Source organism: Stegodyphus dumicola, chromosome 10, assembly GCF_044657685.1.
Source record: "Stegodyphus dumicola isolate Sdum_Otavi_A_Nest chromosome 10, ASM4465768v1".
Lineage (NCBI taxonomy): Eukaryota > Metazoa > Arthropoda > Arachnida > Araneae > Eresidae > Stegodyphus > Stegodyphus dumicola.
In genome coordinates this window covers 24,483,603-24,747,510 of record NC_140777.1, presented here as the reverse complement: position 1 = coordinate 24,747,510, position 263,908 = coordinate 24,483,603, and the positions used below count along the sequence as shown (strand labels likewise).

General features: G+C 33.2%; 2 protein-coding genes and 1 pseudogene across 2 annotated transcripts; 2 read left to right on the top strand and 1 right to left on the bottom strand.

Annotated features, from left to right (window-relative positions):
- The first annotated feature begins 4,329 nt into the window (after positions 1-4,329).
- On the top strand, positions 4,330-5,894 carry LOC146994925 (uncharacterized; annotated as a pseudogene).
- Positions 5,895-27,139: 21,245 nt separating this feature from the next.
- Positions 27,140-263,593, top strand: LOC146994923 (uncharacterized). Its single transcript, XM_085825095.1, has 3 exons — positions 27,140-27,305; positions 39,694-39,882; positions 263,017-263,593. Exon 3 carries the CDS (start codon positions 263,102-263,104, stop codon positions 263,591-263,593), a length of 492 nt encoding a protein of 163 aa, XP_085681221.1. The 5' UTR covers positions 27,140-27,305; positions 39,694-39,882; positions 263,017-263,101.
- On the bottom strand, positions 181,006-187,313 carry LOC146994924 (uncharacterized). Its single transcript, XM_085825096.1, has 3 exons — positions 187,281-187,313; positions 186,440-187,199; positions 181,006-181,499 (listed from the first exon to the last, which is right to left on the bottom strand). The coding sequence occupies exons 1-2, from the start codon at positions 187,311-187,313 to the stop codon at positions 186,594-186,596; spliced, it is 639 nt and encodes a 212-aa protein (XP_085681222.1). The 3' UTR covers positions 181,006-181,499; positions 186,440-186,593.
- Positions 263,594-263,908: the final 315 nt, after the last annotated feature.

Here is a 263,908-nt window from a genome sequence, read left to right as displayed (position 1 = left end):
ATTTCTGATAAAATATTTTTAGTTGTAAGAGATACACAAAAAATAAAGATGGACATAATTATCTCAATAAAAAGTAAATTTGTTTTTTTATATAAATATAATACAAATGCATGTTAAAATTTCATTCAAAAATTGTATTTATGCATCTTCATAATACAATAATTTCGCTAATTATTTCAAACAATAAAATCTGTTAAATTCACAAATTTTTATAAAACAACCGATTTCCTCAAACAGTCATGTTTCAACTAAGTGCAGTCATGTTTTTATATTTTACAGAATTAGTACATACTGCACATAAAAATAAGAAAATGCACAAATTAAAGCATACAATTTTATTATTTCCACTCCTCATAATAAAATGACATTTTTTTTTTTCAACAAACATTGATATTATTAAATTGATTAAAATTTCCCCAGAAAAGATTTACACATTTCTATATATTGTGCCACGCAAATTTTCTTCCTCTAATAACCTAATAACTGACTTTTCATAAACTACTTTGCATCTATTTAATAATTTTTTAAAAACAAAAATATTTACTTAGAAATTATATGCATAAAGGAAAAGATTTTTACTAAAAAATTATTGTATAGATTTTCAATAGCCTTAACACAATAAACTTTTTCTTTAAAAAATTTTCTATGATGAATTGTATTTAAATATAGTGTCAAGAATTATAACAGTGTGCTTTGACAACTGTTTTAATGCACACACAAATTTAAAATGCCTAAAATGTTGAAATTATATAATTACAGTTTAAGCTTTACACAAAAGACATGCCAACATTTAAAATTTAAATTAATTAAGGATAAAAGGAGTAATTTATAAGCGACTGAATAGTATAAGAGGCTTTCGAATTAAAGTATTAGCTCAATACTCTGAGGTCAGCAAAACCATAGAGAAGGTAGTTTAATAATGTCATGAATAATATGAAATTTTTGTTCCATTTCATGTTTAAAAAAGTGAAATAAAATATTTGAAATAAAAATATATCATCAACCTTCATAAAATTTGTAATAAATTCTCAGATGAATACTTTACTGGAGTAAAACTCAGACAGTCTTGCATATTACAGTCAAAAGTCGTTAATCCGGACTCGTCGGGACTTCAGCGATTCCGGATTATCGATTTTTCCGGATTATAGATCATCAGTTTAAATCTGGTAAAATGGCATGCAGAAATTATAAAATTAAAAATATGAAACCGTAATTTACGAAATAAAGAACAATTATGATCTAAAGGGTATCAAAATTTACAAAAAAAAAAAAGCTTAATATTTATTTGTTTACTTTATTAAATATTTCTTTCAGTGTAAGTTGTTTAAGTTGCTTCGTTTTTTATGTGATAATACATTCTCTTTAATTCCATAAACAGACATAATTTCTTGTTCAGTTACAAAGTTCCGCTGTTCAAGTCCTATAATTGCTGTGTCGAGAATACCGACTAATTTGTCAATCGAAATTTTTTCGTTTTCAATAACCTCTGTCACTTTCTTCGCTATTGGAAGCGAATTATAATGACGAGGCATTTGATTTAAATCATATCAAAGCCGGAGTACATCGAGAGGAAATACCACATTTAGTAAGCAATTATGAGCCAAATAAAATAAAAACATCTGCCCTTAAGATAAGGATAGTGTTGACAGATCAACTTCCAATTCATTGCGCTCCGCGGCGTTAAAGATAAACAAAGTTTAGGTAAACAAACGTTAAAGTTTAGATAAAAGAAGGATATGCCTTTATCCAAAGGATATGCCACGTTCCCCCCCCCACACACACACACGCAGAGCAGCGTGAAATTGATAAACAGATTTCTGAATGGTTAGATAAACAAATCCTTTATCCATTTTTTGCAGCAATTCCACTTTTTGTTTAATGGACTCCGAAAGATACTTTCCCTTTGTATATCCTTTACATATTAGTAAATATATATCAGAAATTATGTTTGACATAATCGAAAGTTCAAGCTTACTTTTATAAAATTGCTCCAATTCGAAGATTAAGGAACAACGCAATCTGCAACATTAACTAAAATAGATAATTAGATAATTTTAGCTTAGCTTATCCCGTCCGTTATACATTAAACGCGCATTTGTAAACGTATTTTGGGCACGCGCACACGCAAATTCGCAGCCGTAAAGGTCTTACGCGCATGCGTCAACACGACGCATGCGCAGAAAGTTTGTAGCTTTGAGGTCCGGATTATAGATCATTCCGGATTACGGGTGTCCGAATTAACGACTTTTGACTGTACTATATTATATTAGCTTTTATAATATTAAAAAATTATATAAGAATGCAATTCATGCATAATAAATTACTTAACCCTTTGCGGCATGGTGGGTCAATATATGCCCCACCTAATTAATATTTATTTTCTCAGTTAGCAATTTCCGTTAGAAATTTTCTAATCTTTTAAAAATAATCTATTTTAGTTATTATTTTTCTCAGTAGATGTTACTACTATACCAGGGCTTAAGTTTATAAGCAAAAAATATTCAAAATAGGATCACAAGAGTGATATCCCTGTATCTCGCATTTTTCAATATTTTAAAAATTTTGGTATACAGTTTATGATATGTATGATACTTTTTAATATTCAAAAGTACTTTATTTTCAAAAATCTTAATTGTATTCAATATTTTATAACATTAATTTTGCAGTTGAAATAAGTGGGTTAAAATTTGTCCCACCACACACTTGAATTTCCGCTCAATAGATGGCAGCACTCACGATTATTTTTTTTCTTTTTTGCATCTACTTTTTTCGTGATTGCGCGCGCTTTTACATCCGTTGTATGCTCTGATGTGCTAAAATGTCTAGGAAAAAATTAACAACTCAGGAAGCTTTGGATCTTTTTGCTGAATTGCCATCTGATTGCGACTCAAATGCTTCAGATGTCAGTTTCTGATTCAGATGAAATTGAAATCCAGGAGAGAATAACTGAGGTTGAAGTTATTGCTGAAGAAGAAAGGGAAGTAGTCATAATTTGTTTCGCTTTTTAAAGACACAGATGCATCTATGCATGTGGCACTGTAAATATGAATCGGAAGTATCTACCCACAAATTTATGTCAAGAGGATATATAGACTTTTCAGTTAGCGATGATTCAATTTATTGCATAAAATGGAAGGATAAAAGATCCGTTTCCATCCTGTCTTGCCTGGAAAAGGCAACTGAAATGAAAGAAATTAATAGAAAGGAACGAGATGGAAAGACAAAAAAAAAAAAAAAAAAAAAAAAAAAAAAAAAAAAGTACTGTGCCCAAACAGCATTATTTCATACAATAAGAATATGGGATATGTCGACTGATTGATCAACTGAAAGGACTATATGAAATAGACCGCAAAAGCAAGAAATGGTGGCACATGATTTTTTTTTTTTTTTTTTTTTTTTTACTTTTTAGATGCGAGTATAGTAAACACATTTATTCAAGTTTGTTCGCGAACCTGATCATGATGTAAAAACAATGAAAGGTTTTCTTCTCTCAGTTACAGAAGGTCTAATGGCACTTGCAGGCAAGAAAGAGCTGAAAAGAAAACTGAAATCCCCAGTTCAAATAAAACTAAAAACCCGTTCGTACAACCAGAAAAGACACTAAAAAATGTAAGTAAAACGCCAAAGAGAACGGGCAGGAGAAGATGTGCATATTGCAGCATATCGAAAGAATAACGACGAACATTTTGCATGTGTGAAACATGTGAAGTGCCTCTATGCTTACAAAAGAATGAAATAACATGTTTTTCAAAGTTTCATGAAAGTGACTTTTTTTTCAATTTTAGTCATATATAAATGTTTTTGAATCAAGTGCCAATTTTAATATTTTATTTAGTATCATATGTACGAGTATCAAATTTTAATCTTAAAATAATATTCAAGAAAATATTTTCTTTTGTTCCTAAAATTTAAAAATATTAAATATATACTACATGCAAAATGTGCATATGCAAAATTTTACAAGTCATGCATATATGCAATAAGTACAAAATGCATTTTAGTGTGTTTATTATGAATATTTTAGAATGCACGCTTTATTTTGTTTATTCATTCCACATATAATTTTATTTCCCTGCTATACACCAATATGCTATAAGACATGTGCTAGTTGCATGGTGGGACAAATGGTATCCCACCTTCCACCGTAAAAAATAAAAGCGCAGAATTTTTTTCAAGCCTTAAAGGCACTTAAGTAAGTCCATCTGACTTATTCTAAGGCATTTTTTTAAAGATTAAAATATATTTTAAATATGCGTATCGCAAAGGGTTAAACCAGACTTAAAAAATTTGACAGAAAGGTATTTTTTTATAAATTTTGTCAGTGTTTTAAAAGAAAGGCAAAGATTTCCTACACAGAATTAAAAGCGTTCTGTTGCAAAGAAATCAGAACTTAGTATTAGTTCTGGTGAATTGGGGGGGGGGAGTTTAAACATAATTTTGTCTGTATTTTGAATGACAATAATTTTGTCTCGGTCTTTTAGATGGTTTAGTGAAGCATGTGAATCTGAAATTTATGAAAAACTGGTTACACAATTATAATATTTTATTACAAAAAATAATAGTAGGACTGGAAGGGAATTAACTTTTTTCCTTTCCTAGGTATGTAGTGTGAATATGATCTGATTTGCATAATATATTTAGCCACTGAGTGAATAAATTCCTACTAGTGCCAGACCTGGTCAAAAGACATGTTGCCATTCATACATTACTGCATTCATTGCACTGTTTTTTAAATGATTTGTTTATTTTCTTTACAACAACTATGTAATTCTGCAAAACTCAGGAATCATGCAAACATGTGCCACAGAAAGTGGCCTAAAATGCTTGGTATAAGGATGAAGTAACTTCTTTTAGATATGTTGTGGTTTATCTTATTTGGAAAAGTCTAAAAAAATATCATACCAATTTAACCCCAGAACAGCCGAGAGATGGCAGCACATGATTACAGACCACAAAATTCTATCCCAAGATTCTCAAGGAGAGAGTCAGTCGTCGAACGCGCGCGATGGTGCACGTGTGTAGTTTGGAGGTGAAGATGAAATAAAAATTGTTAAGTTTGAAATGTTGAATCTAATTTGATCTTCCTAAATAATTATCATAGATTCTTAACAATGGTGACCCGGCCTTGCAGCAACCAAGCGTTATTGTTTTAAACTAATATTTGCACGGAAAAAAAAAAAAAATTCTCTTTTTTTTTTACATATTACTTGGGACTTAGCCACGTGACTGGAAATGACTGAAGGAACAGCAATAATCGGAGCAGTAAAGATACCTGTGTACAACTTCGCCGATCCTTCACTATGGTTCACTATGTGCGAAGCAACATTTGAATTGGGAACACCGAAAGCGATATCGGAGTCTCGCACGAAGTATAATTACATTGTTTCGCACCTGCCCGCCGAAGCCGCATCAATTGTGAGAGATGTAATCAAAGCCCCCAACTCCACGGATCCTTACAATCACATTAAAACTGAGCTAATCAAGCGGTGCGGAGAATCGACGCATCAAGAAATGAAAAAACTCCTCGGCGGCGAACAGTTGGGAGATCGCCGGCCAAGTGAACTCTTACGCATAATGCGACGACGCGCTGAGTCATACAGCATTTCCGATGAACTAATGCTAACTGTTTTTACAGCATATCCCGAGTTTCGTACAGGTCGATACTCGCAGCGAACACGCCTTTAACCTTGGATAAAGCTGCGGAAGTTGCGGATCGTGTCATCGATGTATCACCATCTCCTGTAGCGGTAAGTGCCACAAATATTTGTTCTGCTAATATTTCAGATTCCATTGAAGAACGTTTACTCGCAGAGATAAAAAAATTGCACGTAAGAATCGATAATATCTCGCGTGATCGTCGCCGCACTCGTAGTCAGAATAAATATCGCGGCTAAAGAGAACGCAGCCCCTCTCAAAATAAAAACAAGTTTGATACCTGTTGGTACCACCTTAAATTTGGTGAGAGAGCTATAAAGTGTACCCCGCCCTGTAAATTTTCAAAAAACGGCCCAGGCGAGGCATAGCGGCGACTACAGCCTTGCCCTCCAATTCTCGTCGCCTTTTTGTTAGAGATGCGCGCACAAATGTCAACTTCCTCATCGACACGGGTTCTGACGTATCTATAATTCCAGCAACAGCATTGCAAAGGCGAAATCGCATCCAAATGACCCTTTCAGCAGCAAACACTACACCAATTTCCGTCTACACTAGCCAAAATCTCTCCTTAGACTTAGGTTTAAGACGCATATTCAGATGGACCTTTCTTGTCGGCAGTGTTTCAACCCCTATTATTGGTGCAGATTTTTTGTATAATTTCAACTTGATGCCTAACCTCCACACAAAAAGATTAATCGACGGTAACACTAATCTTGGCTCTAAATGCAGTTTACGAGTTAGTGCAATACATTCAATAAAGACAGTATCTGGCGACAGTATATACCATAAATTATTATTAAAATTTCCAGAAATCACAAAACCACCCCGTGCTGACCAAGAAATTAAGCACACAGTAGTGCATCACATCCAAACCACAGGACCTCCCGTCACTGCTAAAGCACGACGTCTTGCCCCAGACCGCCTACGAATCGCCAAAGAAGAATTCCAAAATATGATAGAATTAGGCCACATTCGTCCTTCAAAAAGTAACTACGCATCACCTTTGCATATGGTCCCTAAAAAGGACAGCACGGAATGGCGTCCTGTAGGAGATTACAGAGCCCTCAATGCACAAACAATAAAAGATAATTATAACATTCCTAATATCTTAGATTTTACTTCTGAACTACATGGCTGCAAAATTTTCTCGTACCTTGATTTAATTAAAGCCTATCATCAAATCCCTATACATCCTGATGATATCCACAAAAGTGCTATAATCACCCCCTTCGGCTTATTTGAAAGCTGTCGCATGCAATTTGGCCTATGTAACGCTGCAGCCACATTCCAAAGATTCATCGATGAAGTTACTCGAGATTTAAAATTTGTTTATGCATTCGTAGACGATATATTAGTAGCATCTAAATCTGAGGAAGAGCATATCTCGCATCTAAGAATACTTTCTGAAAGATTGCAAAATTATGGCCTTAGCCTTAAACCTTCTAAGTGTGTTTTTGGTGTTTCCTCAATAAATTTCTTAGGTGTCAAAGTATCTGAAGAAGGAACAGAACCCCTGAAAGATAGAGTAGACTGTATTTTGAATTTTCCTAAACCTACTACCATAATTCAATTAAGACGCTTCTTAGGTCTATTCAATTTCTATAGACGTTTCGTTCCTAGAGCAGCACACATATTAGCACCCTTAAATAAATTTTCAGAAGGTATCAAAAATAATAAAAAGAGCAGAAAACCTAAACAAAACGATCCCAAAGAAACACTTCAATGGTCTGAGGCTAGCGAACAGGCATTTACAGATGCCAAAAATTCACTAGCTACCGCAACTCTTCTTCGTCACCCAATTCCAGGAGCCAAACTTAGTGTTTGGGTTGATGCCAGTGACCTGGCAGTTGATGGTTCCTTGATGCAACTCAACACAACCAACTGGGAACCGATTGCATTCTTCTCTGTTAAGCTCACCAACAGTCAACAAAAATTCTCCACCTATGATCGAGAACTATTGGCCATTTACACTGCGGTGAAGAGATTCCGGCACATGCTCGAAGGTCGGAACTTTATCATTTTCACTGATCAAAAGCCTCTTATCTACGCCTTTAAGCAAAATTCAGAGAAGTGCAGTCCGCGCCAATGGCGTCGATTTGATTTCATTTCTCAGTTTAGCACTGACATTCGTCATACCAGTGGTGTTAATAATAGCGTTGCAGATGCATTATCCAGAATTGAGATAAACAACATCTCAAATTCCTCATTTCTTGATTTTGAAGCCTTTAGTCACGCTCAGAAAGCTGATGATTTACAAAATCTGCAAAACAGCAATCATTCACTAGAAATAAAGTCCATGCCCAGCCCAGTGTCAGCAACAGAACTCATCTGTGATGTATCAACCGGAATTCCAAGACCTATTGTGCCAGCATCTTTTCGTAAAATAGTGTTTGACCATTTTCAGAACCTCTCGCATCCAGGAACAACAGGATCTTGCAAATTAATTTCTGCTCGCTATGTTTGGCCCAATATGAAAAAGAATATTAAAGACTGGGTAAAAAGTTGTGATGCATGCCAGCGATCCAAAGTTCACAAACACACAAAAACACCTCTGGGTACATTTGCTACACCAGATGCACGATTTTCTCATCTGCATGTGGATTTAATCGGACCCTTGCCTCCTTCAGAGGGCAAAATGTACTGCCTCACCATCATCGACAGGTTCACCAGATGGCCTGAAGTGATACCCATCGCTGATATGACAGCAGCAACAACATGCAGAGCCTTGTTCGAAGGATGGATATCCCGCTTTGGATGCCCATCTACCATCACCACAGATCAGGGTCGCCAGTTTGAGTCACCTCTGTTCAGTGAGCTCACACAAATTATGGGAACAAGAAGAATTCGTACTACAGCCTTTCATCCCCAAGCAAATGGCTTAGTAGAACGTTTTCACAGAGTCTTGAAAAATTCTTTAAAAGCCCATGAAAACCCAAGATGGACTGAATCATTACCAACAGTTCTCCTTGGCATTCGAGCTGCTGTTAAAACAGACATACAAGCATCAAGTGCTGATCTTGTGTATGGAACTTCACTAAGACTTCCAGCAGATTTATTTTCCCAAAGTGCCCAAAATACAACTCCATCTTATGAGTATGTGCAGAAACTCCAGGCACAAATGCAGCAGTTAAAGCCATTTCCCAACCAAAATCACCAAACAAGAATCTTTGTGCACCCAGAATTGCAAAAGTGTACACATGTTTTCCTTCGTGTGGACAAAATAACACCACCGCTCACTCAACCATATACAGGTCCCCACAAAGTCATAAGTCGAAGCGACAAAGTTATAAAAATATCCATAAATGTCAGGCAAAGCAATGTTTCCCTAGACAGAGTGAAACCTGCATTCATATATAATGATGAAATACAACAAATTCCTCACGAGCATGAACCTAAAGTCCCAGGAAATACTACTGGAAACTCTGTCAACAATTCCAAAACCACAAAATCTGGATGAATTGTGAAATTTAGCAAGAGACTCATCACAGAAATTGGTTAACTTGATCATAATTACTCTTGAGTTACTCGATTTTCAATGTTCATCATATCACAATTATTCTCTACAAATTTCAGAACTGAAAAACCTTTATTTTCATTTATTCATGTCAATTAGATTTAACCTGTATTACTTTATTTTGTTTTCTACTTTTATTTAATTTCATGTATGTAAGTGATTTCAGCAACTGACACAACCCAGCATCCCAATTCCCTTTTGTTTATGCTATGTATGTGTAAATACTGTCGTTCTTTCACTTCGCTTGTTCACTGGGGGGATACTCTTGTTGTGGTTTATCTTATTTGAAAAAGTCTAAAAAAATATCATACCAATTTAACCCCAGAACAGCTGAGAGATGGCAGCATATAATTACAGACCACAAAATTCTATCCCAAGATTCTCAAGGAGAGAGTCAGTCGTCGAACGCGCGCGATGGTGCACGTGTGTAGTTTGGAGGTGAAGATGAAATAAAAATTGTTAGGTTTGAAATGTTGAATCTAATTTGATCTTCCTAAATAATTATCATAGATTCTTAACAGATATTTCACTTGTCACACAGAAAAAGAAAACTCAAAATAATTTTCAATTTTTTTCTTAAAATTATCCATTTGCCTTATAAAATAAATATTTAATTAAACTAAATTTTAAAATTTACATTTCCATGTGCATATTATGAAGATTATTATTATTTTATATATACATACTGTATATATAAAATATGTAGACCCAGATTTAGACTAAGCCTCATATACATTTACTTCTCCCCCCCCCATTTCTTCTTTCTTGGTCTTGGTTCAATCCACAGTAAAACTGGCATAAATTTTTTTTTATGCCAGTTTTACTGCATCCTTTACTTTAAAAGTACATCCTTTCCTCGAGTTTCTAACGACGTTTTGTTCCTAATGACCATTTCCTTGTTGCCCTAAAAATATGCTTATTTTGCTAAATGGTTTATCCAGTTCTAACTGTTTGCATGTATCATATAATAACAGAGCTGTGACAGACACATATACTAGTGTTAAAATATTTTGTTCTTGATGTGAAATGCCATTCATGTTACAATACTGAGGATAATAATAAAATTTACATGTCTTTTTTTTATTATATGCTTGCCTACCTACTGAATTTAATTTTATATTATCATTTTTATTTTTCAAAATTGTATTTTAGAACGCCCCTCTCATTCTTTAACTTCATTTTTCTTTACTTTGAAATTCTTCATTTGAGACATATACAATTTCCTCCAATTTTAGTACAAAATCGAGGGGAAAAAAAAAGTACCTGGAAAATCTCAGTAACGATGGTGAGGTCCAAATTAAGTTAGAAATTAAGCAATTCATTTCACAGCTGCATTTTCAGCAGTGAAATTTCTTTTAAGGGTCAAAAATGTTACAACTATTAGGTGTTTTGTTAGAAAAATTCTGTGCTTTAATAAATAAATGCATTATTTTCTTGACGAAAAGGAATTTCTAATAATGCTTTGTATCCATATTGTTAATTACTGGACATGCATTTGTTTTTTTTTATTTAATTCAGTTGGGGAAATATTCAACCACATTTTTCTGTATATCTTGCATAGAGATTGCTCATATTTAGGGTTTTCATAGATGCTAACTCTACTGGTTTTCAATCACGTTACAAAAATCTCCAGTTTTTGAGATTTCATTGTTGACAGCTGTGGATTTTCTTCAGATGAAAAATAGACATTTTTATGACTTTATTGTTTATCAATTATTTTTGTATGCTTTTGTAATTTTTTTATTATTAAAATATTTTCCCTTTTACAAAGTTCTAAACTTTTTCTTTTTTCAGATTCACCTCACCGATGATATCGGAACAACATTATTGATGTTTGTTGTATTCAGATCTGCTTTCGACGAAATAAATTCAGGTAGTGAAAAATATTCATATGCAGATTTATTTACGCTCTTCATAGAACGGGGATGTGACGTTAATGCCACTAGGTTGGGTAGTACTGTTCTTCACTTGGCAGTTATCGAAAAACAAGAAATTTTAGTGCGAAAATTGCTCATTTCTGGAGCTGAAATCGACAGGCGTGATGAGTATGGTTTTACCCCATTGTTCTATGCATGTAGAAGAGGTAGCCAGAGATTTGTGGATTTACTTATAATTGCTGGTGCTAAATTATGCACACAGAATTGGAGAAATAATTTGATAATCTCTGGAAATGAAGAAAGCATTAAGATGCTTATATATATAAATGATAAATCCAAGCAGTGTCATACGCTGGAAAACTTGTGTTACATTAGTATCAGGAAAAGACTTCAGAATGTAGAAAGAGATGCCTTTCAACTGGGTTTACCTCCATTATTAATAAGACGCTTACAACTCAAAGACTGTTCTAATTATGTAGGATGATTATTCTAATTATGTATGATGTACTGAGTTGTAAAGTTTAATAAAGGGTAAAATATTGCTAAGTATGCATTTTCCTTTTTTGAGGGGGCTGAAATAACACTTCTTTTATTATTTTACATTCTTACAATATTTGCTGTCATAATTTATAAAAGTTGCGCTATATCTATAGTATAAACAAGCAAGAAGAAAGGTGTGCATATATCATATGTTAACAACAAAACAATGCACAAATGGAAAAGTTTGTAACCCAATAAAAGCACTTTTGTTATAAATAACACCAAGCAAGAAATAACATTTGCATGGAAGGAAAGCTTTTTTAGAATTATATTTAAATTATCTGCGACAATAAAAGCATGATCAAGTTTTCTTGCCAATTAACAGAACCAGTCCAGTCCTCCTGTATACAGATTTGGGAGATATTTTAAAATTTTATTGCCTTTTAGTCCACTTTCACATTACTTTGATTACCATTAAAAATTAACATGAGTCCGGCCTCTGAAAATTTACATCTTATTCAAAAATTACAAATCTTTGGATAAGATTACAATCACAGATACAAATCTTGTTCAAAGAGTTGAAGTTATATATTTAATTATTTATATGACTTATCGTTATTATCGTTGCTAGAATATTTTATTTTGATAATTATATTTTACTTTTATTGGAGCTGGAATAATGATTGCAGTTTGTGTTTTCCAGCAGTTAATTAATTAAACTAAAAAAGTATTGCTTCTTATCATCTTTCGTTTTTTAATATAACCGTTACATGAAATTAATTCAGTTTCAGAATCCTTACTTCTTCAGAAATATTTGCAAGAAATTTCTGAAACAAAGTATACAAATGATTTCAAATGCTAAAAACTGAAAAATTCGAATAACTAGATAAATAATTATAAAATAATACAGCAAACAATTTTTAATGCCTAATCTTTTATACCTAATTCATTTTTAAAGCATCAACAGTCCAAGTCTTCTCAATTTTACTCACAAGATAAATATGTATTACTATTATTTTGGCGTGTGTTTTGGGGTTTGGCTGTATTATGAAACGCTAATACCACACAACGTAAATTGTTGGTACATCACATGATATTCTTCCGAGATGTGAAGAACACAAGTCCGGCCCACTCAGTCTCTTTCGTGCAAGGTCCAAAGAAGCCACTATTGAGATTGATGGAAGAAATTTTTTTTTTGTTAAAGTATATTTTGCCAAACAGATCTCTTCTAAATATCTGATATCACGTAATAGAAAATAAGGTAGAAAAGAAATCTCATAGTTTTCTGAATAGAAGCTCAACGTTAAGATAGGATAATCATTCTTTTTATAAATAACAGAGGTCGCTTTCAACACAAGTGCCTCAACAAATCACTTTGCTGTTAGTTTTCTATCGCTGATATCTGTCACCGTTTTTCCTTTATACAGAACAACATGTCTCAGGTATTATAATTATGATACTAAAAAGATTTTTTAGAAAGTTTAAGCATTCATCCAATAACCATGTAAATCACAGCTCAAAATAGCTCTTTAAGCTAAATCATTTAATAACAGGTAGCACATTGAAATTCGGACTGTCTCGTTTAACTAACCAAAACCCTCAAGTAACTCGAAACTCTCCTTCCCTCCGAAAAAGCCAACAGTAGAAACATTTCTAAGAAAACGACTCATGTTCCATATACAGAAATTTTGCCTGGGACCTAATAATAATTTAGAGTTGCTCTCTGAGTGTCATGTTTGTTTATACTCTTTTAAATTTTGTTCCACATAAATGTTTCCTCAGAATTGTTACAACATTAAGCATTTCCCCCCCCTAACTCTTATTCAGGTTCACTTGGCTCTAGAACTCAACAGCAGAAACTCAGTATAATCACGTATGTGTCAAAGTACTAATTACATCTCACTTGATATGAGCTGGTAAAGCGCGTGGAATGAAACGATATTTAAGATAGTAGGTGCTTGGAAATTTATATCGTTGGTCCTTTGGTATTTAATTAGGAAAATTCTCAAAGATCCATTGTGGAAGTATTTCAGATTACTGAGAATTACCTGCTATGTGCAGTATCCTTATATCTGCATCAAGGTATAAAACAGGCCCTTTAATTTCTCTTTCAAAGTTTCCATGTAAACGTGGATTGCAGATAAAATTCAACTAGTTTCAAAAGAATAAAACTTGCAAATTTATTTTGAGATTAGCGGAAGTACAAGTTGGATTGAGAGCAATGCATCTAACAGCACAGATCTGTAATACCGCTATAATCCTTCTCTAAAAACGATAAAAAAAAGTACAATTCACATTCATACATTTTTCAGTCTGATGCGATATGGAACCCACATAAAAATTTTCGATAGAAAAATAAGCTAATTCTGTTTCATTATATCAGCAACAATGGCACGCAGTTTTGAATGATTTTTGTTTTTCTTATCAAATAGTCCTAAAAGCTTAATTTCCATTCAATATTTCACCTATAATTAATTTTAGTTGATTAAATGTGGCAAAATCTTGACCTTTATTCATCAGAAATTAATAACATGAACAAACAAACATACATTCTTCTTTATATGTATAGATTTTGTAAAACTTACAAATTTTTATTAAAAAACTCCATGATTTGAAAGCGAGCGGTAGCAACACTTCGAAATAAAGCATTTTTATCTCCAAAGCTCGAGACTGTTGCCACTCGGAAAAATGTGTGCGAAAATCAGCGCTTTCAGAGTTTCTAATTAGTATGTCAGCTGATTAAATTCGAAAGAAGATGGGACCAGTCGAAATGGCTTACCACGGATTTTTGGAATCGGGAATAATGTATTTAATGTTTGGCAATTCTATTTTTATTTCATTGTCAAACTTAGAAATTTTTTATTAATAATCTCTAGGATTTGATTGCTAGAGGGTTGCCACTCGGAAATATTAGGGCGAAAATTATCATTTTCCCAAGTTTTTAATTAATATCTCTGATTTTAGCTACTTCATTTTGGAAAAAAGTGGTGGTCGACCTTTGCAAGACCCAGAAAACAATTGTAGAAAGTTTGGTGAGAAACGCACAAATTTTCTTCTTTATATATATAGATGGTGTGAAAACAGAGTTGTTGTGTTATCCAGCTACATTGACCTATGAGCAGCCGTGCAATAATGATGCTGAACACTGGTACTTCGACCTGAGCTCGATTCTAGACAGACGGGCTGATTGCATCGGCGTTTTCATGATTTGTCTACTGTTTAAGGAATATACTAGCTAGTTTCCCTTAAAACTCCTTCCAAGAAGACATTTCCCCTTAGGCAGACAACCCATGCATGCTTTGTCGTAATCAAATAATATACATATTATGTTACACAAATCATTTTGCCAGTGGGTATATTTTTGTCTTAAAGATATAAATTGAACGAATAGAAAACCTCATTACTTGCAACCGTAATGTATAATCAATACATTGTAAATAAAGGTTTCTCTTCGACAGACTTTCTTCAACTACATATAATTAAGTAAATATTTATTTGCTTGTATAATACACTGCTGACAAAAAATTGACAAGAAATGCAATTTTGAACGTTAAATAAGTACTTGAATTTCATTGCCATTGCAGAAAGGAATACTGAAGTATCATACAATATTATCAACGCAACTGGATATTCTTCACAACTACACATCAACAGCATTCAGGGCAGAGATACTTTCTTGATTTGAAAAGATGTGTCAAATAATGTTGCATCTTGAAATTTTCCAAAACAGATAAATACGTCATCTTGAAAGACCCAAATAGAATAAAAGTATTATTTTAAAGCTGAGAAATGTAAACTTAAAGTACATGGGCATTTGGCGTTAAAAACTATAAACGGCGAATCACTTTTCAAATTGTTCCCACCCAATATTATCGCCCTATATTATATTTAAAGAAATTAAATAGTGAAGAATCTGCATAAATGTATGTATATTCCTCGCACTGTAAAATAGCGTAACCTAAAGCCATTGAAATTTGCAATAACGTAATCTTCCATAGAATATGGGCATGTGGAAGCCCTAGTTTGAATTTGAAATTTGTTTTATTATCAATTTCTTGTTCAGAAACACTTCAACGTGTTATTGACCAAAACACTAAACGATTTGAAGCAAGTAGTGGCAACACTGTGCGAAAGAAAAACATTTTTATCTCCAGGGCACGAGACTCTGTATCGGAATTTCTAAAGATATACTCATTTAAAAATTATTTTGTGATATTGCTGTTGAACTGAGTTTCATGGTTTGAATACAAAGAACATGATATTTAAAAAATAAGGAAAACGTTAAAAAAGTAATTTAACGCAATTAAATTTTTAATTAATTTAAAATCTGAAACCTTTGAATTTTTTTTCTTACTGCTTTTAACCTTTTTTCCACTTTTCACTTCACCATATTTCTTCATTCGCCTCATATACTGGTGATTATTTTATTGTCGGCACACATATGCAGTTTCCAGTGACATAATAATTGTTACTAACGCTGAATACTGTAATTTTTTTATTTCATTTTACGTAATATTGACTTTCATAGACTAATATGGTCTTTCGTTGTGTTTTGCATTGGAACGCATATATATTATACGAATCACAGCCAACTTATAAGGAGATTTTGAAGTATAGAAGATATTCCTCGTTGAAATCGTCTCTGTTAAAGACAAGTCTGAAAATGCGAATGTCGTCCGTTTTCAGACATACAAAGATAAATTTTGAAACATTTTAGAAAATTATCGAACAGTTTTGAATCGAGCATGAATAGTTATTCCTATAAGTTATTGTACAAAACTAAGCGGAGAGATTCCAGATGAACGTTGAAATAACCAAAGAAATAGTAGAGCAGGTATTAGTGCAATCGCGATGCGCATGTGAAGGGTCACAGAAATATGGCTCCACACTTAACCATTGCGGTCGCAGTTCAAAGCTGGCTTTCAGCATAATAAACCTCATACAAATGGCAACCACTTCAATCGAAATGAACATTAATTCATTATTTTCTCAAACTTCGAAAGTAACTCAAATTTTATGGGGTCTAATCATTGCCGCTGAATTTATTATAATGTTTTATGTATAAAATGTCAAACAAGTCAGCAAATTAACTCGATGTTGTTGCCATTACTTTAATGTAGGGTTCTTCAACCCGTAGCCCGCTGAAGGTGTTTTAGTGGCCCCACATTTGAATTTGAAGAAACATTGAAGAATTTTTGATTTCAAGAAAACTTGCCTTGTCAGCTTTTTCTCGTAAAAAAAAATCCCTCCTATTCTTGATATTTAAAACATTTTATTGACATGCCTCATATTATTTGAGGTAAAATTTTCTGAAAATGACGAATTTTAGGCAGTTTGCCTTATTTGCAACGGCAGTGTATCTGTGATGAAGGAATACAACATTAAGAGATATGATACTAAGCACAGTGAGACACATTCTGCACTGGAAGGTCATTTTCGAAGTGATAAGGTGAGTGAATTAAAATCAAAACTAAATTTTCAGCAGTCTTTCTTCACCACAGCGAATAAAGAATATGAAAATAGTGTTCGTGTTAGTTACGTAATAGCAGAAAAATTGCTAAGGGTGGAAAACCATTTTCTTATGGAGAATTTCAAAAGAATGTCTTCAGAGTGCAGTTGATGTACTTTGGCTTTCGAGTCATATCGAATATTAGCTTGTCTGGTGTGACAGTAGCCAAGCGCATATAGGATCTCGCAAGAGATATATTCAGAAAATTAAAATGTAAATGCAAAAAATTTGAGTCTTATTCTGTAGCGATAGATGAATCGACAGATGCAACAATTTAGATATTGCACAAGTAACCATTTTTATTCGTTGCGTTGATAGAGACTTCACAATAGTAGAGGAATAAGCCAGAGTTGTTGCACTTAAAAGTACAATACGAGGAATGGATTTATATTCCAGTCTGACACAAACTTTGGATAAATGTAATGTTGACTTCGGTAATATATCTGCTATAACCACGGATGGTGCTACATCTATGACTGGAGACAAAATGAAATTAAGAACATTACTCATATCTCATATGAAGGCTAGTGGAAATAATACTATGATGATTTTCCACTGCATCATTCTTCAAGAAAATTTGTGCAAGAAGTTATTCTCAAACTTTGAACAATGTGATGAGTGTTGTTGTAAAAGTGGTTAATTTCATTCGGTCTAGAGGACTTAATCACAGGTAATTTGAACAGTTCTTGATTGATTTGGAAGCTGAATATGGTGATGTTGTGTATTATGTGGAAGTACCTTGGTTGAGGCCACTCTTGTTTGATCTTGTCCACTCTTGAAGAAAGATGCTTCAGCGTCTGTTTTGTTTGAAGAGCGAAATTCAACAATTCATGGAATCTAAAGGAAACTCTATTCACGAGTTCAGTGATGAGATATGGTTGAGAGACTTTGCATTTCTTGCAGACATTGCAGGTCATCTCAATGATATGAACTACCGCTTACAGGGAAAAGATCTACCTATATTAATTTAGAAGTCAAACAACGAAAATCAGCGTTATATTTTCAAATATCGCAGGACTAGTTTCGATGGTTTTACCGAACCATCATATTCAGCTGCAAAAGAGCAAATGAACGAGATAAGATATAATGAAAACATAAGACAAGAAAAGCCAGGACAAGAAACAAGCTACTGGCGCCATCTGTTGAAGAAACCAGAACTAAAACATAATTTCTTTAAAGGCTGAAGGCATGTGGATTGGAATCAGGGTCATTAACTAGAACAGAAAGATTTTTTTAATGTGAAATGCCTCTAGAAAATCCAGTTCACCAATGGAAGATGCTTTTTGAATAATTTTGGCAGCAGAAACATTTAAATTGTGATTTTCATACCAACAATGTTGGGCAACAGAAGACTTCTGTGTTTCCTTCTTCCTAACATATGCCTCATGTTCTTTAACGCGAAATTTTAAGGCTCTCTTAGTTTGGGCGATGTAATTTAAACCAAACTGGCAAGGAATCCTATAAATACCCCAGGAATTCATATCCGGAATGGGATCCTTGAGTAAAGAACTCGGAATTTTATTGATCGGAGAATAAATGACCCGAAAGTCAATTTTCTGCAAAATACGTGCAACCTTATAGCCAATTGATGGAAAGAAGGGAATGGCAACGGAATTTTTATAATCTCCTAAAACAAGAATGGGCTTTTTTGTGTGTTGAGATGAGAAGTTTTTAACTGCTTCATTAATAATGTTAGGTGAAAAGCCCCTGTCAATAGCTATCGCTTTTAAATAATTTAGTTAGTTCTTCATCAAAGGATAGTTTGGAGGAGCAAACTTGAAGAGCCCGGAAAACATAGGAATAAAATGAAGCTAACTTTTGTTTAGTCGGATGACATGATTTGAAGTGAGGTGGAAGGCTTCAGTAAACCGTAGTACTGAAGATGGATGTGTTTTGCGTGACTAGAGTGTCGAGAAACGGAAGAGATTTTCAAGTCTCAAGTTCAAAAGTGAATTGAATAGCAGGATCAATGGAATTCATTGTTGAAAGAACTTTATTTAAATCATCTTTATTACCTTCAAACAGGGTAAAAGTATCGTCTACTATATTTGTTCGACGTCTTATTGCGTCTTAATTAAAAGATCTACTTGTTCATAATCTTTGTTATATTGTAAAAAGCTTTTAATACAAAATTAATCTTCTGGGAAAGTCAATAGTTAAATAAGAATCCCACTCACTTTTCTAAAATTGGTGGAGTGTGCAAAGAACTCTACAGCGTGGAATACAAATAATTATGTACAATGCATTTCAAATTTCAATTCAAAAGCAGATTTTGTGATTTTCGTAAAAATGAAATTAGATTGTTCTCCTTACCATTTTCAGTAGACGTTGCAAGTGTTTCACCTGAACTTCAATTAGAATTTATAGATTTAGAGTGTGACTGCAGTAAAACACAAGTTTCTTGAAAATCCTACACTAATTAATTTTTATTCGAAGTACGTGACCGAAGACAAGTATCCAGGGAATTCGTAAACATACACACTTCTTGTCTTCTTTCTTTGGCAGTACCTACATATGTGAACAGCTCTGTAGTAAAATTAAAATCCTAAAATCGAAAACAAGAACACGGCTGACAAACAGACATTTGGAGGAAACTCAGCAAGACAGATTAAACCGGATATTGAAGCTCTAATCAAGCAAAAACAACGTCAAATTTTACTTTAAAACTAAAGTATCTACCATATCCCGCCAGTAATGTAATTTGTTTTCTTTTTTTATTGTAAATGCATTTTGTAACATCGTTCCGTACAATCATCTTTACGCTTTTTTTTTCATAGTTAAAAAAAAGTTCCAAAACGTTTTAATTCAATTTCCATTTGATGTTTTGGTTCCAAAAAGTCATATATATATATATATATATGCAAATCTGTAACACTATATCTTTGGCTAGAATGAGTTATAGTCTTACAAAACAAAGCTCCCTTTTTTATAAATTTTCAGACTACACTATTTTTTTGTCAGACACGTGGCCCGCGGATCTTTATGAATTTATCCATGTGGCTCTCAGGCGTGAAACGTTGAAAACCCCTACTTTAATGGAAACATGAAATAATACAAAATTTTAATTTCTTAAATAAATGTTTGATTTTTCTTATCAGATATCGTAAGTGACAGGCAGTGGCGGCTTGCCATATGGATCAGGCAAATGACTGATTTGCAAGTTCATCATTAGATGTGGGAATTAAAGCAAATATGTGGAAATATATTAGTAATTAATTTATCTAGCTTAATGAGCTGCATGAGGTCTTCAGGTGGAGAGGTAAAGTGTGATATTCTTTGGGGAGGAAATCCCATCAGTCATGAAGTTCGTAATTTCTTGATCCAGAGGGTTGTTAGCTGGAAAAACGTTTGGCTTGAACTGATTTTTGAGAGAGTTGGCAAAAAGCTCTGCTTTTTCTTAATCAGTGCAAGCAGTATTCTTGTTTCTGGCAAATATTTTAAAATTTAATGGGGACAGCTAAAGGTTTTTCTTTGAAAGGAAATATAAGCAGTATTGATATTTGAAATCACTTTCAAACTTCTATAAAGTTAAATGTTTGATATAAACACTCTATTCACTTCTCAACCCGTAGTAAACATGTTTCAGTCAAAGAAAAATAATCTGCAAAATTATTTTAATTGTAGATATTGGAAAAAGTAATTCTTCCATAAAACAAAAAATATTTTAGATTCCCATTTTTAATGACTTTACATGGAAAAGAACATTACCATCTTATAAAAGCATGTCATATATCAGTATAATATAAAAATTCACTTTCCTAGAAGGACATAAAATCTGCAAAAATTTCCAATGCTGTTATTTTATTTATTTTAGATATCATAGACCAAGAAGAAATTGCAGCATCTCAGATGCTCATTTAAATCGTCAAATCGTTTTTCCTAGAGAACTACAGTAGTCCCTGAATACAGTTGCAATACATTTTGCAACTGTATTAAAAAAAAATGGCACTCAAAAGTCAAATTTAGCATCATGTAAAACAAAAAAGTCTGTTTTTAGCATGCAAAAATTCCACAAAAATTCATAAATTCAATTCAACTCAATAGAAAAAGACTTTCATAAAGGATTTAAGAAAAATGTCTTATTTATGCAGTTAGGAAGCATCTTGTGTCAAATCATAGTCCTTTCTCAGCACAAGGGACAAAATTAATTTAATAACAAAGGAATTCTGGAATGCTTGTTGCTAGTTTATGAAAGATTCCCTATTAACGCAATTTGAAATTAACCAGGCCTTTTCTAAAAAGAGTTTGTTATTGAGAAAAGATGGAAAAATTACTATTCCAAACGTTTAGCTTATAAAAGAAAGCTGTTCATGAAAAGTACAAAAAGAAAAAGTTAAAATAAAGTATTAATTTTACCCAGGTCGCTCCTTGGAGGCACATTTTGTGTCTCAGTCCCAACTCGAGGGGACATCGGTGGTGTCTCCTCTGGATCCTCACATCACCTCCTACGCCACCAGGTTTTGAAACGACAGGGAGTCTAACATCCCGCCTGGCCTAAATTACACAGTATTATATTATAATTCGTTTAAACAGAAGAATTTGTAAAGAATACTGTTCAGCAATTGTAAAAACTACAATATGAATTATAATAACATTAATACATACTCTTTTCTTACAGAAATACTCAATGGATCAAGAAAATAGTTAGCATCATAGAAATTAGAGATGAATTTATTAGCCCAAATGGGCCAATAGTCTTGAAATGCAATTTTTATGTTATTTTACTTTAACACATTTACTAGCCTATGGCCATTCGAAAAAATACAAGATAATTATGTTTTAAAGTTATTTGGTCTCCTACTGATGAATAAACTAAGACATTAAGAAACAGATTAATAATATTAATAACAAAGCAATAGATTAATTTTTTTAACTTTTGAATATAATTCAGTTAAATAAAAATTCACAATATAGCTAATTTAAAACATTTAATTCATGCAGAATTATTTATAATATATATTTTCTCCCTTTTTAGGTATAACCATTGTTCCCATGTTAGTCTAAACGCATATTCATCTAGCTGCTAGCACAGACTCTTCATCTAGTAATGCTACCGAATGCCAAAGATTCGTGTTACAATCTCGAAGCATAGGTCACTTCCATAACGTTCAATGAATGGTTTCTAAACATATTTGTCCCAGATGTCAAAAATTATTTAAGTAAAAAGGGATTGCCTTTTAAGACTCTTTTTTTAATTGAAAATGCGACTATTCATCTTCAAGATTTACAACACAAAAAATAGAAATTGTCTTTTTACCCAAAAAATACAACTTCCTTATTACAGCCATTGAATCAAGTAATAATTCCGACTTTTATGACATTGTATATCAAACAAACCTTTGGGTATATTTGAGAAAAAATGGAGAATGATGAATCTCTTACACTTATGGATGGCTTGGAAGAAATTTACAATCTTAGATTGTGTTGGACTGTCATATACTCAGATTAAACAATCAATGCTCAACACATGCTAGAAAGCAATATGGCTGGATGCTGCTAAAGATGAGAATGATAGATTTCCATTAGAGTATGAATATTCTCAGATCACTAAATTGGCCCAAACTATAGGAGGAGAAGGTTTTTGAGGATTTAGCTCAAGCACATATTGAAGAAAAAATGGTTGACGAAGAACTAAATGAGGATGAGTTAACATGATTCCCGAAACAAATAAACATGACGAAGACCAATTCGTACCAGCTGCATTCACAGCTAGAGTCATCAGCGTAGGACTTGAATTGGGAAGAAAATTAGGTATCATTTTTTGCAATATGACGCAAATGTTGAACGAGCTCTTCGATTCCAATAGCAGCTTAGTAAGAGTTTAAATCAATATGAGGATGTTTACAAAGATTTAGGGGAAAAAATGATAGTATTTGTTTATAAAGCATAATTTTAAGTTTTAATATTTTGGCAACATTGATAGTAAATTGTAAAATGAATAAGTTAAAAATGTATCTGGAAGACGGAGAGTTTCATTATAACTTTCAGAACATTAATGTTGTTTAGGCTTAACAAAATCGCCAATTTCTCTAAGAGAAAAATTAGACTTGTATTATAATTAGTGAATATAAATCAGAAAATACGGCATATAATATGATAAATTTGAGTCATACAGAAAAATTAAGTGATGATAATTATTTTATTTGGGCCAACAGAATTGAAAGTGAATTAAAAAGTTTAAAAATATGGAGAAGTATGATAGAAGCTGATGAACCACCAAAACCATATAAAAAGGATGATGTTAATTTCGAAAATGAAATAAAAACTTGGGAAATATGGGATGATAATAACGCGATAGCAAGAAATATAATGAATCAAACTATGACAGCTCCACAAGCGTTAAAACATGCGAATGAAAAGAACGCAAAGAAGTTATGGGAAAAAATCAAAAATGAAATGGCGGCAAGAACAGACATTTCATTCATTTGGTGTATTTAATTATGGCAAAGCACACTAGGGCTATCTGCCTAAGAGGAGGGATGCCTTCGTGGAGAACTTTCTAAGGGAAACTGGCTCGTATACATGTTACACATGGGGAAAACCACGAAAACGCCCATGCAGCCAGCCCGTTCGCGGGATTCGAACCTCGGACCGAACTACCAGTGTTCAGCGACTTTACTGCTCGGCTGCTGGTGGGCCCACAGCAAGAACAGAAGATATTCAAATCAAATGTAGAATAGAATTAGTTCAACTGAAAATGACTCAAAATGAATCAGTAGATGATTATATGAATAGAGCTGTAATTCTAAAGTAAAAGTATTCAAGTTGGAGATGAAATAAGAGATAAAGAATTAATTTACTTCATACTAGAAGGACTTAGAAAGGAATTTGATGTTAAAATTATTAAAAGCAATAAAGAGAAAGATCTAGCTTCAATTAGACAAGCTTTAAAAGAAACAGAAGGAAAAAATAAACAAAGAGGAAAAGAAATAGAAGTAAGTTCTAAGGCAAAAGAAAACTGGATAAAATCGAAATATGAAAGAAGATGCTTTAATTGTGGAAAATTAGGACAATTAATAAAAGAATGTCGAAATAATAATAATATTATAAAATGCTTTTGCTGTGGAAAATTCGGCCACAAATCAACTGAATGTAAAATGAAAACTAAACAAAAACACCGACAGCAGAGAAATGTAACAAATAAAACTTATAGAATGTCAAGGAAAGAGAATATGAATCAGCTACATGCTTATTTGAAGTACCTAAGAAAATAGAAAGCACATATCTTAATCAAGATAGAAATGATGGAAAGAATAAAATAAATGAACAACAGAATAGAAAAATTAAATGGATTATTGATTCAGGAGCCACATCTCACATGGCAACTAATAAAGAAATATTTACTCATTTTAAAGATGAAGAACGACAAATAATGACGGCTGAAAAAGGGGCCATGATCAAATAGAGTTGTATTGGTAACATTAAAATGCAAACTGATAGAAATAAGAACTGATAGAAAATGTTCTGCAAGTACCGAATTTAAGGGAAAATCTGCTGTCAGTATCAAAAATTGTAGATCATGATTTAAAAGTAATTTTTATCAAGAATAAAGCAGAAGTGATCATAAACAGGGAAACATTCTATATATAGCTAACAGAAATGGAAATAAATTTGAAGTTGAAGGAAATATTGTTGAAGAAGCTAAAATTAGTTATGTTAATGATGTACTATGGCATCAGAGACTAGGTCATATAAATTATCAAAGGCTGATAGAAATGAAAAAACACTCATCGGTCATTGGGTTAGAAAATGTAAAAATTTCTGAAAACAATTGTCAACCTTATACATTAGGTAAAATAACACAAACATCTTATAAAAGTGTGAAATTTAAGCAATCTGAAGATATTTTAGAATTATGGCACATAGATTTAGTTGGACCAATTAAGAAATCAATAGATGGAAGCTGTTATTTTTTAACAGTGGTAGATGATTACAGTAATTTCATATTTGTGATAACAATTGAGAAGAAGAGTGAAACTTGAGAAGCTCTAATCAAACTTATCATTCAAGTAGAAAGACATACAGGAAACAAACTAAAAAGAATTCGTAGTGATAATGGTAGTGAGTTTTTAGCTAAAAATATTAATTTTTTTTTAAAAAATATAAATTTTTTTTTTTTTTTTGAAAAAATGGGAATTAAACATGAACTTACAACGCCTTATACTCTGGAAAGTAACGAAAAAGCTGAAGGTTTTAATCGTACTATAATTGAATCTGCTAGAACTATGTTAATTGATGCAGAATTACCGATAAAATTTTGGTCTGAAAGCGTTAAGGTAGCTGTACATGTGAATAACAGGAGTCACAAAAATGATAAAAGGTTTACACCACATGAACTATATAAAGAACGCAAGCCTAACATTACTTATCTTACAAGATTTGGATGTGAAGCATATGTTCATATAAGACGAGAGAAACATAGAAAGATGGATCTAAAAGCTAAAAAAGGAATTATGATAGGCTATAGCATGAAGAGAAAAGCATACAAAATTTATAGCCCTGAACTAAATAAAATTCAAGAAGTGAGGGATGTAAAATTTGATGAACAGAAACATAGATCACCTTTACTAAAAGAAAATTATTTAAAATTCGATAAAAATAAAATATTAGAAGAACTTATTATTTTTTATAAGGAACAAACTAATGGAAATGTAAATAATTCAGAAATAACTGACAGATACTATAGAGAAGATAATACAACAGATGAAGAAGCTGAGAAAATTTTGCCATCCAACAGTGATGATGAACACGATGATAACAATTCATTGGAAAAGCCAACCGAGTATCCACAAATAAATGAAGAACCTGGAAATGATAGTCATGGAAATTCTGTACAGAAAAGACCAGCACGAACTATGAAGCCCCCAGAAAAATTAAAAGATTCGTGAGAAAAAGTCGGGAGAAATATATTGTAAATCGGATTGGCGGGAGAGCGGTCGAAAATCGGGAGTCTCCCGCCTAAATCGGGAGAGTTGGCAACTCTACATTTCACAAGTGATTTCAATATACACATTCCAAAATTTTCCAAAAAGTTAATGTGCATTGGATGTACACGTATTATAGTGTGTATTTTATAAACTATTTGTTATTCTTACTTATTCATTGCATTAAACAACAGTCTGTTTCTTATTCTATCTTACTGACACACACAGTTATACTTTATATTAGATAATTTTTATTTTTTGCCATTTACTGTTATGTTTAATGTTTATCAAAAGAAGCTTTAATGATATGCATGGACTGGTTAACAGACAAAAGCCCACAAAAAAAAAAAGGCCCACTATGATAATTGACCATGCGACAAATACCCACAGCGATGAAAGCGCACATTGATAAAAGTCCACACAGATATAAGCACACGCCGATAAAAGGGGCTTATTTTTTTATTACTAAATCGTGTATTTATAATTTTAATTATAATAAATGGAGTACTCAAATCTGAATTTCAATGTTTCAAATATATGTCTAGTTTGTATTTTATCATTTCTTTATTTGTTTAATTTATTACATTGAAAGCAAACTTTATACTCTCTGATTAAGTGATTAGCTATAACGTTTGGATGATAAATCTGAAATTGCATTTTATTATTTATTTACTTATTTAACTTTGGTATGAGTATGTGAAAATGAAAAATATCATTGCGGAGTTTCTCACATGCCATTTTTAAGGTAATATGACTGAGATTAAATATAATTATGTTTCATTATTAAAACCATTAACTTTTTAATTAAAAACACTTGAATTTTATTTTTAGTCCAAAGGGATTTGAATCCCGAAGGACTATTAGTTTCGTTTTGGCATTTTGCGTCGGACTCATAAACGTCGGTTCACTTTTCAAACTGTTGCCACAAAATGTTAGAGTCCTGCATTATATTTGAAGAAATTAAATAATGAAAAATCTGCATAAATGTATGTATATTTCTCGTATTGTGATAAAACAATGGTACATAGAGTCATCGAATTTTGAATAACGTAATCCTCCAACGAATATGAGCATGTGGAAGACCAAATTTGAAATTTGAAATTTGTTTTATGATCGATTTCCTATTTTTTAAAACTTTGACGAATTTTTGATTAACAAACTCAAGGATTTCAAAGCGAGCAATGGCAACGTTGTGCAGAAAAAACATTTTTATCTCCAGCGCGTGAGTCTCTGTATCGGAAATTCTAAAGATATGCTCGTTTTAAAACTACGAGTATTTTGCGATATTGCTGTTGCACTGGATCTTATGGTTTAAGTGCGAGGAACATGATATTTGATAAAGAAAGGTAACACACAAAATGTTAAAAAAACTTGGCTAAGAGATACTTTATTCTTTACTTTAGACTGAGCTTATTATCAAAGTTTAAACATATTTCTCACTGAAAGCTTTTTTGAATGTAACAATTATAATTTGGTGATTTTCTAGAAATAGTTTCTTTTCGACTTCAGAATAAATTAAAATTGTCAGCTGACACCCTGTCAAAAAAATGAATTCCAAATGTAACCTCTTAATCTTTAAACTACAGCAATTCGGAATAGTGTTTTTAATTTTTATTTTATTTATTTATTTATTTTGGGTGGGGATGGAACAACTCTCAGAAGTCGGCATATCTACAAATTTAAGTAAAATCATCTCAAACTGTAGTAATAAATATGTAACATTTCATTAGAGATTGGGAAGATTATAAAGAACTATGCATATAATAACATCTAATAAAATTTTGTAACTACATAAATATATATTTATAGAGTCATCAAAGTTCATCGCTTTTAGATTCTAAGTATACATATTATATAAATTCATCATTCATTAATAGTATTATATATAGTAATAGAAAAATAGTATTAATGTTTCAAATTGTAATTTTTTAATAATTTCTCTTGCATTTGCTGTATATTTGCTCAAGATTTATGGATATCAGTTACATAACATGAAAAATACACAGAAACCAGCTAATCTTATATTACAGCTGATTGTGAAGGAACAATTACAGTGCTCTTAATTACAGTTATAGTGCTTTTAAATCTCCCTACGGTAAATAGCTGTTTTCTAGACATTAGATTAAATTAATTCCATTATCCATTAGAAAATAATTACAGTGAATTATATCTATTGAAGACATTTCTAAGAGGTCACCTTTTGAAAGAAACCTGTATTTTTTGTGAACATAAACAAACATTGCCAGTGAATATCACATTTCTAAGATCACCATATCTACAACCAAAATCCTTTAAAACCATGAACGGTTGCGTTATAGAGGGCTCGCTATATTTTTAATAAAACATGTACATCTTCGTTATACACTTGCTACATTTTGATTTTCTGTCAAAGCACAGGAACAGGCGTTCTATTTTTATTTAGAAGTATGTGAAATTGAAAAAAAAAGACACTATATGACAAAAATGGAATTACATTCAAACACACACCTCTTGAACATGTCTGAAATTCATTATTCTGCTCAGAATAAATTTATCTAAAGAAAATGTTTAATAAATATTAGAACACAAAGGCTAACTTAGGTCAAAGTAGTAAGGGTCAGTTCGTTTGAATAATATCTTTTCTTAATCATAATGTGACTTTTCGAACATCGAATGAAATGGGAAAGACAGAATAAGTGCGAATGGCAGCAGACGAACGACACTATTTCAAACTCGGCATGAAAAGAGAACGGACGAAATGACACTAAGCCAAGGGAAGGCATGCCTTTGTGGAGGACATTTTAAAGGAAACTCGCTCGTACACATGTTACGCAAGGGGAAAACCACGAAAGTGCCCATGCTGTCAGCCTTTCCATCGGAATTTAAACCCCGGACCGAGCTACCAGTGTTCAGCGTTTTTTAGCATGGAGGTAGGAAAGGGAGGAGGGGCCATTCCGCGGTGAAGCACTGCTTTGAAGCTTGGGTCACCAGACGGGGTGTTCTTTGTTTACATTCAGAAGCTCGCTTGACAAGATTCTGATAGTATTTCGACACACGACAGTTCCATAGAAATCAAAAAAGGGACACTTTCGCATGAAAGAAACATTCATAGTGTGATGGATAATAGCAATTTGTATAGTTTACTGACATTTACGCAAAAATCGCATCTTGGTTATTTTTCGATAACTAACAACAGCGATTTTGATCATGAATTTGTTTTATAAAATTCTAAGCTGTTGCACTACAAAAATATAGATTATAAGAAAATTGCTAAAAGAGTTCTGCCAAAATTTATTTTCTAGAAGATTTGAAAAGTTTGAAACTTGATGGCTAAATGTAAATATAAAATTATGTATGTTAAAATATTTGTAATTAGGCACATAGGTCAGATTAAGTTTTTATTAAATAGAGTAACGCATGCAAGGGCTATCTGCCTAAAGAGATAGATGCCATCGTGGAGGAATTTTGAAGAAAAACTGACCTTTGAGTGGGTATTAAAAATAATACTTATAATTTTCATTCAAATTATATTCATATATATTTTTTATGTAAAACTTTCGGGTGTATGCTAAATTAGTGTAAATTACTTTACACGAAAAATATAGTGAATGCACAGAAATTAAAGATTTGCACATGCCGGAAATGATAAATAGGAAATATGTATGGGTATTTATGCACGTGCTTGCAAAAAGCATATATCTGCCTTTGACAAAATACTTAAATATTCATTAAATTATTTATAAATGTATTTGAAATGAAGAATTTATTCACTTATAAACAACTGTGAAAGTACTGTGAAGAAATCTAATGATTAAATGTATCTAATTTATAATGATTATAAATGTTATCTAAATATATAATAACTTTAATATTGAATTGTAAACATAAATTGAAATCCTGTTGACAAATACGTTATAAAATTATTTAAGCAAGAATTGTTCGTATTGGAAAGCAATCTGCTAAAAGGTATTGTAAAGCAAATGCTATGAGATGTGCACTTAAGAACGTAATAAAGAGTTTTGGAATATGTATTGTTGAAATGAAGGGTAAAAAAAAAAAAAAAAAAAAAAAAAAATCTGATAAGTATAATTAAAAGAATTATTCCCTTTTCGCTAATTCCTAATAATTCTCTAATTTAAAATGAACCGAATAGAGCATTAATTATAAATTGACTTACATTTTTCGATTTAAAAGAAGCCAAAAAACCATGTCATATTTAAGAAAGAATTTTAGGAAGAAGCTTTATAAATAGAAAAGAAATAATGCATAATTTTAATATTAATAATACAATAAACTTTGATCTTAATTTTTGTACCTTAACCGAATAAAATCGAATTACCTTAATTTTTTTTCCTAATGTAATTAACGAAAACTTGTGAAAATATTTCATTCAAATTAAACCGTCCTGTGAAAAGTATAGCATTTAATTCAGTTCAGAATGAAATGCTGTTTAAAAATATGTTGTTTTCACATACTTAGGACTCTGAAGTGTTGTAGAAAAAGAAAATATATACATTTATATGTATATTTGCGACGTAATTACAAAATATTTACACCAGAACGCGTCAAATCCCATAGAACTCAATGGTAAATGACCCAATTTTTTGGTCACCACGTAGGGATCGCCGGTGCTTCAGAGCAGGGTACGGAGAAACTTGTTTAGGGTGACTTCCATCTTACTTCCTACCTCCATGTTTTTTACCGCTTAGCCGCTGTTGAGCCTTGTGCCTACATGAAAAGCTTGAGAATTGGATGACTGACGCTTGCTTAATGTACAGCTTTTACTCCATTATTTATTAATTTTTATTTGTCTAACTAATTATTTATTTTTTCTGATATTTGAACTTTTTCAAAGGAACAATGTCTAGAAAGTTTTGCGAATCCAAAATAAATGATTAAGTCTTAGATGAGATACGTTCTACCAATCAAAAAATTTTTTTTCACGTTTAGAATGTAACATATGTAAGTTGTTATGCATACTGCTTATCTCAACTATTCTTATCTCAAAAAATGCTCAATTTTTTTTTCTCTTTTGAAATCAATAGAAATTTTTTTTATGAAACTAACCCCAGTAAAACATAGAATTTTATGTTTGAATGTTAGCTTCAAGAATGGAGCTAACAAACAAGTTATAATCCTTCACAGGAGCATGCAAACTGTCAATGACCTTCTGTAAGATTGCTGGTGACTTCTCACTAGTCAAAAGAGTCCGCCAAGCGGTAAAGTCGTGGAACACTGGAAGTTCAGTCAGAGTTTCCAATCCCGCAGACGGGCTGACTGCATGGGCCTTTTCGTAGTTTTCCCCATGTGTAATTTGTACATGAGCCAGTATCTCTTAGAAAGACTTCCACGAAGGCATCCCTCTACTCAGGCAGATAGCTCTCGAGGCTTTGCTGTGCTCACATACACTAAACCAAACCAAACTCACTAATCAACTTGATGTTCAGTAACAATAGAATAAGGTTAAAGGTTGAAACCTTTTATTCAAGAGTACACCTTGTGCTTAACATATAGACTACTGCTTGTGATGTTATGTTACGTAGAAGTAAAGGAGCCACCTAATATTTACCTGAAGTAAGTACACATTAGCTCTAAACACAAACTAGAAAAACAACAACATTCCGGCGTCTTCGAGTCACAATGAAATTGTGACTCCAGCCAACACCGCAAGTTCTGCACCGTCGGGCGTTAAATTAAAATGCATTACATTACATGATATATATAGCGATACATAGTTGTACATGTATATGTTTTATGGCATTATTTATTGTAATGGTACAGGCATCATCTTTCAGGACATTGCATATTGCAGTAGATAAAGGCATGATGTAGATGATGTTCTTTTAGGGCGTGTTTGCAAACATGATCTGTTTACATGAGTGTTTGCTATCAAAATTAAGTTAGCTATAAAATTGTTTACAAAGCTTACTTCATTCTGCATATTTATGCTTACTGCTTACATTTAAATATTGTTGTACAGATGTGCTGATACTTTAGCTACTCAGTATTGACGAATGAGTTGCTAAAGTTTCAGCACAACCATACAACAATACTTAATTGTTGTGTTGATATTTTAACAACTCAATCGACAAAATATTGAGTTGCTAAAGCATCAGCACAACCAATAAACCTAAATTTTCAAGGTAATAAATAGAGGATTTCAAGATTAGCCTAACAGGCCTTTTCAGAAAATTAACTTACTGGTGCACTTAATGCAACGGCTAAACCCTGACAGCAAAAGTTGACATAGCCAATTCTCGCAATTCCTTTCAATCGCAAAAGCTTCGCCATAAATACTCTTCACTCATTTGCATTCTAAACATGTTTACTTACTAACTTATTTACATCCGGGTGAGGAAGCGGAAAGTAGAATTGACAGTACAGGCTGAAATAATACATAACAGGATAGTATTTTCTCCCTCCTTCCAGCATGCCTTCGCGGTGTAATGGTTAGCACACTCGGCGCGTATTCGAGAGGTTCAAGTTAAGAGTCCAGGCAAGCACATTGCTAAATTTTCATATCTCCTGCATGATGCCTGAACTAAAAAAAAGGTGGTGGATGATGATTCTTCTCCACCAAGATTTGACGACTGGGTCCCCTAATACCCAGTGGCCTTTAAAAGGGGGAGTAAATAAGGTATTTTCTCCCTCCTTCTAGAATGCCTTCATGGTGTAACGGTTAGTACAATTGGCTCGTATTCGAAAGATCCAGGCTCGAGTCTCGAAGAGGGCATTGCTTATTTTTCCTTTTCTCCGCATATATATATATATATATATATATATATAATAATTTATTTCCTAAACAGTATTGATTAATTGATTATATTATCTCCTAAGTTTAATTAAAGTAGAATTATTTTAAAAGCGTGCATCCATACTGGTAAGTTATATTTTGAAAGATGTTTTGAAGTAATTTGAAAGCAAAATGTTAATAATGTTTTAACGGGGACTGGAGTTAAATCATCATGAAGAATAAAATTTCAATTGTAAAAGGAAAAATTAAAACATGTAATCATTGTCATTGATCGGAAATTAGTTGACTTTTCAAGGGGAACAAACCAACTCCCGTTCAATGAACAATAATTGATAAAAATACGTAAATACGAAAGTGTTTCGTCTTTACTCGAGTTATAAGTTAAAGGCAAACCGGCAATTCTAGTCAGGCCAAATATTTCCGCGAATAGAAGGAATTATGAACCAATGCTGATATTCAAAGAACTTATTCTTATGAAGCATTTTAGTCAATTCAATTTGGAGTAAAAATCAATTACTGTAGAGAAATCCTATTTAACTCGAGTAATCGTCCCCGACACTTTCATGTTTATGCATTTGAGTACCATATTATTTGTAGAAATTAAACATTGGAAATTGTCATTATGAAATCGAATTCAAAGTAAAGTTGAAATAAACATAGAAGATTATAAAAAAAGATAAATAATGCAAAATTTGTAAAAACAAATCAAAGACAATATAAAAATAATATAAAAAATAATATAGAAAATAATATATAATAAGAACAGTGAATGTACAGGAAGATATAAAGGCCAGAAAAGGTATTAAGTAACTTACATTCTTTCTAGTGGGGGAGTTGGCAAAGTGTTCTCTTCGTGTCTGACTCAGAAGTGTAGGGTGTCCGAAAATTCTTAACGGCAGTAGGGGCTTTGAATAATATCAGTCGGTAAAACTTGAAGCAATTTATGGTAGTGGGTGGGACTTGGAATTCTTGAGGGATGTATTTTGTGGAGTTCTTATCTGAGAGACACCATCTGTTAAGATTTTTTTGAAAATACTAGTGAATGGAAATTAATTAATTTCTGGCTAATTGTCATGTCGCAATGATTAAGAATTTAAGAAAGGAAAAAAGCATTTTCACTGTCCAAGAGCTAATAGACAGTTACTTAATACCTTTTCTGGCCTTTATATCTTCATGTACATTCACTGATCTTATTTATATTATTTTCTATATTATTTTTATATTGTCTTTGATTTGTTTTTACAAATTTTGCATTATTTATCTTTTTTTATAATCTTCTATGTTTATTTCAACTTTACTTTGAATTCGATTTCATAATGACAATTTCCAATGTTTAATTTCTACAAATAATATAGTACTCAAATGCATAAACATCAAAGTGTCGGGGACGATTACTCGAGTTAAATAGGATTTCTCTACAGTAATTGATTTTTACTCCAAATTGAATTGACTAAAATGCTTCATAAGAATAAGTTCTTTGAATATCAGCATTGGTTCATAATTCCTTCTATTCGCGGAAATATTTGGCCTGACTAGAATTGCCGGTTTGGCTTTAACTTATAACTCGAGTAAAGACGAAACGGTTACAGCCGAAAACATCGCGGCAAAAACATCGCGGACGAAAACATCGCGGAGAAAACAACGCAAGGCGAAAACATCGCAGTTCTAAAACATCGTGGTACAAAACATCGTCGTCGAAAATAAAGCGGTTCAAAAACTTCGCAGTTTAAAAATATCGCCGTCGAAAATATCGTGGTAAAAAATAAAGTATCTATTAATCATCGCATGACGATAACATCGCAGACATGCTTTTTTCAGGCTTTAATAACTGTAAATGGATATTCCCATAATGATTTGTGAGCGCAAGTGATGTAAGGAAGGATAATTTTTACTTTCACATTTTTTTATTAACTAATAAATTTTTGCTGAAAAAATAAGAAGGAAACTTAAGCATAGAAAATTAAATGCAACTTAATAGATTATACTTTTTATGAAAAATTACCTGTAAAATCTTTATTAAAAATAATTTATTATGGTCTTTGTTAGTTAACTATGTTGATTTAAAATTCTATTAAGTGCTATAAGTTGCATTAATTTTCTATGCTTAAGTTTCCTTTTTATTTTCTCAGCAAAAATGTATTAATAAAAAATATGAAAGTAAAAATTATCCTTCTTACCCTCTTGCGCTCACGAATCATTATGGGAATATCCATTTACAGTTATTAAAGCATGTCTGAAAAAAGCATGTCTGCGATGTTATCGTCATGCGATGATTTGTAGATACTTTATTTTTTATCACGATATTTTCGACGACTATGTTTTTAAATTGCGAAGTTTTTGAACCGCTTTATTTTCGACGACGATATTTTGTACCACGATGTTTTAGAACTGCGATGTTTTTCTCTTTGCGATGTGTTCTCCCACGATGTTTTGTAGCACGACGTTTTCGCCTTGCGTTGTTTTCTCCGCGACGTTTTCCTCCGCGATGTTTTTGCCGCGATGTTGTCGGCGGACACCAGACGAAACACTTTCGTATTTACGTATTTTTATCAATTATTGTTCACTGAACGGGAGTTGGTTTGATTCCCTTGAAAAGTCAACTAATTTTCGATCAATGACAATGATTACATGTTTTAATTTTCCTTTTACAATTGAAATTTTATTCTTCGTGATGATTTAACTCCAGTCCCCGTTAAAACATTATTAACATTTTGCTTTCAAATTACTTCAAAACATCTTTCAAAATATAACTTACCAGTATTAACCAGTAACTTACCAGTTATAACTTACCAGTTTTTAGAATTAAAATAAGCAGTGTGGCCAGTATTCCCTTTCACCTCCCTTTGTCACACTGATACAAAGGCACTTCCATTTCTTGCGTAAATATAAAAACAAAGATACACATACATGTATATGTATGTGTATCTTTGTATACCTATATACAGTATAGATTCACACTTTTAAAATAATTCTACTTTAATTAAACTCGGGAGATAATATAATCAATTAATCAATACTGTTTAGGAAATAAATTATTATTAACTAACTTTGCAGCAATTGCGCAAGTAATAATAACTTGTATTCGCACTAAATGGATTTAAGATCATACAACATTATATATATATATATATAAAACCTAATGACTCTACAGTAAGAACTAAAGATTCGTATAAAATTCTATATAGAGTATAAAATTCTAAATTTAAATCAAGTTGGCTCAGTCTAGACCAGTGATTCTCACCAGCTTTTTCCCCATATACCCTTTCCACCATTGCTAAATGATCATTCAACCTCTCCTTCCCAAAACTTGAAAAGTAGATATGTGTTTGTTTAAATACGGATTATTTTTTAAGTAAATTAAACAAGTATCAAACATGTTGGTAAATACCAAAATTTGAATAAATGTTCTTTTTTGTATTCATAAACTAAATCTAAATACTTAATACGTAAAGAAAAGGTGGACTAAATTACTCTCTGAAACTTTGAAATTCCCCTTAGGGCTATTCCTCCTGATTGAGGACCCATAGTCTAGCCAGAATTCGTTTTTAATAGTGACTAAATATACAGATAATTTAATTTGTCCCACTTTTCTTATACTAACTTTTGTCACAGAAACTTCGGATTACGTGCATGTTTTTTGAAAATAAAAGACACAAATTTAAAAAAAAATATATGTTTAAAATTTGATGTTGAATTCAAAAACAGTTATTTGGTAGCCAGACCTAATAAACCTAAGAGATCAAATTTGAAGTACACCTTACTTGTTCTTACTAACTTCTGCTTAATGAATTAGAATTATTCTTAGAAAAGAACCTGAAAAACTGGTGAAACATTTCATGCTAGAAAACAAGATATTAGAAACTTTGAACTCATTCAATAGAAGAAAAAAGTTATTCAAAACGTATCTCCATAACAAAACATTTTTTTTCTACTTGATCGTCAACACATGAGGCTTTTAAGAAATACCTCCTACAAGATATGTGGCCACTATTTCTGTGCTGTCAGAATATGAAATTCGTATAAGGAAATCAATGCACTTCGAGGAGAAGAAAATGACCTTAATTTGATAGTTTTTCTACCTAATAAATTTTTACATGTTATGAGTTTCTTTTTCTTAATCTAGGCGAAATAATATTCAACACATAATAACAGCATAAAACCCACAAAAGAAGTGTTCCAGTGAATTTTCAGTTTCTAAATGCTGTTTAAATTTGCTTCAATCAAAGTTTTTGTATATAAATAATTACGGTAAATTGAAATGAACTGTTTTTTAAGCGTTTACAGTTAATCGAGTAATATAATATTTTTATTGAAATAAAAATTATTTTTAATGTGCAAGATTACTTTTCTTACAACGCTGGGCTCATGGTTCTTAAATCCTCTTGTTGCTAAGTTCAGAAACCTGTGTTATTAAAATTATTCGAATAGTTTAACTTTTATTACGGTTTCATATTTTTCATTTTAACTTTCACATGGTTGCGTTTTCAACCATATGAAAGTTAAAATGAAAAATATTACTTGTACGTAAATTTTAATATATGTAATAATTTAATGTTTTTAGAAATAGTTCAGTAGTTTTACTTTTAAACAATGGCTTTGATATAACAAGCATGTTTAATTAGTTCATCAAAAAGTTGTTAGAGACACTATCAAATCAGGAACTAGCATATTTTTCCACTCTGCAGTTTTACTGCAAAAACAGTGAATTATCCCTTTAAAAATGGTTAAAAAATATTTAATTCCTTTCATTTTCCAATTATTGAAATTTTTAAAATAATTGAAATTCTAACTAAATCCTTAGACAAAAGGTTATTCAAGAACTATACTAAAGAAATGTAAGAAAGGGGTTAACTTCAGTTACAAGCGGAATTTCAGATAATGTTATTTTCTAGTAGGTAACTAACAAAAAACATTTAAAATCCTCTTTAATTGTTCTCCTGCCACACCCTCCCTTCTGAGGCCTTCTTTGGCGCCCCAGGTTCCATAGGGAATAAAGCAATTAAGCAAGGCTCTCCTCTCTTTAACTGCTTTTTCACACAGCTGGGGGCAAAAGAAAAGGAAGGCAATGGTTTCCTGCCTGAATAGCCAGCGGCCAGTTAGAAAACTAAATGACAAAAGCCCACAAGACGAATGCCCACTTAAAACCAGCACACATTTTCAGGAAATCCAAAATAACTATGACTTCCTGAAAAATTTTACGAGTAATTATTATGATTAAAAAAATTAAATTTCAAGTGGGAATGAAATTAATTTATGTAAAATCCAAGTTGTCAAAATTTAACTGGATTATTTGAAACCATGCTTTTTATTCACCATTAAAACGGTGTTTGCGCTTAATCATAATAGAATACTGTACTTTTATTTTTTTTTCGTTAAAATGAAAGTTCGGCTTTAATTCTCCATATTAAATTCATATAATGCAAAATTTTCTGTAGTGTTAAATTATTCATAAATTATTCTCTGTATATGATGAAAATTTACATACATATTATACTCCTTATAATTTTGTAGAATTAAAATAAGCTGTGTGGCCAGTATTCCCTTTCACCTCCCTTTGTCACACTTATACAAAGGCACTTCCATTTCTTGCGTAAATATAAAAACAAAGATACATACATGTATATGTTTTTAATTATATTATTTTGATTGACTCTCTGTACTATATATATATATATACGAATTTAATTCAGCCGGAGACGAAAATGAAATGTGTTCCGCTACTTAAATTTATTGTTCAATTATTTCTTATTCATTTATTTTTTATTTTATCTCTATTCATGACGTATATATCGGTGTGGGTTTTTGTTAGTGTGGACTTTTATCAGCGTGCCCTTCTATCTATGTGGGCTTTTATCTGTGTGGGCTTTCATCAATGTGCGCTTTCATCGGTGTGGGTATTAGTCGCGTGGGCAATTATCCCAGTGGGGTCATTTTTGTGGGCTTTTGTCATGTGCACTTTCGTCCTTTTGTCTGGTCACCGCATGGACTTTATGTATTTCCTTCACAATGCATTTTGCTGTGAAATGACAAACATTGTACAGTTAATAATTAAAAATAAAAGTATGTTTTGACTAACAAAACTAAAGAAAGGAATATTTATACATGATTAATAAAAATTAATTATTCATGTAATATTATATCTAGAGTAAGGTACCATCCTTATACTCATTATTGGAATTGTCGTATATTGATACTTTGATACCCCCCTTACTTTGTTTAAAAATTTGAAATTAGATTCCATTTACTCAAAAACCAGTATTATATTTATTTGTTCCATCTGCTTAGTTACACTTAAGTGCTTAAAGTTCTAGTCATTGTACAAGGCATATATAATAAATATGTTTTTCTCCTATCTAAAATATCTATTTGTAAAATATCTTTTGAAGTAAATCTTTTAATTATAATAATGATTAATCTTTTATGTGGTAAGATTATGTAAATTATGTATGGATATTAGATTTAAGTGACTGAAATTTAAAAATTTCAATGGGAAAGTGGTGTTTACTTGGAATATTCCCATGATTCTCGAGTTACCTGGAGTCTTGTTAGACAACAATGCTGCATAAATGTACTAGACCGTTTGGCAGATGAAGCTACTATGTATTTTTCTGCATTACATGGAAAATAGAGGTGTGTTCTTATACCTGTTACCCATCATCTGGCTTGTAAGTATGAATAAAATATTAAGATACTTATTTATTGATCTATTATTTATTGAAAAATATTTTTATGATATAAATCCAGATGTATTGCATAGTTACAAGAACTATCTATTAGTTTTCATGTTAGTTCTAAGCTTTATTGTAAATTTTATTTTTTTACTTTGAAAAAGAATAATTGTGATGAAATATTATATTCTGGACGATTATATATCTCTAAACCACAGAATTTCTAGCAGCAATTTGCCATCAGTGTCAACATTAAAAAATCATTATACTGAATAATTCACCTTATAGCTGTAAACTGCTAATATTTTGATACAATTGGACATATTATTTTAGGATATGTCTCTTAATCTTCTCTTAACTCGTTCCATACTCAAATCATCCCCTTAGAAGCTAAGATTGAGAATACTCGTCTCCTCAAGCAACAATTGGATGCTGTACGAGTCGCATCGGACATGGACCAGCATACACCTCTTACGGCAAAAGCAAACTGTGATACATTGAAAGTACTGGAGCCCCTTAAGGGTAAGTGTGTTTTTAAATATCTCAGTATGCTAAAAAAACCCTTAGATAGCCTTGCTAATGCTTTTAATGATAATTTTAAGTTAAATATAAAAAGAAAACAACATGAAATCTCGGATAATTCAAACGCTAATTCTAACCACGAGGATGGTAAGCCCATAAGGCATACATACGTATAGTATATTTTTCAGTTGCAATACCTTATTACCACTGAGAATTTTTTGCGATTCCCAGGACGCCATAATACAGTCAAAAAGTCATTAATTCAGACACCCATAATCCGGAATGATCTATAATCCGGACCTCAAAGCTACAAACTTTCTGCGCATGCGTCGCGTTTACGTGTGCTCGTAAGACCTTTACGGCTGTGACTTTGCCTGTGCACATGCGCATAATACGTTTACGCATGCGCGTTTAACGTATAACGGACGGTATAAGCTGAGCTAAAATTATCTAATTCAGTTAATGTTGCAGATTGCGTTGTTCCTTAATCTTCGAATTGGATCAGGATTATTATTTTTTGCAGACTGTTAGAGCAATTTTATAAAAGTAAGCTTGAACTTTCGATTATGTCAAACAGAATTTCCGATATATATTTACTAATATGTACAGGATCTACAAAGCAAAAGTATGTTTCGAAGTCCATTAAACAAAAAGTGGAATTGCTGCAAAAAATGGAAAAAGGCATATCCTTTGTTTCTTAACCATTCCGAAATCTGTTTATCAATTTCATGCTGCTCTGTGGGGGGGACATCGCAGCGCGCAATGAACTGGAAGTTGATTTGTCAGCACTATCCTTATCTTCAGGACAAATGTTTTTATTTTATTCGGCTTATAATTCCTTACTAAATGTAGTATTTCATCTCGATGTATTCCGTCTTTGATATGATTTAAATCAAATTCCTTGTCATTATAAATATCACAAGTACACATCAAATAGTTTTCTGGTTGCAATTTTCTAATTTCGACTATGCTTAATGTATGCTTTACGCATGTGCTTGTTGAAAGAAATGTTTAATAAAGTAAACAAATAAATATTAAGCTTTTTTTTGTAAATTTTGATACCCTTTAGATCATAATTGTTCTTTATTTCATAAATAACGGTTTCATATTTTTAATTGTATAATTTCTGCATGCCATCTTACCAGATTTAAACTGATGATCTATAATCCGGAATCGCCAAAGTCCCGACGAGTCCGGATTAACTACTTTTGACTGTATTTACAAAAATTCTGTGGAACCCAATAAGTACTGCGCAAATCCGACACATGCGTGAGTGAAACTGTCAATTTTTTCTTTTGTACACTTGCAGTTTTAGGTCACTACATTTAATTTCTAATTTTAAGACATAGAACAATGTGAACATTTTAAATAAGTAACAGATGAAATGACAGCGTCACGTGCAAAGCAAGAAAAATGAACGTTTCTATTATAAAATGAAGGCGTCGAAACGGATTCATTTTTTTTTTCTTTGTCTGTATTGCCATATCTATTTTAAGATGTATTGTATTATGTAAAAATATTTGGTAATTGTAAAAGTATTATAATAAATTAAAGAAATATCAAAACTGCTAAAATTCTAGGCAACCCCCTGCTGCAAGTCCAGCGACTCCAGTTTAAGAAACCCTGGTATAGACAGACAACCCGGCGAAATTACGCCCTAATTGAGATACAGACATAAAACTTATATCAAAATGATGGGGCATGCATTTGCAGTTGAAAGCAGCAAAACGCATCAAAATGGATCATTAACTTTCGAGTCGTGTGATTTTGATGCGGCTTGCTGCTTTCAAAAGCATTTTCCTACAACTTGCATCCTATTTGAGATGCAGATATAAAATTTGTGGAGCATGAAATTGCTATTGAATGCAGGAAACCGCATCAAAATCGGACAATCGGTTCCCGTGTAAAACAGATTTTAAAAAACTGTAATTCTTAGAGATGCATCAAATTTCATTGCCATGAAAAATATATTTCGTCCTCTGGACCCTGAAAACGATACTAATTATGTCCAGAATGCAGTTAACACTGTAAATCAACGAAGCACTTCAAGTCAAAATTTACCTACACCACCACAACCAAAAGTTGTTCCTCCAGTCAAAAATTCTACAATGATATAACCAGGGCAAACAAGTCCACAATACCAATTTTAAATCATATCAAATCCGAAGAACACAGGAAAAGGCCTAAAACCATCCTCAGAGACATACAATAAAGGTTTTTGATAAACGTTTAATTACTGTAAAGGCCCTTATTTTTGCAGGCCGTAATTTTCACAAAAATGAATATATCGGTGATTTCGCGAGTTGAAAATTTCACGAATTTTATATGAACAGAACAGAAAGTTGAAAAATTTTAAAAGTACTTAAGTAAAGTTGGGGGAAAAAAAAAGTATTTCGCAAAGCTTTGATTTTTGCGATTACGACGAGCTCACGAAAATAAGGGCCTTTACACCAGTTTAAAAAAGACCCAAAAAACTAATTAATTATTCTTTAACTAATTATTGTAATATACCTAATTGCCTAGCTTAGCACCAAAAATTGGGAAAATTAAAACCACTACTAAACCCCCGGATAGCTGTTCCTGTAGTTTTAAATTGTCTCCAAAGTCGTGAAACGATGCTGTGAGCAATTCCGATCTCTGCAGCCACACTTGTCACACGGCGGCCTTTCTCCAACTTCCCAATGACCTCGGGTAAAAGCATCCAGATGTCATCTAACAGATTGATTATTCGCCATTTCTCGCCGAGGCAGCAACTCAGTGTGATTTTAACTGCTATACGGTGTGCAATCTCTTTGCCAGAAATACTGATCTTTCACCGAGAACATGCTTTATACAACTCAGACACTCCCCCATTATGTCTACCTGCATATCTGCGCAAGTGCTACCGTAGATCACCTTACTTAATCTCGGGATTGGTCTTTCTGTCCGCTCTGCCTCTTCGTTCAGCTGATATGCTAATTTTTCGACTTCGTCCTTAATTTTTGCACACCAGTGTATTTCACGTGCTATACACAGGATAAGGTACAACCCAGGAACCTGGAAATGATGTGTGTCTTTGTACCCTTCTAAAGGAGTATGGATTGAAAACAGCCTAGGCCTTCCCCGTAGCACACTGTAAATCACACTTCACCCAATAGGATTACTCCTCTGCCAGCCAACAGAAGTTCAACAAGCTCCCGCCTACCACCTGACTACTGAACCATTCAGCCTTGAATACTCGAGGAAAGGGGGAAGAAAAAAGAAGAAAAGGGCTTTTACTTCTCTCTCCGCCCCCGATTGCCTCTGCTGCTCACACTCCAACTAGCTCTAGGTTTTAACTTCAAAACTCATCATCTTATATTTGCTGCAAACTCTGCCATTACTACTGATTATAATGTCACAATTGCTTTCATTTCATTTCACTGCCATAACTGCTCTTCGAATTTTTATTTTTACGAACTTCAGCAACATTATTTCTTTAACATTCGTAAAAGTATTAACTTACTACACTGGGATAAGGCTATGCCCAGGAACCCACTACAACTGAACATTAGTTCATCGAGGAAGGGCATACTCTAAATGAAGCTGCAGATGTCCAAATAAAAAAGGAAAAGAAAACCTATTCACAATAAATTGTTTCAACAAAGGAAACGATTGTGTGATTTTAGATGACAGTCGGAGAGTATTAGTATCAAATATTTTATTTCATCATACCACCAACAAATATTTTCTTTTGTTTCAGAAGCCCATCAAAAACTTACATGACAGCAAATGCAAATCTAGTATAAATAACGTTTATGTTGCTAAAATAAATTCTGATTTCCAAAGATGGCCTGTTTCTCGCATTGTTGGTAAATCATGGTTGATGGGCATTAAGAATGGTCTTTCCTCTAATTCACTGGACACACACAAATTAGCAGCACGTTGGTGTTAATTCTTTTTAATTCTGTATTAAAATATACAACTTTAAACTTAGTTGACATATGCGGCATTTGAAGTGCAAATAATAAAAATTTTTCTTAAATACTATGCTTTGTTGCTTATCTTTTAGAAATTTAAAGACCTGGAATTCTGCAATTCTGAGTAAAAAATGAAAATAAAAAACAATTAACACCAACAAAAACTTGTGGTAACATGACAGACAAATTATTACAAATACTACAAAAGATCATGCCTTTTCATTTTATTTAACCATATGTTAAAGCAGTATTCTTTATTAGACCTGGAAAAGTTAGAAACAGGAATATATTTTACTACAAAAACTACACGACAATTTTGAAATTAGAAGCTTTTCTGTATGAATTCCACTCTAAAACAATGCAAATGCAGTCTTGACGATAAGAAAGTCAAATTTATTGAAATTTAAATTTGTATTTCCATTTTAATTTTCATTTTCCTAAAAACATTTGTCAACTTTGCAGGATTTCATCTTCAAGTATATATGTACAGACATTTAAAGTTCTGATGTATTAACATCTCGTGGAAATACACCTATCCCTCGATTTATACAGTACTTACCTGTTTTACATGATTTCAGTTTTACACAGTTTAAAAATTAACAGATTTCAAAAACTTAGTAAAATAGTATTTGCTGCATAAATGCAAATACATACATTTGAAGTCATTTTTTAATCTCATTTCTTTGGTAACACTGGTGGCAACAACAAGGATGGGGATTCCCCGTGTTAGGAGAATCTCAATAGTATGTATATGTATTTCATAACAGTAAAATTTTAAATTATATGGTTCACGCGAACTAATGCAGTATCAGTATTTTAGCAGCAAGGATTACATCATTTTTATCTACATATCTGAATGTTTACTAGCAAGTTTTCAACATTTATAGTTTTTGTGGCATTTTTTATAATTTATGTAAATTTTTTAAAGTATTATAATGCCAAAACGATTTTTAAAAAAAAATCAAAAATGAAATTAGAAGCAAAAATTAAAATATTAGATCATCTATGTAATAGAGAAGGAGTAACAAATGTTGCTAAATTTTACTCCATGAATGAAGCCACAATAAGGACAATTAAAAAAAAAAATGAAGACTCTACTAGAAAAAGAATTAGATATGGGTAGAAGACGAAAATTTAAAATGGATTCCAATTGATACTGATGCTATTAGAAACAAGGCTTTAAAAATTTATAAAGCACTTAAGAATCGGTCACTATCGACTTTGTCAGATGAAAAAAAGGTATCTTTTTCCACAAGTCATGGTTGGTTTGAGAGATTTAATAATATTTAAACAAAGGCATTCTTTACATAATCTAAGATTGAAAGGAGAAAGTGCATCTGCTGATTCGAATGTAACAACAATATCCAGCAAAATTTGCTGAAATCAATTGCCACGATCTCCTACATTTCTGATCAGATCTTCAATGCTGACGTGTCTACGTTGTTCTGAAAAAAAAAAAAAAAAAAAAAAAAAAAAAAAAAATACAGTCAAAAGTCGTTAATCCGGACTCGTCGGGACTTCGGCGATTCCGGATTATCGATTTTTCCGGATTATAGATCATCAGTTTAAATCTCGTAAGATGGCATGCAGAAATTCTAAAATTAAAAATATGAAACCGTAATTTATGAAATAAAGAACAATTATGATCTAAAGGGTATCAAAATTTACAAAAAAAAAAGCTTAATATTTATTTGTTTACTTTATTAAACATTTCTTTCAATGTAAGTTGTTTAAGTTGCTTCATTTTATGTGATACTAATACTTTCTCTTTAATTCTATAAACAGACATAATTTCTTTTCAGTTAAAGAGTTCTGCTGTTCAAGTCCCGTTAATTGCTGTGCCGAGAATACCGACTAACTGGTCAATGGAAATTTTTTCGTTTTCACTAACCTCTCTGTCACATTCTTCATGTCTTTATCCATTTTTTTCAGCAATTTCACTTTTTGTTTGTTGGACATTGAAACATACTTTCGTTTTGTAGATCCTTTGGAAGTTCCAGCATCGGAAATTCTATTTGACATAATCGAAAGTTCAAGTTTACTTTTATAAAATTGCTCTTACAGTCTGCAAAAAATAATAAGCGGGATCCTATTCGAAGATTAAGGAACAACGCAATCATTAACATTAACTGAAATAGATAATTAGATAATTTTAGCCTACACCGTCCGTTATACATTAAACGCGCAGGCGAAAACGTATTCTGCGCTTGCTCACACGCATATGCGCAGTAGTCAAGTTCTTACGCGCTCGCGTAAAACGCCTGTGCGCATGTGCAGAAAGTTTTTAGCTTTGAGGTCCGGATTATAGATCATTCCGGATTATAGGTGTCCGAATTAACGACTTTTGACTGTACCTTGCAAATCAGCTAGTGGTCATAAGGTAGTGAAAAGTCATACAATTTTTTTCTGTTGCAATGCTTCAGGCAATTATATAATGAAACCATTGGTTATTAACAAATCAAAAACACCATGTTCATTTAAAGGAACAAATATAAATAACCTTCCCTTTTATTGGATGCCTAACAGGAAAGCACGGGTCACTGCCATAAGGTTCAATGAATGATTTCTTACCATGTTTGTCCCAGATGTCAAAAATTATTTAGGTAAAAAAGGATTGCCTTTTAAGACTCTTCTTTTAATAGATAATGCACCTGGTCATCTTCAAAATTTACAACACAAAAAAGTAGAAATAGTCTTTTTGCCCAAAAAATACAACTTCTTTATTACAGCCATTGAATCAAGTAATATTTTCTGGCTTTTACAACATTGTGTATATCAAACAAACCTTTAGGTATATTTTAGAAAAAATGGAGAATAATGAATCTTACTCTTATGGATGCTTGGAAGAAATTTACAATCTTAGATTGTGTTGGACTGTCATATACTCAGATTAAACAATCAATGCTCAACGCATGCTGGAAAGCAATACGCTGGATGTTGCTAAAGATGACAATGATAGATTACCATTAGAGTGTGAATATTCTCAGATCACTAAATTGGCTCAAACTGTAGTAGGAGAAGGTTTTGAGGATTTAGCTCAAGCATATATTAAAGGAATAATGGTTGATGAAGAACTAAATGAGGATGAGTTAGTTAACATGATTCATGAAACAAATAAACATGATGAAGACCAATCTGAACCAGCTGCATTCACAGCTAAAGTCATCAGTGTAGGACTTGAATTGGGAAGAAAATTAGGTAATCATTTTTTACAATATGACACAAATGTCGAATGAAATCTCCGATTCCAAGGGGAGCTTAGTAAGTGTTTAAATCTATATACGGATGTTTAAAAAGATTTAGGGGGACAAAAAAACAACAGGCAATTGTTAATTATGGATTTCATCATGAAGTCTAGTCGATGTGAGATCTGCCCTAATTTATCATCTATTGAAGCAGAATCGTATCACGAATACTCAAGTGATGAAAGAGACATCATACCAATCAAGAAGAAAAAACTAATAATTCATGAAAGTGATGTCAGTCCAAAATCAACTCTAAATATGAGAATATTTGTAGAAATTTCCTGTTCTTTCAATTCGAGCCACAATTTTTCATAAATGCTACATACTTTCATTACATTATCAGGTTGCATACTTCTGATGTCTGTGTAATTTATTTAATTGATGATGTAATTTATTTAATTGATAACTAAATATACTCGATTATGTTTTCACAAGGCTTGCTAATGTTTTTTTAAATAACACGAAAATAATCATGCAATGCAATAAAAATAGAACATCACTTTCCTGCCTCAGAATATACTACTAATAACAGGTTGTTTAAAGAGCAAAATATACAAAATTTAAATTAAATAATTATTTCCTTTTACTCAGTTGAATATGCATTTAATTCATAAACATGTATATGCAGATAAAATTAGCTATGTCAATAAAGTTCTGCAAAGAATAATGAACGTGATCCTATTAGTTAAGTGTTGCAACTTTATTTCATATGAAATATTTTCTATATAGTCATTCCTTAAAAGTAGTCTCTGAATAATTAAACCAATTAAATTTGTTTCTAAATGTACTTGGGTTAATTGATAAAAGCAAGGCTTTTTTTTAAATGGCAAGCTGATTTTTAATTGATTTCATACTTAGATACATCATTATACATACATTAATAAAATAAATAAAATTCTAATTATGTTAGGGCAGTTTCCATTTTGCTGGTGTTTACTAAAGAAAATTTTACAGATAGCATTTTTAACAAAAACGCTGTTTATGATCATTTAAGATTTAAAAATAAATAAATAAATAAATAAAGAGAGAGAGAGATTATTTTGTAAGTATTCATCAAGAATATTTCTTCCAATTTATGTTTTCGAAGAAACGCCTTTATTACACCAAAGTAAAAAAAAATTATCCCTCTACCAAAACTTAAATCTGTATCGATTAAAAAAGAACAGTAATGCGTATTTAATAAGAACACAGGAATAAATTGTATTAAAACTCAAATCTATTTGTAAATTGTTCTTCTCTAAACTTATGCTTTGAACCTGAAATATTTTGAATGAAATAGTGCTTTTTTATTTATTTTAAGACTTGATCTATTTTAAATTTACCTAAAATACCTAAAATAATTATTTTAGCTTTTCAAGAGTTTCTTTTACATTGCTGAATTTGATGAAGGTGTACAAACGGTGCCAAATTCTTGGTTTTGGGCTGATATGGATAAATGACATATGTAATATGAAAAAATGAATCAAACTGAACAAAATGATTGCATCACATCAAGCCCCAGATTATTGAGAACTTTGGCAATTTCACCGGGTTCTCTAAATTTTTGCATCGACAAGTATGATATTTTCTATAATTATGTGTTCTTGTTGCTCATTTTTCTCACTGTATAATTTAGAAAGCTGAATAGAACATGGAAAATGCTGTTATGAATGACATCAGTACCAAAATATTTTTAAAATATAGTAACATCTCCATTTTTAGTACTTTTATCCATAAATTATTAGTACGAGTTGGTAGTTTGGTTTTTGAATCTTAACATTATTTTAATTACCAGACTAGTTGTTTAAAAATAGGAATGCATGTATTAAAAAATTCAAAAATTAACAATCATATCAGGATATAATATATATTTGCTTTAACATTTAACTGCATTTTTTTTATACAAATTTGATGCTCTCAAAATCTATTCGGTCACCTTAATTTTGCAGTGGAAAAATAATGAAATAGTATAATCCTACAATTCGAAACCATAAAAATTCTATTTGATTTATTTATTGAATAAATTGTTGCAAAATATCTGAAATTTGCAGAATTTTATAAAATAATGTAGCCATGACTGTTAATTTAATTTTACATCAAATATTTCGATAATTATACATGAGCAAATAAATGCTGCTAGAACATTTAGATGTTTAATCTAACATTAAACGATTATTTAATTCATTCTTTTTGCTTTATGTTAAATTATTGTTTATGAGTGATAACGGAAATTTAAAATTTTCAGTGAAAAAGGCATAGAAAAGTTAAAGTTGGCTATGAAGTTTTCAGACATCGAAAAGTGCAGAATTTGGTGCGGAAACAACAACAACAACAACAACAACAACAACAACAACAAAAAAAAAAAAAAAAAAAAAAAAAAACACCAGCGATTTAAATTCTCCGATTCTTCAGATGAGTAAAAAAAGTAAACAAGTAAAAAACAGTAAAAAAGTACTATAGTAAAAAAGCTAGCAGAGCTGTGCTTGCCATTGCTACCAGAGTGCACACAAGGAAAATATTTTCAACCAGAATTTTCTGCATCTGTTTTAGCTCGTCCTCACTGCAAATCTGAGGACTAATACTCCAAAAGCAGGCTCATCAGAAAGACCCAATAAAGGTTTCGTACTGTTGCATTCCTGTACAGGTTCATGCAATTTGGAGTGATTAACGATGACACTTAATAAACACACAATGTATTTGCCAGTATTATTCAGGACATCTCCAAAAACATGTTTACAGTCGTCCAAAAACTGCGACAAGCACATTGAAACAATCAGCAACAGAGCCTTTAGGCTGTAACAGTGAAGACAGCTTCACAGCAAAGTGCTAGAGTACAGCTCCCGACTAGGTCCAGTCTTCTCAGAACTCGACGTACTGTCGAGATTCTCGACGCTACAACTCGCGATGCACTCCACAATAAGCACTAGAATACAGCTTCTGACTCAGTTCAATCGTTCTTGGAGCTCAACACACTCCAAGATAAGACTCGATGATGCACTAACTCGCGATACATTAAGAGACTCTCTCTACGCACTCCCCAATCAACTCAATACTAGACTGAAAATCAACTCAATAGACTCGAGATACTACTGCTACTCCGCATACAGGCAGGGTTTATATAGCTTTTAGCATGCATTCGAGAACATTCTAAGTCAAACCAGTAAGAACTCGTTCTAAATGGTTCTCCATCCGTCTACGGCATATTGCCAATTTCGCTGAAAGATGTTGCCAAATGGGTGATTTCTCGCCAAATCTAGCAAATCCTAAACCTGCTTTGTGGGAAATCTATCTTACCGCAGCTGGAAATTTTTTAACAGTAACTTTCTGAATTTGCCAATAGTCAATTTTTTAAAAGTGTTCTGTTTTCAGGTTTTTAGAATAATTATGTAATAAAGACACAATAACACGCCGAATAAATACTAATTCAGAAGTCAAACAACAAAAATCAGCGTTATATTTACAAAATTTTCACAGTGACTGTTTACTGTGAAAATTTTGTAAATATAACGCTGATTTTTGTTGTTTGACTTCTGAATTAAATATGTAATACCCTGACCTTTTCTCTTCCGCAGAACTTCAACATCTAATCTTAAAAAATTTAAATTCTTTATCAAGTAGATTACAAATATTGCAAGAAAAGGTGGAGTTGCTGAAAACTCCTAACTGTGCAATCAACCGAAAAATTCAGAATTAAATATATTCCAATTAAAAACTGAATTAGAACTTCAATTTTTAGAGAGAATGTTTCTCAACAACATAGCTCCTGTGGTATTGTAAAATAATATTTTACATTAATCCTAATAGTTTTTTTTTTTTTTTTTTTTATTTTATTTTGTTTACTTTTTGCACACATTTTCATTTTATAAAGTAATTTCTGTTACGTTTTTGCTTAAATGAAATTTTCTATTTCAGTATTATCTTATTTTCTTTATATAAAAACTAACTGCAGAAAATGTACTAAAATACAAATATGGAACTCAAAGCAATGAAAACGTTATGATTTTATAAATAAGTTTCCATTACATTTGCATTTTATTTTGAGGAAAGTTAGATTTCTTGAGTGTTCTGTGAAGTTGAAATAATTTTCTTAAATGATAGAATAAGAAATCTTGTTGGTTATGCATTTATAGATTAAAGTCAATTTTTATTTATATATTTATTTATTTAGGTCAATGAATTGAAACATATTAATGTTAAAGGAGACTAACGTAAACATATTAATAGTAATCGTAACAAATATTTTGAAGTGATGTCGGACACGCTAGCCGAAGAGTACAGTTGGGTAAGTGAAAAAAAAAAAGGGGGGCATTTAAATCCCTGAAGTTATCATAGGTTATTTTACATAAGTCAACATTTATAAATATATTTTTATGTACATCATCATTTACAAAATATCTTGATAACTTACATTACGTATAATATGAAATCTGCCAAATTAAGTCACACCCAGCACCCGTAGCTCTCAGCCTGAGTCAAATCTTAATTATTCAAAAAATCGAATAAAATAAGACCAGACTTCCATGAATAGTGCATAGTGCTACTAAATGCATATGTGACCATCCCAGAAGAAATAAAGCAGGTAGATATTAGCATCTGGAAAGATATCCCAATGCATGAAGGAAGAGTAATATATTTAGTGTATGAACCTGTTATGTCAAGAAGACTTTAAATGAATTAGAAGACAACATAAAATAGCAGTTTTATCTGATCGCAAATGTTTAAAATGTTATTTAAAATGTCTAACTTTTTTTTATTCTTAAAATGATGTTTAATCCTCATTTGTTCTGCTATTTAATTTTTATGATGTATTGTTACTTAGTTTGTTATCTATCCACTTGTCAGTAATTGAGCTGAATTAAGTAAAGCTTTGTTCTTTTACATTATATTTTACCGCTCGATCAGGCCGACTGCCGTACCAAAGCACTCGGGTTCGAATCTCGGAAAAGGTTCGGGGGTTGTAAATGCATAGTGTCTGTGCATCATGGGGGCACCCAAAATATGCTGCAAGCCGAAAAGTTCTTTCAAGAAGCTGATCGTAGGGAAAGAGAACTTGAAAATCCTTGGACTCGTCCTCCGTGTGATAGTTGCATCGCAAAAATGTTATGGTTTTTAATTAATTGACTTTCTGTTTAAATATGCAGTAATTATAATTAAAAATTCACAAGTAAATTTTCCATTTAATGTATTTTTTAGAGATAGTGCAAACTCATCTCCCTGCAACAATTGAAAAGAAAGGTGCTACTATAACAGTTAATCTCAAAAAGGTTGGTGGCTGGTAAATGTATAGTGTCTGTGCAGCATGGGGGCACCCAAAATATGCTGCAACAAAGTTGCTACTACACTCATGTCCATAAATTAAGGATAATTCGGAGTCACGCGGAAATCGAACTCTAAAATATACTAAAATATCACCTGTAACATCACAACACACATCTTCAAGAATCATATGCAAATTTTAGGAAGTAACCAGATGACACCGATGGTACTTCACAATGACGAGAATGTAAGAAAGTGATATATAACGAATACAGGCAAAGAAGTAAAATTGTTCGCAGGCACTTTATAAGCATTTCAGTGCAATAACCAAATAGTTCGCAGGGGCTTTATAAGCATTTCAGTGCAATAACCGACAAAGGACGCATTTGGATGATTTTTTACATGGTAGAATTATCGGCCGTCTGGAATGTGGGCGTACCCAACTGGAAGTATCAGACAAACTTGGAATTGCCCAGAGTGTCATCTCCAGCCTTTGGCAACGATTCCCAGATGATGGTAATGTGAGTAGACGTTACAGCACAGGTCGCCCCAGAGTTACAGCGCCGAATAAGGACCGGTATTTGGCAGTTACTGCCAAAACAAACAGGTGGAGCACAGCCTGAGACCTGCCTCGTCAGCTCTCTTCAGCCACTGGTACGACAATTTCAAGGCAGACCGTGTACAGACGCTTAGGGCAGATTGGTTTATATGTTCGTAGACCTGTCAGATGCGTTCCACTTACTGCAACTCACTGTCGCCTGCGGTTAGCCTGGAGTAGAGAGCATGCACTGTGGACACCGCAACAGTGGGCTTGTGTGATGTTTTCCGACGAGTCCAGGTTTAGCTTGCAGTCTGATTCTCGCCGGACTTTCATATGGAGAGCTCCAGGTATTCGTTACCACCAAGAAAGCATCATTGAACGACACCGTCACGGTGGTGTAGGAGTGCTCGTTTGGGGTGGAATTATTCTAGGTTCCAGAACTGACCTTCATGTTCAAATTGGAATCATGACAAGCCATATCTATCGGGACGTCATTCTGGAACAACATGTACATTTGTTTCGGGGTGCCATGGGCACACAATTTGTTTATGGATGACAACGCCAGTCCTCACCGTGCAAATATCGTAAGCGAATGCCTTCAATCGGAGGATATCACCCGTACAGACTGGCCAGCATTCTCACCAGACTTGAACCAGTAGGACACGTGTGGGACATGCTTGGCCGACGAGTTGCAGCCCGTCAACCTCCTTCTACATGTCTACCGGAACTTCGGAGTGCATTGCTTTTTGAGTGATGTAATATCCCCCAAGATCAGATCGATAATTTGATACTCAGATGCCTAGGCGTTGTACGGACTGTATTGCATCGTCTGGGAGACATACAATGTATTAACAATCAAACCAACCATGTAATATTGGTTTTTTGTAAATAAGTTTTTTTTTTTTTTTTTTTTTTTGTGGTAATTTGCTCCAGGGAGAAAAAAAATCGCTAATTTTTTTAATAATATCAAACATATAGCATCTGTTTTTGCTCTTTACCTTTTGTTTAATAAATAAGCTTTACAAATAAGTCAAATTTGTTTTGCTTCTAACTTTTCCTTTGCCTGATTTTGCATTATCCTTAATTTATGGACATGAGTGTATAACAGCGAGTACTTTTGTGTACAGAAGCTGTCTTGAAAGCTTAGAATCTAAAATTTTAAGTTTGTATTTGTTTTTACTGAATTGTAAGTATTATAAATTCATATGTTTGGAAGCGTCCGAGTTTCAAAAATAATAAAAGTATAAATGATAAATAATAAAGCTTCAAAATAGTAAATCAAACAATCATCAAAATGTTTAGTACCTATTTAAAAATTTGGAGCTTTCTTTCAATTTTAAAGTAATTTAAAATTTAATAAATAGCTTTAAAACTCTTGCCAGTGACTGCTCATCTCAATGCATATAATAGCATTATAATTTTTTATAATAATAATGCATATTTTGTTTAATTTCATGAGGCTGAAGGAGACATTGTAAACTTATATTATGAATACGAGTCATATTTTGTAAAATTCGATGAAAGGCCATTCGAAAAACATGTATACATTGACAGAATTGCCGATATAAATAAAATATGTTATTAACAATATTAACTTCTTATTAATTAAGAAAAGGCTGCATTAAATATATTAAAAGGATCTTTTAAAATTTTTGCAGGAAATGAATTTAAGTTTCTCTTAAGTGAATGGATATTTTTATATCTTTATTACCGTATTTGCAGGCGCATAAGGCACATCCCCCTTTTTTTATACACATTTCATTATAATGAATTTACAGTATTTTAAATATAAATACAAAGTAATACTTTATACCCACAATTCATCTGGGGAAGAGCTTTTAATTTTCTTCATCAAAACCTAAACACTCATCACCATAGCTAAATGAAAAGTCACTTGAAACCTCTCCTAAATCAGCATTCGAGTCCTCATACAACAGATTGTCCTCTGTACCATCCAGTGTATTAATAATGCCACACTTCATACATGATTTAACCTCTGCCTCTGTTTTCACAGCATCCCAAGATGCTTTGACCCATTCACAAACTTTCCAAATGTTAGGCCTTCCCCTTCTTCTTGATGGTGTAACCTCAAAATTTGAAGCCTGCATCCAGCTTGCATGCTTTGTTACAGCAATTTCAACATTGTTTTTGAACCATAATTTGCCAACAAACTTAAGAAACACCAAACAGTTGAAATTTCCCACACTTAAAAGTCGTTCGCAAAAATTGCAGTTTTCATGCCAGATGCACATTTACTAAGCTCTCCGTAACTGTAATATTCCCACACATCGCAAGGAAACAAGAAAAAAATCACATAACTCCAAAAAAAGAGGAAATTTCCAGAAATTAATGCAATCAAAAACTGAGTATCGACATACAAGATGCACCTCCTTTTTTTCCCGACTTATTTTCAAAGAAAAAAAGTGCGTCTTATACACTAGAAAATTTGCTATTTAAAACTTTCTTACATTTATTGGAAAACAAATTGTTTTATATGCTTAATTTCATTCACATAACTATGCTCACTGTAGTTATTGGCTATACTAAATATTTGAATGAAGAAATGTAAGTTTTATTTGCACAAAAACTATTAGCATATGTTTTATAGCAATACACGCAAGTACACAAAAGTGATACACAAAAACTATGAGCATATAGTTTTATAGCAATTTATGAGAGCAAAGTTTTACATAAAAATGTAAATTAATCATAAACGCATCTGTTATATAATTTCAATACAATGAGATATAACAATAATCACTGAGGAAATCTGATATGATTGTGATGACTATATTCAATAATTAAAAAATTCCAAAGATTCCAGTAAGATTTTAATAACTGGAAGAGTAACTTCTTACTGGATCAATAAAACGCTTTTCTGCTGTTATCAGTTTTACTGGAGGAGATGTCTGAAATACTGCTATTGCGACATTATACTGATTAAACTAATGTAACACTGTGCGACACCCACACAGATCTTTAAAGCAGCAATTCTCAACAGGTGGTACACAAGATAAAAAATAGGTGGTAGGCAAAGAAACAAAGTTCAAAAATTCTATGAAGAAAAAAAGAACAATTGTTAGAAAATTCCTGTGATTGCACTTCCACTGAAGATTTCATAAATAACAACTTTTGGCTACACCGAAAAAAAGAATTTAAAGGCATTTCAAATAAAGCTAAATTTTTATTGCCTTTTCGCACAACCTATTTGTGTGAACAAGGATTTTCTTCCATGTTTTATTTGAAAAATAAATACAGAATAAAATTAAAAGTGGATCACACTTAAAGCTAAGTGAAATAAGGCCAGACAAAGAAATTGATCTCTCTTAAACAGGCCCAAATTTTACACTAAATTTAAGTATATAACTTAAATTTTGATAATTAAAATGGTAACCAATTCTTAATTAATATTTTTTATGTGTGCCTATTTAATACAGATAGCCAATAGCTTGTGCAAATGGCAAAACATTTATTTTTTCTATTTATATTGAGAAACTGAATAAGTATTATAAAATGTACAATAATTATACTGGTTGTACTAAGGTTTTTAAATTTTTGTTTAGATGGTATGTGTTAGTCAAAAGGTTGAGAACCGCTGCTTTAAAGCAATTAAATTTATGTCACTTTGTGAAGTTATACAAAAGTCGCAGTGTGACATTAACATCATTATCGCAGCATGACTTTACTACCATACTCAAAGACAAAGAAGCAACAATAACAAAAAAAAGAAGCCAAGAGAAAAAATTGGTATCTTACCTCTCAGCCTCCACATCCACAGGGCTTGTTTGCTCACATCCTCTTCTTGGGCGCTTCGCATTCCTATAATAAACAAAAATAGGTACAATTTTATTACCGAGACCATAATAAACCACAGTGACAGTACATGCATAAAAGCACCAAACTTGGCACACACATCCATTTAAATCATAAATTGACATCACATAAATTTAGATACTTCTAAATGCAAGTGAATTATGACTGCACATAAATTTAGATAGCTCTAAATTTTAATTTACCACTGAAATACTGGTATACTTTTTAAACTTTTTAAAAGTGCATCGAATCTATCTATTTAGAAATTGCCAGAGATGAAAAATTTGCAATAAAATTTTGACAAAGAAAAGGCATCATTCATGATTGTGTGTGATTATGACAAAGCCTCAAGGGCTATCTGCCTGTGCCTTTGTGGAGCACTTTCTAAGGGAAACTGGCTTGTATACACGTTACACATGGGGAAAACCACGAAAACGCCCAGCCCGTTCCTGGGATTCGAACCTCGGACCGACTACCAGCGTTCAGTGACTCCACCGCTCGGCCGCTGGTGGGCCTCATTCGTGATAGAAAATTAGGCTTAAACTATAGTCCAAGAACCATGAAATGAAACCATTTCATCGATAACTCAACAACTAAATGGCACCTTTAATCTTCTAGGTGTATCTACGGATTATTTCGTATTGAAAGATGGCTTTCCAAATCACGACACGCAGAATATTCTTGTCAGATTTTGATAAATACGAAATGGTTTCGAATGAATGCGGCAACTGGCAGTAGGGAAATAGCAATCAATAGAGAACAGCGCGAGGTTCATAAATAAAAACCTCGTATCCAGCCACACTATCTGCCGACCTGTAGGCGATTTTCGTGCCGAAACCGAAACATACTAAGAAGCCTTCGACCGAAAGCTTTGTGTATGCAAAAAGTTTGTGAAACAAAATTTCTTCTATAAAATAAAATGCAATTTGCACTGAACCCATGAATTACTTTTAAAGAAATTAATATCACCTAATTTACAAATAATTTCTTTTAGCATGGAATAAATACTTAAACAGGTATCTTACAATTACATGAAATAACGTAATCTTTAAAGGCATTGATGTATACAATATAAATATTTGCTTGTTATTTTATGAAATAACAGTGTCTGGGAAGCCCACTCAAATATCCTGTAGAATTTTAACAAATTATTTTATAGGATACAAATATGCATCTGTTTTTTTATGAAATATGTGAAATTCATGCAAATAAAATTAAGGATTATGAAATTTATTTTAATATAAATAACTCTGCAAAAAGAAATATTCAGGAGACTTTATTCCCCTTATTTTCCTATTATTGTCATCATAAAAAAATAATAGCATTTATCTTAAAGATAATTAGCTTATTTAAAAAATACAATCTGTAAGCACTTTCTTTAACTCGATATAAGATCCATTTATTTTAAATACTTTTCTAAAACTTTTTATAAAAAATAAGAAAATAATGTAAGCACAAACCTTGTGGTTGAAAAGTTATGCAAACCTTGGGTTCAGTACCCCTCAAATAAATAATGAAAACAATCTCAGATTTTATAGGATAAAAATTAGGTCCAAACGGGCAATTTTTTTCATTTACAGACAATCATTAGATGTTTGGGCTAATGCTACTTTGGACTAAAAGTATTTAAAAGCTACAATTTCAGACAGACTGTCTTGCACACTTAAAATACAAATGTTTTATTAATTACACTGCTTGCCTTAAAAATATGTTTCTTAATCAAAAATTTGCTAAATTTTTATAAAACATAAACTAATACTTATAAAAGAGCCTGAGGCAATTTGTTACAATTAATTAAATTGTTCAACGTTGTTTAATTAATTGTTTAGGCGGTCAGAGCCGGAACAGCTAATGAAGTTTATGAGACTGTGATATTACTTTCGGTTTTGTGAAATGAAGAATTACATAGGATACTTTCAGATTGAAGTTCTGTAGAAACAAAAAAGTAAGTACCATCCCTCTTTCTGAAGCTCTTTATTTGTTTATTGACTTTTGGTAATTAAAAGGTCACTAAAGGAGATATCAGCGAAAAAACATACATTGAAAACAAAGTTAAAACAAAACGTTGCCGACAAAAATATCCAAAGAAGTGATTTGGAAGTGCTGAAGAATAAGTTTAAAGTGTTCGAGACAAAGATAAATTCCAATTTCGATTCTTTGCTCGGGTTATGTATTGAAGAAAGTGCAGTCAAAAGTCTTTAATCCGGACATCCATAATCCGGAATGATCTATAATCCGGACCTCAAAGCTACAAATTTTCCGCGCATGCGTTTACGCATATGCATAATACGTTTACGCATGCGCGTTTAATGTATAACGGACGGTATAAGCTAAGCTAAAATAATCTATTTCAGTTAATGTTGCAGATTGTGTTGTTCCTTAATCTTCTAATTGGATACGGCTTATTATTTTCTTTTAGACTATTAGAGCAATTTAATAAAAGTAAGTTGGAACTTTCGATTATGTCAAACACAATTTCCGATACTGGAGATGATGGTAATGTGAGTAGACGTTACAGCACAGGTCGCCCCAGAGTTACAGCGCCGAATAAGGACCGGTATTTGGCAGTTACTGCCAAAACAAACAGGTGGAGCACAGCCTGAGACCTGCCTCGTCAGCTCTCTTCAGCCACTGGTACGACAATTTCAAGGCAGACCGTGTACAGACGCTTAGGGCAGATTGGTTTATATGTTCGTAGACCTGTCAGATGCGTTCCACTTACTGCAACTCACTGTCGCCTGCGGTTAGCCTGGAGTAGAGAGCATGCACTGTGGACACCGCAACAGTGGGCTTGTGTGATGTTTTCCGACGAGTCCAGGTTTAGCTTGCAGTCTGATTCTCGCCGGACTTTCATATGGAGAGCTCCAGGTATTCGTTACCACCAAGAAAGCATCATTGAACGACACCGTTACGGTGGTGTAGGAGTGCTCGTTTGGGGTGGAATTATTCTGGGTTCCAGAACTGACCTTCATGTTCAAATTGGAATCATGACAAGCCATATCTATCGGGACGTCATTCTGAAACAACATGTACATTTGTTTCGGGGTGCCATGGGCACACAATTTGTTTATGGATGACAACGCCAGTCCTCACCGTGCAAATATCGTAAGCGAATGCCTTCAATCGGAGGATATCACCCGTACAGACTGGCCAGCATTCTCACCAGACTTGAACCAGTAGAACACGTGTGGGACATGCTTGGCCGACGAGTTGCAGCCCGTCAACCTCCTTCTACATGTCTACCGGAACTTCGGAGTGCATTGCTTTTTGAGTGATGTAATATCCCCCAAGATCAGATCGATAATTTGATACTCAGATGCCTAGGCGTTGTACGGACTGTATTGCATCGTCTGGGAGACATACAATGTATTAACAATCAAACCAACCATGTAATATTGGTTTTTTGTAAATAAGTTTTTTTTTTTTTTTTTTTTTTTTTTTGTGGTAATTTGCTCCAGGGAGAAAAAAAATCGCTAATTTTTTTAATAATATCAAACATATAGCATCTGTTTTTGCTCTTTACCTTTTGTTTAATAAATAAGCTTTACAAATAAGTCAAATTTGTTTTGCTTCTAACTTTTCCTTTGCCTGATTTTGCATTATCCTTAATTTATGGACATGAGTGTATAACAGCGAGTACTTTTGTGTACAGAAGCTGTCTTGAAAGCTTAGAATCTAAAATTTTAAGTTTGTATTTGTTTTTACTGAATTGTAAGTATTATAAATTCATATGTTTGGAAGCGTCCGAGTTTCAAAAATAATAAAAGTATAAATGATAAATAATAAAGCTTCAAAATAGTAAATCAAACAATCATCAAAATGTTTAGTACCTATTTAAAAATTTGGAGCTTTCTTTCAATTTTAAAGTAATTTAAAATTTAATAAATAGCTTTAAAACTCTTGCCAGTCACTGCTCATCTCAATGCATATAATAGCATTATAATTTTTTATAATAATAATGCATATTTTGTTTAATTTCATGAGGCTGAAGGAGACATTGTAAACTTATATTATGAATACGAGTCATATTTTGTAAAATTCGATGAAAGGCCATTCGAAAAACATGTATACATTGACAGAATTGCCGATATAAATAAAATATGTTATTAACAATATTAACTTCTTATTAATTAAGAAAAGGCTGCATTAAATATATTAAAAGGATCTTTTAAAATTTTTGCAGGAAATGAATTTAAGTTTCTCTTAAGTGAATGGATATTTTTATATCTTTATTACCGTATTTGCAGGCGCATAAGGCACATCCCCCTTTTTTTATACACATTTCATTATAATGAATTTACAGTATTTTAAATATAAATACAAAGTAATACTTTATACCCACAATTCATCTGGGGAAGAGCTTTTAATTTTCTTCATCAAAACCTAAACACTCATCACCATAGCTAAATGAAAAGTCACTTGAAACCTCTCCTAAATCAGCATTCGAGTCCTCATACAACAGATTGTCCTCTGTACCATCCAGTGTATTAATAATGCCACACTTCATACATGATTTAACCTCTGCCTCTGTTTTCACAGCATCCCAAGATGCTTTGACCCATTCACAAACTTTCCAAATGTTAGGCCTTCCCCTTCTTCTTGATGGTGTAACCTCAAAATTTGAAGCCTGCATCCAGCTTGCATGCTTTGTTACAGCAATTTCAACATTGTTTTTGAACCATAATTTGCCAACAAACTTAAGAAACACCAAACAGTTGAAATTTCCCACACTTAAAAGTCGTTCGCAAAAATTGCAGTTTTCATGCCAGATGCACATTTACTAAGCTCTCCGTAACTGTAATATTCCCACACATCGCAAGGAAACAAGAAAAAAATCACATAACTCCAAAAAAAGAGGAAATTTCCAGAAATTAATGCAATCAAAAACTGAGTATCGACATACAAGATGCACCTCCTTTTTTTCCCGACTTATTTTCAAAGAAAAAAAGTGCGTCTTATACACTAGAAAATTTGCTATTTAAAACTTTCTTACATTTATTGGAAAACAAATTGTTTTATATGCTTAATTTCATTCACATAACTATGCTCACTGTAGTTATTGGCTATACTAAATATTTGAATGAAGAAATGTAAGTTTTATTTGCACAAAAACTATTAGCATATGTTTTATAGCAATACACGCAAGTACACAAAAGTGATACACAAAAACTATGAGCATATAGTTTTATAGCAATTTATGAGAGCAAAGTTTTACATAAAAATGTAAATTAATCATAAACGCATCTGTTATATAATTTCAATACAATGAGATATAACAATAATCACTGAGGAAATCTGATATGATTGTGATGACTATATTCAATAATTAAAAAATTCCAAAGATTCCAGTAAGATTTTAATAACTGGAAGAGTAACTTCTTACTGGATCAATAAAACGCTTTTCTGCTGTTATCAGTTTTACTGGAGGAGATGTCTGAAATACTGCTATTGCGACATTATACTGATTAAACTAATGTAACACTGTGCGACACCCACACAGATCTTTAAAGCAGCAATTCTCAACAGGTGGTACACAAGATAAAAAATAGGTGGTAGGCAAAGAAACAAAGTTCAAAAATTCTATGAAGAAAAAAAGAACAATTGTTAGAAAATTCCTGTGATTGCACTTCCACTGAAGATTTCATAAATAACAACTTTTGGCTACACCGAAAAAAAGAATTTAAAGGCATTTCAAATAAAGCTAAATTTTTATTGCCTTTTCGCACAACCTATTTGTGTGAACAAGGATTTTCTTCCATGTTTTATTTGAAAAATAAATACAGAATAAAATTAAAAGTGGATCACACTTAAAGCTAAGTGAAATAAGGCCAGACAAAGAAATTGATCTCTCTTAAACAGGCCCAAATTTTACACTAAATTTAAGTATATAACTTAAATTTTGATAATTAAAATGGTAACCAATTCTTAATTAATATTTTTTATGTGTGCCTATTTAATACAGATAGCCAATAGCTTGTGCAAATGGCAAAACATTTATTTTTTCTATTTATATTGAGAAACTGAATAAGTATTATAAAATGTACAATAATTATACTGGTTGTACTAAGGTTTTTAAATTTTTGTTTAGATGGTATGTGTTAGTCAAAAGGTTGAGAACCGCTGCTTTAAAGCAATTAAATTTATGTCACTTTGTGAAGTTATACAAAAGTCGCAGTGTGACATTAACATCATTATCGCAGCATGACTTTACTACCATACTCAAAGACAAAGAAGCAACAATAACAAAAAAAAGAAGCCAAGAGAAAAAATTGGTATCTTACCTCTCAGCCTCCACATCCACAGGGCTTGTTTGCTCACATCCTCTTCTTGGGCGCTTCGCATTCCTATAATAAACAAAAATAGGTACAATTTTATTACCGAGACCATAATAAACCACAGTGACAGTACATGCATAAAAGCACCAAACTTGGCACACACATCCATTTAAATCATAAATTGACATCACATAAATTTAGATACTTCTAAATGCAAGTGAATTATGACTGCACATAAATTTAGATAGCTCTAAATTTTAATTTACCACTGAAATACTGGTATACTTTTTAAACTTTTTAAAAGTGCATCGAATCTATCTATTTAGAAATTGCCAGAGATGAAAAATTTGCAATAAAATTTTGACAAAGAAAAGGCATCATTCATGATTGTGTGTGATTATGACAAAGCCTCAAGGGCTATCTGCCTGTGCCTTTGTGGAGCACTTTCTAAGGGAAACTGGCTTGTATACACGTTACACATGGGGAAAACCACGAAAACGCCCAGCCCGTTCCTGGGATTCGAACCTCGGACCGACTACCAGCGTTCAGTGACTCCACCGCTCGGCCGCTGGTGGGCCTCATTCGTGATAGAAAATTAGGCTTAAACTATAGTCCAAGAACCATGAAATGAAACCATTTCATCGATAACTCAACAACTAAATGGCACCTTTAATCTTCTAGGTGTATCTACGGATTATTTCGTATTGAAAGATGGCTTTCCAAATCACGACACGCAGAATATTCTTGTCAGATTTTGATAAATACGAAATGGTTTCGAATGAATGCGGCAACTGGCAGTAGGGAAATAGCAATCAATAGAGAACAGCGCGAGGTTCATAAATAAAAACCTCGTATCCAGCCACACTATCTGCCGACCTGTAGGCGATTTTCGTGCCGAAACCGAAACATACTAAGAAGCCTTCGACCGAAAGCTTTGTGTATGCAAAAAGTTTGTGAAACAAAATTTCTTCTATAAAATAAAATGCAATTTGCACTGAACCCATGAATTACTTTTAAAGAAATTAATATCACCTAATTTACAAATAATTTCTTTTAGCATGGAATAAATACTTAAACAGGTATCTTACAATTACATGAAATAACGTAATCTTTAAAGGCATTGATGTATACAATATAAATATTTGCTTGTTATTTTATGAAATAACAGTGTCTGGGAAGCCCACTCAAATATCCTGTAGAATTTTAACAAATTATTTTATAGGATACAAATATGCATCTGTTTTTTTATGAAATATGTGAAATTCATGCAAATAAAATTAAGGATTATGAAATTTATTTTAATATAAATAACTCTGCAAAAAGAAATATTCAGGAGACTTTATTCCCCTTATTTTCCTATTATTGTCATCATAAAAAAATAATAGCATTTATCTTAAAGATAATTAGCTTATTTAAAAAATACAATCTGTAAGCACTTTCTTTAACTCGATATAAGATCCATTTATTTTAAATACTTTTCTAAAACTTTTTATAAAAAATAAGAAAATAATGTAAGCACAAACCTTGTGGTTGAAAAGTTATGCAAACCTTGGGTTCAGTACCCCTCAAATAAATAATGAAAACAATCTCAGATTTTATAGGATAAAAATTAGGTCCAAACGGGCAATTTTTTTCATTTACAGACAATCATTAGATGTTTGGGCTAATGCTACTTTGGACTAAAAGTATTTAAAAGCTACAATTTCAGACAGACTGTCTTGCACACTTAAAATACAAATGTTTTATTAATTACACTGCTTGCCTTAAAAATATGTTTCTTAATCAAAAATTTGCTAAATTTTTATAAAACATAAACTAATACTTATAAAAGAGCCTGAGGCAATTTGTTACAATTAATTAAATTGTTCAACGTTGTTTAATTAATTGTTTAGGCGGTCAGAGCCGGAACAGCTAATGAAGTTTATGAGACTGTGATATTACTTTCGGTTTTGTGAAATGAAGAATTACATAGGATACTTTCAGATTGAAGTTCTGTAGAAACAAAAAAGTAAGTACCATCCCTCTTTCTGAAGCTCTTTATTTGTTTATTGACTTTTGGTAATTAAAAGGTCACTAAAGGAGATATCAGCGAAAAAACATACATTGAAAACAAAGTTAAAACAAAACGTTGCCGACAAAAATATCCAAAGAAGTGATTTGGAAGTGCTGAAGAATAAGTTTAAAGTGTTCGAGACAAAGATAAATTCCAATTTCGATTCTTTGCTCGGGTTATGTATTGAAGAAAGTGCAGTCAAAAGTCTTTAATCCGGACATCCATAATCCGGAATGATCTATAATCCGGACCTCAAAGCTACAAATTTTCCGCGCATGCGTTTACGCATATGCATAATACGTTTACGCATGCGCGTTTAATGTATAACGGACGGTATAAGCTAAGCTAAAATAATCTATTTCAGTTAATGTTGCAGATTGTGTTGTTCCTTAATCTTCTAATTGGATACGGCTTATTATTTTCTTTTAGACTATTAGAGCAATTTAATAAAAGTAAGTTGGAACTTTCGATTATGTCAAACACAATTTCCGATACTGGAGATGATGGTAATGTGAGTAGACGTTACAGCACAGGTCGCCCCAGAGTTACAGCGCCGAATAAGGACCGGTATTTGGCAGTTACTGCCAAAACAAACAGGTGGAGCACAGCCTGAGACCTGCCTCGTCAGCTCTCTTCAGCCACTGGTACGACAATTTCAAGGCAGACCGTGTACAGACGCTTAGGGCAGATTGGTTTATATGTTCGTAGACCTGTCAGATGCGTTCCACTTACTGCAACTCACTGTCGCCTGCGGTTAGCCTGGAGTAGAGAGCATGCACTGTGGACACCGCAACAGTGGGCTTGTGTGATGTTTTCCGACGAGTCCAGGTTTAGCTTGCAGTCTGATTCTCGCCGGACTTTCATATGGAGAGCTCCAGGTATTCGTTACCACCAAGAAAGCATCATTGAACGACACCGTTACGGTGGTGTAGGAGTGCTCGTTTGGGGTGGAATTATTCTGGGTTCCAGAACTGACCTTCATGTTCAAATTGGAATCATGACAAGCCATATCTATCGGGACGTCATTCTGAAACAACATGTACATTTGTTTCGGGGTGCCATGGGCACACAATTTGTTTATGGATGACAACGCCAGTCCTCACCGTGCAAATATCGTAAGCGAATGCCTTCAATCGGAGGATATCACCCGTACAGACTGGCCAGCATTCTCACCAGACTTGAACCAGTAGAACACGTGTGGGACATGCTTGGCCGACGAGTTGCAGCCCGTCAACCTCCTTCTACATGTCTACCGGAACTTCGGAGTGCATTGCTTTTTGAGTGATGTAATATCCCCCAAGATCAGATCGATAATTTGATACTCAGATGCCTAGGCGTTGTACGGACTGTATTGCATCGTCTGGGAGACATACAATGTATTAACAATCAAACCAACCATGTAATATTGGTTTTTTGTAAATAAGTTTTTTTTTTTTTTTTTTTTTTTTTTTTTTTTTGTGGTAATTTGCTCCAGGGAGAAAAAAAATCGCTAATTTTTTTAATAATATCAAACATATAGCATCTGTTTTTGCTCTTTACCTTTTGTTTAATAAATAAGCTTTACAAATAAGTCAAATTTGTTTTGCTTCTAACTTTTCCTTTGCCTGATTTTGCATTATCCTTAATTTATGGACATGAGTGTATAACAGCGAGTACTTTTGTGTACAGAAGCTGTCTTGAAAGCTTAGAATCTAAAATTTTAAGTTTGTATTTGTTTTTACTGAATTGTAAGTATTATAAATTCATATGTTTGGAAGCGTCCGAGTTTCAAAAATAATAAAAGTATAAATGATAAATAATAAAGCTTCAAAATAGTAAATCAAACAATCATCAAAATGTTTAGTACCTATTTAAAAATTTGGAGCTTTCTTTCAATTTTAAAGTAATTTAAAATTTAATAAATAGCTTTAAAACTCTTGCCAGTCACTGCTCATCTCAATGCATATAATAGCATTATAATTTTTTATAATAATAATGCATATTTTGTTTAATTTCATGAGGCTGAAGGAGACATTGTAAACTTATATTATGAATACGAGTCATATTTTGTAAAATTCGATGAAAGGCCATTCGAAAAACATGTATACATTGACAGAATTGCCGATATAAATAAAATATGTTATTAACAATATTAACTTCTTATTAATTAAGAAAAGGCTGCATTAAATATATTAAAAGGATCTTTTAAAATTTTTGCAGGAAATGAATTTAAGTTTCTCTTAAGTGAATGGATATTTTTATATCTTTATTACCGTATTTGCAGGCGCATAAGGCACATCCCCCTTTTTTTATACACATTTCATTATAATGAATTTACAGTATTTTAAATATAAATACAAAGTAATACTTTATACCCACAATTCATCTGGGGAAGAGCTTTTAATTTTCTTCATCAAAACCTAAACACTCATCACCATAGCTAAATGAAAAGTCACTTGAAACCTCTCCTAAATCAGCATTCGAGTCCTCATACAACAGATTGTCCTCTGTACCATCCAGTGTATTAATAATGCCACACTTCATACATGATTTAACCTCTGCCTCTGTTTTCACAGCATCCCAAGATGCTTTGACCCATTCACAAACTTTCCAAATGTTAGGCCTTCCCCTTCTTCTTGATGGTGTAACCTCAAAATTTGAAGCCTGCATCCAGCTTGCATGCTTTGTTACAGCAATTTCAACATTGTTTTTGAACCATAATTTGCCAACAAACTTAAGAAACACCAAACAGTTGAAATTTCCCACACTTAAAAGTCGTTCGCAAAAATTGCAGTTTTCATGCCAGATGCACATTTACTAAGCTCTCCGTAACTGTAATATTCCCACACATCGCAAGGAAACAAGAAAAAAATCACATAACTCCAAAAAAAGAGGAAATTTCCAGAAATTAATGCAATCAAAAACTGAGTATCGACATACAAGATGCACCTCCTTTTTTTCCCGACTTATTTTCAAAGAAAAAAAGTGCGTCTTATACACTAGAAAATTTGCTATTTAAAACTTTCTTACATTTATTGGAAAACAAATTGTTTTATATGCTTAATTTCATTCACATAACTATGCTCACTGTAGTTATTGGCTATACTAAATATTTGAATGAAGAAATGTAAGTTTTATTTGCACAAAAACTATTAGCATATGTTTTATAGCAATACACGCAAGTACACAAAAGTGATACACAAAAACTATGAGCATATAGTTTTATAGCAATTTATGAGAGCAAAGTTTTACATAAAAATGTAAATTAATCATAAACGCATCTGTTATATAATTTCAATACAATGAGATATAACAATAATCACTGAGGAAATCTGATATGATTGTGATGACTATATTCAATAATTAAAAAATTCCAAAGATTCCAGTAAGATTTTAATAACTGGAAGAGTAACTTCTTACTGGATCAATAAAACGCTTTTCTGCTGTTATCAGTTTTACTGGAGGAGATGTCTGAAATACTGCTATTGCGACATTATACTGATTAAACTAATGTAACACTGTGCGACACCCACACAGATCTTTAAAGCAGCAATTCTCAACAGGTGGTACACAAGATAAAAAATAGGTGGTAGGCAAAGAAACAAAGTTCAAAAATTCTATGAAGAAAAAAAGAACAATTGTTAGAAAATTCCTGTGATTGCACTTCCACTGAAGATTTCATAAATAACAACTTTTGGCTACACCGAAAAAAAGAATTTAAAGGCATTTCAAATAAAGCTAAATTTTTATTGCCTTTTCGCACAACCTATTTGTGTGAACAAGGATTTTCTTCCATGTTTTATTTGAAAAATAAATACAGAATAAAATTAAAAGTGGATCACACTTAAAGCTAAGTGAAATAAGGCCAGACAAAGAAATTGATCTCTCTTAAACAGGCCCAAATTTTACACTAAATTTAAGTATATAACTTAAATTTTGATAATTAAAATGGTAACCAATTCTTAATTAATATTTTTTATGTGTGCCTATTTAATACAGATAGCCAATAGCTTGTGCAAATGGCAAAACATTTATTTTTTCTATTTATATTGAGAAACTGAATAAGTATTATAAAATGTACAATAATTATACTGGTTGTACTAAGGTTTTTAAATTTTTGTTTAGATGGTATGTGTTAGTCAAAAGGTTGAGAACCGCTGCTTTAAAGCAATTAAATTTATGTCACTTTGTGAAGTTATACAAAAGTCGCAGTGTGACATTAACATCATTATCGCAGCATGACTTTACTACCATACTCAAAGACAAAGAAGCAACAATAACAAAAAAAAGAAGCCAAGAGAAAAAATTGGTATCTTACCTCTCAGCCTCCACATCCACAGGGCTTGTTTGCTCACATCCTCTTCTTGGGCGCTTCGCATTCCTATAATAAACAAAAATAGGTACAATTTTATTACCGAGACCATAATAAACCACAGTGACAGTACATGCATAAAAGCACCAAACTTGGCACACACATCCATTTAAATCATAAATTGACATCACATAAATTTAGATACTTCTAAATGCAAGTGAATTATGACTGCACATAAATTTAGATAGCTCTAAATTTTAATTTACCACTGAAATACTGGTATACTTTTTAAACTTTTTAAAAGTGCATCGAATCTATCTATTTAGAAATTGCCAGAGATGAAAAATTTGCAATAAAATTTTGACAAAGAAAAGGCATCATTCATGATTGTGTGTGATTATGACAAAGCCTCAAGGGCTATCTGCCTGTGCCTTTGTGGAGCACTTTCTAAGGGAAACTGGCTTGTATACACGTTACACATGGGGAAAACCACGAAAACGCCCAGCCCGTTCCTGGGATTCGAACCTCGGACCGACTACCAGCGTTCAGTGACTCCACCGCTCGGCCGCTGGTGGGCCTCATTCGTGATAGAAAATTAGGCTTAAACTATAGTCCAAGAACCATGAAATGAAACCATTTCATCGATAACTCAACAACTAAATGGCACCTTTAATCTTCTAGGTGTATCTACGGATTATTTCGTATTGAAAGATGGCTTTCCAAATCACGACACGCAGAATATTCTTGTCAGATTTTGATAAATACGAAATGGTTTCGAATGAATGCGGCAACTGGCAGTAGGGAAATAGCAATCAATAAAGAAAGATGTTACAGCGCGAGGTTCATAAATAAAAACCTCGTATCCAGCCACACTATCTGCCGACCTGTAGGCGATTTTCGTGCCGAAACCGAAAAATACTAAGAAGCCTTCGACCGAAAGCTTTGTGTATGCAAAAAGTTTGTGAAACAAAATTTCTTCTATAAAATAAAATGCAATTTGCACTGAACCCATGAATTACTTTTAAAGAAATTAATATCACCTAATTTACAAATAATTTCTTTTAGCATGGAATAAATACTTAAACAGGTATCTTACAATTACATGAAATAACGTAATCTTTAAAGGCATTGATGTATACAATATAAATATTTGCTTGTTATTTTATGAAATAACAGTGTCTGGGAAGCCCACTCAAATATCCTGTAGAATTTTAACAAATTATTTTATAGGATACAAATATGCATCTGTTTTTTTATGAAATATGTGAAATTCATGCAAATAAAATTAAGGATTATGAAATTTATTTTAATATAAATAACTCTGCAAAAAGAAATATTCAGGAGACTTTATTCCCCTTATTTTCCTATTATTGTCATCATAAAAAAATAATAGCATTTATCTTAAAGATAATTAGCTTATTTAAAAAATACAATCTGTAAGCACTTTCTTTAACTCGATATAAGATCCATTTATTTTAAATACTTTTCTAAAACTTTTTATAAAAAATAAGAAAATAATGTAAGCACAAACCTTGTGGTTGAAAAGTTATGCAAACCTTGGGTTCAGTACCCCTCAAATAAATAATGAAAACAATCTCAGATTTTATAGGATAAAAATTAGGTCCAAACGGGCAATTTTTTTCATTTACAGACAATCATTAGATGTTTGGGCTAATGCTACTTTGGACTAAAAGTATTTAAAAGCTACAATTTCAGACAGACTGTCTTGCACACTTAAAATACAAATGTTTTATTAATTACACTGCTTGCCTTAAAAATATGTTTCTTAATCAAAAATTTGCTAAATTTTTATAAAACATAAACTAATACTTATAAAAGAGCCTGAGGCAATTTGTTACAATTAATTAAATTGTTCAACGTTGTTTAATTAATTGTTTAGGCGGTCAGAGCCGGAACAGCTAATGAAGTTTATGAGACTGTGATATTACTTTCGGTTTTGTGAAATGAAGAATTACATAGGATACTTTCAGATTGAAGTTCTGTAGAAACAAAAAAGTAAGTACCATCCCTCTTTCTGAAGCTCTTTATTTGTTTATTGACTTTTGGTAATTAAAAGGTCACTAAAGGAGATATCAGCGAAAAAACATACATTGAAAACAAAGTTAAAACAAAACGTTGCCGACAAAAATATCCAAAGAAGTGATTTGGAAGTGCTGAAGAATAAGTTTAAAGTGTTCGAGACAAAGATAAATTCCAATTTCGATTCTTTGCTCGGGTTATGTATTGAAGAAAGTGCAGTCAAAAGTCTTTAATCCGGACATCCATAATCCGGAATGATCTATAATCCGGACCTCAAAGCTACAAATTTTCCGCGCATGCGTTTACGCATATGCATAATACGTTTACGCATGCGCGTTTAATGTATAACGGACGGTATAAGCTAAGCTAAAATAATCTATTTCAGTTAATGTTGCAGATTGTGTTGTTCCTTAATCTTCTAATTGGATACGGCTTATTATTTTCTTTTAGACTATTAGAGCAATTTAATAAAAGTAAGTTGGAACTTTCGATTATGTCAAACACAATTTCCGATACTGGAGATGATGGTAATGTGAGTAGACGTTACAGCACAGGTCGCCCCAGAGTTACAGCGCCGAATAAGGACCGGTATTTGGCAGTTACTGCCAAAACAAACAGGTGGAGCACAGCCTGAGACCTGCCTCGTCAGCTCTCTTCAGCCACTGGTACGACAATTTCAAGGCAGACCGTGTACAGACGCTTAGGGCAGATTGGTTTATATGTTCGTAGACCTGTCAGATGCGTTCCACTTACTGCAACTCACTGTCGCCTGCGGTTAGCCTGGAGTAGAGAGCATGCACTGTGGACACCGCAACAGTGGGCTTGTGTGATGTTTTCCGACGAGTCCAGGTTTAGCTTGCAGTCTGATTCTCGCCGGACTTTCATATGGAGAGCTCCAGGTATTCGTTACCACCAAGAAAGCATCATTGAACGACACCGTTACGGTGGTGTAGGAGTGCTCGTTTGGGGTGGAATTATTCTGGGTTCCAGAACTGACCTTCATGTTCAAATTGGAATCATGACAAGCCATATCTATCGGGACGTCATTCTGGAACAACATGTATATTTGTTTCGGGGTGCCATGGGCACACAATTTGTTTATGGATGACAACGCCAGTCCTCACCGTGCAAATATCGTAAGCGAATGCCTTCAATCGGAGGATATCACCCGTACAGACTGGCCAGCATTCTCACCAGACTTGAACCAGTAGAACACGTGTGGGACATGCTTGGCCGACGAGTTGCAGCCCGTCAACCTCCTTCTACATGTCTACCGGAACTTCGGAGTGCATTGCTTTTTGAGTGATGTAATATCCCCCAAGATTAGATCGATAATTTGATACTCAGATGCCTAGGCGTTGTACGGACTGTATTGCATCGTCTGGGAGACATACAATGTATTAACAATCAAACCAACCATGTAATATTGGTTTTTTGTAAATAAGTTTTTTTTTTTTTTTTTTTTTTTTTTTTGGGTAATTTGCTCCAGGGAGAAAAAAAATCGCTAATTTTTTTAATAATATCAAACATATAGCATCTGTTTTTGCTCTTTACCTTTAGTTTAATAAATAAGCTTTACAAATAAGTCAAATTTGTTTTGCTTCTAACTTTTCCTTTGCCTGATTTTGCATTATCCTTAATTTATGGACATGAGTGTATAACAGCGAGTACTTTTGTGTACAGAAGCTGTCTTGAAAGCTTAGAATCTAAAATTTTAAGTTTGTATTTGTTTTTACTGAATTGTAAGTATTATAAATTCATATGTTTGGAAGCGTCCGAGTTTCAAAAATAATAAAAGTATAAATGATAAATAATAAAGCTTCAAAATAGTAAATCAAACAATCATCAAAATGTTTAGTACCTATTTAAAAATTTGGAGCTTTCTTTCAATTTTAAAGTAATTTAAAATTTAATAAATAGCTTTAAAACTCTTGCCAGTGACTGCTCATCTCAATGCATATAATAGCATTATAATTTTTTATAATAATAATGCATATTTTGTTTAATTTCATGAGGCTGAAGGAGACATTGTAAACTTATATTATGAATACGAGTCATATTTTGTAAAATTCGATGAAAGGCCATTCGAAAAACATGTATACATTGACAGAATTGCCGATGTAAATAAAATATGTTATTAACAATATTAACTTCTTATTAATTAAGAAAAGGCTGCATTAAATATATTAAAAGGATCTTTTAAAATTTTTGCAGGAAATGAATTTAAGTTTCTCTTAAGTGAATGGATATTTTTATATCTTTATTACCGTATTTGCAGGCGCATAAGGCACATCCCCCTTTTTTTATACACATTTCATTATAATGAATTTACAGTATTTTAAATATAAATACAAAGTAATACTTTATACCCACAATTCATCTGGGGAAGAGCTTTTAATTTTCTTCATCAAAACCTAAACACTCATCACCATAGCTAAATGAAAAGTCACTTGAAACCTCTCCTAAATCAGCATTCGAGTCCTCATACAACAGATTGTCCTCTGTACCATCCAGTGTATTAATAATGCCACACTTCATACATGATTTAACCTCTGCCTCTGTTTTCACAGCATCCCAAGATGCTTTGACCCATTCACAAACTTTCCAAATGTTAGGCCTTCCCCTTCTTCTTGATGGTGTAACCTCAAAATTTGAAGCCTGCATCCAGCTTGCATGCTTTGTTACAGCAATTTCAACATTGTTTTTGAACCATAATTTGCCAACAAACTTAAGAAACACCAAACAGTTGAAATTTCCCACACTTAAAAGTCGTTCGCAAAAATTGCAGTTTTCATGCCAGATGCACATTTACTAAGCTCTCCGTAACTGTAATATTCCCACACATTGCAAGGAAACAAGAAAAAAATCACATAACTCCAAAAAAAGAGGAAATTTCCAGAAATTAATGCAATCAAAAACTGAGTATCGACTTACAAGATGCACCTCTTTTTTTTTTCCGACTTATTTTCAAAGAAAAAAAGTGCGTCTTATACACTAGAAAATTTGCTATTTAAAACTTTCTTACATTTATTGGAAAACAAATTGTTTTATATGCTTAATTTCATTCACATAACTATGCTCACTGTAGTTATTGGCTATACTAAATATTTGAATGAAGAAATGTAAGTTTTATTTGCACAAAAACTATTAGCATGTGTTTTATAGCAATACACGCAAGTACACAAAAGTGATACACAAAAACTATGAGCATATAGTTTTATAGCAATTTATGAGAGCAAAGTTTTACATAAAAATGTAAATTAATCATAAACGCATCTGTTATATAATTTCAATACAATGAGATATAACAATAATCACTGAGGAAATCTGATATGATTGTGATGACTATATTCAATAATTAAAAAATTCCAAAGATTCCAGTAAGATTTTAATAACTGGAAGAGTAACTTCTTACTGGATCAATAAAACGCTTTTCTGCTGTTATCAGTTTTACTGGAGGAGATGTCTGAAATACTGCTATTGCGACATTATACTGATTAAACTAATGTAACACTGTGCGACACCCACACAGATCTTTAAAGCAGCAATTCTCAACAGGTGGTACACAAGATAAAAAATAGGTGGTAGGCAAAGAAACAAAGTTCAAAAATTCTATGAAGAAAAAAAGAACAATTGTTAGAAAATTCCTGTGATTGCACTTCCACTGAAGATTTCATAAATAACAACTTTTGGCTACACCGAAAAAAAGAATTTAAAGGCATTTCAAATAAAGCTAAATTTTTATTGCCTTTTCGCACAACCTATTTGTGTGAACAAGGATTTGCTTCCATGTTTTATTTGAAAAATAAATACAGAATAAAATTAAAAGTGGATCACACTTAAAGCTAAGTGAAATAAGGCCAGACAAAGAAATTGATCTCTCTTAAACAGGCCCAAATTTTACACTAAATTTAAGTATATAACTTAAATTTTGATAATTAAAATGGTAACCAATTCTTAATTAATATTTTTTATGCGTGCCTATTTAATACAGATAGCCAATAGCTTGTGCAAATGGCAAAACATTTATTTTTTCTATTTATATTGAGAAACTGAATAAGTATTATAAAATGTACAATAATTATACTGGTTGTACTAAGGTTTTTAAATTTTTGTTTAGATGGTATGTGTTAGTCAAAAGGTTGAGAACCGCTGCTTTAAAGCAATTAAATTTATGTCACTTTGTGAAGTTATACAAAAGTCGCAGTGTGACATTAACATCATTATCGCAGCATGACTTTACTACCATACTCAAAGACAAAGAAGCAACAATAACAAAAAAAAGAAGCCAAGAGAAAAAATTGGTATCTTACCTCTCAGCCTCCACATCCACAGGGCTTGTTTGCTCACATCCTCTTCTTGGGCGCTTCGCATTCCTATAATAAACAAAAATAGGTACAATTTTATTACCGAGACCATAATAAACCACAGTGACAGTACATGCATAAAAGCACCAAACTTGGCACACACATCCATTTAAATCATAAATTGACATCACATAAATTTAGATACTTCTAAATGCAAGTGAATTATGACTGCACATAAATTTAGATAGCTCTAAATTTTAATTTACCACTGAAATACTGGTATACTTTTTAAACTTTTTAAAAGTGCATCGAATCTATCTATTTAGAAATTGCCAGAGATGAAAAATTTGCAATAAAATTTCGACAAAGAAAAGGCATCATTCATGATTGTGTGTGATTATGACAAAGCCTCAAGGGCTATCTGCCTGTGCCTTTGTGGAGCACTTTCTAAGGGAAACTGGCTTGTATACACGTTACACATGGGGAAAACCACGAAAACGCCCAGCCCGTTCCTGGGATTCGAACCTCGGACCGACTACCAGCGTTCGGTGACTCCACCGCTCGGCCGCTGGTGGGCCTCATTCGTGATAGAAAATTAGGCTTAAACTATAGTCCAAGAACCATGAAATGAAACCATTTCATCGATAACTCAACAACTAAATGGCACCTTTAATCTTCTAGGTGTATCTACGGATTATTTCGTATTGAAAGATGGCTTTCCAAATCACGACACGCAGAATATTCTTGTCAGATTTTGATAAATACGAAATGGTTTCGAATGAATGCGGCAACTGGCAGTAGGGAAATAGCAATCAATAAAGAAAGATGTTACAGCGCGAGGTTCATAAATAAAAACCTCGTATCCAGCCACACTATCTGCCGACCTGTAGGCGATTTTCGTGCCGAAACCGAAAAATACTAAGAAGCCTTCGACCGAAAGCTTTGTGTATGCAAAAAGTTTGTGAAACAAAATTTCTTCTATAAAATAAAATGCAATTTGCACTGAACCCATGAATTACTTTTAAAGAAATTAATATCACCTAATTTACAAATAATTTCTTTTAGCATGGAATAAATACTTAAACAGGTATCTTACAATTACATGAAATAACGTAATCTTTAAAGGCATTGATGTATACAATATAAATATTTGCTTGTTATTTTATGAAATAACAGTGTCTGGGAAGCCCACTCAAATATCCTGTAGAATTTTAACAAATTATTTTATAGGATACAAATATGCATCTGTTTTTTTTATGAAATATGTGAAATTCATGCAAATAAAATTAAGGATTATGAAATTTATTTTAATATAAATAACTCTGCAAAAAGAAATATTCAGGAGACTTTATTCCCCTTATTTTCCTATTATTGTCATCATAAAAAAATAATAGCATTTATCTTAAAGATAATTAGCTTATTTAAAAAATACAATCTGTAAGCACTTTCTTTAACTCGATATAAGATCCATTTATTTTAAATACTTTTCTAAAACTTTTTATAAAAAATAAGAAAATAATGTAAGCACAAACCTTGTGGTTGAAAAGTTATGCAAACCTTGGGTTCAGTACCCCTCAAATAAATAATGAAAACAATCTCAGATTTTATAGGATAAAAATTAGGTCCAAACGGGCAATTTTTTTCATTTACAGACAATCATTAGATGTTTGGGCTAATGCTACTTTGGACTAAAAGTATTTAAAAGCTACAATTTCAGACAGACTGTCTTGCACACTTAAAATACAAATGTTTTATTAATTACACTGCTTGCCTTAAAAATATGTTTCTTAATCAAAAATTTGCTAAATTTTTATAAAACATAAACTAATACTTATAAAAGAGCCTGAGGCAATTTGTTACAATTAATTAAATTGTTCAACGTTGTTTAATTAATTGTTTAGGCGGTCAGAGCCGGAACAGCTAATGAAGTTTATGAGACTGTGATATTACTTTCGGTTTTGTGAAATGAAGAATTACATAGGATACTTTCAGATTGAAGTTCTGTAGAAACAAAAAAGTAAGTACCATCCCTCTTTCTGAAGCTCTTTTTTTGTTTATTGACTTTTGGTAATTAAAAGGTCACTAAAGGAGATATCAGCGAAAAAACATACATTGAAAACAAAGTTAAAACAAAACGTTGCCGACAAAAATATCCAAAGAAGTGATTTGGAAGTGCTGAAGAATAAGTTTAAAGTGTTCGAGACAAAGATAAATTCCAATTTCGATTCTTTGTTCGGGTTATGTATTGAAGAAAGTGCAGTCAAAAGTCTTTAATCCGGACATCCATAATCCGGAATGATCTATAATCCGGACCTCAAAGCTACAAATTTTCCGCGCATGCGTTTACGCATATGCATAATACGTTTACGCATGCGCGTTTAATGTATAACGGACGGTATAAGCTAAGCTAAAATAATCTATTTCAGTTAATGTTGCAGATTGTGTTGTTCCTTAATCTTCTAATTGGATACGGCTTATTATTTTCTTTTAGACTATTAGAGCAATTTAATAAAAGTAAGTTGGAACTTTCGATTATGTCAAACACAATTTCCGATACTGGAGCTGCAAAGAATCTACAAAGGGAAAGCATGTTTCGATGTCCATCAAACAAAAAGTGGAATTGCTGCAAAAAATGGATAAAGGCATATCCTTTGTTTCTCTAACCATTCCAAAATCTGTTTATCAATTTCAAGCTGCTCTGCGGGGGGGGGGACGTCACGGCGTGCAATGACCTGGAAATTGATCTCTCAGCACTATCCTCATCTTCATGGCAGATGTTTTTATTTTAATCGGCTTATAATTCCTTATTAAATGTAGTATTTCATCTCGATTTGCTCCCTCTTTGATATGATTTAAATCAAATTCCTCGTCATTATAAATATCACGAATACACATCAAATAGTTTTCTGGTTGCAATTTTCTAATTTCTATGCATAATGTATGCTTTACGCATGCGCGGGTTGAAAGAAATGTTTAATAAAGTAAACAAATAAATATTAAGATTTTTTTGTAAATTTTGATACCCTTTAGATCATAATTGCTCTTTATTTCATAAATTACGGTTTTATATTTTTAATTTTATAATTTATGCATGCCATTTTACCAGATTTAAACTGATGATCTATAATCCGGGAAAACCGATAATCTGGAATCGCTGAAGTCCTGACAAGTCCGGATTAAAGACTTTTGATTGTATTGATGCTTATGTAAAAGAGAAAGAAGAGATTGACGATATTGTCTTAGATGTAGAAGTCGAATTAAATCGTAAATTAGCTAAGCTTTCCAAAGAAATTGAATAGGAACCTTTGGTTTTCACGAATGCTTAGGTCAATGTTAAATTATCCAAAATTATTTTGCCAACGTTTTCGGGTAACTTACACGAGTAGCTTTCACTTAAAGATATTTTTTAGCCAGTGTTGATTCAAATCCTAATTTAACAGATGTGGTCAAATTACAGTACTTAAAATCTGAGCTAAGAGGAGATGCTAATCGTATTGTTCAGTCAATATCCATAGTTGACTCTAATTATAAATTAGCCTTTTCATTACTAGAAGAAAGGTTCTCTAATCACCACGAACAAGTGTATGTTCATCTGAAACGATTTATGAATATGCATCCTACGCAAAATGAGTCTGCGTCAGCAACATTAAATGTAATTGACATTTAGAGACTCTTTCACTGAACTGTGTTATCTTCAGTACAGTGGCTTTGTTTTGTATTAGCTGAGAAATACTTGGCGACAGAGCAGAATCTTGTCTAATAGCGCATGCGCCACTAGAATCGCCGCTGAAATATATTTTCGATAAACTTGATTCTTGTTGTACACATTCGGAGTTGCGAATCATATGTTACTCTGTAAGAAAGAAAGCTAGCGCTAGACTGTCGCCATGGAAAATAAATGTATTGAAAGTAAAAGTGTTATTTTCTGTAATGTGTGTGTGGTGTTATTTTATTGCGATATATAGCTATTGACGAGAAATAGAATAATTCAATTCACCAAACACACTTGAATTGAATTATTCTATTTCTCATGAATAGCTATATATCACAATAAAATAACACCACACACATTACAGAAAATAACACTTTTACTTTCAATACATTTATTTACCATAGTGACACTCTGGCACTACGTTTCTTTCTTACAGCGTAACATACGAATCGCAACTCCGAATGTACGTTTTTCTGCTCATATCTCCTTTAGTGACATTTTAATAAGCAAAAGTCAATAAACAAATAAAGAGCTTCAGAAAGGGGGAGGGTACTTAAACTTTTGTTTCTACAGAACTTCAATCTGAAAGTATCCTAGTAATCCTTCGTTTCACAAAACCAAAAGTAATATCACAGTCTCATAACCTTCATTAGCTGTTCCGGCTCTGACTTACTGAGTTGGATCTTTTAATTTCTTATTTAACTACTTTTATTAAATTCAGTTTACAATATAAAATTAGTTAAATTTTTACAAAATGTAAAATAATTACACTGCTCACTTTAAAACTATGATTTTTAATCAAAAATTTGTTAAATTTCTACAAAGTATAAAATAGATAATAAAAATATGTTAATTCCAAATTCAGGCTTCCAAGTGCCTATATGTTCGGGTGGAGGACTATGTTATCCAAAATTTAATGACTATAGGCAACATTGTTTTTCAACAATGCGTAAACATACATATGTTCATGCAAATTATCATTATTTAGTTTCATGAAATATGATACAGGGTGATAATATTTGGTGACAACAATTAGAAAAGTGCTTCGGACATTTAAAGTGATTTGACACAAAATGCCATTTTGAAACTAATAGCCCTTCTGGGGTAATTCACATTTGTGCTTTAGAAAAAAATATAAAATTAAAAATATTAAAATAAAAGCTGAAAGATTTCAAATTTTATATTACACCCAAAGGGAATTCTTTTAATGTTTTGTATGTTACCTTTAATTCTCAAATAGCCTGTTCTTCGTACATAAATCACATAAAATTCAAGTAAACAGCTATATAAAAAAAATATTTAAAAAAGGCCTATCTTCAAAATTTCCAATAGCCTTGCGTGCTAGAGGTAAAGAAATTTTTTTCCCATACAGCAATACCATTGCTCACTTTTATTCCATTATAACTGATGAAGTCACTTCAAATAATAAGGAAACTTTATGATGGTGTACAAGATGATTTGTGAACAGTCAAAAAATATTAGATAAGAAAGACATCCTACATTTTCTCAGACTAGCTAAGATTACAGGTCCACTCAATAATAATTCTATAATCTCAATAATTTCAAAATCCGGGTTAGATGGTAGCAACATTAGCTATGAGTTATGATGGAGCAGATAACGTGATAAAAAAGGGAATTGGAGCTCAGATTAAAGCTTTTGCTCCAAAAGCAATCCATATGCACTGCACTTCTCATTACATGAATCTTGTGTTCATATACTCATGCAACATTTCTGAAATTCACAATATGCTGAACAAACTTTAAAAAAAATATTCAAATCGGCAAAAAATATTAGACCTTTTCCGGACAAGATAGATAGCCTATACGGCATTGAGGCGTACCGCCACTTCTATCACAGCTTTTCCGATATCACCGAATTTAAAGGATCCGAAATTCGATCGAAAGCAAGTCTATCGAAATACTGTTCATTGTGATTCTGTGTTTTGTTAATACAAAGCTGCATTTTAGCAGTACCTTAACTTGTCTAGCTCATTTTCCAACTAAAATCTCAGTTTTTCAAATTTAGAAAAGATTGTATATCACCGTTTTGCATCAGTTTGCGCTGATCATGTAAATGAAATTTGTGACATATAAAGATGATTTACCCTATCCGGTAACACATCGACGTATTTTCACTTAAAAAAACATCAGAGAATTGCACAATATCGGCAATGTGCATCTTCCTTTGTTCAAGTACACATTGATGTAAAAAAGTCAAAGGAAATTGACAAAAATCCAGTTTTTCTTACTCTTGTAAAAAGCGCCAAATAAGTGGGCGATTCTGCACTTCACACCCTAATTTTATATTTGCTGCGTTGTTTCAAACAGAGGATTAAACCAATTGTTTCCTTTTCCTAATATACTGTGAAAGCATCGATTTATCCGTTTATAGTTATATTTATAGTAAATTAATTGAATTCTGCTGCTATGCTCAACGATATATATAGTTAACAAAATAGCTCTAGACAAACGTTACGCAAATCAAACGACGCCAACTGTACTTTTAAATACGATGAAAATAAAATTAATAATCATGTACATACTAATGAGTGGATGAACTTTCGTTAAGTAACAATTACTGATGTAAAAAATTAAACACAAATATTAACACTTAATTAAATAGATAACCAATAGAATAGACTGATGCAATACATTAAAAGAATTTAACTACAGTTTATTATGAAAAACTTAATGCAGATAATTTAATTTTCATCAACAAAGATTTAACCGGGACATTGGTAGTACCGACAAACCGAGTGAAGTGCTAAAAAATAAATAAAACAATATAAATACGCAAATATACATTACCTGGAGCTGAAAGGCTCGGACTCCATTTCAGAAATTTTTATTTTTATTACACAAGTAAATTACAATATATATACTACAATACAAAAATTTTAATGGCAAGAAAAAAAGTATTTATTACAAAGATTATTTACAAAAATATTATATACAAATGTTAATAGTTAGTAAGAAAAATTAGTATTTATATACAAATGTTAGTAAGGTTAGTTATGTACGAAGATATTAAAGCTTAAATATCTGAAAAAGAATTAGAAAATTATATAAAAAAATATATCAAATACAAAGATAAAATATCTGAAAAAGGAATTAGAAAATTTATAAAAAATATATCAAATACAAAAATATTAAAGATTCTTAAAAAGAATTAGAAAATTATATTAAAAAAAATCAAAAATACAAAGATATTTAAGATTAAATATCTTAAAAAGAATTAGAAAATTATACAAAAAATATATCAAACAGAAAGCTATTAAAGATCTTAAAAAGAATTAGAAAATTAGATCAAATTAGACAATGAAAAATATATAGAGAATTTATAATCGCAAGAATAGCACCTAGATCCAACAAAGTTAAAGACTAGTATGAGCTAAGGCTCCTCTGAACCTTAGTATAGCCTTAGTATGAGCCGTAAAGCTTTTGCACTTCGTCGCGAAGTCAGTGGCGAACGGTCATGTGCCCTTTCTAGCCAATCAGAAAAATCAGTTAAAAATTACACTAAAATTTCATTGGATGGATTTGCACCGTTTGCTAATTGTAAATTTCGGCCCCCTCCCAGACCCGAAGCACTTGGCGACATAAAGTTCGAGCGTTTTCACTCTGCTCTTGTTAACAACCACTGATCAAGGAAACGTCGATGCTTGTCAAAATTCATGATGTAACCCCTCACAAAATTGATTCTGGCCCTTTTTTGACACAAAAAAATTTACTAAATTAAGTCCTTCAGTGTTTTTACCTTTTTTTCACTGTAGAAGGCAGTTACTCTTGTTAAATTTAACATTTGGCACTAAATTTTACCTCTTTGCGGAACCCTCTTTTTGGCGATAAAAATAATTCTTTGATGATGTGGGGATAAAGGCATTGGTCATTGCAAATTCGAATCCTTTGTTACCATTTCAATTAATGCTGGTGATTTTTTTAGTCTAAAACAAACACTTCGCTTCCGAAAACTGTCAGATTTAAATTGAAATGAGTTTCACTTCAGTTTTAGACAAACGAAATAATTTGACTAGCTACTCGGGAGAGGCGGAATATCTTATTGTAGCAAGTACGGTTATATAAATGGCAGGGAAAACTTTCTACTACCACCTTGCAATAAACTTTCATTTAAACCTCAGGACCCCGTAATATTTACACAAATTTTGTGGGACTCCATAAGTATTGCGCAAATAAGACACACGCGTGAGTGAAACTCTCAATTTTTTTCACTTGTACTGTAATATACTATTGCAGTTTCAGGTCATTCCCTTTAATTTCTAATTTTAAGACATAGAACGATGTGAAATTTTTAAATATGTAACAAACGAAATGACAGCTTCACGTGCAAAGCAAGGAAAATGAACGTTTATATTATAAAAAGAATGCGTCGAAACGTTTTCGTTTTTCCCTTTGTCTGTATTGTCTAGCTTTTTTTATTTTCAGATACATTGTGTAAAAATATTTGATAACTGTAAAATTATTATATTAAGTTAAAGAAATATCAAAACTGCTAAAATTTTGGCAACATCCTACTGCAGGTCCCGCGACCAACACGGGAGTCGTGACCTACAGTTTAAGAAACCCTGTTCTAGGTAAAATCCTAGTATACGGAACAGCATTTGACGCGACTTTAAAAATCGTCGCCAACACCAAAATGACACATAATGCCGCCGAATCCCGTATGTACTGCAAACTAGAATTAAAACGTGTTCTCTCTCTCACACACACACATACCATATCCATATATATATATATATATATATATATATATATATATAATTTATTTACTAAATAATATTGATTATATTTATCTTCTAAGATTAATTATAGTAGATTTATCTGAAAAGAGTGAATCCATACTTAGTAAGTTCTATTTCGAAAGATGTTTTTAAGCAACTTGAATGAAAATTGTTAAAAATGTTTAACGGGGACTGGAATTAAATCATGAATAACAAAATTTCAATTGTAAAAGGAATAAATTAAAAGCAAGAATTAAATTAGATACAAATAAATTATATGCGTTGCTCTAGTTATTTCGTGCACTATTTAGGAATTTTTTACTTGTTGTAGAAGGGTTAAGGCGACTGTGCCTGGGCACCTTGTTGTGTCCAAACACCGTTCCATCGTGATACACCAAGACTCCATTAAATGTGATCACATTTTTCCAACCGGGATAGTGATTAGTGACTCTGAGTACCGTACCGAAAGACTCGCGCTCGAATCCCGGAGACTGCATGGATGTTTGTAAATGTATAGTGTCTGTGCGGCATGGGGGGCACTCTAAATACGCGGCGGGCCGAAAGTCTTTTTTCGTTTTGGAATATATGAAAGATGTTATATTATATGTTAGTCTAAACGCATATTCATCTAATATCCTGTAGAATGTGTCGCTATTCCACTTGACCCATGTCCATCCATAAACTCTATTGATATACCATATTAAAATTTAAAAGAAACCTTGTTTAAAAAAATGTATTTGTAATATTTGGATCGTATTAACCGAACTGTTGATCACAATAAGCGATGTATTTTCCATGTTTTCGTATACAAACTGAAGGGCGTTCTGCAATTCGATAACAATATCCAAATGATAACATTATTTTTCACATTGGACAGCTGATGTTTATCCATTTTCACAGTCGCACTTTCCCGTAATTCTGATAATACTCTGTTACATGCAGTTGAAAACAAGTCTGAAATCATTTTTTCCAAATGCAATTGAAAAATAGATCACTTGTACTGTTTCTGACAGAATTTAAACCACTTCAGAATTAATCAGGTTTACATGAATACAAAGCGTTATTATGGCAATGGTACGCAAGTCGCGAAGAAATTTTGGGGGGTCGCTAAATTCAAAAAAAATTTATTTGACAACAAAAAATATAACGGCATTTGAAAAGAATTTTGGATGTTTAACATTTACTAGGAATTTTAAATTAATCATTTCCATAAATTAATTTTGATTGTATTGTTTTCCCCTTGATTCAGGCGTTATGCTTGAACAATTCGAGAATCGAATTTCAAAGCGCGCAGCGATAATTGTAATATGCATAGTTTACACACTTGTGTTCCCTATTTCTAACCAAATTTGTTGTCAAGCAAGCATATAACATTTTCGAAGTATTGGAAAATTCGATTGCGTGCTTGAAGGATGATAAAAAAAAAAAAAAAAAAAAAAAAAAAAAAAAAAAAAATCAGTTTTGTTTGATGGATAAATGGCTACACAAGAGGGTACAATCCTAGAACGCGGTATGGTCTTGGCGCGAGTTTGAAAATTTTCGCCAACACCAAAATGACCCGTTTACTGCTTATAATAATGTCGCAAAATTCACCCAATCCCGTGTGTAACGTATACTGGGATTAAATCGGCAAGAGTGAAAATGGGAATGATGGCCAGACATCTAATAAACATTTTTCTTTCTACTTCTAATAAAAAATCAAGTAAATATCAAGAAGAGTTTATTAGATACTGTTTTACATGTTGCATTATCAGTGGAAAATGAATATCCGTTGTGTGTTAAATGCAATGAAAAATCAATGCATGAAACCTGTTAAATTAAAACTATATTTGGAAACTAAACATAACGATTTAGTAAATAAATCTGATTAATTTTTAAGAAATTAACTAACAGCGTGAAATATCAAAATGTATTTTTGAGAAAATATACAACAGTTCCTGAGGTTTCATCGGCATCCTTACAAATTTCATATTTAATTACGAAAAATCTAAAACCTCATACAATTGGAGAATCGCTCAATCTTCCTTTTCGGCAATAAAAATGACATCAATTATCCATGGAGAAAAATACAATAACGACTTAAATGATACGAAACAGTCACGATTTTATTTGAATTCGAAAAGGGGGTGGGATAGAATTCGGAAATATGCAACCGGGAAAAACCGGCAACTATGAAAAAACGAAATAAATAGGCGTAAAATGGACGAAATACGTTAGTCTAAACGCATAATTCATCTAATATCCTGTAAAATGTGTCGCTATTCCACTTGAGCCATGTTTATACATAAACTCAAACTGATAAACCATATTAAACTTTAAAAGAAACCTTTGTTTAAAAAATGTATTTGTAATATTTGGATCGTATTAACCGAACTGTTAATCGCAATGAGTGATGTATTTTTCATGTTTTCATATACAAATTAGAGGAATTTCTGCAGTTCGATAACAATATCCAAATGATAACATTAAGGGGCATTTACTGTATTTTACAATTTCTGATTAACAGGGGGGGGATTCAAACTCTTGGTTGACAGAATGACAGTTTGCATGATTTTCCTTTCAAGAAAATATGATTTTTTTTTTCATCTGGAATTGGATCATTATCCATTTTTTTTGGCGCATGGCTGTAATATTCTGTCACTAAATTCCAAATTCTTTAGAAGCAAATCTGGCTCCACTGTACCCGAGTAGTTAAAACTGTTGACTACTGCGTTGGCTTTTGTGATTTTTACTATGCAATCAGTTTTCCTTAGAAATTACTCCACGAAATCAAACCTACGTTATTTGGCCAATGTGCTTGGCCAAATAACCTAACCTAACATTTGAAGGAAATCAGCGTGAAACCAATTTTGAAAAATACATAAACAAATAAGTAAGTAAAATTTTAAAAAAATTCTGAAAGTTTTCAGATTTTATATGACATTCAAAACTGCGTCTTTTAACGTTTTGTGTGTTCACACTCAGGCCACATAATATTCAATTCAACAGCAATATCGCAAAATGTTTAAAAACAGAACATCTGTAGACAGTGTCGCGCGCAGGAGATAAAAACACTTTTCTTCTGTACGGTGTTGCCACTACTGGCTTTAAAATCGTTGAGTTTGTTAATCAAAAATTCCTTAAAATTTTCCAAAATATGGAAAAAATTCGAAATTCAAAATTCGGGGGTCCAGGTGCTCATGTTCGGGTGGAGGATTACGTTATTAAAAATTGGATGACTGTAGGTACCGTACTTTCTTCACAGTGCTAGAAACATGCATACATTCATGCAGCTTCTTCATTATTTAATTTCTTTAAATATAATACAGGTCGGTAATATTTGGTGGCAACAATTTAAAGAGTGATTCGCCGTTTATAGTGAAACGCCATAAAATGCCGTTTTGAGACTAATAGCCCTTCTGGCTCACCGCCCGCTCGGGTTAAAAAATTAGGTTATGTTAACTGAATACACACAGTACTGTAGGGGTATCACCTTCAGGGATGGGACGCCTTTGTGGAGGTCTTTCTCAGGAAACTAGATTATACTCATGTTACAGACAAGTGAAAAACCAAGAGAAGTACTCATGTAGCCCACTAGTTCGAAGAGGTTTGCAATTTTAGTCGAACTACCGGTATTGAGTGGTCACTCGTGGGGTTTTGGAAAAGCTAAGATTGATTTTTTAAAAAAAAATATTTTTATTTATTTATTTAACCAAGATTAAACTAAATGTGTTCCACATTTTCAAAGCAACTGAATATGATTCTTACTTCGTTACTTGTTTACAGATCGTTACAGCTAGCTCAAGACAGGGATAAAAACTAAAGATAACTAAAGACAGCTTTAGTTTAGAAACTAAAGATAACTTCAGTAACTAATTAAAATAGAGATTTCTAAACTAAACTTTAGTTTAGAAAAATTAACCTTGATCGAAACTTAGTCTAGAGAAAATTGTTTGGCGCGTGTTGTCTTGCCTCTGTCGTCCCCCCCTCCCCCCCGCTTGAAACAAGATTTTTCGTTGTTTCACTTTTCATGCGAGCCAGTTGCCTTTCGGAAAAACGGAAGATATAATTCTTTCGTTTGTCCAGTATTAACAACTAAGCTATTTAAAAGAAATAGATGCAATTCTAAAGAATATTATCTATTTACATTTTAATATGTTTAAGTAAAAATGCACTTAATTCATGATACATCTAATTATATAGAATTGCATTTTATATTTCCTTCAGTTTTTAAGTACACAAGAGATACAGAACATTCCTGTGTTACCCTAAATGTATTATGTACCTGTATTATCCTTTAAAATATTCCGTTATTCCACCTGGGACGTCTCTGCCCATAATCTCCACTTTCAAAGGGAAAAAAAGGCCCTTCTGGACGATCGGTAAAATCAACCCTTTCAGATTTTTCATTATTATTTTTTAAATTGGCGATATTGGCGACATAAACAATTTCGAAAAAAATTAAAAACTGAAGACCATTTTGACACTAAATCCAGGTAGTCGTAAATTCTAATAAAAACTACCTGAAGTGGACTGAAGTTTAGCTTTCCTATTTTTTTTAGCCCAAAGGGCGTTGGCTCAGCAGGGCTATTAATTTCGTTTTGGCATTTTGCGTGGATTCACTATAAACAGCGAATCACTTTTTAAATTGTTGCCCCCAAATATTAGAGCCTGTATTATATTTAAAGAAATTAAATAATGCAGAATCTGCATGAATGCATGTATGGTTCTCGCATCGTGCGGGAAAAAAAAAGGGGGGGTTACTTAGAGACGTTAAACTCTGAATATCGTAGTTCTCTACCCGAATATGGATACCCGGAAACCCGAATTTAGAATTTCTTTTATTGTCTATTTCATATTTTGTAAAACTTGTCAAAACGAATTTTTGATTAGCAAACTCAACGATTTCAAATCAAGTAACGGTAACATTGTATTGAAAAAACACTTTTATCTCCAACGCGCAAGACTATCTGTCGGAAATTCTAAAGATATGCTGTTTCTAAATATTTTTAGCCCAAATGCTCTCGAAATGTGTATGTGTAACGTAATGTAATATATACGAGTGTACTGCAACCCTCCTGGCCGATAATAATAGGCCTCATGGTTAACGCAGCACAACCAACACAAACGTGTATATGTACGTAATTCAAAAAAAAAAAAAAAAAAAAAAAAAAAAAAAGCCCCTTTGAGAGTAATATAACACGTGAAAGCCTTTCTATTTTATTTTATTTATTTATTTATTTTTTAAATTATGGCGGGCACTAACCGATTATAGGCGTTGCCCCCTACTAAGGTCAGAAAAGGAGGTCGTTTTATTATGGGGCCGGCGGCCACCGTTACGTCCTATGAAGGCACAGACAATTTACATACATGCCTTCTCCGGGATTCGAAATCAGGCTCTTCGGTTACGGTTACGTTCCCGTCTGGACGGCAGGTTTCCTAAATTAATGTTTTGTTAAATTACTGCAAAGTACACGAGGACTATCTGCCTGAGAGAAGGGATGCCTTCGTGGAGGAGTTCCTAAGTGAAATTGGCTCAAACTGGGGAAAACTAAGAAAACACCCATGCCAGCCCGTTAGCCAGGACTCGAACTACCAGTGTTCAGCGACTTTAGCGCTCGGCAGCTGGTGGACCTCCTACGTTAAAATTTAACTGCTATGAATAGGAATGGCATAACTGTTAAGCATTGATAGGGGATGTTTACAGGCTACATTTAAAATGGTTTATTTTACTCTGACAAAAAATGAATAAAGTTTTGGAACCTAAACAATGAGTAATAAAAAAGATGTAAAACCAATCCTTTTTATGCCAGTCATATTTTATGTTGATTTTACTTTCTTACTTATATCATTTTCTTCTTTCACATAATTTCAAAATTGAGCGTGAGTCATTGTAATGACAAATCAGAATTGCTTCAACTGCCTCCACTGCAAACTTGTTACTTTTATCCGATTCCTGAGGACCATTAATGAAAATATTCTCTGGAAATTTGCATCGTGGGCTAGAATGACAATTAGCTTAGCTTTCTTGGATATGATTTCCGATCAGTATGCTTTGTATCTGTAAGAAATTTAGCCATTTTCAAAGTAATCACACAGTTTTAAATAGTATTCTTTTTTTTTTTTTTTTTCCTAATTAATCTTAGTTACCTTATGGCAACCCTAGCTACTATACGAAAACGTTGGAAACGAAAAGGTAGATGTAAGGAAATTCATGAATCACGAAGTTAGTTCACTTCAACTGCAGTGTTTTAAAAGGCAGATGCAAAGCTCATAAACAGTATCTATTTTTCCGCTTTGGCGCGTATCGAAAGATACAAAGTCAACAGAATTTTATTCGTATTTTCTGTTATTATATTCAGACATGTCCTTTAGTTACTCGCTGGGAATTTAACTTTGCTCTTGCTGTTGCCTTTCACCCTAAAGAACTCGGATATATCTCTAACGAAATGAAAGAACTTTGTTTCTTTCTTCTTTTTTCCGGTTGGCTAGGTACAGTGGCTCCCAAAAGTGTTCGAACACTTATGATTTTCATTGAAATAGGGCTCTATCCATTAATCAAAAGTAAACTTTTTCAATGAGATTTTAATAATAAGATCTATAACATATTCATAACAAAATTACATGATTTTTAAAATATAGCGAAACTTTATTTTTAAGAAATTAATAATAAAAAAATGACAAACATTTTATCTCACAAAAGTCTTTGTACACTGAAATATCTTTAGATAAAATCAAAATTAGAATTACAGTTCGCCGCTTTTTTTAACTTTTGCAATGTGGTGACATTTAAAAAATCGCTTGCTTTAATTTTTTATTGTTTACTTCATAATATTCTATTTATTATTGAAAAATGGGTTGCAGTCGTAAAGAAATTACAAACAGCATTCGAATATTGATAATTTGTCACCACAGTAGAGTTAAATCAATTCGAAATATCGCTAAATTAGTTAACGTATCACATTCTACAGTGCAGTATGTGATAAAACGCTTTAAAGAAGAAAATCGGATTGAAAACAAGGTAAAAAAAGGTCGACCGAGAAAGTTAACTAAACGTGATGAGACTATTTAAACGTGATATACGAACTATTTAAACGTGATGAGAGATTTATTATTAGAAAATTTGTGAAAAACCCACATTTGAGTGCTGTAAAAGTTTCTGCAGAAATTAATGCAAAGTTTTCTACTTCAATTTCACCTTAAACTGTTCGACAAGTTCTCAGAGAAGCTGGATTACATGGGCGTTCACCCCGTAAAAAAATTTTGTTAGTGAGAAAAACAGAAAGCTTAGGCATTCATTCGCAAAATCAGAGATAAATACACCCGAAACGTACTGGAATAATGTCCTATTCGCTGAGGAAAGCAAATTTAACATTTTTGGTTCCGATGGTCGAATAACTGTATGGAGAAGAAAAAATGAGGAACTTTATTCTAAGAACTTAGTTGGAACAGTTAAGCAAAGCGGTGGAGGTGTACTTGTGTGGGGGGAGGGCATAACAGCATCAGGACTAGGTAATTTGGTATTAATTGATGCATAATGAATCATTCTCTTTATTTAAATATTTTAAGAGACAATTTAAAATTATCAGCCCAAAATTTGGGTATTTGAAACAACTTTATTTTTATTCATGATAACGATTCTAAGTTCTCTCAACGTTCGCCTGTAGTGTCTCTACAATTGTCCACAGGTTTTGAAAACACCAACTCAGTCGCCAGATTTAAACCTCATAGAACACATTTGGAAAGAGCTAGAGGTTAAAGTACAAAAACACGACATCAAAACGAAAAGCGAACTCAAAACAGCCATGATGGAAGAATGGATGAACATTGATACAGAAATTACAAAAAAAATTAAAATCTATTCCCAGACATTTAAAAGCTGTTGTGGATGCTAAAGGATATCCTACTAATATTAATTGAACGAAAAATGAAAATATTTAATAATATGTCAAGATTTTTTTGAAGTGTACGAAGACTTTTGTGAGATAAAATGTTTGTCATTTTTTGATTATTATTTCCTTAAAAATAAAGTTTCGCTTATTTTAAATATATTACATGTCATTTTGTTACGAATAGATTATAGTTTCTTATTATTAAAATCTGATTCAGAAAGTTTACTTTTAATTAATGGATAGAGCCCTATTTCAATGAAAATCATAAGTGTAAGAACACTTTTGGGAGCCACTTTTGGGATCAAGAGAAACAAAGTATTTTTAAATATTAAATTCAAAAATCTCGTTGTGATAGCCCTCGAGGCTTTGCCATAATCACACACACACACACACAAATCTCGTGAAGAAAACTGGCTAACTAGCGGCTCAACCGTGGAAAAAAATTAAAGGCATTTCAAATAAAGTTATTAAAATTTTATTGCCTTTTTGCAAAACCTATTTGTGTGAATAAGGATTTTCTTCCATGCTGTATTTTAAAAATAAATACAGAACTAAATTAAAAGTGGATCCTAATTTACGGTTAAAACTAAGTGAAATAAAACCAGAAATAATGAAAATTATCTCTCTTAAATGGGCCCCAATTTCGCACTCAATTTTAGAATTTAATTATTATAACTTAAATTTTGATAATTAAAATGGAAACCCATTTTTAATCGAATATTTTTTATGCGTGCATATTTAATGCAAATAGCCAACAGGTTGTGCAAATGGCAAACTTTTTTTTCCTCCATTTGAGAAATTGAAAAATAATCAATGTAAAATGTAGTGGTGGAACTAAAGTTTTTCAATTTTTGTTTAGGGCCTACCAGCGGCCGAGCGGTAAAGACGCTGAACACTGGTAGTTCGGTCCGAGATTCGAATCCCACGAACGGGCTGGCTGCATAGGCGTTTTCGTGGTTTTCCCCATGTGTAACGTGTATACGAGCCAGTTTCCCTTAAGTCCTCCACAAAGGCATCCCTACCTTTAGGCAGATAGCCCTCGTGTGCTTTGTCATAATTAAATAATCCAATCCAATCAATTTTTGTTTAGATGGTACGCGTTAGACAAAAGGTTGAAAACTGCTGTTCTAACGTTTCACACAGGGCTTAATTTCTAAGATTAGGAGAGCCGAAGCCCTACCGTAGACCCTCAGGAAAGAGGAACAAGAAGAAATAAATAAATAAAATAATTAATAAAATTGTTAATCATTAAAATAATTAATGATCAAAGTGATAAATAATAAAAGAAATATATTAAAATTTATTTCTTTGGTGATTTTAAATATAACTTAATCTAATAACTTTATTATTAGATAATAATTTAATCTAATAATTTATTATTCGATTAAATATACGAGTACTATATATTAGATTATTAGTCCAAAGGGGCTTTGTCTCTGAAAGACTATTGTTTTCGTTTGCGCTTTTGTGTCGAATCACTCTGAATGCCCGCTTCACTTTTCAAACTGTAGTCACCTAATATTATCGCCCTGTATTATATTTGAAGAAATTAAATAATGAAGAATCTGCATAAATGTAAGTATGTGTTTCGCATTGTGATAAAAGAACGATACCTAGAGCCATCCAATTTTGAATGACGTAATCCTACTGCGAATATGGGCATCTGAAAGCACAGATTTGAAATTTGTTTCATTATCGATTTCATATTTTGTAAAACTTTAACGAATTTTTGATTTACAAACTCTACGATTTCAAAGCGAGCTATGGCAACGTTGTACAGAAAAAACATTTTTATCTCCAGCGCGTGAGACTGTGTCTCGGAAACAAAGATATGTTCAATTTAAAATTATTTTGCGATATTTATCTTGAACTGAATTTTATGGTTTAAGTGCAAAGAACAGGATATTAAATAAATAAAGGTAACACACAAAATGTTTAAAAAACGCCTCTTTGGACGTACTTTAGAATCTGAAACCTTTCAGATTTTCTTTTTTGTCTTTTTTTTTAAATTTATCTCTAATTTTAATAAATCTAATAAGTAATTTTTAATATAATCAGATCAAAATTTTCGATATCAAATTTCCACTGAAATTGTTGTTCAGTTCCATAGAAGAAGTACCGAAGCCTTCTTTTTTAGGGCTCCGGCTAGCATTATTATTTATCCTAAAAACTAAGAAGTACCGGAACCCGGTACTTAATAGCCGAATTCCGGTAATTAAGTACCAGAACCCGTGCAATTTAAGCTCTGATTTCGCAACAATATAAAGGTATGTGAGACAGCGGCCAGCCGCTACCCGACTTTTTTCGTATCCTCTAAAGAAGCGGCCTACCAGCGGCCGAGCGGTAAAGTCGCTGACACTGGTAGTTCGGTCCGAGGTTCGAATCCCGCGAACGGGCTGGCTGCATGGGTGTTTTCGTGGTTTTTACCCATGTGTAACGTGTATACGAGCCAGTTTTCCTTAGAACGTCCTCCACGAAGGTATCCCTGCCCTTAGGCAGATAGCCCTAGTGTGCTTTGCCATAATTAATTACACCACCACCACCTCTAAAGAAGCAAACAGCGTTGCCATGTATTACAACATACCTTGAAATTTGTTAGACAGTTCCAAGAATTAATGGCAAAATGCAAAAACGGCAAAAATTACGGAAAAAGAACACTCAAATCCTTGAAGAGATAAACAATAATTATATGTACTGTACGTAATATTTGCTCTGTTTGGCCTAGAAATATCTTAAAAAGGTTGTCGAGTTATACGGAATGTCTGGATATGGGGAGTCATGTTTGCGGGATTCTACTGTATTTAATTTTAATTAGATTTATACGCATTTTCGCAATCCATTTTGTTATCACACATTTAGAACATGGGTGTCTAAAGTGCGGCCCAAACGCAAATTGTGAAAGTATTTAAATTTATACTTTTTTATTAAAAAATAAATGTTTGAACTCGATTCGTTGGCATTTATTTTAAAATAAAAATTTAAATAAAAACATCTTAGTATGTCATGTTGATATGCAAAGTGACATTCAACTGAAAGAAAAATTTGAAATTTTTTTTTTACTGGAGTTTTATAAAGATTACCTACCCCGCGATAAATATCCTAATTTTAACAATCATGCTTTATTAATGTCTTCACTTATATTCGTGAACAATTATTTTCAAGAATGAAGTATACAAATATAGAACAAAGATCACTGACAAACATCCTGAAAATGCATTAAGAATTGCTATCTCGTCTATTGAACCCGATATCGATTTGCTTGTTCAACAAAAGCAAATTCAACCATCTTCATTAATTCGAACTTTTTCCATTTGTATGAAATCCGAACTAAATGAAATGAAACTTTTACTAATTAATAATAACATAAATATCTAATTCAAATATTAATAAATTAATAATAAAAAGAAATTAATTTATTTTAATAAAACAACATAGAGCTAATTTTTATTTCAATTTGTTAAAAATATTGTACGTGTGGCCCAGCAAATTTTTCTTTCTTTGCAATGCGGCCTCGCAAATTTTCATCCTTTACAAAGTGGCCCTCAAACGGTCCTAGTTTAGATACCCATGATTTAGAACAAGGAAGAGAAATTGAGCCATGTGGATTTATGTGTCGTCGACATCGTACCAAAAATCATGAATATTTAAAAATGTTTGCTTCAAGAGACTGAAAACCGAACAAGTTATCGTTCCTAGAAAAAATATCTCTTCTAATACTATCACAAAATATGCGTGTTCCCTTCTGATACAATGCGAAGCATTGAAAATAATACAAGAAATGCGTTTAAGTGAAAATAGTAAAAGTACAGATTAGGCGACTTTGGCGTGATGTTGGCGAAGTACACTGCGCAAAAACACAAAATGGGACACTTCCCGTATCTGCCGTTCTACTGAGCCGATTAACAAAATTCAAATTGCGTTTTTCATGTCTCGAAAGCGCGACTTAGGATACGTACAGTGGGTACAAAAAGTATTTGCACACATACATTTTTGTTCACAATTTATAAGAAAATGCATTAAGAAATACAAAAATTGGCATTTAAAAATAGAATAAGCTTATTTATATAAATTAATTAAAAAATACAATAATATTAATAAAAAAAACATTTTTTGCAACAATATTAAAATAGCTTATGTCAAAAAAGTATTTGCACACTCAACTCAACTTTAGCAAATTTGCATTTTTATGCTATTATTTGACAGTCATCCCGCAGTAAATAACGTACCGTTATAAAGAAAGAGGATCTACATCAAATAACTTGCGCTCTGGACGCCCAAAGAAACTTTCACTGCGAATGAAGCGAAAATTCATAAGAGAAGCATCAAAAAGTCCATTTGTTAGTGCAATTACTTTAGCCAATGATGTCGCTTCAACATCTGGAGTTCAAACCTGTGCCCAAAGTGTTCGAAATGTCCTGCATGAAGCACACATTTATGGGAGATCACCAAGGAAAAAAAAACCTCTCATAACTGAACGAAATAGTCTGAAGAGACTTGAATTCGCTAAGGAATATAACAATAAGCCAATTCATTTCTGGAAAAATGTCATATTCTCCGACGAGAGTAAGTTCAATATCTTTAAATCAGATGGCAGGAAAATAATTTGGAGAAAACCTTGTACTGCTTTTCATACCCAAAATGTGTTACCTACAGTTAAACATGGAGGAGGTTATGTTATGATTTGGGGGTGCATGGCTAGCAAAGGAGTTGGTAATTTGTGTTTTATTGATGGGAATATGATAGCTCGAACCTATATTGATGTGTTGCGAGATAATTTGCCACAAAGTGCAATAAAATTGGTATCAGTAATTCGTACTATTTTCAGCAAGACAATGATCCCAAGAACACTGCCGGTATAACACGTATGTGGTTGCTTTATAATGTACCCAGAAAACTTGCCACTTCACCACAATCACCAGACTTAAATCCTTTGGAAAATTTGTGGAATTCTTTGGATTTAAAAATAAGAAAAAGGAAGATTTCAAGCAAATCTGCTCTTAAGCCCTTATTGAAGAGTGGTCGAATACTGACCCTACTGTTACAGAAAATTTAATTAAATCAATGCCAGCAAGATTACAAGCAGTAATAGATGCTAAAGGAATGCATACTAAATATTAGTTATTTGAAATTTGCTTATATATTTTATTTCTTTTGTATTCATGCAGGTGTGCAAATATTTTTTGATATGAGATATTTTAATTTTGTTACAAAAAAGCATTGTTATTTATATTATTGTAATTTTTCTGTTTGTTTCGGATGATTAAACTTATTCTGATTTGGAAATACCAATTTTTTTATTTCTTAATGCTTCTTTTTATGAATTGCAAACAAAAATGTAGGTGTGCAAATACTTTTTTTTTACCCACAGTATGTTACTTCTTTCCATATTTCGATTCTACGACTCAAATGATGCCAGATTGCCAAGTTTTGTAAAAACTCGCACGGGAATTTTTAAAAAATTCGCTCTCAAAATTTTAGCTCCTCCATGTTAATTGAATTTAATATATATATTTATTAATATCTCTTTTTTATTAAACTTTTTGTATTTTTCCTTCCACATTTCGAAATTTAAGTTCATTCCAAATCAAATTCACCCATTTTTTATGATTTATTTGTTAATTTGTATTTTTAAACAAATTTTATCAATTTTTCGAAACAAATTTTGAATTCTGACCTATAAAATTTTTACCATCATCTTAAAGTAGTTGTATTTCTAAGCATATCTACGAAAATTCGAGTTTTTTTTATCCAGAATTTCCTAAGATATACGTGAATTTACACATTGGGGCGTTTTGAAATTTGGCATATTTGCTATAAGCGATAATAACGCCAAATCTCATTTACGCACTTTGTTAAAATTAGTTGAAAGTAAGAACGATGACTTTTTCCCGCTCCTCTATAATTAAAAAAAAAAAGGAACGGAAAATAGATTGCAATAAATTAAGAGGTACTTACGTATTATCGCAACCAGGCCAAAATTCGCATAAATTGCCAAATTTGGCTACCCTACTTACGGCACCCCTACGTGTTATACGTAGTTTTGTAAAAAGAGCATGTGGAAATTCACAAAATTTTTCCTGCATTTTCGTGCAAATTTTTGTAATTTATGAGAAAATAGCAGTGTACATGGATAAAGTCAACAGTGTGCGCAGTGCCATTTTTGTGCAATTCTGGGATGTTTTTTTAAGTAAAAATAAGTCGACGTGTACATGGTTATGGCGAATACGGTTTTCAATCAGTGCTAAAAGCAATAGCCAAAAGATTTCCGCCGAAAAAATAATTCTGCAACTTATTCAAATTCGAAACCGGAAGGGTTTAATTGCTATTTTATATTTTAAAACAAAATAATATAAAAAACTGTATTAAAAATTATCTGTAATTAATAAATGTACATTTTCTTTCTATTCACACTTTTTTACTCAAACTTACAAATAGCGCCAACCTGGTTGCGATAATACGTAAGTACCAATTAAGAAGTTCGCTGAGTGAATTAATCTTGGCTCAAACTGGAAAACAAAAAAAAAAAAAAAAAAAAAAAAAATGCTCCAAGGTGGATTTTTGAAATTTCTCCATAAATTTTTCACCAAAAATTAGAAAATTTAATATTAACTCGTAGAATAAATTAGAAAATTTAATATTAACTCGTAGAATCGAAATATAGAGGGGAAAAAAATTGGTACGTTATTTCAGAAAAAGTCCGATTTTGTGTCAAAATGCCTATGTTAGAGCAATGCTATATATAACTCTAATACATATCCTAAGTCGCGCTTTCGAGACATGAAAAACGCAAGTTGAATTTTGTCAATCGGCCCAGTAGAACAAGGTATAAAGAACTCCCCCCCCCCCGCTTTTCGCGCAGTGTAAAAACGTATGCATGTCTGTGTATACACGCACACATACAGGCACCTACATACAGTTAGTCACGAAAGTCTGCATACAGACTAAATTTTAAATTAAAAAAACACTTAAAGCATAGAAAAATGTATTTTAATCATTGCATTTTTTTTCTTCTATTATCTAAAATTGTAAGCTTAAATAAAAAGTAAATAATATCAGTGTAATACTTTTTACATTTTTTCAAAAATATATTTTGTCAAAAAAACTCAGAAATTCCCTCCAGTTAAGTCTGCGTACACTTTAAAAAAAAAGCAAAATATAAGTTTTTTACATTACTTCAATACTTTGTAGGATATCCTTTATTCTTCAAAACAGCTTGCAGACGTCTGGGCATTGACTGAACTAGTTTTTCAGTGTCATCCGACGTAAATTTCGCCCATTCTTCCTGCAATTTACTAATTAGCTTATTTCGCGACGTAATATTGTGTTTTCGAATTCATTTCTCCAATTTTGCCCACAAATATTCGATTGGATTGAGGTCTGGTGACTGTGGTGGAGTACGCAACTGTTTTGGAGTGTGATAGAGGAGATATTCCTTCACAATTTTAGCTGTATGTTTCGGGTCGTTGTCTTGTTGGAAAATAAAGGTATTAGAAAGGTTTAAATTTCGGGCACTGTCTCGTAGATTTTTCTTCAGAATATCCAGATAAACATACTTATCCATGACTTCATCAATAATGTGAAAATTTCCTACTCCTTTCGACGACATACACCACCATACTACCACACCGCCAACTCCATGTTTGACAGTTGGATTTAAATTTCTCAGATTCAGTTCTGTTCCTGGTTTTCTCCATACAATAGGGTGGTCATTAACTTTAAATATTGTAAATTTACTTTCATCTGACCAAATTACATTGTTCCAGAAGTCCTGCGAAGAGTTTAAATATGTTTTGGCAAAAGCAATTCTTTTCTTTCTATTTGTCTCGGAAATGTATGGCTTAGACCTAGGTTTGCGTCTATGATATTTGGACTTTCGCAGCACTTTTCGTACAGTTTCAGTAGAAATTTCCTTGTTGCTAGTTAAAAAAATGTCTTTTGCAATGCTTGCAGAAGAAAGTTTAGGATTTTGTTTAATTCGTAAAAGAATTTTTCTTTCTTCTCTCTGCGTTAGCTTCTTCGGTCTCCCACATCTTGGTTTTACAGCAAGACTACCAGTGTCAAGATAGTTTTGAATAACTCTTTGCACACTAGAAAATGGTTTTCTAATGGTTTTACCAATATAACGAAGAGTTTTACCTTCATCTCTCAATTTGATAATTAGTTGTCTCGTAACTAAAGGAATTTCTTTATTGGTTGTCATTTTCGTCAAAGAAAATAGAAATAGCAACTTCCAATCAACGTGAAATTTGCTTCGGAAGTCAATGACCTTCAAAGTGTAACCTTCTTTGCATTCTCAAGTTTGAAGTTTAAAAGTTAGATAAGAAATCCCCTGCCTCCTTCGCGTTGTACGCAAACTTTATAGGCTTTAATTTCTGGCCACTTATCTTTTAAAAATTAGTGTGCATAAATTATTAGATATGAAAATATTACAGTTAAATAATTTCAAAGTCCCTTATTGAAACTAAATATTTAAAAAATAAAACTTTAAGAAACTACCCTTTTCGCACCTTAAAATTTGGATTTGATATTACTTTTCTTGATGTACGCAGACTTTATTGACTAACTGTAAGTCCGCACATACATATACACATATAAGCACATACATAGTATGTATGCCTCTTAAAGAGGAGAATGAAATTCCGACTTTTCCAGATTTTCCAGGTGTGTTTTGAGAAAACTCCAGTCTATTCGCATAGTGCGTGTTGGCTGCGCTGAGAAGTAAATTAATTATAGTACCATTTGTAAACACAAAAGTTTGTCAATTGCATCAGAGGCATTATATAATAAAATCCTGAAAGAATTACTATTATAGCTATAATAGGAGCTGTTTTCTCCACTGAAGATTGAGATTAGAATCTGCCCGATCTGGATTAAAAAACGAGTTTTTTTGCAGACATTTTGCAGCTAAACGAAATAAATAAATCTATTTAATGATATTTTAAAATAAATTCAGGTATTTTATATTTATTTATCAGCATACATAAACAAAAATATGTGCATTAAATTTCGTGATAGTATGTCATCATACTGCTAGATTTAGTTTCAGAATTATGCCAGAGAAATTTGCCTAAATTTGAAAGTATTGTTAACTAATAATAAATAAATTTAGAGGATTTAAACATTAAATGCTATAAATAACATTAAAATGAAGTTAATTACTTAAAAATTGAATTACCATAATCAATGATATTTTGGCGAATATAGTCAGATTAAACGATTACTATTTTTACTGACTGATTACGATTTTTTATTTTACTGCAAAATGAAAAATAAGGCATTTATTAAAATGAAAAAAAAAAAAAAAAGTTTAAAAGATTTTGCGATAAAATCCTAGTCTTTGCTACGGCCTTGGTAGAATTTTGAAAACTGCCGCCAACACCAAAATGACCGGTTTACTGCCCAACATCTTCTTAAACAGAGACTAAGAGACAGAAAAAGGTAACTGTTGTTACTGCTCATCATAATATCACCAAATCCTGTGTGTACCGTACATGGAGGTTAGAATAAACTAAATATGTATTGTTAAGATAAAAAAAACTTCTCTGCAACAGAAATGGCTCCGTCTCAACGTTGAGGGAAACAGCTCCGTATGCGCGAAATATCTGTCGCCGGAGCTCGCGAAATTCAAAGGTCAAGTTTATCAAGAGTACATAAAACGAATATCGTTTTAAATTTCCTTTAAAGGAAAAGAAAATAATTTTTGTGCGAGTAAATTAATTAATTGATTAGCTATTTTGAGCAAAAAAAAGTACGAAAATCCGAGTATAAATTATCACGAAAGTCTAAGAACATCGCGGAAAGGGAAATTCTGGCCGTCAGGTTCCGTCGCCAAATCCCCTTGGCATTCTTTTCCCTTGGCGAGTTTTTCCCTCCGCTTTCTACCGACACTCTAGCAAACTGATTTACATTACGTCTATGGAACCTTTCTTTCTTTACATAGACATTCTTACATTAGATCAGAGTCCATGGTACCGTATATTAGGATTAAACCGATTTTGTTGCATACGAGAATGGAAAAGTATTTTCTTCAGTTCAACATAATCTGCACAAGCGAGTCTTTAGGATTCTCGCGGTTCGAAAACTTGCTTTGCCTTTCTAAAAGACAATGCGAAAATTGGCTCTACGCCAGCTGGCCGAATGACACTCATCCGATACATAAGTCGCCAACAAAGTGATCGTTTCCAACATTGGCGCAAAACTCGCTTTTTGGAGGATCACCGTATGACATAGCAAGCCCCGGCACTGCGACCTGCATCACAGCCAGCACCACCGGCCCAGGCTCTAGCCCCAACTCCTGAGGACTGCAGCTGTACCGACACTCTCCGTTGAGTATTCCAGATCTCATCTGAGTTCGGAATCGACCACAAAACCTTACTACAAGCCTTCAGAAATGCCCTGCCTCAGCTACGGACAGTCTCCACCGGACCTGAGCGAGCATTTTTTATCTACGAGGCCTACGTTGGACTCCTCAACTAAACCAGCACGTTCAACGATCCAAACAGAGATGAAGAGCTACTGATTTCGTTCTGGAATGCCAACGGAATAAAGAACAAGATCCACGAAGTCCGGGATTTTATTAATGAGCACCACATGGACCTCTTCCTCGTACAGGATTGTACATCTGGTTGAGGGACTTAGCGCGAACATCGCGAATTATGTTATGCTACCGAAATGATAGAGAGGTATGCATCAGTGACACTGTTCGTGCTAGTGGCGGTACTAGCATATATGTAAAACGCTCATTAAAGCATTCTAGAATACCCACGCCACCACTGGAGGCCCTAGAAGCGACAATTATTCAAATTCATATTCAAAATTCCCCCCCCCCCAATAGCAGTAGCGTCCTGCTATATGCCTCCGAGACAGGGACCTGCCTTTCTCTCTGATCTCAGAAAATTAAGTGGTGTAGCAAATAACCTGATTATCGCAGGAGACTTAAATGCCCGTCATAGAAGTTGGGATTGTGTCAATGCCAACAACTATGGCGATAAACTCAAAATTTGGGCTCAGGACGCCCGTACCCAAATTATAGCGCCGAACTCACCTACCCATTACCAGTTTCCTGGGGGGTTAGGTGCTCCTTCCATTATTGATTTGGCTTTATTTAAAAATATTCCATTAGATTATTCGATCAAAGTGATTCCGGAATTGTCCTCTGACCATTATCCGGTTCACCTCACCCTTAAAACTACCAAAATCAATCAAAATTTACCGGCGCAAGTCTCGACTAACTGGGACAACTTTCGGTATGTTTTGGAAAATAGTATTCTCCCCCCTATCAAAATTAACGATAATCAGGAGGTTGACTTAGCCATTGACAGGCTCAACCAAACCCTGGGAAGTGCGTTCACGGCTGCTTCCAAACCCAAATTCAGGCCTAATCACTATAAATTACCTGACTTCATTAAGGATAAAATCAAAATTAAAAACCGTCTTCGCAGAGATTGGCAAAACACACTTTTAGAATCCTTTCGAGTACAACTGCGAAGAATCCAGAATGAGATCAAGTCTGACATTAAAAAGTACTCAGATGATAAATACTCAAATTATCTTAAGTCCTTAAAGACTTCTGACAATAGCCTTTGGGTTGCTAGCGCACGGCTTCGCAAACCTAAACATGACATTCCCCCCCTAATGAGCACGGTCAATGACCGGATGGCATTAACAGATACTGAGAAGGCTGAACGCATAGCGGACAGTCTTCAAACACAATTCTCATTAAACACTGGACTCATGTTCGATACCTGTGCAACGCACACGCATGAAGTCCAACACCAAGTTGAAGAATTTCTCTCCTCAGATACACATTCTGAGGAACCCATTACCACAACCATGACTGAGATTTCTGCAATTGTCAAAAATCTCACCCCTGCAAAAGCACCTGGCCTTGATAGGATTTCTAATCGCATGATTAAAAATTTGCCTATTAAATTCATATTTTACCTAGGAGTTTTGATTAACTCAATGCTAAGGTTAAAATATTATCCTAATAGCTGGAAGAATGCTTTAGTCATTCCTATTCTAAAACCTGGTATGGACCCAAAGTCCCTCAAAATTACAGACCGATCAGCCTCCTGTCTTCACTTAGTAAAATCTACGAAGCTATACTGCTTAGATACCTGAATGATTTCTGCCGAAACCGAAATATTATTATTCCTCAACAATTCGGTTTTCGCGCAAAACACTCAACTCAGACCCAGCTACTGAGGGTAGTAGAAATCATTCACACAGGATCTCGCAGTGGAAAGCCTACAACTATAGTCTATTTAGACGTAGCAAAGGCTTTCGACAGGTGTTGGCATATCGGAATTTTATTCAAGCTCATGCGACTTGAAATTTCGGCTAATTTCGTGCACATAATGCACTCTTACCTCAATAATCGTACCTTTTCTGTCAAAGTTAAATATTCTGTTTCTTCTCCTCGGCCTATCCTGGCGGGGTGCCTCAGGGAGGAATTCTTAGCGCTACGCTCTTCAACTTGTATGTAAATGACATACCACAATCACCAAGTGTCGATCTAGCCCTTTGTGCGGACGACACAGCCATCATTTCTCAGCAGCCAACACTTAACGCCACTCTCAATCACCTTCAACTTTATTTAACAGACTTGGAGTCCTGGCTCATTACCTGGAAAATCAAAATTAACGTCGCAAAAAGTGCCGCCACCGTTTTCTTTTCCAGAAAGAGGAACGTCCATAGTCAACTCCAACCACTCAGGTTATTTGAAGAGGAGATACCCTGGGTGGATTCCTATAAATATCTGGGAGTTTATCTAGATGCGAAGCTGCTCTGGAGTACCCATATCAACTATACAATAGCCAAAGCAAGAACTGTCAGAACCCAACTAATGTCACTTATCAACCGAACCAGCAACCTCTCTCTCAGCAACAAGATCCTCCTTTATCGCAGTACCATCCTTCCCATCCTCACCTATGCAGCTATCATCTGGTCAACCGCAGCCAACAGCCACCTAAAGAAACTCCAAGTATTCCAGAGCGTCACGCTTCGCATACTCACCAATGCTCATTATTTCGTCCGGAATGAAGTGCTCCATAACGATCTCAAAATTTTACCCCTAGATGCCTTTTTTCGGCAAAATTCGGCCAAGTTTTTCAATAGACTTTCTCAGATTGAAAACCCAGTCTTGCATTCACTTCCTGCCTATAATCCAGCAGAGCCCAGCTCTGCTAAGCGACCTAAGAGCGTTCTTGATAGAACATTTAACATCTTTCCTAGGAAGCCAAAGCGGAGGTGCTTGCTTGACTAGGAATTCTTTCTAATCTTAAACTTTAAACTTTAACCAGCACTTCACGGGCCTAACCCGGCGACCCTTAACTAACTCTCCTTTTTACATCACTGCCCGCCGGATCTAATCTGGCCTCGTTCATCGCGACCTACACCTGTACCACTAAACATGACCTCCCCCCATTTATCAGGACCTCACCTTTTCATTTTTCACGGACCAGACTTATAGCATTAAAGTTAACTTTAAAAATAAGCAATATTAAACATCAACTTATTAAACTAATTTAACTTCTAGTAAAATTTCGTTAAATTTGAGACTTAAATAATCCTGCAATAAATTATCTTTAATTTAATCATTCCTGCAGACCACCTTTTACTTAAATTTAAGTTCCAATTCCTTATTTTTTCACAGGTATTACAAGCTTGCATTTCATCACTTCACGACCCTTTTCCATAATTAAATTTAATATAATTTCTCTTTTTAATCCTTCCTTTATTTTCCCTGCTTTCCTTCTTTTGCTCAATACCAGTCCCTTTAAATCCTCTTCTAAAAATTTCTCCGTCTTTTTCGCAGTTAACTTTCTTCACGGTTCTCTTCCGCTCGAAAAGTTGCTCCCATTCTCTACTCGCCACGGGCGGTCGGAGAACTTTTCGCCTTCCTGAATAGGCTATCCCCTCCCTCCTCTTCGCATGGAGGTAGGAAGTTCCTTTCCTACCTCACCTCCATGCCTCTTCGCTCCTTCTTCCCTGGATTCCAGTTTAGTCGCAAGACTCTTCCCCCCCCCGTTCATCCCCAAGGCATCAGCCATCACTGCGGCTGTCCGTATTACCTAATATTACCTTTCCCAAGCCCTGGAACAACATGTTTCCCGGCTGTTCTCTTCCAACCTTTCCGATTCCATTAATGCAATGCGTTCTGGAATTCGCCTCAATCAACACCTCTCTCTCTTTCAATCTTGGATTACAAGTTGAAAGCAGAGAGAATTACTCGTCCCTTGCGCGGACTCCTTATTCATTTCTTTCATAGTAAACCCTTAACGGTTTGTTCATTTTTCTTTAGCCATTGCTTGTTCTTATTCAACTCAGTTTTCCTTATCGAAGTTGTGGAGGTAATTGCATTAAGTTGCGAAGGTACTCCGGAAGTCAAACGCCTTGGGCCTTGGGCCGTATGACATTCCCTGACTTTTCCCGATTTTGACTAAAATATTTAAATTCCCTGACTTTTCCCCGACTTTTTTGGTCAATTTTCGAATGCCCTGACTTTTTCCGGTTTTCCCGATTTTGCAGGTAGCGTGGCAACTCTAACATATATACGTCCATACATACATACATACATAGTATGTATGGACGTATATATGTTACATACACACACATACATTTCTGAATACATACATTTCTTACATGCATACATACACACACATACATATATTTCTGAATCCAGTCCCGATAACAGAAGAGTGCCGTTATTGTTTGATATTTTAACACTTTTATCAGTATTTTTAATTAATATTCCTGTACACCTGAAAAAAAAATTCTCAGAATTTAAAATTTGAGTTTCCCTTGAAGATTTACTACGCTGGAAGAGCATAATCTGCAGAAAACTCTGGTCAGTGATGGTATCAGCGGAAAACTAGTGATGCACCTCCTTTTACGTCAGAAGCAGCGAATCTTCTGTAAAAACTAACTACGTCGGGAAAAACAAAACTTATGTGGGTCCAAGCTTTGTGTTTCCCAACCTCGGAAGTGAATAATTTATGAGGTGGGGTGAATTTCTCTTTCGGTCAAGAAGAGCAATTTTAACTAAGGATAAGAAACAACTGCAGGATAAAAAATACAGTAAGACCCCGCTTAACGCGGGGGATACGTTCCATCAAAGTAGAGCGCAATGCGAAACAACGCTAAACGAGGCTATCTTTACATGTAAATATTGGGGTTAGGGGAAGATGGCTAGGAAATTGGTTAGGTATTAAATTTAAAAAGTATGTTTTTTTTAATAAAAATAAAACCAAACATTTATTTCTTAAAGCCCAAATTAATACCACATTATTATTTCTTGCAAAAATAAAAACAAAATATAAATAACAAAACGAATATTCTTAAAAAAAACAAATAAAATTCTCAGTCAGTCATATTTAGTTAGCCTTCCGCGTTTTCAGTGTTCTGCCTTTTTGTGACAAAAGCATCTAATGTTGTTTGCTTTTTTCTTTTGCGTTGTTCTCTTAAAAGTTCTTCATAAACGGATAGAGCATCTCTAACACCACGCCTTACTTTTGAGCTCCTGTCAAAATTCGGATCATTTTCAATGAATTGATCCATTATTTCAGTTATGGTAGACAAACTCCTTTTTACAAACGCCATCGAAAGTTCTTTTTGCTCTTCTTCTGAATCACTGCTGTCAACATTTTTGTTTTCTTCTTGTTCAGTTAATTCCTTGAGCTCATCATTAGAAAGACTAGCCGCTGCTTCTTGAATTATTTCTACGACATCTTCCACATTTACCCCTTCAAAACCGGTTTGCTTCGTTAATTTCACTATCTCTTCCACTATTTCATCCACATCGACAGAGTGTCCAACGTCATCGCTCTTACTTAAATCCGGCCAAATATTCTTCCATACTCCTTTCAAAGATCTTTCTGTTACCTCATTCCAAGAAAGGCCTATGTTTTCTACAGCATCCACGATGTTGTAGTTTTTCCAAAATTCTCTTATGGACTGGTTCTCTTCTCCGTCTGTTTTTTCAAACATTTGCTTAAAGGTTCGCCGCAAGTAATAAGCCTTAAAATTTGATATAACGCCTTGGTCCATTGGTTGAATTAAGGCAGTTGTGTTAGGCGGCAAGAAAACCACTTCGACTGGAATGCATGTTGTTAAGTCTGATAAATTTGTTGGGTGGCTTGGAGCATTATCAATTAACAGAAGTGCTTTTTGTTCAAGTTTTTTAATTTTGCAATAACGTTTAACAGACGGGCAGAAATGTTCAGTGAACCAATCCTGGAAAATTTTCGCAGTTATCCATGATTTTTTATTAGACTCCCAAATTACAAGTAAAGTTGATTTAGATATGCCTTTCATCGCTCTTGGGTTTTTGGAATGGTAAATTAGTAATGGTTTTAATTTAAAATCTCCGCTTGCGTTACCACCTAGTAGAAGGGTTAAGCGATCTTTTGCAGCTTTAAATCCTGGTGCCCGTTTCTCTTCACGGGATAGAAATGTTCGTTTCGGCATTCTTTTCCAAAACAAGCCTGTTTCATCAACATTAAAAACCAATTCTGGAGGATAGTTTCCTTCTTCAATTATTTTTTTTCTTTTTTTAATATCGCTGGAAATTCAGCCGCCGCTTTTGTATCACCACTTGCTGCTTCTCCTGTAATCTTTATGTTGTGAAGGTTATTTCGATGTTTAAATCTATTAAACCATCTTCGACTAGCAACGAAAGTTTCACTTTTGTCAATTGTCTCAGCCTGAATGTAATAAAAAATTCTTCTAGCTTTTTCCATTATGATAGATTGGCTTAATGGCATATTGCGGTCAATTTCGTCGTCAATCCATATAGACAGTCGTTTTTCCATTTCCTCTATGATATTATTTCTAGAACGGGTAATTTTAGTTGCAGAGCTTGACGTAGTTGCAGTTGCCGATGACAGTATTTTTTCTTTATTCTTCATGATGGTCCTTATTGTTGAAGTTGGCAAATTCAATGAAGCACTAATTAGAGTTTGATGTTCACCAGAATCTAATCTTCTAATCACTTCCATTTTAGTTTTGAGTGAAATGCTTTTTCTGGTTGCTTTCTTTTCTTTTTCATTATCACCCATAGTAAAAAACTAAAGATCAAAATATTTGACACTGTAATATAGTATTAAATATGTAAATTAATACTTACAATAATGTCAACAAATGTTTTCAATAATAAAAATATGTCTGTACAATACCGCACCAAACAAGAAATACAAGTACACTCTTTCGGATATGTATTTGAAACCTATCGCTGCATAATATTTCGGGGAATCCCCTTATGCTGCGAGCGATTTCGTGGAATCCCCGGGTTGAAATAAAAGAGATATATATATACACAGTAAGACCCCACTTATATATATAATATATATATATATATATATATATTTATTTTTTTTTTTTTTATTTCTTTCCCTGTACAACGTTGCCATTGCTCGCTTTCAAATCGTAGAGTTTGTTAATCAAATTCGTAAAAGTTTTACAAAATATGAAATCGATAATGAAACAAATTTCAAATCTGGGCTTTCAGATGTCCATATTCGCAGTAGGATTACGTCATTCAAAACTGGATGGCCCTAGGTCTCGTTGTTTTATCACAATGCGAAAAACATACTTATATTTATGCAGATTCTTCATTATTTAATTTCTTCAAATATAATGCAGGTCTCTAACATTTGGTGGCAACAGTTTGAAAAGTGAAACGGACATTTATAGTGATCCAACGCAAAATCGCAAAGCGAAAACAATAGTTCTTCAGGGACAAAGCCCCTATGGGCTAATTGTCTCCAGCGCGCGAGACTGTATATCGGAAATTCTAAAGATAGGCTCATTTTAAAAATTATTTTGCGATAGTGCCGTTGAATTGAATTTTATGGTTAAGTGCGAAGAATATGATATTTAATAAATAAAGGTAACACACAAAACGTTAAAAAAAAACGGCTGTGTGGCCGTAATGTAAAATCTGAATTTTTTATTACAGTCTCTCTTTCTTACGGAATTAAAAATCTGATGTGTACACCATGACTTCCTTGCATTGGAATATTAAATTATACGCATTTTTTCTTGCATTTCATTTAAACTTATTGGATTGAATTAAATCTACTTCGCCGACAGCGCATAAACCACAATAGAATAAATGCATTCTTTAAAATTAACTCTAGTATTTGTTTACCATAGCGACACTCTGGCGCTAGGTTCACTTAACAGTATTAATAATTATATAACAGTTAACTTATATAATAATTTTATAACGGAAACTAAGTTAACTGTTATATAATCCAATAATTATATAACAGTTAACTCATATATTTCGTTCATATTATAACTCATAATGCACAAAATTTATATCATTTAAAGAACAGAATTATCTAATCGTTGCCACATGTTCTATTCAAATACTATAATAAAGCTAGAATGATGTATAAAAGAAATTAAGCAAAAAAAAAAGAAGAAAAAAAAAAAAGAAATAGTTTTTCACAGACGATTGAGTGTTTCTCATTTAATTAATTCAGTTCTCACTTCGCGAGAAGGCAAAAATACATAAAAACTCAAAATATCTATATTAAAAATTACGAAGTAAATTTTAAACGCTTATTTCCTCGAAAAAATTCCAGAAAGGATTAAGCATGATTTAAATAATAAATGAAGGCGTTATCTTTGTTGTTGCGAAGCTAAGTTTCTCTAGATTGGCAACAAATCCACTAGTCTCCTGTTTCAAATGTAAACATCAAATGGTCGCCATTAAAAAAAGCTTAGCGGCAATTAAATAACTTTAAAATTGCTGATAATTCTAAAAATATTGCACACAGATTTACTAAAGGCATAAAATCCTTAACCGGAAGATAAAAACAACATAATTCAATTATTTTTAAAGCAAAAAATGTACAATTTACAAACATATAAGAGTAAAGAAACTGAGATTACTGAGCCGGGTAACATAGTGGATATATATATAAATATACGTTTGGTGCGGCCGATTGCACCAAAATACGAGGTGCACATCTAAATGTTATAGCAGTCCTATATACAAGATTTCAACGTTCTGAGGCTACTCGTTTTTGAGTTATGCGAGATACGTACGTACGCATGCACGTACCTACATACGTTCGTACAGACGCGACGAAAAATTCTCTTCAGAATTAATTTTAAAGCAGTTTTATAATTTTTTTGAAGGAAAAGAGTATTTTATTCTGTCCTCACGTACAGATATCGCGCAAAAACATCGTTAAATTGCATTCGATAGCGGTCAAAATGGATATTTTCGTTGAAATATGCTGCCTGAAACTTTTCGCGATTACAATACTTCCTTTTTACTTCGTACAAGGAAGTAAAAAGGGCTTGCAAAAAATTCTTACACAGTATTTTATTATTAATACTCTAACATGTTTTACTTCATCAGAAGCATTTAAGCCTTATACATTGACGAGAGAATATAGCCTCTGAACATAAACAACGTGTTCCAAAATTGTATTTCTAGAACTTTTTTTTGTTTTTCACTCCAGTCTGATTTGGCAATTTGTTATCATTATATTCCTAAAATATTTTCTAAATTTATTAGTTCTTGAGAATAAATAACGCTAAGTGCGGTGATTTTAATGAACTAAACAATTACATTCTGCTTGACATCATCCTTTTTAACGGAGCTTTTACCTTATAAAACTATTTGAAAATCTGTAGCATCAATAACGTTTAACTTTTTAAATTACAATTTATTGTTTTTAGATAAGATAAATGTAAACGATTTCGTAAAAGGAAAACAGAATTTCCAAGTAAGAGTGATTATTACTCCTGATTTTATTTCTAGGAATCAGGCAAACAAAAATATTTATGGGAAAAAAGATGTTTTTTTTAATTACAAATCTGAAAGCTTTTAGATTTTACATTACGCCCTAAGGTGCGCTTTTTTAAAGTTTTGTGTGTCACCGTTATTTATTAAATAAATTTTCTTCGCACTTAAACCATAAATTCAACAACAATAACGCAAAATAATTTTAAAATGAGCATATCTTTAGAATTTCCGATACACAGTCTCGCGCGCTGGAGATGAAAGTGCTCCCCCCTCTCTCTCCCTATAGTGTTGCCATTGCTCGCTTTGAAATCGTTCAGTTATTAATCAAAAATTCGTTAAAGTGTTGTAAAATATGAAATCGATAATAAAATGAATTTTAAATCCCAAATTAGGGCTTCTAGATGCCCATATTCGAGGGAGGATTACGTTATTCAAAATTAGATGGCTCTAGGTACCGTTGTTTGAAGACAGAGCGAGAAACATACACACATTTATGTAAATTCTTTATTATATAATTTATTTAAATGTAACGCAGGGTGATAATATTTGGTGCCAAAAATTTGAAAAGTCAAACGAACATTTAAAGTTTTCGACGCAAAATGCCAAACGAAATTAATAGCCCTTCTGGGCTAACGCCCTTTGGGCTCAAAAAAAAAAAAAAAAAAAAAAAAAAAAAAAAAAAAAAAAAACAGATTTTTATATTACGTCCAGAGGGGCGTTTTTTAACGTTTTGTGTGTTACCTTTATTCTTTATTAAATATCATGTTCTTACTTAAACCATAAAAATCTGTTCAATAGCAGTATCACAAAATGTTTTAAAGAGCATATTGTTGGAATTTCCGATAGACAGTCTCGTGCGCTGGAATTTTTTTTTTTTTTTTTTTTTTTTTTTTTGTAATAGTTTTCAGTTATGTGATTATAGTTTAGATTTCTATCATAAATTATTTGAGATAGACCGAGTTCTTCTCTTAAAAAATTAACTTTTCTCAAATGCGAATTAAATGAAAAAAAAAAAATCATCTGAATTGTAAAGAGCGATTAACGATTTTCAAGAAGTAAAGCTGGGATATTACAGCCACAAACACTTGTATGAATATAATAAACATGATCTTAATGCAAATTTTTGCAGAAAATTTCGCTGAATAAAATTTGTTTAAAGACATATACCATTAATTTCATGTTCAATAGACTAGCCTGTTCAAATTCATCGAATTTCTAAACCTAATTTACGTAGAAGGAAAGATTTATTTGCAGAAGTAAAAAGATAATAAAAATAATATCTATCTGTAGTTTAGAACAGTGTTTCTCTACTAGATTTACTCCAAAGACCGGTAAAATATTTCGGTACGTTCTAGCGGACCGGTAAGTTTAATAATTCGACCCATTGGCACAATTTTTGGACACATAGCTGGATATTTCACGGACGGCAAATATTTTTTTGCGGACCGGCGGTTGAGAAACATTGGTTTAGAACACATTTTGTGTCTTGTGCTAATTAACATACGATGTCATTCTTTTTTTTCCTTTTGTAGTATGAAGTATATTAGCAACTGGGTGCGTAATCTAGAGGTCCAGGTTCGAGTCCCGGCGACGGCAGTGGCGGGAGACATCTGTCACCGGGCGCAGCAACGAGGGAGCGCCAAATTGATGTTACCGAATTTTAAAATGAAATGTTTTCCATTCTTGCACACAGAAATGGGCGCAAAATCTTCAGTTGTCCCCGAGCGCTCAAAACCTTAGCTACGTCTCCGGGAGAGGGCACTGCTCATTTTTCATGTCTCCTTCAAAAATCCCAAGAACTCTACACCGTTATGCAGCGAATATACCTAAAAATTAAAAAATGCAATTTGAAATTACAGGTGCCTGTTATGCGCGGGAATATGGTATGTATTCCTGGTAAAAAGGGAGTAAAATAAATATGTACACTGGGAAAAAAAAAAAAGAGACAGTTCTAAAGCTCCCATTTCTATCTAATATATATCATAAGTCGCACTTTCGAGACATGAAAAATACAGTTTGAATTTCGTCAATAGGCCCAGTAGAATGGGAGATTTAGAATTGTCCTTGTATTTTTATTTATTTATTTATTTGCGCAGTGTACAAAGGGACCAAAATAAGCAAATTTTATCATAGAATACGCTCGCGGAAATCGCGCGCTAAGGTGGTACAGGACTCTTTTTAATCGGTAGATAGAGCATTTTGCTGGCGTAAATCCTGAACTCCATGCGCATATCAAGCCAGTTTACCTTACAATATCCTCAATGAAGGCATCTCTCCCCTTGGACAAGTGCGCTTTACCATATTTATAACCTAACCTGTAGAGACATTAGGTATTTCTTGGAAGCCGGAGAGATAAAAAATGAGCAATCGCCTTCGCCGGGAATCGAACCAGGACCTCTGGAATACCGGCCCAGCGTGCAGAACCACTACACCACGAAGGCAAGCTAGGAAGCTGGGAGAAATACCTTATACACTCCCTTTTTAAGGGCGACTGGGGTTTTTGGAGGGCCCAATCGCCAAATCCTGGGTGTGGAGAATCCTCATCCAACACCCTTTTAGTTCCGGCGCCACTGTAGAAACATTAGGCATTTTTGGAAGCAGGCAAGATGAAAAATGAGCAATGCCTTCGCCGGGAATCGAACCACAGACGTCTGGAATACCGGCCCAGCGTGCAGAACCACTACACCACGAAGGCACGCTAGGAAGGCGGGAGAAATACCTTATAAATGTAAAATTTTCATTTGAAGTTCAATATGGGGTTTTTTTTCCATACCTCACACCATTCGATTTCTATCACTCCCAAAAATGCTGACTTCATTTTTACCTACAAATATCATAGGGTTTTACTTACATAGAAGCTTATGTTAACTCAATGTGAAAAGCTTCACTTGTAAGACAATAACAAACTTGTAAGACCTATCCCAGATCCTATTATAATGACAATAAGTTATCGCTCCAGCTTGAATTCAAATGACAGAAATTTTTTTAAGGTTTCTTAAAAAGGTCTTTTTTAAAGTTTTTTTTTTTTTTTTTTTTTTTTTTTTTTTTTTAAGGCAATAACGTTTTTATTGAACTGTTGAAATTAACAGGAGGCACTGCTTGTGTACAGATGAAACTCTACCACCTCCGGTACTTAAAATAACATAGAACTGAGCGTTTAAATTCAAGTAAAGAAGGCTGATACTACACACAAAATAGTTTACTTAAGTAAATAACGGCGCGCTTTTTCAAAAGTCGGCTAGCAAAATATCTAAAGCCGGATTAAATTCTGGCAGAGCTGGCGATAATATGTAACTGTAAGCGAGCTCTAATTCTGAAACATTCAAAACATCAACTTAAATAATCATCAAGTTTCATTTTGATAAAGATTAATAGTAAAATTTCAAATCATAACCGGTTAATTTTACCATAAAATCCTACAATTTGACTGAATACGAAGAACCTTGAAGGTTTTCAAAACATCTTAACGAAGTGTAAATTTGCCTTTCAATTCGCTTCAACGAGAAATGGTTATTTCAAGTTATTTGGTCATGAAAATTATTTTTTCTTAAAATAGGCCCAACGGTTTCTTAATTAGCGGATTTTCTAAATATTCGTTCAGTTTAACTGCTATCGTTTTAAAAGATTACTAATATTATTTTTAATGATCCAGCTTCCACGGCTATTGAAATGCCTTGGACGCTTTGTTCGCAATTTATTTTTTTAAAAAAAATTTCTGCTGTATTTCGAAGTAAATATTTTGAATTAGTAGATTTCATGCACGCTTACTTTACACTTATTTTTCTCTTCAATTTTCCACGATTATAAAAAGCAAGTTGTATATTTTCTCTCGTCAAAAAAATATCTCAGAATTTTTTCGACGCATTTTAACAAAGAAAAACTAGAACCTTATATTTTCAAAAGTTTAAAATTCTTCCAGCTGTTTTACAAGAAAAGCCTATCAGAACTGGTTCTTTCTCATACCTATTACCGTAATGTTCCAAGACATTTTTAACTTTAATTTTCCAACGATAAAATAAATAAAATAAACAAAATACTTAAATACACAAAATAACTAATTCCTTTATTAGTTTTATTTAATTTCATCCTTTATTAGTTTTATCAATTTCATCGTAAAAGATTTAATACAGTATTACCTACAAAAAACATTTTTTTTAATAATAGTTGAATTTTTAATTACTAAATGTCCTGTACCCAGTTACCTTTCTCTTTTTTTACTTAAAAGGGCTATTGGTCTCGAAAAGAGATTTTGCGTCGTTTCTATTTATTTCGAGTCTGTTCCCGTTCGCAAACGTGACATTCTTATTTCATATTTAATCTATCTATTATTCATGAACAAACTAAACTGTTTAAGAGAAATATTATTTTCCTCCCTTTTTAATCCGACTTATTTAAAAAAATAAGCATATTTCGTTCATGATATATATAATAAAAAACATTCAGTACTTTTATAGAATTACTTTCCACACCTTGTCATTTTTTAAATATAGAGAAGATACATAACGTCCCCATGTTATCCATGGACATCTCGATCGATAATTCCTACTGTTAAAAAATATTAACTTTAAAATAGTCCATCTGGGCAATCATTAAAATCTGAACTTTTTTTTTATTTTTTTTTTTTTACTTACTCTATTCAAACGCGCTTATTCCTACAGATAAACACATTTTTAGCCCAAAGGGCGTTAGCCAAGAAGGGTTGTTAGTTTCGTTTTTATATTTTGCGTTTATTCACTATAAACGGCGAATCACTTTTTATATTGTTCCCACCAAATATTAGAGCCCTGTATTATATTTAAAGAAATTAAATAGTGAAGAATCTGCATAAATGTATGCTTGTTTCTCGCATTGTGATAAAACAACGGTACGTAGTGCCATCCAATTTTGAATAACGCACGTCTCCATCCGAATATAGGCAACTGGAAGCCCAAATTGGGAATCTGGAATTTGCTTTATTATCTGTTTCATATTTTGTAAAACATTTATGAGTTTTTTGATTAAGAAACTCAACGATTTCAAAGCAAGAATTGGCAACAACAACAAAACAAAAAAAAAAAAAAAAAAAAAAAAACACTCCAGCACACGAGACTGTGTTTTGGAAATTCTAAAAATATGCTGATTTTAAAATTATTTTGGATATTGCTGTTGAACTGAATTTTATGGTTTAAGTGCGAACACGATATTTAATAAATAAAGGCAACACACAAAATGTTAAAAAAACGCCCCTTAAATTACTTAAAAGTTGCATCTGCATGTGTGGAAGAGTGAATCATGAGAAAAGAAGTGAAATATTTGTTTATATTTGGTGAAAAATCGTCCACTGCAGCAACTATGCTTTAAATGAGAAGAGTGAAAACGCGAAAAATTATCACTATGATTGTATCGTTGACAGTTGTACCGCTGGGTAGGCCCAGGTTTAGATTTGTATTTAATAATGCGGACCCATAGTCCTCGAAAAAATCATAAGACTATGGGTCCGCATTATTAAATACAAATCTAAACCTGGGCCTACCCAGTGTTATAACTGTCAACGATACAATCATACAATCATACAACGATACAATGTTCAGGCGCGGCAGGAATCATATGGTACTATAGTGTCTGTTCTTTGTAAGATGTGCTGAAAATCACAGATCCCATCTCTGCTCTTTTAAGGGCACCCAAAATTATAATGCAAAGTGTATCCTATGCCTGGGACCGCACCTAGCATCCTCTATCTCTTGCCCACGCAGACCAGGAAATCTAAATAGTAACGATAACCACAATGAAGAAATAAAAAAATATTAAATATTCTGAAATGGAAAATATTCAAAGCAATGCTACCTCAGAAAACTCTCAAAAAAGTTATGACAGGTCACGTGATACTGCTAACCAATCTGAAAACACTAACTCATATGCAACTGAAGTTTAAAATAAAATAAATCCCATCAAAAATTCCAATTCTAATGCCAAAAAGGAACAATCCCGAGAAAAAATATAAATAACAGGCATGAACGACGTACAGGGGAAAACCTAGACAAATTCATAGCTTTCATGGCTTCAATATATGATCTTTATGATGACTTCTGTAATGCTAAATTTGTCACTGACAAAATGACTGTAGGATTTGAAGCACTCAGGATCTACAAAAATATCAATAATGACTAATACAAACAATTTCCAAAATTATTCAAATTTTAATAGACTAAACTACACCAAGATAATTTTCTACAATTGTGATGGTTTACTAAGGCAGCATTTACAAAATACTAAATTTTTGTTTGAAAACAACCTAGATATGATGTTACTCAATGAAACATCTCAAGCCCAATAAAAAATTCAAAGTTGCAAATTATGGAGTCTATAGAAATGATAAAATGCACAAAAGTGGAGGAGGTACAGCTATCATTGTAAAAAATTCTGTCAAACATACTGAATATCTTCTGCCAAATTTTTCTACAATAGAAGCTTGTGCCTGCCTAATCTAAAGCAATAATTATACTCCATATCTAATTGTTTCAGTGCACAAACCACCTCAAAAAATTATCAATACTGCCGAAATTGACTATATCTCCAACTTGGGATACCCTATCATCATTGCAGGTGATCTAAATTGCAAACACCCAGCATGGCACTCCAGACTTACTAACAGTAATGGAGTTAGATTGTATAATTATATGCAAAACTCTCCTATCAATATTCTAGCTACCACAGAGCCAACACACATTTCGGCTAATAATAACCACATCTCTTATGTTATAGACATACTTATTACCTGCAATATCCCTCAAATTCCAGACCTTATCAATATCACAGACCTGGACTCTGATCATAATCCCATTATGTTCATTTTGAATAATATTAAGCATTATATGCCCCCACAGCCTACTCAAGTAAACTCGACTGACTTTAAATATACTAGTTTAATATCTTATACAACAATATCTCTGCTGCAGCTAAAATGACTACTCCAGACTTAAAAGAAGAAGCAAGTACTAAATTTAACAATAAAATTCTGGATGCCATCAATAAAGCAACTAGAAATTCATCCAAAAAAGACTACTCCCTTCCTATCAATACTGTAGAAGAAATTAGAAACAAGAACAGATTAAGGAAGATCTGGCAGAGAACTAGAGACCAGAGAGATCATAATAATTATAAAAGATGTGACTACACAGTCAAAAAATTATGCTTTGAATTTAAAAAAGACAGCTGGAACGACTCTGTAGAAAACTTATCTCATACAGATCATTCTATCTTTGAATTTAAAAAAGACAGCTGGAACGACTCTGTAGAAAACTTATCTCATACAGATCATTCTGTTTGAAAATTAGCCAGAAAACTAAGAAATACCAACCAGAAAATTGGACCTATTGAGAACAACAACACAGTTATTTATCATCCTGTAGATATTGCCAATGAATTTGCAGATGTCTATGAAGAACAATTCAAAAATAACTTTTCGCATCCGGAAGACAACAACATTAAAGAACAAGTTCATAACTTTATTAATTCCAATAGGAGCACAGCTAATCCTCCTAACACTCCCTCTGAAGTATTCTATCTGATTAAGCATTTAAATCCTAAAAAAGCCAGCGGTTATGACAAAATTTCAAATACTGCCATACAGAATCTTCCTAAAAAAGCTATGATCTTTCTTGTCAACTTATTCAATGACAGCCTGAGGAATAATTACATCCCTAATGTCTGGAAAATTGCTACTATTATTGTCATTAAAAAACCTGGAAAGGACAAAAAATTAACCACAAGTTACACCATTTTCTCTTTTACCTACTATTTCCAAATTATTTGAAAAAATCATTCAAAAAAGATTGCAACAATATGCTCAAGATAATAGCATAATTTCTCCTTATCAGTTTGGCTTCAGGAAAAATTACTCCACCACTCACCAAGTCTCCCGCATCGTTGAAAAGATCGGTGAAGCCTTTAATAAAAAGGAAACAGTAGCTGCTCTTTTCCTCGATGTGGAAAAAGCATTTGACAAAGTTTGGCATACTGGCCTTATATTCAAACTTATTACCTACAATTTCCCTCCTGCTCTAATCATCATTATCTTCAATTATCTGCAAAACAGATACTTCCAAGTTAGAATCAACTCTGACTACTCAAACAAAAGAAAAATTAATGCTGGCGTCCCTCAGGGAGCAAATTTGGCTCCTTATCTCTACATTATTTATATAAATGATTTCCCAAATTATCCAGGTACTGAGTTAGCTCAGTATGCTGATAGTACTGCTATCTTTTCTACATCCATCAACCTTACCTATGCTCAACACAAATTGCAAAATGCTGTTAATAATATCCAAGATTGACTCCAAAAATGGAAGATTAAAATTAATTCACAGGAAAGTACTAATATCATCTTCAAACGCACTAATAGAAGACCTGTATGCGATCATCTGTACATTAATAATCAACCGGTCAATACAGATAACTCAGTCAAATATCTTGGCATTAACCTAGATTCCAAACTTAATTTTAAAATTCATCCACAAGCTACCAAAGCCAAAACTATGCAAGCTTTTATGAGTGTATATTCAATAATCAATAGACACTCGAAACTGAGCATAAATACAAAAAAAATTATCTATTTACAACTCATAAGTCCTGTAATGCTTTACGGTTCGCCAGTGGGCAGCAGCAGCACGCACGAACAGAAAGCCTCTGCAAACATTGCAAAATAAAATCATAAGAACCATGCTGGGTGCTCCGTGGTTCGTAAGAAATGAAGTCCTACATAGACATATGAAAATTAACACAACTAACGAAGAAATACTAAAGACCGTCTATAAATTCTACAATAAAATCGAAAATCATCCCTCAAATCTCGTCAAAAACATGGGCAATTACGATTACATTATAGAACAGCCGTACAAAAGACCAAGGACAATTCATCATAATGTTCGTTGGTAACATATGTATATACTCATCATCGTATTTTATTATTTTATTATTCAGTATTTACTCAAGATTTTTGCTATACTTCAATTCTTTTGAACCTTGAATGAACTTTTATTGAAGGAATTACCTTATTTATCTGCAACTGTATTGGCCGATTAGCAGCTACACCTCTATACTCAAGTTATATTTTTCTTTAATCATCATGCATCAGCATCATCATACTGATATTTTTCTAAGTTTACTGATAATGTTAGAATACAATTCTATTCATCAGATTTGTAAATAGTCTATTATTTATTTTAATATAAAGCAAAATATGTCACCTTGAGCATCTCTCGACTCTGCCAATCAACATCACGGAAATAGCACACGTGACCAGCACCTCTGACTTACGTTAGTAAATTGAAATTACATCCCTGGCATAGATGTCACTTTTGTAATCAACATCTCGAATTAACACTGTGATTCAGGAATCTATTTTACTACTTACATGCATCCTTATGAGACAAGCACCAATACATTTCTAAGGCCTTTAATGGATAATATAACAGGTCAAGTAATGTACTTTTATTAGTACAAAACTTGAAGTATAACGTTATGACCTGACCTGACCTGAAAGGTCAGATCCCACTCCAACATTCAGAATAATCAATTCGGCTTTCGTCAAGGACATTCAACAACTAATTCTCAATTTTAGCAGAAAAAAATTGCAGAAGCTTTTAATAATAAATCTTGTTTCGTTGCCTGCTTCCTGGACATCGCATTTGACAAAATTTGGCCTAATGGTTTACTCTACAAAATCATCTAAATTAAAAGCGACATTAATAAAGCATGTAGAATCATTAGGATTTTTTGGAAGCCAGAGAGATGAAAAATTAACAACCGCCTTCGCCGGGAATCGAACCACGGACCTCTGGAATACCGGCCCAACGTGCAGAACCATTACACCCGAAGAACGCTAGGAAAGTGGGAGAAATACATTATATACTCCCCTTTTTGAAAGGGTGACTAGGGTTTTAGGGGACCTAGTCGCCAAATCCTGGGTGTGGAGAATCTTCATCCACAACCCTTTTAATTTGGGTGTCACTTGTAGAGTCATTAGGTTAATTAGAAGCAGAAAAGATGCAAAAATATGCAACCGCCTTCACTTGGAATCGAACCACGGACCTCTGGAATACCGGCCCAGCGTACTACCATTACACCACGAAGGCACGCTAGGGAAGTGGGAGAAATACCTTATAAGCATTTCTGAATAAATTAATGTCCCAATATTCCGCTTTTCGTTCCCATCATTGTAATAAATTGTATTTTTATTTTTCCAAAGAGGCGATTTGCCCAGAAGGACTATTAATTTCGTTTCAGCATTCTACGTTGGCTCACTATAAATGTCGGTTCACTTTTTAAATTGTTGCCGCCGAATATTAGAGCCCCGTTGTGTTATATTTAATGAAGAGTCTGCATGAATGTTATGTACAGTGGATGGACAAAAATATGGAAACACCTTGTGAAATGCACGTTTGAAAAGAAAGATTGATTTTAATGAAATATGTAGGTGGCGCTGGCATTTTTGACTACTGACGCCACCTATACAACTTCGTAAATGTGGTAAACAGTTCAGTTGTTGTCGGAGTACAGTTATGTGAGGTTGTCATTGCATTATGTCAGAGTTAAGAGACTTCGAACGTGGGCAAAGTGTTGGAGCACGTATGGTAGGTGCTTCCGTAAGCAAGGTAGCCGAGGTGTTTAGTGTTTCAAGAGGTACTGTATCAAAGATTTATTCCGCATATTTGAAAAGCGGAAAAACATCATCTGCTAAATCACAGCGCGGACGAAAGTGTGTCCTGAGTGATCGTGACAGACGATCATTAAGGGCAATTGTGACGAAAAATAAGAAGACCACAGCTGCAAAAGTTACTGCTGAAATGAATGTTGTGTTATTAAACCCTGTGAGTACCAAAACAATTAGAAGGGAGCTTCATAAACAGGGAATTGCTGGCCGTGCTGCAATTGAGAAGCCACTCATCAGTGATGCTAATGCCCGTAACAGGAAAAGGTGGTGTTTAAGTCATAAAGCCTGGACTACAGAGCAGTGGAAGCGAGTAATATGGTCTGACGAGTCTTCTTTCACATTGTTTCCCACTTCTGGCCGAGTTTACGTCTGAAGAACGCCATCTCAAGCCTATAATACAGACTGCTTGTTGCCAAGAGTGAAACATGGCAGGGGTTCTGTTATGGTTTGGGCAGCCATATCGTGGTTCTCTGCTAGCCCCATGATAACTGTGTCAGAGCACATGACTGCCAAGACTTATGTGAACATTTTGGCCGATCAAGTTCATCCCATGGTACAAACTTTGTTCCCCGATGGTGATGGTGTCTTCCAAGATGACAAAGCCCCTGTTCACACAGCTCACATTGTCCAGGACTGGTTTTCTGAGCACGAGGATGAGTTGTCCCATCTCCCCTGGCCACCACAGTCACCAGACCTGAATATTATCGAACCTTTGTGGTCTACATTGGAACGGAAAGTGCGTTCTCGTTATCCACCGCCAACATCGTTATCTGAACTTGCCACCGTTTTGCAGGAAGAATGGTTTAATATTCCCTTGGCAAACAAACAGGAACTGTATTTATCCATTCCGAGAAGACTGCAAGCTGTTTTGGATGCCAACGGGTTTCCTACCTCATATTAAGCAAAGAAACATGTTTTTTTAAAGGTGTTTCCATATTTTTGTCCAACCCCTGTATGTTTCTCGCATTGTGATAAAACAACAATACCTAGAGTCATCAAACTTTGAATACTGAACATTTCCACCCAAATATGGGCATTTGGAAGCCGAAATTTAGAATTTGTTTAATTCTCGATTTTATATTTTGTAAAACTTTAACAAATTTTTTATTAACAAACTCCACGATTTCAAAGCGAACAACGGCAAGACTGTAAGGAAAAATCATTTTTATCTCCAGAGCGCGAGACTGTGTATTGGAAATTCTAAAGCTATGCCCCGTTTAACATTATTTTGCAATATTGCTGACGAACTGAATTTTATGGTTTAAATGCGAAGAACATGATATTTAATAAGTAAAGGTAACATACAAAATGTTAAAAAAGCGCCCCTTTGGGCGTAATGTAAAATCTGAATGCTTTCAAAATTTTTTTTATTTATATTTATTTGATTTTTTCCCTCACAATTATTATTTGAAAATAATGCTACTACTTAGTAATTTTCTTTCAAATAATAAACAAAAGCAAAAGATCAGATTTTCACTTTGAAGGCAGGCAGTTAAAAATACGACACAAATTTTGCAATCGACTTTTTTTACAACTTGCTAGAAAGAAACCTTCCTTATGGGTGATACTCGTAGGATAAAATAACACTCACTGTAAAAGTTAAATGATACTACCAGATAAAATGAATTTTAAACCATCAATTTACACTGTATTAAGACACACACTTCTTTAATAGCATATATAAGTAAAAGATATTTTTTTGCCCTTATAACAAAAAAGAGACTTTTCTTCGCGATTTTTTAACCTTTTTCCAATTTGATTCTTTATAGTGAAAGCATATAAACCGTATCCCAAATGATCTAGTTTTCGAAATATTTCTGTTAATTCCCAACAAAAAGTGAATGGTTAATTAAGTGTAATCGCCTTGAATGAGAAGAAATTAATACATTCCAATCAAACATTTTTTTAATGCAGTATTTTATCTGGTCTTTAAAAAATTCTGTATTAAAATGCTGCACAATTAGCTTTCTCTCACACAGAATTTCCCTTTGTTCGCTCTAAGCTTGATCTTTCGACCTGCGAGGAGAGGCCCACTAGCGGCCGAGCGGTAAAAGTTGCTGAACACTGGCAGTTCGGGCGAGGTTCGAATCCTCTAGCTGCATGCACGTTCTCGTGGTTTTCCGCACGTGTAATGTGTATACGAGCCAGTTTCCCTTAGAAAGACCTCCACAAAGGCATCCCTTTCCTTAGGCAGATAGCTCTAGTGTGCTTTACCGTAATCTCAATACATCAATCAAAATCAACACCCTGCGGGAAGAAAGACTTCTGTCTGTCTTAGGTTGAAGCATAAACAGAAAACTTGCTGCTTAATATGTTGTGCGACTTTTAAAAAGTTCATACATGGACGATTAAATAATTATAATTTCTGTCTAATCACTTATTTAAGTAAATTACTAATCGAACGTAATCAACTTTTAGCTAACAGTTTATAATTCAAAGACCTTAGCGGGGACAAAGAGCTCTTTACGTTCAAACATAAAGAAAAGGTTTGCTTGTTACGACATGAACCTTTAAAAAGTCTAAACGTAATTTAGTTCTTAATTCTACAAACTGGAAAGGAACTAGATCGAAAGAAAACGCAGCCGATTTTTGTTTTATTCAGGGAGAATTGTTTATTTTTATTGCTTACAAATCTTGAGATATATCATATAAAGTCAAATAATTTCTTACATGGCTTTACCGCTTCTATCATGTTTAGCAACATTCAGTCATATAATCTTAAAAGTCTTCAATTCTGCCAGTTCCTTAATACAATTCATTTCAAATTGTATTTAGCTCACCAGAGGCAAAGCGGAAAAATAGGTGAAAACAGGTAGTTCGAACAGGGTTCATATCCTAGCTGCATCGCAGTTTCGTCGTTTTCTTCACATTTTTGGCTTGGTTTATTTGATTACGGCATAGCACACTACCTCAGTAAGGGCAGTGATACTTTCCTGGAGAAATGTCTAAGGAAAACTGACTCATACCCACGTTATGTATGGGGGAAAAGACGATAACGCCGATGCAGCCAGCCCGTTCGCCCAAAATTGAGTCCAGGTCAAACTACCAGCGTTCAGCGACTTTACTGCTGTACTGCTATGACCCGTTTTTCTCAACTATAAAGTGGCCGGGAGCCAGGAAAGGGGTATTGTCGTGACTTGCGATGTGGCGAATTTTGGTACTTAGTTATTACTTTTGTAACAGACAGCGCCACCACTTTTTCAAGTCATTTCATCACACAGTTGCCATTCGCCAATGTAACAGCCAATTAAAAAATATTCAGAACTACCTTTCAAATTTGCATAATAAGATTTATTCTTATTAAATATTAATATATATATAGTCTGTTTTGCAAAATATTTATTTCTTGTGCTGTGTTTTATATTACGGATAAGAAAATTTTCAGTGTACGAAAATACAAGTGTGAATTTTTTTTATTAAATTAGCTGGTTTAAGTATTTCACTGAATTATTTGGTATTAATATAACTGAAAGTGAGCTCCTAAATGTGATGGATATAGATAATATCAAGAACTTTACGCATATAGTGAATGAAACACACCCAATTTTGTACTGCTATATTTACTTGTCAAAATCTATTTCAAACGATTTGTTGTAAGCACAGCATTAAAAAGTCTGATATGTAGACCACGACTTCCCTTGCGCGGAATATTAAATTATACGCACATTTTTTTTCTGCATTTCATTGAAACTTATTTCCTCTCTCATTAGAGATAGTTTTCTCTTTCAATTAATTCAATTCTCACTTTGCGACAAGACAAAAATACATAAAACCTCAAAATAGCTTTATTAAAAATTGCAAAATATAGAGACTTGAAACACCAAATACAATTAAAACAATTAAAAAAAAACAATTTTTACAATTAAAATTATTGTTTCTACGCAAAAACAAGTAGTTATGCCAGCGACAAGAAGGCAGATTTTTCGGTGCACAAAACTTTTACTTTGGGTCCCACTTGGCAAAAAGACACTAAAAGTGCAGAAACTGAATTCACTATTTCGCTAAGTTTCAAATGCAAACAAATATGGCAGCTATAGTAAAAAAAAATTAGGCTTAGCCGCACTTAAAAAACTTTTAAATAGCTAATAATTCTACAACTATTGCATGCAGATTAACTAAAGGCATAAGAACTTTAACTGGGAGATAAGAACAACATAATTCAATCATTTTTAAAGCAAAACATGCACAATTTACCAATATATAAAAATTAATTTTAAAAAAAACTGAGCTCACGCAGCTGAGTTACAAAGTGGGTATATTTGCTTATTTATACACTTTTGGTGCAGCCGAATCCAACCAAAAAGGTAGGTGCACAACTACATGTTATATCATATACAAAATTTCAACGTTTTGAGTCTACTCGTTTTTGATTTATGCGAGCTACATACTTACATACGTACATCTAGACATCACAAAAAAATCTGTCCTGAATCCATTTTAAATCCTTTTTGCAAACCGTTTTGGGAAAAAGAGTCCTTTATTCTGTTCTTACCTACAGATGTCATGCAAAAACATCGTTCATTGTATCTGATAGCAGTTAATATATGGGTATTTTCATTGAAATATGATACCCGAAAATTTTCATGGCTGCGACATTTCTTACAAAAGTACAACTTACTTCGTTTGATTTACTTACAACTTACTTCGTTCACTGTCTGTCTCATTATTTACAACTTACTTCGTACAAGGAAGTAAAAAAGTGAGTTCTCAAATATCAGTAAATAATTAATTTTATTCCTTTTGTTCTTTCATATTATAATAGTTTATCATTTATCAGTACAAAAACTGAGGTAATTAAAAAATTAACTTTTTAGATATTTTTAGTATTTTTTCATTAACGTTATAAGGTATTTTCTCCCTCCTTTCTGCATGCCTTCGTGGTGTAACCGTAGCACACTCGGCGCGTATTCGAGAGGTGCAGGTTCAAGTTCCGGCGACTCCTTTGCACATTTTTCACAGCTCCTTTAAAATAACCTAATGACTCTACAGTGGCGCTCGAACTAAAATGTTGTGAACGATGATTCTTCACAACCAGGATTTAACGATCGGGTTTCCTAATTTCCATTTGCCCTTTAAAAGGGATAATGTATTTTCTCTCTCCTTCCAGTATGCCTTTGTGGTGTGACGGTTAGCACACTAGGCGCGTATTCGAGAGGTTCAGGTTCGAGTCCTGGCAAAAGGCATTGCTCATTTTCAAAAACACCTCTCGGCGTATTATAAAAAAATAACCTAATAGATTCTAAAACGTAATTAATGAAAATCATTTCAACCCAAAATAGGATTTGCATTAGTGAATTTTAGTTAAGAATAGTGGCTCCCCAACTATTCTGAATATTATTGGAATAATTTAAAGATTAAATCCGATAGTATCTTAAGATGGTTTTGCAATCAGAAAACAAACTCATATTGATTCATCCTTATTTTCTTTACAAATGCCGAATATCTGTTTGCAAGTCTAATCTGTTTTCAAATCAAATGCCGAATATCTGTTTTCTATTTGAACTTGATCAAATAGTGTGTTAGTGTTTAATTCAAAAGATAATATTATGCATTGATTAACATTTCCTCTAACTTCTTTTTAACTAAGGTTGCCTATGAGCAACCCCTTTAATTCTGATTCGCAGCTTTTATTTTTAGGTCAGGATATGAATGTAATGTTAAGGCCAGGATATGAACGTCGGAAGGTTAAGGATATGAACCTTTAAACAATAGGATTTCTTTTGAAGCACAGCGGCATGACAATGATCAATAATCTTAGCATCACTAAGAATAATTTTCTGGGTTCTCATACTGAAATTTTCCCAGAGTATTAAAAGTTGTAAATGAAAACGTAAGCATATTATAAAGGAAAATGTAGCCGAAAAATGCTGTGACTGCTATTTAACTCTAAAGAGGGGTTATCAAAGAGAAAATGAGAATTAATATTGATTAAAATTGCATTTTAGGTAATTATTACTGATTATAATAGACTGCAATGTTTGAATATGAATTCTTTGAATATTTTTTTAAAAAATTATGATTGCGAAAATAGAAAAATAGTTTCTTGGATTGATTCCTTTCTCACAGAAGCCAGATGAATTCTGTTTTACTTAATGAAAACTAAAATTTATTTGCATATTAATCTGTCCTCTGTGAGCACTTTATTTCAGTGATCTCTATTAATCTGCCATTTGTTTTTCTTAATTTAAATGCTTCAAGAATAATTAGAAAAGGACCTAATTCTCTTCTTGCCTTTAAATTCTTCATTTGTAAAACTGCATTTTCAGCTATAATCATGTGAAATAATTCTCTAAATATAATTCAGTGCAGAAAAAATAAGATATATAAACAGCTTGCAAATGGGATCACCACTTAGATTCTGTTTTAGAAATATGATGAAGCTTACGAAAAATCTAGGAAGCGAAGTAATTCCGTACAATATTTTATAATTTTTTATCAATGATCAACCTGTAAATATAATTTATCGACATGCAAATATAATTTAATAATTTAATGTGTACGTATATGTTACCGTGAAACACCGAAATTGGAGGATATCGACTTTCACCGGAGAATGACAACATTTACCACATACATCGGTGAAAGATCGAATATTGCATTACATTCTTGTACATTCGGACCCTCACCGGTGTTATGTCGACAATCACAGATATGCTCTGGTGTAGGTCGAAAAGAGAGTTCATAAGAAGTCATAATAGTTTAAGTTGTTGCAATAAATAAGATTTGAGTCACATAATTTAGTAAGCTTTTTATTACTATTATTTTATTTTCTCATTTAGAACGCACTGTATAATTAAGTAAGTTTTTAACTTCTATTATTTTCCTTTCTCATTTTCAATGTACTGTGTGTTTTAAGTTCTTATTTTAAGTCTCAAGTGCTTTTTTTCGTGACTGAATTACGGAGAAGAAATATATTCTTATATGTTCAACATTCACCGGTGAAAGTCGACATTCTCCAGATTTCGGTATTTCACCATAACATATGTTCTACATGTAAATATTATAATATATATATGCATGTATATGTGAGGAGAAGGTTCATTAGCGTCTGAGTGGTAAAGCCGCTAAACAGTGATAGTTCGTTCCGGAGTTCGCATTCCAGTGAACGGAATGGCTGTATGGGCGTTTACGCTCCCCGGGGAAAGCGATTAGAAATACGATTTGTATGCGATTGAAATGCGATATTAATGTGCAAAATTGATATAATTTTGAATATTTGTTTCACCTGTTCATTCGTGCTTTCCCAGTGCTCGGGTACCTTGGCAAGGTCGGGGGGCTCCCTCTCCAAGGAGGGTCGAAAGCCTGAGCAAAAGTGCCTACTACTTACTGACTTGGTGTGAACCCCAGGGTACCAGGTCGGTCTACAGACCCTGTGCATCTTATTTAGTTAAGTGTTGAATAACTCTACCTACATCAAAATGAGTTCTAAAGACATTCTCAAAGAAGGACAGGCATATATTGCCACCTTAGAGACAATATTGACAAATAAAGCTTCTGGCATAAACAAGGCAGTAGCCGCTGATATTCGACATCAATTTCAATTGATGTTCAACCTTCTAACTGAACAGTGTGTCGAGATGGCACACATGGAAGGACAAATTCATCAAACGCCAAACATTAAAGACTCTTATGCGGACGTACTTAAACGTCCAGCTCGTGACCGATCCAAAACATGGAGAAAACCAGATAAACAACATGTCACTATTTTATACCCCACAAATGAAGGGGATAAACCAGACAACATCAGAAAGAAGCTCTTAAAAACTATTGATCCCACAAAGCTCCACATTGGAGTGAAAAGACTTAAAAATGAGGCAAAAGGTGGTCTCTTAATAGAGACCAATAAAGCGGAAGACATAGAGACGCTAGAAAATGAAATAAATACTGTACCAGAACTTAAAAAGGACCTACAAATTGTTCGTCCTACACGTAGGCTTCCTAAAATTATAATATATGATATTCCAAGGGACTTGACTAAGGAAGAACTTAAGGAAGCCATTTTAGCCCAAAACGAAGGCATCGATGGTGATGGCCTACAGGTTAAATTTCCTATCAAGCATAAGAACGGAAATCATTGGGTTTGTGAAACCTCACCGGAGGTTTTCAAACACTTACTAAGTTACGCAAACTGTGCGTTAATTGGGAACGTTTCAATTTAAGAGAATACATCAGACCAACGCAGTGTTTTAAATGCTGCCAATACCGACATATTTCTAAACAATGCCAAACAGAAGAGGCATGTGGACATTGTGGAGAAGTGGGACATTCCCACAAAAATTGTGACAATAACTACCAAAGATGTATTCATTGTGCAGAAAGAAATGCGAATAGTGATAAGCACCTTGACGAGCAGCACTCAAGTTTCTCAAAAGACTGTCCTAGCAGACAGCTAGAAATTGAAGATCTTCGAAGAAAAATCAATTATGGCTAAAGAACTTATTCAAAATATAAAAGCGTTGCAAATTAATTTAGCGAGATCACATGTCGCAACAGCACAACTAAAGACTTGTATCTTTGAATACGACTTGATTTTTATTCAAGAACCATACTGTATCAATGACAAGCCGTCTGGCTTTCCGACTCAAACATTTTTTCTCCAAATGACCACCCCAAAACAGCCACAGTGGTGGTTAACCCACGACTTACGGTTCTGAATACTTACGCTTCTTCTACTTTAAATGTTATTACATTAAAGATTGAACATAGGACAATAACCATTTTTAACTGTTATACTCAACCTATAACGGACTTAACAGATTTAACTACTCTGTTAAACTTAGCTGAACGTTACTTTGACGATCAACATGATCTTCTTCTCCTTGGCGACTTAAACGCGAAAAGTGTGCTCTGGGGCTCCCCCTTCAAGGATCCCAGAAAACGCACACTTAGAGAATTCTTAACAATGCATAGACTGGCTGTTGAAAACGATCCGGATGGTCCCCCTACCTACAACTGCACAAGGGGAAAGAGCTGGATTGATATTACAGCTTCCAGATCAATCTCTTCCACGTCTTTCATTCATAATTGGAAAGTTATGGACTGTATCACTTTAAGTGATCATTGTTATATCTCTTTTGAAATTACGTATCAACATTCTAGCTCAACTCAAAGAGTCAAATATAAACTTACACAAATGGATTGGCTCTTACTGAAGGCAAAAATTGGTCACTTTTTTGGTTCAATGGAATCTTACTTGCCTAAAGATACAGTTGATCTTAATCAACTTATAATTAAGTGGACTCAGAAAATACAGGAATACTGTGACTTGGCAACCCACACCAAGGGAAAATATGTTAAAACTCAACACAAAGGTGTCCCTTGGTGGACCCCGGAACTCTCAATATTACGAAAAAGAATCCTCGCTTTGAGAAAGCGTTATCACAAATGTATTCATGATGACGAACTAAGTGCACACTATAAGCAAGTCTATGAAAAAGACCTTGCTCTCTATAAAAGAAAGCTTATGCAAGCCAAAAGAACAACCTGGAAAAGATATCTGGAGCGTCTAAGTCCTAGTTCACCCTTCGGGGTACACTATGACATTGCTAAGGGGACTATGCAATCCCCTCTACAATTAAAAGCGTTACTCAAACCAGATAAAACCAAGACTTCCACAATAGAAGAAACTATACGTTTCCTAATGGATTACCACTTTCCTAAAGATATAATCAGCGAAGACACGGAGTTTCATACGACAATTCGTAACAACTTAAGGAATCCATATAATTCAATAAATGATGTTCCGTTTACGATTCCAGAAGTGGAAAATGCTATCAAATCCCTCAATCCAGGCAAAGCACCTGGAATGGACAATATACCTAAAGAAATTATAGCTGAAGTTTTCTATGCTAACCCACAATTACAAGTAGCGTTACTTAATGAACTCTTCCGTCGAGGAATATTTCCTAACTGCTGGAAGACAGCGAAATTAGTATTATTCTCAAAAGAAGGAAAAAATGGTGAGCTTCCTGATGCTTACCGCCCTATTTGCTTGCTTAACGCATGGAGTAAAGTCTATGATAAATTAATCACTAACAGATTGACTTATTTCTTAGTATCGAATTCCAAATTAAGTGAACAACAATATGGCTTCACGGCGGGAAAATGCTCAGCAGATGCCATCAAGGACAACACAGTCTCACAAATAGAAGCAAACCGACGTAATAATAATTACACCAATGTTATCTCTTTGGATATCAAGAGTGCATTCAACAATATTTGGTGGCCGTTCCTACTACAGGAACTCCACAATCTGGGATGTCCTCTAAATATTTATAAAGTTATTGAAAGTTTATTGGATAATAGACATATAATCTATGAAATAAATAATGTTCAATACTCCATAAAACAAGAAAAAGGATGTGTACAAGGATCCAACTCTGGACCACTATTCTGGAATATAGTAATGAATATAGCTTTAAAACTCGAATTTGAAGATGGAATCCACATCCAAGCTTATGCGGACGACGTTTCACTCCTAGTAACAGGATCTATGCATATGCAAATTCAAACCAAGGCAAAGTTGGCGCTTCAAAAACTATCAGAATGGGCACTCAAGTGCAAACTTCAATTCTCTCCCGAAAAGTCAAAGTCTATGTTTATAGCAATCAAAAAGCGTGGTGCAGCCTATTCAGCACCGACAATAAAGATGAACGATCATACCATTAAGCAACAAAAATCCATTCAATATCTTGGAATAGTCATAGATGAATGCCTTACCTGGCTACCTCATCTAGATTATATTAAATCTAAAGTTTGTAAAATAATGAACAATCTTCTTAGATTACTTGGGATGCCCAAACCAGTTCTGAAAGAACTTTATAAACGTGCAATAGAGCGTACCATAGTATACACATGTCCTGCCTGGTGGTACCCACCTACGGTAAAAATGCGAAACAAAACAAACTCTATACAACGCATAGCACTTCTTGCAATGACCAAAAGCTATAAGACTGCCCCTACTGCAGCTCTTCAAGTGATTGCTGGAATTATGCCACTTGATCTTAAATTGGACATGGAAAGCATCATCCAACGTACCAAACGAGGATGGACTGACTTTAAATATGAGGACTTAGAACTTTCATGGGATCAGATTGAATTCCCAGTACCTAAATGGCATTCTCATCCAGCTCATATTCAAGTCTTCGGATGGGACAACAAGCCTCCAATCAATAAAGGTTTAGAAATTTATACGGACGGTTCAAAAAGTGAAGACGGCACTGGAGCTGGCTTCTGTTCCTTCATGAATGGAGTTTGTAACGATCAATTTATGTTTAAACTGGATAAGACTAGTACAGTATATCAAGCTGAAACTTTAGCATTAAAGTCGGCATTACTATGGTTAAAATCACACCCCAGTCCTGCGCATATATATTCGGATAGCCAGGCTGTTTTAAAGTCTATCCATAAATACAATATCTATAATCAGAACATTATCGCCATAAAGAAATTACTGGCTTTTACAAAAGCAAAGCTTCATTGGATAAGAGGACACCAAGGCACTGCCGGCAATGAAAAAGCCGACTAGCTAGCCAAACAAGGGATTTACTCGAACACGTACCTAGACTGCAAGATCCCTATGAGTAATAGCATCAGGACGACAAAGATGAAAGCTCTCGATCTATGGCAAAGACAATGGAACGATGAAGAAACAGGACGACAAACGTTCACACTTCTACCGAATGTTTCGGAGAAACGGCATTTCAGTGATTTTTTTTAAATCAAGTTATCACTAATCACGGAGCCTTTCCGATTTATATTAACAGATTCAAACTAAAGGAATCTACATGCAAGTGTCAATGTGGTAGTGAATCCGCAGATGCACTTCATATGATTATAGACTGTTCCAGTGTATCAACAAAACGTAGAGAAATTTTCAAACAAAATATAACTTTAGAAACTCTAAAACAACTAATTAAGAACGACAAGGGACGATCTTTGTTATCAAGTTTTATGGAATACATATACCATAATGAATCAGATCTGTACTTATAAATTGATTGTATTATATAATATTATTGTACTTATATTGGAATACTCATATCACAATGAATTAGATCTGTACTTGTAAATTCAATCGTATCATGTAATATCTTTGTACTTTTATTTGCCATGTTATTAATCATTTAATTATTGTAATACTTAATATTGATTCTTTACTTTGTTCTTCCTATCATTCTATGTTGCATTGTATAACTCAATTTATGTTCAAAAAATAATTTGTTTTGTAAATATAAAAACATGCTATGTAATGTATTTTTTCAATAAAGACGTTGGCGAGGCCAACACATCTCCTAGTCAGAAGACCTCAAAATTCTAACTAGGTCTTTCAAAAATTCTAATTGGCATTATTTGATCTTTGAGCTCTTGCTCCAAAATTGAAAATTTCCTTAGCCTATTGGCTCTGGTGATACTTCTGCTTAAGAAGTGCGGACCAGACAATCCATTTTCATGTTGTATGGGCGTTTACGTGGTTTTCCCCATGTATAACGCATATACGATCCAGTTTTGCTTAGAAAGTCCTCTACAGAGGCATCCTTACCCTTAGGCAGATAGCCGTCGAGTGCTTTGCTATATTTAAATAAACCACAACAAACCATATAAGTAATTTAAAAATCGCTTTATTTTATATATGCTTATAAAATGTATATATATGTGTGTGTGTATGCGTAATTAAAAATTTTCTAATTGCTTCAGAACCTAACATTTATATTGATATTATATACATATACATACATTAATGAACATTGTATATTTAAGATTTTTTTCTTTGATATTTTATACCTGGTAGAGACATTAGGTATTTTTTTCCGGAATCAGGCAAAATGAAAATTAACAGAGCCTTCGCCGGGAATCGAACCACGGACCTCTGACAATACCGGCTCAGCGTGCAGAACCACTACACCATGCAGGGATGCTAGGAAGGCACGAGAAATACCTTACATACTCCCCTTTTGAAAGGGCGACTGAGGTTTTTAGGGGACCCAATCGCCAAATCCTGGGCGCAGAGAATCCTCATGAAACACCCTTTTAGTTCGGGCGCCACTTTAGAGACATTAGGTATTTTTTTCTGGAAGCAGGCAAGATGAAAAATTAACAACGCCTTTGCTGGGAATCGAACCACGGACCTCTGACAATACCGGCTCAGCATGCAGAACCACTATACCACGAAGGGATGCTAGGAAGGCAGGAGAAATACCTTATAACCTTGTTCTTTATTTTGTTGCATTTATTTATGCCTATATACATACATATAAAAAAAAACATAATAATAGGCTAAAAATTAAAAGCAAAATTTTTAAACCCGTCCTGCACTATAGATATGTGTGTATTGGACGGCAGAATTTAGGGAAGTTGAAATTTTTGGAATTTGGGAAAGCACCGAGTGTCAAAATTAAGGGATGAGAAGTATTTATGATTTAGGGAAAGCACTGGGATCCAAAGTTTAGGCATGGTTAAAATTTAGAACTTACAAAAGCGCTTTGCAGCAGAATTTAGGACCTGTAGAGGCGATACCAGGCGGTTTCAAGCGCCAGCCCTAGATAAAGTCTTAAGTATATATGTGGGAGTTTATTTATTCAGGACTCATATTAGTTTGAAGCATGTGCAAGAAATAAACGTAGGTATAGTAAAAAACTAAACTATTACAATTCAGGCTTAATTCAGAACGCTATAGGAGCAAGACAAAATTTAGCGAAACCACTTGGGTTTCGTTGCCAATCTTGTGATACATAGACAATAACGTATAACACACGCTATTAAGTTAGGCTAAAATTATCATTACTGATTCTAAGGCATTTTAAATTAATGTAGCAGACTGCGCTGCTCCCTGACCTTCTAATTTGACCCAGTTTATTAATTTTCGCAGACTGTTATTATTACAGAAATTTTATAAAAACTAAGCTTGAACTTTCGATTATGTCGAAAAGAGTTTCCAATTCTGGAGTTACAAAAGGGATCTACAAAGCGAAACCATGTTTAGAAGTCCATTAAACAAAATGTGGAATTGCTGCAAAAAATGCATACAGGCATATTCGTCTTAAAATTATGTGAGGAGTATGGCATTGGAAAGTCCACTGTATATGACACAAGAAAAAAGAAAAAGGAACTTTTTGAATTTTTTGTGGGAGCATCTTAAACAACTTGCATTGAACGAAATGTTTAATAAAGTAAACAAATATTAAGCTTTCTTTTGTAAATTTTGATACCCTTTAGATCATAATTGTTCTTTATTTCATAAATTACAATTTCATAATTTTAATTGTATAATTTCTGCATGCCATCTTACCAGATTTAAATTGATGATCTATTATTAGGGGGACCAAAAAGTAATGTCGTTTCTACGCATGTCGACAACAACGATAGACAACAACATGCTAAGGGCAGAAGTGGACGCAAATCAATGTCAAACAATCGAGGAACTGTCAAACACTCTTAACCAACCTTGGTCGACCAAAAACATTTAAAGCAGAATGGAAAAATAAGCAAAGCAGGTGTTTGAGTCCCCCATAATCTGTCCGAAGAGAACAAGGCCAACCTATCCATCACACGCAATGTATTGCTTCAACGGCACCATACAGAACCATTTTTTGATCGCTTGATTAGTGGAGACAGAAAAATAAGTCCTATATGATAATCCAAAACTCAAAAGGCAGTTTTAATAGGGGTTACAAAGGGTTTACATCCCGAAAAGGCACTTCTGGGTATTTGGTGGAGTATTCGTGGAATTGTTCATTTTGAATTGCTGAAATCTGGAAAAACTGTTAATGTAGACCTTTATTCTGAACAATTGGATCTAGTGAACCAATCTTTAATAGGAAAATATCCGGCGATTGTCAACGGAAAAGGCGTCATTCTGCAACACGACTGTGCAAGACGAACACTGGAAAAACATAATGAATTGGGGTGGGAGGTACTGCCTCACCCACCATATTCGCCCGATATCGCACCCTCGGATTTCCATTTATTCCAATCCCTACAACATTTTCTTAGTAACAAAAAATTTCAAAATTTTGATGATGTCCAAAATGCCATCTTGAGATATTTTACTCAAAAACCAATTGATTTTTATTGATCTGGGATTGAAATCTGCATACTAGATGGCAAAAGGTTGCTGATAACGAGGGTGATTATATTATTGCTTAAAAATAAAAACTTGTTACAAATTTATTTGTTTGAATTTAATGTAAGAAAGCAACATTACTTTACAGCCCCCCACAGGATTTGGAAATATCCCAAATCCGGAATCGGCTAGTGCGGATTTCGAACTTTGTACTGTATTTATTAATACTATATGAAGAGATACTTTTTTAAATTATAAAAAATATTGCTTAAATTTTTAATGCATTTTATTCTCACTTTTTTGAAGTGTTTGTAAGAGTAAATTTTTAATTTTGCAATGTTATTGTCTGTTATTTTACTTCAATATTTATAATTAAATTTTATATACAACAAAATTTATTTTGTAGATTTCAAAATTGTGCATCATATACATATTTAATACTTCTAAATATGTCAAACAATACATAAAAAGTATTATAAATTAAACATGCTTATCTTCTACTACAGAAATGTTTAACAGCAACAAAATTTAATTATAAGATTTTTCTTTTCTTTCATGTTTGCAGCAAATGCAAGAAATAAAAATAATTCTGAAGATGTTTTTTATGTTGAAAGGTATCTAGTGGCATTAACTGCATAAGATACTTTTAAGCAAGTTGTAGCTTATATTTAAAAGAGTCGCTGATATTATCATCCAAGCCTCATATTTTCAAACTACAGTAAATTTTTTTATAAACATGAGGTTTAGAATAATCACTTTCCTAAAAATCAAATAATGACACAAACATCAAGTTCTTAGGAGCCTGAATTAATCAGAATCACAGAAATTCAGTGGTTATGTAGAAATTATCCACAGCAGGACAACTCAGAAAGTTCTGGGGACAAGTAAAACATGCACCAAAAATTTTGGAATCATTTGCCATGATCTTTATTAAATAAATTTAAGATGATTTCTGAAAATAAAAATTCAACTTTTTTTAAAATTAAATACTGGAAAGCACTTTCCTGTTTTCTCACATGTGCTTAAAATTCTAATTTAGAATGCAGTTGTCAAGAACTGAATTTATTGCCTATGAAAAAATATTTCATTTTCAGATTAGATATAAAAGAATTTTTTTACCTCAGTAGTACATAGAGACTTCAAACTGCAAAATGTCCTGCAAAAAAGAAATAAAAATGCATTTCAATAGTCAGTACATAACAGAATATGCTATACAATATTTACATATAAGTTGCTTCAAAGGACTAAACTGGGAAGTAAATTTCTTCTGAAATTTAAGATGAATATGAAGAAGGTATACAATAAATAATTATGAAACTAAATTGAAGACCTTTAACTAAGAATTTAAACATGCTGCTAATTAATGTATACAGAATCATAGCCTTTAGTGCAGTAATAAGGAATAGCAAATGTAATAAACAGTAACTCTTTAATCAACACTAAGAAAACTGCTGAAACTAAACATAAAACACTAAGTTAATAATTTCAGAAACAGTTACAAAAAAATAATTGTTTAAAATCTTTACATATAACAACATAACACTGTTGGGCATAATAACAATTCAGCCTTTTAGGGCATAGTACATGCAGCAGAAAAGGTTTGAGATGGCACACAATTTGCTCTCAGTTCAGTTTTATATCCCTTTGGCCAGTGAAGGCAAACTCATTAGTCAACAGAGTCAATTATCAACAGTTCAGCACTGTATTTATTAATACTTGTATTCTCTTTTCAAGTATCTTCTTCCATTCATTCTCTGCATATGTCCAAACCATCTTATACCTTTCTCAACACTACATCTTTTTTCGCTCCACAACACTCCCTAAAATTAACTCAATATTTCAGTTTTTAAGTCTTAGTTAAACTATATATATATGTCGAATAAAACTTGATATTATACTTAATAACGATACTATTTTATTGATAAAAGAGAATTGCAATATATTGAAAAACTTGAATCGCAATAATGACTAACAAAACACTAATGTAAACAATGGCCTTGCATCTTCTTGAAAAGTTTGCATTTTGTATGTTGTTTTTCATTTTAAGCCTTATTACAAGTTTTCATGAATAAGATGACTTCTCTATTTACTCTTGACAAAAAGTTCATGCTTGAAAATTATTGATCGTATGAATATGTAGACTCGAATAAGAAAAACATCAAACGTTAGTTTTTTAAGCTGATTACATGAGTCGGGAATAATATTATTCCACATGTTTTCCTTCTCCAGATTACTTGTGCTGTGAACTAAGCACACATTTATTTTTCTCCAATGTTTCTACATCAGCACTTAAAATGTTCAAATTTCAAGTTTCATAATTTTTTTTTTTTTTTTTAAATTCAGCAATTGATTTCAGAGTTGCCAATGTGAATATTAAACAGAGAAATGCAATTCCGTTGCACTAGTATTAAGAGGTTTTTTAACAAAGGCTAATGTTGCTTTGCTGATTCAGAATTCCTGAAACCTGCTGAGAAAAACTTCTGTCATAAAACTGTTGTTTTGAAATGGCAAATGTCAATATTAGATCTATTTTCTTGAGAATGTTTCAACAGGCTTGGAAAGTGAACCAAAGTTTCTGTTTCAAAAATCTTGAGCAGAAAGAGATAATTTGCTTTCAAATGAAATAACTTCTTCCAACATCAGAAAAATTGTGTTTCCTCTTCCCTATAGGAGGTTCGAATCCCGCGAACGGGCTGGCTGCATGGGCGTTTTCGTGGTTTTCCCCATGTGTAACGTGTTAAAAACGAGCCAGTTTCCCTTAGAAAGTCCTCCATGAAGGCATCCCTCCTCTTAGGCAGATAGCCCTCGAGGCTTTGCCATAATCACACACACACACACACACCTCTTCCCTATAGTTTTTTGATTAAGCTGATTTAGATGAGATGTAACGTCTACCATAAAATAAAATTTTTGGATCTACTGATCATTCATTAGTTCTGGATTATAAACACTCATTTCAAGGAGTAATGCTTTAACTTCTGTTAATAAGGATGCAAAACATTTCAAAACATTTCCTCTTGATAACCAACGCACTTTATTATTCAGCAGAAGATCTGAGTACTCGCTCTCCATTTCAACTAAAAATTCTTTAAACTGGCGATGATTAAAAGCTGTAGTAATAATGAGGTTAACAATAATATAATTATGAATTCCATAACTTTGCAAATTTCTTCTGGAAATGTCGAGCACAAAGCGCTTCTTGATGAATGATACAATGGTAAGTAAGATCTTGTCACTGATTTTTCCTTTCAAAATAATAACAAAAACGTTTCTTACCCCGGTCATTCTTTTCGCCCTGTTTGTTGCAACTGAGACAAGTTTATCGAGATTTGGTGATCTACCAGGAGACCAGAAGAAAAAGCAGAGTTGGCAGCTGTGGTTTATAAATATAAAAAACTATTTTTATTCGAATCCTGGTATATACCAACATTTTCTGTACTTTTTTTGGTTTAATTTATAAAGTAAGTTCAAAAGCAATCTAAATAAATATATATATGCATTTTTCAAGTACTGAAAAGGAAGGGCATGATGGGAATGATCTTCTAGCAATGGTGAAAGGGGTGGAATAGGGCAAAATAGGTTGAGAACCACAATGTTAGATCTTTTAAGTATTAGTTAAAAAAAAAATAAGTTTGAAGCTTTACACGGCATTTAATTATTATTAAATGAAATTTGTTTACATCTAATTAGAATTTCGGAACACTTCCGCAAAGAACCCGGCAAATGTAAACATCGCCAACTTTGGCGATAATAGTTCAAACCTGGTAATCCGGCAGATTCAACCTATTCGCTTGTAAGAAGGTTGCAACCATTCCTCTAACGTTCATTTTGTTGAATTATCACCGTCATTGTTCGCATTTGCCAATTTAAATTATTCTTCACTTATTTATTATTATTTTTTTGTATTTTCACGTTATTATTTATGAACTTTTAACAAATAGATAGAAATATTTTCATATAATAAAGGAAGTTTTCGGTGACAGATGCTAGTTTGTGGAAGAAAATATGGCGGGAGAGGGGTTAATGATAATTGGTAACATGGCTGTTAACGTAGCGTTAAGCACACAGAATCATGAGGTTTCCAACCGATAAAATATTTTGACTTCATCACCTGCCAAAATATGCATTTTAAATAATTAATTAAGTAATGTTTTTATTATTGGTATGGTCATCTAAAATTATGAGAAAAACAATATTTATGGCTTAAAACTTTAACCAGATAATATATTGTTAATGCTTTTCCAACAATAACATTTGAGAAGATTTCAGGTGTGACACACAAAGAGATGATTAAACTGAAATAAAAAGTATTATTGATTCTCTAAAATGACAGAATAGTTTTATGGATACTCAAAGTCATCAAAATTAGCAAACCACTACTTGTGTAATGAATCCAAGTGCAAATGACTCTTCAAAAGTTTTATTAACAATGCTACTGAATAGAATTTCAATACTGAAAATTATTGGCACTGTCAAATATACTATGAAAGACAGGCAGTTGTTTCAACATAAAATGCTTTAAACTGTTTACAAGTAAATTGATAAAAATAACATTGAAAAACTGTTTATGTAAAATGGATGTATTAAAAGTCATGCATTCATTAATTTATTACAGGCACATGGCTCTTATTGAACTAAGACTGTCACTGAATGATTGTTTGGAATCGACATTTCTTGCTGTCTGAAACCTACTTCACCTATGATGTAAATATGCAGTTGTGGTTCTCACTGACATAAAGTTTAGCCACTCCTGATCGATTATATATGTCTACTGTATTTATACCTATTATACTAATTATCAGATACAATTTTGAGAATATCAACAAGCAAAACACTTAAAAATTTAAAAAAGACACTTGTAGTAGAAATATTAATATTCTATATGAATTATGGAAAGTACATGTAATGAATAATACCATGACCAAACACTTAAAAAAAAGAATAGATTAAGTATTTCCTACCTCGATACTTGAGAAAGCAATCCTGTTACACAACACATAGTTAACTTTTGATTACATGATATTACATATTACATATTTAGTCCTACGAGTGGTTAAGAAGGCTGAATAGTGGTAGTTCAATCTCGGCTCAAATCCTGAAAAACGAGCTGGTTGTGCAGGTTATTTTTTTCGTATGTGTTTTGTGAATTTTGTGACATTTTCGTGGTTTTCCATGAGCCTATTTACCCTAGAAAATATTCACAAAAGCATGCCTTTTTCAGCTAGCTCTCACATGCTTTGTATATTGAATTAAGTACACACAAACCCTTCTTATTTTTAAAATGATAAAGTTATTAAGTTCACATTACATGCAACGAAGCTTTTTACAAGCCAGGATACTTTCTTTAACAATTACAGTGCTAATTAGTGCTGTACTTCTCAGTTATATGTGAAATAACATCTCAGTGTCACTGCTTGTGACACATTTGTTTCACTTAAGTCTTCTTATGCAGTCATAAGCATGAAATAAACAAAACAATAACATTTGAGAAGATTTCAGGTGTGACACACAAAGAGATGATTAAACTGAAATAAAAAGTATTATTGATTCTCTAAAATGACAGAATAGTTTTATGGATACTCAAAAACTCATGGTTATGCATGAAAAACCTAATCCATACATCCTTGGTGACTGATATTAACATAGCTTTTATGCTGCATTTGTGAACTACGTGGTTAAATTGAGTGAAATTGTGACTAAATTTCAGAAGACTTATAAAATTATGGTGTGAAAATTTAAATGTGAAATTAAAATCAAGGATACATTGGACAGAACAATCAAAAAAGAAATGTTGCCCATAAATATATTAATAATAATCAATGATAAAATGGACATTTAAAATATTCATATAATAAATATATACAATTAGTGTAATTAAAATAAATATATGCATTTAAAAATGATCTAACTTGGACCATATTTGCAATTTTTGTAATGTTATTAAATATGGACTTTAAATAAAATTTTTAGCAGCATACATCATTTGGGTTTGTTTAAATTATGGAAAAGCATGGGAGAGATATCTGCCTAAAAGAAAAGATGCCTTCAAGGAGGTCTTTCTGAAGGACACTGGTTTGAATCCACGTTACATATTGGGAATACCATGAAAACAATCATACAACTTGCCCATTAGCTTGGCTAACTAAACTACCAGAGTTCAGTCACTTTACTGTTTAGCTGCTGATGAGCTGTATATCAGTTGCAAAGCAGTGCACAAAAAATGATATATTCCTTGGTTCTCGTTATGAGTTACACAGGGTTCATAGCCACATTTTAGTTTAAAAAATAAGCACTTTTCAAGCACATTTTAAGAAAAAAAATAAGCACCTGTCTAATGACATTATACACAACTGCATAACCTTAATTAGACTTGTAATTTAAAATATGAGAAATGCAGTATTTATTAAGAGAGAATAAGCATTACCTCAACCATGGAAAATAATTACTTTTTTTTTCCCTTTAAATTTTAAATAACAGTTCAATTTACAGAACTAGTTTACAATGAGAGAAAAAAAAAAAAAAAAAAACTATGCAGAACTAAACTATATTACAAGATTTAATGATGAAATTTCAGTTCAAAATAGAGAAAATAAATAATAATAAGGCATATTTATTGTATTTGCTTGGAACCTAATAATAAATACAATTTATTTTTCCACTCATATTAATATTTAAATAATTTAAATCTAAATTCTGAATATTTTCTAAATTTTCATTGTATATCAGTTTTCTCTTAACAGATATTGCAAGCAAAGTAATTTAAGTAAAAAAGAGGAACATTTCTGAAATCAGAAGACAGAAATTTGCTTCATGCAGTCATCCTTTAAAAGTAAAAGCTTAACTAAGCCGCATACTTGGAAACTGGCGAATATTCGGACAGTTGAGCGTAACTTGAAAAAGAGGAGCGGAGGGGGGGGGGGTTGACTGTAGCCACTTTTTAGATTTTTCCGCTAAATAAATGCTTTTGACATTTTGATATGTGAATCATATAAAAATAAACCAATGGAACTGAAAAATATTCTGCTTAGCAAGCACAGTAAAACTCTTTTAAGTGTTCATAAACAAATCTCAAACAGAACATCAAAATTAATTAATTAATTATCTCTGCGAAATATCGCAAACGTTATTGCACAATACGTGTGCCATAATTCTTCCCTACGTGATATTACGCAATCGGAATCAACAGCTGCTGAAATTGGGAGAATAAAGAACTAAATATGAGTAACTGGGGTGTTTTTCATTCTAATTTTCAACAGACGGCGTTAAATTTCCGCAATAGAATCATTCTTCGCTTGGGTTGGTAGACCGCAGAACTTTTAATCCTATTCAATCCAGATTGGAAAGTGACAAAAAAAAAAAAAAAAAAGTCCGTTGCTTGTTTTGCAGCGAACTTGTAACAGTTTCAATATTTGAGATTTTGGGGAGAAAGGGGAGAACCTCCCAATCTTCGCACTATATAATGTATTGGCCAAAAAAAACTAAATTATTTTGACTATTCGATTACTTTCCCTTTATTTAAGCCATTCCGAGTATTATTCCTAAAACGCTGTGTTAAAATACAACCATTTTTGGAAGTTTACTATACTTCAGCAGTTACTGCAACTGTTATTATAAACATTCATACATATACTCATAATATAAGCATAATGATCATAATAAACACAAATATGAACTGACCAAGCGGAACGAGAATGCAAATTATTAAGATCTGGATAGAAATTTAAACGTGTATAGTATTTGGGTGGGATGAAAAGAATGCCGAATGTACCGAAATTTTCTACAGCTTTCGCAATTCTTTGACCAATATAACGACGGGCACCTGTCTGTACTCTTTGTGCGCACCAAAGGTTATGTTAATGCAGAGAAAGGGGGAAAAGCTATTTCCGGGAGTATGATTCACCACCTGACATTCAATATTAAGAAAAGTTGTTTATTTAGTTTCGGCTTTGGTAGGGGGAAAATAGCGCGTTCATTAAAAAAAAAGCACTAAAAGCAAAAAATAAGCACTAAAAACAAAAAAATAAGGGCTTTAAAGAAAAAGTAAGCACCTATAAGGGCCTTTATATTTTATTTTCAAATATAAGGACTTATAAGCACTTATAAGGACCGCTATGAACCCTGGTTACATGCAAAAAAGCAAGTCTTAATAAAAATCGATATGCCAAATGTAAAGTTAATATGTTGGTTTTTTCGTGCAATACATGAACATATACATAAAATTTAAAAAAATAAGTCAGAGCAGAATATAATTTATTACTAAAAAAACTTTTATGTAATCAGTTGCAATTAAGTTTCTATTTAAATGAGAATATCTATTCATTTCATTTATGCGATCATAATGGATTTTCAATCGTAGTTTTGGAAGTACTTTAAAATTATGCAATGAAGATATTAATCGTAAATTCACAATTTCTTTAGAAACTGCACTGTTAAAAACATAAATATTTTGGAATTTTATAATACTGAGAGATATTCAAAGACAGATCTCAATTTTCCCAAGAAATTGCCAAGAAAAAGGGTCATTATTACAAAGCTCAATATTACATGATTTTTCTACTTCCATTAAGCTTTACATATTGTTTTCTGTGCTAACTTGAATTAAATACAAATTTATTTTCGTGCATCGTGTTTAACCAGTTAATTTTGAATTTTCACTTTCATATGCTTAATATATTGTTTTCTCTGTTAACGTGAATTTATGTTACTTATTCTTTAATTACTTTGATTATATTCTTTAAATATCATGTTTATGCGGCTTACTTCCATGTGTTTTAATATCTCATAACCAACGCCCATCAACCATAGGTGAACTTGGCGAGTAAAACAGCAACGGCGCCAACGGGTTCTCTGTGGATGAAAATTCAGAATTTCTAAATCAATCAAACACATTCATGAAAACAAGCAATTTCAAAAGTCATTATAATAACAGTAGTCAAGAAAGCATAAAGTTACCAGCAAGAAATCTCTAACAAAGTTAAAGATCATCCATATAATCCAATTGCTATATTAATCAAAATAAATAAGAAATTCAGTACAAAGTCTGAAATCCAGACGTCCATTATCCGAAATGATCTAAAATCCGGACCTCAAAACCACCAACAACATTTTTCTCCTAAGTTTTACGCATGCACATTTGATTCCACCCCCCTCCGAGCATAATAAAACATCTGGAGTGTGCCAATTCTTAATTTCACTTTGACACTAAATGAAATACATTGTTATTGAAGAAACAAAACTTTTAGCATAAATATGTACGATCAGGATCAGTAACTTGGTTTCATTCCTGCGTATCCGCTTTATGGTACACATCTCAAACTGAAACATTCCACATAGATACATCATTGATCTGACGCCAACCTTGGGAATCATTATTTATTATACTTTCCTTTCATCACCGCATGTTTATCAAAACATGACAACTTCAGTAATGACTCATGTAGCGATGCCTAAACAATTTTTGGTACTTTTCCGTTTTGCCGGCGCAAGCGATAAAGTCGCCAATAATGGTACAATCGATGCCAAAAGGAATATTCTCGCTGGTAACCTTTTACGCCTCATTTTCAAAACAAGTCGCAGCTTTTTCTTATCAGATTGATTGGTTTTTTCAATACTGGCATATAATTACATAGAATTTTTATCAGATAGTTCAGTTTTATGTCTAAGGCCATTTTCAGTAGTTAAGTCAATTAGGATGCAATCACAGCTCTTACCCGAAGCCGAAAATATAGAAAAGGTAAAGTCAAGGGTTAAATTCATCAATTCTAATAAGGATACATTAGCGAAGTAAAGCACTGCAGTTTTACATAATTTCTAAGTAAGCTATTCGTACCAATTGAAATATTTCTTGCATTTAAACTTGTGTTCCAAATTAAGATTTAACTTGAAATTAATGTAGATAATTACTGAGAGCATTAGATTTTTGTAGAGTAGTTTACGTGAGATGAGATAGCTTGGGGTCACGTGATATAAACCGGCGAATTAGGATTTTGAACCATGAAAGCATAGTAAATTCTTAAATTAATGTCTTTTTACAAATTTATTGTCTTTATTTATCGGCTTTTTATAAAGTTTTAAGTGATATTAAAATGTTTATGCCTTCAAAAAATGAATTCTTAGAACTAAGATTTTTTTAATATTTTTTATGTGTATACTGTCTGTTGTCGCCAATAAAGTCTGCTTGGCGAGATTTGCGCAGGCGAAACGGAAAAGTACCCAATTTTTCTTGTTAGTAATTGAATAATAAAGGTGTATGGTAACCTTATATGTTGACATTACGCTTGGCGATGATTACAGATTTAAGTTAAATGTGCTAAAAAAATGTTTACGAGGAAACATTTACCAAACATTTCTTTCCATGTGATAAAAATAGATTTTGTTGATGATACTCATAGACTCAAAGATTAAATTTATGGCTATTTGAATTAAGAATAATTGATTTGTTATTCACATAAACCCAGAACCAGCACCAGGGCTCGTATGGCTGCAGAGACTCGGAGAATTTAGGACCCACAGAGACTGCATCAAGCGGTAAGATATCTAGCGCCGGCCTTCAATAAGGCTGAAATATATGTGGGAATTTATTTATTCAGAACTCTAATAAGCCTTAAGCACGTGAAAGAAATAGACATAAGTATGATAAATAACAAAACTAATATAATTCAGGCATAATTGTCTCAGTGCGTGATAGAAGCAAGATAAAATTTAACAGAACAACTTGTCGTTAGTCGCCAAGCTCATGATGCATAGCCAAATATGTACAGTGAAGGATAGCTAAATTTGATGATGATAGCCACTAATTTTAAAGGTTTTCGGATATAGCAAAACAAAGGCGAAATTTTCCAATTAACGGATTTTGTAAAGAAATGTGGACAAGCTGTAATAAATGAGGATGATATAAAAGAAGTTTTCATTGTGATGACAATCCTTCTCAATCATCAATCAATTAATGAATGGCGAAATCTGTAGTATAGTTCTAGATCCAGAAAATACGCTACTGATAGTGAAGAAAGTGACAGAGAAGTTACTGACAACGAGAAAATTTTGATTGACAAATTAATCGGAATTCTCGAAACAGCAGTTACAGGACTTACACAATGTAACTAAGCAAAGGATATGCCTGTCTACAGAATTAAAGAGAATGTATTAGCGCAACAAACGGAGCAACTTAAACAACTTGCATTGAGAGAAATGTTTAATAAGGCAAACAAATCAATATTAAGCTTCTTTTTTTTTTTTTTTTTTTTTTTTTTGTAAATTTTGATACCCTTTAGGTCATAAATACTTCATTATTTCACGAACTTTATCCATGTACACGTCGACCTATTTTCACTTAAAAAAAATCCCAGAATTGCACAAACTTGCATTGCACACTCCCTTTACTTTGTCCATGTACACATTGATATACGAGGGCTATCCAGAAAGTAGATTACGTTTTGGAATAAAAAAATAAACAAAGTATAGGAAACAAATTTTATTATATACAGATGAAAGCCACACTCAAATACTACTTTTCTACATAGTCACCATACAAATTAAGGCATTTATCGTAGCGATGTACGAGCTTGGAAATTCCTTCGTCGAAAAATTCGGCCGCCTGCGCCTTCAACCACTTCGTTACCTCTTCTTGCAGCTGTGCGTCGTCATCAAAACGCTGCATAGCCAGCCACTTCTTCATTGCTGGGAATAGGTGGAAGTCGCTCGGTGCCAGGTCGGGACTGTACGGCGGATGAGGAAACAACTCCCACTTAAAAGATTCAAGAACTTTACGAGTGACATTTGCCGTGTGGGGCCGGGCGTTGTCGTGAATCAACAAGATCTTAGAGCTCAACATTCCTCTGCGCTTGTTTTGAATTGCTCTTCTGAGTTTTTGGAGAGTTTGGCAATACCTTTGAGAGTTTATTGTAGTGCCTCTTTCCAGGAAGTCCACCAAAATTACACCTTTTCTGTCCCAAAAAACAGTCGCCATCATCTTCCTTGCCGACATTGTTTGCATGCATTTCTTGGGTTTTTGGGGAGAACTTGTGTGCCCCCACTGCATTGATTGCAATTTCGTTTCACAGTTCACATGTTTCACCCATGTTTCGTCACCAGTAACGATGCGATCGAGTAAAGAGTCACCATCCTTATGGTAAGCGTCCAAAAAGTTCAACGCTGCAGCCATTCGCTGATTTTTGTGGTCCTCTGTCAAGATTTTTGGAATCCATCTTGCACAAAACTTGTGGTAACCAAGCTTTTCGCTGATGATTTCGTGCAACAAACTTCGCGAAATTTGTGGAAAACTCAAAGAAAGTTCCGTTATTGTGAAATTTCGATTTTCACGGACTTTAGCATCGACTTTTTCGAGAAGTTCGGCGGTCACTATGCTGGGTCTCCCACTTCGATCTTCGTCGTGAACATTGGTTCGGCCATTTTGAAATCTTATGACCCACTGACGCACTCCACCTTCAGTGATAATGTTGTCCCCATACACTTCACGAAGCTGCCGATAGATTTCTATCGGTTTACAGTTTTTTGCAGTCAGAAACCTTATTACTGAGCGCACCTCGCAGCTCGCGGGATTTTCAATTAACGCAGACATTTCAAACCGTCACAGTATCTGAACGGAGCACAGCACGAACCTCTCACTAGCACGGCTAGATGCAGACTGAGCTGCGCAACGCTCTGACTCCAAGATGGCCGCGCTAGCCCCGCCCCTAGCGGACACAGACGGAAACGTAATCTACTTCCTGGATGGCCCTCGTATTTACACTTAAAAAGTCAAAGGAGCACCAAATTCTACAATATAGGGGAAAAAAATGCAAAATCTCAATAAAATACATTTTAAACCAAAAAATAAAATAACATAGAAAAGAAAAAACATGTTATATATTTAAGCACTACCAAAAGCAAATATTCACTTACCATGATTTTCGAGTTCGCTTCGTACACCCCGAGCCACGTAAAAATCAAAATATCAATCATACTCAAATGACTTTTTTCAAACCAGGTACTCTTTCTGATCGAACACTTCACATAGTGACCATCTGAACTTTTCTTCCTACAAACCCATTCAAATCCATCTAAACGATTTTTATGTTCGACTAGACGCATATCCTTCCTACATACAGAACACTTATAATGGCTACTAAGTAAACCTACATTTACACACCAGTCAATTAAAGCTCTTTTCCCCTTTTGCTCCAAATTGTACAGAAACTTCAAATTAATCTTACTACATTCGGCCATTCTACTGTCTAAAGAATCAAACCAACACACACCACAAAAACGCTTACAAAACATCCCATGATTCAAAATTTCCCAGAATCATGCACCTGATTATGTCACAATAGGGTTTCCATAACATTCAACTACTCAGGCTACCATAAATGAAACAACAACTTGGTGATAAATCAAACAACAACTTCACCATAATACAAGGGGTACCTTAAAGTCTACTCTACCCCAATTTTTTTACTTGCTATTTTCAAGTTGGCAATTTTGAGAAACGTGCGGAGCAGTGGGTGATTCTGCACTCTCCCAGTTTGTCGCAAGGGCTCTTATAGGATTTTACCCAAATTTTAATTAACATAATCTAATATTTTAAAGTTGCAATTGCATAACATTATGGGAAGAAACGTATTCATGGAAAGGTTGTTTCACATTACGGAAAGCTTCTATCAATCTACAACTTTTATTTATTTTTAATTAAAACAAATTTTAAGACTATTTAACAGGAAGAAAGAAATAAAATAGAATGGAAATATCCCCATTATAAATAATCAATAAAGATCCTGAATTATTAAAAAAAAAGTGTGGAAATTTTTCTCTTCCGAAATATTTAACATTACTGGATAAATAGTAGCATTTAGGCTGATTAGTTTATTTCAGCTAAATATCCACTGTATCCTTAATTCTTACTCATCTATTACAATATAAATATACCTAAGTTTGAAAAATAATATTAGGTACTTTTCCGTTTTGCCGGCACAAACGATAAAGTCGCCAATAATGGTACAAGTGATGCCAAACGGAATATCTTCGCTGGCAAACTTTTACCCTTCATTTTCAAAACAAGTCGCAGCCATTTCTTATCAGATTGATTGTTTCTTTCAATACTGACATACAATTACATAGAATTTTTACAAGATAGTTAAATTTTTTGCCCTAAGACCATTCGCGGTAATTAATTACGATGCAATCACACTTCTCACCTGAACGCAAAGATATAGAAAAGGAAAATCAAGGGTTAAATTCATCAAATCTAATGAGAATGCACTAGCGAAGTAAAGCACTGCGGTTTTACATAATTTCTGAGTAAGCTATTCGTACGAATTAAAATAATTCTTGCATTTGAACTTGTATTCCATAAGATTTAACTTGAAATTAATGTAGATAATTACTGAGAGAATTATATTTTTGTAGCGTAGTTTACATGAGATAAGATCACTTGGGGTCACGTGATATGAACCGGCGAATCAGGATGAAAGCAAAGTAAATTCTTAAATTAATGTCTTTTTACAAATTTATTGTCTTTATTTATTGGTTTTTTACAAAATTTTAAACCATACTAAAATGCTTATGCCTTCAAAATAAAAAATTCTTAAAACTAACATTGGTTAAATTTTTTATGTGTATACTGTATGTTGCTGCCAATAAAGTCTGCTTGGCGAGATTTGCGCCGGCGAAATGGAAAAGTACCCAATATTATAATTAAATTGTCTTGGACTAAATATCTCACAAGATTAGTAAAGTTCTGCTTCAAGTAAGAGAAAAGCAGTTATGTAATTAATTGATAATACTGTATTATATTCTACAAGACATCTTTGTGTGTTTTCCAAGAGGTTTCACCTTTCAAATTCTGCCCTGCTTCAGAAAATATGTTATAGTGTCAAAAGCTGTTAAATACATGATTTTAGAAATTTTCAGAAAGATCATTTCAAAAATTTGGTTAATCTTTGGAACATGGTAACAGGTAGTTTGGTGACATTTTGGTAAGGTGATAAAGGTTACTAGCTAGGATTTTAGCAATAATCTGAGAAGTACACAGTTCGAATCACAGATTATTTTGTCTCAGAGAAATGAGAGATCATGAGACATGTCATGTGACATTTTCCGGAAAATTCCAAACAGGATTTTAGCTAATAAGCACTTAGAAACAATTTCGCTGCTAAAGTGCAGAATCGCCCACTTATTTGTTTGGTGCTTTTTACAAGAGTAAGAAGAATTGGATTTTTGTAATTTTTTTTTTTTTTTTTAATTTTTATTTTTTAAGTGAAAATAGGTCAATGTGTACATGGATAAAGTCATTTTTGTGTGCGCAATACCAAAGTGTGCACAATGCCATTTTTGTGCAATTCTGGGATTTTTTTTAAGTTATAATAGGTTGATGTGTACATAGATATCGTGTATATGCAATTCTTAAAAACGCAGCAAGCAGTGGGCGATTCTACACTTCCTCCCAATTTCGCACCTAATCTTCGTCATGATTAAGCACTTTTGTTCCATAAAAGTTCTAGCATAAGCGTAATTCGGCTAGCAGATTGTTGGAAAAAATTTTGAGTAAAAAAAAAAAATAAAATAAAACATGGCTTTACTTCGTGAAAACAAAATGGCATCCAAAAAAAAAAAAAAAACTAGCAGGTTGCTGTAGCAGGGATGGTCGCCAAAGTTTCCCCAAGTTACCATAATCCGAAGATTCACCAAAAATTTTACTAAAAAATTCCCTTTTTCTACTTGCAAACTAATAACAAATTTAAGAGTTTCTAGTTTATTTACAGTGTGAGCTCCATCTAAGGTATTTTGTGCGTTATGGCATTTTGTCCCATTTTTAACCAACTTTTTAAGCTAAACATACGGTTCTGAAGAATAATGGTCAACTTAATATAACATGTGACATGACGAAAATATAGTCAGCCTATTTTTGAACTTATACTTAACATCTGGATTTATTGTAAAATGAAGACTAAGAAAACGCATAATTCAAGGAAACTAACATTTTATACTTTTAGTTTCGCACATTTAAATATTCTGGCACTTTTTTAGGAAACTACACATATTCGATTACATTTGGATATCAAACATTTTACTTTAATTGTATATTGAATTCCTACATACAAACAGATCACGAATATAAATATTTTCGCTCTAGTGTAGAACTGAGTGCCCCTTCGCTTCACGACAACTTTTTTAAATTTTGGCGATGAAACCTTACTTCTGGTTACCATGATAGTTTTAACTCTGTTTTAGCTTCCTGATTTTATTTAAATGAAAATAGATTGATGTGTACATGGGCAAATTTAAGGCAGTGCGCAATGCCTAGTTTGTGCAATTCTAGGATTTTTTTTTAAGTGAAAACAGATCAATGTGTTCATGGACACAGAGTCTGTACAATTCTTTGACTTCTTATTTTTGTTTTGTGTAGCGACCATCAAGAAATTGTACCTTCCTGGTGCCGATCTTGGCATCAAAAAAAGAATCGCCAAAAAACAAGGGGCACCCAATTGTAAACTTTTACCAATATTTTGTGTATTTGAAAATATATATATATAAGTGAATACATACACAGCAAGCCTTTTGAAGCGTTCTTCTTCATCACCCGCATCAATATCCATTGAAGTCTCGGAACTTTTAAAAAGAAAAGCACACGGTAAATAACACATTTGTTCATTGGCGCAAACACAACCAGCGAATCAGCTTTACGTTTCAACGTTGCCAAATCGCGCAATTTTCGACAAAACTATGCTGCCAAAATTCATGTGCTTGCGTTTTTGGGAAATTTTCCCTGCTCTTTTTTCTTAAACGCACATATGTTAAAATAACTTTTCTATTAAAATTAATTTATAATAAAAAGATCTTGCCCCCCAGATGGTATAGTGTTTAGGAGCTAATCTAATTTTTCATTATTTAATTTCTTCAAATATAATGCAAGACTCTAACATTTGGTGGCAACAGTTTGAAAAGTAAAACGAACATTTATAATAGTGATTCAACGGGGAGATCAGAGATCATTATTCGTTAAGTAGTGTTCGACCCGAGGGCCTTTACCACTACATGTTTATCAATCCCCTAAGGACCTGTAAAAGTTCGTTAAATTCCATAAACTGGAAAAGTCGTATGCATTTGTAATAAAAGTGCAAAGTCTTCAGTAGTGAAGAAGTTGATCAGGGGTGACGCTGTAGCCTTGGCTACTAATGTTTAAAATTAATTTATGACTAGTAACAGCATGAATTATAAACAAATAGCTAAGTTATTGCATTTTATTTTCCAGCTATCGAAATGCGACGCTACGAGCAACGTTTTGAAACCAAAACCTAGCAATCATGAATCAGAACTAGAACTAGTTGCCATTCAGCATAAAGAAATTTAAATATAAATATGAATATTAACAAAATATTAAAGTTAATTTTATAAAATAATTAAACACATGAACAAATATATGAAATAAAAAATAATTATTTCTCATGCAATAACTGGGCCACTACACTACTCCCCCACCAGTAACTAAGTTACGTTACGAAGATGGAGAAATAGGTAGTAACTAGTATTGCAGTGTTAACCACTATCAAAATAATTTAGTCAGTCCTTGAATCTAACAGGTAAACGTATAGTTCTGCCTGTGCGAGAAGGTTTTTGATTCACATCCGAATTTGAGTCCGGTCTCTGCAAATTACTGTAGTCAGGTTGTATCAACTGAGAATTTTCCTCAGCTAAAATATATGCTGGTTTCAGGCGATCCAGGGATACATTAACATGTTTTCCTTTTGTGCTAATAGTAAAATATTTGTCCTTGCGATCAATAACAGGAAATGGTCCTTCATAAGGAGGTTCCAAAGGTTTTTTTTATCCGATCTATTCGCTGAAACACATGAGAACAAGTTTTTAAGTCTTTATGGACAAATATCGGTTCAGATGAATTTTTACGAATTAGTCTCGGTCCAACAACTTCCATCTGTTTCTGGAGTTTATTAGCAAAAGTCTCCGATGCTGTCTGGATACTTGGTTCGCTGAAAAACTCGCCAGGAAGTCTGAGACTCTGGCCATAAACTACTTGCGCAATAGAATGATTGGTATCTTCTTGAATAGTGCTGTTGAATAGTTTACAAACCCAAAAGTACTGTTGGTAACGTGTCCGTCCAAGATATGTTGTTGTGGGCTTTTAATGCTGTTTTCAATGTTCGATGAAGGCGCTCAACATTGCCATTACACGAGGGGTGGTAGGCAGTAGTGTGTTGTAAATTGATGCCACAGATTTTGGACAAAGCTCGTAATGTATCACTTTTAAATTGGGATCCACGATCACTAATGAGTTTACTTGGCGTTCCGAAACGCGCAATCCAGTTGCTATAAAAGGTTCTTGCGACGTTCTCAGCAGAAATATTTTCTAAAGGAATTGCTTCCATCCAATTCGAAAATCTATCTATGCAAGTAAGACAATAAATATTCCCTTTAGATGGTGGAAGTGGTCCTATGAGATCGATATGGATGACAGAAAATCTTCCTGGTGATACTTCAAACTCACCTAATTTTGTTTTGGTGTGCCGATTGATTTTAGCTTTTTGGCAATGAATGCAGGTTCTTGTCCACAACTGTACATCTTTTTTTATGTTAGGCCAAATGAATTTTGATGTCATTAATTTCATAGTCGATTTTATTCCTGGATGTGATAAACCATGAATTCTTTGAAAGACGTGTTTTCTGAAAGCCTGAGGAATATACGGCCGAACATGTTTAGTTGATGTATCACACCACAAATATTTCCCCGATGGTAGAGAACATTGCTTGAAATTCAAGGAAGTAGTGGTTTGCAAACTCTTCAGTTCTTCATCTTGAGTTTGTTCATCAGCTATTTTATCATAATCTATCGATGAAATTTCATTAACTCTAGATAACGTATCCGCCACAATATTATTCTCACCTTTTAAATATTTGATATCAGTCGAAACCTGGGAGATGTATTGAAGTTGGCGAGCATGTCTAGGTGTTGCTTTGTCAAGTTTTTGACGAAAGGCGAATATTAAGGGCTTGTGATCTGTATAAATTGTAAATACTCTTCCTTCTAGATAATGCTTAAAGTGTCTAACTGAAAGATATATGCTTAATAGTTCTCTATCACAGGTGCTATATTTTTGCTGAGTATCACTTAATTTTTTAGAAAAAAATGCTATTGGCTTCCACGAGGAGTTTTCATATTGTTGCAACACTGAGCCAATCGCCGTATCTGAAGCATCTGTAAATAACGCCAGAGGTAATTCAGAATTGGGAAAAGACAACAGTGCCGTGTTCACCAGGTTATTCTTGCACGTTTCAAACTGTTTTTCAGCTTCTTCAGTCCATTCGATTTTACGTTTGTCCCTCTTTTTAGCTCCCTTGAGATACGCATGTAACAATGCTTGATTCTTCGCTGCATCCTTTATATAACGACGATAAAAGTTAAGTATTCCAAGAAAGGTTCTAAGTTCATGAATTGTTTCTGGTCGTTTGTAGTTAGTAATAGCTTGAACTCTTTCTGGCAAAGGACGGGAACCCTTAGGTGTAATTAGGTAGCCTAGAAACTCGATTTGGGGAACAGCAAAGACAGATTTTGAAACATTAATTCTTAACCCAAATGTATGTAATCTTTCGAAAACTAATTTAAGGTGATTTTCGTGTTGTTCATGGGTACTGGATGCAATGAGTATATCGTCTAAATAGGGAAAAACGAATTCTAATCCTCTAAAGACTTCGTGAATAAATCTTTGGAACGTTGCAGGAGCATTTTTTAAACCGAAACTCATTACATTAAATTCGTATAAACCGAAAGGAGTGATGATAGCCGTTTTACATTTGTCTTCTTCTGCAATGGGAATTTGAAAATAAGCTTTGAATAAATCAATTTTAGAAAAAATATTTGTACCTCTTAAAATATGATGAAAATCTTCAATGCGAGGAATTGGGTATCGATCAGGTATCGTCTGCGCATTCAATCGTCGGTAGTCTCCGCAAGGACGATATGAACCATCCTTTTTCGTAACAAGGTGCAAGGGGCTTGACCACTGGGAGTTTGATGGACGAATTATTCCATTGTCAAGCATAAATTTAAATTCCTCTTTAGCTATAGCCAAGCGTTTTGGATCGAGCTGTCGTGCCTTTGAATAAACGGGTTGACCAACAGTCGAAATAAAATGTGTAACACCATGTTTAATTTGTGTAGGAAAAAGGTTAGGTTTAGAAATTTCGGGATATTTCGACAGTAAATCGAAAATTTTTATGGATTTATTTAATGTGGTTACTGAGTAATCACTGGAAATAGCAGCGACATCACACTGGACACAAAGCTGTGTTACGCCATCAATTAATTTTTTCTTATTTATATCGACAAGCAATTTATATTTGTGAAGAAAGTCAGCTCCTAAAATACCTTTTGTGACATCAGCAATTATGAATGGAAACTGAAAATCACGACGTAATCCCAAATCAAGAGTTAGCGTTTTTATGCCATAAGTGGAAATATCTGTGCCATTAGCTGCATACAGTTTATATTCAGTTTTACATTTATTCTGTGAAGTAGCAGGAATTATGCTTACGTCAGCTCCGCTATCAATAAGAAAGTGCAAATTTGATCTTCGGTCACGAACGAATAAACGAAATTTGCGACAATCCTTCATATTTTCTGCAGCAGCGTTTGCCGCTGAACCTACTGCAGATTCGAGTTTTCCTGGTTTTTGAAATCGTTTTTTACCCAAGCACACGGAGGCTTGCATTTCTCTAGAATGAATTTTGCTCCAAAACGAAAGTGATAAAAACAAAATTTGCCAGTAGGGTCATATCGTTTACGAGGTTGGCTTCGAGATCGTGAACGTGAATTACGTAAATCCGAGTCCCTTCGTCTTGAGCGAATGGTTACTTGATCAATTTTTTGTTCAAGAAAGGTAATTCTTTGCAACAAATCATTTGCGGGAACAGAAGGAGCATTAGTACTAAATACTTCTGGTTTCCGATTCATATCACTAATTTTATCTGCCATAGACGCTAACTTGGTTACATCTTCATCACTAACTAATAATATATTTTTTATGGAGTCAGGTAGCTTCTCCAGCCATAAAGTTTTGATTAGATTTTCAGACACATCTGTAGTAGCAACTGATCTCAACTTCTGCAAACGTTGGCTTGGTTTCATGTCTCCAAGTTCGATACCAGTAATCAAACGTTTAATCCGTACATTTTCACTTTCTTTGAATAAATGTAATAACCTAATTTTAGCATCCGAATATTTTGTGGCACTATCGTTCGTTACAATGTCCCAAATATTTTCGACGAACTTAGGTTCAAGCTGTGAAACTAAATAATTAAATTTCGTTTCTTCTGAAACGATATTTCTAAGTTTGAACTGAGCTTCAACTTGAAAAAACCATATTTCCGGTTTATCAATCCAAAAAGGAGGTATTTTCACACTCACCTTATGAAGCTTCGGTGACTGTATCGTATCTTTCATAGCAGTTTCAGAAGAGTCATTTGTTGACATTTCGAAAATTAATCAGGGTCACCACGATGTAGCCTTGGCTACTAATGTTTAAAATTAATTTATGACTAGTAACAGCATGAATTATAAACAAATAGCTAAGTTATTGCATTTTATTTTCCAGCTATCGAAATGCGACGCTACGAGCAACGTTTTGAAACCAAAACCTAGCAATCATGAATCAGAACTAGAACTAGTTGCCATTCAGCATAAAGAAATTTAAATATAAATATGAATATTAACAAAATATTAAAGTTAATTTTATAAAATAATTAAACACATGAACAAATATATGAAATAAAAAATAATTATTTCTCATGCAATAACTGGGTCACTACAACGCCATATATCGGCCACAGATGAAGTTTTCGTTGGATAAGCTATAATAGCAACTAATAATTTTGGCATATCTTTTACACATTATCGTAGATTTGACACAGTATCGTACAGTAAAAATGGAAAATAATATATACAAGTCCCAGAACTTTTTTTTCTTTCGTCTGAGGCGAAAGTACCTATATCTTAATACTCATAGGGAAGGAGACGCGTATTTCCAAACCCTACCCCACTTTTCAAATTTTTGACGTCACGGAAATATCGACTAGTTTGGCAAGACGCCTACCCCACTTTTGACTACTACGGTGCGCTTTCGAAAGAATTGTGCTCCTGAATAGTGTGTTTAGGTGCTAATTGTGAGATTTTCGCAATTTAAATTATTATGAGTGGAAATTTACGCAAAATCTTTAGTGAATGGTTATTGTTTAACGCCGTAGTGTATTTGAGGAAAGAGGAGAATAATTCACTGCTGATGTATACATTAACAGTATGAAAAGTCTGGAAGGTGATAAATGCAATCGGCAATAAATGTGCTGCATTTCATCGCAAAATTCAGCGACGCCAGTAAAATAAACGAAAGTGTTTGAAAAACTTATCCACATCTGAAGCCACTATACAAAAATTATATGTGTGCCAATACAGCAATTTAAATAAAAAAAAAAAAATTGCAGAAAACTTCAGATCAAGGAATAAGAATTGCAGTGCCTCTATGTGCTTAAAAACTACGAAGCATTCTGCAGACTTTCGTGCCAAAATCAAGTTTGACAAATAGATTAATACATTTTATTGTTTCTTTTAGTGTATATATTTCAAAATTATTAAAATAACTTGAACAGTTTATTGCTGTTCAAGTTGCTTAAAACAGCAATAAAGTTCATTTATAAAGATACACAAGGAACTTCATAATTCATTGCTTTGATGAACAACTGAAATTTACTAAATTACCTAACTTTATAACATTAAATATCTTTGTAACTGTGTTATTATGCTCTGTTTTATAAAAGTTTAACTAGTTCTAAAAGCTAACTACTAACTAAAAGCTTAGTTACTTACTATTCATTTGTTATACATTAAAATATTTTCTGATTTATTTACTAAATGTATTAAGAATTTCCATACATGCTTGTGCAGTGTGAATGCATGTTTGTGTAATGAACTTTGATTTTCATGAACGAAAAAGAAATACAATCTCCGAATAAGTACTTTTTGTTTTCCAGTTCCTGTGTTTAGCTGTAAAAGTAAATTCACTTCAAGTATATGTCTGTGCAATTTTGACGATGTAAATGCTGAAATGTATGTATAGTAAAAACTCGACAAAAAAAATATCCGGAAAGCTCTTGAAATTTTGGATAGCCGAGCATATAAAAAATGAAATATTGTAATAAGTGAATGTAAGAATAAACTTAGTCTAAAATCATAAAAACAGTTCATCTTATTTGTATCAACTTGACTATCAAAAGCCAATATTTAATATTATGCACGATTTTGAAAAAAATGTATGCTGCTGATCTTTGGAATATGATAACGGGTGATTTTTACAATGGTTGTTATGTGGATTAAGACTGCAAGTTGAGACTTTAAATATGAACAATAGTAATCTGAAAATTTGAAGTAGTAATTTCATATCCAACAATCTCTGCCAAATAACTTCTATGTTTTAAGTAATTAAAAAATATATTTTAACCACTTATTATTAATTTTATAAAGTATATTCTATAATTTAAATTTTATTTACTTTCATCTATTTTTAATGTTTGCCATTATAAATTTCATACTATGTACTTTTTTAAGATTTCATAGTTGCTAATTAAACTTCCTTTACAATTTATTTAGTTATTCTATACTTACAGTTATATTTTATGTAAGAAAGGGATTTATGTGCAAGAGATATACAGTGAAAGTCATTTAACACAAAACTGAGGGGACTGAAATATTTTTTCGTGTTAAAGAATATTGAAAAGAAAAAAAAAAGCATATATTCAACAAAATTAAGCTTAGCTAAATTAAGCTAATCCGATCCCTAAAGATCCTTCACCTTCGGACTTATCCAAAATAAAAACTGCGATCAAATCTTCGCAAATCATTTCAAGCAACTTAAAACATTCGCTTATCCCATCTGTTGCGAATTGTGCCAGATTATATGTTCTTCCCAAAATTCATAAAAGTGGTATTCCTTTCCGCCCTATTGTATCAAATTTAGGTACTGCCTCGTATCCATTAGCTAAATATTTAGTTTCTAGATTTTCCACTCTATTAGACAATAACATTTACACCATAAAAAATTCAATAGAGTTTGTAAAAAAGGTTAAAAACATTTCTCCTCGTAATTTACTCATGGTTTCTTTTGATGTAAAATCATTATTCACCAATGTCCCAGTGGAGGGTGCATTAAGATGTCTAGAAACCAGACTTCGCGAATTTCATTTCTCTTGCATCGAAATTGATGAGCTAATTTCTCTCACTCAACTCTGTTTGAAACAAACACATTTTGTTTTCCAAAATAAATATTACAAGCAAACTGAGGGATTAGCCATGGGAAGCCCCCTCAGTCCCATCCTGGCTGATATCTACATGCATTATTATGAATCAAAATTGTTTGAAACTTTAAACTTCCCGGCATGGTTCCGCTACGTAGACGATACTTTTACCCTGTTTGAAGGTAATAAAGATGATTTAAATAGAGTTCTTTCAACAATGAATTCTATTGATCCTGCTATTCAGTTCACTTTTGAACTTGAGACTTGCAATTCTCTTCCGTTTCTCGACATTCTGGTCACACGCAACACATCCAACTTCAGTACTACAGTTTACCGTAAACCTTCATCGGTTTGCCTTCCACCACACTTTAAATCATGTCATCCGACTAAACAAAAGTTAGCTTCATTTTATTCCTATGTTTTCCGTGCTCTTCAAGTTTGCTCCTCCAAACTAGCCCTTGATGAAGAACTAAATTATTTAAAAGCAATAGCTATTGACAGGGGCTTTTCACCTAACATTATTAATCAAGCAGTTAAAAAATTCTCATCTCAACACACTAAAAGCCACACTCTTATTTTAGGAGATTATAAAAATTCTGTTGTTATTCCCTTCTTTCCATCAATTAGCTATAAAGTTGCACATATTTTGCAGAAATTTAACTTTCGGGTTGTTTACTCTCCCATCAATAAAATTCCAACTTCTAAACTCAAGGACCCCATTCCGGATATGAATTCCTGGGGTATTTACTGCATAGCAGCTTTCCCTTGACCAAGAGTTCGCATTGCATACGTAAATCTTCTGTTTAGCTCTGATATATTTTTTCGGACACCCATCATATTAGAGTTTCTGAAAGTTCTTTTACATGAACACTTTGAGCATAGTAACTCAAATTTTGAGCTTAAACCATGATGAAATAGTTCACTTAAATGAACATTACAAATTTTACAACATAAATTATTTTCAATACATTGAAATAGGATATCCAAATCAAATAGTCTATAACCACTAAAATTAGGCTCTAAAGTTATCTTTATCTCTTGGTGGCAAAACAGTGTCACTATTTAATTTTTTAAACGAAGAACTGACACCACACTTCTTATTCATTGTATCATTATGCTGATTTCCCTGGAACTTTCTTTTCTTTGGTCGATGAATATAAGATCTTTTATTTTTTACATCTTCCTCACAATTTTCCATAATTATCAGGTGATAAAAATACTAAACAAAAACTGCAATGTTATAATAAAAACACCTTCAAAAAAGTCAAAAGAAATTTAGAAATCGCAAAAGAGCTTGTAAAAAATCACGTTTCACGCTAATCCAAAGCTGGAGTAAGATTTCAACACATGCCTATGTTAGATTCCTACGTTAGAATAGTGCTATGTATAAATCTAATATATTCCTAAGTCGCGCTTTCGAGACATGAAAAACGCAGTTTGAGTTTTGTCAATCGACCCAGTAGAACGGGAGATATAGCACAGTCCTCCTTTTTTTTTTTTTTTTTTTTAGCTTGATAACACGTCAGCACTGTTTTTCCACCATCTCAAAATAAATTATGAAGATTTGTGCTTATGCAACTAGTTGAATTTCAACAGAAATACACGTTCATATGAAAACGTTGAAGCTCTTTTAAAGGGCCGGTTTTATACCTTTATGCAAATGTAATTCTACCGCATATAGCAGTACTTCCCTGTTCGCTGAATTACTTTCACACTGAGTCTTCCGATGAGAATTTTCCTAATTAAATACCAAAGGATGAATGATTATAAATTTCAAAGCACCTACTATCTTAACGATCGTTTCACTCAAAATCAAATATTCGAAAAGTGAGCAGAAAGGCAAAATAGACAATAGCTAAACATGCGAACATTGAATGTGAATAGCACTTTATTGTTGGTCTGCTGCCTTTTAATAGCTAAGATAGTACTTGCCAGAAACCGAAGATTATCCAACTGTGGGCATTGTGGCAAGAAGTCCTTTAATGAGTTCTCCAGCCGAGTAAACGTAAATGCGATTAACCTCTCGAAGCCGGCTGGTACAGCAGTTGTACAAGGAGAATGACTTTCTCAGACGCCGGCATCGGTACAACTGTCGTACCATCCATGCCCTCCCCATTTTAGAGAATCGCCTATCTGTAGATCTTTGGGTGGTCCATTGTCGCTGCTCAGAGTAGCCGCTGGCTACGCATTATTTCCCTCTTCTTATCAGTTTAGCTACATTTTGGCAAAAACCGCAGGTTTCGTCTCGCGCCAATATACTTGAAAATTAAATAGAGGCCATCTCTTTCTCAATCTGTCTCATAATTTTAATGCTATTTTTTTTAGTACTGACTTTTGCTATGATTAAAACGTCAGCGATTTTGCACGCTCTTTAAGCTTACCATATTTAATGTTCTTTAATCATAACAAATAAGAATAGATTAATATTTTAGATTTAATGCCCTTCTAGAAAATAGGTAAAACCGTTTTTATCGTTTACTCGTTTACTTCCTTTTCATACTTATGAATAATAAGATTTTATTTTGACATTGTTTTGTGGAGTGCATAAAACCCTTAAGAACTGTCAACTCTTTCAAAGTGCTTCTATTATGCAGGCAATTTTGTCTGATTTATCAGGAGATAAATAAGAGACAATTGTATGCATAATAGTTTTTCTGATTTTCATTCATTCAGTGATTGCTTTCAATGATTTTCATTGATTGTAAATTAAATAAAATCAATTTATCTTTACACCCTCTTTTAGGATGAGATCTGCCAAAAAATATTTAAATATCAGTAAAGCTCACGTTACTTCTAAACTGAATCAAAACATCAGTTAAATGTTATAAAATTTTGGCCAGTTTTATTTGCTGAAATTCTTATACTCTTCAAAAGATAGAGAGAATTCAGACAAGTTGATAAAAAAATATCTTAAAAAAGTTGTTATTTTGTCTGTAATAAGGTGTATGTCAACTTACTACTAAATGTATGAAAATTAGGATTGGATTACGGAAAAGCACGCGAACGCTATCTGCTTAAGGGAATGGATGCTTTCGTGTAAACCTTTTTAAGAGAAAATTGCTCGCATTTACATTCCTGGTGGAAAACTCCACATGTAATCAACCCGTTCTTCGGTATTGATTGGATTAATTTGTTCGCTTACTGAATTACATCAAAGCACCCAACGATTACCTGTATAAGGGGAGTTATGTCTTCGCGGAGGACTTTCTAAGAGAAGCTGGCTTGCATTTACGTTACACAAAAACCATGACTCCAACTATTTATCCGGGATTCAAATCCAAGCGAGCTATAAGTGTTCAGCCACCTTTACCGCTTTACTGAAGAGCAGGTAAAAATATTGATAAAGGAAAAGTATTGAATTAACCGGTTTAATTTACTAACCTATATTTCTCAATCGACAGTACATAAATTACGCATATGAGGGGGATTATTTGTGAATAAATAAACTGTATTGCACTTTTATCCACTATGTCATATTACAATGGAATTATTGCATTTCAAAGTTATTTCTCATGAATTAATTTTGCTCTTCATGATTTTTGATATTTTCAAAGAGAAAATTCCACACTTTAAATAAAAATATACACGAGAAGATACTTTATGCACAATTTGGCGTAAACGGTTTTCTTAATTTTGCTTTGAAAATATTGCAGGGTAATCGTTTTCATTACTGGAAGAAATATAAAAAACAAATTTACTACATGGTATCAACACCCAATATTTCCTTATTCTTTTGAAAACGTGAAAGATTACTCTTTCTAAAATAAATTGGAAAATATATTATGTGCAAATAGAATATTCGTTGAAAATGAAATAGACTTCAACTTTTGGATATAACGATAGTTTTAGACGAAATTTCTACCTATGGAAAGAAATTGACGTATAATTAATTTTTCATGAACATTTAAAACTGTTCTCAAAATTCTTTTGATGATTGCATGTATAAGTCACGAATGTTTTTCTCGGCTAACATAAACAAAAGCCAATTTTACAAAGAAAAATTCTCGTTAAAGATATACCTTCTTTGCCTGATAGTCCAATGTAATATTTGTTAAAATTAATTGTTAAACGCAACCAATGTATCTCGGATTTTGATTTTTATATTATAATAACAAAATTATCGAAAAAAGCAGATTTAAATCTCTGTTATTGTTATGTAAAGCTTTATTATTGCTGTAAGTTCATCTCAAAATCTATTTGTATTGAATCTCATTCTAATCATCTAATGGTAATAAATATTATTATTATTATTTCATTAAATTAGTCATTACCATTATTTTATTAATGAAAATATGTTATTAAAAATCGCATTCCGGCCTGCAGACTTACAGATCTAGTCTGTATTTACTATATTTTGTTAAATTTTGTTCTCGCTTGCTAATTTCTAATACGAAAATACGCGAATATAAATGAAGAGTGAAAACAAAGTTAAAAAATTCACAAATTATTTACGAGATTGATTAGAAATAGTGAATGAAATATAAACATTGCATACATTTTGTTCTAAATAAAGTGTGCACTGGATATGCATCCAGTACTGCACATTTATTTATGCACTATTTATTTAGAATTTTGCTTTCACTTAAATATGAAAGCAAAATAATCATCGAAAAAATTGCAAATCTAGCAACTCCTCTACTATGGGACGTAGGCGTCCGACAAACATGTAAATTTTACTTCATCCATGGAGGGGAACTGACGACTTTTCTCATTAGGAAAATGTCAAAGAGGGGGCAAAACTGTTTCGGATTGCGCTGGTCTGAAAGCTATAATATGAGAATTTCGGCCCGGTTTTAGAAGGTTAAGAGGGTAATGCTTGAGAACCTATTGTAATAATTTTGTGGAAACATTTATTTGGAAGAACGTTTATAAAAGTATAAAGAAACATTACAATGAGAGAGAAAATATAAATTATTATCAGGTTTTAGTCAAATTATCTGTATATGAAACGTCGAAATGGTAATATGAGGAGTATTTTATTCATTTGTGTAAGCATTTTATTTACTTGCATACCAACGAGTTCTGACGAAAAGTCTGCATAGATTTATTACCTAATTATTGGCACTTTTTGCAGACGCAAATGAGATCTAATCAGAAAATAATCAAGAATCTGAATCAGTCAATCATCAACACGCACATTCTAAATCAGATTTCTGAATTACTTTCTTGAAGCGTTTACGGTCCAAATAAAACTGAAGAAACATTTTAAACACAAAACAAAGCAGCAGAAGTGTGATAAGTATATATTACTATAAAGCCAACACTCTGTCAGTTAAAGACAAAGTAGTTTGATTAAATAAACAAGGTGAACAGAGACACAGTTGTAGCCGTTTGTAATTTTAAAGTACATAAAGCGCAGGAGTATATGAGAAAACTAGTGAGTAGCACATTGGTTACAATTTTTATTATAAACATGCTGAAACTGTGAATATAATTTCAAGCATCGGTGGCATCATCGAATGGAGACATGCTTCAGTGTCAGATGTATTTCATTAAAAGATATGAAATATTTTTAAACGTTTAAGAACACAGTTTCTGAAGTACTTGACAGCTCACCCTGTATAAGCTTCATTCCTTTGTTTAAAAGTCGGTAAAGCGTTATCACAGATTTTCTTAAAAATTATCGGTGATCAATACTGGTATTGATCAATCATAACGACAATAACATACATTGTTATGGAAAGAGAGAAAGTACTTGTGAGGCTTTCTGAAAGACCGAGTCTCAGTTTTAATATTTGAATATTAATCTCTACAAGTCTGAATTAACTGACACTACTGAAATAGTTACGAAAAATTGATTCCCACTGTTAAAAAATTGATCTGCATTTTTTTTTCGTAAATTTTATTTTTTTAAACAACATGTCTGTAATCAATGTGCGCAACCGCTTTGATGCTGGAAAAACACTAAAATTTGAATCATCGTTGTACAAGCTAAAAAAAAAAAAAAAAAAAACAATATTTAATTGTGAGAATAAAATATTCTAACGACTATAACGATAAATCATGAATAAAATCAAATCTGTAGCTGCAAGCCTTTTTTTAGCGTTATGGTGGTTAGGGAAACCTGAGTGCGATACCGTAGGGCTCAGGTTCGAATCCCGGAGAAGGCATGGATGTAAAATTGTCTGTCCCTTCATAGGAGGCAATGATGTCCCGCCTACTAGGCGCCTCCATGATAAAGAGACTACCGATCTGGCCTTAGGGCAGGACGATGCCGACATAGGCAAGTGCCAACCATAAGAAAAAAAAAATTGATTGTAATCTTATTCAAAAATTCCTAAGTATAAGACGCAAATTTTTAGACACCTTTCTCATGTTCGTTTTTAATGGTAATCAAACTAATATGAAAGTGGACTGAAAAGTCATTTTTAAATGAACCCCATAATCTTATACGTCTCTGTACATTTGCATTAATCCATAATGGGCCAGGTATTATTTTGTCGAAGGACAAGAGTCTAAATGGAACGATTATTTCGCTTGCTTGCGAGTGAATTCTAGGAGGTCCGACGAAGACATCGCGGACGAAAACGTAGCGGAGAAAACAACGTAAGAGGGAAACTTCGTTGTAGAAAACATGTGGGAGAAAAGAAGGCAGGAAAACATATCGTAAGTCTAAAACATCATCGAAGAAAACAATCGTGGTACAAAACATCGACGAAGAACAGAAAGAGGTTCCAAAACTTCGCAGTTTAAAAATATCGTCGTGGAAAATATATTCCTATAAAAGAGAGTAAATAAAATAATCGCATGACGATTATTCTGCAGATATATCTTTTCTACATTTAAAAGGTGCTGGTGCGTATTCGAGTAATGAATTATAGGTGCGAGTAAGAATGAGGAATATTTTTACCTCTATATTTCATATATTTCCTTTCATTAATAATTTTTTGCTAAAAATCCAAGAAGGAACTCTTGCATTGAAAAGTTGAAAGGAAGTAGAAAATTAATGATACGTATGGGAGTACTACGCAGTATTTAATTTTTATTTTAAGAGAATTTTAAATTTATTTACTTAACTATTAAACGTTATTATTTAATTAAGTCATTTCATAAAGTTGTATTGGCAGTTCTTCATGAACAATATATTTTTAAAAAATTAAAAAAGGGAAAAGGAGCATTTATTTTAGATTAAATGTATTTAAAAGTTTTATGCATGTCTGAAATTTCTAATATTATGTTCTTTGAATAAAATTAAGACTTCTTTTGTTCTTTTCCCTTCAGCTTCTTCAAAGTAATCCTTTTATATAAGTATCCTTTGCATGTTGCGATTCGTTAGTTGTGATGACACAAGTCAGGATGAACTACGTAATATTTCAGTACCGTATTTATATTTATTGGATTATTGGAAGAGCACGTTAGGGCTCTTTTCCTAAGGGGAGGGAAGCGTTTGGGGAGGACTTTCTCAGGAAAAGTTTCGTACGCACATTACACATTAGAAAAACCACAAAATTCTCAAGCAGCGTGTTTTTGTGCTGGGTCTAGCTACCAGCGTTCAACGACTTTACCTCTGGACCCCTAAAGCCAGATAGAGTTATTAACGGAATAGATTATTAACGGAAATGCATTCATTTTCACACTATTTTTTTGAGAAAGATCAAATTTAAATTTAGATCTAGAAAATGTAAACGCAGAATTTTACAAAAAGAAAATATAGGTACAATAAATCCTCTTGTCGATTACCATCCTAAGATGACCGATGTTTCTGAGAAAATAAGTAAATATAGGTTTTTCACAATGTCTCTCTAAGATGACCGCATCAACGGAAGACTAAAGAGATATGGAATCGTCAACGATCGCTTTGAAACGAATATTTTATATTTAACTTTACATTTATATATTTTTATAAATGATTCTAAAATATGGTTAAGCTTCTGTGTCTCAGTGTGCCACTACATGGAACACCCAAATTGAATCGCTTCGAAAGCCTCTAAATTCAACCGTAAATAGATAAAAATGCTTTTATAATATACTTTGAACTTTTCTTTTTAAACCGTAGATAGCAGCATATCACAAGGAGACACATAACTTTAATTTATTATGTGTTATTAAAATCCATTTTTTCAAGTAATTTTCTCTGTTTTTTTAATGATATAAAAATTTTATTTGGAGAAAAAATAGGCATAATTTTGCTGGCTGTACTCCAAATTATTTTTTTAATCTTTCATACAAAAATCATACGCAGAATCATTGAATAAAACCAGGTGTTCCATTAGCGGGAACACTGCGCCTTTAGCAATCTCATGCTCTTACTAATCAGAACATCTGTGCTCTTAGGAGAGAACATCCGTTGTTTTCGTTTTCTGTTTCCGTTGATTTTTTTTGGGGAGGGAATGAATTGAAACAAAGCAGCATTGAGGGGCGAGGTGGTTTTTGTGTTATGAAAGCATTAATATTGGCATCTCGAAATTTTTGGGGGCAATTTTTAGGCGGGAATTTCATTAGTAGCTTGACTCATCTTTACTTAGACCTACGCGAATTTTTTGCTGTCTTTTTAGTCTCATTCCCGTTTATTTTCAATAATTGTGTAGATATATTTCGTGTATCTCTCTATTATAAGCTTATTTTTCTTTTTTGTTAATATTAATCGTAGTTAATTATTTTAATCTTAGTTGGTTTGTGCTTCCATCAAAAAGGTGTGACTTGCTTTGAACAATTTCACGAAGCTAAGAAATAGGAAAATTTATAAACATTTTTGTATATAGGACTTGTGTATATAGATATGTATCTCATTTATCCGTATATATTCAAGAATATTGTGTATATCCAGGGAACCATGTATACAGCCATAATACAGAGTTTTTTCATTCTTATGCAAACGCTTCTACTCATTTTCGTGCTTCACTGCAATGCTCGCTTAGTCGCACTTTTAAAAGCTCTGGCGGCGCAGTGTTCCACCTCATGGAACACCCACAGAATTAAAACGGTAAGTGCAATTTTTACAATATTTTACCTGTATACTTATTTAGGACTAAATAGACTGAATACAACGTTTCTTGCTAAATTCCGACTTTAACGTACAGTGCGCCGCAAAGGATTAAATATTTTAGTTCTATGTTACGCAAATTGTATTTCTCTCTTTGTACCGGGGAGAGGCGCAGACACAAATTTGTTAGGATCGTAAAGCTCGGGTTTAGAGCTTTTAATTTGCTGTGAGTTTCAACTAAGCAGAGGTTCTCCCGAGTTTACTTGGTGAGCCGCTACTGAAGTCAGAGGTGTCAAAGTGTTCTTCGCCGTTCCTCAGCCAACTTAATGTTTGAAAGCCAATAAAGTAGTTTCGGTCAACATTATGACTCTGAGGTTTCTTGGGTTCTAAACTGAGGGAACATCAAGTGAATTTACAGTCCACTACTTTTGAACGACGGGACATACAGTTTTCACACACAATTTATTCGAAAATGTTTTAGTTATTGCTTGAACTTTTAGAACGAAGTTCTCAGCGAACCACTTTTTTTTACGACCACTTCTTTAATGTATAGCTGTGGAATTCTGGTACTAATTCTCATCTTTTTAAGATTTCCCATTTAGGTAATATTTTATTACTGTATTTTACAATATAAAGGAAGTATTATAATTACGAAAATTTTTAAATATCACATTTCAGTGGAAATATCCATTTTGTCCATATCTGATTCCATTTGGATGATTTTTGTGCGACATCTCATACGGACAGAATAAAGACATCTTCCTTTTCATAATATATTTTATAATGCATTCAAAAGGGATTTTTTCGTGTTCTCTGTATGTATGTAGATATAATATATGTGTGTATGTATCTCGCATAACTCAAAAACGTTTAGCCGAAGAATATTGAAATTTTCTAAAGAGTAGGCTTGCTTCTCTCTTTATATTGCAGGTTAGCTGTACCAACCGTATATGTATATGCTCACGTATATGTACACCAACATCCTTTATCCGGCTTAAAAGTCCCTACACGACCTTTATTTTTGCAATCGTTGCTTGTAGTAATATACTTCCAGTTATCGAAATGTTTTTAAATCACGAAAATATTCATGTTTTGGCGATGTCAAATTTTAACAAAAATTCTTTTTTGACAAATAAGTAAATCCAAATTTTAATACAGTCTCGCGGTTCGTATACTTACATTTGGGAAAGTTTCATACTTGTTATCTATATAGTATATAAAGAAGAAAGTTTGTGTGTTTGTCCTCTCATAACTAGGTCACTACTATAGCTATCACCACCAAACTTTCTACAATTCTTTTATCGTTCCCGGAATAGGTCGACGTCACTTTTCTCCAAAAAAAAAAAAAAAAAAAAAAAAAAAAAAAAAAAGTAGCTAAAATCAGAGCTATAAATTAAAAACTCGGAAAAACGATAATTTTCTTTCTCATTTTTCGAGTGGCAACAGTCTCGCAAGCTGGAGACGAAAATCTGCTTTATTTCGAAAGTTGTTACCATTGCTCTCTTTCAAATCCTAGAGTTTGTTAAAATACGAAAATAGACAAAAGATGAAATAAAAATAGCTTTCCCAAACATTAAATACGTTATTCCCGACTCCGAAAATTCGAGGGAAGCCATTTCGACTATACTCATCTTAACTACTTTCATGAGCCAAAATACTAATTAAAAATTCTGAAAGTTCTAATTTTCGCACTCATTTTTCCTAGTGGTAACAGTCTCGGGCGTTGGAGATAGAATTGTTTTATTTCGAAAAGTGTTGCTACTGCTCGCTTGCAAATCGTACATTTTGTTAATAAAAAAATTTGTAAATTTTACATAACCTATATATATAAAGAAGAATGTCTGTTTGTGTGTTTGTTTGCGTTATTGATTTCTGATCAATTATGATAAATATTTTGCGACATTGAATCGACTAAAGTTGAAATTAGGTGAAATATTGGATGGAACTTGAGCTGTTATGGCCATTTGATTAGAAAGACGAAAATCACTAAAAGCTTAGTGACATTGCTTCTGATACAATGAGAGAGAATTATATTTTTCTATCGAAATTTTTTATGTGGGGTTGCATATCGCACCAGACTGAAAAATGTATAACTATGAATCGTATTTTTTACATCGTTAGAGAAGGATTACAACGGTATCGTTCTCTCTGTTGTTAGATACATTGCTTTCAATCTAACTTAATTGACATCGGGTACTTCCGCTAATAAAGAAATAAAATTAGAAAAAATTCATAAACGCACGACCAAAATTGTGCAGTATACATAATTTCAAAATCAGCAACTTTCTTTTAGGAATCGGGTATTCAAGTTTGAAAGAGCAATTCGAAGAAATAAATTTAAATGATCAGCAGCAAAAAGTGTGTATAATTTAATAGGCCTTATAAGGAAATTCACATAACTTATAAGGAACAACACATAAGGCCTTACAAGGCCTTATTTGTTGTTCGCCTGAGATTTTTTATTTTAGTAAGCACATAATTTTTCGATTTTTTTCATTCGAAAAAATATGCGTCTGTTTCTCGTACTTTTCTAATATACAGTAAATTATTTCATAAGGGCATTACGCGGAAGTTTCTAATTATTAGTTTATATATAGTATATAGACATTGTCAAACATTCGTTTCCTCCAGATGGAAACCACCTGTTTCTCGACCTGGCCCAAACAGCTTTTTACATATTGTTAACTGCAAACAATCATTCGATTTACTGCATAGTTAAATGGAATGTATTCTGAGAGCTGAAAAATGTCATCTAAGCAATTTGCAATTTGATTCATTACTAGTAAATCTGAAATCAGTTTCGTTATTTTAACAAGAAAGGGCATTTTTATGCATAGTGCTGGAAATAGAATAAAGATTTAATAAAAATTAAATTTTAGGTTTGAGTTCCATTTGACGAATATCAAAATGTTTACCTTGAAATCTTAATAAAAGTTTTTTGAAAATAGGAATGTAATTTTTAATTATTTTAAATCTATTTACTCTAAAGCAAAATGCCGTTACATTAAATATCAGAGGCACAAGTAGAAGATATAGAACTGGATATAGATGGCTAGAAGTAAGAAACAAACAGAAAAGAAAGAGAGAGATCAGAGTAAAATTATTCATGTTAAATTCAAATGGAAAGAATTTGAAAATGCTATATTTCAATAGCTAAGATTTAGTTAACTCTAACAGGGAGAAGTACCTCATATGGGCATAGTATACATCACAAGTGAAGTGGTGAAAGCATACGGTATCGTGTTTTTACTATTTGAACACTTTCGAAGATCTGAATGATGAGTTTATATATGTCAAATACTCTATTAATTACTTATCTCTATCTATCTCTAATTTTACACGTACTGTCCACCAATGAATGCTCGATGTATAGGTCACAGCCACTATCCCACCAAAAGAGAAAACTTTCATTTATGAAACTTCCTAGTACGTCTGCCAGGGAAACGAAAAATGGCTTTACATCTAACATTATCCTGCACATTTTTATGAAAAATTAACATTTTGATTCGACCCTTTTGTTTTATTTTGTTTTGAGTTTTGTTCAAGCAAACGTTTCGAAAATCATTCCTACTTGTAAATACCTGTTTGTTTCTTGTATGTTTGGGGCACCATTGGTCATGTGGTTAGGATTGCAGAATACTGAGAGTTTTATGGAACTGATCATCCCAATTGTAATTTCCATTATTTATATACAAAAACAATATAGGAGCATGAAAAACACCAATATGGATAGTTTAATAAGACGAAACTTCAGCTCGTAAGTGCTGATAAAAAACAATGTACAATAACTAAATGTTACTGTAGGATGTTTATTATAGCTTAAATAAACAATATTCTGTTTTTGCTCAAACACAGCGTTAAAAATACCAAGTGGTTGACACGAAGCCACATAAATTTCATTTGACTAATTATTAATATATTATTATATCATAATATTAGTTAGCAGTGGTAAATCTAGGTATTAAAAAACCGTAAACACGAATTTTTGAAAATTTTAATATTTCTCCTTTGACCACGTTTGAATTATCCATTTGAAATTAGGCATCAAGAAGGTGGCAAGGGGCCTTCATTTTCAAGGAATGATTTCTACCGGCAGTAATTTTACAATAATATTATAACATTAGACGTAATAAATCTGACAGCATGAAAGCATTATATGAAAAAAACCAGGAATTTGCATTATTTTGCTGTAGAATGTTATACTAATTCTCGATTATCCGTGTGTGGAATACCCGTCTTGCAATTTGGAACTAGGTACCGTTGAAGCAATTTTAAGCGACCAGCGAATATATTTTTCATTTAGTCAATTTGTCGAAATTTTAATCTTTTTAATTGCAGTTTTACATATTTTGATTACCATTAAAAACGAACGTGAGTAACTCATCTGAAAATGTATAAGCTGTGAGAGAAATCATATTGAATGATCTGAGCATACAGAGGAGACTAATTATATGCCTTTGGCTTTACAATCCTTGTTAGAATATTTCATTTTCAGAGTTGTGTTTTTGTGTTTATTGCAGCTTGTAGGATGATGAGTGAAATTGCTTGGAACTCCGTGCATTAAATAAGTGCAAACATTGATTACAGACCTTGTTAATTAAAAAAAAATAAACTTTACAAAAAATAATATTACAGAATACATATATTTCTTTTACATTCCGAATCAATTTTCCGTACCTAGTTGAGTCACATAAATTATGACAAACTTTGAGAAATGAATTTAAAAGAATTAAATATGAAAAAAAGAATTTAACAAAACAATTATAACTTGGCTGTGCGAGAAATCTCACAAATACTACGTTTATGTTTCTGAACAAATGCATAATATTCCCTTCATTTCTATCCATCAATTTTATCATTTATCTCTCACACACTTTTTTATAAAAATCTGTGATAACACTTTACAAACATTTAAACAAATAAATGAAACTTATACAGATTGGACTGTCAAATACCTCGAAAAATTAGTTGTTAAATTTCAAAAAATTTCAGATTTCATTACGAGATATATCTGACATCGAAACAGGTCTCAATTCGATAATGTCATGGATTTTTAGAATTATGTTTACAGTTTGAAATTATCCTCATTATACGAAAAATATTAAATAAATTTGTTAATTATTAGTTTCCTTGCACACTCTTGTGCTATATGTACTTTAACGTACAAAGAACGTTATAGAATAGTGTTATCAAGGGTTATTTAAATCAAACTGCTCTGCGTTTTAAGGCTGAGCGGTGGCTTTCCAATTAACACGCTGAGTTCGGCGCCGAATTTGCTGTCCTTTCCATTCAGCCGGCAGCGAGTTAAACCTTAAAGCTAAGCCGTATTATTGTTTAGAATGTTTCAATACATTTCATTAAAGCTAAATTTGATCACATTTTATTGACACTATGTTTATTAACTTATACTGTCGGTCCCGTGGAACGACGCCAGGCAAACGAAAATTCCAGTGCCGGTCCCCAGGAACCGACGCCGGCCACACGGAAAGTTCACTGTCGGTCCCCAGAGAGCGGCGCCGCGATCAACGTGTTAAGAAAGTTTCGGGCCGGTAAGTAAATATGTATTTAATTCAAATATATGAATTAATATGTAATCTATATATATGATTGATTGCATTTGAGTTCCATTTCGAATACTCAAAACTTAAACACAAAGAACTAGAGCCAGCAGATACATAAATCAGTTTATTGAACGCAATTTAACAGAATCGTTACAGGTGATGAGATGTGGGTAGCTCACTTCACCACAGAAACCAGCAACTCACGATTGATTGGCGTCACAGGGATCCACGCGCCGGACGATCCTCAGTCTATGCACGGAAATTGATGTGCACGGTATTCTGGGATAGTAAAGGCATTCTGCTCATTGACGTATTGGCGAGTGGTGCTCCGGTGAAAGCTGATCTTTATTACGCTTTACTAGAGAACATCTGAAGAGCCATTCAGAACAAATGGCTTGGGATGTTCAGTGCTGGTGTTGTGGTGTCCTCCGACAACATCGGACGCATACGGGGAATTCCACAAAATGTATGTTGTAGACGTTTCGCTGGGAGATGTCTGACCATCATGGCTCCGATCTTGCTGTCAAGTACTTTCACGTGTTATTGCACCTGAAGACGTTCTTGTCTGGGCACACTTTCCTACAGGTGAAATGTTGCAGACAACTGTGACGGGCTTCCTTTCTTCCCAGGCGACAGACTTCTATGACACTCTAATGGAAATAGGTAACCGACGCTATGACAATTGGTATAGTTCCATGTTTCTTATGCTGAGAAGTAGCAGAAATATAGCTGTATCTTTTGCAATAGAGCTTTCCAGGTAATAAGACTTTGTTTTTATGGTTTACGGCAAAGTAATTTTTCGGACGACCCTCTTATTGTTTAAATAATCATTATCAAATGAATATACCTTCATCTAAATAAATATCTAACTCATTGAAATCATCATCTATATAAATTTCCTTCTAAATCCAATCAACTTCATCTGCTAAATTTAAATCATCATCTAAGACATCTAACTAAGCATAACTACCCAAAACACATCTTCATGTTAAACCATCATATATATATTATCATCATCATCGTCATTGAAAATATCGCCAAATTAAGATAAATCATCATAGCTCAAATCAACTAAATAAAAAGCAGTATCATCTAAATCACCACCATCAACAATATGATTCTCATTTGATCATCGTCTTCATCACCTCAACCGTCTAAATCACCATCAAAATTGTTATCTGAATAACCAAGAAAGAAATTCTAAAATTATCACCAGATAATTCAAAACCATCATTTAAATAATCATCATCATCGAAATCATACCTTCAGTTTAAACCGTCGTATGTGTCATCATCACCATTATCATCGTCGAGATAGATAAATCATAATCCTCCAGATCATCTAAATAGAAAGCAATATCAACCAAATCATCATCTTCTTCATCCTCATTTAATCATCGTCTTCATTGCCTAACTCCTCTAAATTATTATATAAATCACTCTCACATCATGTATAAAATCGTCATCAGTCAAAACTATGTCACCATCAAATTCATCTAAATATTTATTATCACTTAATACACATCGTCATTTTAACCATCATGTATATCGCGTCACCATGATCATCGTCAGAATAAGATAAACCATCATCACCCAAATCACAAAATTTTAAACCATCCTATGTATCATCTTCATCATCATCATTGAAGTCGTCGTCAAAATAAAAGATCTTCGCCTAGATACAAAGCCCAATCACCTCAAGTTTTATTATCATCCTACTCAAATATTCATACTCTTCATCATTAAACCATATACTCACGATCACCTAAATAAAAAATCATCAGCAGTTAATCTAAATCCTCGTCCTTAAAATACCAGTTAAATTATTTAAATCATGATTTTTTAGTGTTTCGCTAGAGTGCCGTCAAAAAGAGCCAGTTTCGTTCAGGTACAGACAGAAGGATATCACCGGAAGTTCACTATCTTTGGTACAGGTGTAGTAACCAAACGCCCTCAGGAGATGCCAGAGGCTTGGGTACGTAGCCGAAACCTATGCCATCTTAGATAACGTGACACTCGGAAGTGACATAAGAGTTTGAATAACGTAATGTTTCAAAAAGTTTTGTTTTTGTGACAACGAAAATATTTTTTTAAGTTTCATTTCAAAACGACGAATTGTTTTCTTTTTTTTTTAGGCAACGGCCTCTTGAATCTCTTGAAATCTTGTTTGTAATGACATTAAAAATTTCCCTTTTATCATTAAATCTGTATTTGATTTTAATTGAGCATCTCATTACTTACTGTTTGTTCATTTTGCATAATTTTAATATAATAATAATAAGCAAAATGCAAAATGTTAATCGTTAATGAAAAATGCGACCAGAGATATAAAATAAAAAATTAAAAGACAAAGAATTAAATTTATATATAAAGTTTTACCAGAATAGAAAAAAAAGAGAAAGGACTTTAAAGAATAGAATAGTTGAAGGGGTGTTGTTTATGTGAGTATCGTTTGCTTCATTTTATTGTTGCAAACAGCGTAAATTCATTTTGCTTTTCTTCCTTTAGTTTTGAACTTTATGTGTGGCAACAAGATAATTGATTGATAGAATTGTGTTTGTGACAGCCATGTAGAATGGCTCGCTTATTTTGTATCAATTATTTTGCATCGCTGACAAGTGTAATTTAATAAAAGTGTAGGAATACAGTTCATTTGTTGATTGATTATAGTTTGTGAAACATATTAATTTAATAGAATACAGGTGTTGAAAGCCAAAACATTTCATAAAATGAGGATTTCTGATATTTGCATTTTCAAATTCTCTATAATTTTAGCTTTCTTAAAACACCATTCTTTAATCTCTATGAAAATTAGGACTGTACAAAATCTAGCTTTAATTTGTCATTGAATGCTTTGATAATTGAGAATTTTTACATAAAATCGCCTTTTTCGAACGTGATTTTTTTATACTCGATGTAGTACCTGTTCTCAAGAACTACTGCTCACAGGTATCTGAAATTTTTATACCTTATTTACTACGCTTCCAAATATTTGCCGAAATGAGCTTTTGATTATAATCAGTGCTAAATTTTACTATGCGTAACAAAATATACTGTAAAATACTCTAAAATTTAAAATGATAAAAAAGCTCGTTTCAGGATATTCAGCTAGGTATTGTGATGTTCCTTCCCTTAGCGAAAGACGTTTCCAGAACATTTTATCTGCGAGGGGCTAAAGACGGTTAAAGGAAGGGACGTAGTTACGCCGGAAAACAGAGTGGAGGCAAGCTGGTGGGAAGAATACGAGACTTGTGACTTTTGCGGTTGGACCGGCAGTCATGCCGTGTGCAAAGGGATAACTTAAGCTAAATGTATAGTAGTGGTATTTGTTTTATTGTGTATTGTTTAATAAATTAGTGGATAAAATTTCAAAGCTGATCGAGATTATTTTCCTATTATGGCGAGTGCATTAGAAATGACCGAACCCGCCTCGGAGTTAAAACGGCGCGAGGTGCAAATCGGCGCAGTCGATTGGATAAGATTGTGAAAAAGGAAATCACTAAATAGTGAAAATAATAAATAAATATGGTTGTAAAAAGTTACTGAAAGTTATAAAATGAAATTCGGTGATAGTTCACGAATGGATCTACGATGAGAGAAGATTTTTATGACGAAAGAAAATGGCGCGTTTAGGGCCATGTGTGCGAATAAATTCATCCGATTTGTGAAAGCGTGATGTGCTAAAAAGTTAACAGCCAGTGAGTGGTAAAATGGGATCATCAGTGTTGATCATCCTAGTGAAATCGTGAAAAGTTAAATCAGGGGTAATGTGAATTACCGTGTTGTAATCATGTCAAGTTACGTGCCACTGCAGTGTGCTCATGATTAAAGTTAACAGCGTCAAGTTGTGCTCTTCGTTCGATATTTTCACTATCGGGATCAAAGGTAAGTCCTTCTTAATTTATATATTAACCATATTAACTTAGAAAATTATAATTGTTTTTATCTCTGTTAATAACATGATTCGAATGTCAGGCGTTAAAGCCAGTAGACACCGAGAAAGTATATTTTATATGGAAATGAGAAATTAAGGTTCTTATTTTTATCAAGATATAGGAGATTCTTAGAGATTCTTAGAGCAAGGGAAACGATTATTGAAACATTTGAAAATAATGAAAGGAGTTATGTTTGACTCACCATCGAAAGCTGATAAATGGCTGTTCTTTTTACATCATGCTAAAGTGATTCTTAATCTCTATAAAATATCTGAAGAAGGGAAAATTATTTTGCAGAGTTTAAAAACAAAAGTTAAAAGTTTGATCGCGACTCTCAATGAAATGGATTGAAATAACAATATTATGATTAAAGACACCGTATTAAAAGAATTCGAGATTCCTCGGAAAAACCGATCGAGGCAGGCTGGTGGCGTGAATACGAGACTTGGTACTTTAGCGATTGGACCGGCAGCCATGCCGTGTGGAAAGAGATTACTTAAAACATGTTTTGCGCGCCTTATATTATGTATATAGTTGAAATTACTTAAAGAATGTTTTGCACGCCTTATATTATGTATATAATTAAATGTATACTATACTAGTGATATTTGTTTTATTGTATATTGTGTACCGTTATGTGTAATAAATTAGAGGATAAAGATAGAGATTATTTTCCTACTATGGCGAGTGCATAGACGTCCTGCCTTCGTGGTGGAAAGGGCGCGAGGTGATAGATGTACTTTAATTATGTAAAAACCTTCAAGCCTGTAAGAACAGTAGATTTTCAGAAAAGGTAATCCAAAAATGGCCAATTTAACATTGCCGTTATAGGGTTTCCAACACCCCTTAATAAAAAGGAGTAAAATATTTTTTAAAAAATGCCATTTGTGGAAATACAAAAAAGAAATATATTTTGCTTATAAGAGTATATAATATTTCTGTAAAATAAATAAAGTGAGCATTTAAAAGCAAATTTTAAAATAAAAAACCAAAAGGAAATATTTATAGTTTTCAAAATCAGTATTACTTTTGTAAAATGAAAGAACTTAAAACCTTTTTAAAGTAAAAATAGTGAAAAGGAAAATTTAAATTAAAGTTTCACGTTATTAAAGTTAAATATTGAAGAGAAAAACATTTTTGACACGAGAAAGGGAAAATAAAAGAATTTTAAAGTCAAAATTACATTTGCACAAGTTGCAAATTTGATAGAGATTCGCGTTCCTTTAAGCCTCGGGCGCATCCCTATGACGGTCGGTTACTATTAAGCTTGTTATTGTAAACTGGCTATTCAAATTACAGTCGGTATGCGCAAAGGGGGCCTGAATCTTCATCCTGAAAAATAAACAAAATTATTGTTACACATCACATAAAAATATCAGTTAAAATGATAATTCAATTCTGAGTCACAAGCATGAGAATATTTGAAAAGGTTATATCGCATACGCAAATAACCAAAATGAAAGATACTCGAAACGGATGACTGTGCACTGTCTGCAAAATTTCAGACCGGATCTTGGTCGTTTGTGGTGGGCATTGACTTCCAAGTACAAAAGTGTTTTGAAAAACGTAAATGTTTGCGCTTTGGTACTTTTAAATTTAAAATAATTTGTTTTGTAAAAATTACGAAGCCTAGCTCTTCATATGTTTCTCCGACACTCATGATTTTATGAGGAAAAAGTTTGCACTCGTTATGAAATAATTTTGAACATAAGTATCTCCGTCTGATTTCGATGGACATCAGTCAATTGTTTTGTGATTTATTTCTTATAACCAAATACCTAGACAGAAGTCTAGGTATTGGAGGAAAAAATAATTAGTCAGATTTCGTACTTTGTGCAATAATAACCGTTTATTATTCGAAAAGACAAAAAGTTGCGTCATTTAAAACAGATTATTAATTGAAGTATATCCACGGTTGCACAAATAAAGAGCGAGTGAATATTTTGTGGACAGAGCGTGTACAATTTGATGAAAGGCATATGCAGTAGAAAAGTGCCCAAACTGGCGTAAATGGATAAAACGGCTTTTGTGGGAGTAAAATCTTTTTTATAATTAAATTTTAAATTAGTAAGTTATTTATTATGATATAAATAGTAAAATATAGATAACTGGTACTTTTATTTTCAGCTTTTTTGAAGTAAACTCATTACGCATCGTGCCAAAAGAAAATAAAAAACTTCTTTCAAAATTTAATGCTTAACGTTCTTTTTTGGAAATGAAAATATCAATTAACAATAGACAAAACTCTTCCTTGACCTTGCAAATTATTCTAGAAATCCTTGACTTCCTTTAGCTGGTAAAAACCTGAAATCTCTTACTAAATTTGGCATGGAATATGCCAGTAAATTTCAAACGTAAAAATGTGCGCCATTTGTTTTTACATAAAATTTCTCATATAAATAACTCTTGGATTAGACTTTTTTTGAAAAGTATCTTGACCCAAAACGTCTAAACTGTTTTCTTAAAACATTCGTTTGCTATTGAAAATTTTTAAATATAACTAGACTGAGTTTTGAATAAATGAAATTACAACGCATAAGTACATTGTTGGAACATTTTGTATAAGAAAACGTAATCGCATATAAATCAAGTTCTTATATCGCTTAATTACAATGCATCAGGTCTTTAGTAAATAAAGAAAGCAATAAAATACACATGGTGGTTTGGCAATACCAAAAACATCATATCCCGCAACAGCTCTTCTTGATTATTTCATACCTTAGGAAACACGAGCAAATATGTCAATTGCGGAAACATTGCAGTTTGGCAAGCGATAAGGTGGTGCGCAGGAGAAATGATTATCGGGGAAAATATTTCTGCAAGGTAGGAGGTGATTTGTATTCATTCTGGATGTGGAAGAGAATGTTATTCTAGGACTTCGAGAAACAAGGAACATAATTTGGATAAGAGTGCACTTTCGACCAAAGTGAATTTGCGGAATTAGGAGTCATGTTCTTCTTTCTGTAGTCATTTGAAACCGTGGTTCTGATGTCAACATCAAAGACTTAACGATATCACATTTGATTTTAGTGAAGTGTAGTTCATCCAGTGCTTTCTTCAGCAGTAGTTATGGCTTTTGCCGAACGAAACAAACACAATGCAAGTTTCAAATGTTAAGTCATTCAGTTTGCGAAAGAAAATGGAAATCATGCAGTTTGGTTTTCGTGAGTGCTTCGTACACGAGTGGAGGAAACATGAAATTTTACAATGATTATTGCGCCAAAGAATAACTGTGCATTGCATAAAGAAGTAATGAAATAGCTTACCGTCGGCGAAAGTGTTGGAAACTGCATTGTAGAAAATCCCCATCATCGCTAGAATGAATTAATTGTAACAAGAAACAGCGTACGTTTCTTTGACTTAAAAATAGAAAAAAGGAGTGCAAATGGAAGTGAAAACTCTAAAGCAAACTGAGTTTGTGTTTTCGATTTACTTCACGGAATAATTCAGTTCTCCGAGAAAAAAAGACAAAATTTTTTCAAAGGCTTCGCAAATATAGAGATAAAACTTTGATGAGTTTTTAAAAATATGGAAAAATTTAATTACTATCACGTGTTGCAAATATGGATGTCATTCCAGTAGTTTTTATACGGTAGGAGATAAATAAACAATGATATGAAAGAAAAATAACGGTTAACATAGAAACAATAGTCCAACGAGAAATCTCACCTCACCGTACTGATCTCCTGCTTAGCCGACCGTACGAAATTAAAATCCCATCGATATCTTTAAAAGAAAGATTTTGCAGAAGTGCAGTTTCCCGAAAGTGTTTTCATCCGTATTCAAGAGAAATGATCGACGGAGAAAAATGTCGTGAAACTGTGGATAAGAAATATTTGGCAAAAGCTTCCTTTTGTCTCAGATAATCAAGAAAATCCAATACTTTGAGACATGTTCAGCCTCCATCTAACGGATAACACAAATATGTTGTTGAAATAATGTTATACAGATATGACAGTTTATCCAGGCGGATTATTGCCATCAGTTCAGATATTAGACATATATGTCAATATATCATCGGTAGAATATTTTTAACGTCAGTGGAATACTCGAGCAAACGTGAAGGTGAAAAAAACAGTTACAAATGGAGACCAAATACGTCATGCCAGTCCATAAATAGTGTGTCAGTAAATAATAAAAGCACGGAATAAAATTAAACCCATTTAATATATGTGGTATATCTGACGGTCTAGTTGAAACGGAAGATGATTATTTATCTGTTGATCAGAGAAAAAGTGACGGCGAAAATGAAACAGAATCCGATGATGTGCTTGAAGATATAACTTAAGCCGAATATGAGGAACTTGGATCTATGGAAGTATGGATCAGATGTGAAGGTGAAAATGAAACAGAATTTTTATAACGAAAATTTTTAAGTACATAAACTGTGTTATTTCTTTTAAAGAAAAAAAATTTAATTACACGCAGAAATCTAATTTTCGTATGCTCACTTTTTCCATATTTCCAAACATAAAATTTTTATAGCTGGCGTACAGAGCGCACGCATAAATTTCCATCTTACATTTTGTTTTAAAAGTGCGTCTTATACGCCTGAATATACTATAACAAACATAGCTGAAACTTAAGTGATAGAGATATTTACATGCTTGCTGAACCATTGTATTCTGCTTTTTCCCTTCTATTAGTTTATAAATGTTTTCAAAATGTCGATGTTACGTTTTTCGATCTTTGTGTTGAGAAAAGAGATAAGGAATTAAAATTTTTATCTCGGAAAACAAAATTCCAAATCAGATTTCTAATGAAGAAGTGAAATTTTCTATAGCTTTACTTTCCGGATTATTTAAAATTAAGAAAAAGAAGAGAGAAAAAAAATAACTGATTTGGGTAAGCAGAATATTTAGCCATTCAGAATCTATTGATGGGAATGTATATAACTCTAATGAATAGTACAGAAATAAGATAAAGTTACGTTTCAGTTTGTAGGCCTTACATTTCAAAATGCTTTTATACATCTTAAAGCGCATAGCAAAAGATTAGGCTCTCAACCGCTTTTTGTGTAATAACGTCAGAGAATAATTCTTACAGTTACAAGGTTTTCAAATAATACATTCCTTCAAAAGTAATCTATTGTATTAAGATAATGCGTTTTCGAGGGGGAAGAAAATGAAACAGAACGGCGAGATCCTTCAGAGTATGATCCTGTAATGCTTTAGCAAATCTTTCGCAGTCTAAAGTAATAGAGAAATGTGGTAGAGCTTCATCTTACACTATAGTAATGTAGTCAGATTATTTATATTATGTGACTATGTGTCTCTATTCGATGTGTGGGAAAAAAACGTCTCCAACAGGTTTATATATACGATACCATTCAGATAAACGCAAAGCAAACCAACATTTCCATCTAATAATATTTATTTTATTTTAGTTATACCATTTTCTAGTTAGATAACCAATTTGTGAGCAAGAATTTGTATCGTAACAGTGAATCATATTGCTGCCAAATTCCAAATATAAAAAACTAAAGCTCACGAATCACAAACCGAGAGTTTCTGTGAGATTTGTGAGGTGCGAAGGAATCTCTATTTTGAAAGAAATCGAAATTGATATAAATTCGCTTTATAATATATTATTCAGTTTTTTTCTCTAATTATATTATGATTCTGATTTAATGTATACACACATTTTAAAAGTTATTTTTTCGCTCATTTTAATTTGTAATCTTGAATTTTTACACTAGAAAAATCCTGAGTAGAAACGGAAACTGTGGTATGTCAAACTACATTTAAACAAGGTGAAAGCAAATTAAAAGCTAATGTACATACTACAATAGCTTTTAATTTGTTTAGAATTACAATCTTAGTAATGCAACTCAAGCTGATTAACACATAATTAAAAGCTGATAAACATTCCTTTTTGAGCGTTTCTTTGAATCTTGATATAAAGTCCTATAAATATCTGCAGTTGGATAAGACAGCTCAGGGTCAAACAAATTTTAAAATGAAATCTGTATAAATTAATTTCATGAGTTCAATTATGAAAGATATGACGTGCAATATTTATTTGCACAATTTAAAGCCAGTAGCATAACATAAATTTATAGTTGAAAAATACTGTCATGTGACTATGTGTTAAAAAAGTCAATAAACTGTGACTTTCCAGGTAAAACCGGAAGACCTCGCAGCCATGAAAGGCACTGAAAACATAGATCTGAACTACGAAAGAGTGTACTTAGTTGCTGCTAAAATAATGCTGATATCTTAAAGTTAGCATGACTAATTACTAGCTAATAATATATCAGTAGTTACACTTACCGAGCAAAATATTATCAAATGCTGTCCATATACTAAGAATACCATAAAGTTCTTCATAATAAAAATGTTATTGATAATAAATTTTGGTAAAATGAAGCAGGTGTATGATTTATTTGTTCTATTTTTCTTTTCCGGGTCTTGCTTCGTTTGGTCATTAAATCAATCGTTCTACAGTTGTTATCGAGTTCTGGCTCTTTTCGCAGTTCATCCGGTTTCCTTTTCGGGTTTGACAGTTCTTTTCCGGTTCCAGCTTGTTTTTCAGATGAGGATTCTTTTCCGTTTTTTGCTTTTTTTCCAGGTATTGCGTCTTTTCTGACTCGTCTATATTTTCCAGTTCTGGCATCTTTTCCGGCTCTTGCTTCTTTTCCAGTTTTTGCATTTTTTCCAGTTTCTTATTCTTTATCAGTTCTTCTTTGTTTGTTGTTTTTTGCATTTTTTCCAGTTTCTTCTTTTTCAGTTCTTCTTTGTTTTTTAGTTTTTGCATTTTTTCCAGTTTCTTTTGACTTTTCAGTTCTTCTTTGTTTACTAGTTTTTGTATCTCTTTCAGTTGTTTCTCCATTTTCAGTTCTTCTTTCTTTTCTAGTTTTAGTATCTCTTCCCGTTTTTTCTTCTTTTTCAGTTCTTCTTTCTTTTCTAGTTTTTGAATCCATTCTAGTGTTTGTTTCTCTTTCAGTTCTTGCTTCTTTTCTAGTTTCTGTTGCTTTTCCAGTTTTTGTTTGTTTTTCAGTTCTTCCTTCTTTTCCAGTTTTTGCTTCTTTTTCTGCTTTTTCAGTTCTTCTTTGTTTTTTAGTTTTTGCATTTTTTCCAGTTCCTTCTGCCTTTTCAGTTCTTATTTGTTCACTTGTTTTTGCATCTCTTCTAGTAGTTTCTCCATTTTCAGTTCTTCTTTCTTTTCTAGTTTTTGTATCTCTTCCAGTTTTTTCTTGTTTTTCAGTTCTTCTTACTTTTCTAGTTTTTGAATCCATTCCAGTGTTTGCTTCTTTTTCAGTTCTTACTTCTTTTCTAGTTTCTGTTGCTTCTCCAGTTTTTGTTTGTTTTTCAGTTCTTCCTTCTTTTCCAGTTTTTGCTTCTTTTTCTGCTCTTGTTTCATTTTCAGTTCTTGCTTCTTTTCCAGTTTTTGCTTCTTTTTCAGCTCTTGCTTCTTTTTCAGTTCTTGTTTCTTTTCAAATTCTTGTATCTTTTCCTGCTCTTGCTTCTTTTCTAGTTTTTGCATCTTTTCCAGCTTTTGCTTCTTTTTCAGTTCTTGCTTCTTTTCTAGTTTTTGTGTCAATTCCAGTTTTTTCTTGTTTTTCAGTTCTTGCTTCTTTTCCAGTTTCTCCTTCTTTTCATGTTCTTCCTTTTTATCCAGTTCTTGATTCTTTTCCAGTTTTTGCATCTTTTCGGGTTCTCGCTTCTTTTCCAGTTCTTTCTCGTTTTCCAGTTTTTGCTCCTTTTCATGATCACAAGGAGGGTTTTCCAATCTACAAAATAATCAATATATCTTTATTTCAGTAGTAAAAAAGTGAAAGTAATGCAACGACTATCACGTTTAACATGTACAACACTTCCATATTTAGATACTATATAACACTTTTGGCTCAGTTTCATAGGGAAAAATCTCCCCGTAGATTTATTGCCTGACAGAATGTTTTTCTACAAAAGGCGAATTTGTTGCTTTTGTTCTTCTGACCTAAAGCCAAGCAGAAAAGTTAAAGCATTTGGCGTGATTTGTATGCAATAAGCGACCTCCATGAATCTCACGTAGAGCGTAATAATTTGCAAAGTTTCAGTGCCTTACTTTTCCTTACTTAATTTTGACATAAGTTGAAATAATAATAATAGTAATAATAAACAGGTGGCTTAAAACAGAGGGAAACAATGGCGAAAATTGCAAAATAGGAGGAAAAATGAAACTGAAATGAAAAATAAAACAACTACAAACAAAGGATGGAAAAAGCATTTTAGAAGATATACACGTAACGTTCTTTCTGAATCAGCAAAACCTGTATTTAAACGAGTATAAGTTTGAAAGCTTTGGATTCATTTATTTTTTGAATCAATTACTATTTCTTACGCATGCCAGATATTTTAAATTTCTTCAATTTTTGTATAATTTACTTACGTATTTTACCATTTCTTATTATTATCCAGTAGAGGTAACCTTACACATCATTAAAATATCTCCGAGTTTCCTCATTTAAGTCATCTTTCTCGCAGATCAATCTCTTTGCATCGCTGGCTGCACAGGTTTCAAATTTTCTCTCGTTATTCCGAATTCGGAACATAATGCTGGTCTATTTTGTCGTCCAGCAAGAAGAACTAGGATTTTTGCCATCATTTGTTTTCAATTGAAAAATTTATTCTCATCTTCAGTTGCATTCTTAAAGTTTTATTATTTATACAGGAATAAAGAAAGAAATCAAACAAAGCAAAACAAATTAGGAAAAGAAATATCTGTTTTCTCCTATATTTATTGTTCCCTGTAATTTCTTTTGCCTGTTCCATTAAATTTATTGAAGGAAAATTTGCTAAATCTTTCAAAATGTATTTCCTAAATCCTTATGCGAATTAAACCTTTCTGAGCGTTTCGGCTACACTTTAATGGCTTTTACAATTTAATGTTTGAATACTGACAGCTGCCTATGCTGAAATAATTTCTCCATTGACCTCGAAAAAAGAAGAATTAAAGTTCCAGGAGATTTTACAATGAAGGACACATATTTCTTATTTGAAGCGCAAGAGGATAAAAAAAAGATATTTTCGGATGGGAATATGTAGCATTTTAAACACCGTGTTTGTATATTTCATCATATAGTAGCAACACTTGAGTCATAAGCATTTATGCTCATATATGAGAGAGACGACGATGACGAAAAATGAAATGGCAAAACAGGGCCGAAACAACTTTCCTGGCCGCTACAAACAACACAAAACACAAGAAAGAACGGACACCAGTTATGCTTAGCGCAAGAGAAATTAAAAAATAGGAACAAAATTAGACACTTATGGACCTGAAAGAAGGTGTTCGAAATTACGACCTGCACCCTGATGTTATATACTGGCAGAATTTTAAAAAAAGAACATATACATCAGTGTTTTAAAAATACGAATTTTGCATCAAATTGCAAAACAAATATCTTAAAATCTGCCTTTCCATGCATAAGAGTTCAGGATTCGGAAAATTATATTTTCGTAAACGGTTTAGGAAAAATAACAAAAATTATTGCCTTGAGAAATGGATAATCTTGATATGAATACGAATTACGCCAAGACTACTCGTCAATGGTTGTTTTGAACACGCCCTTAATGTATATATATAACCCTTAAAAAACGTAAAGTGAGTGAATCTACTATTCGAGTGTGTCTTTATATCTTGAGTATTTAAGAAATAAGAATTGCATTTATGTATCTCGATAAAGCTAACGCTATTGCCCGAATAACAACGTTTATTTAACACTTGATATAACCAACTTCATATATATCTTGAAATAAAACATAAATTTCCTAATCAGATACTACCAATTGCAGAAAAAATACAAAAATAATGGAATTTCTAATAACACTACAAGTAACATACCGAGGAATAAATTGCGCTGCAAAACTGATGCAATCTACAATATGTAAACCACAAAATTTATGTACCGCTATAGAAATGCAATAGAATGAGAAACGAAACTGTGATGAGAATTATAATGAAAAATTTACCATAAACTATTAGTATATGATATAAGTAAATATATACTTTTAATACTATTCATTTAAATATGTTCAAACGTTCATAATATTCATTACTTACAAACGCTTCTTCATCCATCGAAGCATAGCACAAGCCATTCTCAATTCAGTGCTGGTGCACGTCAATAAAATAAGGATAAATCCAAATTTTTACAAAAAATCAATCGCTTTGGCTCGTTTCTCAAAAAACGTATATCTACAAATGCAGTATTAATATATCACATCAATATAATTCGGGATCATAAAATCACCAAACAACGCATTAAACGCAAAAAATCGCATTAAGACAGAATGAAGAATTTTCACTCTTACAATGACTTTTACAAGAATATATAATAGAATCGAATTTCTAAATTAAGTGTTCATTGTTACACCATATTTCATTCTTGGGGAACCTTTCATGGTTGTTCAGTAATTCTAACTGTTAACTGGTATAAAAAGAATTAGGATTTCATATATATGCACAGACATATATATGTATTATATTAACACGTATCTATAGTAACATACATCATCTTATATTATATGTATTCGCATAATTCTAAATTAATTATACTAGTCAACATAATTTGTATATTGATAGCAGCACAGTTTTAAAATTATTTATTACTATCTGCTTGCTAACGATTATATAATTAAGTACAGTGGTACCTCGACAAACGAGTTTAATATGTTTCGTAACCTTGCTCGTATCTCAAAGCAATTTTCCGCATTCAAAGTAATCGAAATGCCATTAATCCGTTCCAGCTCCCAAAACACGACCTCAGCTGTTTTTTTAAGTGTTTTTGAATAAGAAAAATGTAGTTTCTTATTCAAAAACAAGAAGAAACATTTATTTATAAATAACAAATACATATTCTATAAAAACATAATTAAAAGAAAAAGTGCCTACGGAAGCGCTTAATTTTTGTCACTGGTCTTCGCTCTTTTTGTCATGATCTGCTCATTTTCACCCGCAGATCGTTTAAAAAAACTGTCCAAGGAGGTTTGTTTCTTCCTACCTGTCAAGGTATTGCGGAATCGAGTTAGGCAAGTTTCGTTGAACAACTCCGATTTAGGACTAGTTGCAACTTTTTCGCGGTGATTTTTATCCACGAACTCTACAACTTTATCCCACATTCTCAAGATCTCTTTTATATCTCTTGTAGGGATAACCTCCTCCATCTCTGGCTCCTCTTCAAAACTAATTTTTCGTTGAACCACCGTATGCTGCTGCAAATGCAGATCGTGTAACTCCTCGGTTGTCAGCTCCTGAGACTTTTCCTCTACGAGTTCGTTCACATCTCTCTCCTTCACCTCCAGACTCATGGATTTTCCGAGAGAAACAAGCTCCACTACCACTGACACTTTGGGTCTCTTTCAGCTACAGCCTCAGGCCATGCAGACGTTGTAACACCCAGCCAGGCCTGAACAATAATTCTTAGGCACATCACGATGTTAAAGTGGTTTTTCCAGAACTCTCGAATGGTAAGGTTTGTGTTCTCTGTCACCTCAAAGCAGCGGCGAAAAATGTGCTTGGTGTACAAATTCTTAAAATTAGAAATCTCCTGCTGATCCATGGGCTGCAGGATAGGAGTGGTGTTGGGTGGTAGGTAGGGAAATTTTATATACTTGAACTCTTCGAGTAAATCATCTTCGAGATTTGATGGGTGAGTAGGGGCATTGTCGAGGCCAACACCAGAACAGAACACCAGAATTATCCACTCCACAAAGAAGTTCATTCTGTCCCACGACTTCGGATTTGCCCTCCACATATCTTCTTAAAATTATAACTGGCAGGTTTTCTTTTAAAATATTATATGACTTAAAGCCTCTGGGGTTTTCCGAATGGTATACTAGCGGAGGCTTGATTTTACAGTCGCCACTCGCATTGACGCAAATTGCTAGATTTAATCTATTTTTAATGGGTTTGTGACCTGGCATCTTCTCCTCTGCCGTTATGTAAGTTCTATTCGGCATCCTTTTCCAGAAAGCCCTGTCTCGTCACAGTTGAGGACTTGCTGGGGGGGGATGTATCCTTTGGCTACTATCTGTTCGGAAATCATTTTGATGTAAACATCAGCTGCCTTTACATCCGGATTTGCTGCCTCACCATGCCTGACGACGGAGTGAAGGTCGGTCCTTTCCCTAAAGTTGTCAAGCCAGCCCTACTGGATTTAAACAAGTCTTCCGATTCCTCATTTTTAGAAGTGTGTGGGATCTTCTTTAGCAAATAACCGTAAATTGCTCGTGCCTTCTCACATATGAAGCTTTATGTTAAGGTTCCTCCTTGAAGCTGCTCCTATCTCACCCACCCTATCAGTAGTTTCTCCATCTATTCACGGAGAGAGGTCCAGAGTTTAGACATTATTTTATCGGCCTTAGATGGCGTTATACCCTTTATCAACTCCTTTTTTTTAAGCACAGTACATATCATTGATGTGCTACGACCGTACATCATCGCCAAGTCAATTACTCGCACACCTTGCTCATGGTTTTCTATTATTTAACGCTTTAATTCAATAGACATCATCATCTTCTTTGGACCCAGGGTTATAAAAATAAATATGATAATGTTTTCTAAATGTACAAAAAGCAAAAAACGCGAACCCAACTTATCAAAAATGCTTCCAAAACGAGGGAAACAAGCACTCAGACTGAGGACTAGTCTGAGGTGGGAGAAACTGTTAGACGCTGCACACGACACCTACATGCGCGCGCATGTTGCGGTCGTGTACAGCGGTGTAGTGTGCGATTCCTCGTATCTCAAATCTTGCTCTCGTCTCAAAGCAAAAACATCGCTCGCTCGGTAGCTCCTGTCTCAAAACACTCGTATGTTGGGGCACTCGTATATCGAGGTACCACTGTAAATACAGTTTATAGTTTTTTTAATGTGACAATCATTATAAGCCATGTAGATTTTTCCTTGTGGCTTCATTTGTTTTCTCTTCCAAAATTTCGAACGTCCAACAGTTTTGTCTGTTTCGGGCTTTTGGTATGGAGAGTTAGAAAATGAGATAAGACCAGAATGAACTTCAGTTCTGAACTTTGCAGTTCAGCATAGAGTAAGGAGTATTGACAGATTTATGTTCGCTCTTTACGTGCGCTTTTCATCGTATTTTCTTCATCATTCTCAGCACTTTAAAGTGATAACTACTAGCAGTGTTCCTTTATATTTCGTATATTTTTGGAATTATATTTTTTTACTCGTACTTTTCGAAAAACTCCAGAATTGTTCAGTGTTTTTTCGAGACAAATAAATTCTAACAAGCTACCAGCTCTTCCGCATGCTTTACGAACCTTTATGCCAGGAACAATTTTGGGTGTTAGAAGTAGGACAGATGCTAGTGACAAGAACAATTGAGGAGCATCTGAGGCAGCTTGTGACAGTCTTTGCTGCGTTCCAAGAAGATATAAAAGGAGAGGTTGATTCCTTTACAGAAGAGATAAATGCGTCCAACAAAAGAGGGAAAGGGGAAATAATACCAGTTCAAGGAAAGATGGAATCTATCCAAAATTGATACTTAAGCCTGTCAAGAAGAAATAAAAGACAACAGTAGAAGATTTTCGAGGATTTTGAAAGCAGAAATAACATGGTCGAAAGGAGAGTTAGAGAAACTGGAGAACGTGTTTCTGCTGTCAAACAGCAAATCAAAGAAAGAGTTAATGCTGTCAAACTACAAATCAAAGGAAGAGTTTCTGATGTCGAACAACAAATCGATGACAGAGTTTCTGCTGTTGTCGCCAAAGAATCTGACAGCTTTAACACATTCATAATGACAACTGGAGACGGTTCTGATAGCTTTAAATTGGTACCTATGTTTTCCGACCCATTTCTCATGCTTTCCACGTGTGATGGAAAAAACATTTGGCATATGTACAAGGTTCAGTTCTGTATAGCTCCAAATGGAAATGGGTAGGATTCCGAAGACAAACCTGTAATTTCGCAGCTTCTCTGAGAATTGAAGAAGACGATATCGGTCCCACTCTTCTAGAAACCCAGAGGCTAGATTTTGATGCTGTACCCGGTACGCGAAAGCTCTACTAAGAAGTGTTTAAAAGGCTACAGAAGGCTGCAGTTAATATCTCGATAGCAGAAGCTCACCAAATAATCCAGAAGCTCGCCACTGATATCGAAATGCTCTCCCATCTCTCCTTTTTTGACTGCTCAACAGAAATACGTGAAGTACAATCCATGAAATACTTCCTCGGTGGCATACGGGAACCTGAGGTATAGAAACAACTGCGAATAGTGGATCTCAAGGATTTAAAAAATGCCTAGAGTGTACGCCATGAAAAACGTGGCAGTCCTTTCAGAAACTTGCACACACCATTGCCCAATCGGAACTACTCCAACCCAGAAGCTAGTGGACAAGTGACAGCTCGTCCAGGCAGTCTACCCACTTAAGTAAGTGCCTTAAGGCGGAACAGACGTCAGACGAAAGCGACCTTAGTATGCTAGAACTGCAGTGGTGATGAACACTTACGAAAGAACTGCAGATCACATTAGGACACAGAAGATAATGCTGCTAATCAGCAAGAAGTCACGAAAACAAATCGTGGATGTTGAGCGGAATTTGCCAGAGATTGCCAGATATTGAGAAGTCCCACATAAAATCCTTTCAGATTTCGGTTATGGTTGGTGGCAATAATGGACTTTTCAATCATGAGGCATACAAATAGAGTTCCCTTTGTATAACAATCGATACATGAGTAATTTACCATCATCCAAAACCTCAAGTCGAGATGATAGAACCAGCATGAACAGAACTTTTCCTTCCAGGATTATAGCTGAAAACAGAAATTTCCGGTAAGGCATTATGAAATATGCTAAGAACGGTAAGAGCACGAAATGAGTACTACTAATATGTTCTTTCGTTGAATTATCAAGGCCGTCATTCCGGTGACGGTTGAAACGTAAGTGCCAAAGCTAAAGTCATTGGGGAATGAGAAGTGGTTGCATCACGTTCTCCATTGAACTACGTTAAGGGGTCTCGTACACCTTAAAACCCTCAAAATCTCTGAATATGATCCTGTTGTAAGAATTGGGATAGCATATTTATTTTTAAAGCTATTACTTCCAGGTTTTTACAGCTGACTACATAGCACAGCTGAATTAGTAAGCAAATAGTTTGTGTTGCCACAAATGTTTTTATAATTTAATCTTCTTTGTGAGGTAATTTTTTATATGTTCACGCAATACTCCCACTTTGCGTGCACAATTTAAAACATTCTGTTATATATTTTAACTTCATAGTTAATATACAGTTTGTATAGCATCTAAAGACTACTGTGAACCAAAAATCTTAAGAATTTCATGTTAAATTCTCATTTTATTTAGAACTAAATTTATACAATGCATTTTAATAAAGAATTTTTAATATTTCCATGCGTAAAATTTTTGACTATTAAAATATTCAATATATTTTTTGGTTCTGTTAGATGATAATACTCATGTAAAGAAGTCCATTAAATTTAAAGTGTGTACCAAGAACCGTTTTTAAAATATCATGCGCGCAGCAGTGAAAATTTATGTTTTGAGATAATCAAGTTTTAATGTAAATATTTTTTTAAATACTTCTCTTGTTATAAAATATATAAAATGCTTATTTTCTGAGAGATATTGTAATATTATACAATTTCGAATAGTTGGTATAAGCATAATTAATGTAAAATAAGCTGCCATCATCAAAGTATAACATATCAACTAAAAATGATTTGAAACTTCTACGCTATCAATGATACAACTAAAATTTTTCTTACAAATTGGAACTTACTTATAGGCAAATGTTTCAGGTAAAGTTCTCTGTAATGTATTATTGTATATCAAACATATAAATCATTTAATAGTTCTTCCACAGAGTAATTTTAGCATACTCTAAATGATATGTATACAACTGGGAAAAAATGCATTTTAAGAAAATCGAGTTTTGATGCAAATATTTCAGTATACAACTTTCTAATAATAAAGTGCATAGTATATTTATTTTCGAAATGATATATTTAAAATGTATAAATCCTAATAAATTGCATAAGCTTTTGTCAATATGAAACACATTAAAATTACCATACTATATAAAATACCATGACAGAATGATAGCCGTGTATTAAAATACGTGTAGCATATTTGAACAAATAATTTATTTTTACATAACCACATCAGTTAAGTACTTTCAAGCATTTAAGCATATGATATGTATCATATTATGCAATATTATTTAAACATAGGTGGGAAAAAATCCTTTACGACTTATTTGAAATTGTATGCTAAACTGCTACATTCATCGAAGTATAACATATCGACTAAGAATGATAAAACTAAAACATCCTTACAAATAAGAATTTACTTATAGCCAAATGTCTTAGCTCAAGTTCTCTGTAATATATTACTGTATATCAAACATATAAAACATTTAATAGTTCTTCCACAATGTAACTTTAGCATACTTTAAATGCTATGTATACAACTGCGAAAAATCGTGTTTTAAGAAATTTGAGTTTTAATGCCAATACTTCAGTATATAACTTTCTAATAATAAAGTGCATAGTATATTTATTTTGAAAATACATTTAAAAAGTATAAATCCTAATAAATTGCAGAAGCTTTTGTTAGTATGAAACACGTTAAATTTACCTTGCTATATACATTACCATGACAGAATGATAGCCGTATATTAAAATACATGTAGCATATTTGCACAAAAATTTATTTTTACATAACCACTTTAGTTAAATAAACTCAAGCATTTAAGCATATGATATGTATTATATTGTATAATATACATATTATTTAACATGGGTGAAAAAATCTTTTACGACTTACTTCAAATTGTATGCTAAACTGCTAAAATTTTATTTACAAATTAAAACGCACCAGCACAATAAACATCCCCATCATTTTTATGGAGGCCTGAACTTCTGACATTTTTTGCTGCCTTTCAAGTTTACGCTGTTGTTTTGTTTCTGAGAAGCCTTTCTTTTCGGCGTTATCTATTCTCTTGTTATCAATTTGTAAAAATCCTTCAATAGAAAACTTACTTCTAAAAAGCTGTAGCTCATTCATTACAGAATGTCTACCAACAGACCTTTCGTTAAAAGCAATTACTGCTTCATTTCCAGCAATTTGAACTATCCTACTACCAGCACGACATGTCTTTTTACAAAATTTCCAAATTAAGGAATTAAATGATTCATTAGTATTTTGTGTTTTGCCGCCAAGGCAACGTCTCAATAACGAAGGTTGTGACAAATCTATAAAAACTGGCTTTATTGCCTCCATTACAGCGACTGGTTAAGAATTTATATGCTTATAATCAGCTTTATTTTGCTTAGCTATATTGTATTTGCACCATGTGGTTTCATTTGTAGGACAAACGTCATGAATCGGCTTTTCATCACTCGATATTTTGTGGTAGTAAATTGCCCAAATGGCATTTCTGATATCACTAACAGACTCATTATATTCTCTAATCGCATTACCATAATACGAAGTTATTTCATTTATTAACTTATCTGTTAGTCTCCCTTTCCCAGACAAATTTTACCGTCATTTAATTTTACTTTTTTTCTTTCAAGTTTTAATTTGCGTAGCCATATTCCCATTCGTTTTTGAATATGTCCAACACACTCAATTTTTTCTATATTTAATGAACCATATGGTTTGGCGTCAGTTATACCTGCAAATGGTTTTGAATCACCTATGTAAGGATCTTAAGTTTTACTAACGTTTATTTTTTTTTAAATCTTTACTATCACTTCTTATTTTCTACTTCCGGCCAGAATTAAAAGCGTTAACTTATTTATGCAAAATTTGTGTGGCGAACGCCAAGTACTTAAGATGTGGCTTTTTGCCAAGCGAGAGAGAGGATGGAGTTAGTCGAAGCAGGCCGCTTACCTTAGAATTTTTACTCAGTTGCTGGTTGCCTTCCAGGCCAGAGGTTTAATCCTCGTGATAATTTTTAAACGTATTGTAGTGTTAACAGTTCTCTGTACTACATACGGCTTCCTGTTAATATAAGGCCAATCTTCCACGTTTATTATTCCAAAGTTAAGTTAGAGTTTAGTTAAATATTTTTATATTCTTACGTTTAGACCACAAGTAGTGGGTCTTTGTATTCCGAAGTACGGAAATTATTGTAAAGAGAGAAAAATAAAGGGTTTTGTATACCTTTCTTGTGTATCCTGTCTACTTCCCACAGTTATTGAACATAGCTTTAGTAAGCTCTCTGTTCCGAGTCAGGTCCTTGCATATTCCCGAAGAAAGTAAGACGGAACATTGAACCTGAGAGTGGCGCCCACCGAAGAAGAATAACCATGGCCGAGTTTCAAGAAGAACCTGTGCTGCCTGCAGAAGCGGCTCAGAATCCAGAAATGCCAGCTGCCGCCCTGGAAAGATTTGGTTACATCGTCCAGACCATGCGCGCTTCGATGAAACCAGAAGCAACATTTAATGGAAACTCAGCGGTAACCAGTTTTTTGGAAAAATTGGATGACCACTTCATGCTCTACCCCGTGCACGAATTTCAAAAAGATACCTTAGCTACCAGCGCTTTGAGGGGCCAAGCGCTTAATTCGTTCAAATGTATAGGCAGAAGTCTCTTGGGTCAAGCAGGAAGTCCCACCTGTACTTACGAGAATTTCAAGACTGCGCTAGTAAAAGCCTTCCCTGTCGTAAGGGATCGTGCGAAATTAGAAACGGAACTTTTCAGCATATATCAGCAAAAAATCGAAAATCTCTCAAGCTGTATTTTAAGAAAAATTCACGTCTTCAAAATCTTGTATGGAAACCGTCCGTATCCTGAGATAATTCAAGTGATTTTGCCGAGGTTACTGCCCCAAGTGCAAGACTTTATTGAATTAAGAAATCCGACTACACTGGAAAAGTTATTTGAGCTAGCAATCCAGTTTGAAAGTAGAAGAACGGCGGACATTGAAAGAAGACGCCATTATCAACAGCGAAACCAATTTGGTGCGCCAAGACTACAGCAAACTCAAGCACACTGCTACGGAAGCAAAGCGAATCAGTGGGCAAGGAAACCCGAGCATTCAAAAACAGCCGGCGAACGTCGACAGTTCAATAGCAATCCAGGAAAAAAGTCTCAAGGCCAGTGGAAAAAGAAGGAAAGCACGGGAATGAAAAATAATTTAAACTAAAACGGATTTCTGCTGACGGGAGGGTGCGGAAATCCGAAGGCCACGAAAAGCCCTCTTCCTTCAAGTTAAATACAGTAATGGTGAAAAATTTGACTCTTCCGAAGATTGAAGTGTTGGTGAATAATATCCCAGCCACCGCACTCCTGGATACAGGCGCGCAGTGTTCCTGTGTGGCAGAAGATTTTTTTAGGAAGTATTTTCGTAAATATCGTACATATAATTCGGATAATACGACAGTGTTAGCTGCGCAAGGAGAAAGATGTAAGTGTATAGGTAAATTACCGCTGTATGTCCGTATCAAGGACGAACAAGTAAAGGTTATGTTTTTCATAGTAAAGAATCTGCAAGCACATATTATCTTAGGAATAGATTTTCTTTCAGAGGCACAAGCAACGCTAGATTTTAATGAAGCGTCCCTTAAGCTGACAATGAAACCAGTTCGTGAAGAAAAGGCTGAACCGCCGATGTTAAACCTTGACCACCTGCCTAATGAAGAGCAACGAAGAATCCGACAAGTGGTAAGTGAATTTGCTTCGTTATTTAGTGATATTCCAGGATTTACTCAGGTTACTAACCATAGTGTTGACACCGGAGATTCAATGCCAGTTCGCCACAAAGCATACCGGTATGATAAGAATAAGGAAAAAATTATAGAATGGCATATCACGGATATGCTACGTAAAAAGATCATAACGCCCATCTCAACTAGTTTTGCTAGCCCGGTGGTTTTATGTAAGAAAAATAATGACTATCCATTGACACATCCAAAAAGGTGGAGATTCGCAATTGACTACCGTAAATTAAACTCCATAACTAAATATCCGGTATATCCGTTACCTATTATTGAAGAAATTCTAAGGAACATAACATCCACCAAATATATGACGACTTTAGACTTAACGACTGGTTATTTTCAAATAGGGGTTAGGCCTGAGGACGTGCCTAAGACTGCTTTTATAACCAAGTCTGGCACTTATGCATTTCTGCGCATGCCGTTTGGCCTTTCAGGGGCACCGGCAACATTTCAGCGATGTATTGTGTTAAGGCCTGTTCATGGAAAGTCCACATTTATCTATTTAGAGGATATCATTATTACTAGTGATAATCTCGAACAACATGTACAGGATTTAAGACAGGTGTTTTCTTTATTAAATGAAGCCGGTCTAAAAGTTAATGTCGAAAAGTGCAAATTTGCAGCCCCTGAATTAAAATATTTAGGTTACAAAATATTTCAGAAAGGAATAGAGACAGACGAATCAAAAATAATCGCTGTACAAAAGTATCCGACTCCAAACACGGCGAAGAAGTTCTCTTCTTTTCTAGGACATTGTTCATATTATAGGTCCTTTATAAAAGATTTTGCAGCTATTGCTGAACCATTGTTAAAATTAAAAAGGAAAAAGGCGAGATTCTAATGGACGGCCGAAGCCAATAGTGCTTTCGAAAAATTAAAACAAGCATTAACGCAAGCCCCTGTGTTGAAATTTCCAGAAAAGGATGAGAATTTAGAAATTTCAGCGGATGCTTCGGATTATGCGGTAGGAGCGCTACTTTCGCAAAATCAGCAGCCCGTGGCATTTTTAGCCGAACTTTAAATCAAACACAAAGAAACTATTCCGCGACCGAGAGAGAGGCACTTGCAGTTCTGTTAGTAGTGCAAAAGTTCCGAGTCTATTTTGGAAAGGCGCCAATAACAGTGTACTCTGATCATGCGGCGGTAACTAGATCGTACTCAGGGAAAAACTTATCCCCAAGGTTAATAAGATGGGCACTCAAGCTACAAGAATATAATCTGGTAATCAAGCATACCCCCGGAAAGGAAAATATCGTAGCAGATGCCCTATCCAGAATTAAAATAGATGAAGAAGGTAATACTGTAAAGGTGGCAATGCTCACAGCATGTACAATAAATTCCCGAGAAACTGTAATAACCGAACTGGGTAAGGATCCTGAGTTTGGAAGCATTTATGAGTATTTAAAGGATCCTGAAAATTTTAGCCACCAAGATATTGTGGCGATAAGAAATAGGGCGGCCCATTACGAACTAATAGATGGTCTATTAATTTATACAAAAACTACGAATTCCAACAACGAATTTCGACCTGTTATCCCAGCTAGTCTTAGATTAAATATCCTGTAGGAGCTCCATGACAGCCCTTTATCTTCTCATGCTGGTATTCGAAAACCTATCCAACGCGTACGCGAGGCAGTCTATTTTCCTGAACTGCAAAAGTTAACAAGGGCGTATGTCCAGTCCTGCCCAACATGTCAAGCAGTTAATTATATTAATTTCCGCCCGGCCGGGTTTCTAAATAGTATTAAATCCGAATTTCCAAATGAAATAATTGGCATCGATTTATTGGGCCCTTTCACAAAAAGTCAGTTAAATAAAAGTCGCTATCTCCTTGTTATGGTTGATCATTTTAGTAAGTGGACCGAAATTGTTCCCTTAAAACGAGCCTCCGCGAAATTAGTTACTGATTCTATTTTAATTAAATATATTTTAAAATACGGAGCGCCCCTAAAAGTTATATAATGGTCCTCAATTTGTAAGTAATGTATTTGAAGACATGTGCCCAAAACTGGTCATATGTCATTTAAAAATGGTCCCGTATCGGCCGCAATCAAATATAGCGGAACGGCTGAATAGAAATATAGTGAAAATTATCCGTAGTTATGTTAACAATTTTCATAAAAGCTGGGATAACTATGTCAATGAATTTGCTTTCGCCCTTAGGACCGCAAAACATGATACAACGGGCAAAACTCCTGCTGAGTTATTTTTAGGCAGAAAGATTATAACGCCGTTAGATAAATTATTTTATGTGCAACAAAGAGCCCCAGAATTTAAAATGGGTGATATAGAAAAACTAACTAAAGAAGCAAAAAAGAATACTGAAGTAGTACAGAGAAAACAAAAGCTGCATTATGACTTGAAACGACGGGGAGTAACTTATAAAGTAGGGGATGAAGTGTTAAAAATTAAGCATTCACTATCTTCAGCACCAGAAGATAAAACTGCCAAATTTTTTCCACGATTTGAAGGACCATATGTCATAGAAAATATAACTCACGCTGTAGTAGTGTTAAAAGCCAGGAATTGTGAAACCTGCTCCGCAAACATTGATCAAATCAAACCCTACTATGATCGTAATAAAATGCAAATAATTACAGATCTTTTGCAGGATCCGGCACGACAGACACGGCGGGCACAAGCTCCAGAGGTGGAACAACGACAAGTACAAGGGCAAGCCATTAAGAGGCAGGAGCAAGTGAAAAGAAAGTTTCCCCGCGGGAAAATTAAAGGTTACAAGAAAAAGAAACCGTTCCACCGTCCAGAAAAGAGAGATCACGAACACCCCCAGAATGAAGAAGGGAGAAGGACGACGTATGCAAAGAGAGCCAGGAGAAATGACGGCAACTATAATCCGGCTCTAAAACGGAAGATCTACTCATCCGACAGGACTCTCCGCAGCAAATGTCGCCGAACTGCGGAAGGGCCACCAGCGGCGGAGGAAAAGTTACAAGGAAAATTTGAACGGCCAGCAACGAGGTCCAAGCAGGAACGCGAAAGGATTCTCCCGGTTCCGCCAAGACAAGCTGCCATCAAACGGCCAAGACCACAGGCAGCGGCGAAAAGGAAGGTATTCAAGGGTGACCGAACTGGAGAAAAAAGAAAGCTTCTAGAGGAAGGCCCTGAAGGGCGAGCCCGCACAAGAAGGAGGATAAATCAAACGAGAATCTGCGCTACCTTCCAGGACTGGGCTCAGAAAAGAATGTCCGAATGTAACAAAGATAAGTAAAATTTTATGTTACTTTGCAAACGTAAGTTAATCTTTCATTCTTACTGCAAGTGGCAGATTTCAAGAAGTTTTACGTCATGCGAGGTCTACCTTTATCGCCAAAAAGGGGAGAAATGAGTTGTTACCGATTTTGGTATTATGTTTTTCAATTACTCGCGCGTAAAACAAAAGTTGATGTATAATAGGAATATGTAAAGACTTAAATATTGTAAAAGTTATTGTATAAATTTTATTTAAAACATCCTGGCAAGAAAGAAGTTTTAGTCTGAAAGACTTTTTGAAATGTAGTATTTCAATGTAGAAGAATTAGCACTTGATCTGAAAAGAATAGAAGTTAACAATGTACTACTAATGTATGTTTTCAAATGCGTAAAATTAACGGCATGTTAATATGTTCTTATATACAATGTGAACTGTTATTTTAAATGTTAAGAAATACCGTGATATGGTAAAAGTGAAAGTAATGTTAAAATGTTTTTTATTCGTGTGACTGTAAAAAGACCAAATCATGGTGAATATGTGTTAAAGGTTGAATGAATGTAGTTAGGCTCTCTGATGCTACACTTCAGAGTTAGCCACTTTCAGAATAGTACCTCAGGGTTTAGAGTTGAAGTTAGGGTGTGTTCTGAGGGCTTGGTATGTTGAATTTTTAACACGTTAGTGTTTTGATTGTAGGAGGAAGTGTTGAACACGTTTACATAAACACATTCGTGTTTGGTGTTCTTTTACAACACATGTCAGAGAGCACGGGGAGAGATAATTAAAATAGTCATGAATGAAATAAGAATGTTAAGAGAAATATAAATATGCATGTTACTTGCCATTTCATTGTGTAACATTTCATTAAACTAGTTTTCCTTCCAGATCTCTGAAAGGAAACAGATTTGAATAAAAGCTCCTGTTTAGATGCAGTACAGATGAAAAATTGCGTGTCCTTGGAGCTGCTATTGTAAAAACAAATTTCTTTTTTTTTTAATTTCTAGTTTCTAGTGAGAAATGTTTGTAAAAGATTAGCCTCGCGTTAGATTCTAGAGCTAAATGTTTTCAACAAGGTCGTTTTAGACCTCAGTTTAAAACTAATTAACTCTGGCGGGAAGTATGTAAGGATCTTAAGTTTTACTAACGTTTATTTTATTTTAAATCTTTACTATCACTTCTTATTTTCTACTTCCGGCCAGAATTAAAAGCGTTAACTTATTTATGCAAAATTTGTCTGGTGAACGCCAAGTACTTAAGTTGTGGCTTTTTGCCAAGCGAGAGAGAGGATGGAGTTAGTTGAAGCAGGCCGCTTACCTTAGAAGTTTTACTCAGTTGCTGGTTGCCTTCCAGGCCAGAGGTTTAATCCTCGTGATAATTTTTAAACGTATTGTAGTGTTAACAGTTCTCTGTACTACATACGGCTTCCTGTTAATATAAGGCCAATCTTCCACGTTTATTATTCCAAAGTTAAGTTAGAGTTTAGTTAAATATTTTTATATTCTTACGTTTAGACCACAAGTAGTGGGTCTTTGCATTCCGAAGTACGGAAATTATTGTAAAGAGAGGAAAACAAAGGGTTTTGTATACCCTTCTTGTGTATCCTGTCTACTTCCCACAGTTATTGAACATAGCTTTAGTAAGCTCTCTGTTCCGAGTCAGGTCCTTGCATGTTCCCGAAAAAAGTAAGACAGAACATTGAACCTGATACCGTCACCAATATAAGAAGTATATTTTACACCTCTTTTTTCCATGGAACATGAAAAATTGTTTATCTTTCCATTCATTTCCATTTTTCCTGAAGAACCAGCATTATTCTCCAAACAGGCCTTGTGTTCACTTACGCCATTTCCTAGAAATGACTCGCAACCTTTGCAATATAAGACAGTATTTCTGTATCGATTACTGTGTTGCTTTCTGACCCTATTACGGAACAGACTCCAACCAAAGACGTATGTCCTCGAGTCTTCCATGTACCGTCTCCACTTACAGTCACATTTAACGACGAATTTGAAAGAACGATGTGCAATCACAGGAGGGAGATCCATAACGCAGCAGAATTTCTGCATAGCAGCTTTCCCTTGACCAAGAGTTCGCATTGCATACGTAAATCTTCTGTTTAGCTCTGATATATTTTTTCGGACACCTATCATATTAGAGTTTCTGAAAGTTCTTTTACATGAACACTTTGAGCATAGTAACTCAAATTTTGAGCTTAAACCATGATGAAATAGTTCACTTAAATGAACATTACAAATTTTACAACATAAATTATTTTCAATACATTGAAATAGGATATCCAAATCAAATAGTCTATAACCACTAAAATTAGGCTCTAAAGTTATCTTTATCCCTTGGTGGCAAATCAGTGTCACTATTTAATTTTTTAAACGAAGAACTGACACCACACTTCTTATTCATTGTATCATTATGCTGATTTCCCTGGAACTTTCTTTTCTTTGGTCGATGAATATAAGATCTTTTATTTTTTACATCTTCCTCACAATTTTCCATAATTATCAGGTGATAAAAATACTAAACAAAAACTGCAATGTTATAATAAAAACACCTTCAAAAAAGTCAAAAGAAATTTAGAAATCGCAAAAGAGCTTGTAAACAATCACGTTTCACGCTAATCCAAAGCTGGAGTAAGATTTCAACACATGCCTATGTTAGATGCCTATGTTAGAATAGTGCTATGTATAAATGTAATATATTCCTAAGTCGCGCTTTCGAGACATGAAAAACGCAGTTTGAATTTTGTCAATCGGGCCAGTAGAACGGGAGATATAGCACAGTCCTCCCTTTTTTTTTTTAGCTTGATAACACATCAGCACTGTTTTTCCACCATCTCAAAATAAATTATGAAGATTTGTGCTTATGCAACTAGTTGAATTTCAACAGAAATACACGTTCATATGAAAACGTTGAAGCTCTTTTAACCCTCTGAGCGTTATGACCGGGTTTAGGCGGTCAAGACGGCCTACCTCGAAAGCGTTACGGACGCTTCTAGGCGGTCATTGGAAAAGTGTTCGAAAGCGTTACTGACGGTTCTAGGCGGTCAGTGATGAAGACCTCGAAAGCGTTATGACCGCTTTAAAGCGGCCGTGCAGATGTCTCCTGCCCTCCTTATTTCTGGAACCCTGGAGATCTCTAAATGACAGTTCTCAGTAGGAGGCAAAGAGGGTTGTCTTTTTCGTTTTAGACCGCTATGTTTAATCGCCAAGAAAACGCTTGAACATGTAATGGTTTATAAACAACAAACAAACGTGGGCATTCTTCGCGAAATGAAAAAGTATCATGTAAGCATGTTTTTTCAATAGTCTCTTTAAACAGATAACATTTTCATAAAATATCCTTTAGTTTTTAAATTGATTGTTCAGAAATATGCGAAATGCTCGTGAATTCAATTAAAAAATAGCATTAGGAAATATTTAAACAAATTTACTTATGGATATATAGATACATAATTAAAACCGACAAGTTATAAGTTTTAATTATTCGAGCGAACGAATAGCGCATTTAATTACTGCATTTAATTTAATACTGCATTTAATATGAGTTATATATAATTACATGTAAAGAATAACATAATTAAGCAATAATTCAAATAAAAATTAGCCATCAACAGTAATTTATAATAAGCGTATTTTGAACGGGTTTATGAAGCATAATCTAATTTTATAGTAAAAATAATAATGGCGAATTATTTATTCATTTTGGAACAATATTCGTCGCTTATACTGGTTTGATGAAGTTCTGTTCAAATTCATTTCAAATATTCCAAATCTTTATATGTACATTGATTTCAATGCGATTTTTATTAGAAAAAAATTCAATTAGTTTGATTTTCTTACATAATTGTAATTACATTGTTCAACGCAAAATAACTACAAGCAGAAAGGCAAAGGTGTGTTAAAATTTCTGTATTTTGCTATATAAATTATTAAAATAACCAACCTACAGCCAGCCTAACAACTGAATGTCCGAAATATAACCCGCAACTTTTCTAAAAGTAACAAATTTCAGTTAAAAAAAACCGCAGTTAATAAATAAAACGAAATACTATTAAGAAAAGAAGCACGAAAATTTACTTTTTAGTCCAAAGAGATTTCAGTCCCGAAGGACTATTGCTTTCGTTTTGGCATTTTGCGTCGGACTCATAAACGTCGGTTCACTTTTCAAACTGTTGCCACAAAATGTTAGAGTCCTGCATTATATTTGAAGAAATTAAATAATGAAAAATCTGCATAAATGATTGTCTATTTCTCGCATTGTGATAAAACAATGGTACATAGAGCCATCGAATTTTGAATGACGAAATCCTACTGCGAATATGGGCATCTGAAATCCCAAATTTGGAATTTGTTTTATTATAGATTTTATATTTTGTAAAACTTTAACGAATTTTTGATTTACAAACTCAATGCTTTAAAAGCGAGAAATGGCAACGTTATATAGAAAAAAAAATACTTTTATCTCCAGCTCGCGAGACTGTGTATATCGGAAATTCTAAAGATATGCTTAATTTAACATTATTTTGCGATATTGCTCTTGAACTGAATTTTATGGTTTAAGTGCAAAGAACACGATATTTAATAAATAAAGGTAACACTCAAAACGTTAAAAAAACGCCCCTTTGGACATAATTTAAAATCTGAAAAATTTCAGATTTTTTTTTTTTTATTTATGTTTGCTTACTTTATTTTTAGTTGAAAGGGGCAATTTGCCCTGAAGAACTTTTAATTTCGCTTTGGCATTTTTCATTGGAAACTATAAACGGCGGATCACTTTTCCAATTGTTGCCACTAAATTTTATCGCTCTGTATTATACTTAAAGAAATTAAATAATGAAGAATCTGCATGAATGTACGTATGTTTCTCGCATTGTAATAAAACAACGGTACCTAGAGCTATCAAAATTTCAAAAATGGAAGCCCTAATTTGAATTTGAAATTTGTTTTATTATCGATTTCATATTTTATAACACTTCAACGAATTTTTGATTAAAAAACTAAACGATTTCAAAGCAAGTTCCAAAGCGATTTTATCTCCAGCGCGAGAGACTCTAAGATACGCTCATTTTAAAATAATTTTGAGATATTGCTGTTGAACTGAACTTTGTGGTTTGAGTACGTAGAACATGATATTTAATGAGGTAACACACAAAACGTTAAAAACACTCCTTTGGACGCAGTTTAAAATCTGAAACCTTTCATATTTTTATTTATTAGTTCAAAGGGGATTATTAGTATTTAAAACAATAGTCCTTGAGAGACTATTGTTTTAAATACTAATACTCTTTTCGTTTTTGCGATTTTGCGTTGAATCACTATAAACGGCGAATCACTTTTCAGACTGTTGCCACCAAATGTTAGAGTCCCGCATTACATTTGAAGTAAGTAAATAATGAAAATCTGCGTAAATGTGTGTATATTTCTGGCATTGTGATAAAAAAAAGGTTTGAAAAAAGGCCATCCAAGTTTGAATGCCGTAATCCTCCTACGAATATGGGCATGTGGAAGATCAAATTTTATATTATCTATTTCATATTTTGTGAAACTTTAACGAATTTTTGAGTAACAAACTCAACGATTTCAAAGCAAGCAATAGCAACACTCTACGGGGGTGGAAACCTTTTTATCTCCAGCGCGCGGAATTGTGTACCGGAAATTCTAAATATATGCTCATTTTAAAATTAATTATCGACATTGCTATTGAACTGAATTTTATGGCGTAAGTGCAAAGAACATGATATTTGATAAATAAAGGTACCACACAAAACGTTAAAGAAATGTCTTTTTGGACGTAATTTAAAATCTGAGACCTGTAAGATTTTTTTTTAAAAAATTTTTATTGTTTTTTGAATGCATGTTGTTTGCGAATGACGCAGTAGTCGTGTATAATTTGAATATATAATAATTATTTGTGCTATTTTTTATTTGAAATGCATAGAATTCTCTAAAATAGTAGCATTCTTAGATTGAATATTGTCTAAGCAGGTTCAATGATATTTTAACTTCATTACCATATCAAATACAGTTTCTTTTTAATTTAAAAACTTCGCCAGCGGTCTGAAGCAACTTTTTGAATCATAGGATGAGTTTTACTAAAATTTGTAGTAGTCCGAATTTTTATAAGTATTCAGAGTTACTGAAATAAAAAAAGCTAAACTTTTTAGAATTTTTTTATCAAAGTATTACATCTTAGGCCAGCAAGACCTGATTAGTAAATCTGGGAAAGGATCTATGATTGTTTAGTAAGAAGTAAAAAAAAGTACTCTAGGTCTAAGCAGTAAAAGAAAGCCTGTCCCTCTATCGAAAATTGTCACGTATGTTAGAAAGATTTTGCAAGACATTAATATTTTAGCTCAAACATGATTTTTTCAAAATTTAGTCTCTTGTTTTGGAGATGGTGTTCAAGCATCATAATTTTATTTTCACATGCGCAGAATTTTTATATTTTTTATTGATCGCTGTACTTTTAACTTCCATAGCATAAATTAAAGAAATACACATAGCAACTTCAGCCATAAACAGATGACTTAAGAGAAATTTGTTTTGACATATTATGTGAAAGATTAATAAGTACTATAACACAACAATATTACATGACAGTAATATTAAATGCTTTTGCATTTATGTTACATGACAGTAATTAGAAAACAATAACTGTAGATGCGAAAAAAACCTGTACTTATAAACTTCTGCATTTTTAAAGAAAGTACAAAATAGTTCAGAATAGCAGATGGTTTTCAGATCATTCAGTAAGGTCATCGTAAGTATATTCTCTTCACGTTTCGGAAGAACTGTAGTAGTTCAGATTTGTTGTAAAAGACTAATTACACCCCTGGGGATTGGCGTACTTACGGAACGGAAAAACAAGCTTTGAAACATACTCATACAAAAGTCCTACCTTTTGTTCGACAGATAAATGACAGATGTGATAATTTGAACACATGCTTTCAATCAGTTGTTTCCTTCTAACAAAGCGTCTTGGGCGGCTAGCAGGATCCTAGCAAAGTCTTGTAATAGTCTCTTGTTTTAAATATGCTGTATTCGAACTCAAATTCAAAGACGGGCATTTAAAGATTTTATTAATGCTTTTTTTTTTTTTTTTACATTCGACGATTCAATATTTGTTTAAAAAATAAACACATAAATAAACTTGCATAGCAGATCAAAATTATGTTGCTGTGGAAATGTTTCATCAACAGTTATTAGTAGTTATAACAGCATAACTAAATAAGCCCATTTTGAAATATGGATGATATTGCATTCATTATTTTTAATCTGAAACAATATCAAGTTGTTATTACTAGGTAAAATGGCTTAAAATAAGCTCACACATTATAAGAAAATTTTTTAAAATGAAAATTGGATTCACTTTCTTTCACATAATTTCTGACCAGTTCTTCCAAAATATTTTAAAGCTTACTTTACTACATAATAGAAATGTCTCCACGTTCGTTGTTTTTAGTTAGTAATTTTAATTGAGGCTGTTATATAAGAAGGCTATTTATCGTTGTTGTGTTATAGTACTTATTTTATTGTATAATGCAAATTTTTATCAATTGGTTAATTTTATAATGTATAGAGGAATTTAAAACAGAACAAAAGTAATTTCCACCGTTATAATATGTCCTTAAATGGTTCCCAATAAAAACATAGTTAACTGAGTAGTATACTACATTATATTAATTAATTTACTAACCAAATAGCAAAAACGTTTCAAATTCGAAATCCATCTTTTATCTAAGTACTTTTTGCAAAGTAACAAAAATTCTAATCCCTTTGTAGTTTAAATTAAAGATAAACAAAAAATGTTGTTTTTTCCCCATGAAATGCTAATTTTATATTATTTGATAAAAACTGGGAAGTGCAAAATCAAAATCCTGGCGAAATACATATACTTATGAATGAACACAGCACACAAACATTTCTTCACCCTAAGCACGAACACAAATCATATTTTAAACAGCTTAAAATGAATCTACTTTCAAAGTATTTAATTTGTGATAGATAATGACAGCTGAAAATATTTTCCAATATTACAAGATAAAATGAGGTTATTTCTCAAATAGTTTCACAAATAAACTCACAAAATAAAGAACGCTTTTATAAATTTTTAATTTGCAATACGTTAGATGCTTTATTGAAGAATTTGCAATAATATCGTTCTGATTTTCATTTTATACAAGATTGTCATCATGTTTCACTGATGAGCAACTTGCTAATTATTAGTCCAATGTAGAGTCCTCCTTCTGTTTTCTCATAAAATCGCCTTTGTAAATTTAGAGTTTAATTTAGCAAAACGTTTTCCACCTAAGTGGTAAAATGTCTTCGTAAAGAATTCCCTAAAGAAATCTGCCGTGTATTTATGTTGCATTTAGGGATATTTTCAAAAACACACGCTGCTGATTGTTATTTTTAATAGGTGAACAAAAGAAATATTTTTTTAAGAAAGAATATAACTTAACTGCAAGCTATGTCTTATTCCTAGATAGCGAAGCTTGATTACAAACTCAATTTTTAAAATACATTTAATTATCTTTATGCTTTAAAAAATGTCTAGTCTGGTATTTGGCCACCCACTTAACTTACACGTTGACCATTTAAATAGAGCACTACCAAATGGCACATTGAAAATGATCATATTCATCTCAGTGAGATGGATATGATTCTCATATCTTTTCTGTTTCGCATCTCTTTCTCGGAAACAAATCTACCTATGTAGTATATTAATGTATAGGTAGCAGACATTCTGTCACTGTCAGCCGAACGGTAAAGTCGCTGAATAGTCGCAGAATACCGAGTTCTGACTTAAGTTCGATTCTAAGAGACCGGGCTGGCTGCATGGGAGTTTTCATAGTTTTCCGTATATATAACATATATACGAGCAGTTTCTTTAAAAAGTCCTGGGGCCCACCAGCGGCCGAGCGATAAAGTCGCTGAACACTGGTAGTTCGGTCCGAGGTTCGAATACCGCGAACGGGCTGGCTGCATGGGTGTTTTCGTGGTTTTCATCATGTGTAACGTGTATACGAGCCAGTTTCCCTTAGAAAGTCCTCCACGACGCCATCCCTCCCCTTAGGCAGATAGCCCTCGAGGCTTTGCCGTAATTAAATAACCTAACCTTTAAAAAGTCCTCCACGAAGAGACCCTCCTCTTAGGCAGACAGCTCTAGTATGCTTTGATGTAGTCAAATAAGCCAAAACATTCTGTTGGCAAAAAAGCAAGATTGCATTTATCATGAATAATTTCTAATGCAAAAGTTATACTTGTCACTAAGGAAAGAATTTATTTTTGTGTAAAATTCAGATTGCTTGAATTTTAATAATTCTCAGAAACGAAACACAAATAACAAAAAGCTAAAAAAAATATTCATAATTAATTAGGATATATAAACGATGTAATCATTAAGCATATTTTTAGTAAGAAAGAATATTTTGTAATAAATAATTGAAAAATATATTTAATACTAAAGAATCCTCTATATATCTCTACAAAGTATAAAAATTACAAATATTTTTCAAGGTGCATGTGTATATGTACCTGATAAAAATATTTACATTGTTTATTATTCTAGCGATATTTTTAACCAGGTGCATATTTTCCGTGAGGCATTTTCCGGAGAATTTTTTTTCCCGATATACATTTTCAGGATATTTTCTTGGCATTCGTTTTACTCAAGTGGTTAGATTAAAGTGTTATTTTGTATGCTGTGAAACCTAACTAGAATTTATTTTCATTCCATAGTTGCTTCACATAAATTTTCGATTTTATGTAATATTCAGTTTCATAATTGCACTATCATTTTGAGATTTACTATACTTTTCAGTTTTTTCTATTAAATGTTGTCTACAACTACTTTCAATAAAATACTGATATGATATATAATAGGGAAATATAACATACACGCGCACACATGCTCACAAACTTACATCACCATATGTATACACAGTGTTTTGTATTGTGTGTTTACATATATATATATATATAGTTTACATATAACAGTTTTAATAATTTTAACAGCAAAACAGTTTTAATAATTCCTACGAAAAGTGTGATAAATTTTCACGAAATAAACTGCTTAAATTTATATATATATATCAAGCAAGGTAGTAATTACAATTTTGAAAAACTAATTTTGGTCTAGAAAACATCTTGTGCAATTTTTGGAGCAACAGCTCTTGGTAACTTTTATGCGAGCTTACTACATATATATATATATATATATTGCGCTTTCCATAGATTAACATAAATGAAGTTTTTAAAGTCTGAATTTAAATAATGATATTGTGTTTATATGTACTGTAATTACTGATGAAAGGATGTTTCTGAATTTAAGGCCTTAAATTACTAACAGACGGCAAATACACAACTTGAAATCAGAGTCTTTGGAAGAAGCAATAAATTTAGAATTTTCGGCAGCTCCATTTCTCGTCATAGTTAACAAAATGAAAGAACTGAGAAAAATAGATAGCGGATGCTTTTTTGTCCTTGCACAAAGGTAATGGTCTCCCATATAAAGTAGAAAATGTACAAAGATGGTAAGCTTTTAGTTCAGTAAACTAAAATATACCCCTGGAGGTATATTTACGTTGAAGTCAACTTGGAGATTCCGCTATTAGGTGTTTTCTTTGAAAAGGGTAATATCTTTTTCAGCACATAACCAGAAATAAGAGTTTATGTTTTCATTACTTAATCTTCAAAGCTGTATAATTTGGAGCATCTGCTCGAAAAACTGTTAACTTATTTTTCATCCTTCATGAAAAGAATACACATCTGCGTAAATGTCTTGGAGAAATAATATCGTTAACAATTTTGCTACAAAGAATTTTTTTTTTTGGTTTCTATTAACATCTCGATAATGCACGTAGTATATAAATACTTGCATTGTAACTCATATATAGCTAATTACAAGGAAATTGCATTGTAACTCGAAAATACATTTATTTTCTCAAGAAGCTCCTTTGTCCAAGCTGTTTACTTGTTTTCTACCCCCAAAGTGATTTTACTCTATGAAAGCCGAACTGCCTGATCTCATTCATCAGCCACTTCATCTATTCTGCTGTTGAGTTATGCGATATACATGCATACATACGTCGCGCTAAAACTAGTCATAAGTCCCAAATATAAAATTTCAACATTTTATGTTAAGTTATGCGACATACGTACGTTTAAACGTCATGATGGAACTATTCAAAATGGAAATTTCCTTTGAAATATGAAAATCGAAATGTTTCGCGATTACAATACTTTATTTATTACTCACAAGTCAAAACGGTGTCATAAATAACTAACTACTAATAAATTTATGGTGCAATCTAAAGAATTATTTAAATCTAACACTTTAAACTGGAATAAACTTATAATATTTGAAAATTAAATACAAACATAATACTAAAATAAGTTGCGAATAATTTGTATTCGAAAAATTGGAACACGAGAGAAAAAAATTCTCACAAAATCCCTTTGTATATTAAAAAATATTTCCTCAGAAAATAAGGATAAAAAAATGCAAGATTAATTTTTCACCATTATCGAAGCAATTCCTTAAAGAAACTGGAAATTTAAAGCATTTTACGTAGTTTCTCTTACTGATGTATATTGACTAACTTTCTGTATTCGGCACATATCTTGATTTTAAGGTACGAGTAATATACAGTAATATGTGTTAGTGTGCAAATTATAAAGTAGCCAAATAGGAGATAAAATACTATTTTAGCAACCAGTCTCGTGACGAAGATACCATAGGGAGAAAAAATAATTTCACTCGCTAAATTCAACGGAGGGGAGAATTAGCTTAATTATATCCACATGGTAAGGGGGTCCGCTTTTGAAGCAGTTTGAGTAAAAATGCTTGCCGCTTTTGCGACAGACATGGTAACAAAACACGATTATTTTTACGTCGTTTCCTGAAAAAACCCGTAACGCTCGGGGTGTTAAACTTCCGCGGTTAAACATTCCGAGTTTCAATGGTAAATATACTGATTGGCTTAATTTTAAAGATCTGTACATGGCGACAGTTCATACCAATCAGTCATTAGCGAAAATTCAGAAATTCCAATATTTGATAGGACTTTTAAAAGACGAACCAGCTGCTATTATTAAGCATATTCCGAAACTACATACGATGAGGCTTGGGACAAATTGATGAATCGTTATGATAGAAAAAATCAAATTGTAATGTCAGAACATTTCTTGAGCAACCAAAAATTACTAGCGCTGATTCTGTTAATCTAAGAAAACTATCTGATACATCTGATGAAGTTATCCGTGGATTAAAATCTCTTGGCGAAAAGGCTTCGTCTAGAGATGTTTGGCTAATTTATTTTTTGTTAGAAAAAGTCGATCCAGAAACGCGCCATTTATGGTCACAAAAAAATGGTGAAGAAGAATTTCCTACCTTAGAATGTTTTTTGGAATTCTTAAACTCAAGATGTGTTTCACTTGAAATGTTAAACACTCATAATAATGAAAAGCGAGTATCGCATAAAAATCAGTGCTCTGTTTCGAAGAATGTTTCACATAATAATAAAAATTCTGTTCTAAAATGTCAGCATTGCAATGGTTCTCATTTTTTATCAAAGTGTTATAAATTTAAAGGTGCAGATATTACGACTAGGAAAAATATCATTCGCAAGAATTTATTATGCTTCAATTGTTTCGGAAATCATCAATTAAAATTTTGTTCATCGCAGAATGTGGGTTCTATTTGCAAAGCAAAACACCATACTTTACTGCATGAAGATATTAAAAGTGTTAACGTAGTTGTGTCAAATTCATCTCCATCTGATGAACAAATTTCTAATTCAGACGAACAAAATAATATTTCGAGTTTTTCTATTCAGGGTCAGAGTACTTCATTTTTACCAACGGCGGCAGTAATAATTTACGATTCTGCTGGTCAAGGTCACGAATGTATCATTCTTTTTGACAGTGGAAGTGAAGCTTCTTTTATCAGTGAATCATTTATTCGACAATTAAATATACGCAGACAAAATGCCCGTATTTGCGTAAAGGGACTTGGTGATTCTGAAGCAGCTTTGACTCGTGGTTATGTAAATGTAAAATTGTTTCCCAAATCTGAGTTGAAAAAAAATGGTGTTTTAATACAAGCATATATTCTTAAAAAATTAACTTCGCATTTGCCTTCAGTAAAGATTGATAGCAAGGACCTTGATTATTTGAATTCAATTAATCTTGCAGATCCAAATTTCAGTACGCCCAAACAAATAGACATGATAATTGGAGCTGACTATTTCTTTTCTCTGCTTCAGCCAGGGCAGATTTTTGGCTATAAAAATGTAATTGCGCAAAATACTATTTTTGGTTGGGTTGTATCAGGCAGAATTAAAACAGAAGGCAATACTCCGCATCCCATTAGTGTTAATCGCATTAGTTTACATATTGAGGATAACGTCGATGCAACACTTAAGCGTTTTTGGGAGTTGGAAGAATTAACGTTCCAAAATCAGAAATCAACGATTGAAGAAGAGTTTTGTGAGAAGCATTTTAAAGAAAATTATCGAGTAAACGGAAATGGCAGATTTGTTGTCCGACTGCCCGTTTTCAGTAATGCTGAAGAGTTAGGCGACTCCAAACCTTTGGCTATTTCTCGTCTTCTATCCATGGAAAGAAAATTTGATTTAGATAAAGAACTTGGTAGGCAATAATAGGAGTTCATGCAAGAATACGAAACTTTAAATCATATGGTTCCAGTTGTTGAGAATGAAGAAAATAAGCAAGTATATTATCTACCGCATCATGCTGTTGTTAAACCAAGTAGCTCTACCACTAAACTTCGTGTAGTATTTGACGGTTCATGTAAACCTAAAAATTCAGTTTCTTTGAACTCTGTTTTAGGGGTAGGTGCAACACTACAACGAGATATATTTTCAATATTGCTCAACTTTTGTATACATAAAATAGCTTTTTCTGCTGACATAGAAAAAATGTACCGCCAGATTTTAGTAGATAATGAGGATCAACATTTACAAAGAATTGTTTGGAGAGAATCTATTAATTCAAAAATGCAGACATATAAATTATGTACAGTTAGTTATGGCACTGCATCTGCACCATTTTTAGCAACACGCTGTTTGTGGCAAATTGCTTTGGATGCAGAACAGGATCATCCTCATGTATCCTCCGTTCTTAAAAATGATTTCTATGTAGATGATTGTTTATCTGGAGCAAACAGTTTAGAGGAAGCAGTTGACCTATGCTCTAAGCTTTCACAGCTATTACAGAAACGTGGATTTAATTTAAGGAAATGGAGGTCAAACTGCTCAAAGCTTCTCGAAAATTTATCCATTGATAATCATGAAGAAGATGACCTGGAAGTTCACTCAGATGAATGTGCCAAGGCTTTAGGGCTGTTTTGGAACTCTACAGAAGAAGTATTTTTATTTAACATTTCTATGGATTTTGGGACTGAAATTACTAAAAGAAGGTTCATTTCTCAATCTTCTAAAATCTTTGATCCTCTTGGCTTGCTATCACCATGTACAGTCAAGTTGAAAATGTTTTATCAGCAATTGTGGTTTTTAAAACTTGACTGGGATGCCCCACTGCCTAAAGAATGGGAAGAGAAGTTGCAGCGACTTCAAAAAGATCTTAAGGCTCTCAAAAATGTTAAAATTTCGAGGTGGCTTCAAACTACGTCTAACCACATCTATCTGCATGGTTTTTGTGACGCGTCAGAATCTGCTTACGCTGCTGTTATCTACTGTGTTCAACCAACATCTCACGACAGAAATGAAGTCAATTTGGTGGTTGCTAAAACCAAAGTTGCTCCCATTAAACAAGTGTCCATACCTAGACTGGAACTCCTAAGTGCATTGCTCCTTGCCAGATTAATCAAAGCTGTTCGTAAAGCCTTCTCCACCACTGAAATTTCCTTTCACGCTTGGACTGACTCTAAGGTTGTTCTCTGTTGGTTAGCAGCTCATCCTCTAAAATGGAAGCTTTTTGTGGCAAACAGGACTTCAGAAATATTAGATGCTGTTCCCTATCAACAGTGGAGCTATATTTCGTCGAAACAGAATCCTGCCGATCTTCCTTCTAGAGGAATCGATCCTAAAGTTCTACCGAACATATCCCTATGGTGGCATGGGCCATCATTCTTAGCGTTCGACAGTTCAAAGTGGCCTCTACAATGTTCTGTCAGTAATGAGACTAACAGCGATGCAACTGTCTTAACTGAACAAAGGACAAAATCATTTTTTTGTACAACAGCTTATTTGACTAATGACACTCTGGACAATTTATTTCAGAACTGCTCTTCTTTATCTAAAATAGTTAATGTAATTTCTTTTTGTTTAAGATTTATTTCTAGGTGCAAAGAACGGGTCTTTGGTTCTGAAGATAATAGGTTAAAAAGTCCTGCAGTAGTACCTTCATCTAATGAAAGGCAAGCAGCTATGAAGTTGATCATTAAATGGATCCAGTTTGTGCACTTCCATAAAGATATAAAGGATCTCAAAAATAATTCATCTTTAAGTCCTAAAAGTGTTTTAAGTTCACTTTTTCCTTTTCTAGATGATGATGGTGTTTTACGGGTGGGAGGTAGGCTGCAAAATTCTGACTTGTCATTCAATGCTAAGCATCCCATAATTATACCAGGTCAACACAGGATTGCTTTGTTGCTTGTTAAACAATATCATGTAACTTATATGCATGCAGGGCCCAGTTTACTAGCTAACATTTTAAAGCAAAGCTATTGGATTGTAAATGGTAAGAAACTTATTCAGTCCTTTATCCATAAATGTATTGTTTGTCACAGATATAAATTGTCATCTAATAATCAATTAATGGCAATATTAGAGTTGTTACAGTGAAAACTGTTAATGGTTATTTTAAAATACCCGTAGTAAAACTTTTACCGTTGCCATTGCATCGGGAATGATCTATGTTAATGCAATGGCAAGGGTGGGAGTTAATGTTGGATGCATATTTAATATTTGCTTTTCTTTTTTTTTGTATATTTTATTTCCTCACTGCTTAATTTTATGCTATGATTTTTGCAATAATCTTGTTACTGGCAATGTGCTTTATTTTACTATAAAGTTTGTGTGAATTGCAACAGTTGTTCATGTTTATGTTTCAGTAGAATAGCGTTCTTAGCCGCACTGCGCTGCAGGCAATATTTCTCTTAAAGAATTTTATGTTTTAGAATAAGAATAAAGTTTATTATACAAAGCTGATGCTTTTTAGTTCAAGGCAACTAAACGGCAAATCACAATACTACGGGAAAACCCCAGCAGAATTATTTTTAGGACGAAAGTTAATTTCGCCATTAGATAAATTATTCTTTGTACAACAAAGAGAGCAAGAATTTAAACAGAAAGATGTGCAAACACTTATTGACCAGGCGGTTAAAAGATCGGATACGGCAAGAAATAGGCAAAAGTTATACTATGATAGAAAACGCCGTGAAGCAGATTTTAAAGTTGGAGATAAAGTGTTGAAGCGGAAATTTTCTTTATCAAGTGCCCCAGATAATTTTACTGCAAAGTTAGCTCCAAAATTTGAAGGCCCATATGTAATTCAGGAAATCAAGGGAGTCGTATTGTACCTTAAGAACGAGAGAGGGGAAATCTGTAAAGCAAGTCCCGACCAGGTGAAAAATATTATAATCAAAATGATTTTGAAATCCTTAGAAGTTTCTTGCAGGACTCAAGCGTAAATGAAGTAGAAGGTCCAGAAGTAACGTCACCCGTTCCACAACCCAAGAAGCAGAGAACTGAAGAGAAACCTAGCCCTTCTATAAGTCATGCGGCGGTACCGAAAAGAAGAAATGAAAACGTCAGACTCCAGCATTTAAGAAATACAAGAAAGCAAAGCCGCCGCGTAAAGACACTTTGGTAAAGAGGAAAATGCTACTTACAACGTATCGCAGTAGAAATTCTACATCGAGTAGAACGCTTCCAGGGCCAGAGAGTCAGGTGCAAACAAGGCCGCCGTTCCCGAGAACAAAAACACAGCAGGAGGAACGAAAAGACCACCACCAACAGAAGAAATCCAAGCACGATTCCAGACGGGAGGACGCCAAGACCAGCCGTCCAGGGGCAGAACGGAAAAGACAGCAACCCGACGACTACCACTCCAAGAGGCCAGCATGCTCAGGGCAAAAAAGAAGAAGCAACGTGGACGACACTCGAAGGACCCTAAGGAGACGACTGACGTCGATGAAATCTATAACGTGGGAGCAGTTCTGCCAGAAGAGGATGTCGGAGTTACAATCATCGAAAAATCAAAGATAAGTTAAAAATCTTCTATAACATTTTTTTCTTTTGTTATGCGTAAATACAAAGTTCTATGTTTTGACGGAAGTCAATGTGTCTCGGTTGAGATTTAGTTTTCTTTTCTTTATTTAGCTAAGGCAAAAGTATTATTTTCTTTAAGTATAAAATCTAGGAACAAGTAGTTTCTGTTGGTCGAAAGACTAATTCTGTTATTTTAAAGCCAAAATTTGGCCGAAGATAAAAATAACTTCGTATTCTTGTATTAATAACTACTTTAGTTTCAGTGCCTCCAGCTTGGCGAAGAATGAGTAAAGTAAAAATTTATTTTTCTCTTATTCATTTTATGGTAAATTGTAAAAATCATATTTATTAGAATTTTGTAAAGATACGTAAATGCTTGAAAGTTATGTAAAAGTAGAATTTAGTCTAGAAGCATAAAACTTTAAATGCTAAAAGTAAAGGCTCAATAGCAATGAATTCAAATTTAAGTATTAAACTGTAGATAAAATCATGCTTTAGAGCGAAAGCCTGCATGTCTAAGGATAAATGAGAGGGAAGTTAGAATGAATGTGCTTTGCAGGGTTCTCCACCTAGACTTGAATTTTAAGAATGTTAAAGTAGCTCATCGAGTTGTAGAATGTCGAGTAAGGTGTGTCTATTTGGTCGTTGAATTCTAACAAATCATTGTGGTTAGGAGAAGTGTTGCAATACTAAAACACGAATATTCTCGTTTGACACCACACATGGTGGAGAGCCAGGGTAAAGTTAAATTCATGTTTGAATACTTGAATGTATGTGCATTAAGCAGTAACTAAGGAAAATAAATCGTTCAAAAACAAAAACTTATTCAGTGTCAAGAAAGTATAAATTATAATGTATTTAGAAAGATACTGATACTTATTCCTTCCAGATACTGGAAGGAAGAGAACAGATTGATTGCTGAAGTCCAGGAAAGGTTGCTGTAAGAAGAGAGAATTAAATAAGTATCTACAGAAATTTGTTCTACCTTTTATGAGATAACAGATTTTTTTTTTATGTCAACGAGGCTCTTAAAATTTAGATCAGAATTGTGGAAACTTTCCAACAGGTCGTTTCTAGGACCTGCTTCCAAGTTTACCAAATTCTGGCAGCGGCAAATGTAGGGTTTATATTTATTTTAACTAACATTTATTTTAAGTTTAAACTATCTTTTCTGTTAAACCTTACTTTCCCCTGGAATTGCCAATGCCAGAGTATGTAAATTCTAGTAGAACGCGCAAAGGATTCGAATTGTCAGCGGAAGTAATCTGAGTTAAATAGAAGGGAAACGAGTTCGAAAGTGTGCTTTCTTGCTGCACGAGCGTGGAGGTGGCTAGTTAGAAATTGAAGAACCACGCGTTTAGGCCTGTGTGCTTGCCTCGGCAGATTGTTAATTTTTCAACGTAATATTCAGAAGTTTGCTGAATTATCAGCGGTATCTTAGAACGCGGTGAGGTTAGTTACGTTTAGATAGCCTCGTAGCTAGTCACTTGTTATTATTCTTTTTTTAGTTTCTTATTTTTATTTTACCTCCGGGTCGGCGTAGTTTGCGAGCGTCAAGAGCACGCATTTGTAATTTCTAAAGCTGAATGAAAAGGGATTTAAACCTTCTCAAGAATTTGTCTACTTTCCAGTTCTTTGCAGTCACCACTATTGTTGCGTGCAGGTAGGAAGCGCGCAACATTACAAGGGATATCATTAATTATACTTTGCATTATCATTAATTATACTTTGCTTTCCAGAATTTTTTTTTTTTTTTTTTTTTTTTGTATTCTTTTGTGTTCTTTGTTGCTCATTTCACTGATTTTAAGATACTGAAAAGTTTTGAGTGATTTTTTTGGAAACAAAGTTCTTAACCTCCTTTATACCATTTGAGTTCTTAAGATTTTGCAAAGGGAAGTTGGTTAATTTATTTATTAGGATCATTAATATTTGAATTAAGGGATATTGCTTATTTCATGGTAATAACTAATAATAATTCGTAATAACTTTTTTGATAGTGATTTATAGAATAGTTTAGAGGGTTTCGGCAGTGAAGACGATGGTTATTTATATTTAGATGCAGCGTCTAACAGTTTCTCCCACCTCAGACAAGATCTCAGTCTGTGTGCTTGTTTCCCTCGTTTTGGAAGCATCTTTGATAAGCTGGGTTGGCGCTTTTTGCTTTTTGTACATTTAGAAAACATTATCATATTTATTTTTACAACCATGGGTACAAAGAAGAAGATGATGTCTATTGAATTACAGCGTGAAATCATAGAAAACCATGAGCAAGGAGTGCAAGTAATTGACTTGGCGATGATGTACGGTCGTAGCACATGAATGATATGTACTGTGCTTAAACAAAAGGAGTTGATAAAGGGTATAACGCCATCTAAGGCCGATAAAATAATGTCTAAACTCTGGACCTCTCTCCGTGAATAGATGGAGAAACTACTGATGGGGTGGGTGAGAGAGAAGCAGCTTCAAGGAGGAACCTTAACATAAAGCATCATATGTGAGAAGGCACGAGCAATTTACGGTTATTTGCTAAAGAAGATCCCACACACTTCTAAAAATGAGGAATCGGAAGACTTGTTTAAATCCAGTAGGGCTGGCTTGACATCTTTAGGAAAAGGACCGGCATTCACTCCGTCGTCAGACATGGTGAGGCAGCTGAGGTTTACATCAAAATGTTTTCCGAACTGATACTAGCCAAAGGATACATCCCCCCAGCAAGTCTTCAACTGTGACGAGACAGTGCTTTTCTGGAAAAGGATGGCGAATAGAACTTACATAACGGCAGAGGAGAAGACGATGCCAGGTCTCAAACCCATGAAGGATAGATTAACTCTAGCAATTTGCGCCAATGAGATTGGCGACTGTAAAATCAAGCCTCTGCTAGTATACCATTCGGAAAATCCCAGAGTCTTTAAGTCATATAATATTTCAAAAGAAAATCTGCCAGTTATGTGGAGGACAAATCCGAAGGCGTGGGTCACCAGGAAATTCTTTGCGGAGTGGATAAACCTGGTGTTTGGCCCTTCTGTTAAAAAATACCCACAGAAAAACAACCTACCCATGCAAGCCCTTCTCTTCCTCGACAATGCCCCTACTCACCCACCAAATCACGAAGTTGATTTACTCTAATAGTTCAAGTATATAAAAGTTCCCTACCTACCACCCAACACCACTCCTATCCTGCAGACGATGGATCAGCAGGTGATTTCTAATTTTAAGAAATTGTACACCAAGCACATTTTTTGGGGCTGCTTTGAGGTGACGGAGAACACAAACCTTACCCTTCGAGAGTTCTGGAAAGGCCACTTTAAGATCGTCATATGCCTAGGAATTATTGATCAGGCCTGGCTGGGTGTTACAACGAGGACCTTAACCTCTGCACGGAAGAAGCTGTGGCCTGACGCTGTTGCTGAAAGGGCCTTCGAAGGATTGGAACCCAAAGTCGCATAGGTAGTGGAGCTTGTTTCTCTGGGAAAATCCATGAGTCTGGAGGTGGATGGGAGAGATATGAACGAACTCGTCGAACAACAGTCTCAGGAGCTGACAACCGATTAGTTACACGATCTGTATTTGCAGCAGTATACGTTGGGTTAACGAAAAATTAGTTTTGAAGAGGAGCTAGAGGTGGACAAGGTTATCCCTACAAGAGATATAAAACAGGTCTTGGGAATGTGGGAGAAAGTAGTAGAGTTCGTGGATAAACATCACCGCGAAAACGTTGCAACTAGTCGTGCATCCTTGACACGGAGGAAGAAACAAACTTCCTTGGAAAGTTTTTTTAAACGATCTGCGGGTGGAAATAAGCAGATCATGACGAAAAAAGCGAAGACCAGTGACAAAAATTAAGCTCTTCCGTAGGCACTTTACTTTTTCTTTTAATTATGTTTTTATAGAATATGTATTTGTTATTTATAAATAAATGTTTCTTCTTGTTTTTGATTCTTATTTAAAAACACTTAAAAAACAACTGAGGTCGTGTTTTGGGATCTGGAACGGATTAATGGCATTTCGATTAATTTCAATGTGGAAAATTGCTTTGAGATACGAGCAATTTGACATACGAGCGAGGTTACGAAACGAATTAAACACGTATGTCGAGGTACCACTGTACGTAATTATCTAATCGTTAGCAAGCAGAGAGTAATAAATAATTTTAAAAGTCTGATGCTATCAATATATAAATTCTGTTGACTAGTATAATTAATTTAGAATTATACGCCTACATATAATAATAGGATGTATGTTACTACAGATACGTATTAATATATACATATATAAGTCTGTGCATATATATGAAATCATAATTCTTTTTATACCAGTTAACAGTTAGAATTACTGAACAACCATGAAAGGTTCCCCAAGAATGAAATATGGTGTAACAATGAACACTTAATTTAGAAATTCGATTCTATTATATATTCTTGTAAAAGTCATTGTAAGAGTGAAAATTCTTCATTCTGTCTTAATGCGATTTTTTGCGTTTAATGCGTTGTTTGGTGATTTTATGATCCCGAATTATATTGATGTGATATATTAATACTGCATTTGTAGACATACGTTTTCTGAGAAACGAGTCAAGGCGATTGATTTTTTGTAAAAATTTGGATTTATCCTTATTTTATTGACGTGCACCAGCACTGAATTGAGAATGGCTTGTGCTATGCTTCGATGGATGAAAAAGCGTTCGTAAGTAATGAATATTATGAAAGTTTCAGCATATTTAAATGAATAGTATTAAAAGTATATATTTATTAACATATATCAATAGTTTATGGTGAATATTTCATTATAAATCTCATGATAGTTTCATTTCTCATTCTATTGCATTTCTATTGCGGTACATAAATTTTTTGGTATACATATTGTAGATTGCATCAGTTTTGCTGCGCAATTTATTCCTCGGTATGTTACTTGTAGTGTTATTAGAAATTCCATTATTTTTGTATTTTTTCTGCAATTTTTAGTATCTTATTAAGAAATTTATGTTTTATTTCAAGATGTATATGAAGTTGGTTATATCAAGTGTTAAATAAACGTTGTTATTCAGGCAATAGCGTTAGCTTTATCCAGATAGATAAATGCATTTCTTAAATACTCAAGATATAAAGACACACTCGGATAGTAGATTCACTGACTTTACGTTTGTTAAGGGTTATATATATTCATTAAGGGCGTGTTCAAAACAACCATTGACGGGTAGTCTTGGCGTAATTCGGATTCATACCAAGCTTATCCATTTCTCAGGGCAATAATTTTCGTTATTTTTGCTAAACCATTTACGAAAATATAATTTTCCGAATCCTGAACTCTTATGCATGGAAAGGCAGCTTTTAAGATATTTGTTTTGCAATTTGATGCAAAATTCGTATTTTTAAAACAGTGATGTATATGTTCTTTTTTTAAAATTCTGCCAGTATATAACATTATATAACATTCTTGTGTTATCACCATTTATAGTTGTCGCTTGCTGTACAGCCTGCTGAATACATTTTACTTTCTAGGTATCTACAATTACATCGTGTTGTTTCGGTACGAACAGGGGCGAAGTATTCATCACTTAGATACATTTAAATATAATTAATTAATTTTTTTCTGATTTTGATATCTATAATATATAGACAGGATTACTGATAAGAAATTTAAGAAAATAGTAAATGAAGAAGTAAATAGAAAAATTTCTTTCAGGTATTGTGAGATGTCAATATAAACTTCATACATTTTACTAGGGGGCTGTTGACAAAGCAAAATCTTTACTATATATGTCTACGAGCTCTATGTATACAGTGTGTTGCTCAAAGTAAACTTCCTGCATTGTGAAGAGTACTACGTGTATGTCTTGATGCGTTCATGAGAAGCTTGTTCCCTCGTATACGCTCTGCCACTTCGAACAAAAATTGTCCGTAAACTGCAGCGTCTTGAGTTGTTTATATAGGTTCTTGAGCTGTTCTGTTATTTCCTGTCGAATCTGACGCTGACGCGGAGAGTCTTGTATCCTTCGTTTACTTGCTACTTCTTCTATTCATCGCGCATGGTCTGTTGACGTTCCACTTGCCTAATGGGCCTCCGTTTCCCTTCTGCTTCCCTTTCCGGAGCACGCAGTGTTTCTTGGTTTTCTGAATGTCTTTTGTGTTTTCTACTAGTTTCTGATACAGTTTGAGCACGCGAAGTTTCTTGAGTTGCTGCTTGTCTGCTGGAACTCCTATTCGTTTCTTCTTCAGTTTCTTGAATGCGTAAGCTGTCTTGTCACTATGCTTGCCTGCTGAGTTTCTAGTTGTGTCTTCATTCATTTTTGAAGCTCGCAAATTTTATTGTACTTGCCTGTTGAGTCTCCTAGTGTTTTTTACTTCATTTTTCTGTAGCTCGCTGTACCATTTGTGCTCTCTTCTTGCGTTCAGACATTTTAGTAAATTGGAAAAAAAAAATTATTTAACTGTAGTAAAGTAACATTGCATCTAAAATACGTTAAATATCTACAGATGTTTAAACTTCTACTCAGAAAGTAAGTATACAATAAAAGAAATTAAATTTTTATAAATAAATTTAGAATAGCATAAAATGCATAGAAACATTTCATTATGAAGAAAATGTATTCATTCTTTCCAAGCAACCAGCGATTCGTAAATACATTTTTCTTGCCAACTCAGGAAACAAAGACCTTTGACACTTCAGGTAATACATTGGAGGTTATGATTTAAATTTATTTCAATATAACAAATTTTCAAAATCTCAATAAAGGAATTAACGTAGCGATAGCATATCGTGTCACGTATCCAAAGGTGAAACATAAAAGTTGCCAAAAGCAGCTATTCATTTAAAATACTGATATTAACGAAAGATTTTCGACATACAATGACGTTATATGGAATCACGTGCTTTCTTCAACTTCAGAATATAACCGTAAATAATAATAACAATAAGTTTCACGTTTGGCAATACTATTTATTTCATATTTTTTTTAACTTAAAAATATCTCTTAAACAAACTCTACGATTTGAAAGTGAGAAGGGCCAACATTTTTCCAAGTAAAGCATTTTGATGTCCAGTGCGCTAGACTTCGGCCACTTGGAAAAATAAATACGAAAAATTACCGCTTTCCGAAATTTTATATAATATCTCGAGTGATAGTCGTAGGAAGATAACAATAGTCGGAAAGTTTAACCAAGAAGTTTTGAAATCCGGGGATACCTCCTTCCAAACTCAAACTCCCCGTTCCGGAGATATGATGTTACGAAGAAAAAAACAAAGAGGCAAAAATCCACAGATATTTATATTGTTGATTCCTGTTTACAATATTCAATTTCCTTTAAAAACATTAAGCTTCATTTAAATAAAAGGAAATTAAATTCAGACATTTTTATTACCTTTCAAGCTTTTATTGTATTTTTAAATATTCTTTTTGTCACAGTTGCGCAAGTTTTCCTCGGCATCATTAGGAGCCTTAGGTGGAAGACATTTAAGAATCATTGCTGTAAATAATGATCACATGATAAATTGCAATACATATGAAGGAAAGGAAAGTATACATATGAAGGAATAGGAAGTGTGCCATTTATAAAGCTTAAATGTTGCTAGATTTGCAGGTTTTTCGCGCTCGCATTTTACGTGCTTCTTAAGAATCTCTGGAAATAAAATGGGAACTTTCCATGACTTGTTGCCAATCTAATTGGAGAAAAAATTTATTCTTTATAGGGATACTTGCGGGAGGTAACCGTCGAGCAATCTTCTTGTATCTGCCTCGTCCCATCCTGTTTGTTATTTTATTAAAACGTGTTTGGAAATTATTTCCCTCATTGCAAGGTTTGATTTGAGATGATAGATGTCAATCAGACCTTATAATATAGCATCTTGAGCTGCTGGTCCCAGCAACTTTATTTCCTTTTATACCTGTATATCCTCATAATGGAATTTAGGCTAATAAGAGGAATATTCATTTCCATATTTATTGTTTTTAAAAGATTTTGAATAAGTAAAGATATTTTCTTCGTGGAACATTGAGCGTTTAGAAATCTTTGACAATCTGTAAAAATGTTCGCAAACTGTAACTTACTACTTTTGACAAAAAACGTATAAGTAATCATTTATTAAATTAATGAATTCAAACATATGAACATATATATTTAATAAAATAAAAATATTTCAGCGCAAATAATTATCGACGTATATTTGAAGAAGAAGAAGGAGAAGCAGGATTATACTTCAGCGATCAACTACTAGAAGAATTGGATCCCCAATGTTTAAGATTGCAATACGTGTCGGAAACGTAAGTCTTTTCGGAAAAAATAATAAAACAAAACATAATGTTTCAGGTCCAGTTTAATTATACCTTTAATAATTTTTTGACAAAAACGCTGGTCTGGAAAATAATACGTTTTCAGATTTATAATGCTTAAAGTTTTTTTCATTCCTTCATTACAAAAATAGATTATAAATGTTTAAAATGGAAAATTACATTGTGAAGAATTCATATTTATTGTAATACCTTTTGATTATAAGGAAACTTTATTGCATTAACTAATGAAATATCTAAACAGAAAGCTAATATACAAAATACACGTGTTTAAACGGCCAGTTTGTAAAATTTGTGAATGAGAAGTAAATGTCAAATAGTTGATATAATTAGAGTAACAAAGACAAAAAAGACTTTATGTTTATAAATAATATGCATATATATATATATATATATATATATATATATATATATATGTAAAACAAATTAAATAAACACTGAAATGCATCCCATACTCTATTCGGAACAAATTTAATATAAATTGTTCTCCTCACATTCTTTCTGTTAGACTATATATTTCTAGATTTACAGAGATTTATGATATTATTTAGCTCGAGTTTTGACAATGTACTCATCAAACATAATAAAAATTTCGAGATTCTAACTTTTCATTGCAATTATTGTTTTTAATATGTAATATTAAATGATTTTGAATTAATAGCAAATTAAAAAATAAAAATTAATTAATTAAAATATATGTTTATGTAGATATATATATCCCCATCACATGATTTTTACATAAAGATGATGACTTAGCTAAGTGGGAATATAAAATTTCCTGAATCAAATATTTCTCTTACTAAACCACAATATTGTCGAACTATGCACATTTTTTCTATCTCTGTCACCGCTGACACGGCGTCGTACTACTTTATTCCTATTCGAACAATATGAGAAATATAAATATTCTAGAAATAGGTAAGTTTGGAATTTCAAATGAACTGGGGCCGCAAATGTGAATTGAAATAAATCTGAATATTTTATCTTATTCATCTTTCAAATTTGCTCTGTATTATAGATCAACATGTGCGATCAGAATTCCTAACATTAATTCACACACACACACATATACATATACGTTTATCGTATATATGTTACGGTGAAACACCGAAATCTGGAGAATGTCGACTTTCACCGGTGAATGTCAACATTCACGTAGTCGCTTGTTGTATGTCCGAAATATTTTCAAATACTCTTATTTCTGACTTACACCGGTAAATGTCGACATTCAACATCTACTAATGGTATATATATATATATATATATATATATATATATACATATAATCGTTTATTGCAATGCATTGTCGGAAACGCTTTCAGGCGCCATAGTGACGAGAGACAACAAAAGAAAAATAGGGTACGAACAGTGTAAAGATATTTGTTTGTTATTTTTAGCGCGGCGGAAACTAAGAAATAAGAACAAAAACATTGGATCGTCATCAAAAAAAGTATTCGAAAGTTCCTTCGGGAAGTATCCTAGACATGGGTTTGGTAGGGGTAGTCCAGTGCATTGTTCAGCAAGATCACGAGCCCTCACTTGCATTATCACTTTCTCTAGGGTACGTCAAAACATTAGTGCACGAAACCCCCGTTAGAACTCCAACAGGAACTTGTGGCACATATCGTGTCAGTTGCTGGGAAAGTCCTGGGGGTGCACGGTATTTTCCAGAACATCTTATGTTCGATGTGCGAGAGATGTGATACCTGCATCAGGGTTCAGGTCGTAATTTCGAAGAATTTCATTGAGGTCCATAAGTGTCTAATTTTGTTCCTATTTTTTAATTTCTCTTGTGCTAAGCATAACTGGTGTCCGTTCTTTCTTGTGTTTCGTGTTGTTTGTACCGACCAGGAAAGTGTTTTCGGTCATGTTTTGCCATTTCATTTTTCGTCGTCGTCGTCTCTCTCATATATGTGCATAATTACCTATGACTCAAGTGTTACTACTATATCATGAAATTTACAAACATAGTGTTTAAAATGCTACATATCCCCATCCGAAAATATCTTTTTTTTTCTCTTGCCCTTCAAATAAGAAATGTGTGTCCTTCATTGTATAACCTCCTGGAACTTTAATTCTTCTTTTTTCGAGGACTATAGAAAATATTTCAGTATAGGCAGCTGTCAATATTCTAACATTACATTTTAAAAGCCATTAAAGTGTAGCCGAAACGCTCAGAAAGGCTTAATTCGCTTAGGATTTAGGAAATACATTTTGTAAGACTTCGCAAATTTTCCTTCAATAAATTTAATGGAACAGACAAAAGAAATTACAGGGAACAATAAATATAGGAGAAAACAGATATATCTTTTCGTAATTTATTTTGCTTTGTTTGATTTCTTTCATTCTTCCTGTATAAATAATTAAAACTTTAAAAATGCAACTGAAGAATGAGAATAAAATTTTCAATTGAAAACGAATGGTGGCAAAACTCCTAGTGCTCCTCTGCTGTACCACGAAATAGACCAGCAATATATTCCGAATTTGGAATAACGAGAAAAAATTTGAAACCTTTGCAACCAGCGATGCAAAGAGATTGATCTGACAGGAAGATGACTTAAATGAGGAAACTCGGAGATAATTTAATGAGGTGTCAGGTTACCTCTACTGGGATAATAATAAGAAAAGGTTAAAATACAAAATACGTAAGTAAATTATACAAAAATTGAAGAAATTTAATATATCTGGCATGCGTAAGAAATAGTAATTGATTCAAAAATGTAAATGAATCCAAAGGTTTCAAACTTATACTCGTTTAAATACAGATTTTGCTGATTCAGAAAGTACGTTACTTGTATATCTTCTAAAATGCTTTTTACATCCTTTGTTTGTAGTTGTTTCATTTTTCATTTCAGTTTAATTTTTTCTTCCTATTTTGCAATTTTCGCCATTCTTTCCCTCTGCTTTTAAGCCACCTGTTTATTAGTACTATTATTTATATTACAACTTATGTAAAAATTAAGTAAGGAAAAGTAAGGCACTAAAACTTTGCAACTTATTACGCTCTACGTGAGATTCATGGTGGTCGCTTATTGCATACAAATCATGCCAAATGCTTTAACTCTTTCGCATCGAGGGACGACCGAATCTGTTTTCAATAAACATCGAAAACGCCCGTGTTTACGAATTTGTCTTGGAATAGTTTTCCTTTCCCCCTCCGGTTTCATCCATTGTGTGCAGTTTCACCTTAGGGCCGGTTTGCACCTGCGAGCGTCAATAGCTTTCCGTTTTTCTCCTTTTTACTTTCCGTTTTTCTCCCTTTTTAAATTTATATTATTGTTTTTATTATTTTTATTTTTCGTTTTTCTCCTGTCCTTTATTATTTCTTCTCCTTTATTTTTTATTTCTCTTTTAGTTATATATTATTATTATTTTATTGCTTCAAAAGAATGATTGACATGTCTTTTAACAACTCGCGAAACCAATGAGCCATACACACTAACGTGGAGGGGAAAGAACTAGGTAGAAAATAAACGAGGCGTTGCGGCGGTTTGCTGTTGCCTGAATGCACGGGCGTTTCGGGCGACTTTCGGGCGACTTTATGCGAAAGAGTTAATTTCTCTGCTTGGCTTTAGGTCCTAACAACGAAAACTAAAAATTCGCCCTTTGTAGAAAAACATTCTATCAGGCAATGAATCTACGGTTAGATTTTTCCCTATGAAACTGAGCCAAAAGTGTTATATAGTATCTAAATATGGAAGTGTTGTACATGTTAAACGTGATTTTCGTTGCATTACTTTCACTCTTTTACTACTGAAATAAAGAGATACTGATTATTTTGTAGATTGGAAAACCCTCCTTGTGATCATGAAAAGGAGCAAAAACTGGAAAACGAGAAAGAACTAGAAAAGAAGCGAGAACAGGAAAAGATGCAAGAGCTGAAAAAGAATCAAGAACTGAATAAAAAGGAAGAACAGGAAAAGAAGGAGAAACTGGAAAAGAAGCAAGAACTGAAAAACAAGAAAAAACTGGAATTGACACAAAAACGAGAAAAGAAGCAAGAACTGAAAAAGAAGCAAAAGCTGGAAAAGATACAAAAACGAGAAAAGAAGCAAGAACCGGAAAAGATACAAGAATTGGAAAACATACAAGAATTGGAAAATAAGCAAGAACTGAAAAAGAATCAAGAGCAGGAAAAGAAGCAAAAACTTGAAAAGAAGCAAGAACTGAAAATGAAACAAGAGCAGAAAAAGAAGCAAAAACTGGAAAAGAAGGAAGAACTGAAAAACAAACAAAAACTGGAAAAGCAACAGAAACTAGAAAAGAAGCAAGAACTGAAAAAGAAGCAAACTCTGGAATGGATTCAAAAACTAGAAAAGAAAGAAGAACTAAAAATTCAGAAACAACTGGAAGAGATACAAAAACAAGTAAACAAAGAAGAACTGAAAAGGCAGAAGAAACTGGAAAAAATGCAAAAACTAAAAAACAAAGAAGAACTGAAAAAGAAGAAGAAACTGGGAAAAATGCAAAAAATAAAACACAAAGAAGAACTGAAAAAGAAGAAGAAACTGGAAAAAATGCAAATACAGGAAACGAAGCAAGACCCGGAAAAGATGCCAGAACTGGAAAATATAGACGAGTCAGAAAAGACGCAATACCTGGAAAAGAAGCAAAAACGGAAAAGAATACAAATCTGAAAAACAAACTGGAACCGGAAAAGAACTGTCAAACCCGAAAAGGAAACCGGATGAACTGCGAAAAGAGCCAGAACTGGATAACGATTGTAGAACGATTGATTTAATGACCAAACGAAGCAAGAACCGGAAAAGAAAAATAGAACAAATCAATCATATACCACTGCAAGTAATAGCACTGCAAACATTAAATATCAACGTCAAAAAAGTAAACACCCTTCTTCAAGGGGGCTTTCCAATACACTGTCATAATCCAGAAGATATAGAAAAAAATCATTTATAACCTCATTGCCAAAACAGTTGTAAAAGATATAGTTAACGTAAAATTTCCTGAAGCCAGAATACCAAAATGCACAATTCATAATATTCCAAAAAATTTCAACTCTGATGAACTGATTCAAATTATCGCCCGAGAAACATAATATTTCCGAGCTAAGACCTTTATTTAAACTGAATGATCAAAATAATAAATGGATCATAAAATGTCACGGTAAAACTTTCCAAAATTTTATGAGTAAAAAACAAATATATATTGGATGGCGCACCAATAAAATAACCGAGTTTATCGGTGTACGCAGATGTCAAATCTGCCAGGATTTCTCCCATAAGACAAACAAACCAAAATGCTCATTCTTCATCGGAAATTATCATGTTTCTTGCGTTCTTCCCAAAATCCGTACTGCATAAACTGCTGGATTAACAATGAAAAGTATGAAGCAAACTTTGAGTGTAAACATCCAGCTTTAGCTATTTCCTGGTCCACATATCAAACAGAAGTTAGACGAGTAAAATCCAATACATATTATCAACAATAATACAAGATCCTTCAGACTATATATAGACCATTTCCATCAATAAAAAGAATAATAATGTCATCCGCTTTCTCAAAATAAATCTTCAAAGAGAGAAGACCGTCACCGACCAACTAAGTCAGTATCAAGTAGATTATCTGGCAGATTTTATTATAACACAAGAATCTTATTGCATCACTGGCAGACTAGGAAAAATTCCAAATAACTGGACAATTATTCAACGTCATGCTTCAACCGGTGTTTTATCTCCTCATACAGCCATATTCATTCCAAACAATAAATGGAATTCTACAATAATGATTAATACTCGAGATATAATCACAATTTTAATCAATACTAATGCATCTCAGCTTCTTATTACTAGTATCTATATATCTCCGTCAAAAATCCAAATCAAAACTTATCCATACTAAATGAAATCTTACAACAATAATAATAGTCGCATGTTATTAGTGGAGACTTTAACTCCCATAGTACTTAATGGGGATACTTACAAACCGATCAGAGGAGACCACAGAGGAGAAATACTTGAAGAATTTTTAAATGCAAACAATCTCATTCTACATAATCATTTTACTGACCGACCTACCTTTGATAATACCTACAATAAAAATTGGACTGATCTTCTTATTTCTGCAACACATCTTGATAATAAAATTAACAACAGATCAATACTAGATGAACACTGAATCTGATAACAAATATATCTCTTTTGATATAACTGAATATACGTCCTTTACTGCACTTACAAGATATAAAATCAATAATAACAAAGAAAAGAAATTTCAACAAAAGTTCAATTCAATTTCAAATGACTTTCTAAATTCTATTATTCTGTGTACAAAAAAAAAAAAAAAAAAAAAAAAAAAAAAAAACAGAACTTAAATAATATTACCAAGGAACTTATCAGAAAGTTTCAAGATACCTAAGAACGTACCTTCTTCAAAAGATCATCAATTCCCATTATAAAAATCAACTGGTGACGAAAGAACTCCGCAAAGAAACACACAAAACACGAGCATTACGAAGAAATCTCAAATCATCGCAAAATGATGAAGAACGACTAAACCGACTTCAAAAATACAAAAAACGAAAAGCCTCATATAAAAAGCAAATAATGTCTGCAAAGCTTTAAGCATGGTGCAACTATTGTTCAAACAACCAGTATACGTATGGCTCATTGTACAAAATTGAAACCAACAAAATCTTCCACCCAACGCAACTTACAGTCACTAATAGGGGAAATAATGATAAAAATGTTACGAAGATCACTTTAGAAAACATCCTAGATGTTATTCTACCAAACGAACGCATATATGATGATTCAACTGAACAAAGATTAATTCGTTTTAATCTACTTCCACGAAAATGATATCCCATTTACATCCATGAAACTCAATCGAATTATTGAAAAACTCAATAACAAAAATGCTCCTGGACCAGATAGAATCTGCATTCAAATTATACATAAAAGCTCTTGGAGAAATTCTTGAACGTTGTATTATAGGAAGACTTGAATACCAATTTCAACATCAAAATTTCATCAAGGAAAATCAGTATGGATTTAGGCAGCAAAAATCTACCATTCATGCAACCAGTGCAGTCCTACATCAAATCGATGTTAATAAAATCAATAACCTACACTCCGCAATAATCAGCTTAGATCTTGAATCAGCCTTTGATTCATTATGGCGGCCTTCAATTAAAGAAGCACTTAGAAATATTGAATGTAATTATAATATCTATCAAATAACAAATAATTTCCTTGATAATCGCCATAATCTCATTTTATATAATAATACTTTAATCAGAAGAAAACAAGTTCGTGGATGTTCACAAGGCGCATGTATGAGCGCAGAATTATGGAATATTACATTTAATAAAATTATAAAAAGTGCCTGTCTTCCTTTTCCTAAAATTACTGCTTTCGCCGATGATGCCGCATTTGTTATCAGTGGAAGGTCCTACTTAATCCTTCGAAGAAATTGTCAAGAAATAATAGCCATATTCCAGCAAAAATGCAAGAAAATTAAACTTGAAATTTAATCCTTCAAATCTAGAATCATGACAAATAATAAACCTGGATAAAATCTTACTAAGCAACTTTCTGTTAAAACAAATGGCGAAAAAAATCAAGCATACTAAATCAATCAAATACCTAGGAAATTATAATACATGAAAACAACATCTTATCGAATATCTCAAAGAACTTAAAATTCGCACACATTCTATAAGTCAAAATCTTCGACATGTGCATGGCACAAACTGAGGTTTAAATCGCCATATCACCAAATTACTATGTCGTACAGTAATAACCAAAATGATTACCTACGGCTCTGCCATCTGGGCATTCCCTATAACCACAAGAAAAGAAAAAATTCTTACCTCAACACAACGACAATTTAATCTTAATATTTCCAGAGGCTTTCGAAATACCTCCACAACTACTCTTAATATCTTAGCTGGAACTATTCCACTCCATGTCGAATCCATTCAGGAAGCAATTGATTCTACAATATATGAACTTCGCCATAATATTACTTATAACAAAACCATATATATCACAGAGGATTACGAAATGTGCCCTGCTCCTTACAATAGACATCTCCTGCTGTATCACACACAAAAATAAAAACAGCAATAAACACTAAAACTAAAAACAATTCAATTGAAGTATTTAATTATAGAATCAAATATTAATACTGACCGTTAATCTGCCATCTATGCTATCTCTAACCCAGAAAATCAGACTTCTATTGTTTATGACATCAATAACCTCTCTAAAACAACAGATAATTTAAAAATTCATATATCATGGATACGAGGCCATAGTAGAAATGCCGGTAACTTAACATTTGACAAACTTGCAAAGAAGCTGTTCCTAATCAAGAAAGCAATTTTCTATATACGAAATTTCCCAAATCTTATCTTCGACTGCCCATAAAAGAACAAATTACCCAAATATGCCAAGAACAATGGAATAACGCATCTACAGGTCGATGAAATTACTAGTTCTACCCCTATTGGAATACTGACGCCAAGAGTACATAATCCTTTTTAACATGTAATAGTACTGGCCATGGGCCATATCGTGTTTATTTTCATCAAAGAAACTTAATAGACACTGACTTCTGTATATGCTGCTAGAAAGGAGACAGTGATCACTATCTTTTCTCATCTCCTCTCAAGAAAACGTTTCATATTCGCGCACCCAGAAATATTGATATATAATTCAAAAGAACAAACAGCAAACTTCAACATCTTCATTCTAATATGAAACAAATTCACCAAAACGTAACACAATTGGATTAAATCTATGCATAGTAACCCCATCTACAACAGACGAAATATAACAAAATATTTAATTTTCACCTTTGTAGAATTTTAAGATAATTATCGATCTTTGTCACAAATACTTATTTCTACTGATCGTAATAAAAAAAGCCTTGCAAAATCCATAATAAACAGAATGAAATATAAAAATTGAGTCGTCAGAGTAAACTAGAACTGAAAAGGTGAGTCATGATATTAATTTGCTGTGTCATGACAAAAATGAGCTATGAATATTGTATGAGTCATGTAAAATATATGAACTTAAACGAGAAACTTTTTATGATCTCTGTAATCATGAACACTTTAGTCACTTATGAACTCTGCCTAATGAATACTGAAAACTATTTGTGATCATGAACTCTAAAATAAAATTTTATTCTCTTCTACATGTTATACTTCTATTTTATTAATTTTATTATATGATATATCATATATTATCCTATACTTTAGCACTTTATTCAAAATTATAATTTTATTATATGATATATTATGTACTATTCTATACTTTATGTATTAAGCTATATTTTATTTCCCATATTTTAAGTATTATTCAGTATTTGTCATGATATATTCGGTTTTAGCATTTTATTCTAAATTTGGAAAATTCAAAATTTTGTTATAATGGCACATTATGTGTTATTGTATACTTGATGTATTATTCTACATATATTTTTCTTCTATTTTAAGAATTATTCCAAATTTGCCATATGATATCTCTACATATAATAAAAGAAAGAGTCTGTCTGTGTGTTGTGTGTGTTTCTTTCGTTCGCGCTGCGCGTAAGCTAATAGACAGAGGGCTACAAAATTTGCTACATGAGGTGTATCTAGACAAGGGCCAGTGCACCTCGAAGCGATTTTTTCGAAATTCGAATTCGAATTTTTTTTTATTTTATGTTTTGTGACGAAACCGCGTCATTTTGAGACATAATGGGCTATAGGAAAGCGAGATTTTACTCTACACACTCCATTTTCAAATCGTCATGAAACGTAAGCACTTAGATATTTTACGAACTTAAAATAAATTTCTTGTTTCAATAAATCGATTAAATACGAATTTATTTAACAAATGGAGCTTAACACATTTTCAACGGGATATTTTCTAAAAATGTTTATTTTTAAAAATGTACAGTTTATTTTTCTTTGATTTTTGGACACGTTAAACATTCATCCTTGCGACTGCTTTTACAAAAAACTTTTGGAAAACTGATAATATTTTGTACTTTTAAAAATATGTTTAAATGAAGCTTCCGAGTACACTTCGCACATCTCACATCTTTAAAAATGTGATTTTGGCAACAATTTTCCTGTTTATTGTTGTTGATATATTTTTGATGAAATCGCATCATTTTGAATAGTTTCATTCTTTTAGAAATAAGGGTTTGGCAACAATTTTTCATCATATTTCTTATGTCACTGTTTTTAAGAAATCGGCATATTTCATTGTCATGTATATATATATATATATAATACATTTTTATTGATTTTTTTGATAAAGTTGTTCTGTAGAGTAAAATTCTGCGCGGAATTTTATGTTTTTTGAGTTGTTTTCATGTTAATTTTTGCTTATTTCACTGTTTGTAAAATACTGAAAAGTTTTGCATATTTTTTTTTATTCAACGGAAAGTTGGTTAATTTTTTATTATGATAATAATTATTTGCATTAAGGGTGTAGGGTTTATATTTATTTTAAGTTTAAACTATCTTTCCTGTCAAGCCTTACTTTCCCCTGGAATTGCCAATGCCAGAGTATGTAAATTTTAGTAGAACGCGCAAAGGATTCAAATTGTCAGCGGAAGTAATCTGAGTTAAATAGAAGGGAAACGAGTTCGAAGGTGTGCTTTCTTGCTTCACGAGCGTGGAGGTGGCTAGTTAGAAATTGAAGAACCACGCGTTTCGGCCTGTGTGCTTGCCTCGCCAGATTGTTAATTTTTCAACGTAATATTCAGAAGTTTGCTGAATTATCAGCGGTATCTTAGAACGCGGTGAGGTTAGTTACGTTTAGAGAGCCTCGTACTTAGTCACTTGTTATTATTCTTTTTTAAGTTTCTTATTTTTATTTTACCCCCGGGTCGGCGTAGTTTGTGAGCGTCAAGAGCACGCATTTGTAATTTCTAAAGTTGAATAAAAAGGGATTTAAACCCTTCTCAAGACTTTGTCTACTTTCCAGTTCTTAGCAGTCACCACTATTGTTGCGTGCAAACATAACATTAGCGCCTTAACACTTGTCGAACTGAAATGGCCGAAAATTGGATGGAAGTTGCTGGAGAACAACAAGAAATGGCAAGCCAATTGGAAGGATTCGGATACCTGGTCCAGACGATGACAGCGTCAATCAAGCCAAACGTCAATTTCGAAGGAAAAAATTCGGTGGCGATATTTCTAGAATGCCTCGACAATCACTTCCAGCTCTACCCTGTGCCTGAAAGACAAAAAGTTGCCATCTCCACATCTGCACTAAGAGGACAGGCCGCGCTATGGTGGCAAGAATATAGGCAAATTTTTATTAGGGGAATTCGGAGGCCAGACATATACATTTGAAAATTTCAAAAAATCGTTATTAAAGGCCTTCCCCATAGTGAAAGATCGAGCAAGGTTAGAAGCCGAACTGTATAGTTTTTATCAACGGAATATAGAAGAGTTGACGGACTTTATTCTGCGAAAAATTAAGCTGACGGATATGCTGTATGGGAAGAAACCCGACGCGGAGATTATTGAAATAATCTTACCAAGATTGTTACCTGCTGTTCAAGACTACTTCGAAATTAGAAACTTAAGCACATTGCAGGAGCTCTTCGAATTAGCGGTCAAGTTCCAAAATCGCAGAATAGCGGAAAAAGCTAGAGGGGCATCGTATTCTCAAAGTATCCGAAGACAATCTTCAAATCAGCAGACCAGAAATGCAAACCGCTCTTATGGGGGAAAGTGCTATCAAGCAAGGTCATCGAAACTCGAAGGTCAAGGCCCAAAAAGGAAATTTGAAAACAACCGTCCGCGTACCCAGAAGGCAGAAGTTGAAAGAAAAGCTTTAAACGAGTAGAGGGGCCTGTGAAAGCGAGGGTCCAGACCCCGGAAGTTTTGAAAAAACCCTCAGGAAGACACTTAAATACGGTCATCGTAAAGAACTCACAGTTACCAATTATACAAGTCCTGGTTGGCGATGTACCAGTAGAAGCCCTCATCGATACAGGAGCAGAAGGTAATTTTATGAGTGATATTTTTTTTAAGAACTTTAATAGGTTTCGATTATTTAAAAATAAAAACACAGAAATCATAGCAGCGCAAGGACAAACTTGTCATTGTATTGGAAAACTATCTTTAAAAATTCAAGTTCAAAACGAAAGCCTTAAAGTATTAATTATTGTAGTAAAAAATTAATAATTAATCCACTTATTTTAGGTATGGAGTTTTTAAAAGCCGCGAAGGCCAAACTGAATTTTCAGGAAAGTTCTATCGTGCTGGAGATGGATCGGAGGGTGGTGGAATCAGTGGAACAACCGCAAGTTGAGCTTAGCCATTTGAATGACCATGAAAGTCAAGCCATCCAGCAAGTGGTGAGTACTTTTTCAAACTTGTTTTCAGAACGGCCTGGTAGCTGTCAAATAGTTACGCATGAGATACAGTTAACTGCCGACAAACCCTGTAGGACTAAACCTTACCGCTATGATAAACAAAAAGACCAAATCATAGAAGAACATATTCAGGAAATGTTAAAGAACAAAATAATAACGCCCATAAATAGTGAGTACGCGAGTCCAGTCGTACTATGTAAGAAAAAGGACGAGTTTCCTCCTTCGGATAAAAGGGCTTGGAGGTTTGCTATCGATTACAGAAAACTTAATAGTATTACTAAATTCCCAGTTTACCCTTTGCCGGTTCTAGAGGAAATTATTAGAAAGATTAAATCTACAAGATACATGACTACTTTGGACTTAACGTCTGGCTACTATCAAATAGCTATGAGACCCGAAGACATACATAAAACCGCGTTTATAACAAAATCGGGCACTTATGCATTTTTACGCATGTCCTTTGGGTTGTGTAGGGCCCCATCAACATTCCAGAGAGCTATGGATATTGTTCTAAAGCTTGTCCTAGGAAAATCGACTTTAATCTATCTAGATGATATAATTATAAAGAGTAGTATCTTGGAACAACATATTAAAGATCTAGAAGAAGTTTTTAAATTATTAAAAGAGGCCGGTCTTACAATTAACGCCTTAAAATGCAAGTTCGCAACTAAAGACTTAAATATCTGGGTTATAAAATTTCGCTAAAGAGTATAGAAACTCAAGATTCAAAAATAAAAGCAATCAAGAATTTCCCACCTCCCAACACCGCCAAGAAAATTTCTCCTTTCCTCTGGTTATGTTCTTATTATCGGCCATTCATAAAAGATTTTGCTAATATTGTTGAACCCTTGTTAGTAATTAAAAGAAAGAAAAGTAAATTCATGTGGACAGCAGAAGCAAATACCGCATTCGAAAGGTTAAAAGAAGCGCTTATCAATGCCCCTGTTTTGAAATTCCCGGAGGGGGACGAAAACCTGGAAATTGCAGGAGATGCGTCGGACTATGCTGTGGGTGCGGTTCTTATGCAAAATGGCCATCCTTCGGCAATTTTTAGTAAAACGTTGAATCATACACAAAGGAATTATACAGCTACAGAGAGAGAAACATTAGCCGTATTAATGGCTGTACACAAATTTCGAGTTTATTTCGGCAAAGCGCCAGTAACAGTCTTTTCGAATCATGCGGCTGTTGGTAGACTTTACTCGGGGAAAAACCTAACGCTCAGGTTAATAAGATGGGCTTTAAAACTCCAAGAATATAATCTCATAATCAAATATAAACCGGGTAAGGAAAACAATGTAGCTGACGCACTTTCTCGTATAAAACTGGACGATGAAGGCAATGAACTTAAATGCGCTGTGTTGACTTCAAAAATTTTAGACTCTAGAGATACAATTATTGCTGAATTGAAAGCTGATCCTGAATTTGGAAGTATCTATGCGTATTTGAAAGACCCCGAAAGCTTTGAACACACAGATATCGATGAGATAAGAAATAGAGCAGAAAAGTATGAAATAATAGATAATTTATTATTTTATACGAAAACAACAAACGAAAATCTGGAATACAAACCAGTCATCCCAGCCTCGCTTCGTATAAGCATTTTGATGGAATTACACGACGCGAAAACAGCGGGTCATTTAGGGGTCAGAAAGGCTTTAAAAAGGGTACGCGAAGCGGTATATTTCCCGCAAATATACAAAATAGTAACTGCGTATGTCAGGTCCTGCAATAAATGTCAGTTAATAAATGATATTAATTACAGCCCGGCCGGTACATTCGCGCTACATTTCCGAATGAAATTTTAGGCAAAGATCTTCTTGGTCCTTTCCCCCAGAGTGAGTTAAATAAAAATCGTTTTCTTTTAGTAATTGTAGATCATTTTTCAAAATGGCCAGAAATTCTTCCACTTAAACGCGCGTCAGCCAAAACAGTCGCAGATGCATTCTTACACAGATACATTACACGGATACATAAATACGGTGCACCGAAAAAAGTACATAGCGATAACGGTAAACAATTCGTTAGCCAAATATTTGAAAACATATGCACTGGACTTGGCATACGCCATATCAAAATGGTTCCGTATAGACCACAGGCAAACATAGCAGAAGGAGTTAATAAAAACATTGTAAAAATAATTCCAAGTTATGTTAGCACACATCACAAGCGCTGGGATGGCTACATAAATATGTTAGCTTATGCTTTAAGAACGGCAAATCACGATACTACGGGAAAACCCAAGCAGAATTATTTTTAGGACGAAAGTTAATTACGCCATTAGATAAATTATTCTTTGTGCAACAAAGAGAGCAAGAATTTAAACAGAAAGATGTGCAAACACTTATTGACCAGGCGGTTAAAAGATCGGATACGGCAAGAAATAGGCAAAAGTTATACTATGATAGAAAACGCCGTGAAGCAGATTTTAAAGTTGGAGATAAAGTGTTGAAGCGGAAATTTTCTTTATCAAGTGCCCCAGACAATTTTACTGCAAAGTTAGCTCCAAAATTTGAAGGCCCTATGTAATTCAGGAAATCAAGGGAGTCGTATTGTACCTTAACAACGAGAGAGGGGAAATCTGTAAAGCAAGTCCCGAGCAGGTGAAAAATATTATAATCAAAATGATTTTGAAATCCTTGAAAGTTTCTTGCAGGACTCAAGCGTAAAAGAAGTAGAAGGTCCAGAAATAACGTCACCCGTTCCACAACCCAAGAAGCAGAGAACAAGAAGAGAAACCTAGCCGTTCTATAAGTCATGCGACGGTACCGAAAAGAAGAAATGAAAACGTCAGACTCCAGCATTTAAGAAATACAAGAAAGCAAAGCCGCCGCGTAAAGACACTTTGGTAAAGAGGAAAACACCACTTACAACTTATCGCAGTAGAAATTCTACATCGAGGAGAACGCTTCCAGGGCCAGAGAGTCAGGTGCAAACAAGGCCGCCGTTCCCGAGGACGAAAAGACAGCAGAAGGAACGAAAAGACCACCACCAACAGAAGAAATCCAAGCACGATTCAAGACCGGAGGACGCCAAGACCAGCCGTCCAGGGGCAAAACGGAAAAGACAGCAACCCGACGACTACCACTCCAAGAGGCCAGCATGCAGAGGGCGAAAAAGAAGAAGCAACGTGGACGACACTCGAAGGACCCTAAGGAGACGACTGACGTCAATGAAATCTATAACATGGGAGCAGTTCTGCCAGAAGAGAATGTCGGAGTTACAATCATCGAAAACTCAAAGATAAGTTAAAATCTTCTATAACATTTTTTTTCTTTTGTTCCGAAATGTTATGCGTAAATACAAAGTTCTATGTTTTGACGAAAGTCAATGTGTCTCGGTTGAGATTTACTTTTATTTTACTTTATTTAGCTAAGGCAAAAGTATTATTTTCTTTAAGTATAAAATCTAGGAACAAGCAGTTTCTGTTGGTCGAAAGACTAATTCTTTTATGTTAAAGCCAAAATTTGGCCGAAGATAAAAATAACTTCGTATTCTTGTATTAATAACAACTTTAGTTTCAGTGCCTCCAGCTTGGCGAAGAATGAGTAAAGTAAAAATTTATTTTTCTCTTATTCATTTTATGGTAAATTGTAAAAATCATATGTATTAGAATTTTGTAAATATACGTAAATGCTTGAAAGTTATGTAAAAGTAGAATTTAGTCTAGAAGCATAAAATTTTAGATGCTAAAAGTAAATGCTCAAAAGCAATGAATTCAAATTTAATTATTAAACTGTAGATAAAATCATGCTTTAGAGCGAAAGCCTGCATGTCTATAGATAAATGAGGGGGAATTTAGAATGAATGTGTTTTGTAATGTTCTCCACCTACACTTGAATTTTAAGAATGTTAAAGTAGCTCATCGACTTGTATAATGTCGAGTAAGGTGTGTCTATTTGGTCGTTGAATTCTAACAAATCATTGTGGTTAGGAGAAGTGTTGCAATACTAAAACACGAATATTCCCGTTTGACTCCTCACATGGTGGAGAGCCAGGGTAAAGTTAAATTCATGTTTGAATACTTGAATGAATGTGAATTAAGCAGTAACTAAGGAAAATAAATCGTTCAAAAACAAAAACTTATTCAGTGTCAAGAAAGTGTAAATTATAATGTATTTAGAAAGATACTGATACTTATTCCTTCCAGATACTGGAAGGAAGAGAACAGATTGATTGCTGAAGTCCGGGAAAGGTTGCTGTAAGAAGAGAGAATTAAATAAGTATCTACAGAAATTTGTTCTACCTTTTGTGAGATAACAGATTTTTTTTATGTCAACGAGGCTCTTAAAATTTAGATCAGAATTGTGGAAACTTTCCAATAGGTCGTTTCTAGGACCTGCTTCCAAGTTTTCCAAATTCTGGCAGCGGGAAATGTAGGGTTTATATTTATTTTAACTAATATTTATTTTAAGTGTAAACTATCTTTCCTGTTAAGCCTTACTTTCCCCTGGAATTGCCAATGCCAGAGTATGTAAATTTTAGTAGAACGCGCAAAGGATTCAAATTGTCAGCGGAAGTAATCTGAGTTAAATAGAAGGGAAACGAGTTCGAAAGTGTGTTTCTTGCTGCACGAGCGTGGAGGTGGTTAGTTAGAAATTGAAGAACCACGCGTTTAAGTTCTTGTTGTTAATTTTTCAACGTAATATTCAGAAGTTTGCTGAATTATCAGCGGTATCTTAGAACGCGGTGAGGTTAGTTACGTATAGAGAGCCTCGTAGTTAGTCACATGTTATTATTCTTTTTTTAGTTTTTTATTTTTATTTTACCGCCGGGTCGGCGTAGTTTGCGAGCGTCAAGAGCACGCATTTGTAATTTCTAAAGTTGAATAAAAAGGGATTTAAACCCTTCTCAAGAATTTGTCTACTTTCCAGTTGTTAGCAGTCACCACTATTGTTGCGTGCAGGTTGGAAGCGCGCAACATTACAAGGGATATCATTAATTATACTTTGCATTATCATTAATTATACTTTGCTTTCCAGAATTTTTTTGTTTTTTGTATTCTTTTGTGTTCTTTGTTGCTCATTTCACTGATTTTAAGATACTGAAAAGTTTTGAGTGATTTTTTTAGGAAACAAAGTTCTTAACCTCCTTTATACCATTTGAGTTCTTAAGATTTTGCAAAGGGAAGTTGGTTAATTTATTTATTAAGATCATTAATATTTGTATTAAGGGATATTGCTTATTTCATGGTAATTTTGTTATACGTAATAACTTTTTTTTTATGAAGTCGTTCTGCAGAGTAAAATTCTACGCTGTTTTCAAGTTTAAAAATTGGTGTTTCTTTCAGCCATTTTCCCGGTACATTTAAAAGCCAGACGAAGGCTGGCAGCTAAGCTGCTGGTATTCTGTACAAGCTTGATATAAAACTTGTTTTATTAGATTTCCCTCCTTTCCCAGCAGCACAAAGTTTCGAGATCTGGACTCATCCGGTGGGCTAATAATTGATTTAGCCACTACAATATTATTACTACTTTCTAATGAACCTTTTTCTAGATTTCTTCATTTCTTCTATAACCCGTTCTCCCTTTTTGTCCTCTTCACTTAAAAACTAACTTCTAAATCTCTCTTTAAAGAACTACCAGTAGGATTCTTCCTCTTCTGGCCTTCCCTCCGTGCTGTATTCGGTTAGTTATTGGGATGTATACCTGTGCAATCTTTAATGAAGCTCCAACACTTTTACCTGTACATGTCTGTACCTAAATGAAACTGGTTCGTTTTGATGTTATACTAGCGAAACACCAAAAAAATCTTGATTTAAATGATGATGATTTAAATAATTTAGCTGGTATTTTAAGGATGAGGATTTATACTAACTGCTGATGATTTTTTATTTAAGTTATCGTGATTATATGTTATAGTGATGAAGAATGTGATTAAATGAGTATGATGGTAATAAAACTTTAGGTGATAGTACTTTGTATTCAGGTGATTTTATTATTTGACGACTTCAATGATGATGGTGTATATGATATATAGTTTCGATTGATTAGTATGGAATGATGATGTGATTTGTGTGATGGTGGTTTATTTTATTCTGACGATGGTGATAGAGATACGATGGTTTAAAATCATGATGTGTTTTGTGTGGTGAGGAATATTTAGATGATTTTGATGATGATATAGATTTGGCTAATGACGATTTTATAGCTGATATGATAGTGATTTATAGAATAGTTTAGAGGGTTTCGGCAGTGAAGACGATGGTTATTTATATTTAGATGCAGCGTCTAACAGTTTCTCCCACCTCAGACAAGATCTCAGTCTGTGTGCTTGTTTCCCTCGTTTTGGAAGCATATTTGATAAGCTGGGTTGGCGCTTTTTGCTTTTTGTACATTTAGAAAACATTATCATATTTATTTTTATAACCATGGGTACAAAGAATAAGATGATGTCTATTCAATTACAGCGTGAAATCATAGAAAACCATGAGCAAGGTGTGCGAGTAATTGACTTGGCGATGATGTACGGTCGTAGCACATCAATGATATGTACTGTGCTTAAAAAAAAGGAGTTGATAAAGGGTATAACGCCATCTAAGGCCGATAAAATAATGTCTAAACTCTGGACCTCTCTCCGTGAATAGATGGAGAAACTACTGATGGGGTGGGTGAGAGAGGAGCAGCTTCAAGGAGGAACCTTAACATAAAGCTTCATATGTGAGAAGGCACGAGCAATTTACGGTTATTTGCTAAAGAAGATCCCACACACTTCTAAAAATGAGGAATCGGAAGACTTGTTTAAATCCAGTAGGGCTGGCTTGACATCTTTAGGAAAAGGACCGGCATTCACTCCGTCCTCAGACATGGTGAGGCAGCAAGTTCCGATGTGAAGGCAGCTGAGGTTCACATCAAAATGTTTTCCGAACTGATACTAGCCAAAGCATACATCCCGCCAGCAAGTCTTTAACTGTGACGATACAGTATTTTTCTAGAAAAGGATGGCGAATAGAACTTACATAACGGCAGAGCAGAAGACGATGCCAGGTCACAAACCCATGAAGGATAGATTAACTCTAGTAATTTGCGCCAATGAGATTGGCGACTGTAAAATCAAGCCTCTGCTAGTATACCATTCGGAAAATCCCAGAGTCTTTAAGTCATATAATATTTCAAAAGAAAATCTGCCAGGTATGTGGATGACAAATCCGAAGGCTTGGGTCACCAGGAAATTCTTTGTGAAGTGGATAAACCTGGTGTTTGGCCCTTCTGTTAAAAAATACCCACAGAAAAACAACCTACCCATGCAAGCCCTTCTCTTCCTCGACAATGCCCCTACTCACCCACCAAATCACGAAGTTGATTTACTCTAATAGTTCAAGTATATAAAAGTTCCCTACCTACCACCCAACACCACTCCTATCCTGCAGACGATGGATCAGCAGGTGATTTCTAATTTTAAGAAATTGTACACCAAGCACATTTTTTGGGGCTGCTTTGAGGTGACGGAGAACACAAACCTTACCCTTCGAGAGTTCTGGAAAGGCCACTTTAAGATCGTCATATGCCTAGGAATTATTGATCAGGCCTGGCTGGGTGTTACAACGAGGACCTTAACCTCTGCACGGAAGAAGCTGTGGTCTGAGGCTGTTGCTGAAAGGGCCTTCGAAGGATTGGAACCCAAAGTCGCATAGGTAGAGGAGCTTGTTTCTCTGGGAAAATCCATGAGTCTGGAGGTGGATGGGAGAGATGTGAACGAACTCGTCGAACAACAGTCTCAGGAGCTGACAACTGAGGAGTTACACGATCTGTATTTGCAGCAGCATACGTTGTGTTAACGAAAAATTAGTTTTGAAGAGGAGCCAGAGGTGGAGGAGGTTATCGCTACAAGAGATATAAAACAGGTCTTGGGAATGTGGGAGAAAGTTGTAGAGTTCGTGGATAAAAATCACCGCGAAAACGTTGCAACTAGCCGTGCATCCTTGACACGGAAGAAGAAACAAACCTCCTTGGAAAGTTTTTTTAAATGATCTGCGGGTGGAAATAAGCAGATCATGACGAAAAAAGCGAAGACCAGTGATAAAAATTAAGCTCTTCCGTAGGCACTTCACTTTTTCTTTTAATTATGTTTTTATAGAATATGTATTTGTTATTTATAAATAAATGTTTCTTCTTGTTTTTGATTCTTACTTAAAAACACTTAACAAACAACTGAGGTCGTGTTTTGGGATCTGGAACGGATTAATGGGATTTCGATTAATTTCAATGTGGAAAATTGCTTTGAGATACGAGCAATTTGACATACGAGCAAAGTTACGAAACGAATTAAACACGTATGTCGAGGTACCACTGTGCGTAATTATATAATCGTTAGCAAGCAGATAGTAATAAATAATTTTAAAACTGTGCTGCTATCAATATACAAATTATGTTGACTAGTATAATTAATTTAGAATTATGCGAATACATATAATATAAGATGATGTATGTTACTACAGATACGTGTTAATATAATACATATATAAGTCTGTGCATATATATGAAATCATAATTCTTTTTATACCAGTTAACAGTTAGAATTACTGAACAACCATGAAAGATTCCCCAAAAATTAAATATGGTGTAACAATGAACACTTAGTTTAGAAATTAGATTCTATTGTATATTGTTGTAAAAGCCATTGTAAGAGTGAAAATTCTTCATTCTGCCTTAATGCGATTTTTTGCGTTTAATGCGTTGTTTGGAGATTTTATGATCCCGAATTATATTGATGTGATATATTAATACTGCATTTGTAGACATACGTTTTCTGAGAAACGAGTCAAGGCGATTGATTTTTTGTAAAAATTTGGATTTATCCTTATTTTATTGACGTGCACCAGCACTGAATTGAGAATGGCTTGTGCTATGTTTCGATGGATGAAAAAGCGTTCGTAAGTAATGAATATTATGAAAGTTTCAGCATATTTAAATGAATAGTATTAAAAGCATATATTTATTAACATATATCAATAGTTTATGGTAAATTTTTCATTATAAATCTCATGATAGTTTCATTTCTCATTCTTTTGCATTTCTATTGCGGTACATAAATTTTTTGGTATACATATTGTAGATTGCATCAGTTTTGCTGCGCAATTTATTCCTCGGTATGTTACTTGTAGTGTTATTAGAAATTCCATTATTTTTGTATTTTTTCTGCAATTGGTAGTATCTGATTAGGAAATTTATGTTTTATTTCAAGATATATATGAAGTTGGTAATATCAAGTGTTAAATAAACGTTGTTATTCAGGCAATAGCGTTAGCTTTATCCAGATAGATAAATGCATTTCTTAAATACTCAAGATATAAAGACACACTCGGATAGTAGATTCACTCACTTTACGTTTGTTAAGGGTTATATATATTCATTAAGGGCGTGTTCAAAACAACCGTTGACGGGTAGTCTTGGCGTAATTCGGATTCATACCAAGCATATCCATTTCTCAGGGCAATAATTTTCGTTATTTTTGCTAAACCATTTACGAAAATATAATTTTCCGAATGCTGAACTCTTATGCATGAAAAGACAGAAGTTAAGATATTTGTTTTGCAATTTGATGCAAAATTCTTATTATTAAAACACTGATGTATATGTTCTTAATTTAAAACTCTGCCAGTATATAACATTATATAACATTATTGTTTTATCACCATTTATAGATGTCGCTTGCTGCACAGCCTGCTGAATACATTTTACTTTCTAGCTATCTACAATTACATCATGTTGTTTCGGTATGAACAGGGGCGAAGTATTCATTACTTAGATACATTTAAAGATAATTAATTAAATTTTTCTGATTTTGATATCTATATTATATAGACAGGATTACTGATAAAAAATTTCAGAAAATTGTAAATGAAGAAGTAAATAGAAAAATTTCGTTCAGGTATTGTGAGATGCTAATATAAACTTCATACATTTTACTAGAGGGCTGTTGCCAAAGCAAAATCTTTACTATATATGTCTACGAGCTCTATGTATACAGTGTGTTGCTCAAAGTAAACTTCCTGCATTGTGAAGAGTACTACGTGTATGTCTTGATGCGTTCATGAGAAGCTTGTTCCCTCGTATACGCTCTGCCACTTCGAACAAAAATTGTCCGTAAACTGCAGCGTCTTGAGTTGTTTATATAGGTTCTTGAGCTGTTCTGTTATTTCCTGTCGAATCTGACGCTGACGCGGAGAGTCTTGTATCCTTCGTTTACTTGCTACTACTTCTATTCATCGCGCATGGTCTGTTGACGTTCCACTTGCCTAATGGGCCTCCGTTTCCCTTCTGCTTCCCTTTCCGGAGCACGCAGTGTTTCTTGGTTTTCTGAATGTCTTTTGTGTTTTCTACTAGTTTCTGATACAGTTTGAGCACGCGAAGTTTCTTGAGTTGCTGCTTGTCTGCTGGAACTCCTATTCGTTTCTTCTTCAGTTTCTTGAATGAGTAAGCTGTCTTGTCACTATGCTTGCCTGCTGAGTTTCTAGTTGTGTCTTCATTCATTTTTGAAGCTCGCAAATTTTATTGTACTTGCCTGTTGAGTCTCCTAGTGTTTTTTACTTCATTTTTCTGTAGCTCGCTGTACCATTTGTGCTCTCTTCTTGCGTTCAGACATTTTAGTAAATTGGAAAAAAAATTTATTTAACTGTAGTAAAGTAACATTGCATCTAAAATACGTTAAATATCTACAGATGTTTAAACTTCTACTCAGAAAGTAAGTATACAATAAAAGAAATTAAATTTTTATAAATAAATTTAGAATAGCATAAAATGCATAGAAACATTTCATTATGAAGAAAATGTATTCATTCTTTCCAAGCAACCAGCGATTCGTAAATACATTTTTCTTGCCAACTCAGGAAACAAAGACCTTTGACCCTTCAGGTAATACATTGGAGGTTATGATTTAAATTTATTTCAATATAACAAATTTTCAAAATCTCAATAAAGGAATTAACGTAGCGATAGCATATCGTGTCACGTATCCAAAGGTGAAACATAAAAGTTGCCAAAAACAGCTATTCATTTAAAATACTGATATTAACGAAAGATTTTCGACATACAATGACGTTATATGGAATCACGTGCTTTCTTCAACTTCAGAATATGACCGTAAATAATAATAACAATAAGTTTCACGTTTGGCAATACTATTTATTTCATATTTTTTTTAACTTAAAAATATCTCTTAAACAAACTCTACGATTTGAAAGTAAGAACGGCCAACATTTTTCCAAGTAAAGCATTTTGATGTCCAGTGCGCTAGACTTCGGCTACTTGGAAAAATAAATACGAAAAATTACCGTTTTCCGAAATTTTATATAATATCTCGAGTGATAGTCGTAGGAAGATAACAATAGTCGGAAAGTTTTACCAAGAAGTTTTGAAATCCGGGGGTACCTCCTTCCAAACTCAAACTCCCCGTTCCGGAGATATGATGTTACGAATTAAAAAACAAGGAGGCAAAAATCCACAGATATTTATATTGTTGATTCGTGTGTACAATATTCAAATTCCTTCAAAACATTAAGCTTCATTTAAATAAAAGGAAATTAAATTCGGGCATTTTTATTACCTTTCAAGCTTTTATTGTATTTTTAAATATTCTTTTTGTCACATTTGCGCAAGTTTTCCTCGGCGTCATTAGGAGCCGTAGGTCGAAGACATTTAAGAATCATTGCTGTTAATAATGATCATATGATAAATTGCAATACATATTCGATTGTTTTGATGAGAATTTGAGTACAAATCTTTATACATCAGCTACTATGCCCCTTTATGTAACGACAAAGATTATTTTCGATGATTATCCGATGAGAATGATTCTTTACAATGATTATTCGATGACAATGATTATTTACAACGAATATTAAAAGCTGATGACTATGATTACTTAAATAGAATATGCATGTCATTCGATGACAGCGATTATTTCCAAAGAATCTTCGATCACGTCACTATTGTATATCGCTATACCCGTGGGGTTGGGGCCGGTTGTGAATTGTACTACGGCCCTGTAATTAAGCGTTTTAAATGACGTCAAATAGTCACTGATCCAGATATTTTTCTAGTAACTGCCGCGTATTGTGATCAAAACCGTTATTTAAATCTTCTAAATAAAATTTGGGATAATTCCTTTTACATCAGAGAATAAAGCAATTTGTAACACGAATTTCAACAAAACTACATGCATCGAATAACAAGAATTATATAAACGGAAGTATCAGTACAACAAATCGCTCTTTGCAGCTCCGCTTTAGTCCGACACTTGTTTTTCAGCTATCGTATCTACCCATTTGAAGATACCATGTGAAGAATACTTTTTTTAAGTGTGTAAATTAATTACATGTATGTTATGTATATATATGGAGATATTTTTTGAATTAAGAAAGCACCAACTTTTTTTAACGAAAACAACCGAGACATTACCTCCAGTCCAATTTAATTTTTCATCTAAATCATTTCTTAATTACAAAAGTTAATATTAATTTTCTTTGCAAAGGAGACTAGGTGTTGCTGGAAACAAATGAAATACCAAACATCATAAATTTATTGAAGTCAACAGCAGAAAATTGTTAAGCAATTAATAGATCACTTCAATGAAATGTAATTGCATTTAAACGTATTAAATTGTTTTCAGCAGATGTAATAATCAGGAACATAGGAAGATCCGAAGAGATATTGTGCGTTTAAATACTTTTTTTGTTTTCGCTAATTTTTTTATACATTTCAGTTAACGTGTAAATCTGTGTTTTGAACGCATGGCCCGTTAAGTGAAGAAGTCTGTAGGAAGGCAATTTTTAATCCTGTGCGGAAATTGTCCAAATGAATGATCAGTCATCGACTCAGCATACGCAGCCATCAGGTTGAGATCCCAAATATTGATTAATTGAGCTCGACTGGAAATTTCATCAGCATGGTCAACGGAAGCCACCGTTTAAAAAATTTTCTTGTTCTTAAATATATGCTTATTCACTTTTGTAATATTACTAGATACTTATAATCACGGTTCCTTCACTTTCAATAATATATTTCATAAATTGTTGAAGTGCAGACACATACTTCATATTGTAGAAAAACGTTTCTCTGGAATTTTTGATGCAAATCCTGGTTATCTTTTCTAAGAAGGGAAAGTAAGAAAGTGTGCCATTTATAAAGCTTAAATTTTGCTAGATTTGCAGGTTTTTCGCGCTCGCATTTTACGTGCTTCTTAAGAATCTCTGGTAATAAAATGGGAACTTTCCATGACTTGTTGCCAATCTAATTGGAGAAAAAAATTTATTCTTTATAGGGATACTTGCGGGAGGTAACCGTCGAGCAATCTTCTTGTATCTGTCTCGTCCCATCCTGTTTGTTATTTTATTAAAACGTGTTTGGAAAATTTTTTCCTGATTGCATGGTTTGATTTGAGATGATAGATGTCAATCAGACCTTTTAATATGGCATCCTGAGCTGTTGGTGCCAGCAGCTTCATTTCCTATTATACCTGTATATTCTCATAATGGAATTTAGGCTAATAAGAGGAATATTCATTTCCATATTTATTGTTTTTAAAAGATTTTGAATAAGTAAAGATATTTTCTTCGTGGAACATTGAGCGTTTAAAAATCTTTGACAATCTGTAAAAATGCTCGCAAACTGTAACTTACTACTTTTGACAAAAAACGTATAAGTAATCATTTATTAAATTAATGAATTCAAACATATGAACATATATATTTAATAAAATAAAAATATTTCAGCGCAAATAATTATCGACGTATATTTGAAGAAGAAGAAGGAGAAGCAGGATTATACTTCAGCGATCAACTACTAGAAGAATTGGATCCCCAATGTTTAAGATTGCAATACGTGTCGGAAACGTAAGTCTTTTCGGAAAAAATAATAAAACAAAACATAATGTTTCAGGTCCAGTTTAATTATACCTTTAATAATTTTTTGACAAAAACGCTGGTCTGGAAAATAATACGTTTTCAGATTTATAATGCTTAATGTTTTTTTCAATCCTTCATTACAAAAATATATTATAAATGTTTAAGATGGAAAATCCTATTGTGAAGAATTCAAATTTATTGTCATACCTTTTGATTATGAGGAAACGTTATTGCATTAACTAATGAAATATCTAAACAGAAAGCTAATATACAAAATACACGTGTTTAAACGGCCAGTTTGTAAAATTTGTGAATGAGAAGTTGTTATGAAGTTAGTTGTTGAATGTCAAATAGTTGATATAATTAGAGTAACAAAGACAAAAAGGACTTTATGTTTATAAATAATAATATATATGTATGTAAAACAAATTACGTAAACACTGAAATCCATCCTATACTCTATTCGGAACAAATCTAATATAAATTGTTCTCTTCATCTGTTTCTGTTAGACTATATATTTCTAGATTTACAGAGATTTAGAATATTATTTAGCTCGAGTTTTGAGAATGTACTCATCAAACATAATAAAAATTTCCAGATTCCAACTTTTCATTGTAATTATTTTTTTAATATATAATATTAAATAATTTTGAATTAATAGAAAATTAAAAAATAAAAATTAATTAATTAAAATATATTTATGTAGATATATATATCCCCATCACATGATTTACATAAAGATGATGACCTAGCTAAGTGGGAATTTAAATTTCCTGAATCAAATATTTCTCTTACTAAGCCACAATGTTGTCGAACTATGCACATTTTTTTCTATCTCTGTCACCGCTGACACGACGTCGTGCTACTTTCTTCCTATTCCAACAATATGAGAAATATAAATATTCTGGAAATAGGTAGGTTTAGAATTTCAAATGAATTGGAGCCGCAAATATGAATTGAAATAAATCTGAATATTTTATATTATTCATCTGCCAAATTTGCTCTGTATTATAGATCAATATGTGCGATCACAATTCCTAACATTAATTCACACACACACACATATACATATATATCTATATATATACGTTTATCGTATATATGTTATGGTGAAACGCCGAAATCTGGAGAATGTCGACTTTCACCGGTGAATGTCAACATTCACATAGTCGCTTGTTGTATGTCCGAAATATTTTCCAAATACTCTTATTTCTGACTTACACCGGTAAATGTCAACATTCACCATCTACTAATGGTGAATGTTGAACACATAAGAATATTATATTTTCTCCGTAATTCGGTCACGAAAAAACGCACTTAAATTAAGAACTTAAGAATATAAGAACTTAAAACACACTGTACATTCAAAATGCGAAAGGAAAATAATAGAAGTTTAAAACTTACAAAATTACGTGATTCAAATCTTATTTATTGCAAAAACTTAAACTCTTATGACACTTTCAATTGCACAAGAGGCCCTTGCTTTTACAACAGCATATATTTGTGGAACACTTCCTTTTGCAATGACAGCGTGTACATATACTCCTCTCTTTTCAACCTACACAAGAACACATCCGTGAGTGTCGACATACACCGGTGAGGGTCCGAATGTACAAGAATGTAATGCAATATTCGATCTTTCACCGACGTATTTGGTGAATGTTGACATTCTCCGGTGAAAGTCGACATTCTCCAATTTCGGTCTTTCACGGTAACATATATATATATATATATATATATATATATAAAGATTTTATATATATATATATATATATATATATATATGATTTTCTTTTACAATTGAAATTTTATTCTTCATGATGATTTAACTCTAGTCCCCGTTAAAACATTATTAACATTTTGGTTTCAAATTACTTCAAAACATCTTTCGAAATATAACTTACCAGTATGGATTCACTCTTTTAAAATAATTCTACTTTAATTAAACTTAGGAGATAATATAATCAATTAATCAATATTGTTTAGGAAATAAATTATTATTAACTAACTTTGCAGCAATTGCGCAAGTAATTGTAACTTCTTTTCGCACTTAATGAATTTAAGATCATACAACATTGGATATGCTAAATAGCAGCTATTAGCGCTATTTATCGCTTGCCTAATGTACCCACTTTATATATTACCACCATTCTTCTTTCTTAATATTTTAATTTTTAAGTTTTATAAAGTTCTTATACAAAAACTTTACTGTATTGAAGGTTAGCAGCCTCCTTACTTTTATATCTTGCTAGTTTATCTGAAATTGAAATCATTTAATGTCATTCCACTAGATGAAAAACTTGAAAATTTAACGCCATGCCTGCTACAGATAAACCCAAAATACAATTTTTATGAAAAACATTTAACTGTATTTACATGATTACATGCGGCACTTGACATATAAAATATATAGGACAGACTAAAAACAATCTTAACTTTCGAATCAATAACCATAGAGCTTAAATCAAAACATTCAACGCACAAAAAATAGCATTAAAATAAGTACACCATCACAACTCAATACAGCAGAATTAGAGCACTTTAAACACCATGACTTCAACTCTATTCAACTTCAGATACTAGATATAATACCCAATCACAAAACACGAATTTTTCAGGAATCTCTCTATATACTAAAACAACGTTCACTTTATCCATATGGACTTAACACTTATATACATAGTCATAGAGATACTTCTAAGAAGTCTATTTTCAGCCAATTTAAGCACTACAGCAACAAAACGCAGAGAGGAATAAGAGGAAGCAAAATAAAAAATAATGCGAGATTTTTATCCACTTTGGATACATTTGCATTGAAAAAACAATTGAAATGTTTCTTTGACTCAGACAACTTTCCCAAGAAACCTCTTAACTGTTACACTCCTGTACTAATAAATTCCTTATCAAACTAAAAAAATTCATTCAATAAAGCTACGACGACACACAAATCATTAAAGACATGATTCTCGATTTTAGTTTTTTCGGACTCTCTAATAGTCTCACTCAACGCAAAATTTGTTTTAAAGTCAATTTTCTACATCCGCAGTTTGACAATATTCATTTCTCAAGAATCATCAGAGATTGTAAAGATTACTTCCCCGCAGTTGATACATTAACTATGGTTGCATTTAAATATCAAAGGACCTTAAGCAAATTGCTGACTAACCACCATGAAATAGATGAAACAGCAGAATGACATTGTAAGACACCAATTTACAGCAATTACGTGGATTCTCATCACGAGCGCATAATTACTGGCAACCTGAATATCATACAGAACCATCAACTTAAAACACTAATGAGTTATGGTACAAAATTTAGACCAGTCAGAAACATGACTACAAATTTCTGTTACAAGACTTTCGAAAACAACATCAACAAAGTTATAGTTAAAGCAAGCTATCAACTGAATTTACCCATAGATACCTTATAAAAATGGAAAGCCAAAATTCTTCAACGCATATCCACCGAAATCAGTCACCTCAAGTTTAAAAGTACACTGAATTGGTCGCAACTTACATCAGATATTAAAAAATTAAAACAGCTCTTTACTATTACAAAAATAGTTAAACAACTAATAACTTTAGCATTATATGAAAACAATTCTACGCAGAAATTATTCATAAAGAACTTCTCAACGCGACTACTTATCAATTAGCCAACCTTACAGAAACATCTATAATAAACAGGTTTAAAACTTTTCATAAGAAACTCAATATTACTTTCAATGCAAACTACAACAGATTTACTAATCTTTATGCGATTCCCAAATTCCATAAAACACAATTAAAATTCAGATTTATTGCTAATGGAACTAATAAATTACAAGAAAAATGTAGACTATTATTTTTCAATTCAACTTAATAAAATCTGTAAATTTATTTTCAATGATTGTAACACTAATCATAACAATCCTGGATCATTCATAATAACACTCCTGTCATTAATACTATTCAAACCATTAACATCCAAAACATTAATTGCTATGACTTTGAAAACTTATATACCTCACTTCCTCTAGAAGAAATCTATACCAGTCTACTTGATCTAACTAAACTCTTCCCTGATATGCTCAATATCATGACTCTTGACAAATGGGAAACCTACCTAAAATGCACACTTTTTCATAACTACATCAAGTTTCAAAATCAAATTTTTAAACAAGTCAGAGGATTGCCAATGGGCTTACATTCCAGCACCTCGATCTGTAATATCTTTTTATTTGTCAAAGACTTTAACTTCCAAAAAATCTACAACCACAAGAGTTAAATTACTACAAACACACCTACAGATATATTGATGACCTTATTACAATTAATAATTTTGATAAAATTGAACACTCCGAGATTTATCCGAATTGTCTTACACTTAATAAAACTAATAATTCACAAAATAGCATAGACTTTCTAGATCTTCAAATCATTAACTACAAAAAAATTTTACTTTTTGACAAAACAAGAAACTTCAATTTCAGTACTAACAAATTAATAAATTGGAACTCCAACATATCCAAAAAAGTAATTAACAATACTATAATTAATCAAATACAACGAATTAAAATTATATGGACAGATACAATAGATTTACAACGCGAAATTTTGCTCCTTATTAAAATTCTCAAAAATAATCTAATACCCATTCAATTTATCAACCATTGCCTTAAAAGAGCAGGCGTTAAATACTCACCCTAAATCATGTAACTGATAGGGATATGATAATTTGTTCCTAAACCTGAGAAGGCGGTATAAGTTGGATGACTATCAGTTGAAGGATTTGTATATAGTGTAATTACTCAATTGTATATATTGTAAAAACCTAATTGTCTTCAGACTCATGCTGTTACTATACTGTTACTAAAAAAATGGGCCTATTTCATGACTTTAGTCTGTCTAATAGCTCTTGGACAGTGAAAAATTCCTTTTTTCCTTTCTTAAATTCTTAATCATTGCGACACGACAATTAGCCAGAAATTAATTAATTTCCATTCACTAGTATTTTCAAAAAAATCTTAACAGACATTCTCCCTCAAATAAGAACTCCACATAATACATCCCTCAAGAATTCAGAGTCCAACCCACTACCATAAATTACTTCACCCAAGTCTTACCGACTGATATTATTCAAAGCCCCCACTGCCGCTAAGAATTTTCGGACACCCAACACTTATGAGTCAGACATGAAGAGAATACTTTGCCAACTCCCCCACTAGAAAGAATGTAAGTTACTTAATACCTTTTCTGGCCTTTATATCTTCATGTACATTCACTGTTCTTATTATATATTATTTTTTACATTTTTTTATATTACTTTATATTGTCTTTGATTTGTTTTTACAAACTTTGCATTATTTATCTTATTTTGTAATCTTCTATGTTTATTTCAACTTTACTTTGAATTCGATTTCATAATAACAATTTCCAATGTTTAATTTTTACAAATAATATAGAACTCAAAAGCATAAACATGAAGGAGTCGGGGACGGTTACTCGGGTTATATCGGCTTTCTCTACAGATTTTGCTTTTTACTCCAAATTGAATTTCCAATGTTTAATTTTTAAAAATAATATAGAACTCAAATGCATAAACATGAAGGTGTCGGGGACGGTTACTCGGGTTATATCGAATTTCTCTACAGATTTTGCTTTTTACTCCAAATTGAATTGACTAAATTGCTTCATAAGAATAAGTTCTTTGAGTATAAGCATTGGATCATAATCCCTTCTATTCGCGGAGATATTTGGCCTGACTAGAATTGCCGGTTCGGCTTTAACTTATAACTCGAGTAAAGACGAAACACCTTCGTATTTACGTATTTTTATCAATTATTGTTCGTTGAATGGGAGTTGGTTTGTTCCCATTGAAAAGTCAATTAATTTCCGATCAATGACAATGATTACATGGTTTTAATTTTCCTTTTACAATTGAAATTTTATTCTTCATGATGATTTAACTCTAGTCCCCATTATTAACATTTTGCATTTTGCTAAACATTATTAACATTATTAACCAAAAACATTATTAACATTTTGCTTTCAAATTACTTCAAAACATATTTCGAAATATAACTTACCAGTATGGATTCACTCTTTTAAAATAATTCTACTTTAATTAAACATAGGAGATAATATAATCAATTAATCAATATTGTTTAGGAAATAAATTATATATATATATAATCGTTTATTGCAATGCATGGTCGGAAACGCTTTCCTGGCGCTATAGTGACGAGAGACAACACAAGAAAAATAGGGTACGAACAGTGTAAAGATATTTCTTTATTATTCTTAGCGCAGCGAAAACTAAGAAATAAGAACAAAAACATTGGATTGTCATCAAAGAAAGTATTCGAAAGTTCCTTAGGAAAGTATCCTAAACATGGGTTTGGTAGGGGTAGTCCAGTGCATTGTTCAGCAAGATCACGAGACCTCACTTGCATTATCACTTCCGCTCGGGGTAATTCAACACATTCGTGCACGAAACCCCTGTTAGAAGTCCAACAGGAACTTGTGGCACATATCGTGGCAGCTGCTGGGAAAGTCCTGAGGATGCACAGTATTTTCCAGAACATCTTATGGTCGATGTGCGAGAGATGTGATACCTGCATCAGGGTGCAGGTCGTAATTTCGAACACCTTCTTTGAGGTCCATAAGTGTCTAATTTTGTTCCTATTTTTTAATTTCTCTTGTGCTAAGCATAATTGGTGTCCGTTCTTTCTTGTGTTTTGTGTTGTTTGTACCGGCCAGGAAAGTTGTTTCGGCCCTGTTTTGACATTTCATTTTTCCTCGATGTCGTCTCTCTCATATATGTGCATAATTACTTATGACTCAAGTGTTGCTACTATATGATGAAATTTACAAACACGGTGTTTACAATGCTACATATTCCCATCCGAAAATATCTTTTTTTTTCCTCTTGCCCTTCAAATAAGAAATGTGTGTCCTTCATTGTAAAATCTCCTGGAACTTTAATACTTCTTTTTTCGAGGACAATGGAGAAAATATTTCAGTATAGGCAGCAGTCAATATTCAAACATTACATTGTGAAAGCCATTAAAGTGATTTCGGCCATTAGCCGAAACGCTCAGAAAGGCTTAATTCGCATAAGGATTTAGGAAATACATTTTGAAAAACTTAGCAAATTTTCCTTCAATAAATTTAATGGAACAGGCAAAAGAAATTACAGGGAACAATAAATATAGGAGAAAACAGATATTTCTTTTCCTAATTTGTTTTACTGTGTTTGATTTCTTTCTTTCTTCCTGTATAAATAATTAAAACTTAAAGAATGTAACTGAAGAATGAGAATAAAATTTTCAATTGAAAACGAATGGTGGCAAAACTCCTAGTGCTGCTCTGCTGGACGACGAAATAGACCAGCAATATTTTCCGAATTTGGAATAACAAGAGAAAATTTGAAACCTGTGCAGCCAGCGATGCAAAGGGATTCTTCTGAGAGAAAGATGACTTAAATGAGGAAACTCGGAGATAATGTAATGATGTGTAAGGTTACCTCTACTGGGATAATAATAAGAAAAGGTTAAAATACAAAATACGTAAGTAAATTATACAAAAATTGAAGAAATTTAAAATATCTAGCAAGCGTAAGAAATAGTAATTGATTCAAAACCTAAATGAATCTAAAGCTCTCAAACTTATACTCGTTTAAATACAGGTTTTTCTGATTCAGAAAGAACGTTACGTGTATATCTTCTAAGATGCTTTTTCCATCCTTTTTTTTTTGTAGTTGTTTCATTTTTGATTTCAGTTTCCTTTTTTTCTCCTATTTTGCAATTTTCCCCATTGTTTCGCTCTGTTTTTAAGCCACCTGTTTATTATTACTATTATTATTATTACAACTTATGTAAAAATTAAGTAAGGAAAAGTAAGGCACTGAAACTTTGCAAATTATCACACTCTACGTGAGATTCATGGTGGTCGCTTATTGCATACAAATCACGCCAAATTCTTTAACTTCTCTGCTTGGCTTTAGGTCCTTATAACGAAAACAACCAATTCGCCCTTTGTAGAAAAATATTCTGTCAGGCAATAAATCTACGGGGAGATTTTTCCCTATGAAACTGAGCCCAAAGTGTTATATAGTATCTAAATATTAAAGTGTTGTACATGTTAAACGTGATCGTCGTTGCATTACTTTCACTTTTTTACTACTGAAATAAATATATACTGATTATTTTGTAGATTGGAAAACCCTCCTTGTGATCATGAAAAGGAGCAAAAACTGGAAACCGAGAGAGAACTAGAAAAGAAGCGAGAACCGGAAAAGATGCAAGAACTGGAAAAGAAACAAGAACTGAATAAAAAGGAAGAACCGGAAAAGAAGGAGAAACTGCAAAAGAAGGAGAAACTGGAAAAGAAGCAAGAACTGGAAAAGAAACAAGAACTGAATAAAAAGGAAGAACCGGAAAAGAAGGAGAAACTGGAAAAGAAGGAGAAACTGGAAAAGAAGCAAGAACTGAAAAACAAGAAAAAACTGGAATTGACACAAAAACTAGAAAAGAAGCAAGAAATGAAAAAGAAGCAAAAGCTGGAAAAGATACAAAAACTAGAAAAGAAGCAAGAACCGGAGAAGATACAAGAACTGGAAAAGAAGCAAGAACTGAAAACGAAGCAAGAGCAGGAAGCGAAGCAAAAAATTGAAAAGAAGCAAGAACTGAAAATGAAACAAGAGCAGAAAAAGAAGCAAAAACTGGAAAAGAAGGAAGAACTGAAAAACAAACAAAAACTGGAGAAGCAACAGAAACTAGAAAAGAAGTAAGAACTGAAAAAGAAGCAAACACTGGAATGGATTCAAAAACTAGAAAAGTAAGAAGAACTGAAAAACAAGAAAAAACTGGAAGAGATACAAAAACTAAAAAAGAAAGAAGAACTGAAAATGGAGAAACTACTAGAAGAGATGCAAAAACAAGTGAACAAAGAAGAACTGAAAAGGCAGAAGGAACTGGAAAAAATGCAAAAACTAAAAAACAAAGAAGAACTGAAAAAGCAGAAAAAGAAGCAAAAACTGGAAAAAAAGGAAGAACTGAAAAACAAACAAAAACTGGAGAAGCAACAGAAACTAGAAAAGAAGCAA

Bases quoted from the DNA above. Each gene is read 5' to 3' on its own strand.
- LOC146994924 (XM_085825096.1), bottom strand. From the start codon at position 187,313: ATGGAGAAACTACTAGAAGAGATGCAAAAACAA. The intron at 187,200-187,280 runs GTGAACAAATAA...CTGAAAAAGCAG, and splicing joins TAGAAGAGATGCAAAAACAA to AAAAAGAAGCAAAAACTGGA.
- LOC146994923 (XM_085825095.1), top strand. From the start codon at position 263,102: ATGCAAGAACTGGAAAAGAAACAAGAACTGAATAAAAAGGAAGAACCG.